Below are 270449 nucleotides of genomic sequence, written 5' to 3'. Positions count from 1 at the left end.
CCAGCCCTGAGCGCCTTGAAAGTGTCGTGGATTTTGCATCTGGGACTGACCGGATGACAAGGATGATAGCAGTGGTTGTAAATACATATTTTTCCTCTGGCTCAGCACAGAGTGGATCACTGCTGTGGACCAAGTGTCAGGTCAGCATGGTTGCTGCTTGTCTGTCTCTTTTCTTTGTGGTGTGTGTTGTGGTTGTTTATCATCGTGACTGGAAACTGTTAGTGCAAAGAAGTGATTGTATTGGCAGTTGCTGCTCTGATTATTGTGCATTGTTTGGTCAGATGTCTATGCCTGAAAACTCCAAAGGGCTAAAGTCAGTATGCCACATGCATGACCGTGTGAAAATACAGATATTAGTTTTATTTGAGTGCAGGAGAAGTTGATTTCCACTGTAAAACAACCACTGTTTACAGCCTAATCCTCCTATGTACAGTTACAAAAGAACCTGTACATAGGAGTGTATGACCCAGTTTGGTATCAAAACACTGAGCTCTGTTTTTACCACATAAAATACTTTGTTTGTATGAACTTGAGTTTACTGCTGCAGCTGTGAGGATGCTATTTCTACATGCAACTTTCAGAGGCTGATCAGTAAGCGGCACAAGATCTAGTATAATCTATAAATGTTATATGAACTAAGTAAATTTAACAATGCTGCAATAAATCTTATACTGTTGGAAAGCCTGTTTATTTCCCCTTGAATGGTGCCACATTTTTAAGGAAAATGTATTTGTTGTTTGACCAGCAGAGTTGAGTATGTGGGTCTTGTTGGTCATCAGCTTGGTCTCACACTCCTGTGGGATGGCATCCCTTTCTTCAACCAGCGTTTGTCGCAAGTCAGTTGTGTTGGTCACTCTGGCACAAACAACACACACAAGCTGATCCCACAGGTGTTCAGTGGGGTTGAAGTCAGGACGGCAGGTCGGCCACTTCATCCCGTCCACTCCCAGATTCTGGGGGTAGTCTCTGATAAAACCCCGCTCTTTGGTGGCAAGCGTCGTCATCATAGCTCGGTCCCAGACTGTGGAGATATGGGATTGCCATTGGTTGCAGAAGTTCACCTCGATATCTCTCTGCATTGAGATTGCCTCTAATGATGACAATCCTGCTTATCAGCACCTGGGGTACTAGAAGCTCAAAACAAGAATCAATAGCAGAATAAGCTGTTCGGCATTGGCAGAGAAGATTTGGCAAGTTTTGCATAGGTGCGACCCACATACTGAACAAATGTGGCACCATTTAAAGGGAAATAAACAGGCTTTCCAACGGTTTAAGATTCATTGCCAAGAAGCATTGTTACAACAAACACCAATTTCCTTACTTTTGCTCTAAGTTTTATATAGTGTCTTTCTTTTTGCTCCCTTTCCTCAGATTTATTTAGATGAAGGTCTGAGGAGTGAAGCACGGTCTTTTCCTTTTTCTTCCTAGGTGTGAGTTTTTTATTCAATGCACATTCAGTCTCAAGATCTTTTTTTTCATTGCAAGAAGTTGGTAGTAATTGTCAAACTGATGAATAAGAGACATGAATAAGTCATTTTTTTATGTGTCTGTTTTTTCTGCCCTGTCAAATTTCCCATGTGGCACAGCAGTGACTGAAGTGAACAGTTCTAATATTCTTTTATTGTTACCATTTATCTCCCTAACTGAACCGTTATTAGACTTACAGAATGCCATTTTGCCAGAGAGTAATCATTTATAGAGTGAAATATAAAAGTGTGAAAAAATAATGCAAGTAATACAGCTTAGGGTTCCACCCCCCCCCCCCCCCCCCCCCAGTTTTCATGTTTACATTTCACAGAATGATTCTGAAAGGTACAAATATTGCCAGTGTTGGCTCAGTGTTTTAATCCTTTATGCTGTTATTGCTCTGACATAATCTCTGACACAAGTATCTTCTTGGGGGCAGATGATGATGGTTGAAGAGAGAGAAAATCTCCCTACTTTGCTCCACACGGCCTCACATGGCACTGCTGCAGCCCGAAATCCAAGCAGATCAGCAGTGGCCATCGATCTGTTTGTGTTCCTTTGGTTAACTTTTGTGAGGAATGAATAGCATCTACATGCACAGCTATCATTGCAGAGAGACTGTGGGTTTTTTCATTAGGTGCTTGTTAAACTGTGCATGCCTGAAGTGCCTGCGGTCATAACTTTTACAAGCCAGCTGATGGCCTGTAAGTTACTGCTCCTGCTACAGTTATATTTCAGAGCAGCTGTGGAAGATTGCTTTTCCATTCTCATCTTTCTGCAATTCAAATCGCCCCTGGAAGCGTAACTGGTGGAAGTTTCACATAAACTTCTCTGGCTCCAGGGAAGGGTAAGTTGTGCTGTTTTGTTTTATTCAGCTTTTGCATAGTGTTGAGGGTGTAACTTAAAATAATTTGCCTAAATAAATGCATATTTTTTTATATTGATTGTATGTTGTTGATATGGAATAAGGAAGTAGATTATGCTTTGATTTCTTTTGCTGAATTTGCATTTAGAGTTTCTTATTTGTGACTGTCAGGATGCTTGTGGCTGTTAGCTGCAGCTGTTTTCAGACTCTGCTGCTGCCTGTTGTCTGTCTGCTCACACCTGGATTCTTGTTTGTTCCATTGCAGAGCAGCGCTGCCTCGGACAAATACAAAGAAGAACATTTTATCTCCTTTGTATACTTAGTATTTATTATATGACCTACAGCTTGATATTGATGGGCTCTGCTGGTCACCTTCACCCCATTTTCCAAGTCAGCAGTTCTGTACCCTCAGCTTTTACCTTGTACTGCATGTAAAGCTATTTTAATTCTGTTTGCAGCTCCTGGTGCACTCCCTTGTCCCCTTTCTGGTTCATTTAAGTAGTTCCTCAGGTAAGGTATCAGGTATCAAGATCAGTACTGACTACTCTGTGAGGCTGAAGGTAGTCTCCCACTCTTTTCTTTTTCACCCAGTTAAATCAGTTACATAATCAGATGTTTATCGTTTCCTCTAAATTCAGCCCACTACCAGGAGAATGGCGTTATCAATAAATTTAAAGGTTTAATTCTTTATTTCCATAAACAGTAGGCTACTCTTTGTTGTAATCATTTTCTGTGAACAGCTCTTCTCTTCCTTGTTCATCAGCAGTACCCTTAAAAATCTGCTGTACTGAGTTAGTTCAGGCAAGCCAGAAAGTCAAGCTAATCCACAATCTTGGCAGGTCAGCTGATAACAGCTGATCTCTGTGGCAACTCATTTCCCCTGGTGGCTCTGTTGATGCCCTTCTACACATTTAACACTCTGTTCTCACTTAGGGTATTCAAGCTGCTTCAGCGTGCCTATAGTTGCTGCATATCTGCAAGCTGCTTTGCAACCTGCCTCTATCCCAGTTCCTTTTCATGCTGTTGCCTGTGTTGGAAAAGAGCCAGCGTGAATAAAGTTACATCAGGCATGTGGGAGCCAGTTGTTGATCCATAAAGATAATGTCACGATCCACAGATAAGATGAGGAATCAAGAGGTCGGAGTAAGGCTGCAGTTCCAGGGGACAGCAGTGATATTGAAAATTAAGATGCTTTTGGGAAGGTCACATCATTCATCCTACTTCAACAAAGGAAGTATTTGACATTTTTAAGGTCCCTCATGAGCTGACCTGTTAAACTGGATGTAAGATGATGGATCAGTTTCTCAGTGAGTGTGCTCAGCTTTTAATATATTATAGTGAATTCATATCCTGGAGGCTCATGTGATTGCCTCATTTGTTAAAAAAAAAAATTACTAACGAACCTTTAATGGTCGGGATCATTTTTCACTTTGTTTGAGTTATGAGATTTTATGAATGAAGCTGAGTCTGCTCATTTAGAAAACATGTTTTGCACCTGTCTAATACAAGCCGCTCTGGGAATTGTAATAAAAAATTCCTTACAGATCAGTTTACAAATTTGTATGCAGCACTACTTACATCTAGATGAAATGTTGCAGCAGCTGAGAGTTCAATCGTAAATCCATCAATTTTCTTTTAAGTTTCAACTTGTTTTGAGGAGTAAAACTAACAGCATTAAAATTTAAGGCCACTTTGTATCCCAGTAATTATGCAGCCTGCATGCAGCTCTCTGCAGGGGTTCAGATGCGACTTTGAAGGCCTAAAAAAAGCTCAGCTCATGAGAAGAGTTATGTGATTTGTCCCCAATACAGGAAATCTGGTTTCGAGTTGATCCATTTCACTACAGAATGGCTTTTTCCTGAATGAAACAAGACGAATTGTCAGAAAGCTGTGGGGATTTGATGGTTTCTGAGATTACTCGGATATCCAGCAAGCAGTTCTGGTGAAGCACCAATACAGTCCGAACCACCGATGAATTGATCCTTTAAACAAATAAAGCCTGATATCTTATTCCACTGTTCCTGGGAGCCCAAAAACACATCAGCGAGGCTCGCCTTTAAACTGGTGACGTAACTGTGGGCAGTGAAGCTTGTATTTGTCACATTCTGCTCCTCCAGGTAGAGCAGATAATGTGTATTAATCCAAAGCTGAATGTAGCCCCCAATAAAAGCACAAAATGCTCAAGATTTTTCCATACAATACTATGACAAATTGTTATACGCATATTAGTCTTCTTCTTCTTTCAGCTTCTACTTTTGGCCACAGCAGACCACCTGCTTCCATCTCACCCTTTCCCCAGCATCCTTCTCTGTCACACCAACCCTCTGCATGTCCTCCTTCACAACGTCCTCTTTTCCTCCTGCCTGGCAGCTCCAGCTTCAACATCCTTTGTCTGATATATCCACCATGTCCAAACCATCTCAGTCTTGCCTCTCTAGCGTTGTCTCCAAACTGCTTGACCTGAGCTGATGAACTCATTTCTAATCCTGGCCATTCTTGTCACTGCCAATGAAAATCTTAACTTCTTCATCTCTGCCACCTCCAGTCTTTTTTGTCAGTGCCACCATCTCCCACACAAGATCTCACTGCCATCTTGTAAACCTTCCCTTTCACTCTCGCTGCTATCCTTCTGTCACACATCACACTCATCTCCACCCGCTCCACCCTGCTTGCACGCTCTTCTATACCTCTCCTGTGTTGCTTTGGATAGTTGACCCCAGGTATTTAAACTCAAATACAAATATCTTGTATATTCATGTCCTGTTTTAAAAACCTCACTTGGTACAAATGGTCTTGATATTGTGACAGAGACAGGAAGTTATGCCACATGGATGAATTGATGGGTGTTATATGAAAGGAAAATTATGAACCCTTAAATCCTGCAGTTATTACCTTCATCCTCTTCTGTAAGCATTTCCATCATCAGGGCAATGGTCTTTTTCAGGATGATAATCTAACAAAAATAAGGAATTTTCCAACTTTCCAGCAAGGTGTCCTCAATAAGTATGAAAATTATGATTTTACATTTACATGTACATTATGGAATTTCAATTCAATTGCAGCAAAATTGTCTTGTTTTTCTTTTTAAGAGCTAAAACTTAAAATTTATGAGGACATTTCACAACCTGTGCAGTGTGAGCAATAAGCAGAGATGAGATGTATTCTGTTCTCATCTCTTTATGTATTCCATACCTCTAGCTGAGGTGTCCTTGAAGGGGAATTGAACCTCTAATCAGTGGAGTGCTCTCACCAGCAGTGGAGAAAAAGATTTTTTTCCTGTGAGACATTAAAGAGGCATGACAGTTTAAACATGAAATGTCCAATGTGTCATTATTCATGATGAAAGGATGAAGGACAGTTGGACTTGTGTGGTAACTGTGAATTTTCTCCAAGTCTTATCAGCCTCATTTTCAGCTGTTGTAGGCAGCTGTTCAGGACGATAAGCTCTGATAAAGCCACAGTATCCCACCACATCCAGCAGTGGCTGATGTGCACTAATTTGCACTAGAATGGATATGTGAAAATGTGTGACAACTTCCAGCTCGTGATGACTTTCTGTTACCAAGTGGCCAAAGAAATGATGCTTCTAATTTCTTATGCACTTAAAGAGCGCACACTTAACTTCATGCATCTGCATATGGAAAATGGATTGGTTCTTATATAGCGCCTTTCTAATTTGAGCATTCGAAGTGCTTTATGCAACACATCTTCATTCACTCATACAAGCATTTTTTCCCTATACTTCTACATATAAGTGCCTTCTATCTTACATTCATGCACACAATCAGACTCCAATGAACACATCAGGAGCATCTTGGGGTTCATTATGTTGCCCAAGGATACTTTTGCATGCATTATAGTGGATTGCCGGGGATTGAACCACCAACCTTTCAATTAGTAGATGACCGGCTCTACCTCCTGAGCCACAGCCGCCCCTCACCATGCTAACCATGTCAAGGTCCAGATATGAAACTTCTCAGTATTTCTGAGTAGTTTTATGAATTAGTGCCTGTCACTGTAACTATCAGAGCTCACAATAACAAGGGATCCTGAGCAGAGACTTGAAAGCAGCAGGGCATATAAATCAGTTTCATCAAGCAGACATAAAAGGTTGTAATCAAAAGTTATTGGCACAACAGAGAAAATCAAGATTTAATTTGTTACACTCCAGTTCAGCTTTGCAATTTTGCGAGCAATCGATGATTAAATGCACTGAATCAGGCATATTTGGGTTTATGACTCAATTTTCTTTTCAATGCATGAAAAGCACTTCCTCCTTGGTGTTCAAATTTAGATGGTTGTTATTCCTTCCCATAAGACATGTTTATGGTGCAGGATAAATTGCTCATCCTCCTGTGGATACATGTCTGTGATCAGGGACAACAAACAAAGGATTTCCCAGTGGAGCGCTGATCCGGCTGTAAAGAAGAAGAAGGAACAGGAAGACTCTGAGCCAGCGAGTAAAATAAGACCTCAGCGTTGACACTTTAGAAACAATATGTTGTTTGCATGCTTTATAGTAGAAGTGGCTGTATATTTCTATCTTGGTGAAATACTGTGTTGGTGCTCAACTTGTGTGAGCGGAGCCTGGAGATCTGACCTGATTTTACAGTTATAAGAGCTTCAAAGGGAAGCATAAGCCCAAATAGTAAACAGGTTTAATGCTGCATCACCATTTAGTTAAAACCAGTGTAAACAGTGCAAAGCCTCCACATCAACAGCGCTAAACTGTGTGTGGGATTTTTCTGATCATTTTTAGGTAGTATGCACTATTGGGGTTGTATTCCTCACCACATTCCTTTATTGTTTATAAAGTATCCTGTTTTTAGAAGTCAGTGGGCTTTATGAGAATTCTTTGTGAGAACTAGAATAGAAAGTTTACAGCCTGCTACACTGATGCCTTTACTATTAGTATGAAGCTGCACTGAAAGGTAGAGATGAATGCAGCTACTGTGACATCACCAGTTGGTTTGGGAAGCACCATTTTGAAGCCTTAGGAAAAATTAAACCAGTGCAGGGGTCCCTTAAACCTGCATTTTATCTGCAGGCCGCCAGCTGGCGAAAGCTGCGGTTGCAAAAACGGACTTCCAGTCCTTCCAGGTTTCTGATTCGACCTCTGAATAAAAAAATAAAAATACTAAGTCTGTTTTGTAAATATTGGGGAAACTATGTTTCAAGCTAGAGGACTGTCCATAGTAGGCAACTTGTTTCTCAGTCAGACCTGTCCCCCCTCCTCACGTTTTTTGCTGGTGGAAACGCTCATCCTGAGGCTTCAAACAGGACTTCAGAAACCAATGGATGATGTCACAGAGGCGACACCCATCTTTTGTACTGTTTATGCGAGAAACCAAGAACATGCACACTCATATGATAGCGTATGCTTTAGGCTTGCCATAAATCAGAGGAGGGCAATTAATTTCCCAAGGGGGCCCCAAGAGAAACTGGGACTGTTGTGGAGGGCAGAATAAATAATTGTACATGAAATCATAAGCAAGGTCAAAGTTCATTCTTCTTGCTGATGCTTCATGTCTTACTGTGGTTATCTACATTGTGGGTGCTGGTGAAAGGAGTCAAAAGTAGATAACAGCTAAAGGCCCTCTTTTCAGTTCAACAACTTGTAAACCTTTTCTTCTGAACTGTTTACACTGTTGGTAGTAAATCTCACCAAACAGCAGCTTTTAGGAAACGTTTGCCGGCAGTCTGAAGTGACACCCCTCTGCTGCAGATGGGGCTTCTTTTCTTAACCTTTATTTCACCCTGAAGTGAAACTCTTGAGATAAACAGCAGTCCTGGTCTTGTCACCTTTAGATAGAAAGACAACAACCACAGACTCAACATCACATCCATGATAACGGGAGAATCAAACACAAAAGCAGTTTTTCCTCAGTATGACTTTAATTTAGAGGTCATGGTTTTGTTACCTTTGGGCTGGAATATACTAACATATAGGCTAAAGAAGCTAAATAAAAGCTGGTAACTACAGACAGGAGAGTACTGTTAATTTTTCTACTCTTGGTTTACCATTTCCCAAAAATGATGAAACATATTTTAAAATTTTATTGCAAGGTTGAGATCATCCTCAGAAATGTGACTGAGGTTGTCATACAGCCATGTTACTTTCCTTTCAATGGAAATATAAGAACTCACTTTTCCTTCAGTGGCTGCTTTTTTTTTTTTTTTTTTTTTTTAATATAATTCTTCTTGGCTTAACACAAACCACTGTTTGGGATTTAGGGTGGCAATACATGGATTATAGAACATACAGACAGTGAGAGAGAGGCCTCATATCCAGCGTGCCTTTGAGGTGCCTTTTCACATAATTAATCTGCCTAGCTTCACTAGACTCGTGCCATATTTCACAATGACACTAATAATGCCTAATTATATGATGCTGTAAAATCTTAGCTGATGTTTAAACATGTAATTTAGGTAGAGTAATGGTGCATATAATGTTTCTTACTTTTAATCACTGCGAGTTTTTCGTGAGGAACTGAAGGAGCGAGGCTTTGCATTTCAATAAAGCCACTTGATTAGGGAGTATTCTTGTTGCTGTTGTTGTTTTTCTGCAGATACTGTTTACTCTGAGCTCTGCCTCCCAAAATTCCTCCCTCCGCCCCTTTCCTGGAGACAACTCAAAGACCCCCTGCTGGCAGCTCAGCGGAGCAGCTTTATCTGGGTTCTTCGCTCTCCCGTCTTTCCACAAGCTTCGTCTCATTGTGTCACCCCAATGTGTCAGCCACAAGCTGCAAGTCACATTCACAAACTGCATCTCAGGGATGAGAGAGCCATTCATTAGAGCATCAAAACCAGCTCCCACAACAAAGGTTCACTGTTTCGTTTCCCATCACTCCATATGCATGTAAATTATTACAAATAAAGAGACAGTAAAAGCGGGTGCTCTGCTGACAGCGGTTAGAGGGATTTGTGTGCAGAGATAATTTTGAAAGTTCGCTCTTTAAAGGGTTACTTTGAGGGATAAAAACGCTGTGTACTTGCTCTGTAACACATTTCCTGTAGTTGTGTAAAATGTTCAAGATAGTGCGTGAAGCTCAAGTCAGTGAATCAGACTGTTTTAGTGTCACCCTATTATATTCTTAAACCAATATAACACAGTATCAGTGTCATTTGCTGTGTCTGTGTTGCTCTCTCCCACTCTCTGCTTGGGTGCGGCTCTCTATTGCGCTCCTGCTTAAATGTACACCTGTTACCCGCTGTCCTTTTGCATATCATGTAACTGTAATATAACCAAATCTAATCTCCATTCCCTTCCAGATCATTCAGTCTGCCGACCTGTTCACAGCACTCTGGCCAGCTTCAGTTTTGCAGCATGTTTGGAGCTCTGTTTGACTTCCTGTGCCTCAGGCCCGCTGCCTTCTCGTGCTCACTGCTCTGTTCATTCTGCTACCGCCTGTCAGCCTTCCACTTGCCAACTCAATAGCTCATCAGCTCCACTGAGAAATCCTGGCATGTCTCTGCACTATTAAAATCTATTAAAATGCCAGAAATGGGGAAAGACCCAACAGGCGTGAATGACAACAAATGTGATATGAAGTCTGAAGCAGCATGAAAGAAGGAGCTGTGGTTTAAGTGGGTTGCAAAGTGGTTTGCAGAATGTGCAGCTTAACTAGCATGTCCTTTATCAGATTTTCCCTTTGGATGTGTAGAAGGGTATCAGCAGAGCCGTCAGCTGGTGTGAGCTGTCACTTAGATCAAACAATCAGCCGGACACGTTGTGGCCTGCCTGAAATCCAAATATCACAAGAATATCTTTTTCATCAGCTTTAGCACTAATGCATGTGCTCTATAATTCCTATTTTATTTTACATTTGGTACAAAAACAAAATCAAAGTGATAGACCCTTCTCTGACTGGCCGGCTGAAGCTATTAGTTAAAACTTATCTTGTTGTGTATCTCCAGATCTCTGTAAAAACATACTGTCAGCATGCTGACTCAATGTGGCATTTAGAAGTAATCCTGAACTTGGCAAAGCAGAGTTTTGCTTCAGCAGATGATTTCCATTTCCCAGGAATGCTGAGCCAAGACAGGCCAAATATGACTACTCAAAGTAAATTTTTTTTTTCCCCCACTGGGATCATATTGGAATCCTATCTCTGTTATTTATTTACCTTGCTGCCAGTTTTTCTGATGTGTGCTTTAATAAATACTTGAAATCTGAGTAAAGCCTGTTTTTCCGCATCAAAAAGAGGCTCTAACCTTTTATGACTTGCTGAACCAGACTCCAACTGCAAAGGCAGACATTTAAGAGCAGTTTTAAATGATGACTGCATTGGGGGAAGTCGACAATCTGAATTATATTTACTGTCAAAAAAAGAAACATCTTCCTCTCACCAGCTGGTGACAGAATAAAATAATGTCCCTGCACCGAATGAAGCTGCTTTGCTGAGTCATATAAAAGGAACTGAACATATATCACCAGTTGGTCCATCCCTCTCTCAGACTCCATCCCGTATCTGTCCGTGAATTTCCCCAGATTTTTATGAGATGTGATATCACCCTACAGGAGCCCACTCACGCTCTTCCACTTTATTGTTTTCACATTCCTCTCCCCAGAAGCCCGGGAAAATGAATTGTACTCGTGTAAGCAAAATACTGTCACTGCAGTAATCTGGTAGGAAAAAACTATTCCATTCCCCTCTGGCAGCTTGGATATGTGGAGCTAAGGCCTGCGGTGAGATTACATTCCACGCAGAGTCCACACAGGCAGGTAGATGGGACTACTGCAGCATGAACCAGCATGTCAGCCATCCTGCCAACCACTGAGCCCCCTTCTCCGTGAGCACACTTGAAATAATTTGAAATGCAATACTTTGTGGCTATTTTAATAGTGCATTTGGAGACTAAGTTAAAGCTTCTTTTAAAAACGCTTGTTTTCTTTCCATGACAGATTACTGGAAACTGCACTACTGCATTCCTGGCTCCTTCGCTGTATGGTTAAAAGATCACAGAAGGTTTCTATTTGTACTAAAAGAACAGCGACTGTTACCTCATAGCAACACACATCTATAGCCTCCTCCCAAGTAACCTCTGAAATAAGCACTGGGCTTAAAGTGGTAAAGACTGCGACTTTGTCTCAAACACCTGAATGAGACAAACAATCTTGAGAAAGTTGAATCCGAGCGTTACGTTTGCCTGAGGTGGGAATCAGGCTCTTGAAACTTAAAATGGAGCCCTCCGTGGCAGATGTGCTTTCCACTAAGCTATCAGCAAAGACCGCACCGACTCAGACACTCCTGCAGTCTCAGTGGAGGCTCACACAAAGATACTTTTGCCTCTTGAATAAAGCTTTTTAGCTATGATTTCAGCATTTTTGCTGCTGGGCATTACAATATATAGCATACTTATACACATTTAACATAAAGAATATTGTTGCTTTAAGGATTTGGGAGCTTAGAAAATAAACATCCTACAGTTTCAACTGGAATGAGAGTTTGAGGTTGGGTTACTTATGAACTGAGTTATATACACCGCCCAGCCAAAGAAAAAAAAGGCACAAACTCTAATATTTAGAGTTGCATTTATTTATTTCGGCCAAGATCTTGTACTGATGATGAGAGAGTCTTCCCAAAGGTTCTCAATGTGTTTATAGTCTGGACTCTGTGGTGGGCAGTCCATGTGTGAAAATGATGTGTCATGCTTTCTGAACCACTCGTTCACAATTTGAGCTTGATGAATTCTGGCATTGTCATCCTGGAATGTGTCTGTGCCATCGGCACCCACTGATGGACAAAACCTGGTTCTTCATTATGTTCAGGTGGTCAACTGACCTCATTTTTGAGCACACAGTGTTGCTGAAACTAGATTTAACCGATGGAAGCAACCCCAGATCATAACACTGCCTTCATTCCACCGAACATTTAGATGATCTGCTGTCACAAAATGGCATCTTTTCCAGGCCTTCAAACAGTTTTTTTTTTTTAAAGAAATCAAAAAGCTACTCATTGCATCAGTGAGGGCTAAATAATCTGTTACCAACCAAAACACATTAACCACTGCAGTAATTATCCAGGTAAGGCTCTTACTTGTTTGCTTAGTTAAATCCAGACAGTGTTTGCTGGCATTATAAAAAGGAATACTTTGTGGCAAAAAATGTAATCTGCATATTGAGCTTATTTTGTAGCAGTCAGCGCTCCGCATTTTTGAAAAAGCTGAACACTTAAATTTGAAGGTGAAAATCTCCTAAAATAAACATTTCCGCAAGCAGAGTAATAAACTGAATGATCAAAGTATTGTGAGTGGAGTCTGTGGCTAACCTTCATACTGACAGCACAGGCCTGAATGTGCTATTAAAATTCTTATGTAAGCTCATAAGAAGAAATCAGACTGAAATATTTTCCTGAACACTGATCTGATGCAAATACAGTAATAGCCAGTGTGAAGTTACTTTTATAAAGTTAGTTTGGCTTAACTGGTACTGGAGGAATGGATCAAAGTACCAACTGTTCAAAAGCAAACCACTGATCACCTTAGAAAAGTCAGAAATGTGAATCTGTGATCAGAGACAGCATGTCCTTGACAGCAAGAGCTGTGAGATGTGAGCTTAGAGTGAAAATGAAATCAAAGACCGATGCTGTGACTTGAGATTCCCAGTTTAAACATTGATATTCAAAAACGTTGGAGTTATGTGAATGTTATAATGGCTCGTTCGAGCAGCTTTTTTTTCCCAACAGGAGGAGATAAAATCTCAAAGAGCAAAACCAGCATTTGGTTTGGAGAAAAGCATCAAAGCGGGCTTCTGTTACTTCTCGATGACAGATAATTTTAAACCTGAACATGTCACAGTTTGTTAAATGGACAGCAGCAGAGCAACATTTAAAATGTTTTTGAACACATCACCAAGGCCGGCCTCCTACATGGCCACCAGTCTTGGCTGAGCTGATAACTAGAGCTTGTGATCAGGAGGCTCAGTTGGATGTGTTCATCACTGCACATCTTTATGTGATGACTTTTTAAGCACATTCACAAAATAATAATGAAGTATGAACAACATCTAACCAGTACATTCAGTAGTCTGCAGCAGGGACATGATTTAAACACGTATGTGATCTGGGTAGAAATATCTCACATGTATGATGCCAAAGGTACATTACGTCACCAAATGTATGTAAATGGACTAGTTTTTAAATAGCACTTTTCTACTCTAATTGAGGACTCAAAGTGCATATACAGCACATTTTACATCCACCTCCATATGAAACTAAGTGCTTTTACTGCCTAACATTCACACTCCAATGCTTGCGCCGGAGAGCAACTTGGGGTTCAGTATCTTGCCCAAGGATACTTTGGCATGCAGCCCAGAGCAGCCAAGAATCGAACCGCCAACCTTCCAATTGGTAGGTGACCTGCTCTACCTCCTGAACCACAGCCACCCACATATGTGGGAACTCGAACATCTCCTTTCAAAACCAGCTGAAGTATCAACGTTTCCTCAAGATTTAGCACCTGGTTGTAGGGATTTGTTCCCATTCTGCTACAAGAGCATTATTGAGGTCATGCAGTGATGTTGAGTGATAATGTCCAACTCGCTGTCAGCAGGCCAGTTCATCCCAAAGGCTCTGAATGTGGCTGAGGCCTTTGCAGGCCACTCAGTTTCTTCTACAGGAGTCTGCATTAATAAACTTTGTGGACCTTCCTTTTGTTTAAAGCACACTGCCGCATTAAAAGAGAACTGGAGGCGCACCATGATATGCTGCAATATTGCGATTTCCACTAACTGGAACAGCCTCAGGGGTAAAACAGACAAAAGTTTTTGTGGTGCTATGAAAAAAATCTTTTAAAATTGGGAAAGTAACCTCTTCACTGAAACACTGTTCAGCCAGTACTTTTGTCTGATTTCTGGCAACTGCTACTTTAGTTGATTGACCGCAAACAGCGACGGCTTCTTGTTATCAAGAGGCGATCATCACAAACGATTCAAACCATTTCACAGCCATATTGTGGGAGGTCTGCATGATTGAATTCACCCAACAAGTCCTCAAAAATAACAAGAATATCTGTTAGTGCTCTTTGGTAAAATTAATACTAATAACTGCTGGAAAAGTTTCACCTTTAAATGCCCCCCCCCCCCCCCCCCCCCCTTTTTTTTTAGGATGCTTATTACCAACGTAAACTTCACTCTGAATGTTCAATTGTGGCCATTGTTAAATACTCAGAATGCTCATGGCCATGCTTTGATATTATTACGTTATTATTAAAAGACTGGTAGATTGATTTCATTTATATAGAGCTTTTCTAGTCCTTACAGCTACTCAAGGGCAATTTTAGAGGTTCAGTGTTTTGTACAAGGATGCTTCAATATACAGGCTGGAGGCGATTGAACCACCAACCTTCTGCTCAACCTCCTGCCCCCTCCCAGTAAGTATTACTGTGATACATCTGTTACTAATCGCTCCCTTCCTTTTCATGCCAGAGGCTTTCCAAGTATTTTTATGTTAATATTGCATCTCTCAAAATATTATGCAGCTTTTGTAAAAGAATAAGACAATAAAGGTGAAAACTGGTTCAGTCTCTGAGTGCTGTTCTCTTTGCTCCTTCACATCCTCTCTGCCAGCATTGCTTCCCCTTTCACCATGTCAGGATCCATTGAAGGAGCTTACAGTTCCTTGCAATCTCAGGGATGAGGAGCAAGGAGAAAGGAGGCCTGTGAAGGAATTAACAGCTAGGAGACACACGTGGATCCTTTGTGGAAATGTTGCAACTTCACATGTGTCAGTTTATGCTTAAGAATCAAGCGATGGTTTGATAGAAAGTCGCATGCTAAGATGTAATTTGGCAGCTTTGGCTGCCACAGTTTCATCTTTCATGTCATGTCTTCTCCATCAAATTCTCTCTGGGAGGAGCTGAGACCGGAGGAAGAGAAGCAAGTGACAGAAGCAAGGAGACATGATGGCAAAATGAAAATCGCCCAGTGTGCTTCCAGCCCCAAAAGCCTGCGCAAGAGTGAGTTTTATGATATTACCACCAGGTGGTGCTAAACCAAACAAACCACACACAGACCAGGGGTGGGCAATCCCAGGCCTCGAGGGCCGGTGTCCTGCAGGTTTTAGATGTGTTCCTGAGCCAACACACCTGAATCACATATAGAAGTCATTAGCAGGACTCTGGAGAACTTGAATGCATACTGAGGAGGTAATTCAGCCATTTGATTCAGGTGTGTTGGATCAGGGACACATCTAAAACCTGCAGGACAGGGGCTCTCGAGGCCTGGGATTGCCCACCCCTGACACAGACTCACTCTTACCTTCTTTCCACCCATGCAGTGCAGGTGCCAGCTTCAGACATTACCCCCAAACATTTTCCACAAATAGAAGCAACAAAAACACGTTGTGAATTCTTTTTATTGTAAAATGACTGCGATTCTCCAAAAGAAGCAGCGCATAACCTGAACTCCTGTACATCGGACAGAAATAAGAGTGATTGCCCCCCGACGACTGCTGCTTGTGCCTCTTTCCTGTGGTTCATGTGGAGAATTTCTCCTCTCCATGTTTTTCTTTTCTTTTTTTTTGATTCATGAACACAGTGAGTGCTAAGGTATGGAGAGAGCAGCAGAAAACAAGAGTTGGACAGCCTCGGGCCAAGGGCGCGATCCAGTGAATAATTGAAAATGTCCTGGCAGACATGAGTCAGACTGTTTTCTCAGCTGGCATCAAACGCTGCTTGATGGTATGTTCAGGTGATGTGACACAGGAGGTCCATTTGGGAGGGTGATTTCCTCAGGTGTGTTAACAGCCCGTGGATATTAAAACAGGCTAAAAGATTCAGGTTCATATTTTTTCAAGTATAATCAGGGCTTGCTTGCAGTAATAACTACATTTTATCACACTGGTTATAAAAAAAATATGTTCTTAATACGCGTCTCCTGGGAGTGACGGGAGGCAAAACGGACTGTCCGCATTCGGTCTGAGAGTCTGTGCTGAAGTTAATATGGTGGGTAGATAGAGGTGGTTAAAAAAATGTTGTGTCCCAGCTCCTGTTGGAGTTAGGTTCATATCAGGCCTACACTGATGTCCTCCTGCTGCTGACAATCAAATGGAAGCTTTACAGCCGTAAACTATATTAAAAACTCCCTCATCTATTTGTGTGCCAAAGTGCAGCTTGCTTTTAGAAGCCTGCTTGGTGACTGACTGACATGTTTTCTACCACAGCATATACCAGACCTGACTTGGTTGCTGCTGATACAAGCTCTTGTACACACGTGTTGCTCCAGAGACTTCTCATACACGGTGCCTGGACTTTACATTGAAGAATACCAGAGAGATTGCTCAGGGGCTTTTGGGCTTATCAGATACATTCATGCCAGCAGTGCTTGTTAGCCTGCTGTGAATTCTGTCCCTGGATGACTGCGGTTTTGTCCAGTTGAAGCCAAGTTGGTATAATTTGGTGTGTTGTTTGCTCTGAAAAAACACACACACATATAATGCACCTGCTCACGCTAAAATGGCTGTGAGAAGGGATCACCTGATTGCTTGGATGAACAAGAGAAACAATGACAGCAACAAAAAAACACTTTCACTCTTCATAAAGGTGTGGCTGAGTGAAGAAGAGGTGTATTTTTCCTTCCCAGTATGAACGAATGCCTCCAGCAACAGTCAGTGTTTACATCGAGCTCCCCTATAGAAAAAATGACCTTGGTGAACATAACATGAGCGTGAAAACGTCAATAAGAATCTCGCTGTACTTTATGTGCATGTGCATGCAAACATACACATGTAGCCGTCATGCCATTCAAATGGGTTATAAATCAGCCCTGACCCGGGTTTAATTGCCCCCTCAGCAGCCATTTCATTGTTTTAAATGCCTCTCCACTATGGCATGGCAGCACAATAACTTTTTGCAGTGAGGTTTTTAAGACAACCCAGTAACAAATGCTGCTGGATGTGCTGGAATTGCTTTCTTGAGACAGGCTGAACAACCAAGCATAGCATTATGCTTCTTCACGGAATCGATCCCCAGGAAAGGATGTTACTTGAATTAGGCCTCTTGCTCAAAGAGTGTTTCTAAGCACTAAAACAGTCCAATGTTTATTCATCGGCCTTAGCTGTTTGTCTGGGGGATAGGAATCAATGGATGAAAGAGAATGGGTCCATTTGAAAGAATACTCTTAATTTTCTTAATTTGCTTATCTAGTCAGGAGAAAATCAAAGGAATCAAAAGATCCTTTAAACTATTATTTCATCCCCACACCTCATTTACTCCTTATTAGACCTCAGTAAATATGGGCCCACGCTCCCCCCAGCTGTCCCTCTATGCGTACGATATCAAAATTAAACTGGACTGCAATAATTATCTTTTTAAATTATGATTTACTTTTTAAATCACAGAATCTGTGCAGTATCATTATACATTTTATATGTCGATTTTTTTTCCCATTTTTAGTACCTTCATTGAGATTAGATTTTAAATTCCATTACTCTTTGTTTTACAAACAAAATGAAACTATAAAATTCTTTTTAACATTCACAAAGACAAAAAGCAATAAAAGTTTTAGAACAGGCTTTTAAAGGGCATCTAAGGTCTGATTTTACATGACTAATAAAATAAGGAAAGCAGAAGAGAATTATGTCAGTTTGGAACAATAGGTTTCCTCAGAAATTAGTAATTCCTGCATCATTGGTTCCTTCTTTCTCTCTTAGTAATTCAGGTTTAAATTGCCACCTTTCTTCAAAGCATTACACACTGACAGCCTTATAAATCTTTGGTATTGTCACTGTCTAATGATTAATATAAGAGTCGCATGCTTTCTTTACTGGTGTTCCAGAAGACAACAAGCAAGTTTGGGCAGCAGAAAATGAACTCAGTCCTGGGGTCAGATATTTCAGTGGAAGAGCTGCTGCAGCTTTCTGAAGCCAGACCCCCCGGTGCGTATTTTCTCTCTGCCAGCCTCCAGCAGCTTGCAGAGATGAGCTGTCTGGGAAGAGAGGCCAGTGCACTGCTTCTCGTCTCATCTCCTTCTAATCCGCCAGCCTCACACCCCCTACCCTTCACCATCCCCGCTACCACCTCCCCACCCCGCTCAGTGGCACTGGACAGTCCTTCCGATGGATTCCACATCCTATCTCACCTCCCACTAATTGGAAACCTGGAGTCTCTCTGTGGTCCTTTCTATCTTGATTTCTTCTTTTTTTTTTTTTCTTTTACATTTCCTTTGTACCTCTTCTCAGCGTCTACTGTCTTTTTCATCTCAATATAAACTGTAAACCCTCCTCTCGATTGTCTGTGTTGTAGAGAAATGAGAGCGTAACCTGTGAAACCAGGCAGACCTTTTATATTGGTTCATCTGCATGCAAGAGGGGCTGAGAGACTGGAAGCTTTATTGGAACAGATGACCTCGGGTTTAAGTTTCATACATCATTATCACAGAGGCAGCCTTATGCTGGCTTTTAAAATGCACAGGCCTGCAAACACACACACACACACATGCACACACACACACACACACACACACACACACACACACACACACACACACACACACACACACACACACACACACACATACACACACACACTTTATCTTCATCTTCATTCCTCCTTTTCTGCTGGACCTTTATCACACAGACACAGAGTGGAGAAAGGACACTGTCCATGAGGGTTTTAGTCTGGGGACTTGTGGGAGTGCACTTAGACTAACAGCAATTACCTGATGTGCATAGAGACCATGCAGAGCGTCCCGGGGAAATCCATCAACATGCAGCACACCCGGTGGGCCTGAAATGAACTGACGCTATCCCAGCTTCTGTATTGCATATCACACCAGTGTCTGAAACACTATTAGTCATGGCCAATGAAGTCCTAATCCAGGAGAGTATATTTAGGAAGTGGTTTTGCAAAATGTCCAATCAGATCTGGTAAGGTTTTTTTTTTTTTGTCGCAGTGGTTAGTTTAGTCTTGGTCCGTTGCTTCCTTGAATTTACACAAAAGGTCTGCCTATGGTTTAATTTAAAGACCCCTTTGTCTCGTTCTATAGAGCCTTTTCCTCTCATAGTTAATAGTTGGGTGTCTTCATGTTTTGTGTGAACAAGCTGTAGTTAATATTGAAATAATAAACTCATATTTTCTTAAGAGTGTGGTTACCTATTAATAACCTTGAAATGAAGTGTCATGTGTCTCACATTATTAAAGAAAGTTTGATTTATCACTGCTGTTATTAAATTTTGCATTATTGTAAGTTTGTATTACATTATTTATAGTCTTTCATAGCTATGACCATTTTAATTGTATTTAGCTGTCCAGCTCTTTGGAACTGTTGCAGCAGAACTTGTTATTGTAGGGTTTTTACCCTACAATATAAAGTGCCTTAAGGAGACTGTTTGTTGTGATTTGGTGCATTATAAATAAAATTGAATTGAACTGAACTGGATTATTACAATAAACCCAACAATTTCTTTTCATATCTTCATTAGAAAAACACTTAATTGCCCCCCCCCCCCAAAACAAAACAAAACAAAACAAAAAAAAAAACATGCATATGTGATCGACAATATAAGACATTTATAGGTCATCCCAGCTGTCAGTGTCTTACAAAAATGAATCATAATCTCCACTTGATCAGTTAGTATCACCAGTATTGCTGCACTGGTCTGAGGTACACAGACATAAGCTGAGTTTTAAAGTTAAATGTAAAAAAAAGAAACTATAGTAAAAGGTTCATCCATCCATCCATCCATCCATCCATCCATCCATTTTATTATCTGATTCAGGGTCATGGGGGGCTGGAGCCATAGTGTCTATTATTATTATTATTATTTATTTATTTTCAGATAAGACAAATAAAACTGATGGTAAAAATCCTCAGTGATACTTGATTTTATTTTTTGTGGTTGTATAATGGACGGCTCATTCTTAAATGAGGCAAGACTGGTATGTAGAGCTGATAACAGTGATAACATGATTAGTGGAAATAACAGAATCATTGGGATCTCTGGTGGACATTATGGGATAGATTATGGGATGGATTACAGACTGTAATGCAGGACAGTGTCAGACAGGAAACACTGGTGATAAATTTCAGGGTCTGTTTCAGTAGAACGATTTTGTGTTCCTGAGTGTGGGAGATTTCAGCCAGATTGAGCACTTTGTGTAACATTACAGAATCATTTTTTTTTTTACATGTTAAACATTTGTATCAATGAAATTCTCACATATTAAATGTGTCCCATCATGTTTGGTGCAAAGCTTTTCTCTTTTGGCTCTTGTAAGGGATCAAAGAAAGAAAGCGACAGAAAGAAATTTTTCTTTTCAAATGATATACTTTTTTTTTGTTTGTTTGTTTACAGAAATGGATCTGTATAATAGATGACATATATTATGGAAACTTTATTTTATACTGTATGTCTTATGCTGAAATCTCAACCAAGCATGGCTTCCTGGAGTCAATCCTGTAAATTGTGGCATGATTGCCACAGTTTTTGTTGTGTAACAGAGCTTCAGTGAACACATCAGGACTTAAACAGATGTGGGCAGAGGAGATGAAAGGAAAATTAAAGGATGAAGTTAGGGACAAATTCTATTCGAACAGCGGAAAGATTTTTTTTTTCCTTACACCTATTTAAAACTGTTTGTAATAGATTAATCTGATCTTTTTTTAAATTAGCAACTTAACAGATTTTTTTTTTCCCCATGCAGTAACTTTACACACTGGAGCCTCTTTCATTTTTTTCCTCTAAGTTTTTTGGGAAGTGTTGTGTACTTGATCCGCTCATATGTATTCTTGGAGAAACAAGCTTCTTATCTTTTGCAAATAAGTATGAAAAATGGTTGTATTGTTTGGAATGCTAAAAAAGAGCTTTGACAGGCAATTTTTAAAAAATACGCCACACACACACACACACACACACACACACACACACACACACACACACACACACACACACACACACACACACACACACACACACACACGGGTCTTGTTGCACAGCGAGATTAAAATTAAAAATGGCAACTTAATGTAGGGTCACATGACAGAGGCTGCCCAGATCCAGGTATTGGGTAACCTCATCCACTGTTCTCTGTCCTTTTAGCAGTTTTAATTCAGTCTCTTTTATGGTCATATTTGAAATGCATAAAGGGTTTGAACATTTTGCTGCTTATTATTTTTGTGACAAGCGCAGCAGGAAAGAGGCAGTGCAGCAAGGCTGCAGCTTTTTCACAGCCGACGTGTGCTGGGATTGTACATTATGTTGCAGGTCACCTCTAAATCACAGTCACCTTTTTGGTACTCAGTAGAGGTTCAGCAGGAAGTTCTGCTGATTTATTTTCTTTTCATGACATTCCATTTTAGGATTACCTGCGGGAGTATTGTATTGCCATGAATGAGTAACCTCCTTTACTAATCTGTCAGTGGGTTTCTATTTGGGATATAATTATCTGACTAAGCTGTCAGTCAAAAGCTTGTCAGACATCAGGTTGCCCTTAAGGTAAGAAAAAAAAAAAAAAAAAAAACATTCTCCTGGTAAGTCACAGATGAAATTAGGCCTGGAGGAAGCTCATTGATGTGACACTTTAGATGAGGCTTTAAGAAAAACTAAAATGAGGGAAAACCGGCTCGTAGCTCAAACCTTTGCATGCATTTTCATGTAATTGGAGCCAGATGTTGAAAACACTGAACAGACATCCATTCTGTGTTTTAAATGCAGAAAATGTAATATTGAGAAGAAAAAATAAGCCTGTCACAAGATGCTCACTTTCAAACTGAATCATAATGCGGGAAATATAATAGAATCAAATTATAATAATGTCAGAGTAAAGAGGATTATGTGTAAACACAGAGAGAGAAATAAAACCATTAAACATCACTAATCCTCTAACTTCACACTGTCCCTCATGCGTTTGTTGGTCTTGTTTGCACATTCAGTATTTTTCTCTCATTTTGTTTGCACTGGACTTATTCTACATTTAAAATGGCTGAAAATGGGCTCATGTTTTTGAAAAGATGAAGCCAGTGATTTCTCTAACACAGGTGGTTCCCCGTCTGATGAAACTGGGCGTGCTGAGACGACCTGTTGAAGTTCATCAGAAGGGTGAAGAAAGGTGGTTTAAGTGACTTTGAGTGTGGCATGGTTGTTGATGACAGACGGGCTGGTCTGAGTATTTCAGAAGCTGCTGATCTCCTGGGATCTTCCCTCACAGCCACCTCCAGAGGTTACAGAGAATGGACTGAAAAAGAGAAAATATCCAATGAACAGCAGTAAAAGATCACACCAGGTGCCACATCTATGAGCTAAAAACAGGAAAGTGAGACAACAGTTTGCATGAACTCACTAGAATTGGACCATGGAAGACTGGAAAAGTTTTGTCTGGTCTGATGAGTTCTGTTGTCATTCAGATGGTAGGGTCAGAATTTGGAGTGACCACCATGAAAGCATGGATCCATCCTACCTTGTGTCAGTGTTTCAGGGTGGTGGTGGTGGTGCAATGGTGCAGTGGTGTGGGGGACATTTTCTTGGCACATTTTGGACCCCTTAGTACCACCTGAGCATCATTTAAACACCAGAGGCTGTCTGAGTATTGCTCCAGACCAATGTCCATCCCTTCATGATCACAGTGTATTAATCTTCTGATGGCTGCTTCCAGCAGGACAATGCACCATGTCACAAAGCTCAAATCATCTCAAACTGGTTTCTTGAACATGAATATGAGTTTTCTGTACTGAAATGGCCTCCAGAGTCACCAGATCTCAGTCAAATAGAGCACCTTTGGGATGTGGTGGAACAGGAGATTCACATCATGGACGTAGGCAGCAACTGTGTGATGCTATCATATCAATATGGACCAAAATCTCTGAGGAATGCTTCCAGCACCTTGTTGAATCTGTGCCATGAAGAATTAAGGAAGTTTTGAAGGCAAAAGGGGGACCGACCAGGTAGCAGCAATGTATAACTAACAAGTGGCCTTGAGTGTATACGCGCCCTGCAAACGGTAATTCAAAACAAACAAAAAATAATATCTATTTACTATGAAAACATTTTCATGATTAATAGTAGCAAGTATTTGTTCAGAGATGTAAATAAAGGACAAAAGAACATTTTTGATAAGGCTTGATGTAATGTTATCACTGTGGGTGTCTGTACCAAATACTCACGGTGCTGGTTCCACAAGAGGAAACATCAAGGGGTCACCATGATTAGAAGTATTCATCTTCTGTGGAGCATCTGCAAAAGCCTGAATAAAAAACAAACAGACCCAGTCGTGCTTCATGTAATTGCTTGTGGATGGCGAATGCCTATTGCTGTTTGAATGTTATTCCACGATGAGCCATCGTGGAAGAAAGTGCATCAGAGGAGTAACTGTGTTCCTTTAATTTCAGAGCTTCTCCTTTGGCTTTTGTGCTTTTAATTCCCACTCTGGAACTGGAGTTTACTTTCAGAAATATTGCCTAAATTTCCCCCAGACGTAATAATCAGTGTGAAGGTTGGCCTGCTGCTGACCATAGTAGGAGTATGCTGCGTGCCAATTTATTGTTAAATGGACACATGGCCAAATCCACGTGTGTCCAAAATCTTCGGGTACCTGCAGAGTATTAGTGAAGAGCAGTGGGAGGAGCTGTGGGAAGCTGGGCAGAGAGGTGACGACACTTGGCTGGACTCAGCGGCTGCTGCGCACACATACACATAAATATACACGCGCCCTAAGGGGAGGTTTTAAGGGGCTTTCAGGGACATAGGGGGCAGATGGGGGAGGACAGGACTGGTGTCTACAGGGACAGCTGGGGACGTTTCCCCTCCTCACGGCTTCACACCTGTTATACATCATGTCCGCTAGAGCAAACACAGTGACTCGGGTGAACCCCAGCATGCTGCCACCCACCCTGAGACTTAAAAAGCACGACCTGCAACACATTTGCACCATAATAAAAAAAAAAAAAAGAGGTGACACCCAGTGATTCCTCTTTATTACACATTTTTCTCATCTTAAGGCTAAAATGCAGTTGTTGTGGCTTTAAATACATTTCTTCCATGCCATTCGCCTGGCACTGAGTATGAATAATGATTACTGGAACATTATCAGTGCATTAAGTAAAAGCACAGAATGATTATAAATCCTGATCCTGAATTGAGAAATTCATTTCATTGGCTAAATTATTCATCCAGAGAGCCCTTATCTCTGTGTGAATTCACTGCTACATTACATTTTCTATCTTCTCTATTTTAGTAGTTTTAAAAAAAAACATATTTCCAATATTTCATACCTCAGAGTGCTTTAAAGTTAATTATGAAAGAGAAGTGGAAATGACATTCATGTTTGGTCTTGGTATACAATGGATGCCCCACTATTTGATTAGTACTTTGTTAAACCAGCATGTCTCAGTAGATAATTTACAAAGACAAATATCACTCGTATTGTTGGCTTTCTAGGGAAAATTCAACATTATGGCAAATACACTTTTTCTTACAGAAAATTGATACCGCTGTTGTGTTTGTCTTATAAATGTGAGCTGCCAGCTGCCAGTTAACTTGGCTTAGTGGGAAACAGTGGTTCCCACCAACAGCACCCCTAAAGCTCAGGAACTGAAATATCATGTGTTGTGTTTACAGTAAAAAAATACCCAGCAACAAACAAACTACTGATAACTGATGAACCATGAATTTCCTAAATAACATGAAATCAAAGACTTTGCAGAAGATTGATGAGGTATCAGAGAACAAACCTGTAAATACAGTTGTAATTAGGTAATTATTAGTTCTGGGGGTAAATTTACATTTCTATCATAAATTACCCCAATTAACTCAGACTTGGCCTCTGAGTGACAGAAGATTATTTAATACTCACTAATTATCAATTGCACAAAGATGATTAACCAAAGACAGAGATTTTCAAAAAGCAGAGAGACTTCTGCATTTCTGTTTCCCATTTGCTTTTATTTTAATACAAGATTTTTCATTACAAACAGTGATATCAGCTCAACTATTCCTGAAGCTAAAATCTGAATGTCAGAATATCTAATTATTGGCTCTGCTCCCCTTGAGTGAGAGCAGCACTCAAGTTGCATGGACTCTACAAGCTTGTTCCAACCCAATAACCCAGGTTTTTTTTCAGCATGATGTCCTAAACATGTCAGGTATGTTTGACTTTCTCATTCTTCACATGCTCCTGTGAATGTTCAGTGTGGTTGAGGCCAGGTAACTGTGAAGGAAAGTCTGTGAAAAACAGATATCTGTGGTCCTCTTTGGGTCTCAAGTAGTTAGCTTCAGGTGTGTTTGCAGTCATTACCCTGCTACAGCATCAATCCTTCTCATAAAAGGTGCCACCCAGAGGGTGGAGCGTGTCTCTTCTCCTTGGTCAGAATTGATTTGATGCAGGATCATCCACTATGAAATTAGTGGATGGAAAGCACTTGGTCCTTTCCCCCCTCCTGATAAGTGGCTTAGTAATTCAACCTTCTGTTGACAGGACTTTTGTAAATGATTTAGTAATTGATGTTCTTTGTAGAGGATGTTTTATCTTATTGAACAAAGCTTGATGTCTTCATCTTCTGATGGCGCTACTATTGATACTAAGGAGCGAGCGGTTGTGCCATTCAGTGTCCCCTCAAAAACCTTCAGTCTAGCCACAATCTGCCGCTCAGAAAGCCTCTCTTCGCTTACAATGATTTGACCTGGGAGGCTTTCACTTACTGTATTTCTGATGCCAGGTTTACCACTTTTGCAGCGCTTCCTTTCCACTGGAAACTTGAGTCACATATTTAAAATAGATATGAAAGCTGCTTTAATGCAAGAATACAGCTTAAGAAAACCTGACTTTTATATGAAGGTGTTAACATCATCAATGTCAGAAATTTGCTCCAGTTTGAGTGCAGCATCAGAACTGTTTCTTCTTCATTTATGGCATAACTTTTTGTGCTTTTACATATTTCTTAATCTGCGAAGCTTTAAATTATTCACAGGGTTTACATGAAAAATAATGACATGATTTTTGACATATTGATTGACAGAATATTAATCTGTAGATTAATATTGAAATTAACATGTCACAAGCTGCACCATTAGAATAAAAAGCACCACACCGATGCAATGAGTGAAGATTTTTCTAATGTATATGTTGACCCTGGCTAACTGTTTCAAGCCTTTTTGCTAACACAAGAGTAGCTTCACTCTGTTCATTTCATTTTCATAAAATACATTTTTGTTATGAACATTTTCACCTGTTGAACTCTGAAACAGATTTCTGATTTATTTCAACCCCTTTTTTTGTTGTGTTATACAAATACAATCCTGCTATGACTCCAGTAGTGGTAAAGTGATATTTGAATGTAACATTTAACACAAAACCTTGACACAAAATCGAGTGGAATTTCTCAAAAAGACAAATTGTCAGGGGGTTCGTGGTGTTTAAAGCTCTTGAACAGCCTCAGGTCGGTTTTGCTTGTACTGACAGAAGAAAAGCGGTGTGGACCTGAAGCCTGCCTCTCATTAGAGTCCGGGAGACTGGTGTAAACATTAGTCAGGAAGCTAAACTAAAAGGCAGAGGTCAATGATAGTTCAGGTCACAGACAAAAGAGAGGTCAAGTGAGAGAAAGAGTCATGGCTTCTTTCAAAGTCTTTTTGTTCCATCTCAATCATGCCGTGCACAATTAGTGCATTTCCTGAGGCAGAAAGATTAAAGCTCAAAGGACCATCAAACACAACAAAAAAACTGCTATAAAAATGATGCAAAGACCAAAATCAATAAACTGCCTGATTTTGTAAAACTCACGCCTCTTTGCTTCTGTCTTCTCTTAAACAGATGTAGATGCTAACAGCATTTCTCTTCCACAGCCCATGAGTTGGAGCTTCGGGCCCAGGAAGATGACCGTTCGGGCTTGTTTGCTGTAATGATGTCAGCAGTTATCGCCATGTTTCCATTACCTTACGTAGTGCAGCAGAAGAAGTCAACACTGTTTTATAAGTGTACGTATTTTTATCATGATGTTGAAATAGTCCAGCGTGTGCCCCACCTCTTGGCTGACAGGGAAAGGATCGAGTGATGCTGAGATGGATGGATGGATGGATGGATGGATGGATGATCTTTTTTTGGTCATCTCAAATCAGAAGGTTCATGGATCTTATTAATGATGCTGTCTGAGATCAGTGGGCCGCTGCTGTAGGAATTTTATACATATTTCCTGCAGTTATTAACCCAGAAAAGAACAGGAATGAAAATCATATAAAATCCATTCTCTGTGACTTAAGTGAAGTCAGATGTCAAATTTTCAATTTGATATTTCACATGTGTTGACCTTCACTGTGTGTGATAAAAAATAAACCTATGTTTGGTCTGTTTACATAATCTAATGCTTGATCTAATTTCATATATTAATTGTCAGTTTCCACAGAATTAGAAGAGTGTGAACTGATCATGCGCTTCACTTTTATAGTGCATTATCATAAATAACTCCGATTACACCTTTCCTTTGCTACATTGTCATATTGACACCCCAGCAGACTCAAGCCATCTGAAATGCTTCCAGTTAAAGTTGCCAGCTGCCATGAGGCGAGTTTAACCTAAGAGGAGCGATGCACCTGTACAACATTAAGCTGGGATTGTGGTGCCGAAGCTCACTAAATCTCTGCCCACTCAACAGGTATTAAACCTCAAGCAGTGAAGCGCCACACGGGGGGCTGCACAGATCTCCTCCTCCCTGCTGATGAGCCTGTGCTTCCCCCGTTTTGCCTGGCCGTATCATCTGGAGTCATGCAAAGAAAACTGGTGGTGCAGTTAGTCAGTCTGTAAATTGTTGCCAGGGCAGCGAGAATCAGTGTTAAAAGGGTTGCTCGTCTTTGGGCTTCTCATTTTCTTCATAATCCATCAGCTGAGCATGTTTTTAAATATCCTTCTTCCTCACTCATAAACATTATTTGTTAGTGTGAACTGAGCAACGTAATAAAGTGACCCAGGCACGGCACGATTATGAATTACCAGGCTAAATTTATTCACGAGAGAATAACATGTATCCTGTGCCCTGAATGGTTTTGATCATGAAACCATCTGTTTGCAGGGTTTTGCATGGTTCATGGCGAAAACCCTTCAAACATCCTGTTGTACATCAAACAACCTTCAGGATGTGCTTGGCCAGTCACACATCACCAAATCGTTCTCTCATCTTGTTTATCTGGGAGTGTATCGCTGATTTACTCTGGTGGCTAAATTACAGGCACATATGTTTATTTTTAAGTCCACAAACTGTGATTGATTATTTTGTTAAGCTCTTTATCCTGGAGGCAGTTTTATTAATATGGCGCTGTTGTGCTCCTGGACACTGAAATATTTTTACCTTGACTTTGTTCCAAAGCTGTATCTCAGCATAATCTTATTCCTGAGGAAAACTATTTCAAATGACAGAAAACATCCCAGTGCACACAGTAACAACATATATTTCCTTTCTATAGTCAAAGACTGCTGTTCTCCCTCTTCTCTTTCTGCTGTGCACCTTTCATCAGATGAGAAACACTGTTTAGCTATCAGGATGCTGGTTAGCAGATAGTGATTGATGGTGTGTGGCGGACATGATGAAAGGAGGTCAAAGCCACAAGGGTTACATACCTCTCCTCCCTCTGTGGCTCTTTATCTCTAATCACCTTTCTTCCCATGTACACACACGCACGCACACACACACACACCTATATGTAACTCTTTAGATGCCATTCTCATAGCAAGAAATGGTTGTAACAGCGCTGACAAAGTCATCTGTTGACAGTAAATACTGTTGGTCGACTGTGCAGCAGCACCCACAATTATTTGTCAGTGATATGGAAACATTTTCTAGATTAGAAAGGAGAGGCCACGACTTGTTAGATGAGGACTTAAAAGATAAAAGATGAAAAACAAAGAAACAGAACTTGAAGACAGAAAACAGCGATTCATTTATATAATAGCATGTTCAGAGGAAGGTTTGCAAGCTACAAACCAGAGTCCAGAAATGTGTATAAACATGTCAGTTCCCACGTGTTTCAGGACACCAATGTGAAATGGGAACAGAGCAAAATGCTCGTTCCCATGTGCTTCACATTTTTTATTAACTGTCACTGCCCTCACTGCAGCTCATTATAACCCATATAGTGGAGTGAAAGGGTTTGGAAAGACAGCAAGCAACACTACCTCCCATATAGCTTTCCTGACGGGCATTTCCCCTTTACCATGGCGAACTTTGTAATCTGAGCCCAGCAGGTATGTTGATGGAGCTGAGTGTGTGCGTGCGTGTGTGCGTGCGTGCGTGCACTCCATAGCAATGCTGGGAAAAGGAATAAGAGGTCAAAACAAAGACAGGGAGAACAAAGCTGGAAGTATGTATATATTTTATGTTGAATAATTCCCACTGTGTTAAAGTGGTTATTTTATACTAATCTGCTGACAATCTGCCCGTATGCATTTCGAAATATAGAAACTTTAAAAAAAGATAAGAAGATCTAGGCAGTATAAAATCTCATTACAATGTAGTTGTCAGCAGGTATGATAACTTTTACAGGTTCAAGAGTACATGCTTTTTTTTTAAAGATGTGTCTGTGACTGCTGTGTAACAGATGATGCATGACGCCTAATGTGATAGCTAATTTATATTTACTGATATATGATTGCTGTTTAGAGGTTTCCCAGGAGAAAGGAGATTCATTTTTCAGTTTGAAAAGTAGTCCAGTTTTTAATTTCAAACTGGACCTGTTATGCTATTTCTATTATTTCATTTCCAGCTCCATATTTCTATGACTGCACTCTACTTAAGTACACTTGTATAAGTCACAATTCAATATATCCTGATTTATCTAATGCTAGGCCTTAGTGCAGCTCCAAGCTGCTTTAGATCCTCTTCCTTTAAGCCAGGTTTCTTCTGATTGGCTGCCCCTCATAAGTTTTCTACCAGACTAAACTGAAGATGTCCACAATCACAGACAATATACAGAGCCGAAAGTAGAGTTGGCACCCTGTACAGGTCGCCAGCCTGTTGCAGGGCCAACACAGAGAGACAGACAACCATTCACACTCACATTCACACCTATGGGCAATTTAGAATCACCAATTAACCTAACCACAGTAACTGCATGTCTTTGGACTGCGGGAAGAAACCGGTGTACCCAGAGAAAACCCACGCAAACATGGGGAGAACATGCAAACTTCACACAGAAAGTCCCCAGCCAAGGTAGAATAAAATAAAATAAACTTGAATTGTCCAGTTGTGACATAATTTCATTTCAATCAATTTATTGTCATCACATGTCAGACATGCAACAAAAAGGAGTTCCAGAACGCCCATCCAAAAAGACAAACAAAACAAAACGGACAGGGGAGATAAGTGTCTGCGGCCTTGCAGCCATCAAAGGTGCTGCCGTTTATTTATTTATTGACACAGACGTAAAAACAAGCACTGTGACATCAGCAGCAGTTTATCTTCGACAAAATGAATACCAGAAGCAGCAGCATAAATAGAAACTGTGAAGATCTAGTCTATAGCTAAAGTAACTGGCTGATGAGTGATGATAGAGCTAATAGAGTCACAGAGGGGTGCTGACACAGCTTAGTGCTCAGTGCTGCCTGGTATCTTACACTAGTCTTTAGCAGTGTAGAAAGCCATCCATCTATTAGAAATAGCCACCTGGTTACTGTCAAGCTCAAAGCGAGTGACAGCACTGTTATGGACAGCAGTGGGGAGTCCCCCAAGGCTCTGTTCTTGGACCTCTGCCTTTTTGTCAGTTTCTTATTTTCTGTTGCAAGCGGGAAAAGTGGACATTTTTGGATGTCTTCCTGTGTTCCAGTTAGACTGCTCATTAATCATTTTCTTCTAATCACACAGAGGGCTCTGAGAGTGCCAGCAAGCATGGCTCCACAGTTTGCTGTTGTTATGGCACCAGGAAGGCTAAAGGCAGGAAAAGCAGAGAAGATATTAATCTGTTAACATAAATGATAGCTAGAGTTGCAATGGATCCCAAAGAGCCAGTTGAACCGTCTCCATTCTCAAAATAACGAAGCACTGCTCGCAATATTGCCTCAAAGGTCCCTCTGTGCTCTGGTTTCCTCCCACAGTCCAACGCCATGCATGTAATGCATGTTGGTGAATCTAAACTGGGCATGAGTGTTGGTGTGAGGGGGTTGTCTGTCTCTCTGTGTTAGCCCTGTGATGGACTGATGACCTGTCCAGGATGTACCCCGACTCTCACCTAATGCCATTTGGGATGTGATCCAGTGCCCAGAACCCTATTTGGATTAACAGATGAATGGATGAAAAAAAGAAAAGAACATTTCTATATACAGTGAAGCAAGCTGTCATTTTATCCTTGAGTCACATGAGAAAGAAAGACATATGCATAAATGTGCCTGTGAAACCCTTTTATCAGTTTAAAGCACACATCTGTGACTGCTTATTGAAACTGTATTTCTGATCTGGATGTGTCAATCGTATCATTAAGAGGCAGGTAATCCATCTGACGTGGAGATTATTGGATCAGTGCAGCACCTGCTCCAGGCTGATTCCTGTGAATAAAATGGCTGTGTTAATCTGTATAGGAAGAGGCAGTCCTTCAGACTGAAGCAAGGACAGGAAGCTCCTCAGCCAGGAGAATAGCTGCCTGGCACTGTATGAAAGCCTGAGGTATTGTATGGCTGTCTGAGCTGGTGCTGGTGCTGCCTCCTTTTCCATCATACTGGGGCTTTTTTTGTTTGTTTGTTTTTTTGAAGGAATTGAGATTTGGTAGTGAAGAAAGATGAGATGAAAATTGTTGCTTGCAGTAAGTCATACAGGGTAATTTAAGCCAGATTTAGGTGAGCTGTCTTCAAGGTCATGGTGAATAGAGGTGCCAGGAGACGCACAGGTCAGCAGTATAGCCCGAGAAAAGCAAGTACTCATGAGAAATTCACCATAGATACAGCGGTGACTAAAAGCTTTCCCAGCCCCGAGTGTATTGCTTTTCCTATTTTGGGCAGCATAATGAAGACTGCACACCGCTATGACTGGTTGTTTAAGATATAAAATAACCATGTGGGATGGCGGTTAAGTGTTTGTTTTACCACTTTAAACAGCTAAAATAAACACCAGCATTCATTAGACCACAGCCACTACTTCCATCTGTGTCACTCATGAGATTTGCAGCCAAATTTCTCAGGTTACTCTGATACTGTCAAATGTCATGTTTTACAACCACCGGATTTCATTACGGACCCTGTGGCTTCCATTCAGTGGGCCTCACTGTGGAATGCACTGTAAGGCCTTGCCTGCTACATGTATGTGTGCATTCGCATACAGCTGTAGTGACACGTTGTGTAATGGAGACAGTTACATCAGGGGCAATGCTCTTTGGCAGCATGAACACGCAACTGTGAGAGCATGTTGTTACTGGAAAAAGCAGAGAGCTGTGCGAGGTCAGGGCTGCTGCGTAGCACCTCATCAGTCAGCGCAACAGCCCAGAGGAGGGATTGTTTAAATCTGGCTCCGTGCCTCGTCTTGAGTTACATCCAGATGGCTGATGAGACGCTGAGAGACGGGTTCTTGCTTGGTTGAGCTTTAGGCCAGTTGCAGCTTCAATTTTTAAAACGGCCAAACTCATTTCACGTGACATCCTATAAGTTTCCCCTTAAGAACAAGAAAAAAAACCCTCTGCTGCCGATACTCATAAATTCACCGTATTGTTTGAGTTCACTGCAGAAGGTCAGGGAAATGTGTTCTGGTTTATTTCATCAAAACTGTGCTGTATCATGCTCCAGATGGCCTTCTGGACCACATGAGAAGTGGTTTCATCTGCAGCGTAATCAGGACCATACATACCTAGTCATTAAAAGCACACTGACATGTCGCTGGTCATGTGTTATATCACTAAACATCCAGCAAATGTTTCCATATGCTTTTTTTTTTTTTTTTTTGAAGTTCCAGTGGTTTTTCTGTTTGCTGCTCACAAATGGCGTGCTCATCTATCTAGTTTAACAGAGCATGCTGTTTTCATTCAGCACACCTATGCAACTGCTTTATGTTTTGCTTGCCCTGGAACTGCAACAGGAAGTCCTACAATTTTGCTTACTTTTCTCTGCTGCCACATAGCATATCCAGTAACACTAAATGATTGTTTTGGGTTTGTCTTTTTTGGCAGAGTAGCTAAGAGGGCAACCACTGAATGTGAGACATTCACTATTAATTCGTGAGCAATTAGTGAGACTATACACAGCATCTCACTCCGATTTTTAACATAACTCATTTTAAACTAAATGTATTTCATAAACAGTGTTGGACACATTTATTAAATACCACACATTACTTGTTTTTTTTGTAAGTAATCATTACATTCATTAATTACCCCCTGGAGAAAGTAATTTCTTTCCAGTACTTATCAAAATACTTTTGCACAACTCTGTAACATGGCCTTTGTCACATAATTACCAGTTAAGAATATGAACCTGAGGTTACAGTCCCACACACTAGCACAGTGATCATCACAGCAACCTTACTGTAGGAGCAGGTAAGTGTAGAAATTAAGCTTAAAATGCTGCAAGCCTGACTATTAATCACTGTTTTTGTCATATGGTGAAGATCAGGTTCTGGCTGCTTGGCTGGGATTGGTATACACTCACTCTGAACTGTTCGCCACTAGCTTCGTGTTAGGATGCCGAATTCCTATTTTTTTGCCAAGCTAACTGAACCTTGTGTCATATTAATATCATAATAAAATAATGTTAATACAAGTGAAGATTCATTTAAATTCTAATGAATTTACTAAGCTTGAACATCTGTTATGCAGAACGCGGGCAGAGAAAAACAAAGGGAATTAAAAACAAAAACTAGCTCTAATTCCTGTTGCCTTCATAGAAGCTGGGTGACTTTGCTTCCATATCTAAATAGAAATGAGTATAGTCAGGGTTTAAAGTGGGATTCAGCAAGTGGAGCAACTCTAAGACTGATTTTAGCCTTGCAGTGTGACTAAAATAATTACTTAGAAATAAGTCACAATAATTTCTGTTGTGAGCTCCAGTAGATTTTGTGTAGAGGCTGTGATCAGCTGACTTATGCTGCTGCTCTTTGTGGATTTACACAACTGAGTTCAGCAAGACATAAGCAGATGTTACACAAGCTATCGTGGCTGCTTTCACACAAAGACAGTAAAAAGGTGGAATTCAGTGAGTGAATCTAATCAGCATCATCACTTTAAATTTAAACTGATGTCTGCTGCCCTTGATGTAACCTAGCACTGACCATGAACACAACAGCTGCTCCACACCAGTCCAACACTGTAAACTAACCAGTTTAGCCTGCACCAAACTGCACTAAACTGCCGAGTGTGTTCATAAAAAAGTTAGCATAGTTCAGTTTGTTTTGCAGGAGTTTCACAATATTAAAAAAAATACATTGTGCAACACATGCGGTATAGATCCAATATCAGTTCAAAAAACTCAAAAATGAATGAAGACATTACATGCAAGCTTGAAATTTCCAGTCTATCAAATGTCACCGAGCAGTCCTTCCCTTTAAAAATAATCTCTCCTCTTCCTCTCCTGTCCTCTTTCTGCCATCTTTCTCCATCTTTGAGTGAAGATATCACATAATTTTCTCTCACTGGGAAATACAGCAGCTGTACCTTTAGCTAGCAGACACACTGTGTGACAAACTGCACAGGAACAGTTTGTGTTTGCTGATATCTGTTGAGCTGTTAGAAATGTTGCATTTGAAATTACCAGCCTCATAAAAAAAAAAAAAAAAAAAAAAACCCTTCCTCCCTTTATGGTTGCTCCCCTCCTGTAGCGCTAGCACTTATTACAGCTTATGGACATCTGCATCTTCTGGATCATTCTGGCCCCTGAGTACAGACTAAATGATGCATAAATTGTTTTGGGGTTTTTTTGCCTATTTATGTCTTTATGTGCACCGGTGATGGCTGCAGCCATAGGGCTTACTTTTCTGTTATTGTCCCCTCCATTCAAGCCAGTTTGATGTTTGCAGTAACTTGACAGAACAACTCATCTCTTAAACCTAAAGTAACGAGCCTGTTAAAATGTAGGAAGTAAAAGTAAAAATGCTACTTAAGTACAGTAACAAAATATTTGCATTTTACTACATCCCACCTCTGGTCCTCTCAGATGTTTGCAAAGAGTAAAGGTCCTAGTAATTGTTTCTGTCTGCCTGAAGTTTTCACTTTATCTTCATGTTCTTCTCCTTTTGTCGAATAATTATAAAAATAATCTTCATATTTCCCCTCCTCACAAGTTGAAAACCACTCTACCATTTTCCTCCTGCACACAAACTGAAATTGTCTGATTGTAGTGCAAGAGCACCGAAAACAGTCATGTTTGATATTTTTCTCACCCAGCCATCATGCAGATAGCTGAAGAACTTTTGCATGAAATTAACAACATGTAACTGTAATGTCATTATCTAAATTTAGTATAGTTAGCGATTACAGCAATGTGTTACACCCAGCGCTGCTCATAAGTCACACCTGGGTTAAATTTGTTATATGAGGATCCATTTAATTAACAGTGCTGCAAATAACTGTGTGTAATGTGAAATCGGTTGTTCATAGAGTAACTAAAGAGTGTAATCAGACATCATCTTTTACCCTGCTATTTATAACTACCTATAACATGCTGGTGAATAAAGACAAATGTTTAACTGGATTTGGATTTTTCTATAAGTTTCTGATGGAGACTCGGTCAAGAACAATTTGGAATTAAGTGTTTTCTTGCATGTTTGCCAAATACTTTCTAATGTATTTTTATTAGCCAGAGCAGATGTGAGCTGCATCAGAGTTTGCCAGATTCCAAACAGGGGCACTGTGGTTCATAATCACAGCGAATGAGGGCCCACCTGTTATAATAAGATAATAAGAAAAATTTGGGTGTTTTTCAGAATATATTTTCCTGTGGTGTTAGAGAAATTAATAACTGATAAAATAAAATCCCAAGTGTGTAACTTCTACTGCTGTCTGTGCTGCTTTTAGTGTGATTTATTAGGACAATTACTTGGATGACTTTGCAGTGTTCGGATAATGTAGGAAATTAAAACTTCACTCATGTATTTGTAGTTTGTTCTTTTTATAATTTTTGGTGTTTCAGTCTCTTGTTTTTCCTTTCAGGCATTTCAAACATTATGTGAGTGTTTTATTTGTATTTTTTCATTGTTTTATGTTGAGGAAGACAAAGGAGAGGTGATCCGCAACTTACTAATTAGCATGATTGGTCAGTGCTCAGTTCTTTAACTCCAAAGGAGGTTAAAGTAACACTAACTGGGTGCAGCAGGTGGGAAGTGAGTCTTGGGAACCAGATGATAATGAAGGAGTGATGATGTTGACAATGCTGATAAAAATGTAGCAAAAATGAGAGGAAGGACTGAGACCTAAAAGAGTAGATAGGAGAGTCTTGTGCAAAGAGACAGAGGAAGGGACAGAAATCAAAGAAATTTCTGACTTAAAGTAGAATCGCAGTAGACCTCTGAGGCAAGATTTAGAAAGGAAAACCTTATGAGAGTAGTAGCCTGGAGACAAGAGAAAACAAGATAAAAGTGGAAGAAACACGGGACCAGAAAGAGGAGCGTGATGGACCTCTGGGCAACTTCATTCAGAACTGCTACAACACAACATAATAACCCTGTTTGTTTCATGTGGGACTAGCTGTAATTATAAGTGCACATATTACTCTTGTCAACATCCAGGTTGATGGTGACTAGAAAACTACAGGATTTTTCTTAAAGCTTTGATATGGTGCTGCAAATATAATACAGTGATGCATGAAAGATCAAGTAAATATTATAATGGTTTACCTGTAGTAGCACACTGGAGATGTGTCCTTGCACTTTGATTAACTCTAGGCTATGGTAATGACAATTAGCATTACAGTGCTGCATAATGTATGTAGTATGACACCGCCACACAGCACGCCAATGTCTGAACATGATGTGACTGTGAGCAGCTGTAATAATAAAAGGAATAAAAAGACAGAGGTTAAAACGTTATTTTTAAGAGCATATAACTTAAAACATCCACATATTTTTAACAGGTGAAACCAAGAGCAAGGCTGATAAGACATCATTTTATAACACCATATCATTCAAGCCCCAGCCCATAATCATTAACTCATCTACTGTCTACCATCATATGAAAATAGCACATCACGGCCGGATAAGCCCAGTGTACACCCTCCATACAGTGACAAGATATTTAACTGGTCCCACAGAGTCTCATTCATCATCATGGGATGTCTTTAGTGGAGAGGAACACATTTCCCCTTCCACTTCTGTCTGTAAGATGAACGGCTCCACTGGCTCTCTCACTCATTTTATCTCTCTCTCTCTGCTCTCAGCATCTCCGTGCTGTTGGAAGACACCGGCGATGCCTCTCCAGCTTCAAACCGCTGCGTTTGAGCTTGAAGCGCATGTATTGCTGCAGCGGGATTAATGCTGGTGTCCAGTACATTGTTCATACATAGATTAAAGCGGTATCACAGCGCTTCTATTTTTATACGTAACCCTTTTGATCCACTATAGTGCACAGTCGTCTTTGAAATATGTGGATGTAATGCATGTCAGCTTCCTTCCACCCATATCATCATCACACTACACATTTCATGCTAATGAGGGAAGCATACAAACTTTCAAAGACTTTAAAATAAATATATATATATAGAGAGAGAGAGCGGGAGAGAGAGAGAGAGAGAGAGAGCAAAAGCTTTTGCAGTAAAGCATATTATTTGATTCTCCACAAATTAAGATGGTCACAGTGGAAGAGCAGAGTTTGCTGTAAGAAAAGCAAATACAACCAGTGCTGTCTCATTTGGTAGATATCTGTTGGCTTCCAGGTTTGTAGCTGATTCACAATGATGTTCAAGGTTAAACTGCCTCGAATGTGCAAACATTTCTAGCATTTTAAATTTTTTACAGTACACTCACACCGCGAGCCATCTCCTTCCCAAATTTATCCCGCACGGCGACAACGACCTTAAACATACAGCAGAGTCATTAAGAACTATCTTCAGAACATGATTAATGAGCCCTCCCACAGATGGTATGGCCCACACGGAGCCTTGATCTCAACATAAATGAGTCAGTCTGGAATTACATGAAGCGACAAACCAACAACTGTGTGCAAGTGAAGGAGAACTGGTGTTATTTTAAAGCCGAGGGGTGCTCACACCAAATGTTGATTCAGGGTTTCCTTTTTCTGTTCACTGCGCTTTGGGGAGTTCGTCGTTGAGTGCATTTCATGCATACATTGAAACATTTTCTAACATTATTCACAAGCAGATTGCAGATGGAAGCAGAGTGTATCATCTGTTAATAACAACATCAGAGTGAGAGTTTAGATGAGTTTTCTTTTTAAAATCCTTTTATTTTTTTTAATTCCTTGATTCACTCTAAAACACTTTGCAGCTTTCATAGTTTCTGAAGTGCCGAGTAAAGTAATCATGCTTTCCAAAACGTATCATATGAGCATAATAGTCTAAATAACCAATACTGCCATCGATGCAAAGATCAATATCAATAGGGGGCATTATACTGCTATCCTGCACCAGTACCTTTAATTGGCATAAGATGTGCATCAGTGGAGATGATTCCATCTAGAATAAACCGATTTGCAGTCATACTTAAAAAAATGATTGAGGTCGACACAGGCGACAGATTTGTGATCACTAAATGGCTCAGGCGCCTGATTGATGGGTGCTGAGATGTCAGAACAGCGGCCATGATTCTGCACTTAATTCTTTTCTGGTCATGACCTTTCTTTTTCCTCTCAATACTCATAATAAATCATCTTCCTGAGGCACGCTGATGAGTGCTGAGTCTACAGTAATGATGGCTGATTGATGAACGGCAGTCACAGCAGAATGCTTGTCTGTGCTGTTTCATAGTTTTAGCTGAAAAGTGCTTCATGAGGCTACATCTTCAAGCTGACCGGAGGGGGAAAAAATATTTTAGAGTTCTACACAATGATATTCTGCGCTATATTTCCCTTTGTTTGTGTGTATTTGTCTGTAGTATAATGAGCATTTTCACACGACGCTTTGTTCCAGCCGTCGCTGCTGGTTTGGGTGTGTTTTCATTGCCTGTGCATCTGTTGTGTGATTGTGTCTTTAAAAATTGTGTCCTGTAATAGGGCAGACACACACCGCTGCCTCCCCTCCCATCCCACCTGGCATAGCTGTCAGAGGTATGGCTCTGTGCCTTGGCATGCAACACACCAGCTCCCTGGCACATCCTCTGGTTGTGGGACTGAGGGAAGGGACTGTGCCAACTGGGGCTCCTCCGCTCATTGTGGTTGTCCATTCTTTGAATCTTAGGATGCCTGCTGGACAGTTTTCCCACCTGTTCAATGGGAGCCTGAAGTGCACCTCCAAGGGCCTCCATATGTCACCCAGATTTGCTCCATTCATTCTCCATGCTGTGACAGGTAAGTCTTTATTCATAGTACAATTGTGGCATCAAGGAAACCACACGAGTATAATCAGGCATTAAAGTGCAATTTGGTAGGTGGGGGGACGCTAAGATTGTATTCAGCGGTGGAGCGTGGGAGAAAGAATTACTTACACATAAGTCACAACATAACTTGTTTTGTGAGCGCCAGATTTTTCTGTGTGTACAGACTGTGATCAGCTGGTCCGTGCTGCTGCTCTGATATTCACTGCTTTTTGTCGATGAAAATCATCACCTTAAATATAGCAATTGATAATATATAATAATGTCTGCTACCCTTGACGTAACCTCACACTGACCATGAACAGTCTGTTCTGCAGCAGTCCAACTTAAACGTATCAAATTTCACATGCTGAGCGGTGCCTACATAATCTCTCCTCTCCTCTCCTCTCCTCTCCTCTCCTCTCCTCTCCTTTTTCCATCTTACTGCATCTCTGACAGTGTTGCATACTAACCCTTTAACACCAAGTGTATCCTATTTGATACTTGAGTTGAGACGTCTACATCATCAGTTTAATTTTTTCCCCCTCACAAAAATCTAAATAAATTGCGCAACACATTTTTAAGCAATAAATTGCAAGAAAACAAACAAACAATTTGCTAGATGTAGCAAATATGATACAAATGTGCAAATGAATATTTAATTTTTCTTTTTTATTCATAAGAAGGTTCAATAAACACTCCATTTTCAAAAAAAAAAAATTGAAATTTCTGGCAGTTATTTGATGGTTCAGACTTTACAGGGTGAACTTTTTTTTTTTCTCTCCCTGGGAAACACTTACCGCAACTATTTGTGTTACTTTAGCTCACAGGTTTTGACACATTTTGTGACAAACGGCGCAGAAACAGTTTTGTGTGTTTGGTGATATTTTGAGCTGCTTGAAAAGATGCATTTGAAATGAGCTGCACCTTAAAAGAAACATTACTGCCTTTGTGCTCGCTCCTCTTCTGTGGTGCTGGCTAGACGGTGAAGTACTGCAACCAACTTTATTTAGGCCTACATCTGCACCATGAATGCATTGCAGGGATGAGAAGAGCAAGTATCTCCATGCCAGGCTGCAGCACACAAAAATGATCTCATTCAGTAGTAACATGCATTAACCTGCCTATCAGATTTAATTACTGAGGGTACCAGAATACAGTTCTGACCCACTTTAACTCCTGGGTACGATGACATTTTTTACCCCAATTAACTTTTTTTTTCATGATTTTTTAAACATGTATGGAATAACAGTAACATATCATGCCGACATTCAAATGTGCCAAATCAGTTTATTAATAAGCACTTTAAAAACAATGGGCATTCACAAAAGTGCTGTGCAGCACAAATCAAAAATATATCAAAACTCAATCTGGCTTTTAAGTGGACGTTAAGAAATCAATCTCAGTCTCCTTGACATCAGGACCTTGGGATTTTTTTGATGTCCTGATGTGACGAGGCAGGCTGCTCCACAATTTAGGAGCAGCCACTGCAAACGCCCAATCTCTTCCATGCTTTAATCTGGACCGCGGGACAGTCGGGAGCATCTGCTCTGCAGATCCCGGTGATTGTGCAGGAATGTGCGGGGTCAAAAGTTCAGAGGTAACCTTTGCAATCTGTTACAACTCAAAAATATAAACCAGGTTATGATGAATCTTTTTTCACATTTGTGAAATAGTTTAACACCCTTACTGCTGGTATGCAGTAGAGTGCATTACAGCAGGTCAAATATGTTATTTATGTAGCTGTATATGCATATAGCGATGTCCTGTTTACACAAAAAAACCAGCATAATTAAATCAAAATAAAAGGCTATGATATCAAACCTTTAAATCCTGATGTTTGTTTAAATTTAGTAGAGATATAATTATTTCACTTGTGGTTTGCTTGCATGGCCCCGATTTTCCAATTTCTTTTGAAATATTGAATATTTTGCGGTTTTTAAGCAGATCACCAGGAATGTTGGCACAGATTATTCTCCTCTTTCTGTTTGCTTTCTCATGAAAGAGCATGCTGCCAAAAGACGACCGCCAAACGTCTTTTATAGCTCACCAGTGCTCTTAATTGGTATCACACGGACGACGACTCACCTTTGTTAGTGTTTGCAACTGTGATTAAGTCACATCAGAAGTCTTTTTTTTTCACAAAGAGCACCACAGAAAACATACAGGACCCCTTTTACACCCAGAATTGATGGGATTTGTATCAGGATGTCTATCTGGATGAGGAAAAATGCTTTTTCAACCAAACTGCAAATGCACATGTTAGAACACATTGTTCTCATTGACTTTTCTCCAGGCAAACTCAACACAGGCCAACTTGCACAATACTAAAAACCCAGCCTGGCTCACCTAATGGAATAACGCCATAACTCAGATTAGCAATTACACCTGAGCGTTCCCCACTGTAAGATGTCAAAATGTCTGCTTTGAAAAAGATCCACGTCCATAACATCCAGACTTGGCAGCCAGGTGTAAAGGAAGCCTGTTGTTTGCTGTGGCTGTATTTGAAAATTAAAAACAAAAAACAACAAAAAAAAATGAAAATAAAATGAAAAAATAAACTTCAAAACGTTTCTTTCTACTATCTCAAGCTTCTTGCTTGAGTTAGTAGGAAGGATTCCTCAAAAGCTTCTTCTTAGCTTTTGGGGAATCCCATTTCACAAATGACTCATTTATTTATAATTTGTTTTAAAGTAACAGCACAGCCTTCGGTCTTTACCATGAAAAGGTGACTGTAAAAATTGACTCTTGTCCAAAGCCTGGCCTACCTTGAACTCAGACTCCTGTTTAACTAGTTTGCACACTGGGATTTGACCACCTGGCAGAGTTAAGGTAAAAAATTTTATTTTCAAATAATCCAGATATAGATTACTTATATAGGCTCCAAGAAATGCACAGTTTTTCATCTCTTGTGTACTTTAGGACTTTACTGAATTATGCACATATTTGTTTTGTGAAATTACAGTGATTGAAACATCATTGGTGTTTCTCACCACAGAGTGATTTTCAAAGAACACGTCTATTCCCTCTGCATTACAAATGCAGTCATGCAGCCAGTTTGGATGATTTTGAAACTTATATGAAAAAAAAAAGCTCTGTAATAAGCAAAAACTATGCCGTCTGTTACCTCTGCCCATCCACATTTTAATGATACTGCACGTCAGTGATTGTCAGTTCTTCGCACCACTGATAGATTCAAAACTGTCACACATTTTGGAACAGAAGTCCACGACATTTTAAAGGATCACAGTGGCATGTTGAAATATTCTCTTTGTGCTGCGCAGTGATGTCTGAACTGAACAAGGAGTTTCTCTCTCTTGGCAACTTATGTTTATGATTCTCAACGAGAGTCACTTCAATAATTAAACATTTCCAGAGTATGAATTAACAAAACTAATCTTAAAAATACATATGGTCTTGATAACAGCTCTGCTGCAGCTTGCGCAGTGAATTTTGAAGTCATAAGAAGGATCTTTTGTTTTGATTGCACTAATGCGGAACAGAAGGAATATCAATGTTCCTAAAAGACCTCAATATGTCAGAGAAATGCATTTTCCAGCGAGTGACTACAGCATCCGAGCTTTGATAAGCCGAGTTCACTGTCTTGGGGTTATGAATGACTTAATTGGCAGAGACGCCGCAAGTGTCAAATGAAATGTCAGCAGTGAAAGAGAGGCTACTGAACAAACTCCCCAGTGTGGTGACGATGTCAAGAGAGGGTTTCTGTAAGGCGCTCAGAGTGCAGAGAACAGTCTGGGTTTATTTCCTGTCATCATAGGCACATAATTACTTTTGGAAGAAGAACAAGGAGCAGCTCACTGGTCTGATAATATTCTGCTTTTGTTCTTATTTGAGTAAACGCAGCAATAACTTGAGGAAATATAATCTAGTCTACATATGCTGGTAAAAATGAATTATTATATGCTATTTAGTGCTAGGAAAAAAGTAGACATTTGAGCATCTTCACTTCTGTGAAGATATCATGTGTAACATGACCGAAACCCTGAGAATTGCTACTAAATGCACTTTCTACTCACATTATTTTGCAAACTCATCCCTATTATCACATTATCCCAGGTTTGGAGGGAAAGGGCCGGCATTCTGGGTGAAGAAGAGGATACAACAGGGAGGGCACATTTAACCAACAACCATTCACACCACCATCTACACCAAGCAATTTAAGAGTCTGCAGTCAGCCTGTTGATGGACTTGTTGGACCTTCTTGGCTGCATGTGTTGAACGCACATGAAACACCGGGAGGAAACTCATTCAGACCGCAAACTGGATCAGAGTTTATGTAGGGTTTTAATGTCTCATATTCCTCCTCTGTGTTTGCATTTTACTGCCACACCCTCTGTTTTGGGAGCTTATTGTTATTGAGTGACTTTATCTTGGCCATGGATTATAAAATCACAGCACCAAACAAGAGAAAAGACAGCCAACTGTCTTATGCCTCATTTAATCTTCATTTCCCATTTAAAGTCCAACCTTACTTTCTTATCCAATCAGGCACTCCTCGCTAGATCCTACCCCCCGCAGTTATTTAGTCCATATTATCCATCTGCATTTAGGAGACTGAAGTTACTTCATGTAGTATTCCTGTGACATCCAAACATGCTAGTGGCTTAATATTCTCTTAACACAGCTTCAAGTGCGAATATATTCCTGCCATACTTCACCTTCAAAGCCAGCAACCGCTCCATCCCCTGGGAGCGTTTGTCACACCACGCCGCACAAGCTCCTCGATTTATGCAGCAGCTGGTGCAGTAAATGTGCTGTAATTGCACAGTCACACATGGATTGGGGTGCGTTCATAGTATCACACCAGATCTATTCATCTGCAGCCCATGTGATAATGATGCTTGCCTGCGCACCACACCACCAACTCCCTCTCAGCCCTTCTGGGTGTTATTTAAGGCTATTGTTTTTATGCCCGTTCACTGCCTGCGCATAAGTATGCATCCCGCTGTTCATCACCGGTTGATTGGAGGAAACGCTTTTGTGTTATGATCTGATTGGACATCAGCAGTGATCCCTGTTGTACTGACCCGTGCTGGGAGGTGTTACGGGAGCAGATTTGGAGGCGCTATCCTGTTAACAAGGAGCCTGCTGAGACAAGCTGCGAGTAACACTGCTCGGAGATGTGTGATTTTAAGCAAGGCCTGTCTATGCTAGACAGTTGGTGATCTGCCTACCACTTTCTTCTTTATTGTTGCTGAAGATAACACAGGAGGAAAATAGACTGTTTTAGCTGAGAAAAATGAAAAGGGGATGTTCTTTTTTTAAAAACATTTTTAGTCACTGGATTGACAAATCCTTTGATTAAATTTGAAATTTTTTGTCTTGATGTTATTCTGTAGTCTTGGTGTGAAAGTGGGAGATTAAGACGAGCTTTGAAAACAACAGATTTTCATCTTCATCTATCTTAATTTTGACATTGCAGGATAAAGTAATTTTTTTTTTTATTGATTATCTTCTACATGATTTGAACCTTTTATCTTCATCATCCTCAGCCTCTATGTAACCAGACATAAGGCTATATAAAATAAGACATGGCGCAGGGATGTGCTCGTCCCGCCCCTGCCCTCAGACAGCCAATAAAAAGCAAAACATTAAACATATGTACCAATTATGTTGTTGCACTCATGCATGCACACAGTAGCGGTTTCATTTGCTGGTAGCAGGCATAGCCACTTGTTATCATAGGAAAGCTGTATTAAAGATTTAGTGAAGTCATAATGTGACTTAGCGTAGCATTTATTCAGAGTTGTTGTGGGATGAACCACAGACACTGATTATGTTGGATCTTGATTTTGCAAGTAAAACTTGCAGGAGGAAAAAGCTTTTTAAACCTTATTTTGGGGCGAAGTTGACAAAACATTTTAGGCATTTCTTAAAAATTAGATTTGACTGAGAGGATTCTCTATATTCTGGGGCCTCTGGCAAAAATTCACAAGGGGCCCCTCCAAATTATGCTAGCAAGTCTGACTCCCAGCCATGTACACATGACTCTGCTGCTACACGGACATTACTGGATGAGCCTGTCCTCCTTTAAAAAATAACCTCATAGGTCATTTGTGAAAGGTCGTTATATGACCAATACCTATGCTTTAAAATGAAGTGACCTCAAGCGGTCGTACACAATGGTGTGTGAATAATGTCTTCAATTTTTTTCAATTCAGAAGAAATACATAAATATGGATTTTCTCAGATTTCTGAAAAGTCTGTGGGGACTAGTTCACATGTAGCACTTTTCTACTCAAGCACTTTAGTGTCTTGCCCAAGGACACTTCGGCACACAGAACAGAACAGCCAGGGATTGAACCACCAACCTTCCGATTAGTCAGTGACCTGCTCTACCGCCTGAGTTAGAGCAACATTACATGACACGTGAAGCCACCTGTAGGGGCTCAATATTATGCTCGTGGCAGTTACATCATTCAGGAAAGTCTCCCACACAGTTAAGGCTAGATTAGCAACATTAAGTAATTTAGCATTATATTTAATCATTATTTGCTCCATTCACCACAGTCTTGATTTTTTTTCCTCCTCTTCCCCTTTTTTCTTCTTTCTTTTTTCACTCCTAGAATTAAAAACTCCTCATTTTTGCTGACTGGCTTTGATTGTGTCATTGGGTTTGTTTACACAGAATCAAGCACACCACTTTCAACGGCTAGTCAGCTAGACCGCCTTTGGGAGGTCAGATCTTCCCTATTGTCATTGCAAACTTTGCACATTGCAACTGCTGTAGTTTAAAGTTAGTCAGCACTCTGGGACCCTGCTGGGCCCCCCACTGGCCCGGGACCCCCAAGCAGTTAACTGCCTAGCCTGGTGGCAAGCAGCATCTTTGATTCTATACAATATTTATGTCCCTGTGATCACAGATACAGCATTAAGGTTGTCTCTCCCTGTTCAAAAGGGTTTCAAAAATATACATAGTATTACCATAATGTCTGTCAAGTGTCAAAACCTCCTTCTAGAAGGATCTTTCACCCTTTTAAAACACCCTAATTCTCTTTTTGCTTACAGGTGTGGTCCCTGGATAAAATTATGGCGTGTAGAGAACAGGTCATGGTACTACTGTAATATTGTGACAAAATTAGATTATAAAAAGTCCAAAAGTAATTTACATCCATTATGTAAATTGAACTTTTGTCTACTGCCCAGGTATGGGTAAAGCAACTAGAGTACATGCAAATAACCAGGCCTTAGTTGCATGACTGATACCCGCATGCAAAAAAGAACATTATTTGCTTAAGAGAACAAAGGAAGAACAATCCATCAGTGCTGAAAACAACCCTGGCTAACCCTGTGCTCTGTGGGCTACATACAGAGTAATTCTCTGGGGGATGTATTTCAGACATAATGAGAAAGAAACATCGGGGTAAACAAATCGACTGTTTTTTTGCAGGCAGGTCTAATTACAGGGCAGGAATAAATAACCATTGGAGAGGAGACAGGCACGCTAGTGTAATGCATTGTAATGGGCCACGGGGAATTAATGCGTCATTTTTCTGCCTGACATGTTGCTGTGGCATGCTCGGTTCACATTGAGGTGCTGTGATCATACAGATGTTTAGCTGCAGTGGCATGCTTCTGTGAGATAGGCAGACGGTTTTGCAGACACTTCTGCCATAATTTAATTTTTACATTTTTGGCAGAAGACTCCGTATATCCTAAATGTGCCATGAATACACCGCCAGAGTCATGAAATTAGATACATATTTCTGGCTTTCTCTACAGGGATACAAAACAGAGAACTTCTTAGCTTCTAAATTTAACATTACTCTTAAATAATACACGACTGAATGACAGGATCATCGTAACTTTAAGAAAAATATGCCCTTGAACACCCTTAGGTGGGGATCACACAGAGATTCCTCACAACAGATGTATCTGCTTCAAAAATACCATAGTAGAATTAAATGGCTGGGTGCGCCTGGGGCTGTCTGGTCCAAGTGTCACATTGATAAGCTCTGGAACCACTGAAAATGTTGTCACTTTTATGCATTTCTGGGGGAGGTGGAAAAGCCAGGGAAGCATGTCCTAAGAGATGGGTGCATCCCAGACACATCACATGATCATTGGGTTTTCCTGTCCACTGTATTTAAGGAGTTTCTTTTCTCAGTGTAACCACCAAACCTCACACAGCCTCCTCAACTTCTGTTTTTAGTGATGTTTTAAATCTTCCAGAGTGCCTTTTACCATCTAGTTAAGGGTTAGCACTTGTTGCTTACTCTCAATGACCAAACTCTGTACCAATATAATTGCAGCCACACTTAAAATATAGTATGCCATCTGATCATTTTGGAACTTTCTGTGATTATCGCAGAAGAACAGATATAATAGAAACAAAGAAGAGACATACTCCCTTTACAACAATTTATGACTAGACTTTCTTACTGGTTTATTAGTTTAGTTTATTAGTTTATTATAACAATCTGTGTGGCAAGAGCATAATCAGTACAAAAGACGGATTTAGCTATCGTGACAGCAACGATTGGTTTTTGAGCTCCTGTTATGATAAAGCCTCGATATGAGCATTTTTGCCATGGCCATCTCGGTGTTTTGTGATGAGAAAGGGGCGGGTCTAAGTGTAAAACCGCAGCATCATTGTCATTCACAAGTCATTAGCCAGTGAGCATACATGGATAATCCTCCACAGTGTGACCAGCATTTACAAAATGGACCAAATTTTTATTCCGTATGACCTGAAAAGAGTAACTGAGCCAGAAAGCTGTCTTCCAGTAATATAGCAATGGACGCTGCAACTATCGCACCATAGTGGCCATTAGAAGTAATTTTCAGTTTCAGACACTTGCGCATTGGCTTCAGCTCCATCTTTAATATTGTCCATGGGCTAAGGCCAGTTTCAGGGGGGCTTCCAGTGTAGCCAGTCCACCTGGATAGTGAATAATGGATTTAGACTTACAGTTCTGTGCACTGATCATTGTTTACAAATGCAGGTACATTTTAACAAGCTAATAAAAAGACACTAAATTGTTGACAGACAAAATCTGAGATTCTTTTGCTCTCTAATTGGACCTTTTTTTTTTTTTACCAGAAAGCAACCAAAACCTGCTCAAACGTAATTGGTCAATAAAACTATAGTAATCAGGAAGCTTCCAGTACAGAACACATTGTACCTTGCTTGCAGACTTTGCATTACTTATATGCAGATATATGTTAAGAATTTTGAGTCAGGATTATAAGTAATGAATAAACAAAGGGTAGGTCCAACATAAAACATGCTCTCAGTAAAAAATAAATAAATACTGACATGACAAAATCTAGTTGTCAGAGATGTGAAACACCAAAGAGCATCTGATAAGCCAAATTCATCAACAGGTGATTACTCTCATTAAACAGAACACATCTCATGTCCTTCCTTGGTGTAAAAAGTTGCTCAAATTGCAGGGCAACGGCCCACATGTCACATGACCAGAACTCCATTCTTAGTTCACAGAGTGTCATTGGAAAAAGTCAATACCAAGAAACAATTTCAGTTTCCACCTTTGCCTCCCTCACAGATGTAATTTATAAAACCAAAAATGATTCAAGATGCTACAAACTTCAAGGCGTGTTTTGGCAGTGACTGTTGCATCCCATCCCTTCCTCACTCTGGTCAGCGCATTCATGCTCTTCATGACAGATGAGGTGGAAAAAAAAAAATCTCCAAACTGAATATTCCCCTCGCTGTAATCGTTTCAGTCTGTTGTGCCAGAACAGATTGCAGTGTTTTGCTTCCCTGTTGGAGGGCTGTGTATTTCTCCTCCCTCCCTCTTTTATTTTATGTCTCCCTCTCCCCTTTTTTTCCCCCATTATTGGAATATTGCAATATGGCACTCTCCATTTCATTGTCAGTCTGTGCCATGTTGCATTAGCATAGACTTGTTGCATGGGTGCCGGCTCTCTGGTTTCCTCTCTGGTGAAGGTATATGATCATGCATCATGGATAAAACATTACATTGCACCCATTTGACCACACGTTCTTGCTTAGCCTGGAAACTGGGGGATAAACACAGAAAATATGCTACTAAAATTGGCCGCCTACTATCAAAATGAAACACTTAAGGAAATCTTTGCCGTATTTGTCAGCCTAAAACGAATGCATTTTTCCAAACTGCGAGAGCGCGGCGCTGGCAAGATTAGATGTTGCTTCTTGTTTTTTGATTCTGCAGTGAGTCCTGCTTTAGGACTCGTGGGCCCTGTTGATTGAGAGAGCACCTTTAAATGGCCGTGGCGATTCCAACAACAACAGTCGACCTCCTCTGGCAGGAGGGAAAAAAAAAAGCCCTTAACCACAAGAGCTAGGGCTGGAGGGGGGGTGGGGGGTGAGTGTGTGGGTAGGAAGGCAGCTTGCGGTCATACATCTTGGGAAGGCTGCATGTGTTGCCCAGACAGCCCCTTAAGTGACTTCACCTCATCTCAGTGGTGCTCATTACTAGCAACAGAGAACCATCTATTCAAGAAAACAGTATAAAACAAACCAACCCCCATCTGGAGAGAGGACAAGATGGTGTCAACATGGGCTAGCAGAATTGATTGGGTCCCAGACAATACTGTTAATTTTTGAGGGTTGTGAATCTTATTTGTTGGTGCATACTTTGAAATTTAAAGTATCAACTGGTTTCTTACCAGATCCCTAAATATTTACTCGTGAAACACACACACGCACACACAAAAACATTCAAGAGCCTCCACAGTTGGCCCTTTTAAAGCATATTTCAATGGCTATAACTCAAAGCAGGGCACCGCGGCAAAGTCCTCACAGCATCGAGTATTCGTTTTGAAGTGTGTTTACTCGACTCAGTTTGTTAGCCTGCCGTCTCCAGGCAGGAGGCTCATGGTGGGATGTTAAGGAAGTATCTGCCTTCACAAGATGGAGTCTAACAGAGAAGAAGGGAAGATGGGCAGCTGACTCTCAGGACTGCATTATCTTCCACTGTCGAATTCATTTGAAATGCCACTTTTGACAAATTACACCTTCCTCGCGACTAATATCCCCCTGTAAATGTCTTTCCACTTTCAAGTATTGTGCTCAAATGTACATGCATGGCTTTTGAGTGCAGTCCATATTTGTCAAATGGCCCAGGGATAGAATCACTCACGCCTGCCTGTGAAATAGGCACGAGCACAGAATTGTGTCTGTGAACTGTAGCGGGGCGAGCAGATTTAGGCATCAAAGAACTGTTGAGCTTAATGGCTTTGATTTGAATTTCTATTTCTTTCATTAGAAACCATTGACATTTAAAGCACACCTATAAGCTATTGTCACTGAGTAACCTTTAAAAAGAAGAGTTATGAGACGTTCCCGAAGAGACAAAGGCTCAGAAAAAAAAAATCACAAAGGACAAAAAAAACAACTAATGAATGAAAAACTTAAAATAAAAAAAAAAAAGAATGAAGAAAAAGATGCTTTTTAAACCATCCCCTTCATATTCTGCAGAAAAACACAATGATTCTGTCTGCACAATTGGACATGAAAAGTTTATTCTGGGCATTTGATACGCATGTAGAAAAGCACGTTTTCAGGTGTGCTGGATGCTTCAAAGCCTCATCAAGATTCTATCACTTATACCTATGCAGTATGACAGCTTTATCCTTTTTATGAACAATCCTGCAACTCTTATGGTCCCAGAAGAAAGATGGGTGGTAGTAGTACTTCCAGCTCGTCGTGATTTGGCTCCTCTCCTCTTTGTCTCTGTTCAGCATATGTTGACAGGATTTCTTTCCCTTGAAAATAAATCAAAGCCTTTACAAACCCATCTCCGTCATAAGCACACACCTAGAACTTATGTTCTAAGTTTGTGCTGCTTGTCTAGGTTGACTTTTTTTTTTCATGAGTGTGCCTGGAGCCTGGCCACAGAATCTCTCTGGTCTCAATACACCGCAGTGATAATCACCAGACCTTTCTTAGGATTAACCCACCTTAGTGTCTTTGATACTGAATTACTTCAGTGTTTACATACTTTTCACTATTTATCTCTCATATAGCGAGAACATGTCAAAAACTGCATATTTTAACTATGCACTCTTGGCATTTGAATAAAAAAAAGCGAGGCCCCCTATTCAGATGATTAATTACAAACATGTCGGGATGGTCAATCTGAATACTGAGTTTATGGGATGCTGTGGCTACGGGTGCACCTGTAAATATCTCACTAGGAAAACATCAATCACAGCACACACACAGATACAAGCCCAAGCTGTTCTCACGCTTGCAAAGCAGTCAATAACTTTCCTAGACACTATGTCTGATGCACTACAAACATTAAATAAGTTTGAACCTGCCAGCTCCCCTACAAAGTTCACATGATGTCTGATTGAGCTGATGTAAAAATCGCGCAGGTAACGGTCCAGTGAATTTACAGAGAGGGAGAGGTCTTCCTGTTTCCTCCTTTTTTCCTGCTCTATCACCTGCTGTGTGCTATATGTGAGGAAGGGCAAGTTCAGACAATAGAGCCTGGTTTTACTGGCATTTTCTGCAGTTTGTGTATTAAATCAGCTTTAAACACACAAAACAATTAGCCTAGGATTTTTTGAAAAGACAGTAAAATACAAAGTTTGTTCAAAAGCTGACTTATCTCCATATTCAGCAGTGACTAAAACTGACCATAAGTTACAACAATGAGTAGACCAACTGTGCATGTATGTGTGCGTGCGTGCTAGTGTTTTTGACTGACACGGTCCCTGACTGGTGCTTATTTTTGTAGCACATGTTGGGTCTTTCCTTTTTATTTTTCATCCCTCTGTCCTTTACTTTTCCTTTTCCTCCCACCATCCATTCTGCTGGGCGACTTGTCTAACCGTTATCTGTAGAGAAGCAGGTTGTTGCCTGTGGTGCAGAGAGGCTCGCAAAGGGCCAAGCAAGCACCCTCACACACCTACACTGGTGCTTGAAAATTTGTGTACTCTTTAGAATGTTATATTTTTATGTGAATATGGCCTAAAGTTCTAAAAACAGATAAGACACCCATATTATAATGGTGATTTATTTTTTGAGGAAAATTATTCAATATTTCATTTGTGGATAGCAAATGTATATTGTGTTGGTGCCTTTGTGCAGCATGACTGCAACTAAACACTGGTGGCAACTGTTCATCAGGCAGGCCTGACTCTTACCAACAACCACGGGATATTGGTGCAAGTCCTCAAATGAACAGCTCACTCCAGATCCTCCCACAAGATATCTATTGGATTAAGGTCAGCTCTTGGATTTGGCAATTCCAAAACACTGACATTGTTCTTCTTTAGCCAATCTTTGGTAGAACAACTTGCGTGTGTTCCATTTGAAGTCAGAATTTCCAAGTTCCCAGTCAGAATTTTCAACTGGAACATCCCCTCAAGTTGGACTTCCAATTCGCAAAGTCGGAGCAACCTCACCAGTGCCAGTTTAACAATCCAAGACTGTGGTAGTGCATGCAAACATTAGTAAAACTGTCAAACCTGTGATCTGTACTGCCACTTGCTAAATCAGTCATACACAGAGCACCGATCAGGCTCTATCCATGAACGATCTGCAGCGATGTTTTTAAGTACAAAAAAACAAGTATTGCACTGTGTTGCTAGTCATCCATGAATGGCTCTACCTCGCTAAGGAGCAAAATAAATCCTGTTTTTCATTTTCTGACTTTACTACTGGAACTTGCTCAACTCAAGAGTGATGCATCTCCCAGCTCCGACACCCGAGGCCTGCTGTCTTACTGCATGACTCGTTTCCTCTGCGGATTCAGTTCTTAGGCATTTGTCCTCACATCTTATTTCACCAAAGATGATAAGCCATCCCATCCCAGGCCCAAATCATGACACTACCACCACCATGTTTGAAGGAACTGATGTTTTTCTTTCTTGGACTATGACTCTTCTCATTTAAAACCGATCCAAAGACATCGTTCAAACAACCTTATGGCTTTTCTACATGATCTTTAGCAAACTGTGTAGCAGTTTAGCGGTAGTGTTCTTTGTGGAGAGCAGTGCATTCTTCTTGAAGCAGTGCCATGCACACCATCATTGTTCAAAACTCCCCTGATGGTGGCTACATGAACATTAATATTACCCAATGTACATTTAGTTGTTTAGACACTACCCAGGGTTTCTCTGTGGTCTCCATTTGTACACAGTCTGCCTGTCAGTGGATTGATAGGCCCCACTCTCTTTTTTTAATCTTTTAAGAGATTGTTTTTATTCAATTTTAATTCTTTCCAGTCTGATGAGCATCAACAACTTCCAATCACACCTGACTGTCATCCTACTGATTAAAAACATCTGACTGTAAATTAATTTGGGATCAGTTTTTCTCTCATTCCTGGTTGCCATATTATCACTGGTTAAGGTTCAAGAAAATGTCCCAGTGCTCACCCTCTGATGGATTACACACAATTAGGGTACGCATTATTTTCAGATTTTAAACAGTGGTCACCCCTGTGATTTCTATTTTGTTATTATTACCTGAAGTAGCTGAACTAATAGGATCTCAGACTGGCATAGATCCCAGATTATCTGGTCACTGTGAGCGCAGTCCTGATTGCCTGTCTGCTCTATACTCGTCCTCTTTATGACTGCTGACGTCAATCAAGCTACCGCTTTCAGCGATATTTCAGCTGCACGCTGAGAGGTAATTAGAACAATGATTACAAGCGTCCAGGAAAAGAGTGAAAACGGGGAAAGAAAGTGCTGACATGTGTGAGGTGAGCTGTGCCAGGCTCTGAAAATGTGCCCAGGCAAGCACATGTATGATGGGCTGTCTGAGTGCACACCGCTTGCTTCCTGCTCTAGTTGCGTGCCGTGCAGTAGCAGGTGGGTTTAGTCTATATGAGGCCTTCTGCCATCTGTAGCTCAGGGTTCGGGCCAGGTACGCAGCAGATATTTGCATTTGTGGGGCAAATAGCCTGCACACATATACACAAACACAGCCCTGTGCATGGAAATCAAATGTGTAACATTGGGCGAAATATCACTCTGGGTTCAGGAATGAAATGTCATCTTTTTTCTTGGGGCCAATAAATTTTAATTTTACACACTCAGCTGCACTTACACAGCAGTGCTCAGGCACACATTAAGCAACCACAGCTACAAACTCTATGTTGACAGCAACTGTCCTATTTAATTAATGGTCAGCTGAACTTGCAGCTAACGTTGCAACTGCTCTTTTGCGTTTAGTAGTCAGTGGATGAAGTGATATGTCATTAAGAGTGTAAATAATGCCCCAGATGCCATGCTAAAGTCTTTTGGATCTGGATCAGGTTGAAGACATCTGGCTCTCCGATGAGATGGGCCCTGTGCCCCTTAATCTGCTTCTAAATAAGATCAGGATCATGCTGGGATCAAATGCTGGCATTGATAATCCACACAAATCATTTGAACAGATAGCTGATTAAGGTATTATTTTAGGAGCTGTAATTTAATGAGTACAATTTTTTAAGCTCAGATAAGATGGCATAAAAAAAGTCAATAAATCTAGAAAAAAAATATAGTCTTGATTCAGTGTGTGTATTGATTTACCCCCTAATCTGCATCAGCTTTCATACTTTCAGCATGCTAAAGGCACAAGCTCCATGCATCACTTCTACAATTAATGATGCCTAAATATGTGTCACTGTACATATGGCTGCTACTTTAACAGACTTCCAAATATATAGAACGGTTTAAAATATGACACTTAACAGCTGCTTCAAGTGCCAGTTAATCCACCATCCCGTCCGTGCAGTAATCTAATGGCCATTTCCCCGAATGCAATGGTTGCCATTATTTGATTCATGAAGTGAATATCCCTTGAATGTTGGAGATATGAGATGTGGTGTGACCTTGTCCTTAAATCAGGAAGAATTATGTTCCCAGAATAAGGAGCAACAAGCTGTGGGAAGGAAAACATGGTTAGATATTAGGAGTGTGTTTGAGCCCAGCTGTGTGCCTGTACATTATATAATTGGCCTGTGGATGTGAACTGAATTTAACAGCTATGTCTGCTGTTGAAAATATAGCTTCATTATAAAGAGCACAGCATACTGTAAAAAAGCTCTGGTGGGGTTTCTCACTGTGCAAATAAATTTTTTGGTTTCCTAGGATTCCTGCAGAAGAAAAACATGTAAGATTGAGCATGTACTTGTAAGATTTGCGGAGCGGTTGCTGGTCATAGAGAGAGGCAGGCAGATGAAACCACCACAGGACTATAAAACCCTGGGGCTACACATGCAAGGCCACCAGACGCTGAGGATTTGTTAATTATTTACTTTTTGGTCAGACAAAAATCAACAGTTTGATTTAATTTCATCAACATTTGTTTGATTAACATTTGTTAAGTCTTGTTCTAATTTCTTTAGCTGAATCTAGAAAAAAAAACGCCAAACATAACACAGTTTGACGGGCATGAAATAGCATTTTTGGACCAACAATGAGCTATTAGCTGAAAACATGGCAGTGTGTCCTTGAAAAAAAACTGAGGAAACCGGACAAGAGGAGGACAAAAGAAGAAGTTTCAGGCCTAAAAAGCCTATCTACAGCAGATGATCAGTATGTGAAAGTCATGTCCTTAAAGAAATAGGGGAACAGAATCCAGCATAGACCTGACACAGGATCTGAGAGATGCATCTGGACCTTCAGTTGATCCAGCTACTGTTCACTGAAGCCTCATCAGAAATGGTCTCAGTGGAAGGTTGGCTGTTAAGAAGCCATTCTTAAGGAAGGAAAACAGGGGGGGAAAAAGGCTGAGGTATACCACACTGAATTAGAATTGGACTGAAAAGCAGTGGCAACTGATTTTTAGGAAATTTAGGAATTTTGGTTCAAACTGTTGTCACTAAGTACGGAGGAGATCAGGACAGAGGTGCAACATGGTTGTCATATTGTACCTCTGTCATCGTTTGGGGTTGCATTTCAGCCAGTGGGATGGGCGAGCTTGTCAAAATCGATGAAATTATGAACACAGAAAAGCACCATCAGACGATGCAATACCATCTGGTAAGCATCTGATTGGCAATATTTTCAACATGACAATGATCACAAACACACTGCCAGTGCAGTAAAAGCATATGCGGATAGGAAAACACACAGCGAAACACTGTCAGTCTCCCCAGAGCCCGGACCCCAACATTATTGAAGCAGTGCGGGATCATCCTGACAGAAAACTGAACAAAAGGCAGCCAGAGAAGAGCTTTGAATGTCCTTCAAGAAGCCTGGAGGACTATTCCTGAAGACTGCTTAAAGAAATTACAAGAAAGCTGCCTCAGAGAGTTCAGGCTGTGCTGAAGAATAAAGGTGGTCATACTAAATATTGATTTTTAGGCTCTTTAGAACTGTACAAACAAACAAATGCTGTATTTCCATGTATGTTTGCATGTTTCAAATTTTTTGCACCAATTTTCCTAGCAAAATATAAATGGCCCAAGAATTTTGCACAATACTGTATATTATATTAGTGGATTAGCATTATTGACCCATTAATGTGCATTTTACTTGACTTTATTTACTTGATATATTAAAGGATAGTGTAACTAATACAGCATAATATATTAGTGGATTTTTATTTTAAAAATCTGCTAAATCATTTGTAAATAGATGTACGGAGTATAAAGTACAATATGTACAATATTTGCATTCAAAACACAGTACCACCTTGTGCCATCGTCTGGACCCACCCTTGCCCAGACAGCGTGGAAGTATTGACATTCATGCATGTTCCTCATTTCTTGACATGCGTTCAGATTTGATGTGGATGAAAGGAATTTCACCAGATGTGTTGTCCTCGAAGGCAGCTAAATAGATATAATACCCCCAGTTCAGCGGGATATTTGGTTTACATACGTGCAGTGATTCATTTTATTTGTAATAGAATGAAAAGGGATGAAAAACAATATGACAGCAGTATAAAGAAAATGCCATTAGCCCAAAAGGTGAGCCCTGGGGCACGCCACACAACAGAAAGAAAGTGTCATTAATTGAAAGTGAAAATGTTCTATATGACAGCTAAAATGAGAACAGGTCCAGAGCAGCCGCAGCAATACCAAACAAAGAGTCTCTCTCTCTCTCTCTCTCTCTCTCTCTCTCTGATGCCCAAGGGGAGAAATGTTCATGATTTATATGTCATGGATTACTCAAACCAGTGGGGGGAGCTGTTCCATGTGTCTGAGTGAAAGACTGTTTTCTGGATGGTTTATCGCTGGGTTCCAAAGAGGACACCCTTCCCTTTTTGTTTCTCCCTAAAGCCTAGTCACAAGCTGAAGGAGAATACAGCACTCGTTGTTTTGAGTTCATAATTCTGCTCCATTTACTGCAAACAAGCAGTCACCTTTTATGCTGAGCAGAGCCTTCCTCCAAAAGGGAAGGGGTGCAAATGTCAGACTTTTCACCTTGATACTCTTAATTCCCTGTCTTAAAAAAAAAAAAAAAAAAAAGCAAGGATGTGTACTTTACCTCCTTATTCTCTCCCATCACAATGCAGTCACTGAGTTTATTTTAAGCTACTTGATTTAGTTTAAGGGCCTTAATCCTATCTTCTGATTTCCAGCCACAAAGTGACATCATCTGTCCATATCAGGTTACAGATGTTGGTTTCTGAGAGTGTTTGGATTTCAGCAGACATTATTCCAAACAGGAATTTTTTTTTTTATTAAACTTATTTTAGCCATGTACAGTAGAAATATGCACATGAATTACGACAGCTTGAGCAGGTGTGGTTGCATTAATGCTGCTTGTTCTCTACAACCTGAAATCACAGGATTAGGAAAAAGGTAAAAATATCAACCGTGGTTCACTAAATGTATGGATCTTAAATTCACAGAGGCAAGTCTTGTCACATGAATTATGATCATGTTTTCCTGCTTGTCAGATGAATATACATCTATGCCCCCCCTGAGGACCATGAAAACTCTGGTGTATATGAAGGGCTGACCCACCTCAATTGAATTTATATAGATTTTTATTTGCTAAGCATGGTCTTACATGTTCTTTTATTGCCCACATTTACAGCTTACATTATATGGTACTAAAATTTTTTTTTTTTTAAGAAGAAGCAATAAGTCATTGATATCAAAACAGTGTAGGCTTGCCCCTTTGTACTTGATAATGTAAAAGCTGCATCCAGCTTTGATATTTATAGAATATTATGTTGTGATGATATTGTAGCCTACTTTAGATGTAAGAGATATCAGAGGAAGGTGAGTGTGAGTAAGTTGAAAAACCAAAGTCGTGCTGTTTGCTGGGCAGCACGACCTTGCTATAGCAGGGAGGCCGAACTCACTTTATACTGGGCCTCATACATCTTGGTCTTCATCTTAAGTAGTTGGGACCACTGACACTGCCCTTTTTGTCAGTGATAATAAGTTTAACAACACATTTAATCTCTGAGATATTTTAAAAGTGTAATTTAGAAGTGTAATTTCAACAGTACGCATGATAAAGAAATGCTGATGTAGCAATTGAAAGAAATGTGTCAGTGAGACTCTTTGGGCTTAAATTGTAATACTTGTGTAAAATTACAGAAAAACTTCTGGTGCTCGTTGCCCAGACTCAGTGGCGGTCCTAGCCTGTTTGGCGCCCTGGGCGAGCATCCCTGCCGGCGCCCTCCCACCCCCACCCCAACCCCCCATAGCAATCGCGCAGCAGCGCCTACCGCACTACTCCACTTGGGGGTTAATGAGCACCTGCTGTGTGGTGCATGTAGCTTTCTGCCATGGTCTGACAGACAGGTTTTAACAGAAGGTCTCCCCACCATCACAGGCACACTCAGAATTTATTTTAAATTTTATTTGAAAAAACATGGAAGAAACTGAAATATTACACAGCTTCTGCTTACCTTCATCTTTGCTTATTTCTCCTGTTGTTCTTTTCTCTTTTTCCTAAACTGCACACCTGATGGCTTTGACCTTTTCCTTTCCATCTGCCGTAATTTGCACTGAAGCTGAATAGGTTATAACCACCGCCCATCCACAGGGTTGTCAGATCTGACTGACAGTTGCCAGCCCAACACAACAAAACCTCCATTGAAACTCATGTTAATAGCACCAGGTGTGATATATATTTAACTAGAAGCACTCAGAGAGCGCAAACCTCCGCTAAGGCCATAGGGTCACTGACGCTGTAATACGTGTATCTAAATACTTTGAAATAATCTTTCATCTTTCCCAGACAACAATAACCCCCTATCCCGCAATAGTGTGTTACCTCGACCAGATCGCGGCTCCTAACCGTAGTAGGGAGACCTCTGGTCTCTACTTCGCTTGGCTCGTGGCTGGTAACTAACTTGCTCATCCATGTGGGTCACCTTTAGCAAGGCGGAGAAATGCAGCAAGTCGAAGGATTTTAGCAACAGAACTTTTATTCCTTTTTCCACCGCCACCGAACACACTTTTTCCCTCGCGCTCGTCTCCCACGCTAGCCCGCATACACACACACGGGGCAGAGAAAAGTGGGTGGTGTCTCTTAAAGGGGAAGGCTCTGCCTGTATCCCGCAATACTGAAGAATCCTTAAAAAAATTCCTGGATCCAGATCGTGATTTGGATCGCCACCAAAATTTAATCACTGCTTCCTCTTGTCATTTCCAACCGCTCCACAAAATTTCAGTGACATCCGTTCATAACTTTTGGAGTAATTCTGCTGACAAACAGACAGACAAACAAACAACGCGACCGAAAACATAACCTCCTTGGCGGAGGTAAATATACAGAGCTTTGGGTGAGTTGCCTTTATTTATAATTCAGCAGTTACTGTTGGCTGTAACCAGGCCAAAACTGTACAGGCATGAATGAATGAACCCGGCTGACTGTCTCACTCTCACGCCATCACTGCTTCACTTGACTCGCAGGAGAAGGGGGCGGGGCAGCGCTGTGTGTGTGTGACGGTCTAGTGAAGCAGTGACAGCGAGACAGAGAATCCCCCGCCTGCCCCTTTCCTTCTGTTACAACCTGTCTGACCATTGCAGAAAGCTACATGCAATACACAGCAGGCAGAGGGCGCCCATTACCCCACAAGTGGAGTAGTGCGGTAGGCGCTGCTGCGGCGATCGCAATGCATTGGGGGAAGGGGGGCGTCATGCCGCCCTAGATGAAATGCCGCCCTGGGCGGCTGCCCATGTCGCCCATATCAGAAACCGCCACTGCCCAGACTGTCCTGTAATTTTACAGGACAGTCTGGTCATTCACAGGTCATTCACAGAAAATGTCCCTTTCTTTTCTCTGGTTACTAAAAAACAAATTTCTATAGCCCGTAGTGAACAAAACAGAAACTTTTCTGTCATTTAATTCTTTATCTATTACTTTTTTACTTTGGTGTAGTATCACTGGCCATGGGGAAGGTCTTTATTGGCAGGAAAAACTGTAAAATTTATTAGAATACATTTAAAGGTCCAAAGTTTTCACATGTTGCCTCAGACCTTATGTTTGACAGCCCTGGTGTAAAGTAAGGATTTTACTAACCTGTAATGTTTTCAAAGTTTGGTGAGTTTAAGACTGTTTAATCAGTCAAAAATACATATGTTACCATGTTAATTAACTTACTTTGTGCATATATCTGCAACTTCCAGCAGTTATTTGAAGGAAGATTAGCTTAGCCACCTCTATTAAAAAATGTTATTTAGAAAGTTTTCAGTGTCTGTCCTTTCAGTTGTGTTGAAGTCTTTTGAGAATCTGAAAATGAGGGGTAAGTATGGTCAAACTACTTTAAGTGTTTTTCAGTTTGGCTTTTATTTATATTTCATGAATTTATTTGGCTTTTCACGTATGTCAAGATGGCGCCCCTCTAATGGGAGTCTGTTGCTAATTAGTCATCAGCAGACTTCACAGATTCACGAGCTGCAAGTCTCGTGTATTATATCTTTATGTAGTAGTGGGTTGTGATATTTAACAGCTCGAGTGCGGACAGAGTGAGGGATTGGTGCTAATTAGCTTAACTGAATCTTGATATGAGATACGTCCTCGAGTGCGCCTTTGAACGCACTAAAATCTGATGGAGGTGGAGGATATATTCGTCACTGGTGTGCAAGGTGTTGAAAACTCGTTATTTCGGGGCACAGGTCTACCTGAGGTGTGGATATGAAGTGCCGTCGCTGGTTTGCACTCCCACGCCGTATTTTAGTTTTTGCCTGAGCGCACAGGCAGCCCAGGATCCAAACTTCCATCAGACTCCACACCCTGTTTTCCGGGGAGCCGGTGGAGATCCAGCCCTTCAGCACGCTGCTCTCTTACGTCCCGTCCGCGATCAGTGAACTGGCCGCGGCAGAGATTTCTCCTTCGGCTCGGATCTTATCTTTTCTCCAACTGAGCTCTTTCTAGTCTTTTGCGCGCTTGGCAGTTATCGGAGTAGTACAGCGGACGCGTCTGTGCGTAGTCGTGCGCAAATCTTTCCGAGGCTGCGCCTCCGTGGCAATGGATTGATTTCAGTGTTTTTTTTTTTTCTCCTCCAACCTCTGCCTCGACCAAGTTGAGAAAACAGTCTGTAACCTGCGGCTCTCTCCTTCCAGCTACATGTTTCATCCGGCCAGTTTTAAAAGTAGCCTACCTGGCTCCGGATGTTCCTGCACATTTTAGGACTTTGAACTTTTTTTTTTTTCTCTTTGTGCATTCACAGGAGGTGGCCGGGGATTTTAAGGATTTATTTATTTTTTCCAAACCGCTTCTCCGGGGTTCTTAAAGCCTGCAAAAATTAATTTGTGAAAAGTGATGGCCGAGCGGGGAGCTCTGTCGCTCCTCTCTCTCCTCTGTCTCACCTTTCTCTACACGGAGACCACCGCGGCAAAGCATGTCGACAAAGGTAAAAGCCCGCAAAACCCGCCGCTAATAGTTGTGCTGTGTGCCTGCTTCTTCGTGCCTCCATTGAAGAAACTTGCCTGCGTTGTATCAGGAGTTGGGGTGGAAAAACGCACGGAATGTCTCGGGGAAAATCAGACACTGGGTTAGGTGGCTGATTCTGCCGCGTTCAGAACAGACACGCTTTCACCGTTTAGATAACTTTAAAAGTAGGCTACTTTTTGATAACAGGCACACTATTTAATCCGAGACCAGCCCCTCTTGCAAGCAGCAAAGCAACACGCTTTCACACTCCGTCCTTTTGTCTGCACGGAGGCTGTTGAGGCAGAACTGCTGATAGGTTTCTCCGGTTGTCTTTCAAACGATTCCCAGACATGCGATGTAGTTGTTTCATGAACATGTCTCTGAATTATGTGCAATAAAACTACAAATGCCAAACAGCATTTTTCATTTTTTTTTTTTTTTTTTTTGGTCTAGTGATTGGAGTCTATCCATCAGTCTGTGTGTGGTCGTGGAAATGCAAAGGATGGCAAAATTTGGGGAAATAAAAACACACACACTGTAAAAGGTCATTAGTGTTCACTGGCATCATCAGTCCAGCAGACATCTCATTACTTGGGCGTCAATACATGTATTGCTGATGGATAAACAGCCCCAATTCATTTGCTTGTGTTAATTGTTTTGAAGTGAGGGCACAGCACTGCAGTGTGCAATTCAGTCATATATGCTCTTCCAGCTGGTTGTATTTCCACACAAAATTTCACTGATACTGGGCGTGATTTCTTGTTCTTAGAGGGAATGATGAGCGTGTATGGTTCAGAATAACCCACCACAGCCTGTTATTGGCACTTGAAGCCAGCGGTGGCTGAGATAAATTGGAGAGTCATGAGGAAAAATGTTTTTCCAGCAGTCATTGGAGTGCACAGCTCCAGCCCTTATCGCATACCCCATCGTGACAAAGTCATATCTTTATCATTTAAGCTGGCAGACCTTATCAAACGCAGCAGCATGTGGTCTGGGAAAAAAAAATTGTGGCAGTAACTGATTCTTGTGCAACATGGCCCAGTTTTTTCCCCGTTATTCTCAGGATATGCAAAACACTTTGTGTGTCAAAATAGACAGTCCGTGCGCCTTTGAAAGCACGTTGTGTAGTTTGTCACTTAAAAAGAATGAATGTGCAGAAAAAAAGAGACGGGGCCTCTGCCTAGCTGTTGGGCTCTCTTGCGTGTGGAGCCTGATGAAAGACCCTTTCCTGCATGAAAAGCGCTCTGCAGTAGTGGAAGGGGAGATGGTGAGGGAGAGAGAGAGGAAAAAAAAAACCCCTCCTTGGCTTTGCTGGAGATCAGTACAAAAGAGAAATGGGGGTAGGGTGAAACAGGCTGACTGTCTGGAAAGTAATAAAACCAGGAGATTAAGGGGTCCAGGGAGTTCCTTTGGGAGCTTTGATTGATTCCAGAGAATTGGACTGGGACACACACACAGGGAGAGTTTCAAATTACTAATTGTGGGGTCCCCTTCTCTGAAAATATCTGTTTATCCAGAACACATTTATTTGAGGTCCTGACTATGGCCGCGACTTCTTATCTTTATCAAGGATGGCGGAGCTGTGGCCCTAATTGAAAAAGTTTCAGCCTGTCTCGTTGGGTTTTGGAGTGCACAGTCCGACTTTGGAAGAACCTGTAAAAGTTTTGCCAAACTGAGGCTGTTGTTAGTCCTTCCTCCGCTGAAGCTCTGACATTGTTGGAACTTTAAAAATGCTTTAAGAAGTTTGTAGGGGGGGAGTGGGGCGGTGTAAACAAGTCCCAGTTAGAGGGGCCTAAGATCCATTTAGGCTCTTTCTTATCTCAGTGTTATCTCTGTAATCCTGCTGGGAGGGAGCTGTGTGCTGATTGTCTCCCAGAGGACAATGCAAATAACTTGCCGAAATGTGTAAACATTTGGCAACCCTCTGCTCTCACATTGCTCTCTCCAGGGTTTTATCCTCACAGACCACCTCACATGCAACGCCGCTCAGACTTTCTAAACAAACTTTCTTTTCTTTGGCGCATTTGAGTTCTTCTCTGTAGACGCTGCTCTTAAGAACATAATTTCCCACCTTTTGTCTCGTTGTTTGGGAAAGCCCTGGTGGTCCTAAATCCCATTTTTGGAGGAGGAAACAAAGAAAGGTGGATCTTATTCATCCATGAATTTCAAGAATAATTCAAGCATGACCCTCCCTCTGTGCTGCAAGCTGTACACAACATGTAAAATGTTTTCCATTTACACAAACTTCATCTCAAAGTGGGGCAAGTCTTTTCCACATGTCCACATCCTATTGTGGTGATCTGAGAGGGGCCATGATGCAGAGTCATCTGCTGTCTCTGCTGCATAGAGTGTGCTGTTTACTGATCATTTATTTATGGGCTCCAATAGCTCGTACTAAGTCCTAATGACCTCCATCCACTGAGATACGGATAATTGCACATTTGGCCAAGTATTTGATTCATCTGCTTCACTAATGAAACCACCCCATTAGGATATGCTACTGATCTGCAATTGCAACTGATGTGAAGGCTCAGTTTGTTGCTGCTCTTGTGGCACGGTTGAAAATAACAGCTAGGTTGTGCCTTGTTCCTTTATTGCTATTGTCCAAGGTTTGTGGAGACAAAAAAGAAAGCTCTTAATCAAATAATTTTCACCAACGGTGACAGCAGTTTATCACATGTAATTGGCAGCATGAATGGGGGGGGATCAATATTCTCTGAATACATGGCTTGACAGCTGCTGTTGCTTCTTTTAGGTGGTTGGGGTAAATGTAATCACCCCCTTTCAGCTGCCTCGAGGCCAATTTATGATCCCATGTTGGTATTTGTTTGCATTTCTCTCCGCCTATGCAGAGGGAAGCATGCAGCCCCCTAACAAGCTAACAGTGCTCCGCCCCTGAGCGATGGCTGTGCATAAGTCAAATGCTGATTGGTTGGATGGGTTGAAGGTGCAGTGGGGAATTTTCATTTTTAACACCTGGGTTTGCTCCACTACAAAAAAAATAGCCTATGTTTCTAGCGAACAGTGTGAAAGATGGGCGTTGCTGGCGTAATGTCACCACCTGGCTAGTGAAATGCCATTCTGACACCTCAAGCATTTTCACCGCCAACTTAGTGTTTTGAAGCCAGACGCGAGGGGTGAAACCAAACATGCAGCACCCTCACTCGCTAACAATTCGTAAATCACAAATATTAGTTAGTAATAGACCAGATGAACTTCTCAGCACGACCTGAAACTGTTAACTGAGCCCATGAAGTTATTGTGAAAGTGCGTACTGAGGACACAAAGCAAAGGACCCCAGGGCTGTTTTCCTATAGGTTTCTATGCAAACAGAAGGCGTCGCCCCCTACTGGCCATTAAAAAGAATACAGGTTAAGCATACTTCCACATTGGCTTCACTTTTCACTTTTCAGACCTGGAAACTACGTCCATCTTCTATACTGTCTGTGATCTGTAGTTGTTCCACATAATTTTGACATACAGCTACAGCACATGCAAAGCATCATGCTGAAGCTTTCTGTGGCTAACCAATAGTTATTGTCTTTTATGTCATCAAATAAGACTCCCCAGTTTGTTAATTAGCTCATATGTTGCTGTTATTACATCAGTGCCTGCGGCATCAACTGAACTGCAGGATTGAGAGTAGGAAGAATGTAGAATAACTGGAGTTATAACTGCATATTTATCACATATGAGCCAATTTCTCATCATATAAAACTTATGTGTCGGCTGCTAGTTTGGAAGGTTGATCAGTTGGGCTGAAGCTACACTAATTCTCTGTCCACACTAAATTTTAATCTGGTTTTTTCCTCCGTTAATTGCTATTCACACCTGTTACTCTGACATTGTTGGTCTCCATTCGGGGGAAAGACTGGACTGGCTTGCTGGTTGCTGTGTTGGTGAAGCAGGGCTACTTTGAGTGGAGAGAATCCAAACTTTCATCATAGTCTAAAACCCAGAGCGGATCACGGTCGAGATCATGGTTGTAGCTGCTCCCCTGCTAAGATGAAATGCTGCTTGAAGCGATGTGGTGCAGAGAAACACGGGCTTTCATAATCATCAGCCATGCTATTTGAATGTTAAAGAGATCCAGGTTCATAGAAGCTGTGCTAGGTTTAACAATGCCCTCGATGTTGTCATAGTACTATACGGACGTTTCATATATACAAGGCTAAAATGAAGATTATCCATTTCCTGATGAAATCTTTGGTCTCTGGATGCAGGAAAACCCTTTCATCATCTTTCTCCGTCCTTTGAAAGCCGTCTGTTGTGCGTTATGACCGGTCAGTTCACAGAAAGCTGCTCACATCAAGCGAGCCCTTCTTAAAACTGAACTTCTCAGCTTCGGAGGTGCTCCTGCTGTGCCGAGAAAGATGTCAGATGGCGCACCTTTCCAGTTCGACTGCTGTCTGCCATCTTTGTGTCTGCTCACCCTTTCATGTCAAAACAAAGAAAACTGAAGAGGGGAAAAAAAAAAAAAGATTTGCTGGGACTTTGAAGAGGCTGAGTGTCTAGAGACCATAAAGCTGTCCGTACTGGCCTGTGTGAAGACTCTTGTGAGACTTGGTAACCTGAGGGAAATTACATCAACAGCATTTATATCTTTTACTGGAGACTTCCTGGAAAAAAATGTTTGCCTCACTCATTTCCACAATTCCTTTTACTTCTCTTTTAAAAATAGAACAAAATGCAAAATTTCTGCTTCGCTGTGGTGCAGCCATGCTCTCCAGGCTTCCCTGTTCTGCTGTGATTGAGTGATGCTCAGGCTTAATGACCTCTGGGAGACTGGAGGTTTTTTTTCATTTTCCTCAGGCTGCCTCAAATAGCAGCAGTGTGAGCAACACATACGAAGAAGAGCCTGAAATTATGGCTACATGTCAATAAGAGCCTAGTTTCCCATCTTGGTCAGTGTGCTCCAGTGCACTTAAGGCAACTCTGTGTACAGTAAGGTTTGTGCGAGTGTGTAACACTAGAACCAGAGGTCAACAGGGCTGTGTGTTGCGATGGGCCACAATCTTTAAGTTGTTTTTAACGTATTTTGTGGAAATATTTCTGTGAGGGCAGTTGCAGGTTGTGCTAAGCATGTCTTGGAAATCTCTAAGCAGTAATTACTGCTACAGAAATTAACCTTCTGATCTAACCTTATCTTGTAATCATTTATTTTTCTTGTTTGACAGCAGACATTTAGAATATTACAGGAAGCTGTTTAGTGTGTGTGGAAAGGGTTTATATTCAGCCAAAATAAATTATATGTAAATAAGAATCATTCTGACCCCTTTTATTCATTGAAGTGTTGATGAGAGCAGCACTTCAGGTTGTAAATGAAGGTTGTGCGAATAGCAGTGTTGCACTCTTGCGTCGGGACGTTTTGTGATATTTATGTTCTGCTAGGCTGCAGTTCCAGTTGGTTTCTTTCTTCAGCACAGAGTGGCATTGTCCAGTTGTTCCCTGCATGCAGTAAAATTACAGGAGCCAAGCTCTTGTGATGCAGTGCACGTCTTTTATAACTGCAGCATGACAGCAGCAAATGGCAGTACATGTGTATTGATACTAGATTTAAGTAGCGAAAAGCAAGGTATTGGTCTTCAGGCAAAACCTTGAAGGAAGGCGTGAAGGCTTTGTGGCCTTTCCAGAGGAATCTTCACACAAGCACAGCAGGACAGTGAGAGGTTTTCTTCTTTTTTTTTTTTTTTTTTTTTTTTTTTTTTGGTACCTAAAAAAATTTTCCTCCCAACTTTTGCTATTTTGGTTCCCCCTGAGCTCCTGTCGCGGTGTCTCCTGTTGGTAGTGGCAGCTGCATAGGATTATGACACATGCAAGCTGTGCTTGTCAGATGAGCCTCAGCTAATGAGTGCAAGGCTCTCTTATACACAAAACAGTCTTTATAGCCCCGGGGGGCATATTACAGGCATTTCCTATTAAAATAAGATCTCTTCAGCCTTTTTATAATGCTTGAATTTCCCTTTTCTTAAAACTTCTGAATTCTTTCATGCTGACTATTACTGCAAAATGTAATAGAGCTGAAAGAACTGGACTAGCTGTTGTGGTTTAAATCTTTGAAAGCAGACCTGAGTGTTCCTGTCTAGGATTTTCTATTCACTCTCAGAGGTTTTGAGAACTCTGGTGAGATGTCTCGATATCGGCAGAGATTTTCTCTTGAACCAGAGCCTCACAATTGCGTCTCTTAAGAGCTACACAAATGTGAAGGACATTACAAAAAGCAATCTTTTCAGAAGGAAGCAGGATAGCAGACATCTTAAGTATAATAACTGGAACACAAAACAAGCAGTTTAGAGTGGATGTCGCAAACTTCTTATATAGCGTTTTTCTGGTATATCTGAGCACTCAAAGCATTTTATAAAGCATGTCACATTCACACACACACACACACACACAGGGTTCAGTATCTTGCCCAAGGATACTTTAGGATGCAGACTGGGGCAGCCAGGGATCAAACCGCCAACCTTCCAATTAGTAGATGACCTGCTCTACCTCCCATCCAGATAGCTTATGCTTATTACTATGTAATGTTAGTCAGAAATGTTAGCTAACATAATTTTCTTGCAGGGTCTTTGTTTTGCAACTCTTTTACCATCAGCTGTTATTCCTCAGGAATCTTGAATTCAATTATGTGTAATTTCTATTTTTAATGTAATTGTGTGGTGTCACGTTTCATTCCCGGCAGCAATCCTGGCTGTAAATTAAGAGAGACTAATACTTTTCTTGAAAGATGGATTAATAACCTTCATGTGGGTGCACTGTACCTGCTGGAGTTCCAGCATCCTGCAGCTCTCAGGCATGAATTTATTCTCTGCTGTCTTTTTGGAGGACGTCCAGGGTGTGATGAATTAACCTGAAAGTCTTCTCAGTGGTGTAGTTCATGGTGTAGTGCAGTTGTTAAGTAGCTCTTGCTTCAGAGAGAGTACTGGCAAACAAGAATCAATGCAGCTCCTCCAATATAATGATTTTTGTTCATCATAAATGTGCAGTATGGCTAATGCAGTTTGACTCATTAATCCCAACATAAGAGTGTTGTTATGGATTGTGTCTGATTGCGGCTGACCTGCAGTATTGTATTTAACATAATCAGTGTTCCTGCGCTCATAGCGCTGGGGCCTGGCTTAGCAGTGCTTGTATGTAGGACAGATGTTACATATACCCTCATAAGGTATCAGTCACCCATGTACACACAGAGGCTCTCGGACTTCATTCAGTCAAAGGAACTTTGACTGAATGAAGGCATTTGTTGGAAGGGTGTGGGGGCAGTCAGTCACAGAGAGAGGATTGTGAGCTCTGCTCAGTGGAGCTTTCTGCCATCGTCTTGTGCCCGGCCGTGGTTCTTGGCAGCTTTAGAATTGGTGGTGTGTGTGTGTGTGTGTGTGTGTGTTGGTGGGTATTTGTATAGGCATATGCCACCCATCTGGGGTTGAACAGCTGTTTTATCAACAAGCTTCAGAGAGTTTCCTGGCTTGGAAAAAAACTAATAAAAAATTTGTATCTACTTTAACTGAGAATGAATCAGACTGCTTTCACGTTGAGTTTGTGCTGACAGGTTGCCACTGTGGTGGCACTGATTTATAACCTCAATACCTAATTTGAGAAACAAAGTCAGGAGATGCATGCATTGATTGCTGTGCGTATTTTTGTTTTGTTTTTTTTTATTGTGAAAGAACAGTTCTGTTTGAAATCACTGCAGATATTGTTGTTGTAAGCTAGGAACTGGTTTGTCTTGTTTGTGTTGGAGAAATCCATTGAAACCACTTGACTTCGGGTTTGTGTGTTAGTGTGTCACTGCGTCTGCAAGAATAGAAGACGGTGTCATTTTTCTTTTCTTTTCTTTTTTTGTCCTGCACTGTACTTTTCCATGGCACTGTCTCAGCATGTAGAGCACATCAACTTCCTGGATTGTTGAGTCTCAGTCACTATGTTTAAACAGTTTAGGGGAAAGATCAGCAGAGAGTTTTGTGTTAGCCATGTATATATCAGCCAGTGTCCCTGTTCTTCTTGAAATCCCTCCAGTCAACCTCCCTGCTTTTATTTTGATTTTTACCTGCTGCTATGGTGACCCCTGAAAAAATTCTCCTGGTATTAACCAATGTTTCTGCTGCCAAAGTGAGCTGAAACGATTCTTTGAAAAGTTCAGCATTAGATAGAGCCTCCTTTGTGCCGCTGGGAGCTCCCCTTTGGCATCGGGCTCTACCGACTGCAGTGACTTCTCACCATGTTATTGGAGCCAGTTCCTTCTCGACTGAGCTCATCTAAAGCTAACAGAGGTCAAGAGTGATGGCTGGAATGGTGAAATTGCTGCTTTAAGCCTTTTTAATACACTGCCATGATGTAATGGAATTGCCTGTCTCTTTTGATTCTGCTTTTTTAGGCCTTTCACAGTTGAATAAATGTCTCTCTCTGCAGCACTTATTTGAAACATGACGGCTTTTCTGCTTGTTTGTTAATCTTATGCAGCTCTAACTAACACAAAGCTTGAGCCTTCTAGTCCGAATGATAATTGCACCTGGAATTTGATTTCCAGTTCAACTGAGGTGAATACATTTAACTGTTGATCAAAATGTCAGCCCTAAAGTGAGACGTCCCCCTTGTTTCTTTAAAAAAAAAAAAGAGAGAGAGAGAGAACAGGAGCTCCTAAATTGCTCTTCATTAGTTGAGATTTTTGTAGCAAGACAAGTTTGAGTTATTTTGAGGTGATTTTTCTTTCTCTTTTATAGTAAATGACAGTTTGTGATGCAAAACTCGAGCTTGAGAGAAGCAAGTTATATTAGCGAGAGGAGCTTAAGTAACTGCATGTTTCTACTCCAGCACTTTTTTCCACTGCAGGACTTGTGGTGGTGTCTCATCGCTATAGCAACCCCGTCTGTTTACCTTCCCGAGTGCGAGTAACAAGGAGACAAGCCCGAGCATGTCTGAGAGGAAGAGATCCGTGTCAGCCTTCAATGGCGATTTTTTAAAAAGGGAGCTACTTCAGCAGCCTCCAAACAAAGTATGACACAACTGTTACAGCCAAAGGTGGAAACAACAAATGTGTTTCTCCACTTGAGGCAAAAACACACCTTTCAGTACAAACAGGCTTGTGAAGAGGGTCAGGGTTAGGCGCTGGCAGCTGATGATGTTCGGGACTTTAAGCAGCTGGTTTAAAAAGCTCAACCCAAAATGAGACATCCCAGGAAGAAAATAAGTGTTAAGCTGTTATTTTTACTTCAAATATCCAGGGAAAACACTACTGGCTACTTTTGTGCTTACTGTGCTGTGTCACTGGATACAGTGCTGTGTCACTGATATTGCAGTGCAAGGCTGCTGCTGGCACCTTGTTTCAGCACATTCACACTTCAAATTAGGCATCAACGACAGTAGCCCGGTGGAAAATGGCCTTCGTTTGCTCACACTTATAAAAGCTTCAAGCTACAAGTATCAATAAAATGTCCAGTATTTTTTTTTTCTGTGCCGTTATTGCAAATAATGAAATATCATATAATTTTGAGGCTGTTTTGCCCACCCCCAGTTCCTATGGTCGGAGCTTGCATCCTTTCTTTGACCTGATGCCAAAATGACTCCACTCATCCCCACATACAGGCTTCATTCACTGCTGGATTAAGCCATGTAGAACCTGAGAGCAGCATCTGGGACGATACAGTCTCCTGAGCTGTGTCTAAATACAGACATGACCTTCCTCTGTCGAATATGAGGGAGAAGGAGGAGGATGAGCTTTGGCAGGACGAGCAGGCAGGTGAGGATTTTTGTCCAGCTTTAAGCGTACGCAATGAGCAGCGATGGAAAGCAGCTGCATCAGTTTTTCCTCATTCCTTAACCATTGTCCCTTGAACTTTGACTCTGCTGCCCCCCCCCATTTTTCAGGCTGTGGCAGGTCACAGCACACAGCACCAGCATGGCTGCAAAGTGGATAGCAGCCAGCGGGGAGCACCTGCGGAGGAATAGCAGGCGAGCAGCATTCCATCACAGGACCCTGAGACGCAGATGTCATATGAGGCACGAGGGAGGTGATTGGAGTGGGGGTGTGAGTGGAAGGGCCGATGGCAGAGGTTTTGGCATAGTGGGGCAGTAATGGGGTGGGATAGCGAGCCAGATGCTACCAGCAGATTCTTAATGAGGTTTCCCATCATGAACACAGGGAGATGAACATTAATGACTACAGTTAAACTTGTCTGTTCATTTACTCCCCCCTTTTCAATCATGCTAGGATGAGGTGCCCGACATGTGTGGGCACATGGTAATTGTTTTTTTGTTTTGTTTTTTTCCTCTTCCGAGCCAGATTTCATTGTTATAGGGCTGCAAAGAGTACAGCAGTTAATTTCATTATTGGATAAGTAAAAAAAATAAAAAAAATATCCAGAAGCCAGGCAAATGGGCTTATTTTATATGACTGATAGTATTACAATATAAAACTGAGAAAAGCAGAAAAATTCTTCCATTTCACAAGCTGTAACGAGCAAATTGTTTTTGGCTTGATAGTCGGATATCAAATTTATTGGCTTTTTCTTTTAGGGCAATAATTTGACTTGTCAGTTTGGTGTAGAGTGGATGCATAAGGATGCAGTTTTAATGATCAGCTTGTGTAGATGTACAGAATTATCTTCATCAGTATAGGTACTGGATTGATGAGTGAAGCCACAACCAATAAACCAGTTAATTTCATGAAGCTCCCTTTATCAGTCTTTACATTTAAACTTTGTAACAAGCTTAATGTAGGGTCTAAATGTTTCCTTTTGTCTTGTGAAGGGCAGTGTGTTCTTGTCTAACCTTTCTCCAGCTACCAACAATCCAAATGCTTGGATTGATCATTAGTCGCTCAGGAGAAAAGCAAAAATGCTTTTTCTGCTTGCATACTTCATTTACCTGGAGTGGGCTAAATTAGTCCTGAGTGCATAAGCATGTCGCTCAAGCTTTCTGGACACCTGCTGAACAAATTTGCTCAAAGAGCACGCATACACACAAACACACTCAGAACAAGATCCTAAAATATGTCCTGCAGTCTGTTTCTGCCATATGGCTTATAATATTGTTGTGAAGTGTAGCAAGTCTAAATGAAAATTCACCCAAGATTATCTAATTAAGCAGGTGTGAAAGGAGCTTAATTCAAGACGGCTTTGGCATCTCTCACCAGTCTATGTTCAGTGCTACGAAGCAACAGTTCATTCAGCCGGAAGATGTGAATAATGTTTTTTTTTTTTAAGCTGGGGACCAAGTCGCACGTTTTCATTTCTCTTCAAAAGAAAATGTCAGAAGTGGTCTTGAGTTATAAAAGGTAGTGGTTTTATTAGCCGCTGCTAGCCTGTGGGGAGCTTTTTGTTGCAGAGTGACAGGGGACTTAATAATGAAGCTCTCTAACCCAATCAACCCTGAATCAATGGAGCCCCTCTTTCCCTTCTTTGTCCCTCTCCTGTTCCCCCTGCAGTGCCACTGCATTCCCAGCCTGGCGGGGCAGTGTCTCCGGGCCAGGGCCATGTCACGCACCCCTTCTGGCCCCAAACAACCATGGTGGGGGGGTCAGGGGTTCAAGTGCTCCCCATGGGGCAGTGCATTGGATGCCTAGTGACGCCAGGGCTCGGCCCCAGCACTGTCAACACCGGCAATTAATTTCTAATAAGAATGAAAATAGCTCACCTCATATTTAGTCTTTTGGCTCACTATTACTGCCCTGTTCCCATTCTCCCTTTCTTCCACACAGACTTCAAAGCAGGGGCGAGGATAGTCTCTCTCGGCTCAATGCTGATAGCGAAGCGCTCAGAGAACATTCCTTGCGTGCCGCGCAGAGGTTGAGTGGAGATTTTATGGGCTGTGTTTCTGCTAGTTCCACAAATACCTGCGGTTCATGTGCATGCTGTGGAAGCTTAACCCCTTCTCATGTGTGACATCTGAAATACAGCTGCTGGTTATGTGATTGTATGAAGGCTTCTCGGCTACTGCGCGTCCCTACAGTCGGGAAATCTTGTACAAATCTGCAGTTGGGGCTCGTTCCGTTTTTCATTCTGTGCTCGCGTCTCATCAAGTTAACCTGGTATTTCGAATGCCTTTAAAAGCACACGCTGACATTTTGCAAAATTAATTTATTTGTTCTACCAAGAGTTCAAGTTAGCAGATCAATGAAAATTTCATTTGTATGCACCTAATATGGAAACAAGACAAGACTTTGATGCATTCTCCATAGGTTATCACAGAGGTTAGAAATGGAGGGAACAGCCAAAAGTCAGAATTTATCACTAATTTATCTTACCAAGCAGATTTTTCTTTTTAAAACTGTGATTTACTTCATGCATACTTATAACTTTGGTATGTAACAGCTTTGGAGTCACCAAACATGTTCAAAACTCTCTTCGCAGAGCTCCTTCCTTTAAAGTTAAATTAATGATACATTCTTTAACATGTTGGAGTTAAAGGAACTAAACAGTCGTCCTTTCCATTCAAAGATACTTAATTAAAGCACAGGATCCGCGTGTTGTGGGTTTTCTGGTCAGTGCGTCTGCGATCTGTATTGATAAGATTTCCTGAGGGGAAACAATTGTGTGAAATGGAGGAAGCCATTAGGAAGCCAGGGACTCATGTCTCTCCCTGCTGAGTAAATAGTGTCTGGGCCTCCCCGATTTCATCCACTTTTGAATGAGCCCAGCACTTGTAACAATAAAGGCAGGAAATGAACTGTACTCACACAGAAGCGTGCAGGATGCTCATTGTGTTCCTAATTGACCGAACTAGGTTGGGCGATGAAAGCAGACTTTTCCCTTGGTTAGACAAAATAACTCAAAGGTAGCATACAGTAGGTGTGGTCGAACAAGCAGCTAATGAGGCGGTAATTCATTTCAGCAATTTTTTTAGATCTTTTTGGGCGCTTGTGGTCATGTCCTAACTGACCCAGTTTGTGTGAAATGGGAGCTCACAGCTTGGACCCGTGACTGGTATTGCTTACATGTGCACATACGCAAGCGCTGAAAAAAGTAGTGCATCGGAGACGGCAAACGTCAGCACTTGGTACCTTATGCGCTATGTGAAGGCTGTCATTACTCAGTTTCACCTTATTTATGATTTGCTAAGCTCATCTGGCTGCAGGATCCTCGTTTTTCTCTGTGGGAGACATTCATGACTCACACCCAGACAGTGTTACTTAAGTCGTCACCTGAGAAGCCCTCCTGGGGGAACTTGTTTTGTCCTTGAGTGCAGACCATAAGCGTATTTAGGCTGATCTGTATTCAGAGGAGATTGGTAATGTAGTAGGGATTGAGGTTATGTCTCCTACCGGTCCTGCCGCCCATAAGACAAAATTCAGTGTGTGTGCGTGCATGTGTGTGTGTGTGTGTGTCCACGCGTGCTGCACACTTTTAGCCATTAGCTTTTTTGTTCCGTGAACAGTGTAATTGTAAACCGAGAATCAAAGAAACCACTTTCTAAATGGCCTTTTTGGTTTCATTGTTGGGTAAAGAATGTGTGGCTATCTGGCCCACTTTTGGCGCTTAGCATAATTAATATTTGCTTTACCCCTAGATTAAGTGACAGCTAAGCAGGTTAGCATTGAGGATTTTCTCAGATTAACTCCAAGAGTCCAATCTGAGTGGGCTGGCCACGTTCCCTGTATCATCCCGAACGTCTGCCTTACCTGGGATTTACTAGCATATGAAAGGGAAATGAGATCAGAGGTGATAAATCCTGCAGCAAAGCCTCCCTCAGAGAAAATGAGATGCCCACATGGTATTGTCTGTCAGCAGGTGCCCCTGCCCTCATTTCTGATAAATTGATTTTGAATGTTCAGGTGATGGGAAGCGGCGTAGTCCTACTGAGTGGAGGGTTTTTTGTTTTTTTGTATTGTACCTCATAAAGCTACATGCTCCAGTCTGGCTGTCTTCCTTTTGTTGCAGTAGAGCCCCATTGTAGTAGTTACTCATTCACACCATGTCCACACAATGTTAGGTTCCCCATATCCCAGCAGATTTGCAAGCAAGTAATTTAGGGGTTGTTAAGTGATTTAGCATCTGTCTTTGATAGGACCCTAGTGAGCCACAACTGCCATCCCCCCGTCTGCCCGTCGCTGTCTATGCCTGTGGCGTCAAGGCCTGCGTTTGAATTTCAATCAGCCCTGGATACATTGTTGTGTTTATTTGAGGGGGATGGGTTGGATGGGGTGTTAGTAGTAGTAACTGGTTGTGTGGGTGTGTGTCAATCAAATATTCAGTGTGACCGGTGGGCAGCTCAGTGGAGGGTAGTTGGTGTGTTCTCTGGGGGCACCAGTCTTTAACTGATGCCCGTAGGGCGAACTCTGTCCCTCAGTTCTTCAATTGAGCGGCGCCGCCCTCCCTTCCTCGTCATCCTCCTCCACAGCGCGAACGCAGGCGGTACAATCAATAACAGCCTCACCCTCCTCCTCCTTCCACCCTACCCCCAGCTCCGGCTCCTCTTCTGGTCAGCCGCTCCCTGCTTTCTATTTATCAGCACAGTGTTTGATGTTGCTTCATCATTCTCTGTCAACCCCCCCAACACCTTGATGTGTGTAATTGTGTTAGATTTGTCATGGTGGCATAGTTATTTGGCCTGCCTCAGCTGGTATTGAGCCAAAGGGTGTTATTCCATGTACCCGCAACCCAAGCATTAGTTTTAAGTGTCCATATGGCATTTCACAGTTGTGGTTCACTAGGTTCTCCCAGTACCCCAAGGTACATTACGTCCTTTATTAAAGACCATTTTGCATTGTCTGATTTCCATTGTTCCCAACTCACTCTGCTTCTTTCCTCTTACTAGCCAGTGAGGCATAAGTGGTCTCGCATTAAAAATCAAACCCCACAGCAGATTTGTTGTAGGAAATGAGAGGAAGTGATGGGGGGGGGGGGATCTCACACATAAATACGTTCTTAAACAGATGCCAGCGTCATAGTAAGGCTGTGAAAAATTGCTTGGAAAATGTATCATTGGACATTTCTGGCACTGATTTTTCATTAGCACCTTATTTCTTAAAGACTGCGCTCAGTGTGAAAACACTACCCCCCCCCCTCCCAAAAAAAAAAAAAATCCCAGAGGAACACTGGCATTGCTTCCCAAATATCTGTTTTTAGGTGATTTTGTGTGTTCGGCACTCTGATTGTATTGAATGTAAAGATCAGCCTGTTAAACGTGGAGACTGTGTGAGTATTCGCACGCTGTTTATTGGAAACATCGCCAGTGAACCTCCCAACTCTACTTCATTATCTTCATCTTTGTTTCATCTAATCGCTTCATCAAATAATCTTCATCTCCTAATGTGACATCAGCTAATTTCCTTTTGTGAGGCTTTTCTGTGCAACCTGTTGTGCGAGGAAAATCTAATCAATACATTTGTTTCTTGAGAAACACTGAAAGGGTGTGTGTGTGTGTGTGGGGGGGGGGGTGTAGTGTGAGAGAAGAAAAAGATGGTGTGTGCCGGAGAATACGCAATGAGAAAGACTTAGACGGCACACTGAGAGAATCCGTCCTTGTCGATTATACACGCACTACAACCTTGACGGCCACATTAGATCTCTTTCTCCATACACCAAACTACCATTAATAATAGATACATCTTTCTAGTTCTTTTGCTTTCCTCTTTCCCCGCCCCCCCCAGCTTTGGCCCTTAAGGCGTCTACCCCTCTTTCCCCTACATCCATCCTGTCCTACTCTTCCCGTTTTCCCCCTTCCCCCCACTCTTTCAGCTGTGAGACTGCTACCCAGGAGCCATGGCAGGTGTGCATACATCATCACGTTGCTGGCCACACAGCCTGCAGCACCCAAACAGTCATAATCAGACAGGCACACCCACCTGCTTGAGAAAGAACACTGTTGAATAGTCGTATGAATAGTATGTTTGCTTTCCTCTTTTTGCAGCAGTTTACGTTATCAGGGTTTAGATGAGCGCATTAGCTGGTTTTGTTTCTCTTTGACAGAAACCCTCAGACAGTGATGAATGAGTGATGCATAAATTCTGTAGAGACGCTGAGGGGAAAACAGTGCACGCAAGGTATTGTTAACACTCGTCTGCATGCACAGTGGGAAAAGGTGTTTTTTTTTTCCATTAATATTATTTCTTCTTTGAGTGTCACTTTCAGCATTGCTCTTATCATCCTATCCAAGATAATGGTCCTCTAAACACAAGCCTGCTATTTATCATCAGTTTCATCCGAATCTAGAATTGTAGGACTCAAACAAAAGAAAATAAGCTGCACACAATATCACAAACCATAACGCACAATCAGCAGGTAAACAGCAGTCAGCAGCTTGGAGTGTTCAGGTACGTCTTAATAGTGTGAGGGTGTGTCACTCAGCTGATGTATTTGTCTTCTTCATTGTTCAACTTTGATTGAGATTGAGATGATTAAGATTTAGAGGTTAATAAATAAATGATCAGTTATGCAAATATTTCTGATCTTAGAATACATATTGTTGTTTTAACCGCTGCCTGGCAGTATGAAACGCGCTGCTACGGGAATACACCTTACTGTTTTTCAACCACCAAAACAACGCAAATGCAACATGCAAAGACAAATACTACTGCATCTTTAACTTTCTGTGACACTCCCTTCAAGAAAGGGTAAAGCATATACCAGCTTTACTGTATATGTGCAGTCACTGGAGTCCGGTTAGGGTGCGTATTACTTTTGCTGGATGTGCCCCTCGTTACAAACCAGAGCTTTGAGCAAACTATTGAGTCTGAGTCTTTGTTTTTAGCGTGAGATGATGGAACATGTGAACTCCGTGTGAAGACTTGTCAATGCATTTAACTCAGTATGCACTATGCATGCCTGCCACATTACACAGTTTTCTCATGCGTGCATGTAATTGCCTTCGTGGAATGATAGGGGATAATATAAACATATATTCAGTACATTTTGGCATTTAAAAGGCACTAATGCCATACTAATCCCCCCAGCATGAAAAAAATTGTGACCTGTGTGTTTAGTGTATTAGTTTTTTGCCATTATGTTAACTCCTGTGGAGTTCTGGCTTCCAAAAAACCTCTTCTCTGGAGGTTAGCTCAGTTTATTGGAGACATCAAGGAGTATAAACCTGTCCATACTTAAACGAATAAAGCTGTGAGGAGACATGTCTGTTATGCAAGGAGCATAATCCTCCTTTTAACTTAAAATGTTATTGTCACGGCCCAACAGTAAACAGGTGTGAACAGTGTTTTCCTGGTTTACGCATGCTCCGACGGTGAATGGGCTGCTATTTAGTACACTGTGACATCCGCATCCTCACATTTAGTGGCTGCATTTATGGCTTTCTGAAAATGTCACTCAGACATGATGTGTATTGAGTGCCTCTGTGCCAGGTACTATATTTCCTTTCAAAGATGTAACCAAACGCATCAGGTTCGTAACACCATAAACTGGGCCTGTTTGGATCCTCTTGTCATGGACTGTCACGGGCAAACCACAGTACAATAAAAAAAAAAAAATCAATGAAAAAGTCGAGTGGAGGGTGGTATTACTCCCACTTGACAGATTAAGGGCAGGTTTACAATACTCACATGGGAGGAATCATGTTTCCTTCCCACTTCTTTGGGATTATTTTCATCTTCCTTAACTCTGTATGTCCTCTACTGTATTTGTGAAGTCATTTGTGTGGTTTAAACACTATAGGCTGTATTGTTGCCGAGTGGTACAGCAGAGTGTCCACTGAAGTGATGACTTATGGCCTTATTGGTTTAGGTTTACTCAGAGGTCTCTGCTCTGCTAACCATATGATCAAACCTCACTGTGTCTGTAAGAAACGCTGTTAGTCGAGCATTCTATGAAGAAACAGCTTCTCAATAGCCGCTGAATAATTGGTGACCTTTTCTTTACTGAAGTTCACAGCAGTGCAGGAGACCAACCCTCTGTGTGTCTGTCAGATTAACACAGTTGTGTATGTGCCTGTGAAGACTGCTGAAGTGAGTTAACACCACACAGAGGATGCTGTAAAGATGGTTGTTGAGGATTTCAGGCTAGAAGCTGGGAGCGCTGTCCGTTGGAATTTGCTTTCCTTTTCCTCACGGGAGCGTCCTCCACTACCCACCCGAGACCCTCTGTCTTCCTGTCATCCTATTGATCCCCTCCAGTGCTCATTAATATGGGGAAAAGGCCACCGAGCCTGAGATGTGGGGCTAGTAGTTTCTGTTTGACATTGAGAAGGTGCGTGAGTGAAATAGGAGAAATGGCTCATCTAGTGCAGAATTATATTCTTTGAGCCAGAATACCTTCCATCTCCACTTGGAAAATGTCTGCCTTCCAGGGAAGGCGTTTATGAAAGGCCTACGCTTAAGCAGGGTGTAAATAAAACTGCAGTATCAAGTCTGCACAGCCAGCCATGAAGGTGTGCTGGAGATCTTTGACCTTGTGCACATGGATAACAAAACCCTTTGAAGCAAAGGGTTCATAGAAACAAGGGATTTTAATCTTTTAGCATCAAGTGGCCTTGCTGAGCTGAAGTCAGGTCAGAATCACTCTAGTGAATGTCAGTTCGGTATCTGGCTGCAGACGCTCTCCCTCTGCAATTTGCTTAGAAAACAGGATCGGGAAGCAGTTTCAGGTGCGTTTTGATTTGTTAAGCCGGCTGAAAATTGAACATATTTCAAATCCACTCAAGATGCTGCATGTTGTTTTTCTTTCCTCCTTCTTTTTTCCCCCGTCCATCGTTTTATTTTAATTTGCACTTCATTTACATTCATATTGAATTTGTTGTGTGCCATATGCTCCCTGACGTTGTCATGGGATACAAGCCAGACTGATCATTTCCTTTTTGGAGGCAGCTGAACACATTCATTTGTATTTGTTTAAAGTGATGAGATAAGGGGAGGAAAAGTCTCCCCTCAAGCAGTGGGTAAATGTTGGCTAGAATTAAAATGTTAACATTGTGCACTGTTACATTTCTGCTTGACATATGCAGACTGCCAACAGGTACTCCTTCAATATAATATTGTGCCAACATGTAAAAGATTGTACTCTGTGAAAAGGAACGGACAACTTGCCTAGATCCCGTGTCAGCTGAGCAGCTGGAGCCATTGCGGTGTTCTTTTGGCTCGATCCAGTCTTGTTTGAAAATCTCTGCATGTGTTCGCTGTAAACGAGAAGTGAAAATGACTGTTTTTGATACACAATGAAATGCCCTTGGAGGCCATGTGCAACACACTTGCCAGGCAGCACTGGCTCAATCAAGAGACTTCTGTTCAGTAATTTACAGCAAAGCTTTTCTTCAACCTGAGATGGCCTGGCAAACATCTCTTTATTCATCCCCTCCTGAACTTGTTAGTAAATCACGGCCATTGTGAGATGCCAGAGAAATTGTCCATTAATAAGCACTATGCCTAGTCAAGTGGCACAAGGGTCAGGCCCGCCATCCAATCATTATACCTCATCCACTTCCTAGTAAAAGGCCCCTAGCTGCTCAGCTACAGGTCGCCATGGAGACCCAGGACAGGGAGTGGAGTGTGGGGTGGAGGTTGGTTGGTTGGGTGGGGGGTAGAGAGCACTGCAGACGACCATTAGCAGCCCATTCCATGGTAATTAATGATCATCCCACTGGCTCCAAATCAGGGCCTGCAGAAAAACAGACACATCTTGCTCCCTCAGAGCAAATGTCACTGTGGAAAGAACTGCTTCTGTGGACCGGAGAGGGGTGGCCGATGGTGTGTTGCTCTTATTTTTTCTTTTTAAATAAATTGATAGAAAATGGTCACATGATGATGGCTGCACAAATGGAAACGTAATGGATATGTAAGCGACTTACATGCAAGATGAGTGTGTGTGTGTGTGGGGGGGGGGGGCTCTGCAGAAAGAAATAATGGTTATGCATTTTACATAAACATCCCTCATCACACATGTCTGTCTCCAGTTTCACAAAGACAATAATTGACAAGAAGAATGTGCAAAGCTTGCTGTTTCCACCCTTTGATTTATTTGATACATTTGACTGGTGTCTATCCGCTTCTGCTAAAATAATCACTTGTCTAATCAAATTATGAGCACTGTTAACATTGCAAATACGAAGCTCACGTTATTGGGTTTGTAATCAAATCTGAGGTCTGCTTGCCCTTAGGGGATTTTCAGTCAGCAGACAAGCAAGGCAGCCAATCAACCAGGCGCAGCGGCTTTGAAGTGCCGGCGGACCAAAACTGCCCACACCCCCCCTTTTCCTCAAGCAAATAGCTCCTCTCTACATATACTCAGACACAAAGGCAATTTTGTGGGCGCATCGAAATGCAAAACAAATGCCACACAGATGCCCATGTTTGACGATGCTGATGGAAATGGACAAGAACATGGGGGGGCACGCTTACCACACAGCGCACACAACGGAACAATTGGTGGCACGCAAGCAAACACTGGTGCCACATTCATGGGCCAATGCTGCTCTCCCTGACAAGCATGATGTGTATGCTCACAAAGTCTGGGCACATAACCCACACTGACACTACACCTTTATCACACAGACACACTGGACAGATTAAGAGACATTGTGCCAGTTTCGTGTGCAGGTGATTGCATCAGTGCATAATTGCCAGGTGTTTCTGAAGTACACTGATTCTTACAAAATGAGCACTCAGCATCTGAAGGCAACAAATTTATCCTTCTCTTACAAATTGTAAGGACAGAAAAAAAAAAAGCTCTGGAAGCTCCGTGGTGCATTTAGTGAGGGGCTTGTAGCCCAGCCTCTCACATGCCAGCTCTGTTCTCACACATGCATGCTGTTTGCAGACAAGTTGGTGACTTCCGTGCAAACTACAGGTGACCAAAGCAATCACAAGGCTGCAGACTCATCTTTAGGCCTTTGTCACTGAGGCCTAACTTTTCTCTCCTTCACCAAGTGGAACTGCATGTGAGAGTGTAAACATCTCACTCAGTCAGATCATGCATTAAATAGTCTTTACCCTGCCAGTTCCCTAGTACAGAGTTCATGCAATGTTCAATTATGCCCATATGAAAGTAGTGCTGGTGACTGGTGAGCAAGTGTGTGTCATGTTATGCTATCCAGGCAGAACCCTCCCCTAAATTAAAAAGAGTATTTTTAGCTGTGAGCGTGAAGCAGAGGCAGACTACCTCCTGTTGTGTGTTTGGGTGTGGACTGCATGTGAGGAAGGGCAACCGTGGACAATGTCCTGGTATGATTCATTGTGGAATGGAAAAAAAGAAAAAAAAATATATATATAATATAAAGTTAATTATGACCACTGACTGGTGAAGTGGATAACACTGATTATCTCTTCATTATGGTACCTGTTAGTGGGTGGGATATATCAGGGAGCAAGTGAACATTTTGTGCTCAAAGTTGATGTGTTAGAAGCAGGAAAAATGGGCAAGCATAAGGATTTGAGCGAGTTTGACAAGGTCCAAATTGTTATGGCTAGACGACTCAATCAGAGCATCTCCAAAACTGCATCTCTTGTGGGGTGTTCCTGCTCTGCAGTGGTCAGAAGTGGTCCAACAGTGGTGAACCAGCGACAAGGTCCATGGCTCATTGATGCACGCGAGGAGTGAAGGCTGGCCCGTGTGGTCCAATTCCAAAGATGAGCTCCTGTAGCTCAAATTTCCAAACAAGTGAACGCTGCTTCTGATAGAAAGGTGTCAGAATATGCAGTGGATTGCAGGTTGTTGTGTATGGGGCTTTATAGCCGCAAAGCAGTCAGGGTGCCCATGTTGAGGTGTTGATTTGGCCTCCAAATTCCCCAAATCTCAATCCAATTGAGCATCTGTGGGATGTGCTGGACAAACAAATCCAATCCATGGAGGCCCCACCTCATAACTTACAGGACTTAAAGAATCTGTTGCTGACATCTTGGTGCAGATACTACAGATACTACAGCACACCTTCAGGGGTCTAGTGGAGTCTATGTCTAGACTGTTTTGGCAGCAAAAGGAGAACCAACACAGTATTAGGCAGGTGGTCATAATGTTATGCTTGATCATTTTGTGTGTGTTTTTATTATATATATATATATATATATATATATATATATATTATATATATATATATATATATATATATATATATATATATATATATATATATATATATATATATATATATATATATATATATATAGTGAGATAGATGGATATCTTGCAGTTTATTGTGGCTTCATATAGGAAGTCCAGTTAGTGACACAAGCATTGGTTGTTATTATTCTAGACATTCCTTCTAAGGGATGCATCCTCCTCTGTGCCATGGCAGCGAATTCTAGCATGTCTGTCACCCACCGACTCATCTCAGGGGTGCTATCAGTGCTCAGCCTCTCACAGGCATGCATGTACACACTGTGTCCCACTCTCCTAATCTTTCTCTCTCTCGCTCTCTCTCCTTTCCTGCCTACAATTCCTATTTATCTCACTTGCTCTGCCTTTGCTTTTCTTCCTCACTCCTCTCTTCTCTGCCTTCTTAGCTATCAAAGGCAGTGGAGAGTATTATCACCTCGAACCATCCTCTCTGTGGCTAGGCTAATGCAGTCCAACCACACACATGCAAACGCAGAGAAATGAAAATAAAGTATATACAGAGGAAAAAGAGGAGCCTTATCAGCACCCGCTGGCTTCAGACCCTCAATTAATTTTGTCATTAACTGAATCCCATTACTCCCACTGCCATTGCACAGCCATGACGTCTCACCCTCACTGGTGGAAGACACTGCCAACACACATGTATTATGCTCTCTGTTACATACTGATGCCAGTTCTGTCCTTTCCAACTGACATCCATTTACATCCTAATGATGGAAGCAAATCCCAGAGTGGTCATGTGACCTGTCCCCCTTCCTTGTGAGTCACTGATCAGCCCTATCTGCAACCAGATATGAGAGGAGAGGTATGATGGTTAGGGATACAGACAGGAAAGGTGGTCAAGTACAGGTGAGGAATAAGAAATGGGGAGCAACAGGGTTATTAAGACATAAGAGAGTACATGCTGCAGAGATGAGGTGAAAGAAATTGAAAATTGGGACCCTCCCCACATCTCCTTTTCTTTTGACCAGCTCACAATCTGATGTGTTACTGTGGCCCCTGGGCTACACAGGGACCAGTGGTGAAGCTGTTTACTAGACTCAACGGCTCATTTCCTTTTGAGGGAATTGCTTGTAGCCCGGCCCCTCACATGCCTGATGCCGATTTCCCTCCTGCCGCTCACCCTCGCCTGTGACTGTAGCTCTCTCCCCATCTCACCACAATGATCTCTGCCACAGCAGGCTGTGGTGGAGAGTAACTCGACTCCATTTTGAAACCCAAGTGCGCTTGTTTTGACTTTCTGACTCGTGGAGAAAGTGATCTTGGCTGCAGGGCAGAAAGGGACAGACTCGCTTTCCGAGGGAATTCAAACTTCCTGGGGTTGAATTCCAAATACTGCTGATTTTGTTATTGTTGTGCAGTTACTAATTTATGTTCCACTGCCCCCCCCCCCACCCCCCACCCCCAAGACCTAGGGATTCATTTCTCCCCATCTTGTATAAAATCTCTATTTTCTTTCATTTTCTGTCCTTGGAAAAAAAAAACTGCTTGCAAATCACTCTGTGGTTTTGAGTGAGCTACGTGTGTTGGGTACTGCGTACTCACAGCTTATAGGTTCGAGTCTGGTTCAAAGTTTGCAGTGCGGTGTAGATTATCCTCCCGCATCACACTGAAAATAGTACTAAACCAGGGTGTCCTGATGGTGCATTTGGCTCAGCCTTGTACATATTTCCTGAGACCCCTGGTGATTTTATCCAACCCAGGATATTGGCTGCATGTCTTCTTGTTTTGTGTACTACATTTTTTGAAATGTATAATTATATTGGAATTTGTGTTTTGATGTTTTATAACAACAAGAATATAGAATTTAAAATGCACATAAACAATTGAAAAATGCTTTTAAAGAAACATTTCAGACAAAAGCTGCCTTCAGACCTTCAGACCAGTTTTGGGGATCTTGATTTTCTACGTTATGTTCTACGTTCTTGGCCGATTACAGTTTCTCCATCGCTTAAAGTTTATTTTAGGCTTGGACAGTAATTGCTCTAAGATTCAAGTTCAAAGAAGTATCCTCAGACGCTGCAGAAACAAAAGAGGAACCACCTCAACAGTTCCTCTAAGGATGAAAAAAATCATAACATCCCCATTGCCTGTGTTCTCGTCAATCAGTCACCTCCTATGTACTACATGCTGTATATATACATGTGTGTGTTTTAGTACCTTCACCCCTCCTTTCCCTGCCCCGACCCCTAATTCTGTGTGTCTCTGTCCTCCCCACCCTTGCCCAGGGGGCTCCATAAATATCATTTCATCCTGTGGAGCCGCTGACACGCTGCAAAGGGCCTGCGATAAATAATTCACCCCCTCGGTGCAGCGCAGGCAGACTTCCCTGCTTAGGAATTCAGAATGAGTGTGTGTACATTAGGGTGGAAGAGCTTGTGTTGGTGGTGATAGTACACACTGCCATACTGAGCAAGGTATACTACATACTAACACACAGTTCAATACATAAAGAATTCAAATGATTTAGTATTGGGTGCAGACTCCATTAGTCCTTAACATTGATCTTGTCTCACTGGCTGTTGGTCAAGCACACCAAAATGTCTTGCCTCATTCAAATGCCAATGGAGTTTCCTACACATGTGGTACTTTTTCTGACCGGCATTAGCCCGGGACCCCAATTTTTTTTCTGCATCGTTCACAGCATGCTGAATTAGGTTGATCTAGAGGATTGTGCACGGACCATCACCTGCCCTCTTTTAGTACTAGCTCCCTGATTTATTGATGATGCCTGGGATTATTAATGCCAGTAGCCTGCTCTTTCCTTACTGAGCTGGCGTGAGAGTCAAGGCTCCCAGTATCTAAGGACCTAGTGATGGAGGGAGGCAGACAACGGGGGAGAAACGGAAGTCAGCGGGTTTGTGTGTATGCTTTGACTCAAGAGTGGGAAATCTGCACCAGTCAGCATCACATATTTGTAGTGTAAGTCGAGAATCGGCGACAGACACTCTTCATTTTGGTCGCTTGATCTTCCCTCTTTCTTTCTTTTTTTTTTCCTTTACTCAACTAGATATGAGATGGTGTAAGGGTGTGTGAGTGACAGATTGAGACACTGAAAGTCTGTCTTCTGTCAGGGTGTGTGATTAATGTGTGTGTGCATCCTTATATTTGTATCTGGTCTACTGGGAGTTTTTCTGTGTATGTATACTACTATTTGTTCTTGGCACCACTGTAATTTCGTAGCCACATGCTTGCTTACCTGGCCCGATGAGTGTATTCTTGGGAACCGTCCGTTTTAGTTAAATTTTCACAGGTCTTTACAAATATTTCCGACACCTGTTTGTCTTGAGAGCTGCACATCTTTATCGACTGAACTGCAGAAAAGCTTGGTCCCTAGTATTCCCGCTTAGATATAATTTGTTGTGATTACTGTACACAGTCTCAGTCTTTTGGTGTGTTGCAGCAGCCCTTGTTTGCTCAAGATCCTCACCACTCTCTGGCCTTGCTCTTTGTGCTAACATTAGTGTTTTGTTGTTTGTCTGGAGCTTGAATGAGTGCTACTCCAATAACACATAAACACACACTTTACTGGCCCACTCAAGCTGCTAATAAGTGTGGCAACAGGAAGACGTGACGAGCACGGTGGCTGGAAGAGGGCAGAGGCCACTATTGTTTGTCTCATCTTCACCCTCCAACCTCCACCCGTTCTAATGGATGCCAAGGAAGGAGGGAGAGAGAGAGAGAGAGGCTGGGATTTGATTAGCTTCAAGCTGCAGCATCTAATTGCCCCTTCCACCAAAGCCCCTCCATATTGAAATGATTTATTCATCATCAAACTCCAAACAGTCCCTTGAAATAGGCTGCCAGAAAACAGGATGCTCGATCCTTGCTCCCCTGCCTTACACTATTGTCTCTGTCATTGGAAAGCATAATGGGTGGGATGTTTCCATTGCTAGGAGCATGGAGGTTGATGTTTACGGCTATTATAATGGCAGGCAATGCTACTGTTAAACATTCATTATGTGAAGACGATCTTGGCAAAGTGGAGAAATAATGCCTCATGTGCTACTGCTGTGCCTGCTCTGTGCCACTGTAACATCTGTAGTAGTTGTGGAAGGCCTCAAACCATAATAGAACAACTGTATAAAACACAAATGTGTTTTCTCTATATTTAATATACATGGTAAATGTGCTTTTTGTCAACCCCAAGGGCTTATTTAAAGAAACCATATATCTTCAGCTTTAATAGACTACTGGCGCTGATCCCCTTTCATCCTTAAGCTAAGCAAGTTTGTCAAAGACTTGTATCTAAAAATGTTCTGGGAAACTTTTAATCTTAGTTCTTTGCATCTACAAATCAGCCTGCTCTTATTTCTTATCCAAGAACACATTTCAGCACCACTGGGGCCAAAATCACTGTCAATCCCAAGCAGAAGAGCCTCTTACATAGTTAAATATGCTCTTTAAGGAAGCCTTTCAGCTTAGCTTTTGATATTTAAGCATGAGCAGGCAATTGCATCGATTCTGAGTTCAGAGTGGTGGACTGTAGGTCGTTTTACTGGCCTACCTGTGACTAATGTGCCAAGTTTCTTACAGAGCAGTTCCTGTAATAACAATTTTTACTTAGCCTAGCCCTTTTCTAATCACCCTGGATGTCACCTTGATGTCACTCTGAGTGAGCGGCCCCTCAGAGGATGAGTTTAACACCTAAGCAAATTGGCTTTCAACAGAGTTATATTAATATGTTATTGGCCACTGGGTAGCAGTAGTTTAAATATAGGATGCTGGTGGTGTGGGGCTGTCGTGGTGACCCTGTTACTATTCAAAGGGAAACAAGAACCCAGGTACTTTGGCACAGTAGACTTGCTTTGGGACTGGCTTGCATGTAGGCCAGTTGTGCTACCTGTTGTGCACAAAGACTGACCGACCATGTGTAGAGTCAAAGGGCTGGCTAGCTGTGCAGCTTTTCTCACCGCAAGAAAAGCATAACCTAAAGTCTGCCTCAGCCCCACAGGGCAAGTGTGGAATGAAGTTCAGACAAATAGCATGTGTTTGTCCCACGTACTTTCACCAGGTGTCTTTTCCCCTCTGACCCACTCAGTCCTTTGGCTATGTGGAGCTCAGCTCCCGTTGACCAGATTAATGCTATTCCGCAGGCCTCGACTTAATCTCCAAACAGGATTGTTCTAAGCCTTGACAAGGTAATATGGGCTAAACAGATTGCACTGGTGCACAATCAGAGTTACTGTAATGTGACGCTACAAATCTGGGTGCTATTGCATTAGCACATTATCCCGTAACCTTCGCAGGTTTACGGATTGTGCTCTCCTGTTCAGGTGGATTTACTTGTTTATTTATAATTCTTAGGGAATTGTTATTTGCTTTTCTGTTTTAATCACGCTACGTGTCCTGTGCCATTCAGCGAATCTGGTGAATGTGACGAGAAGGAGCTGAGAGTATCAGGGAGATGATAAATGCTCATCAAATTGGAATTGTCTGCCTCACATTACTGCCTGGAGAGGCTCCATCATCACAGCCTTAGCTGCCAAATGCTCACAGAGGATGGAGTGGAGGCTGGAGGGTGATATTAGGAGGTAGACTGTCCTTTACCTTGAAGTAATGAATTGTGTTGTGATTTGTGTGAGTTTCTCAGTAAACCCTGTGTGTAATTTAAGTGGAATAACATGTGGTTAAAACTGGATATAACCCTGTATCCAGAGATGATCTGTGACAGCAGTAATATTGTCATAAACACTATGGAAAATTCTCTGAAATCATCACCTTCATTATATGTAGAACTTTTGTTTCACCTCTATGCCTTTTCTGAAAGAGGTAATTACCCTCACCTGCCAAAGACAACTATAGCTTCTTCCCTAAAGTTGGCCGGGAGACTTGGGACCAAAAAGGCAGCCTGGAAAATGAGGAGCTGAATGGCTGTGCATGCAATTTATTTATGTGTGATTAGTGTCAGCTTTTTTTTTTTTTTTTTAATGTGCTGGTTTTATTTGGCTTGAAACTCGCACAGAGAGATGAGGTCTAAATTGATTCTGAACGAGACGTAGTGGCTGGGCTAATGAATCTGGTTAATTGACTGTGTAAGGGGCTGCCTTAACAGAAAGACAGTTAAGAGCAGCAGCAGCAGCCAGCAGAATCCAGCCAGCCCATCTGTGGTTACGTCACTCTGCCCTTATTGATTTTGGTCCTGAAGTCATGACACCTTTGAAATTATTGTAAGCGGAAAAGTGTTATGACTGGGATCATGGCAATCATTGCTTCTCCATCAGGGGCATTTTGGATGTCCTGACACTCTTGTAAAGTGATTAGCCTCTTCCCTGAGAATGTAGAAGGGTCCCACTGGGGATTGCAGCCCCCCCTTCTCCCTCTGGGATTTGAACTGACAGCCGTGTGTGACTGGTGGAGACAAAGAAACTTTACCCAGCAGGCTCCTGCGTTTTGTAGCTACGTACTTGTTCCCCTACTTTCAGGTGAGAGTGGAAGAGTATTTGAAGATTGCGGCTTTCATTTCACAGGAAATGAAACGTAGAGCTTCCGACCGTGCAGTGACAAAGAAATCCATGGTCCCTGTTCTTAAGCACATGTACGCCCACTCATGCACAGACAGCTTGTACAAACAGTGTCTGAGGCATCTCCCTTGGTATTGGCAGGGCTCTCCAGGAGCTGCCGCCTCCTCGCAGCTCCTCTTTAGATCATCAACACCTCACAGTGGAGATTTTATTACCCTCTCGATTGTCTGAAATCTCAGGGTAGCCTCTGAGTTGCAGAGCACCCCTCCCTCTACTCTCCCAAATCCTCTTTGTTCTTTGTTTGTCAGTTACTACATTTATTCAGTTTGGATGCATTACTCCTAGTTACTACCCGGCTCTTTTTCTCCCGTGCTTCCCCAACAGCTCCTCTTCTCGTTCCCGATCGCACATTCCCTCCCACCTTGCTTGCTCAAGTTCAATAAGCAAACAAACCCACTTCCTCTCGACACTCAGCTTCGTCGCGGTGATTTGCTGTGCTTGTCAGGTCGAATATTGAGCGACACTATGGCCCCTGTCAACAAAAGGAAGGCCCCGGAAGCCAGAGGGCCGGTGTTATTTGTGTGTAGGGCGGATTATCTCCCCCACACGCCATTCTGCCTTTTCTCATTGTCTGGCGTGTAACCGGCATGCAACATGCCGATGCCAGGATGGCTCCCATGTGGCATTCACAAGGCTCAGTGTCTGCCATGCTTTGGTAAAACTCACTTTGGTAAAACAGAATAATTCACATGGTGTTCTTATACAGACAGCTGAGTCCTACACAGATTCACTGGTATCCCCGTCCGTTGCCCCGCTGGACAGTGTCCAGGATCATTTTGTTGATTAAACTCTGGGCCAGGAGGGAGAATAGCAAGCAGTGTGTCTCCATGAGTGTTTCATAAGATGACCTTGATGGGAGTGCTGTCAATGCTGTTAAACCATTGAACATATGTTCTGAGTTTTTGAGCCCCCGTCATATCTAGTTCTCATTATTGGATGATGTGTCTGCCCGCGTTTTCAATTCAGCACACGTCGTTTATTATGTCTGATTGTCTGCATGTCTGCGTTTGTATGCATAGTGCTCGCTCTCAATTGGACAAACAGTTTTCAAAAAGAGCATTCCAGCTGCGCAAAGACAAAGAACACCCAGATAAAAGATAGATTTGAAAATGAAGAAGGGCTTTTGGCTAAAGCAGAGAGCGACCACCGGCATACCCATCCTCCAACATCCTGATTACACCCTGCTGAGCTGCAGTTGGCCATTGTAATCAATGGCGCAGCAGGTGTCTCAGCCCTCACTGACACAGGTAGTGATGCCTGTACACACATTGCTATATGCAATTTGTCTCAGACGTAACACTTTTGGACACAGAAATTAGGCTTGCGCACCATACACACTGTTTGTTTTGCCCTTGGTAATGAGATGCAAATAATCATGCATGGGGAATTGGGGGCCTCAGGAGAGGGCAGAGAGGGAGGGGCTGTGACACATGTGTTTGCATGGTAGGGTATTCTTAGCCGGTAAGCCCAGCAGACAAACGGATTTCACGGCAGGGAGTAACATGGGGTGTCAAAGGTGTCATGCTAAAATGGGATATCACACCGGTCTACTGCTGGAAAAATGGGGAGGCATGGCAGCACTGGGTACTTCCCACACCTTGCAGAATTGAACTGGGGTAGCTGTGCGCCTGCTTCCTTTCGTGGTAGTGCACTGGCCTTGTCAGCTTCTTTGCTTGTAACGCAGTAACTGAAAACCAACAGGCTGATTCAGATAGGATGATGAGTTGTTTTTGTGCTGGTTTCCCCATATAAAGAAGGGAGTGATGGATGAGAGAGGGAAATGGGCTGAAAGTCAGGGAAAACCACAGAATATCAAAATGCCAGATGTGACTGTAGAGTGTTGTTTGAGCACTGATTCTCACAAATGCAGTCTGAGTGTTTGCGCCGTGCATTTGCATGTGTAGCATATTCATGCAAACTCAGATAACAGCTTAGCCCAGGACGGATTTTCCATAAAGGAGTGAAACCCAGTATCGCTTCATCACAATGAATAGGTTTCAACCCAGTGCAGGATCACAGTTCAACACTTGGGTATTCTATTCTTTTGAATTTGATAACGTTTTTCACTTGATTTTTCATAGTGATAGATGGAAAAAAATAACCATGCAGACATTTCAGCAGTCATCCTGATAAAGGCCTCTGCACTGACATATAGAAAGCCCTCTTTGTTTTGTTTTTTTTTTCTAGCTTATACACCCTGACAGTGTCAGTTGTGTGGATTCAAAAGTTAACTAATCTCCCAGACAATGGCTGTAAATGGTGTGACAGGGCCTTCCTGCTTTCAGTGTCGCCCATCATCCTGCATTCGTAGAAACTGGCATCTCTGTGCCTTGGGACCAACTGCAGTGGCAGACGGTGCATTCAAGGGATGGACTGTAGCATGCTGTTTCTACCATAATCTTGTAAAGGACTCCAAAATACCCCCTACCAGCTTAGCAGATATGCGCCATAATTTTGCATCCAAAGCAGTGAACAGCTTGTCTGATAGCTTGACTACAGTATCAGAGGATCTGATTAAAAGTTTATAATTGCACCCTCTGAAGAAACACTTGATAATGTGAGAACGGTCACGTATTTCCTTTGCCGTTCTGATCGTGGTTTTTGTGCGCGTTATTTTCTTAATATTGCACACCAAATTAGAAATTTAGCAGACACACTTCAAATACTTTAAAGAATTCTTTTGTGGTTACAAAGGAATTTTTCAAAGCTGGGTTAGTCTATCATTTTCTACTCAGTCCAAGTCTCACAAGTGCCTCAAGAAATTCATGTTCTCCTTTCCTATTAAGGCTGCCTTTCCATATTGACCTTAATATCATTCAGATTTATTCACAGAAGATGTCACGGGATACATGTAATAGAGGAAATTGTTGAAACCACACTGGAGTGTCCAAGGAAATTGAAAATCTTCAGTGTCAGTTCATTGTGCAACCGTAAATTGTCGAAACATAAACCTGCACCATATAGCTATTTGTTATTCATTTGATGAAGGGCAGTGCACAGGGACCCAGGGGGGAAATGTTACATACAGGTCTGGACATTTGTCTTGATATGAGCCAGAGTGAATGTCAAGATGTTTTTTGGTTCCACAGAGCTAATCTAAATGAGATCTTCAGTATATTTCTGTTTATTGCTGCTCATTTACAGTCATGACTGTTTTTTTTTTCTTTTTTCTTTCAGTATACTTGGACGTGTGCATGCACAGACTCTCAGTTGGTCATTGTGTTTTTGCTGCTGAAAGATTTTGTGTTTTAATTAATGAAGACGATTAAAATCTAGTTGCGTGGGCGAAGGCATGAAATGAGCAGTGGACGATCCATACCAGCTGAACCCACAATAACCTTTTGAGAGTGTAGCGGTGGCTCCCGTGTTTATATTCTGCCTTATCCTGTTACGTTTACATGTGCTTTTTGCATTTAAAGTCATCGCGCATGTCTACATGCTTTGGCTTGTTGCATGTTTGTGAAGTGAAAAGTGAAAGAGACTCGAAGACTGGGAAAGAGTTGCTCAGTCTCTATTCCAACCACCTCCCTCCAATTTATAGCTCTTGGAGGGAGATCTGTCTGACAAGAGGCTTGTAATTAAAGTTGAGGGGGAAAAAAAAGCCATGTCCAAATGCTCGACAGAGTTTTTTTTTTCCCCTTTCTGCCCTTTTTTTTTTTTTTTTTTTTTGAAGACTTGAGGGAAGAAAAAGCTTTTCCATCTTCTTATTGAATTCCTTCTACCCCCATTGAACGTCACTCCTACAACCTGAAACTTTACCTCCAGGGACCATTGTCAGTGTATAATATATCACAGTGAACTAAAAGTTATTACTTTCTGGCAACACTTTGTTTACCCAAAGAAAAATACAGTTTTACTGCATTACCAACTGCAACCTTAAACATCACGCGCTGTTACGTTGGCAATTTTACGACTTACTGTTTTGGCCACATGCCATTACACATTATAGACCGGCATTGACCCTGTTGATTGATCTGAAAATATAGTCAGACTGCCTTTTATGTTGAAATTTGACAGCTAATCAATACAATTCTGTATTAAAAACCCCGCGGCTCCTGAGCTACAGCTTTCAGGTCTTTGGGTTCAAGAATAAATCAATGATAAATTCCTTAGACACCCATTTATGTTTATCTGAATTTTTTTTGAGTTTGTTTATTTGCCCTGATTTACACATGTAAGCATTTTTGTACACTTTAAAACGCCGTATTTGCACTTCGAAATATTATATTGTGCTTAAAGTATAAATGCAAAATGCATGTTGTAAAATTTTATCCAGAATTTTTGTGGGGGTATTTGCAGATTTGGTCATCATCTAACTCAGTCATCAGCTAAATTTTATTAGCTTAACAAAATCTTAAAAAGCACCTGTAGTGCCAATATCCAGCTGTTAGAGTAGCTTTGCATGATGCCCAGTTCAAAATAATCCTTATGTTTCTTATTGCTGTGGAAACCAAAGTAGCCGTGCCCTCAGTGAACCTACACGATCACATGAAGGTCTGCATCATTTACTGTGCCTCTGCTATGCTAATTTTATTAATCCTCGTTACTGTCTTGCACCACAAATTTTTAGCAAAAATGCAGAAAAGTGTTGCATTATTTATCTAAATAATTCAATCATATTCAGTCATAATTGATGTTTTCTACTAAATAGTAGAATAGCTGGAATATGTTAATGGGTTAATTAGTGACCTTTTCCTATTACCATCCCTTCATCCCCCGTGGCTTTTTTTTTTTACTGACTGACATTGTCACAAAGGAACAAAGAGTATTGAATATACTTTTCACAGAGTTCTTTCTACAGTGTGATGAATCAAAGGATGCGGTAGGACGCCTTTGGGAGCGTAAAGGGCTGCCCAGGAAACCGTTAGCAGCGCAATTTTGGGCGCGGGTGGGGGGGCGACAAAGAAAACCAGTTGCAGAAATTTCAGTGTGGCACTATTGTTAAAACTCAGGGATTTAGATTTGTGATTACTTAAAGAAATTAAAAGCTTGTGTTTAGTCCTTTTATATTTCAAAGATATTGTTTTCACTGTGGACTTGTTTTTTTTCTAATTCTGACCTGAGTGCAGGTATTCAAGTTGAGACTGAAGGTCTTTGCTGTGCAGCACTGATGGATATGAAATGGTTAAAAGCTGCTTATGGAGTGAGTATTTAGTTTGCCATGGTGGACCTGCACAGCCAGTCGACTGAAACAGGACTAGCCCAGCGCCTGAGCTGATCTGGCCGGCTGCCAGGAGCGCCCCATGCTGCAGACAATACCCACCTGTGTTAGGAGAGGGAGGGGGTTGGAGGGAGAGTGTGTTGGTGTGGGAGTGAAATTGCACACACACACACACACACACACACACACACACACACACACACACACACGAGTTTTTTGCTTTCAAACAGACAGAGTATCCCCTCCCCTTCCTGTTCTCTAGCTCTCCAAATGTCTATCAACAGGCTCCAGCTCTGGTTTTGGCTCACTGTGTTGGATGCTGACGTTTGAAAGCAAACTCGGAGATGAAAATCAAAAACCGGGTTTTGAAATGACGAGAACATACAAATGGGCAGAGGGGTCTATTGGTTGCTTGTGGTTGTGTGTTCAAAGGACACCCCCTTCACCAGTGCCAGACACCCCCAGTTGGATCCCGGCAACCCCTCCACAAACGTGCCCGAGGCTAGAAGGTTGAGGGGAAGGAGGGGAGGGAGGTGAGGGGTTCCCTAGGGGTCTTTACTCTCTGGTTACTGCAAAGAGGCTGCCACTGCCAGAGGGTTGCCATGGCAATGCTATTTGATTCCTACAACAATGCCAGAGCACCACTTCTCCCCCATCCTCCCCCTGCTTCTCATCTGAGCACACACACACACACACACACACACGGGCGGCCTGTGTGATTGGGCGATTACGTTGGGGATCATGACACAGTCGCCACTTTGGAGACTGACAATGCCCACGCGGATTAAAAGTTGATTCTTTTGACAATAAATTGCTGCCTGCAAATTAATTTAAATCTCATAATTAGCATTGTTACAAATCTGGATTATCATATTGGAAACGATCTGATAACATTATCAACAAAAAAAAAAAAAAAAATGCAGGCAGATCTCAGCCTGGCTAAATACTGGCTGTTCCAGAAAGAAGTTTGTTGATCAGAAGTGCACCAACCAATTTTTTTTCCATCACTGAATGAAATTTAATGAGCCAGAGAAAACTGAGACCGTGCACAGATTCTCAAGTCTGATTACAGACAAAAAAGGGGGGGGTGACTGTGATTGGTGAACAAGCATCTTTTTTACAGTGTTTAATGCATGTAAATGTGACATCTGACTGGAGCTGACCGCAGCTAATGCACTCCAAAATCTTGTACTTGTCACATTTATCGCATAGCAATGGGACAGTTCCCCAGGCACTTTTTTAGCTAAATTAGAGCCATAAAATAAACATTACAATGTGTTTATGGGCATCTGGCTAAATAATAATATCATAAATAATTAAATCTGCTGTAAAATTGTTTCAGATAAATACTCCTGTCTCCTAGTATTATTAAATGTTGGTTGTTTCAGGTAAAACAGAAGGGATAGTTTTAGCAACTGTATTGTGACGCTGTTGTGTAAAGCCAGTCGCCTGTTTCTACACCAACCCCTCAAACGGTAATAACACATAGTAACATATTAGCTTACATGAGATCAGCAAGAGAGAGAGAGAGAGAGAGGGAGCTTCCTTCTGTGTCTGTTATGCCAGACTCTGACAGTCATTCAGCTACAATATAAATCTTTATTGGTGTATGGTGCAGCTTGGAGAAAGATGCCAGGGCAAGAAGTCTATATTTTCAGGAAGGCTGTAATGTGTCTCACAGTAAAGAACATTGAGGAAAAACAGAGTCTGTTGCTTGATGGTCTTAGACAGCATATTTATGTGGTTTAGAGCAATAATTCTTTACCATAAGTGTGCATTTTCTGGTAGTTTATGCCGGTGTGTAGCTGTACTTTACATGCTTTGCTGTTGGGGGTGGGCATGCTAGGGCTACTATGGGATTAACAGTGCTGGACCCGAGCCCTCTGTAATAGTGTTCCTCGCAGACAAGCACACAACAGTCGACTCATCCTATTTTTTCAGCATTTTGTAGTTTCACAGGTATATTCTGTTTCTAAATGGCTGATAAAGCATTGTTTTCCATGTCTAAATCCCTACCAGGTGTCCAAATTGATTTACGTGACATGTCTACTAACTACTTGAATCAAGTCTTTTAGATGCTCGTCCCTCTTGTGAGCTGATGAAACATAATTGCAAGTGGTAATTTGGTCTTGGAAAATGGGATGAACCACTAATTTGAAAAAAATAAAAAAAATAATGCCGCTGTAAAAATCAATAGGAAAACCCTTAGCATGCGAAACAGAAAGCACTGCTGCCATATGCCAATAACACATCCTACGGTGTGCCCAGTGCCCAGCACCAGGGTGCAGGCAGGAAATGCCATATTGGCCTCCCAGTACAGTGAGATCATTGGCTGAGCCCCCAGGGTGTGGACACATGGTCCCAGACTGTCTCATTCTCTTGTCTCTGTCCTTTGTCCCCCTGCTGACATGACAAGCTGTATGCTTCTAAGAGCTCGTTTAAGCCTTTTCATCAAGGCTTTCACCTTTTGACGGGCTTTTCTTGTCCGAGTACAAAGATAAATGCTGGAAGGGTAAGGGTGAGATGATGTCAGACATGAATATAGGGACACCTGTGGGCAATTTGGACATTAAAAATAACCAAAGGCTAGAAAAGAGGGTGATTTTCTTAATCGCCGCCAACTGAAAGGACAGCGTGTCGCTTCTTAGTGTATGTTCAAATTGAAGGCAAACAGCATTACCTATATCTTGTCTATAGCTAGATGGCCCTCAGCGGCCAAGCAGGGTCCCGCTAATATGATTAAGACGGATTATGGCGTTGTCTGCACATCAAAAGAGCCAAGACCAATTATCACCCCTGCCTTTCAGCATGACAGCCGCTGCTGCTCCCTTCCCGCAAATGTAGAAAGGAGAAAACAGAACCCGGGCTCTTGTAACACTCCAGAAGCCTCACGCTAATGGATGGATTCATCATTCATTCAGGCCTTTCATGTACAGTATTAGGCAGTGATGGTGCACAGTTGCCAGTGCTTTGGCTAGACCTTAAAATAGATTGAGCGTCAGAGCCTATTATCCCAGTCCCAGAGGCATGTACAAACAGGTTCATATGACAGAAAATGTGTTCGAAGGGAGTCAAAGAGTGGGAAACTGAAAACAAGCTTTTCATGCCTTCAGGTGTTTGTGAATGTTTGTGTTTTTATTTTAGCAGGTTTTTAATTATTTGTGCATGTTTTTGTAACAGGTTTTGCGTGCAGCGGAACAGAGACGACAGCTTTGCTTCGTTTTGCTTAGGTGCCCATTACCATAATCCCCCATCAGGACGGGTCTTCCATTACCCCTTTGTGCTGTCTGTGGTCATGACAGGAAATCAAATGGATGTGGATAAAAGTAGTCCCCGTGCCTCCACCCTCCACAGCTTTACAACACTTGCACACAACACACACGCTGCTCTGCTAAATTACTCTCATAGTTTCACTTTTCTCTAACGTGCCAGAGCCTAAGTGCTTGAACAAAGGTGCCCCCTGGATCCCCACCACCCATCAAAAGCGGCGCTGGAGTCGACCCAGAGTCGTGTCAGGAGTCAAATGAAGTCATTAAAATCCCCTTTTTTCCAGTGGCCCTTCTTTATGAACGTTTTTGGCTTCGCGGAGAAGGTGACACATTGCTATTGTTGCAGTTTCATGACATGCTTCTAAATAGCAGTATACTCCGTTTCCCTTTGTAAAAATTGTGTGCCTCACTGAAATGCAGATATTTATACGCTATTCATATAAGATATTCATTTCTCCACAGTAATTGTGTCAAGAAAAGCTTGCGGTACTTTTGAAAGTCAATCACTCTTTTAACTTTTTTTGTGTAGCACCTTTTATGGGAAAAGAACAACACTAAGGTTCCTCGGTAAAGGTTTTTCCCAGTGTAACCACTGGAACCTAGATGTTAACAAAGCTGTACTGGGATTCATCACGTGACAGCTTATTCTTTTCCTTGAGCTTGATTTATTTATTTATTTTTTAATTAATTTTTTTTTTTTTTGTCTGAGTAACCAGCAGCACAAAGTGGAGCTGTTACCTGTGTGTGAAGATAATTACGCTCTGTGTTGCGAGCTAATTCCAACGGGCAGACCACTCCTCATATCGCATCACCACAGCCGCTCTCAGCACGTGCACTTCCAGCTTTCCTGCAGTGCTTGTTTTAATCACGGAACCTTTGCGAGCCACATCCTTAAATTTCCAATCCTCTCAGTTGCCCCTCCGCGTGTGGATTTACGCTTTTATTGTGTTCATATTACAGGACACCCATGTATATTAAATGTCTTGGGTGCACAAGTAAATCCACAGTCACCGTGTCAGCGCAGCTGCCATCACTGTGGGCGATTAGCAGGTGAACACTCAATCACAATCCCCACAAGCATGTAAACAAGGTCTGAAGTGGCCTCTACGCACTACATACTACCACCCTGCCTTTTTTTTTTTTTTTGCTAACCTGCAGCCTGTAAGGCCAGCATTAATAATTTAAGCAAACACAGGCATGATAGAGCAGACAGGGGAACGTGTCGGGAAGCTCTCTGGTTGAAGGAGGCTATTAAATATGAAAACTATTTGTGGTGGCTAATATTTTCTCAGAGCTTAGAGTCCTGCATATTGCCTCAGCTGACGATCACGGTAAATTGTTTGATGAGCAACGATTACGTTGGATGTAACTGCATTCGGCGTGTTTGTTACTAATGACTAATCTGCATGACTGAAATAAGTCTTTTCCCAGCAGATGTGTTGTCCTAACCTCTGTCAGCCTTCCATATACTCAGACACACTTACACAGAGCTCATCGGCTGCAGCAGCTACTTGTATATTTATAAATTCATGGGGTTGTGCTGTTTTCTTCATGAAAACACACACACACACACACACACACACACACTTACAGGGCCCCTCGTCTTGTGTTGAGGATTAGATAGGTTCAGGGCCAGAGACTGCCCCTCTGGTTGCAGCTCAGTGTGGTGTTTGGGTGGGTTTGCTGGGGGTGGTGTGCATGAAGCCCTCAGGGGGAAAGACTGCACTGCACACAAATCATTACTGCTCATCAGTTACTGCCACTCAGCCACTTATTTACTCAGCAGCTTTGCTTAACCGAGGCATAGATATGCAGACAGACCCACACTCGCAGAAACGTATCTCGTTATACACCAGGACTGTAAGGGTAAAATCATTGAGAAATGCTGTTGTTTGGAAAGCAATGCAGCAACGTGGTTTGTGAGAGCTGAGTGGGTCAATACCTTTAGCTCAATACACTCAATTCATCATAACTTCAAAGTCTGTTCTCAATTTGAATTTCATAATTGACATTGTGCGCAGTTTGCATTTGACAGAAGACCGTCAAGTGAGCCTCAACATGAGGAAAGTGTTGTTTCAGCGATATACAGGACACTATCCAACATCTAGACTTTGAATTATTTATGACTGCAATACCACGTAAGGTATATGTAGCATATTAAATACATAATCCTCTCATCTTTTATTGATGGTCCTTTGATACCAGCCTCCCTTATAAGCTTGATAAGAGAGCTTAATATGTAGGCCAGTGGGCAGATTTGACTGCCACATTTGAGTCAATAGTGATGAAACTTCACCCAAGCCTAATTGGGAATGCCTTTTTGCTTCCGGACATGAGGACTGGTGGAGCGTAACTCAAACTAGAATGCTCAGGGAGAGATTAAGTCTGCTTACGATGTACTGTAAACACTTGCGCACAAGCTGGTTATGCTCAGTGGTTGACTGTTTACACACACCTTTGCTGACAGATAAGAGGGAATTTCAGCTGCGTTCTGATCAAATCTGCCACGGGACAAGTCTGTGTCAAGTGCTCACGGTCTCCACTTCCTGTGTTTTATTGTGAGAGGTACAGATAGATGCAGGAAGAAAGGCGGGAGGGTGAAGGGGGAGTCTCCCTTTTTTTGATGGGTTAAATCTGTTGCTTTATAGGCAACACAAACACGCATGCATGTTATCATGTCGCACAATGGAGCCGAGAAGCGGTCCGTCGGTGCGCAGGAAATGGGATTCATTTATCTAACCTGATGACGGAGACGCGCCAGCCACTCCACAGATAGGACTCTTTTATGGCTTAAGCAGTGCCAAATTGATTTGGAATTAGATGGTGTAATTGCTGCAGACAAACGAGCCGCCCTTATGGAAACAAGTTCCATCTTTCTGCTGTTTTCAATCAGAAGTATTCAAACGGGCACTAGCATCTGTTACATCTAGTTCAGTGAAGCTCGTTCCTTTGACTTATCTGTGGCAAACCTAATATGTGCATCATCCACATGGATATTTACACTAAAAACCACTCGTAAATGTGCTTGACCTTCAGAACTTCCCTACGACACAGAGTCAGCTTTTTTTTTGGCTCAAGCAACAAAGTAACTGGTTTTTATCTTTTCATGTCGTGTTAACACAAACATTTTTGTCTGCAAATAGAGATTTCACAGGCTCAGGAATAAACGTGCACTGTATAGTGTGTACTGTGACATTGTTGTGGAAGCGACTGGATACTAAGAAATGATAGCCATTGAGATCGAATCACTGTCCTTTTGTGGCTGCTGGTACACAAGGCCTTTTTTCATTCAGCTCTTATCTAAGCCAGACTGATTGAGGCCACGTAACCATAATTCTTTTTGTAAACAAATGAGTGGTTTCCCTCCAGCCCCCCCCACCCCCCGTTTCTGTCTGAGATGTTCACACGAATGCGCTGTGAGTGACATTCACCTTGCTGTGTCCTGCTGACCCCCCCACCCCCCCAAAGTCTTGACTTCCCAACAAAAAAAACCCATTACTCTGTCCTGTTGTCACGTCAGTTTGCTTCTTCCTCACCTGCAATATGATCCACATTAGCATCCGCATCAGCCTGGGAAGCTCCCGCTGTCTGAGCCGACAGGACTGAGAGCAGAGATAAGCTCGCTCTGTAATGAGCGATCAGCCTCTGTTGGGCAGGAAAAAGAAAGAAAGGCCCTTCAGAGCTGCAGTATGGGATAGGTAGCAATGCAGGTCACATGCGTGTATTACTGAGAAACTCGGTCTCCGTGACCAGGAATGCAGTTTTTGTGAGTGTGTGTGGTGATGCGATGCCTTGTTTATGATATTCATGCTATACTTCACCTCCCATTCATGCCACCGGTGCCACATCCTCCAACCTCTTTTGTTGTACTTACACCCTTAGAGACTGGCACGAGCTTCACACTCGGTGGTGCCGCATAAAGGAGAGGAAAGCTGGTTACAGTGGAACAATGGCGCAAACAATAAAGTGTAATGGTTGAACAGAAGCGGGCAAGTGGTATGGAAATGAATGCATGAACAGCTAGTCCCGCTGAATGAAAGAAACAGCAGGTGGTCCCAAAGGAACGAGAGGATCAACAGATAGCTTCATTCTGCCGCCTGACTTTTATACACTCGCCGAGCACCAGTCACTTCCAGATTGCCTGTCTGCTAAAAGGCGTGGAAGAAAGCTATTCGCTTTCAAAAAGTTTGTTTTGGAACACACGACAATTATTGCTCTTGATGCGGTGATTAGAAAATAGAGTCTCCCTTCTCATGCAAATTGAATTCTAGTATACTTCTATTATGTTGTGGGCAATGATGAGAATCATGAGAAGAAAACCCATCTTGTGAGGATTAGACCTCCGAAGTGAAGGGCTTTAAGTGTCTGGGGGTCTTGTTCATGAGTGAGGGGAAGAGTGGAGCGGGAGACTGACAGATGGTTTGGAGCAGCTACTCCTCCACATCTGACCAGGATGCCTCCTGAGTACCTCCTAGGGGAGGTTTTTTGGGCATGTCCTACCAGGAGGAGGCCCCGGGGCAGACCAAGGACATGCTGGAGAGATTATATTCCTCAGCTGGCTTGGGAGCACCTTGATGTCCCCCTGGATGAGCCGGAGGAGAAGTGGCTGGGAAGAGGGAGGTCTAGGGGTCTCGGCTTAAACTGCTGCCCCCATGACCCAGACCCAGATAAGTGTCAGAAAATGAATGGATGGATAAACCTTTGAAAAAGATGACCAGGTAGTTAAGTAGTAAGTATCTGTGCACAGGACTAGCATTACTTGGGGACATCTTGTAATTTGTAATATTTCTAGTTATCTTTGTTCTCAGTCCTTGGCCCATCAGCAATATGTGGCTCAGCAGTTAATTTTTGGAAGGTCATGGTTCAATCCCCAGTACTTTGGGCAAAATACTGAGCCCCAATCCTATGGATTGTGAGTCCATGTGTGATAGAAAGTGCTTATAAAGGCATAGAATAAAGTGAATGTGTAATCTAAAGCACTGTGTAGGTCCCAGTCCATTTACTGTTAATTTATAAAGTAGAAATTCCACTGCAAAATACCTACCATAGTTTGTAAACAGAGAGGGCCTTGAACAGTATTAGTCCCATCTCTCTGAAGTTCTTTGTGTTCTTGGCATCTTTTTTCTGGCTTTTTTGTGTGTGTGTGTGTGTTTGTTTTTTTGGCGGAAGCCTCACAGAGGCTGCATTGGCAGCTATAAATAAAAGTTTGGAAAGCATGTGGGTTGTGAAAAAGATTCCTAGCTGCTGATGACAGATGTCAGTAAATTTGAGGAAAACACAGACTTTGTTTATCCCATGCAAATGTGTCGCCTGAAACTGAGCTTTTTTGGGGGGTGGGGGGGTCAGATTTTCTCTGCATGATGATCCCAGTGTATAGGGCAATAATGTGTGTGCAGTGGTTGAGCTTGGCTGTAGAATGATATCAGCGCTGTCCTAAGTATAGCTGTATTGGCACATGAACTTTTCTACACGTAACTGTACGTGACACTCTCACGTACAGTTACGTACAGAGTTGTGTGAATCGGTCCGACAGGATGTTAGATCGGGTTGTGTAATGTCCCGCACATCTGACAGAATCTCCTGATACCTGCTCGACGTCTTGAAGGGCAACTTTGGACAGTGTTTGGACTTGATTCTCAGGCTGTTGTCTGGAGTGTGAAAATGGTTTCTGATTGCAGGCCAGAAGTGTAAGGTGAAAAAAAAATTGCTACTCTACAAGAGAAAAAAGGTGCTTTCATCATTTAAAAGGGAGCTTTGCTATCTTGTACGCGACAGTAATAATATCTAGGAGACCTTTACGCCTCACACAGCATCTTCATTTTGTAATCTAACTATGCCCCTGGTGCAAACACTTAACCCCTGTAACCGCACTTAACTCCAACGTTATTACAGTACTGTCTTCAGATAGCTTTCCCTCCTGAGTCCCCACTTCTCCAAGCTGCCGTGGATATTTTTTTCCAGAGTTATTTTAAGGGTCTCTTCTAGAGGGGTAGCATCCGGTTTCAAGTAAAATAGTAATTGAGTCTCCCTCCCAGTGTTGGCTTGAAGGCTTTGATCTTTCCCGTACTCCAGTGTTAAATGGATTCCTCCAAATCGCTGTGAACACGCAGCAACTGGCTTCTCTTTTATCAACAGCCCACTAACTGCACCTCTCTGTCAAGCACTTTGAAGCCGGTCTGAAAAGAACAAAAAAGAGGAAAGGATGAGTAGTCCCGCGTATATGTACACTTCTCATATATGTGTGTTCTAAATCGTAAGGATCTTGTTCTACGTTAAAGGCAGAGCGGTGGGATTATTGCACACAAAGAAACTTTGTTTTTGAGTTCTTTTGTCAGGAGAAACTAATGACCATGTCAACCCTAGGATTTATTTTTTCTTGAAGAAAATAATTCTTATCTTTTATCTATATGTGACAATTGGCTAATGTAACAGCCTCAAAGGGAGCTTTGAAAGTGGGGGGACTATGACTCAGCTCTGTTGTAATTAGTAGAATTTGCATGCTGATGCTTATCTCAACAAGAGGAGAAACTGGGCTAGTTTGAAATGTTTTTGTGTCTGGGGCTGGTAATTGGCATCTGACTTATCAGAGGGAAGATTGGCCACACTTGACCACTCAAAGGAGCCACAACCAAACACTGTGATCAAGTGGATTGCTGGATGTGACCTCTGGCAGAGTTGTTCAGTCTGCACTTTCATCTCGGGCTCCTCATACCAACTGCTCTACTTAACTCTTACACGTCAATGTGGGGAAATTGTACTGTAAGCACCCCCTGCCCCCTCTCCTCCTTTTTTTTTTTATTCCTTCCTTTCTGTTGTGATCAAGAAAAAAAAAAGAGCAAATAAATGACACGAGTCAAGGACAAAACAGGCAAAGACTCAGACTTTGAAATCCAATGCTGATAAATTGCCGGGTGTTTGACTGTGCAAGGCATATGGGATTATATTGATTTTCTTCTGTGTGTTTGTGTGAGTGAGTGTGATAGGAAAAAAAAAAAAAAAAAAAAAACAAAAAAAAAAAACCCGGGGGCAAGAAAAGGCAATATTGTGTTTCATTAAAAAAAAAAATCTTTAGGATATCTCATTACAGCCACATGATTTTCTTTAGTATCGGGGTTAGTGGGGACAGGGTGGAGCTAGTGGGTGGCAAGATGAATGTGCTTCCCTGTCTCAGATGACTATCTCATGTTTTGTTGTTCATGGGGAAAGGAGGAACTTGGCCCAATCTGCCCAGTATGTTGACTACTTCCTGGCTACGTTTGCCCACTGCTCGCTGGTTTTACAGCCTCATCAGATAACTTATTGCCGCAAGGCAGAGCAGACTAAAACCTACCAAGATCTGGAAGATATTTCCTCACTTCTTTCTATGTATTATTGTCACTCCAGCTTTATTACTGTACAATGATATCTCACACGAGCTCTTTACACAAATCTTTCTTTGTCGAGCACACAGCAGCGCTCTGTGGTGTTGTCAGATTTTTAAATTACTCAGCTCAACACTTCTGGCTTATTTGAGTGACACTGTGATGGTTTTGCGGGTCTAAAGATGATATGGATTTCTTCTTGTCTTCGACTTTTCAGACTACAATCCAAAGGTTCATACTGAGTGGTGCTATGTGCTGATTCCTGGCAGTGTTTTAAGTGCGCAGTTTGTCTCTGCACCTGTTAGTTTGTTTGAGAGTGCAATTTAAAGGGCATTTTACTTAAAAACAGCAGATAATGGCATCTGCTGCCATGGTGGGATTTTTAGCGGACTTTCTTGAGCAGCCAGAAAAGGTTAGTCCAATTCTCAAATGCAGGCATTAAGTGATGGTTTTAACCTTTAGTCCGGCTGCTCTGTGGGTGTCCATCTAGCCCGAGAAACATGCTCTTTCTTGCCATTTTGCTTTCCAATTACTTCATGCAAGGCTGTGTTTTTTGACGTTCTCTCACGCTGAACACTCGCGCTATCTCAAAACCAGCTCTCAAAGAATGCCCGCCTGAGCTGCTCTCGTCTCAGTGGGCCCATCCTTCATTGTGAGCCCACGGGGAGCTGATAAGAGAGGGAATCAGTACTGGTTAATTATCACTACCAGATGAGGTGAGAGGGTTCCCCATCCCACCGGCCCCTCCTGGGTCTGTCTCCCTCATCACACTCAGCTGTTGAAAGCCCCCCCCCCCCAAGTATTTGTATCTGGTTTTACTGAATGAAATGTACATATCATTTGATAAATAGGTGTCATTTGAACTAAGTTAAATGATGTAGCTGATTGCACAGCCAAGAAAACATTTTGTTTACACGCCAGAGGGATATAAATCTGCACATTTCAGGAACACAGGTTCCAAATGTAATTGTTGCAAAGATCTATGAAAAATTGATGTTACACTAATGACTGCAAAGCTCGAATTAGTCTACATTTAAGGAGTTTTCCCCTACAGACCATTTTTCCTCATCACCACTTGGCAGTCTCATTGAACTGCATGCAGTGGCATATTCACAGGTGATGAAGATTTATAGGACTGATGGATATTTAGTAAAAAAAACAAAAAAAAGTACAGTGTGTGCACCAAAAGCAAAATACTCCCTCAAAACTAAATTCCCAGTAATGGTTTTTGATTTTTTTGGTAAATACACAAACATACATTTTTATAGGCCACAGATGGATATTAAGAGGTTTAGGATTCAGATGTTGGAGCTTACATTAAATCAAATGCTTCTGCAAACAGTTGCCCTTAAAATGCTTCAAGTTTAAATTTTTAAAATTCATCACACCATCAAATAATGAATTAAGTTTCAGACAGTCTAATTCCTTAGAATCATTTAGTCCATATTATCTGCGAAACAACAGGTAACTTTTATCATTAACTTTCAGAATGTAATACTTTTAGCATTACTCAATATAACTTTTTTTTTTTTTTTTTTTTTTTTAGCTTGTACAGTGTCCACTTTCTTCCCGTGGTGCAGAGGCTGGTTTGGGGACTCTGATTAGGGGCTGCATTGGACACGAGCTTGAGCTCCTTGCTACTACACAGGAAGTAGGGCTCAATGTGTGTGTGTTGGGATTAGGAAGTCATTAATGGCTCGTATACTATAGCCTGACACCATTACATTCAATACAGTAAAGAGTGGAAAGACGCATCATGTAGCCTGAATAAAAATCCCTCACTCAGGATCTGCACATTGGCCACGGCTGTTCACATTTGATGTTTTGCACTCAGAGCGTTTGCTAATCCTATTAACCAGTGAATCATTTCACTATGTTCTGTTTTTTCATCTGATTAAAAAGAGACTGACATTTGTTTTAGAATAACATTTTTTTTTTTTGGCAGTTTCCAGTGCAACCAGAGCTGATGTCGTTGCAGTGACCCCGCTTCACTGGTGACCCTGTCATGTTGTCTCTGGGCCTCCAGAGCTTTTAACCATGGCAGCAAGTATACAGAATGACGGAGAACTGTGCGCTGAAGAAATTGGATCCTTTCCTCTTTTAATCTGCCAGTTGAGTTAGAGCCAGCACAGGACAGCCAGTGTGTGCTAGGCGCCCCAGTCATTTTGTCCATCCCTGTATGGCTTGGCCTTAACTCCTCATTTCATCAAGTGCTGTGGGGAATGCTTTGAATACCAGAATCAGTGGGTTGTGGTATCCCTGATCATAGCTACCTCCCTCAGGCTTGTCAGGCATTGAGTACTTGAGTTGTAACACTAACGCTCCTTTACTGTAGTTTGTCATTGTAGCTTTGTCCTCCTGCAGCCAAACTGAACTAGTGTAAATGTGCACACATTAAAAAAAAAAGGTAATACTCTCTGATTATTTTTGTTCAGCTCTAGAAAGCACTAATCTATCTTAATGAACCTCATCCTTCTGTTACTTTTTTACATAAGAGGGTAAGAATCTCCACAAATCCTAATTTCTTTGATTTCATTCAAGTACGTAAAGGAGCTGCTTAAAGTTGCAGTCATGTTCTAATACAATCTACAAGGGGACTTCTGTACCTTTGATTAGAAAAGGACACCTTTTTTTCCTAAATAGATACATACCTCAAATATAGCTTCTTCTCCTGTTACATTACAGACACCTAGACCCGTCACGCTCGGTCTTAGGTTCATGGTTATTTCCCTGAGGTGTTCCTCGGTGACAGATGGGCTTTAGAGCGAAGTTTTGGGAGATGGCTGGATGAAAGACTTTGCACAGAAAGAGACACTGAGTCGAGGTACAAAGACGAAGGAAAAGCGGGGGAGAGTGTGGGAGGGAAGCAGAGACAACCATTTCCATTAGTGTCATTAAAGCAGCCCTGACACTCAGGCTGGAAGAACAAACTGTGGAGATATGGAAATAGCAGAGAGGCAGGAACATGGTGAAGTGCTCAGGTAAATTACAAAAAAGTGCCTTCATCCTGCATCCATCTTTACCTGCACTGAAGGCCTCCATTCACCCTTAATGTGCTACTAATGATTTTCTAGGCTTGCTTTCTTATAAAGGCCTCGCAGCCCAGAGATCCAGCGACTTATTATAAAATGACGTGAAAGCAGTATAATGATAACAAGGAGAATCTATATCGCTGTTTGCCCTTTACAGATGTAATTTCCCAGTGGTTGCAAATCTCTGTGAAGTGTGTTTACTTTTTGATGATGTCCAGGATTTCCTTGTCCCCAAGTCCAGGCCACAGAAGGGCCTCTGTTGTTGAAAATGTGACTGGCTTCACGAGTGGCCTGTTCTGTCTCAAGAGTGGCTCAATAAGGAGAGCAGTCAATATGACTGCTGTCAGAAGGCGGGTCAATGAGGGAGGAGGCTTCCTGCTGAGCCAAGGGTAGAATAGGAGAGAACAGGGGGTCTTTGTGTGGCGAGCAGACCCCGTCCCCGTGCTACTCTTTACTGCCTTCAGTTGGATTTTACGCCTAACATTACGAGGCTGACTTTGTAATCTGCTGCAGAAATTGTAAACCGTATCCGGGTTGGAGCGGAAACAAAAAGCGACCTTTGTCAAAGAATACAAAAGTGAGTTTAATAGATTTTTCTGGACCTTGCAGAGTTGACACAACCTCCTTTTCCCAGTTTTCCAAACTCTGAAGGAAGGCGAGCTCGAAATTGTGGCTTACAGTGTGAGCACATTACCCAAGTTTACACATAGCTCTCACCTTGATGGTAAGCTCCGTAATGCCTGAAAACGTGCTTTTAACACTGGCTGAAGATGGGGGGGGAATCCATCACTGGCTCCACATCTCCATTCTGTCTCTCTCATATCCGAGTGAGGGAGAGAGCAATGCAGCATATCGGGGCACCACCTTAAGCTGGGCTCCCAAACCTTTTATGACTGCGGAGAAAAGTGGATTTGGGACAGAGGTAACAGCCCATGCTTATCAAGCAGACAGCCCCATTTTCTAGGCCCTCGCTCTCCGCTCCCTCATTCTCGCTGGCTGCCCAGTGTGGAGGTTTCTATTTATCAAACACAAACGGGGGTCTCCCACACTGGTGGGCCTGACTAGATTAGACCCCTCACACTGTAATGTGGTTTCTGACCCATCTTCCAGTCTTAAACTCCACAGCTCTGTTGTTAAAAGCCCGCTGTGTTTCAGCGCTATTAAATTCTTGTCTTACAATGCGCGTGCGGCTCCGTTGTTGTTGTAAGAAACATTTAAGGGTGTACTTTGTGTTTCTAAGGAAAATACATAGCTCTCATCTTGCTGTATGAGTGTTATTGATGAATAGACTACAAGACAAAAGAAAACATATACAGGGGAGAGAGAAATCCCTGTCATTGTGGATTCAACTGATCTCCCTTCTTCTCATTATGTTCTGCTTCAGCAAAGTTTGGTTTTTTTTCCTGCACTTTGATGTATGAGAACATGAGTTCTGTTGAGTTTTCTGTCAGTGAACACTTCACAGTGCATCAATACGCCGCAGTTTGTTCTGTATGTGTTCATTAGGACTTTTTTTTTTCCCAGGCTTATAATTCTGAACCTCGTTAGCTGCCAAAAGTAAACTTTTCCATAGCTCCGACATAAAGGTTGAAGCTCGTCTTTGCTGTGCGGTAGTGATGTTTGTGCGTTTTGTCTCCATCACTTGTTGCTGATGGAGATCCTCGCTTCCTGCTGAGATGCTGGCCTTATCCAGCCCTGCTCCGCATTGTCTTCCTCTCTCTTTCACGGGAAAGACGATTCAGGCGAGTTAATCTTTAAATATCAGTGACGGACATGGTTTTCCAGCTTCTCCTTACCTTCCTGGAATTGCTTCAGGTGAACGTTCAGAAGCCTGTATCAATATGAGGACTTTGTTGTCATTCCTAAGGGACCCATTAAATTGGTGAAATATAGATTTTGTTCCCTGTGCTTTCATACATTTTGCCTCATTTTCTATAAATAATCTGAGGGGGTTTGAAAGAAGTTTGAAAGAGATAAATTTGCTTTGAGTGGGTTATTTTTAGTTGTTTTGTAGAGGAGAGGCGCTTATACGCTGGCTACACTTTGCAGCCAGCATTATGTGAAACTTCTTTTATGATTCTTTTTTCTTTTTTTTGAAAGTGATTTAAAATGAAATTTAATGGTGAAAATCCAGGTCTTGGGAAATGACAGGATGAATGTTAAAACAAAGAAGACAAGCAAAAAATAAACTTCATATATGGCAGTTGTTTTTTTTTTAGACCTTAATAATTACAATACAGAGCTGCAGCACAGCCATGTAGGTTTTCATTAACATTAGATAATTAGATATAACTTCTCTTTCTTAGTATTGCAGCGAGGAAAATTTTGCGTAAAAAAATTGATTCATGGGCACCGTTAGCTCAGTGGGTGAGCAGGCCATAGGCCACCTAGCCAGAGTGCAGCGGCCTGGGTTCAAGTCCAAACCGTGACCCTTTGCTGTGTCTTCCCCTTCTCTCTATCTTCACTGACTGGTGTCTCTTCAGTGATGACCACTTTGCTTTCTGGAATGTTTTCATAAATGGCTGCGTCGATCCTCTCTAAAGTTGCAGCAGCGTCTGAGCTTCGGGAAGTCTTTGAAAAGCGTGATGACATGGAGCGAGTGGATGCAAATGACAAATGGTCCTCTGCCAGGGCGCTCTCTAGCACAAAACATATGGACTGGCGAAGCTTCTTCTGGAATTCTTCACACATGAAAACGTAGAGGATGGGGTTCAGACAGCTGTTCAGAAAAGCCAGACTCACAATCAGGGAACCAATAGTTCGAACAATGTCCTTGAGGTCTGGGTTATTAGCCTTTAATTCTATAAAATTGAAAACATGAAAGGGCAACCAGCAGATGAAGAACGCAAAAATGATGGCGGAAATGATTCGGCGAGATCTTCGTTTCCTTGTTCTTGGCGCGCTCATTGCACGGATACCTATGGCCACATAAGACACCACTATTACCAGGAATGGGATCACAAAGCCCATAACAAAGCGGAAAATGTGGAGGCTCAGTTTTTGCTCATGTGGCATAGAATAACCACAGTGTCTTTCCCCATTGCTCTCTGAAACTGTGCGAAAAGTGGCATAAGGAGTGCTGCAGACCCCAGCGATCACCCAGATACCAGCTGATATGAGCTGGGCTTTGCAGATTGTGCGTTTGTTGTGTGCCCACACCACCATCCAGATGGACAAACAGCGATCCAGACTCATGGCTGTCAAAGTGAAGATACTGGCAAACATGTTGACTACGCTCACAAAGTTGTTGAGCTTGCACATGAATGCTCCAAAAGGCCACTGGAGACTCTGAGAGAGAGAAATGATATAGAAAATCAGGAAGGTTGTGAAGAGGAAGTCAGCTACGGCCAGGTTGAGAAACCAAACTGAGTTGACCGTCTTCTTCATTTTGAAACCCGTCACATAGATGACCACGCCATTGCCCAGAGTTCCAACTATAAATATCACACAGTAGATGACAATGGAGGCTTTCTGGAGATGTGTGGAAGCTGCTTCCAGTCCAGAAGATTGATTGGCAGTGAAACTGCTGTTATCTAAAAACAAAAAGGGAAATGTTATGAGACACATTTTATACACATCTTATAGCATAAAACAATATTTCATTACTCGAGTTGCTAACTTACACAAACTGTATTTTTAATTAATAACACATGACCATGTACTTTTATAGTATAGTGTGTTAAAGTGCTTGGCCCCGGCTCATCTTCTGTCATACCAGACGTTGTGAAGTATTTCCAGAATTGTGAAAGCTGACGTTTCCCTTTATCCAACTCCATTTCTGCTGTGATCAGAACTGATAACGGGCACGCGTGCTAATTCTAAACAGTTTCGCAAGAAATCAAATTCCCTTTCATTTTATGCAGTTTAAAAGAATTGATGATGTATGTTTAGAGGATCTTACCCATCCCCATGTTCCTTTTAGCTGAGAGAATCTGTCTTTATTCTGAGTTGATCTCTATCGGTTGCTGCTTCTACTTGCTCTCTGGCTTTGATTGCTCCTCCCTCTCAGCCTGTGCAGCTGCAGATGAGGCAGTATGCACATGCAGACCTGAGTAGACACTCTGCAACTCTCTGACTTATCAGATGGACACGAAAGACAAACGTGCTGGATGTTTAAGAGTTTATTGTTTTTTTGTTTTTTTTTCACAAATTCACCAAACAACAGTACAGCGGCTGTTCAGCAGAGGCTGCTGTTGGATGCAAGCACAAGTGGAAAAATCTAGTAAAATATTGATGCTGGATGGAAGTGCACATTGTTCTTTTATGATTCTTGTGTTTTTCTACAAAGACGGAAATATGAAATGCGGTCAGCAGTTTGGAATACCGCTGTCCCTTTTTATCAAAATATTTGTTCAGTGGGTTCAGCATTGATTACTCCGTCCCACCTTTCCATGAAATTCAGAGTTTGAACTTTGGCCGCTAATGTCTTTGTTTTGGAATCTCGTGCTGGTTTGTGTGTTTGTCTGCAGTTTGATTTGTGGTAGAAACAGAGTTTTTGTGAATAAAGATTCTGGTGGAATATTATTTGGACGTCGCCAAAGAACCGATTGCCTGCCACGAACTTCCTTACACTCCTGGTTTATCCCGATCTCCAATCCGGTGTTATTCCCCTGCCCTGCTCTGCTGACACTGGATGTTGTGTCTGCAGCTGAAAGAAGCAGATGGTTCGCCATTTTCTCGACAGTGAAGCCGAAGCTAAGCCCTCCCCTACTGTTTCTACGATTGGGATGAAAAGCTGCTGAAGGCGGCTGCTTTGACTCTGATAGGATGCTGTCAGACCTTCAAGCCCATTCAGTTTTTCCTTCTGATAGAGAGCAGCTGAAGATGCTCTTTTGACTGGAAGGAATCCAAGCCTGGGCTCAGAAGCTCTGCCCAAACCCACACACCCACTGTTCCAGCAGTGTAATGCAGAGATGATTAAGCATGCCATGGTGCTTTTGGTCTGCTGGAGTGACGAATTCCCCCCACTGCTACCCCACTCTAGTCTCTCTCCATCTGTCCTATGAGTAAAACACATTTGCTAGTGTTGTCAGATTCTGCCCAATATGTAAGCAGGCTCGCTGTGAATTTATTGATTTTCCTGAAATTAGCTACTTGCTTCAGTCTAATTAGAAGCCACTCACTTGCTCCTAAGAGTTACAGTTAAAATGTTTCGGGCTGCTTAGAACATTTTATATTTTATTCATTACTGCTGTTTATTCTCTTGAATTTCACTTCCACTTCTGCCTGGGGGGGATTTTCAAAATGTTTTGAGCCCTTGCGCTCTCTGTGCATTACTAGGACTAATACAGTTTTCTTTACTTGCATTCACTCTGTAACTGCAGTGAAATGGCACCATAACACTCATATGGGAATATGTATAAAGTAGCAGCTATCAGAGATGTTTCTAAAGGGACTGTGCTCATCTATCAAGCCTAATTCACATTGTCCAAAGTCCTTGCTGTACACTGAGACAGACTTACTTCCTTTTCAGTATTCTAGTCTCCTCATCAGTGAATTAGTGTGTGTGTGGGGGGTCTGATTGCTTAGTTTAGTGGGAAAATGTTGCCTTCCATTTATTTACATCTATTTCTCTTTAGTTCAGTCACTTTCCACGGCATTCTGCTGTAATTGTTTGTGCTTTCACGAGTACTAAGTGCACAGAGGACAAGCATTCATATTGCCACCATAATGGACCGTGCATTATATTACTTCTCCCTAGATCTCACACTAGGGACTTGGAGCCACAAGGTAGAGAAATTACCTTCTAGTAGTTAAATAGCTGAACTATTGACACAGGATCCCACTTTTGCTCTCACACTACTCTCTCATTTTCTGCCTTCATCTTTTTTCTACCTCATTCTTGCGCTCCCTCTCCCCTGGAGACATGCCATTTCCTTGGAAGAGAGCAGGCATATTTTAAACTGCATTTAACACTCAGCCACTTATTTCACTCCATTCGTTGAATTATTAAAATACCTTCATACCTCTTTAATTATTTTTCAAGCTCTGCCCCATCCCTGCAGAACTGATAATTGGTGTTATTTATCTAAACAATACCACTGTGTGACTCTTACAGTGGGAGTGCTTGAATAATGGATGAGGTGAATGCAAAGCAATTTTACTTACTCTCACTTTGGCACTGTTCACGTCAATGTGATGTTACTATTTCTGCTAGAGGAAAGGAAATGGCAACCATGTTCCAAAGTGTTTACTCCTCCACTGTGCACTGTACTTATGATAAAGCAAGACGTGATATTAACTTGCCAGCGACGCTAGACTGGGTTAAATTTGTCAGTTCCTCTTGCCCAATTCCAGTGAGGCTTGTGGTTTCATAATAAAAAGCCTCTCCGAGGCTCCGGAATGGGCCGAGGTACACAGGCTGAAAAGATAGAATGAACAAAAAGCTGTTTTGGTTCGGGAACACTTTATTCAGTGTTTCGGGCACTTGGAGTCCTGCAGTGTTCTTTCATTTTTAGAGCGAGCATTGAAATATGCCATTGCTGTCAGTGATGTCTTAGAACATAGTGTGGCTGAACTGAAAAGGCAGCTGGTACTCAGTACTTTGAAGTGATTGCAAGCATTTTACACCTTTTATCAATCCTCTCCCATCCTAAATCCATTTTCCACCCGATCTTTGATAGTAGTTACACTTGGCTTGAAGTTTAGTGATAGAATAATTCATGTTGAATCATTTCAAATATCAGAATTTGAATCATGCTTTAAGTTTGTATGACCTTATGGAAATAAGACCCATGCTGGCATCATATCAGAATTACTGCATTGGTATCAGCTGCAGTAATGTTACATTTGAGCGAAAGTCTGACTAGTTGTGACATAGTTTGATGGATGAAGAATGGAGGCGAGCGACCTCAACCAGCCTCCTGAAAAAAAGCATCAAACTGATGGATGTGAATCACCACTTCCTGTAGGAACTTTCAGAATAAAATTAGAGTTAAAACAAGATATAGAGATTTATGAGCACTGACTCAAATTGCCAGACTTTGTAACCAGGCAATCACATCTGTGAGTCCAGAATTGGATACTGGATCACGATTCTGCTCAAAAATTGTGGTGTCGTCTTTTAGGCAGATTGCCCACCGAGCAGTTGCCATGAAACAAATCAGTTTCTGGAGATTGGCAGGAATTTCAGTTATTGTTCATTACTGCTCTGGGCAAATAGGGCCTGATCTAAGACATTACAAATGTGTGTCTGTGGATCAACTAGCTACGATCTTTGTTGACCTCTTTGTTCTTCCCTCTGTTGCTCTTCAGGTTCAGGAGCGCAGCCCTTCAGCCCCTTCTGGTTCACAGTGGAGCCCCAGGACACACTGGCCATACGGGGGAACTCCGCTTTCCTCAACTGCTCTGCACACAGCGATGCAGCCACGCCGGCACGCATCGAGTGGAAGAAAGACGGCACCTTCATGAGCCTGGTTTCAGACGAGAGGAGAAAAATACTGCCCGATGGCACGCTGTTCTTCTCCCATGTTGTCCACTCGAAACATAATAAGCCAGACGAGGGAACCTACCAGTGTGTTGCCACCATCGAGAACCTGGGATCCATATCCAGCCGCACAGCACGCCTTGCTGTAGCAGGTAACGGCTGCCGGATTTATCAGCCTGGTTAACTGATAATGTTTTACCGTATCATACAATCCAATTCAACTTAATTTTATGATTTATAACCGATTAGAGTTATCGAGCTGCCGACCATTCAAAAGTCACTGTGAGATTATGGGAAGAGCTGTTTACCAGCAAATGCTTTACAGACCCACTGAACTCCAACGCATGCTCATCAGCCACTTGTGCTGGCTGATGAGACTGAGTGAAAGTGTACAGTCAAAAGCTGATTGACAAACGAGGCGATGGGGTTTAGATAATCCGGGCTTTACCTTTTTGTCAGGGCTAATGAGACACCACGAGAAACAAAAGCTGTTTGTGAAATGACTTTTAAAGAAAAACCTTCAGCCTGTCAGTCTTTTCCCCCACATGCTGCACGTGCACAGATGCAGCGTCTGTATCCGCAAAGGGGTTTTGTGGTTGCTTTTTCTTATTCTGTTTTCTGTCCTTCAGTTGCTCAGTCATTTGTGCTTTCTTTTCTTTAAATTCCTTCACCTCGCCGGAGCCTGAATGTATTTCCCTACTGGATAAATGCTTGTAAAAGGGTCTTTTTTTCATTACCTGCTCTACAGTGTGACCTTGTTCAGCTCGGGAACAGCAAGTGACGTGGGATTATTAGGTGTTTTGAGTCAAGTCATGCCCCAAAATTCAATTTGCAGCTGCAGGAGCCACAGAATGCATTTACTGTGTGCTTTCTGCTCAGCCGTGCTCTGCCAGATTTTTAAAGACACTCGACAGAGACCTCTTGCTGACAATGGTATAGTAAGCCTCTCAGATATCGAGCGCCTGTGTAAAGTTACTGTCCGCCTGCGATTCTGTTTCTTTCCATGCCTTTTTGAATTACAGAGTAATGAGGCAGTGTGGAGAGAGTGAAAAGATCTTTCCTTTCTCACACAAAAAGCTTAGCGGTCTATGCTACTATAAGTAAAACTCCACATAGTAGCTTTAACTATGAGATCTTTGGTGTTAGTGGCACAGATTTGATCAAACTTGCAAATATGTCATCTTAATGACATAACATAGACAGTGGAATCATTTCTACAGCTGCCATTTATTGGTAATCCAGCAGCTGCAGGAGTGGGAGATAGGTGCTTCTGGAGTACAAATAAAATCTCCCCTCTGCGTTCACATATAATGCAAAGGGGACTTGCTCAGTTCTTGTTCCAAGATATGTTTCCGCTTTGAGACAGCATCACAGCCAGTGGGATCTGCCTGGGTCAAACATGATGGGATGTTAGATTCAATCAATTTCTATTTGAAGAGAGTAGCAGGTGAAATCTGTCAGCTTTTATAGGCGCACATGCGTGCTCGGGGACTCGCTGTTCACATGGAAATTTATGGAGTTAAAAGCTTCGGCCGCTGTGCATGTGCGTATAAACACACATACATTTATGGTTGTACTTACATAAGCACGTACGCACACGCACTGCTGTATCTCCAGCTGTCTGGCAGGTGGCCAATAAAAAGGTTAATTGCAGTGTAGAGAGAGCAGGCCATTAGGCCGCCATCAGACCCTGGAACGACGGCGCGGGCAGGGGTGGAGTGGGCGTGACCTCTCCGATGTAATGACGGAATGAGTCACGGATGGCTGGCGTGGCGGGGAGCATATCTGACAAATACCAGGGTAATATCTGGGATTGATTGCTAGGAGACATGCTGCTCATTCTTCCCGAGGAAAGAATGAGCAGCACACTTTCCACACAGCGGCGACAGCGCTACGCTCGCCAGCTTTACCTCGTTGCTCCTATTGACCCTGTGCCCGGCATTTTAAACATTTATTTATACGCACAAAGTGAAACGGTATTAGGATTCGGTGAAGGGCAAGACACAGTAAGATATGAAGAACACATATTTAATCAAGCTGAAGGAAATCACTATAGAATCCAATAAAAGCCTTACACTATTTCATACCACTCAGCTGAGCAGAGAATCATTTTACAAATGACTGTATGTGGAGAAATAAAATAAATAAATAAAAATCCCCTTTCTATGCACACTGTTGAATTGAATGTCTTTATACTGTGTAGTCTTGTATATATATTAAGCACTGTAAGCCATTATTAAAATATAATATATAATACATTTATTATTTTTCATATCGCCCAGCTCTGAGCTCTCATTCATGTACACACGGTAACATCCTTCTGCCTTGTGTTCCCTCTTTGCTCTTGCTTTGTCATCCAGCCTGTCTGTGTGTTTTAGCCTGTGTGTGCACAGTCAGATACTGTGGAAACACAAGCAAGGCTCAGATGAAAGAGACTGGGAATGTGGCCTAGTGGGGCGCAATCTTATGTATTCAGTTTGAGTCTGTGCAAGAGAAAAGGAGGGGGGGGGGATTATAGGGCAGAGAAGGAGCGAGCGGTATACAGCGGTGATAGCCAGGACACAGAGCGAGACGCGAGTAATGAGAAATCCCATCTTAACTGTCTGCTGTTCTCCCACGCAGCCATCTCTCCTCCCACCGGCACGCTTTGAACTCGGCCCTCTTTAAGAATCGCTTGAGGTGAGCCCCACCTCGCTGCCGCCTAACAGGGAAACCCCCAAATGAGAAAATGGAGAATTCACTTTGGCCTCTCACTGTCTCGGAGCCTCTTTGTTTGTTTTTCCCTTTCTGACCTCCGTGTATGCACATGAGGCAAGATGCATCAGTATTTCACCTCTGTTCCTCTCTCTCGGTCTCACCTGTAGGTGACTGTGGCACATAAAGATGACAGAAGCCACTTACTGCTTTGCTGTGATATCACGCTTCACTGAAATCTCATTCCCCCTCCTCACAGTAGCAGAAATTATAAACTGAACACCAACACTCTTCACGTGTCATATGTGTCGCCTCATATTTAATAGTACTCATCCTTTGATAGAGTCGGACGCCCTTTGAAGGATTTAGGGGTGTTGGCAGATTCTTTAATCCCTTTTTTTTTAAAAAAAAATTTTAATCTGTTTTTTGATAGGGGGGGTGCATCACACCCCCGGAGACATGATGGCTTTAAAAGGATGATTGCATCATCATTGCACGGATAGCTCTTTGTGGCGTTGTCGGAGACACTTTGTTGTACTTGCAGTTAAGTTGACGTCTTTACATATTGTGAATAATCACAAGTCAGCTATGTTTTCATAACGTGAAATGGATGTCAGCCAAACACGGATAAAGACACTCAGTTGGGATGAAGCATAATAGGGCACTGAGGTTGCCATGGTTAGCGAGATTTACTTTGAATGACTCTTTTATGTGTAGTACATCAGTGACTTAGGTAAATAAAATGAAAAACTTCAAAGGAATGCATATATATATATATATATATATATATATATATATATATATATATATATATATATATATATATATATATATATATATATATATATATATAGTAGCTTTATAATGAAAAGGATATTATCTGATTTGAGCAATTTTAAAAACTGCATATCATATCTTTTTCCTTAAAGATAAGCAGGCATTCTTTAGTCCTTTAAGGCAAGATTGCATCATGTTTTGACAAAGTCTCACATTGACTGTGTGGCTCGAGTAACGCTTTGGCAGTTTAATCTCTGTTAAATACTTTTTACCATCACAGACCTCAGTACATTCAGCTTTTGTTCAGACCACTGACAAGGAGTCCTGTAGTTAAGGTGCTGTTGAAATATTAAACGTAATATGATAGGTATTCATAAAGTGTTTCTAAGAGACGTAGCTGTTTTGAGGTTAATCTTTGCTTTGTGAGGCCCAGTGCCGCAGCCTCAGCTTTTGGTTTATGAATGTTGACCATATTTGGACAAGACGGTGGAGTTATCAGTTATTGTGGCTCCATGGTGTAGTGGTTAGTACATATGCCTTACATGCAAAAGAGCCCCAGTTTGAGACCAGAAAGAGACACAAAGCTGCCAGAAGTGCCTTTATATCTAGTGGGGTCATCAGTTTCTAGCTAATACTAGCAAGCTTGGCTCTTTGTTTGCAAGATGCATCCATAGTTTTCTGCTCATGACCTTTCCTTTCTAGGTTTCTTACTTCCTAACCACATTTATATGTAATGCTTGGTACTTGCACACTTGATCTCCTGGTGTCTCTGATTAGCAAGAGTACTCAAATGAATGCATGAGGATTGTTTCAGTAGCCACCTGAAGTTTACATTTCACAATTTGTTTGCATGCATTTACACAGCCTGCACACTGATTTCTGACACATAAATGATTTCTACCGTACTTTTGCTATAAAAGTTACTTTCCGCCGCTCCTTTATTTACAAGGGGTCACCACTGCGGGAAGCACCGCATGTTTGATTTTATTAAAGTTCCAGAGTCCTTCCTAACACAACCACAAAGGGATTTGTGTCTCCTCCTGGGATCAAACTGGTGCTTTTTGCTTGGAAGGGGAATGTGCAAACTACTACAATGTAATTGTGTTTATTCTATGTAATATTAATGAGCCTTAAATGTGAGAAAAAATAAAAGGGAGTATATATATATATATATATATATATATATATATATATATATATATATATATATATATAATTTTTTTAACTTTTGCTAAGAGTAATTAGGTCACAAGAGAGCATGTAAGTCCTTCTCAGATGCTTTGAACTTCTTCCTTTTCTCTTTTTAAATATATATTAACCTCACCCTGATTAAAATAAACACACAAAGCAAATAAAATCGAGGAGAAACAAATAGCGGTCTGCTTCCTACTATGTGCATAGATATGGCCCAATCAGCTCAGGTCTAACCACTAACACCCACAAGCTTCCCAGCTGTTCACTCAGGGTTATGTGTTCATTTTATTCATTCAATATATCTACCTGATGAACTCTACTGCTTCCCTTTCTTTCCCTCACCTCTTTCACCTTTGTCTTGCTTTCTTTGTCAGCTCTCTGAGTCACTGAATCACCCTCCTGTCCTTTCTTTTTACTGCCTTTACTACCACTCACAGTCCTCCATTTTCTCTTTATTATCCTTTCAGTCCTCCACCTCTCAACTGCTTCTACACACCCACTGGTATTCACACACTAGCACTCACCCATTTTGCAGCTCCACAGTGGCTGCACCAGTTTTAAAGCTCCATATAAAATGTACACTGATAAATCTCAGAAACAAAATAAGACAAACAAACAAACAAACAAACAAACAAAAAATCTCAGACGAACTCCAAAAAAGAAACATGTCACTGTTTTTCCTCTTAAATTTTTTAGTGTTTATTTGAGAGTGCGTACATACGCGTCTTGAGTATGTTCACACCAAGTGGCTGAATCTGAATTTTTAAAAAATATATGAGAAAAAAAAAACGTAGCAATTAAACGTTTCCATGCATCTGCTTGGGCAACAACTGTAACACAGTAAAGAGTTTGTTTATTAGGTCAAACTTTTGTGCAGTTTTTTTTTTTGTATGATTTTTTAAAAAATTCAGTGGCATAACTCAAAGAACCGTATTTTGTATTTGGTCAGATACTGACTTGGTACCCAGAGACAGAGAGGTGACAAAGGAATTGTTTTTCCCGCCAGCTGAATTCCTTCAGCCTCTACTTATTGCATATATTAAAAGATTCTCGACTGATATGGATCTAAACTGCAATTTGACTGGTTGACAGAGACATGTAACCACAGGGTGGTAATTTTACTGCTGTCCTGTTTTCACCTGACATCCACTACACCTGTAGGTGCAGCCTTGCTTTAATCTGCAAACTGCATTCATCTGTTGTGGTTTGGATTGAGTGACTGTTTTAAAAATTCATGTCTCTTCAAACAGAGCTAGATGCTGTGTAGGAATAGTATTAAGTCAAGTATCCAGTGCTGTATTTTACATTTCTGTATAGCCTGTCATGCATTACAGTTATCTTTGAACCGCACGTTGACAGACATCTTCCCGAGGATGAGGATGCTCGCTGCAAGAATTATAATGTGGATAACAAGTCCCAGTTTCCAGCCGCGAATGAGTCATTACCCCGCGCTTTTTCAGATGTATGACAAGAGAAACAACTGTGAACACAAAAGTGTGTGATAATAATCCACTTTATGAGTGACTGCGGAAAGCAGGATAACACAGACTTAGCTTCCCTTTATAGTTTTGGCGTTCCGGTGTAGGCTGATTGGATGGAGAGAAGAACCTAAAAAATGCCAGCATAGATTCTGGTTTTTACAGTCGCACTATTGGTGCAGGCCCATATCAGCGTGCACGCGTCCAGGTGCACGCACTTTTCCCACTCACGACCAATTACGAGCTGCACTGCGGCTGAGTTTAGGGTTGTTGCGACGATGAATCGTTCTGTCCAGCGTCAGGATCACAGTGGCTTCCATTACCATGATTTTCATCTCTCTCTGGCACATGTCAGGAAGGACTGAAGTGAGCTGGAGATAAAGCAGGAAGAGGATACACTTAGGTAGTTTTATCAGTTTTTGAGATGAAATTGAAATGGAAAACACAAAAAACAGAAATACGCATATGAGCTGTTAGATCCACCTATGAAGATGAGACCTAACAAGACTCAGAAACACAGCAGCTGAGAAAATATGATGTAGCATATCTTAGTTGAGGATGGAGGTTTAGGGAAAGATCAATCTTTTTTTGCTCTCTGGGGGCTGGCAGTGGGAGAAAAGTGTCAGCAGGGAGTCTGTTGGACTGGAGGTAGATGACAGCCTCCATTTTACGTGTATTCACTGACTGATTAGGTCCTCTGGGTAGGTGGAGAGGCTGATGGAGACAGCCCTATCTCTACTCTCCAGACGCCACAGTGTCTGCTGTGCGGTTTTTGTGTGTGTGCATAGAAATTTACACCCACGCAATTAATTGTCTTGATACGTTTTCAGAATTTTTCTAGTTGAGCACCAATGCAAGTTGCCAGCGTCAACGCAGGCTCATTTCAAGTTTTTTTTCCTTTTTTTTTTTTTTCTTGTGCAACAACCTAATCTCCCTCCTGTAATTTTGCTCGTGAAAAAGCCATTATTTCTAAAAAGTCCTCATCACATAGGTTCCTGTTAAATCAAGCTTTTTGTGTGATTGTTTCTTTAAAGGGTTCCGTTATGCTTTGCTGTCATATGTGCTGCTAAAAAACAAACATGGCCAAAGTTTGATGTTGTACAGGTAATCACTGGAAGTCAAAAGCTTGAGTGTGGATATTTTTAAATATGACCATCTTAAGCACACAGCTCTGTCTGTGAGCCCCACCCACCCACAGCTCAAACCTCCTCTTAGCGAGGGGCAGCCAATCAGGGTAGCCTTAAAGGTTGAAAACCTGAAACTGATTGCTTCAGACAGAGGATGGACTGAGGAGTTATGCAGAGCTCCAATCTAAGAATCCTATAAACTGTAAAATTATTATTGGACTTTTGATTTTTGATTGACTTTTGATTTTATAATCTTACTTAACCACGTGAACTGCTCAGACATTATAATCATGTGCCATTATCTTTACTGGTCGTACTAGAGTGTTGAATTTATGATCCTGAAGGGCAGAAATGCTCAGTGTTTACTGGATGTGCTACCCTCACTAGTCTAGTAAGTTAATTATTCATATTTTATTAATGTAAAATGTAACTGAGTTCTAAGATGTTATGCAGATAGCAGCACCGATCTCTCTCTGAGGGGAAGGTGTAAGAAAGCACGGTGGAAAAACGGATGACGGCGCGCACGGTTCTGCAGCATTTTGATGTAGAAAATGAACAGCTGTATGTGGGCTGTGTTAGAGTAAAGAGCACAAGCATGAAAGACAGCAAGGAAAGAAGGCTGCTTCTGCTAACACTGCTAAACATGGCCACATGTGGGAAACTAATCTGGTGTGTGTATATATATATATATATATATATATTTTTTTTTTATGTGAAATGTAGCGCAGAATGTGAAGTGCTACATATTTAAGCAGGATTTAAAATACAATATGATTATTGGCACTTTTGTTTGCTCTCTTATTTCCTTTGGGGTCATTTCAGCGGATGGATTGGCATGTTTGTTTTGGCACCGTGTTGATGCCGGATTCCCTTCCTCATGTAACATCACACACACACACACACACACACACACACACACACACACACACACACACCAAATTTATTTGGGCTTGGAACCAGTACTGGGAGTAGACTAGCTTGTGACCACCTGAGGCTGGGTCTGTGTCTCCTCCTGGTCTCCAGCCCGGGAGCTTTCCTGTATACAGTGACTATAAGGCAACTGCTACACCATAATGAAATGTTTAACTTTGAGTTGAGGTCAAATAGGACTGTTTATACCAGTTACCTGTTGACCTTTTTTCCTTTTCCCTAATAAGACCTGTGTTAAACCCATCATGTATGGAGCCTCACTCTCACTTGCGGGTACATGGATTCATACGGAAAATACACCAGCTCCCCTGAGAAATAAATTCAGTAACACTGCTAAAAGTAGTACAAACAAATCCTCAGAGATAATTTCAGTGTCTGCGCCAGATTATATCCAACTACACGGAGAGTGTTTGAAAAAACAAAATACCTGGGGACATTTTCTTCGCTACAGTGAAGTCGCAGTTAGAATTTCAAATTAAAGTGAAGTGTCCAATTGAGCTGAGAACATTTCCAGCCTGTTTCTACACTGCGCTGGTACAATTACTATGTTCTAATGACAGTGATAATTGACTGTTTCTGTCAGCAGGCGAAGATAAACTCGTAATGACTTCCCAAACCCACTCTTCTGTGTTTCTCCTCTGTGTTTTCGAGCCCACTGCTCCTCATCGTGCACCTCGACTCCCCTGCCAGCCGAACTTCAATTCGCAACTGCACATAGTGCTTCTCCCAGTACGTAGGAGGCATCTGCACATCAGTGAAGATTCTCCACTGCTCAAGGCTTTCCACACAACCTTAGAGATTTCCCTTAAATGTTCTCATTTTGTCTTTGGACCTGAAGGATAAAATCACGGCATCGGTTAGAATTTGGCTGCTAGCACATCATGTTAATCAGCTTGAGTGTTTTTTGTCTGTTATAGATGTGTTGCTACCATCTGCTCTAAAATATCTACTTGCGTGCGTGAACAGCATAAATTTGGGATCTCATGCAATTTTGAATTGCCCCTCAACAGCTACAGCTCTATGTGGATTTCCTTGAAATGTGTCAGCGGCCTCTTAGGCTGAATTTGACACATTTCCCAGGCTTATGTAAAGTGATACACTAAATAAACAGATTATCCAAAATTTGAATTTGTCATATTAAAAGGAACATCACAAGATGTGCTTTACGCCAGTAAAGTCAAATACACATCCAGAAATTAACATTAATGCTTCAAGATGTTGGGGAGATAAATGAATCTAAAAATCAAAACTGAGCTCTCTCAAGCTTGCAACCAGGCTTCACCGGCAACTTGGGATACTTTAAAATTAATCTGTTACACAGGAACGCTCTGTGGGCAGCTGCCAATTTTTGGGGCTTCCCGTGTAGACAAATTATCCAGATATTGTGTATCTGTGTCAAAGCTTCCTGTTGTGTCATTCTTTGTTTACAATTTTAAATACGTAGGGGAAAAAAGATGAGTTAAAAAGCTAAATTAGTGTGAAAGCTGATGGTTTTGAGATTGCATATTCTGCGTATCATGTAACACAAATTTATCATTAAACAGTAATTTATAGTGAATTCTTCACTTCCTTCCTGCATCATAGGAAACCCCCAGCAGCCTAGGCCTATTGCAGCATAACTAAGGGATGGTTCAGGGTCACCTGATCCAGCCCTAACTATAAGCTTTATCATAAAGGAAAGTTTTAAGCCTAATCTTAAAAATAGAGAGGGTGTCTGTCTCCTGAATCCAGACTGGGAGCTGGTTCCACAGAAGAGGGGCCTGAAAGCTGAAGGCTCTGCCTCCCGTTCTACTTTTAAGTATCCGAGGAACCACAAGTAAGCCAGCAGTCTGAGAGCGAAGCGCTCTATTGGGGTGATATGGTGCTATGAGGTCTTTGAGATAAGATGGGGCCCGATTATTCAAGACCTTGTATGTGAGGAGAAGGATTTTAAATTCATTTCTGGAATCAATGAAGAAAAGCCAGTATGGGAGAAATATGCTCTCTCTTTCTGCTCCCCGTCAGTACTCTGCAGCGTATTGGATCAGCTGAAGGATCAGCAATCACAGCTTCATTGTTTGTTTTCAAATCCATTGTGGCAGTGTATATAAGCAAAATTACAAAAATTGTGTCATTGTCCAAATTGATGATTGATAAATGAGTAGTTGTGCTTTTTTTTTTTGTTTTTAAATGGATGAATTAAGGGAGAGCAGCTTCTGTGGTGGCAGGCACATATTACCAACCAAATTACTTAATTTTGGGTTGACAGGATGGTGGGGTTGTGCTGGCAGGTTCTGCAGTATGAAGGGACATGTAGAAAAGAAAAAACAAAAAAAGGGTTACCTGGGCAGAACCATATTCAAAGATGTAAAAAGTTTTTGCAGCGAGCAGTCTATCACTCTAGCAGCTTCTTTGAATCTGCATTAAAAAAAGAGGCCTGGCTACACTTGAGAGCATTTTGTTTATCCTTCAGTCCCTCATTGACATTCACTGGTCATGTCTCCTTCCTTGTGGTTCTTCAGATAGAGACACGTACGCTGTTAGGGACCAGTGTGCTCATCCACATTGCCCTTTCATCTCCCAATGCCCGTCCAAGTGAGCATACATGAGGCAGTTTTGGGTTTTCATACTAAAGCGTCCCCATGTTTCAAAGCTAAATTGGTCTTCATAGGGCTTTTGAACCCTGAAAGAGATTTCACTCTCACAGGTTTTTTTTTTTAGATGGCTCCCCGTGCCTCTAGGAAGTCTTTTGAAATACACCTCGGCATTCATCAGGCAGTCGGGGTGGACAGAAAAAGTGAGACCGAGGATGGGGAGAAAGTTTTTATTCCATATTGATAGGGTCCAGCCAGCCTGGAGTTTTCATATTCAAGGTCACTTGTCTTGACAGCTGTTCATTTAGAAGAGTTTATAGAAAGTAGTTCCAGTAAAAACCATCCCAATATCAATGCTTTTATGAGCCCCTTGAATCGGTCCCTCCTGTCTCAGCAGAAATCTGAAACATTGCGACTTAATAATGACAACCATATTACATCTTTTATAGGACATCATATGTAAGATGGTCTATTGTGAGTAAAATGTGTGATTTCAGGGTGACAGAGAAGGGATTTGATTTTGTTGCTCTAGATGTAAATAAAATATGTTTGAAATGCATATTTTAACTCTCCTTGGCTTGTGCTGAGGAAGCAAAAAATAAAAAAATAAAAAATCTGTTTCATTGCATATTCTACACTGAAAATCTCCTCGCCTTGGGCACAGACGGAATATAGTGAAGGAACTAAAGTGTGAAGTGCTCGGAGCATCTTAGCTTCCTCTGTTTCAGAGATCAACATTATTTATGGGCTGACTTTTTTTTTTTCTTTTTTCACCATCTGAGCGGGTTTCCATAAGCACTGATGGATATTATGATGGTACTGGAGAGGTGGGGCTTGCACTGGAAGAGTTGCGACACCTTGAAAAGTATTTCCCTGTGCTTCCACTCAGTTCATATCCCATGTTTTCTCTTCCAGCTGTTCGGATTTGACCTTTTTCCAAAAAAAAAGGTCAAATCCGAACAGTGACAAAGAGGCTTTATCTCAGAATTAGCCACATTCAGCTTGACAATCCTTAATGGAAACTTCATTTGCATTTATTTTGTTGCTTTTAGCCAAATGCACACATTCCTCACTTGGTGTCACTCAGAGATGACACAAGGGATGGGAGAGGAAAGGACTTTTGAGGGAGCAGGGTAGACGGGTGGTGCTTGTCACGTATTCTTATGCGTTCTACAGAGCGACAGTGACAAACATAAAAGCTGAATGACAATCTGTACGTGCTCTTCATCTCGAATAAGGACTGTTTGGGGAGCCTTTGGAGCCTGTTCAGACCTGCGTGAACACAGACTCTGTCTTAATGCGCGGGGGCACGGCATGTGGGATGCAGGCAGGAGTTGTGTGAGCGAGAGCGACGTGTGAAAAAAGAGAGCGTGATAAACAAGGGAGATGGAAAGCAAGGGAGTGATGGGTTGTTTCATTGAGCATTTCAGCTACGTGATGAAAAGTGTTGGCGAGTGCATGCGTGTAGATCCTCCTTTTACCGAGCTGCCCTGAACTCTGCGTGTGAGGGCCCAGGGGAGGGTGTTCAGGCTTTCCCCATGTCTCCACACCATGCTGTCACTTCATGACTTTTTGATTAGTGGATGGTGAACTGTGGAGGTGTCAAATTAAGGGTTGAGGGAGTGTGTGTGTGTGCGCGTCTGCACTCATGCATGATTTCAGGGCAGCGTGGAGGCGTTTGACTCAGTGAGTTGAGTCTGATGAGGCTTGATTGATGATTTAAAAAAAAAAACCTTGTGGTGTTCAAGTAGAGGCTCCCTGCTGTTAGTGTTGATGTGTGTTATTATGGGATTGTCTATCGTACAACTGACTACATCCTGGGATGCTGTTTATGTGCATTCAAATTGTAGAATAACTTGTCCCCCAAGGTCAGTGATCTCCTCCCTGTTTGCTCACATTCACAAATGCACGTGCGCATACGCACGCACGCACGCACGCACGCATGCATGCATGCACGCACGCACGCACGCACACACGCACACACACACACAGGTCCAGATGAGGCAAAACAGCCTTCTATTCCACACACGGGCTCACACTTTTGCTCTTATCATCCCTCCATCTCACCTTTCAGATATCCTGCACATCAGTGCTGCATTTTAACGCTCACCCATCAATTCGGTTTACATTTAGAGTCAGGGCAACATAAAACTAGCCTGCATATACAGTAGCAGTTGCATCCGTGCACCTGGCTTTCATGCTGTGGATGCATGTATTAAAATATTGTCTGTGGCCAGGGGGGATTGCAGTTAAATGACAAATACTTTCAATTTGCATCACTAAAATATGACATTTAGTTTGTTGGACAACACAATGTGCAGGCAAACAAATTGTCAAATATATACTGTTAACGCTGATCTGCACAACATCTGCTGCGTTTGAAGGCAATGCACTGCAGATGGACTGATGTAATTGCTATTAATGCCGAACTGTCAGGCCGACCAGGTGTTCCAGAGATCTGTTACATCCTTTTCTGTTAGGCTTGAGTGACTGATTAGGCTGCCTTTATGTTACTTTGCATTATTCCTGATATGATTATTTCAATAACCCTGCTTTGTTTTCTTCTTTGTAGAAAAAGCGCAGCTGCAGCATTTGCCCTCAGTAAATAATATATCCATTTCATATTTCCACATTTAATTAACAACAATAAAGCTGGTGGGTGAAGAGAGGTACTCTGGGGCTGTGGATGCTTCACACTCTGTGATCCGCATTCAAATACTAATCTTGTCCTCCTGCAGCCTTTTCGATATGTGCATTATGCTTTTGCAATGCTTGATGTCTGTGTTTGCTTTAGTTTGTTTAGTCTGCATTACGCTCGACATCTGCATCTTACCAGACGTGGCTAATGAACTTTGAAAGTGCGTTGTGTTGTACGCATGTCTACACGGAGAGATTGGTCTTCTCCGTGTGTCAGATTCCTTGTTGAAATATGAGCGGCTGTGCTCGGTCTGTTATTGACACTCACTGGAGCATCTCGGAAAGATGTTTACATGAATGTGGAAACGGGAGAAAAACAATCATAACTGTTTTCTGATCTCTGAGCTCTTGACAGGCACAAGCAGGCGCCTCTTCTCGCTAATAATGAATTCATGCCTGTAAACGTGGATTTAAAAATCCCCAACTAATCAGCTATGGCTGAATAATGAATATCTTAATCCTTTTTTCCTAACATCTTCTCTTAAATTTTAGCTTCAGACTTGATCAAACTCTAACAGTCTGTCACTTAGCTGTCAACGTCTCGCATTTCCAGTTTCCACTTTGTCTCATTTCAGTTAAAACCCTCTCTATCTGAACACAAATTAAGCTCAGTGCTCTGATCTGAAATTCAAAGTGAATGCTGGAGTTGTTTATAGTACAGATTCAATATTTGGATCGGATATCAGTCCAAATATGGCTCAGAAAGTGTGATCAGGTATAGGTGACAGCGGTCTGATATACGAGTCCTGTCTATTCTGCACAGTTTTGTATTGTTTCATGTTTACAACACCACAATTTTGTATGTTTGGAAGTTTAGTTTTAGTGTGAATTGCCCCAGCAATCTTTTCAATGTGCAGCCATATATTAAAGCACTGATTAAAGACATATTGGACAACAACAGTACAGAAAAGAGTGCAATAATATGTGGTAGTAGTGCAACAATATTGTGTTGATGCCTCTATAGTGTTACTTACATTACATTAGCTTAAGCTTTTATGTAACATTAGCTATTTTAGCCTATGGGAAAGAGGCAGGGCCAGCTGTCTCAAACAAAAATGATGATGTGTATTTCAGGATGAATAAATAAAGCTTATTTGGTTACATTGGTATCAGTATGAGCAGATACCTGAAGCCAACATATCTGGATCACATTGGAACTGGAAAACGTTGGACTGGTGCATTCCTAATTTCTAGGGTGTTTAAGAGCGACAAATGACAATAATTTGTGACACCATCACACCTCCCGACCAGGTAAACGATGATGAATGCTCCTAGCCCTGTGGAGTGACATCATCACCCTGCATCCCTGTAACCCTGCATCTGTGTCTTTGCGAGCATCTGCTGCTTAAACGCTGCCAGCCCCATACTGACAGACATACAGTCACACAAAAATACATGCATAGCCACTACTGGGTCTTCTGATGATTAAAAAGTAAGCAAGTAGCATTTCGAGGATTGTCAGCAGCCACTCTGCCTGTTTGTGCACCCTACATTTTGAAACACAATGCCCTTTATGTCAAGGAGTGAAGCCGACGCTTTGCATAGAATGGTTGACTGACTGCCTGAGCTGCCTCACCGTCTGCGGCATATTTCACACTGAAATAGCAACTCACTCCTAATCCTAGTTATGCAGGAAACATTTTTTTTTTCCTACCTTAGCTTCGTTGGGGTATAATTTGAAGCAGACACCCACACACAGATTTTTAAACGAGTACTAAATCGTGCTGAAGAGTAAGTTTGCTCTGTGCTTGTCTTTGTGTGTGTTTAGCACATTTATATTTACTTCCCTTGGATCAATAGAAGAGATGAGAGCTTTGCAGAAAACGATACACTTCTTTATCATTCTGTGAATATGAACTAAAAAAAAGGATATATTAGTAATTGTGGTGTTGCTGGGTTGCACACACACACACACACACACAAAGACTGCTACACTGCTAAGGTCCTAGTTTTTCTTTTGTCTTGGCAAAGTCTTGGCTATTCTTGTGTACAATGGCCCTCCTTCCCCCCACCCCCACCCTCCACTCCATCATTTCTGGTGTGGAAGACACTCCATTTTCGACTGGCCCCATCCTCCATCCATCTCATTTCCCTGCTAGCTGCACTTGCAGAGCTGGAGTATAAACAGAGCAACAGGGCTGCTGATAGCATCTGCAGATGTGCCGGCAACATCCCCAGATAAGAACCAGCAGCAGCATGCCCCTCTCTAGCAAACAATAGAGCTCCTACTGAAATGTGTGGTAGGAAGATGGAGAGGAAAAGAGGAGGGGTGATAGGAGTGGGTGGAGGTGAATCTGAGTGTAATGGAGGGAGTGAGAAAGAGACAGCACAGTGGCAGAGAAGAGTCTGAAGGAGAGAGGTGAATGTGGAGAGGTTGTCCGCGTGCCCATCAACAGCAGGACAAGGGTGTGTTTAGTTCGTTTATCTGGATGGCCTGTCGAGCTACAGGAGGGTGGAGGGGGCCCTTCATTCCAGTGGAGGGGGTGGGTGTTGCTCACGGCCTTAAGGAAATAAGCACTTGAAGAAAGATGTGAGGGCAGGCCAGCAGCAGCTGCTCTTTGTTCCTCATGTGTTGGGCTTGATTGACAACTCTTTATAATCCCACAGGTGACTCCTCTGACATTGGAGGCCGCTCGGTGGAGCTTCTCTCTGCAGCCTGTCTTACCTGCCCCCCCCCCCCCCCCCCCCCCTTCTCTGATAAGGAAGCGAGGGAAAGCAGGGAGGTTAGACGGAAACGCAAAGGGATTTATGGTTGTAGTGCCAACACATTTATCTGTGCTTGGATAATGGGAGCGTCCGCTGCTATGGTCTCCTATGGCAACGACCTCTGCAGAAGGTCAGGTCCAAAATGGGCTGAGAATGAGCTAAACTCCCAGTGAAAAAACAAGACACCTTAACATGATTAAAGGCCCTAATGCAATCACTATTGTTCCAGCTACAACTCAATTATCTGTAATGAAAAAGAGCCTTTCCACTTGATACTGTGGAACATAGAGAAGGCTTTATACTCCTTCCACACCGTTTAAGAAACCCCCTCCCCCACACCTTTCTGTTGCTGGATGAGGGGAGTTTGTGCCCCACCAGACAGCAGATAGTGGCACCCCCCCCGAGTGCCCTGATTTGTTCATTGTCCCCAGAGGGTAAGTCACCAGACAAGCCAGATTTGAGAGACCATACCTGAACATGAGTAAAATGCACATGGGAGGCAGAAAAGTGACATCATATTCCTAGAATTGTGCCACACATATGTTCAACTCACCCAAAAGCACAAAACGTTCTATTAAAACAGGTTTTCTAAAAAAATATAATCAGCAGGAATTTGCATGAATCATTCTCAACCAAAAAACACAAATTTTAACCTGGTCCCATCGTCTTACTTGTGGTAATTAGCTGCTTTTCATTGCCTGTGACATAGACAACATAATATAACAGGTTTTATTATTGTTGGTCAGGCACAATAAGCAATTTAACAGCATTGTCCTGAACAAAGGAACGTTGTCTGTAAGTATTCTGCAGATTAATCAGTAATGAAAATAATCATTAGTTGCAGCACTGGATTACGGTTATTCATTAACTTTGAAAAAATAATCCCACCTTTTCATAGTTGAGTCGGTGTTTTGCAGAAACAAAACAAAAACTGATAAATGGCCCCCGCTGGGTGGGTGCACTTGATGGCTGAATGGCTCCTAACAGTAGTTTTGATCTGCGAAGAGTGGAGCGGTTCACACTAGGGGGGTGTCACGACACCGGCCAGGTTAGCATTTTTAAAAACTGTTTAATACTTCGGTGTTTTTGGATCAGGAGCTTTACTGACCCCGTGAAATTCCTCCTAAAGTGTTGTTTGCTGTTGTGAACACCGACTACATCAGCTGCTAGTGAGGAGAAAGGCTGTGAGCCTACCTGTCTGCAGGTGCTGTGTGAAGCGATGTGTCAACTAACCACTACACAGGATTTGACATACATGCATAGAATTTTTTATTTTTTTTCCCATTTTTAAAGCAAAGTTCCCATCATTTTTTTAAAGGACATCTCAGTCTTTTAACTAATGTATTGTTCCTATGGCAACTGACCTAGCCCTGTCATATATTCGTCTCCATCCGTCACCATCAGAGAGTCTCCTTGTAGCCCTGCTGTCTCTTTCCACATCAGGCAATCAGAGGCTGTCAGAGTGCCAACTGTACCAGCAGCCTCATCCTGATGTGTCATTATTCATCTAGACACAATTGAGTGTGTGTATTTTCATTGTAGGCTGATCCTTCTCTCTCTCTCTCTCTCCCTCTCTCGCTGTCTCTCTGTCAACCATATGCAAGTAGGAATGAAAGACAGCAATCACACAGGCGGCTTGTCACAGTGGTAACGTCCTGATTGAGACGGAGAGGCGGGTTACTGACATTTGTTTCGAACAGGCCTTTTGCAGTGATTGTCCTCTAAAGTGCATGCTGTATTGTGTGTCGCCGAGAGCGTAGTAGTAAAAACGAAAGAAATTGTTTCTGTAAAGAATGAGAAATGTAACGAGGCGGAGGTGCCTCCTCAACACCTTATTGTACTCGAAACTGCAGCTGCGCCTCGGGGCCAATCTGCTGCTCGTCACAAATGTTTAGAAGGCTGTTCTTTACTCAACATCTGGTCTTCATCCAGAGTGGTGTAGCACTTTCAAATGTCCCTCCCCTGCCTAAGAGCTGTTTAGCCTCGCTGAGTTAGCTCAACATACATAAAGAAGTCAGGAGGATCGGTGCCTCGAATACGCCGCTGCTCCTCACGCTGGCGTCTATTTTCATTCCTGTTTGCAACAATGAAGTGATGCATTTATTTCGTGACTGCCGTCTGCCATCCCCGTCTTGTCATATTTCAAATGCAACAACAGGCTGATGTGTCTTTCCTGGATACCAGCTGCCTAATGTTTTCACTGTACTACTCTATTCAAGCGCTGGCTGGATACAGGGTCAGGACATGCCTTTTCTGTCATCTCCTGCCATTTATACAGCTCAATAGATAAAATAAGAAGCTCCGTCTGAGGCCGACTTTTGTGGAACACCACCCACACATCCATCTTCCGTCTGCTCTTCTGATGTGTGTACACAACACAGGCTTTTCACTGTGTGTGTATTGGCGGTTACCATTGTACAGCACACGTTTTGTAGTTTTTCCCACTGATTAGCTCATTGCTCGTTACATGTTTCCAACTCTCCCGTCGGAGTAAGCAGTTTGATTTTAGCTCAGTTTTAAACCCGGTGCCATTGTTATGCATTTATTCTAACTGAAAGCTGTTTGGGTGAAAATTGAACGTAGATTTTTTGTAAAATCACATCGTCACCCCACCCTGTTGATGAAAAAGACGAACATGTTGCGATGACACAGCCAGGCGCGCGCGTTTCATCATTTCCTCAGCATGTCATGCGCTCGTCAGGCTTCATACATGATGGATAATCTCGCTGACTTCCGATACACGGCCATTAATTAATTTTTGTTTTCTTTCTTGTCAATCTTGGGAGGCCTCCCACCTGTCACCCCCTGATGGGATGAAAGTCGTTGCATACCTTTTGCTGTGGAGCAGGTAGAGAGCAAAGATGAACAAACATCTCCAAGAATTCCCAAACTACAAGTTTATATGCATTTTAAGAAGGATGACCGCAATAGTTATGTGCCTATAATATCTTCCCCTGTGTGGGCCATGCAAACTTTGTAATTAAACGTTGAGGTTTTCTTTGAAAAATGCTAAAAGCAGCTTGATTCTTGACCACTTCTGATATTCATATTAAACCTAAAAATGGCCAAACTAACTCCCTCTTGGCACAGCATATAAAGAATTCATGCTGTGCTTTTCATACATGCACAGCCACTTAAGGACACAGCCGGAGCGCCACCCCTCAACGCTTAATTTCATCACGATCCAGGCTGCATTAGTGCGAGAAAGAAATATTTTTCTTGTACAATAAATGCTGAAGTGCTGTTATGAAGAGTGATGGTGGGTGGGCGGGGGGGGCAGCATTGTGGTTTTATTGTTTGGAGGGGAATGTCTTTGAGTGTTTGAGTGGGTTCTGCAATACAATCCAATTAAAGTTTGATAACAGATAGAGCAAAGGAGAAATATAAACGCCGCTCTCTAAGAGTAGTCATCATTATTATTGTTTTATTACGGGCTTCCACGCTGTCGTCTGAGCTCATGCACGTGCAAGGTGCATTAATGTATTAATGTACTATTATTAGCGGGTGGGAGGGTTTCATGTGCTAAGTCCTGTGAAGAATTTTGGGGAACTGTGCTCAGAAGGAGCTGGTCTACTGACAAGTTAAATATAAACCCTGAAATTGGATGCATGGCACTTTGATTGGATGCAAAATCTTATAACTGGATTCATGACTGCTAAAAATGTCTAGTTTTTAGGACTTTTTTTTTTGGCATAAGACAAGCTTTTGCATAAATTATTGCTGAAATCCTGATTATCTACATGCAGGAGGTCAAACATAAGAAAAGGTGTGGTATTTTTCTGTTGGCATTCAGGAAAAATAACCCTCACGGCTTTGTTCAGCCTCTAATGTTCCACTTTTGTTGATGCCCTCAGACGTGTTTGCTGAACTCGGGGTGTTTATTTCACTTATGTGTGTAGTATTACATTATGCTGAATGGTTTATCCATTTTTATTTGCCTAAACTACATTTTGAGTTTCTCTTACACTTAAGCTGTTGGGTGTTTTTCCAATTACTACAGCACTGTCCGAATTTCTTTCTTTATATTTTGCTTTTCGTGAGCCACACTTTTCATATTGTTTTTTGGGGGCTTTTTAAAATGGCCTTGAGCTATAGTTCTCCAGGCTTTTTGAAGATCTCTCAAAGTTTTTCTTTGGACATTGGCTGCCTTTTCACTCATTCTCAAGTCCAGTCATTATTTGACCATATTTAGAGGAATTTTTTGTTGTTGTTGTTTTTTTTAAGCCACTTAACATGGACCCATGAATCATTCAAGCATTAAAAAAGATGCCTTACCCAAGGCTTGAATCACTTTTGTCTACACATAACAGACATCTTAGCAACAAACCAATTTGAAATTGTATCTTTAGGCACTTTGTTACTAGCAGCCATTTCTTTAGCTGAGTCTATGACAAATGCCAAAGATAACACAGTTTGACAGGCATAAAATAGTATTTTTGCACCAACAAGATGATTCCCAAAGAGCTGTTAGCTCAAAACTTCGTATATGTCAGCATGGTAGGCAATGTGTCCTTAAAAGAATTTGAGGAAACCGGATAAGTGGAGGATAAAAGAAGTGGCAGGCCTAAAAAAAAAAAAAAAAAAAAAACTATCTACAGCAGATGAATGTCCCTTTGAGGAACCTGGAGAAGTATTCCTGAAGACTACTTAAGGAAATAATAAGATTGATTCCCTAAGAAAGTTCAGGCTGTCTTCAAGAATAAAGGTGTTCATACCAAATATTGACTTCTAAGCTTGTTAGACTTGTACAAACTCTGTTTTTGCCTTATATGCTGTATTTCCATGTGTCTGTAGACAATAACTTGCTGCACCTGTTTCCCCCAGCTTAGAAAAATATAAGGATATGAGAGGCAGCTCGAGACCCTTGCACAGTACTGTACTTGGAATTGCACTAGATACCTCAGCTCTGCCTAATAAACTGGTGATTCACAATGTATCCAAATGTATTTTAAGTTTCCCTTTGTGTTTGACATACATAAAGTGCACAATATGAATCAATTCTTTACTGTTCATAAGACTGTATGTAGGCTAAACAGCTTGATTTGATGTAATGAAGGAAGCCCTTAGTAAAATATTCTCCCCTGAAGCTTGGAAACCTTTAATTAGGAAAAATTAATTACTACTTACGCTGCAGCTTTAAAGGGAGTGTGAACAGAAAGAGACACTGAACTGAACAAAGCAAAGCAGATACTGTTCAGGGGGATTTAATAGCAAGGAAATACATTCAGACCTTCTTCTCAAAGTCACTACATCTTGCAGAAATCACTGTTTTTTGGACTACTTGATTACCCTGCCACTCCCTCATTCACCTGACATCTTAGATTTTCATTTCCATTAACTGGATGTCTTCACATTCTGTCTAATTTACTCTTCAGCTGGCGTCAGATCTGTCACTTCACTGACTGAAAGTGGTGGGGTTTTTTTGTTGTTGTTTTTTTTTGGGGGGGGGCTCAGCAAGCTTGATTTGGCTCTGTCTGGTCTTTTGAAATTCATAAAAACACCAAGAATAGAAATTGTGGTTGTTTGTGTTTGTGTGCTTGGGTTGCAAAACTGAAAGAGACATGTTGATAATGGAGGACAAAAAGGGTGTTATTATTGCGCCCTTTGCATGGTCAAACACACATTTGTAACAGTCGGTGCATTCTAGGAATTATTCTGACACAACGGGTTTTAATTTACGTCTTTAGTGTGCCCACTTTTCTTCAGCCTGACTTGCGGGCTTCAATTTCACATATTGATTTCCCACATTTCCCAGAATGACTTTCAGCAGTCTCCTGCAGCACACTTGTTGAATTCAGAAAGGGAGAAAGAAGGATAAGTAGCGGTAATAATAGAATGGAAAGAATGACATTGTAGTCGAGTCTGTGCTGTAGAAGTGGGGAGAAAGGAAGTTATGTCTCTTTTGTTTATATGTTGCTTTTATCTGATTGTTCATGGTTGCAAATTATGCTGCACCTGGCAGGAACATTTTCTCTTTGACTTAAGTTTTAGTTTTAAAGTTTTAGCTCATGCTATCTGAAACAATAAACAACAGTGTAGTATTTAAATTAGGCTGTATCTCAAATAAAGCATGTTCCTGACTGGTGAGCTTGGTCCAGTGTAGGGTTGCCAAAATATTGATACTTAAAAATGAAAAATTACTAATGGATTAGCTATTCATTTGTTACGGTGTTGATACCAACAGTGCCACTTTCGCACGCTCCACCCCACACGACTTCATCCAGCACCCAGACACGCTGGCACACAGCCTCTCCCATCACTAACAGCTAAACACACGAACGGGACTTGACGTTAATACTACTGAACAACTCTTTCTGAGTAATTTCGAGAGGTCAGCATTTCAACAACATTGAAGTTTTTAAACAGTTATCATAAATGGTAACCTGGCTGGTTAACGTAAACTCAGCAGGAAAGTGTTCACAGAGGTCAAGTCAGAAAGCTGTTTGCCCAAAGACTTTTATAGGACTGGAAATCTTTTAACAACCACAGCTATCACCATCTGGTGGCTTTCAGATAGAATTCAGGTTTAACGCATTTCTGCACTGGCTTCATATTTCAGCATTATATCAGCATCAAGCTTGAGATTCTAGTATTATGACAACCTCAGGCTGATGTCGCAGAGTTGCGCTGACTGCAACATGAGGCCAGTTAAGCCTGCAGGCCTGACTTGTCAAGCGTAGGTTTCGTATGTTGCCATGTTTGTGTCTTGAGTCTAATTGGAACATTATACATAAAGTTTTTTTTTTTTCTGTTTGTGTAAATTCTGACTGCCAAATTGACTTCAATCAAATCAAATCAGTCAAACAAGTCTGCTAATGTGCAACACTTTTAAGGATTTATTAAGTTTAGCATTAGCAAGTGGAGAAATTGTTGTCAAACACATCAATAAATTAAATTATGTTAGAAAAAAATTCTTGTTTTATTGCCCTCCAATTAGTCTAATGGCATCTCTGTTATGCTAATAAAACTGAGGAATTAAAGGTTGCATTGTGAAAAAGCCGTCTCCTAATTACTCATTCAGACGATGTAATTACACTAGATCTCGTCTTTTCGGAGTCCTTTGGTTTCGGTGGCTTCGAAAATATGAGCTCACCCCAAAGTATACACTGTATGACATTAATTTTTCACATTCCATGTTTTCTCCATGGAAAATTAGTTATTTCATGTTAGCAGTCCAAGCTCAGCATCTGGCTAAAGACCCATAGACACCCCCCCCCCCCCCCTAATGGGCCCTGGCACAAAATGTAAGCCAGTTTCAGTTTTCCCTAATTACTGTAACTGACACTGCTTGAAAATATGCGACATCAAACACAGTTGTGTTTTTGATCCAAGGTGAAAGACAAACCATTCTGCAGTCAGTCACTAATTCAGTTGCATCTCAGGGGAGATCCTTAAAGCCTCCTGCGTATTCCATCAGGCTGCTCATTATTATTCTATAGCTTATTTTAATTAAGAATAGTAGGAACCCGGCTGTGTGATTTAAGGGTATGCCTGTGTATGTGATTGCACTTGGTTTTTCTGTGAGGCAGGGCCGATGGCCGTTTTGCCCATTCGTTGCGGCACGCTTTTTTTTCGGCTAATCCATCCAGTGAGGGATGCATTCATTCATTAGCATTCATATGATTATAAGCTCTGCTGCTAGAGCCGAGCAGATGATGTAGGGTTTGGTGAATCTAGCTAACCACCCTCCACAAAGGAGGCATTTGGTGCCACCACTGGATGTATGAAATTTTTTTTTTTTTTTGGGTGTGGGGGCAATGAGATTGGAGATTTTTTTTTTGCTCTGTTTAAAATGAAGAATGAAACTGATTTCGATTGGAATAAACCCTCTCAGTCTTTGAATTTTTGGACACTGAGACATCATTGCACTCCTGGACTCATTTGGCCTCATCACACTCTGATAATAAGAGTGCAGATTGGCAGCTCAGCACTTCTGTTCAATAGATGGTGCTGAGCAAGGGTCCCGAAAATGAAGCGTCCGCCAAGTCGATTTAAATGGAGAATTGTGATTAATTAGAATCGATAGCGTTAGCATCGACACTCATCTCTTCCCATCTGCACTGCCCCCTGCCTTGACCCGCACTTAATGTGCTTATGTACACTTTAACACCTAACATGCAAGCACAAGCACGCACATACATATTCATGTCATTATAACCAGTCCACTTCATTAGAACTGGCTGTTACACAATGGCTGTCATGCTCTTGTGAGTTAGGCTCCCCACACTCACACACACACACACACACACACACACACACACGGGCGCGCGCGCACACACACACACACACACACACACACACACACACACACACACACACACACACACGGGCGCGTGCGCACACACACACAGACGCGCTCCCTAATGACACAGCAAACTGATGAACTCAGCCTGCAGAGATGTGATGAGGCAAGAGGAACAAAGGATTAGTCGATTTAGAGCTGGAGACTAACTGCACACCAAGTCAGAAAGTGCTCACAGCAGTCTGAACTGAAGTTGAAAGGGGACAGTGTTCACTCTTTGCTGTGCATGTCTGCAGATGACTTGTGGAGCCCTCTCTGCTGTCCTCCTTGGGCCAGAGTGTAAAAAGTCTTAAGCCTTTATACAAAGTCTCCAGCCACTGCATTAGACCTCGGATGCATTAAATCAGGGTCATTCTCTTCAACCTCATCTTTAGAAATGTCATTGCTCCATGGGCTAAAGGATTTACCTACTGTCTGGAGAGCACTTCATAAAGTTGAACCCTTCAGTTAGAGCCTGGCTGCTATTCTTTTTCTAGCCTTTATCAGATTAGCACTTTGAGACTACATCACACTGTTTGGCCTAATATAATTTTTGCACATGTCCACGTGCATAAAGTAGGATTAGAGAAGACCTTTGAGAATTATATGAAGTTTATAAATGTGTCATATATAATAAAATATTAATAAACATTTTTACTTTTAATCTGTTAGTGGAATGCTCATTCAAAGAGTGTAAGCCATGTTTTTGTAGCTACAATTTACAGATACCCTCTAAATGCATCGTAGGCAGGCAGCGATTAATGCACCGAAGAGCTGTGAGCATCGGCACAACATGAGTGAGTGATTGAAGTCGTCACAGGAAACCAAATAAATAATAAATAAATAACAAATATCTGGGTTAGCTTGGCACTTTTTATGATGGTGTTACTTTGTGGGGGAGAGGCATGGGAAAGCATTAATGTCCATGAATATCCTCATAAAGATAGCCTAACAAACATGCGTGTGTGTATATGTATATATCTGGGCTCCATCCCTAAGACTGCCTGATTATGGCAAAAAATAATCCTGATTCTTTTGTTCAGTATATTTCAGTATATCTTTCCTGTTAACCACATATATGGATCTTGATTATCAGTCATCATGAAGTTATTGAACTTAAAAATGTGTTTTGTTTTGGGTTTTTTTTAAGTTTTTTTTTTTTACTTTGAGCTTTCAGGGGGAGGGCAAAAGCATCTCCGATTTAATAATCGAGCTCGTTATTTTTTCCCCTACCCTGGCATGATTATGCATTAGCTGACTGGCAACTCAGTTACAAAAGTATCAATATTGGCATCAGCTAAGCCCATATTAGTTGAGCTGTGCTGAGATATACTCAGAGAAGCTGTGCACGTCAGCCCGGGCCAGGAGGGGAGTCTGTCACTGTTGGGGCCTTATCTTAAAGTGTGATTTACCCTGGAGCCACTCCTGGCAGGGGATTTGAAGAGATGTCTGTCGGTGAGGACAGGACAGACATCAAGCCATCGCTCAGCAAGTCTTCAGCAGAGTTATAACAGCTAAACTTACACTCATGAACAGATAAACAGCCAGTGAAGCAAGTCTGTTCGTTCCACCCGTGCAAATTTCAGAGGAGACAATCACAGTCAGCCCAAAACCTCGAGAGGCCCTCCACGATAATAACACAGCGCAACGCGCTTTTCATTGGAGATGGAGTGGCCTTCTTACTTTTAAAAACAACTCTTCCCTCTGCCTCACTAATAAACCCAAGAATAACATTTGTAGTTTACACATTGTAAGTTCTTTTTAATTGAAGTCATTGTTTCGGAAGCGGCCTGGGAGTGTTGGTTTCAGATCAATGACTTCAAACCCAGGAAATAATTATTTTGCATCGAGATGAAAGTCGGGGTACAGCAGCACAAACAGCCTGTGGATCCAGCCTTTTTTTTAATTAGTGCTGTGTGTCTCCTGCTCTGCGTGGCAAATCAACATCCACCATCGAGGATAAGTGATTGTGCATAAGAGGGTGGTTGTGTGTGTGTGTGTGTGTGTGCGTATGCAAGGTGTGCTAGAGGTTGGCTCAGGTGGGCGCTGAATGTTTTGGCCTCTTCCACTCAACAACCTGAATTTGGATGTGCAAGTCCCCGCTTCCAATATTTTTCCAGTTGTAAAGATTAGACCAAATATGCATCTTCAAAGTCAAAGTTTAACTGATATTCCAAGTTCTTTTTATAACTTCATTAGCTACTGTGTAAATCAATTTGTTTTTTCCCGTCTGCCTCAGTAAAAGTAAGATTTACTTCCAAGTGTTTTGAAGATAAATATAGCTGAAAGTTAAATTAAGTGAACCGAAAACAGTCAAATTTGTCAAGATGCCTTCGCTGCAGTCTGATTTTTAGTTTACAAAAACCTAAAACCCCGCTAATTTCACGCTTTCATTAAAGCCCTTGATGACTTCTTACTTGTTTGCGAATTTTTTTTTCATCCACCTCTGAAAGATTAATATAATATTTAAATGAGCGCTTCACATCTGTCTTATCACTGTCTTTCAGGGATGCCCAGGTTCGCCAGCCAGCCGTTGCCAGCCGCTGTGTATCTCGGGGACAGTCAGGTGATGGCATGTGAGGTCAACTCGGATCTGGTGGCCTTCACCCGGTGGGAGAAAGACCGTCAGCCCCTGCAGCTGAGTTCCAAGTTGATCCAGCTTCCCAGTGGAGCCCTTGTCATCAGCAATGCCTCGGAGGCTGATGCCGGCCTCTATCGCTGCCTGGTGGAAAATGTTGGCTCTTCCAAGTCGAGCGATGAGGCCCAGCTCCAAACACTGCCAGGTGATTTTACGTGGACCGTAGATGAACTGTTGTCCATTAAGAATATAGATAAGCTACTTTTTATAGCTAGATAAAGGGACTTCTGTAAACTCAGTTATGTAACATAATTCATACATAGTATTGTTGTCTAATATTAAAATCATTTTCCCTGCTTGTCCTCAGTTGTCACCCACATTACCACATCTTTGATTAGAGCTTGTAGACTCTTGTAGATCCTCTTGTGAAGTAAATTGAAATTCATCTATAGTCCAGTGCATCATTTAATTACAGTGGTACATTGAGTTCTCTCTGGGCTGCTCATTACCTTTAGCGGGAAGAGGCCCGACTACCTGTGGTGGGAGATGGTTGAATGCTAACAGGCGTGGTAAAATTCCCACTGGGGTTATCAGTGACGCAACAGTAACTCAGCTGTAGCTCACGAGGAGCCTGAATTCCATTGTGGCAGGGTCCTGTCTCTCCCCTCTGGAAGTTTTATTTACTGAGTTGTTAAGCACCAGGCTCCTGCCAGCACAGAGAAGATATTAGAGGCTGTAAATCAGACTTCAACAAGGGCCCAGTGGGGGTCTTCATCTCTGTATGCCTCCTCTAAAGATGTGTGGTGGAGTGGCAAGAAGTTCGGAGGCATACAAAAGGGAAAGTCTTAAAGCTGTGTGATGAAATTGAAATAAATTTTGCTTGGATGCCATCAGGTGTTGAAGGTACATAAATAAATGCGTAATGTGTAGTTATTATCATGTTTAGTTGTTTTTTTTTTTGGAAGCCACAACGAATGCAGCTCAGGTATTTGCACCACAAAACACTGAGTGGGAGTTTCACACATTCCTGTGAACTCTCAGCGGTTTGTTATACAAAATAATAAAAAGTCTTGTGCATGTGCTGGCTGACAGTGACCTCGCGGTTATTGCAGGATGCTACTCAGGCATTAAGTTGCAGCTGGAATCATGTGAAGCACTTTGAACTCCTACACAGCTTCAGCTGTGCTCGATATCGTTATGGACATTATTCAGTCGGGCCGTTTGTAGTTTGAGTGTCAGGAATGGCTGTCAGTCAGACGTGACTACTTTTGAAGTTTAAGATGGATGGACACTGGAGGTTAGCTTACTCAACCCAGCCTTAACCTCAGCCTTAACCCTGACCCTTCTCTCTCCCCCTCCCCTCCCACCTAAGAAACTGGAGAAGAGAGGAAGATGGAATTCCTGGTGCAGCCTGTATCTGTGACCAAGGTGACAGATGGCAGCGTTCTGCTGCCCTGTGTGGCCACGGGTTACCCTACACCACGCATCAGTTGGATGTTTGGAGACAAGCTGCTGGAAGAAAGGTATGTGAAGGATCTGTGATTTATTGTTTGATGCATTTCTTTAAAAAAAAAGTGGAAAAGCCACAGGTTTGGGGCACACAAACCCACCTCTAAATATCACCTAAAAGTTGCCAGTAATTGCCAATAGTTACTCTAAAGCCACAAACTGTTGTGTTCGGCTTCCCCTGGCTCTCACACATTCCTAGGTTTAGAAAAGCAGCAGAGGCTGTAATGTAGCGCTCCTTTGTACCCTGTGCCTCTGGCCTCCAGAAGCTAAACTGTTAGTCCTGGCGCCTGCTCCCCAAGGTGTTAATGCTGTTCTGCCACTGCTACCCAGAGAGCCCCGGGGGGAGACCTGGACGTGCCAACGGAGCCACTTCATCTGGGAGAGAAGGCTGCAGGGTTGCCAGCTGAGGGGAAGTTCACAAATTAAGAGCCAAGACAGAGTGTCACAGAGCCTGTGCTCTCACTTCTCTGGCTCTCATTAGCTCAGGCAGTGCAGCTCAAATCCCTCAGAGAGAATTGCATTGGACATGTGAAGTTTGGTTCTCACCAATTAAGAAAGCACTTTGTTTACCTAACCCCTGTGTGCCGCTCCTGTAGAATAATAACTTTGCAACTTGCAGGGTCAACACAACATTGCTAAAATAGGGCTCATTCATCTAAATCTAGCTCGGAGTGGGATTTGTGCGTTCAGTGAAATTAAATGTAAGGTCGTCACATTGGTAATCACGAGGCCCCAGCGTGATGTGAACGAGAATATCATTAGACCTTCCAAACCTGTGGTTCCAAGCGTTGCTCCACACCTCAAGTCTTTAATGCCTGTGGAATTGTCTGAGTGTTCTGACCTCCAAAGGGAGCTGGCTAAAAAGGTACTTATTAATCTACCTTCTATTAAATACAAAACAATATCCAGCTCGCATACCCACCCCCCTAGGGTGCCTCCGTTGGTAATTAGCAAGCATAGCGAATAACCAGGGACGTCTGGGCGATATAGAAGAGGACCCCAATGCTCCTGCCTTCAGCACGGAAAAGGATTGTGCAGCGAATACATTTTCAATACCGTTCCTTTGATTTTCACCACGACATTGACAATTAAAAAGAATAGCAGTGGAATTTTCCCTTTTTTCTGCTTGAGAGTCTCCTGTTCCTTCCAGGCATTACATGAAAGATAGAAGAGCTGCTGTCAATTAAAAATTGGTGTGGCGCGCAGTGTAAGGGAGAGCGTAAGGGGAATCTGCAAAGAGTCTCTAATTGGTCTTTGGTGCACAACACAAACAGGGCCTTGAAAGTAGCGATGCTGAAGCTTTAGACATGAGATGAGGGTTGATGAAGACAAGTCAAAGCTACCAGCTGAAAGCGTGGTGACTCACTGAGGGTGGGAAGTATCACATCGAGCTTCTGCCCCCGATGCTTCAGCTTGGTCACATCTCTTCATTTCTTTCTCTCCGAGTCTGAATTCACAAAAGCTCATAACCACTATCATCCTGAGCAACAAATAATACAGGTAACTTGATAAGAGTGCGAGATGAAAGAGGCTTTGGACAATACAGACTCTTGAATTTCTAATTCTTCCCAGTAATTCTTTGCTAGTCCTTCCACTTGCTGCCTGACTTTACTGAAGTTCTTTAAGATACTTTTGAAGATTTCCTCTGTGTCTTTCAAAGTCTTTTCACAATGTGCTGTATAAAGGATTTCTGCCATAAGTGGGATTTCTGTCTTAGGTCTTTGAAGAGTCTCATTATTATGTTATTCATAACCTGTCAGAAGACAGACATCTCTTTTCAACCATGCCATGTATCACTTGTCCGTATTGGCATGTAGAACTTACTGGCTGTTAAAAAACGTCTCTGTTGACAGATACGGACAGAGCAGAGGCCTGAAACTAACCGGTGCTTGTCACATTCTTGGTTGTTAAGCAGCTGATTTCTCTTTGTTGTGTTCAGCTCTCGTGGCCATTGTGTCAGATTTGGCAATAATGTTCAGATTCTTCCTGCGACCAAGAAGTAGCATGTTAAATGTCACTCAGTCATAGTCAGCCGTCTTTTACCATTGTAAGACATGGGGAATCCGGCTGTATCATCAGTTTCCTGTTTTTAGCTGATATGAGTTGCACCTGGTGTGGTCTTCTGCTGCTACAGCATATCTGCTTCAAGTTTCAATATGCTGTGTGTTCAGAGATGCTCTTCTGCATACTTTGGTTGTAATGAGGGATTATTTGAGTTACTGTTGCCTTCCTATCAAATCTAAGCAGTCTGGCCATTCTAGTCTGACCTCTGACATCAACAAGGCACTTTCACCACTTATAACTGCCACTCAGTCGATATTTTTCTTTCTCAGACCATTTGTTGTAAACCTTAGACATGGCTGTGCAGTTTCTGAAATACCAACAACCATGCTGCGCTCAAAGACACTTAAATCACCTTTCTTCCCCATTTTCATGCTCAGTTTGAACTTCAGGGTGTCTTCACTGTGTCTACACACCTACATGCTTTGAGATGCTGATTAGCTGATTAGAAATTTGCACCAACAAGCAGCTGAACCGGTGTACCTAACAAAGTGGCAGCGAGTGCAGTTGTGTGTAGAAAAGCAGGTCCTGCTACACAGACTATCGATTAGGCGATGGATTATTCTACTGTAACGCGCTGTTTGTGTATTCACCAGGGTCCTGAATGTTGCCTCAATTCAATTTAGGCTCTGAGCAAGTCTATTGCCAAAGACACTGGGCTCAACATTTATTTTGATTAATCTCGGCAACACTGTGACAGCGTAACACTTTAAGCTGTTTATTCAACACATTGAAAATGCAACGTCTTAGTAAATATCCCGCGTGTCATCTGTTACACAGAGACACAGGCCTTTGGATTTCTCAGACATACTGGTCCTCATGACACTCATGAAAAGGACAGTCATCTTTTGTTCTCTGGAGTATCTCTCAGTCACCTAACAGAATTCCTCAGCAGTCAATAAAATGGATGAATTATGCATGTCGGCCAGCAACAGGGAATTGACAGAATATGTAAATCAACCCTCCTCCAAAGCCTCAAAGTCATCTGTCTCCTCTCCTCCTTGTGCTCCTGTGTTTGTTTAAATATTATTGTGTATATTGCATTTAGTTGTGCATGAAGAGGGGAATTTAGCCTGGCATATATGTTTGCAATTGGACTGCAGAGCACATATCTCTAGCATACAAACACACATCTTTCCTTATTAATATAGCTGGATCTGGATGAGAGCAGAAAAATCCATATGCACACATACCCCCAGATAAATGTAGACACACGCTTCTGTAAATGTAGAAGTGTATTTATTTAAATGATTACAGTAACTTTGGCATTTGTTTCAGCATATCACCTTTTATTGATTGGCACCTTTTTTTTAAAAAAAAAAGAAAAAAAAAAAGAGGATCAAATGTTTGCTTCCTCAGATATGTCGAAATAGTCACTTCCTTGTCAATTTATTCTTTCCACGGCTGTTATGTTATTATCTTGTGTATTTATGGCTGTAGTGTCAGAAACTGTATCACTGTTGTACCAACGTTTCAGGAGAATGACTTGTAGTTATGTGGAATTCAAACCACAAGAACTTTAATAAGAATTTCAAGATTCACACCCAAGAACTGATTCCGCTGCTGTCGAAAAGACAGCATGACTGAGCAAATGCCACCGCCATTTAAATCCCCAGTCCTTCAGATGCAATCATAGATAATTGCCTTTTTTTTTTTTTTTTTTTTTAAGTGAAGTCATAGTGACACTCAAAATTTGAACCTTCTTTGTTCGCCACATCTTTTTGAGTGTAGTTGCAGCTTTAACACCCACACCATCAACCATTGTCACTGATTTTTTTCTTTTAATTCCCACACCAATTTTCCATATGCCATTCTGATCAGCGTATGCTTTCAAACAGTAAAGCAAAAGGCCATTAAAATGAAAACATGGGCGGCGCAGCTGACCCGAAAGAGGCCCGGCTTATTAATGTTAACCAGCCTAGGCTGATTTTCACTTGTTCCTTTCATCACACCAGCAATTAGCGTGTTGTCCACCTTGTATTAAAGTCTTACTCATACTCTTCCTGCAAATGATGGAGGTCTTAGTGGTGTCACTGGAAAGTCCACATTCAGCTGACAAATATGATTACACAGACACAGACCACAGAGTTCCTGCTGCCTGAGGAGGAAAATGGAGAAACCTCTCTTGTCATCTGCGTGTCACAATGTGAGTAATCTAATCTTACGCAACTCTGTGCAGCACCTCCACCACTAAACCTTCTTCATGAAAGTGTGTGTGTTTATTATTGAGGTCACAGGTAAATGTTTGTTGTTTTTACCCCCTTAAGTAAATGTAGTGGCAAAACATTAGGAGCACCTTAACATATCGCAGCACAACATCACTGTTCGCTGCAGTACAGTGTAGTAAATATGGCTGAGCTGGATTGCATCAGATTTTCCAGGTGTACCTAATAAAGTGCATACATGAAAGCAGTGTTCAGGATTCTTCAGGTTTTCTATCAGTCTGAAAACAAAGCAAATTAAAGATGGAGTTAAGGTCAGTGTGAATATGAATGGAAAGTGTTCTGCGCCACATGTTTTCCTCACTGGGAGAGGTTGGCATGCAGAGTAGCTATCCAGTACACCACGTACTCCCGGATACACAGGAGGCCCATACGCTTAGAATTCTGCACAGGAACTCGGATTTCTTCAGGACTGCTAAAATGATAGATGGCAGCAGCAGAGTGGGGTTAAGGTAATGGAGGGATTTTGCTGGCATGTGCGGCTGAGAATAGGGTTTAATCCCGGGATCCGGGATTCCCGGGAAATGCGATCAGAACCATTTCCCGTTTCCCGGGAAACGTTAGACGGGAAACCGGGAAAAAAGTCGCGCGCGTCGATTTGACTTTCAGAAAGAAAAGAAAGCTTCAGAAAGTTAAATTTAAGGAAATATTGAGAGAAGGGTTCGTTTAAAAGCATTACTCTTCATTTCAGGCACGTTCAGCCTCCGTTTAAGGCTTCAGCCTTCATCTCAAGCGTTTTAATAGAGGTATTACACAGTTGTACTTTTTTCCTCTTTAATTTGTTGAAATCGTAGGCAATGTGTTTACCCTAAGGTATTTTGTATTATATAATTTTATATTATTATATATTGTTATATTGCATTATATAGCCTATAAAATATGCCTGCCCTGAACAATAAAGAAATATCTGTTTAACTTCGAGTGTTTCTTTTCCTCGTTTGCAGCCGCTTACTAACAATCATGAATTAGGATACGGGCCTAATGTGTGAAGAAATTATCATGAAATAGATTGCTTTAACATATTTCGCTTTTAAAATGGAGTTGAGTAAAATGTATATTTTTTAGGCTATAAGGATTGGCCAGTTTTTCAATAGACGATTCACAGCGAACCTACTTTAACCCTCAGACACGGTGTTATAAATTTGCTGTTGCCAGAATGGCAATGACCAAGTCGTGGTGCATTACTCAAGGCCCTGTGTTATGTCATATTATAGTGTAGTACGGTAGTTAACTTTTCAATGACTGTTAAACAGCGTTCCACTGGTGGAGATATAGTGCAACAGATGTCGCCACGACAGCGTGGCTGAGCCTTTATCAATGCTGTGGAGATGAACCGTATTGTTTTGCACCAGCAGTTGTAAAATATCTTGGTATAATTCCATGTACAATGGAGGAATATTCGAATTATATTTGTTAAGGGAGTGTTGAGGAACGATACAACACCGCATAGCTCGAGCACTCGAATGTCCAGATGTAGGTTTTATTGCGTTAATCAAGCCGACGTTGCCCCCTACTGGGCATAACAGGACATAGCTGGAAAGCTACCTCTACAATATCAGAATAGGTTAAGGCCGACACAGGCTAAAGAAGGCCTAATTAAAATAAATAAATAAATAAACTTTTTCCCGGGATTCCCGGGAAATGGCTCGTCATTTCCCGGGATTTGATTCATGTCATTTTCGGGAAAAATATTAAACCCTAGCTGAGAAACAAGACAAACAACACAGGCTTTCACAGAGTGGAGCAAAGGAAAGTCTCTCTTTAGGCTGTGTCTCTCTGTCTCCAGCACATCACAATGTCTCTAGCTCTCCAAAAAAATAAATAAATAAAAAAAAAAAGGCATGTTTCCTGTCAAAGCATCCATTTTTCTTTGCATTCTGGTCATGATGTTGTTTTTGTTTCCAAGTAGAGATAAGAGGAACACGTCAGTTATTGGCTAGTGGCAGAATCCGCGATCAGCTGCGTTTTTAGTCTGCTTTTGCACACACTGCGGTTTACCTCTGAAACATTAGTGAAGACACAGAACTGAGAATATGGGCCTTTATTCAGTGACAGCTCGCCTCCCACCTTTTCCCTTGCCTATTCACCAGGCATCATGTGGGTATACGTCCCTATGGCTTTGTAAACGTGACACAGCGAGGACCACACAGAGTTCACATGGCCTTAAGGCCACAGCTTTCTAAAAGTACATTATCCGAGGCTCCAATCAGTTTATTCTTAGGGACCCTCGTATGGGGAAAAGCAAATAAGGTGAGGAATGCAGGAGGGTTTTTCTTCCTTGAGGGTCCTGCAGTTTTCCATTATGAACCAGAGGAAAACACAAATGTTTTCATGGCTGAGTCACTTGAGAAGCTCGAGCCTGTGCTGTTGGCACCAGGTTGTTTCTCTTAATCTTACACATTAATTTCTATTTATTTCTTCCTTAGTTTATTTCTTAAGCTGGTCGGGTTTCTTTCCCGTCTTCTTTGTCTCTCACAGTAGTTTCTTCAGCATTATATCTCATATCAGAGCAGGTATGAATTCAAAAGGGGGAAGGAAGCATTTTGGAATTGGGACAGATCATTCCAACCCGCTGTCTGCCTCCCTTTTCTCCTAAGGTGAAATCTCAGTGCTTTTGGCACACCTAGAACATGATTAAAATTCATGGAAGTGTTATGATTTTTTTGTTCTGGTCAAAAGGGGGAAGTTCAATCTGCGTTCACTTTGAACCACGACGTCTAGAAGAGCGCAGTGTTTATCATTCATAGTGCACCGCAGTGCAGAGACCCAGAGAGTGGAAAGAACATGAGAAAAACGTAGAGTTTCCACTCTATCCATTAATAATGCATCTCCCCTTTTTTGCTGTCACACTTGTGATTCCACCTGTTTTCTCCTCATGCTGCAGATAGCATGACCCGTGCCAAACTACTGTCACAACACCACTGATTGCTCTGTGACAGCATGGCATTCTGCCTCCACCTGCACAGTTCTCCAGTGATGTGCGGCTTCCCCTCACCCAGGCGTACCGACCTTGCCGCCGGACTGTGTTACGGAAGGCTGAGTCACACATACCAAATGTGTCCACGTCCTTCTCTGAAGCCTCTGTGGCTGTCGCTGCCGTCAAAGCTGAATAGCAGATCAGGGGACAAGTTTATGTTAGAGGACTATGCACATTGACTTTTCTGGAGCGGGGACCCGTCAGAAAGGAGCAGAGGGAGGAGAGAGTGGTTGTTCTTTCCAGGAGGTTGAAACTGAAAAATGGTTTTAGGGGTTACAGTAAGGGAAATCAAACTACATTTCACATGTGTGTGTTTCACAAATTTTAGCCACATATAATGTCTTTACATGGCATTGTTCATCCCAACAGAAACAACGTGGAAAATTGTAGTTGCCGGAAGGGGAACGACTGAAGTATAAACATTGGCACAAAATCTGAGAGGGCTAATTAGCATCACTGCTTCATAACACCACCCTGTAGTCTTCGCTTTGCTTGGATTGTATGCATGCATGCATCTGCTGTTTTGTAACAAGAAGAAGAGTGACGGCGGGAAAACAGCAAGCCAATTTAACAACTCTTTGTAGGTATATGCAGTTTTAATTAGATCCTCACTTACCACTGAGGACCTTCAGCTAGCACACAAGACATCCTTCATACTCTTCCAGCAGGCACCTTGTCTTACTTTAAATGACCGCAAGTGGAGAGAGCTACCTCACAACAGTTTGAGGTGTCTCCAACTCATTCAGCTCAAGCCAATTTACTTTGTCTTCCTCCCTCATGGTCTCGGTAATGCATTCCTTGTTCAGCAGAGCACTTTACCCACTGCAGTTAGAGCCGAGATTGACTTGCTCTAAACAGAATGAGAAATTGCCTAGCGGTTTGACATGTTCTGTATGTTCCTCTTTCAACTACAAGAGGAAGCTTTCAATGCCTTTTATGGAGCATGCGGCACTAAAGGCCAAGAGTCTGAAAAGCTGTCCCGGTGAGACTAACTGCAGGAATGCTTGGCACTACATATGTCTTTCAGAGAAATTTTTCATTCAGCGGCAGTTTGACATGCAGAGCCTCGCAGCACAATCAGCCGTACTCTCTAATGCGCGCAGAGAAGTAATGAATGTACAGCAAGACATTTGGCATTTTCTGTTTTTCTTTCTGCAGTCTCAGGACTAAAAGAGAAGGCAGCTGCCTTCTTTATGTTTCTCCCACTTTCCCACCTTGAAGACTGAGGGCATTCTCTGTCAGACTTTCTGCTGAGTGTACTATTTTTGCACATGCTTTTTTTTTTTTTTTGTTATACAATCTGGCCCAGTGTGCTGTTTGTTCTTCTCAAATTGTAGTGCTCTGGGACTAACTTGTCTCAGTGTGGCTCTTTTGACCCGACTCCATATAGTACATGCTCCCGGCCTGGATTAAACAGCAACCCTCACACTGCTCACAGTTAATGTGATAGTTTTAGTTTAGTTAGTTTAGGAAACTAGCCAACTCAACATCAACTCCATTAAAAGGTAATAAATCTGCATTTCTCATTCTTTACTTTCTGTCGTTTTTCACCTTTTATTGTGCGTGTTAACTGCTGCTGTTCGTTTATTTTCTTTATTAATGTGGCTGTGGTGGCAGGGTGTGGTTCGGGGCACGCTGCAGGGGAGAGGTGGGGTAGTGGGTTCTGAGAGGGGCATCAGGGGGGACGGGCAGTGCGCAGCTGCCCGGCGTGGGATTGATTGTGTGTGTGTTTTTGTCTTTTTGCGCAGTAGCTGGCAGGAGGAGAGAGGATTTGAGCTGAGCTGAGGTGGACGCCTGCCACGCATGTCAAAGTTACAAAACAAGAACAATATATTGAGTATTGTGACATACAACCCAGTGCTGCTGTTGTGTGTGTGATTGTCGACAGGCACAATATTGTATCCCGCTAAATGCAAATGAGTGCATCTGTTATTGCATTTAATTAATTAATTTTTTATGCTTTTTAAAATAATATGTCTGCTAGTGAAGTCCAAATCTGCGACAGGATAGCAGGTTTAGGAAACTACACCTGATGAAACTGGTGAAAGGTAAAGCTAGTAATCTAAAGGCATGTAAATGTAGAATGAGACTAGAGGCAATTTGGCAGATTCAGAGATTTGTAGCAGCAAGAAGCCAAGTTGGCAGGTACAAGATAAACTTGCTGAAATGTTTAGGGTGGGCAAGCAGTTGAGTGATTCCAGTGGAAGTAAAAGATGCCACTGATTGACATGTGAGCTTCCATTTTCCCGACCAACTGTCAGCTACAAAGTGATGGGATCAAACCATTTTTTTTCTATGGATGAGGCGTGATGAAGTAGAAGTGAAACAGTAACGTTTTTGTGGTGGCAGCAGGTTGAGTGCCACTTTCTCCACAGCACAGGCAGACAGGCAGATGGTCTCAAAGGCCAGCGCTGCCAAACCCAGGTGTAGTCGAGAAGGGAGACGCCGGAGCTCATGTGGAGCATCTTTGCTAGTCAGCAGTTTGTTTAAAACAAAATCAGACTTCAGCATAGAGTTGTTTTCCTCAGTACACTCCTCAGTTCTGCTTGTATCTTCAGTCCACTGTGCTCAAACCATTATGCACTGATCTAGTGTTCCTCGGCTGCATCTCGCTTGCTGTGGCTGTCTTTGGATTTTTATCTTCTTCAGCCGACCCGCTGATCCCACTTTTCTCCTCGCCTCCTTTTCTCTCTCTCGCTCTCTCTGAATGCAGAGTTCTCTCTACAAGCTATTGATTACCGTTTTTCTTTCCTCTCAGCATCCTCCTCCCCTCATGCTCCAGTGCTTGCTGGATCAAGCCGGTGCTTGGCCACAGCCTGCATCCCCCTGGGCTTATTGGGGAAATCAAAGTTGGGACTGTTTAAAACAGAGAGGGGTCACTGTTTCAAAAATGGGTTATACAAATACTTGTGTGTTTGTATTTTTGGAGTAGGCATAGATACTTTATGATAACAAATGCACACTTGTTTCTCAGGCTTTCAGCCTGCTACTCCTGCCTGCTGCATGTCACTCCAGATAATTAGCAGCTAATGAAAGGAGTGCAGCAGTGTCGCTGCACAAACTATAAATCCTAGCTGCTCCAGTAAGTTGCACTGATATGTTCAATCTTAAGTTATTGCTAGAAGCTAGGGGTGTCTGGATATACCACTATTGATGATCACCATGATAATAAAATGGAAAATTTTTATATACGTATATTATAGGATAATAACATATGATAATAATCACAAACACTTTAGAATTATTACAGTCATGGTTTGGCTCACTTCATGGTGGCTCTCTTCCTTTTCAGTAGCTACTCAGCTTATCTACGCACTTTATGCCATTTGCTTTAGTGTTGCTGCAGCAACTTCTCACTGCCAGAGAGGCTCACTTCCCACAACAAGCCCGCTAAGTTAGACTGACTCAGTCACACAGGTGCAATCAGGCTGTTGTGTTTCTGGCCAATTATTGAGAATTTAACCCCTAGTTTAATTACCGATTTGTTGTCCACTCATGCTACAGCTCCTCTGCTTTCCTCTCAGGGTTCCCACTAGCCTCTGAAATCCAACTTTCTTCAATTAATTTTAATTTCTTTTTTCTTTAATTTTTTCCTACTTGTTAAAGTCAGTTTAAGTGGCCGCACTTGAGAAATAACTTCAAGAAAAGTTAAAAGTTTTAATATTAAAGCCAGCTGCTCGTTTCGTGGTGGGGTGTAATCCAGCCTGCAGCTCACTAGGTTTAGATGGTGTAGACTTCATAGCACCTGCATGCTGTACACCTCCCTCCACCGGTTTTGGTCTGCACCCTCTTACCTACTATCAAACCAGAGAGACTTGCTATCCTCTTGCTTTTGGTGCCAGTGGTCCTCGTGTAGTTTTAATTTACTATTCATGTACTACTAGCTAACACACCCACCCGACAGTAAATCATTCACTGGAGGAGGGGAGAGCAGCAGATGTGTGCAGACTGTGAGAGACAGACTTCGGGAGTGGCCGAGAGTCCCATGCTTGTAAAAATAGTGATGGCAGCCCTCCGTCCTTTGCTTTATTTCAGGCTGACCACAGTAAGGCTCGGTGCAAAGGTGAAAATCAAACAATTCTGATTGAAAGCACTTACACAGTGTCGGATGTGGTTCACTGATTGATCGTTTCATTAGTGAACCACACTCATATGGCATGTAGGGTCAAGGTCAAGCCAATACTGGTTCTGTCATTCCAAAATTTCCAGCTGGTTTGTGAGTATGTACTGAACAGCTCTGTAGATCTACCTGTAGAATGAAGGAAGTGTACATGCCCGCCAATCACTAAAGACACACCTGGGAGCCGCATAGAAAAATGCAACTCGTCGGACATCTAACCCAGTCATCAAACTTTGACAAATATGACAAAACAAAGTACAAGTTAATGAACAGTCACTGCGATCTTAAACAGGCCATTTAACTTCTCCACACTTCTTCTTACCATTTCCCTGCATTCCAAGGAATTTGTTGAGGTTAGTTGCCCTGACCGGCCTCTCTCTCACACGAGCAGCCACGTTTACCACGTTCCAACGGCTACCTCGATCCTAGTGGCAACGGGCTCAGTGCATCTTGCACTATGTTTGTGCACGCCAGCATTGGTGACCGTTGGGGAGAGGTTACTGAAACTTGGTGAGAATGGGGTTGACTTCACATTTTGCAGATCATGCAGGCGCTGTGACAGTGCATCCCCTTGTCCCAGCTTAATGCTCTCATAGCAAAAAATGTATTTTTAATGTCAAAATAAGAATTCTAGATGACTTTTTATCATCGAAAAACATGAGCACAACAAATTTTGGGGGGAATTTAATCATTCTTATGTCTATACATTAGGGTTTTTATGTTAATGGGAACCCTGTTCCTCTGCTTCCTGATCAGTTGTGCTACAACTTTTGCCCTGTGTCTAAATTTGTAGCGCTTAGTCTCATTTTAGCAGGACATATACTGTGTATATCAATGACATTTCTTCAGGCTTTGTTTATCAGAGTGTTTTTTGTCCAGAAACTATGGTGAATCTATTCCAGTGTAGTATTTTTGGAGGTATTAATGTTGTTCATATATTTTGATGGTGCTTTTACATTCTGGTAATACATTTTACTCATTTGATATGTATTTCTAATCACCTGTTTCACATTTCCCTGCAGCAAATGTCTTGACCCACAAAACGTTTCAATAAATGCATTTTGACTAATTACACCTTTTTCATTTTCTATTTTTTAAAAAAAATAAATCTCATGGTATTATTGCTACTATTAATTCTTTAGCCCACAGTAATCATGTAGTGAAAATCTCCACTAGAAGCACTGGATTACACTACATCAAGAATCCTGTTCCTCCAACACTAGTTATGTTACTGGGTTTTCAAATCTAGGCTGTTATAAACTGTTGAGAAGAATTGCAAATTGCTTTTCTTTCTCAAGGCAGTTGACTCTGCTTTTAGCATCTTTTATTTATTCAGAGAGTTGGTACGAGGTGACAGAGCAAAAGAAACGAGGATGAGATGCAGAGTCAAACCCAGGTCAGCAGAGGAGCGCGGGGCTCCGGAGAATGCATCCATTACCGTTCAACGATTTGAGCGAGAGGAGAATGTATTTCATGTAAATGGGCTGTCGTGACTTTTTACATATTTTAAAAGCCTGCTGTTTATAGGGTCAGCAGCCTGAGAGCTCCTGAGTTGTGATGCTGACTGTGTTTCATGTAGCAGTGGCCCAAATAAAGGTTGTTAATGTTGGCTAATGAAAGAAAGTCAGAGACTACTAGCTAATTTTCTTTCTAATTTTTCTTTCCCACAACATTGTTACTGTCTCTCTTCAGTGATGGTCGTGTGGAGGTGCTGGGAGGTGGCAGTCTCCAAATTTCCAACCTCACGGAGGAGGATGCCGGCATCTACACCTGCATTGCGGACAATTCCAACACCACCATCGAAGCCCAGGCCCAACTCACAGTACAAGGTACCTTTATCAACCTGTATTGTCTACTTTCTATTTTAAAACCAGAGGCCCACACTGGGGTATGCATTGGAAAGAATCTACAGGGTCACAAAACACTAACAGTCCCAGCATCAACCTATTGTGGTTACCAGTCAGCCAGTTTGTGAATATATTAGCAGCTTTAGTTTTTGAAGTGACAACACTGGCTAAATGAGTTCACAGATTAGAAATTAGTGTGAAGCAGCAGCAGCAGCACGTGAGGGCTACATTAGTTACTAAGGAGAGTGCAGCGGCGAGAAGCTGAGCCTCTCCAGGTCTGACTGAACTCTCAGACCATCCTTCATCACCGAAAACAGCCTCATCTCATCTGATTATGTTTGGGAATGAGCTTATTAAAAGCCCTCCGGACTCCTATCCCAGAAGTGAAACAAAGCCACTGACAGCTTAGTCTGAAATGAAATGAAACAAAGTGGATTTCTTGCATGCAAGCTATGCAGGGGTAGCAGTTCCCCATGCACGTAGCTCAGTCCTGTTGAGACGTGCAACACAGTATGAAAAAAGGATATGCTCTTGTAGACATAGAGGCAGCGTTGGCAGAGAAGGGATTGTATCTGTCGAGATCTGCCCCCCCCCACACACACACACAATTCAACTCTTCAGAGGAATAACAGAAGTATCTGAGTTGCGTACCAGCTGCAGAACGAAGAAAAGCTAAAAGACACACACGCAGCATGCAGTACAATTTATCTTTATCTAGATATTTATATTATTTTCCAGAATCATTGCATCTGTTCTTGAAACTACCCGAAACCTGCTCTGTAATCAGAGTTTATTTTAGTGAGGAAAATGCACGTGATCCCACACGTCTCGTGTGTATTTGTATGCTTTTCCCAGATGAAGCAAGTCAACAGGATTTGGTGTGAAATAACTTTAAAATGGGGAGATACCCCGAGGCTCATTCTGAAGGTTCATTGCATTTCACACACAGCCCCATCGCACTGCGACTCCCAACCCTTTCTTCCCCAAATCCCTTCATCTATCCATCACCCCTCCACCACTCTTTCATCACTTCCCGTCGCTTACTGTGATTAAAGGAGGCAGTAATGGAAAATCGGATCAGGTCACAGGAGGACATCTGACTTCACTCATTTTCTGTCCTCAAGTCTGTCCAACGAATTCCCTCTGAAATCCTTCATGTTTTCAGCTCGACCCCTGCTGGCCTCCACTTCCACTATGACAGGACTGGACAAGATTGATCAGTCAGCTTGAAATATTGTTGAAAAACATGCGTCATTGTAATACAATAAAGCAGCTGGATGAGTTCCAGTGCTGTTGACTCACGGGGCTAATTGCGTTTGGTTCGTCCAGATTCATAAAGAAACCACATTGCGGCATTGATTTGCTTCCTTGACAACAGAAGTGACCCTGGAAAGGTCAATTGTTTCCCTCAATAAGTAGTTGCACGTGTAAAAGACACTCAGATCAATGTGCTATGAATCTATACTAACAACAAAACACTTTTTCCTATGACTGAGTCCTTCTAAATTACCTTAGGGCTGCTTCTGCTGCAGTAGCAAGAGGAAATTGTGTGTTTATGCGCCCAGTGGCTTTTCATAAACACTGGACAGTTTGTGCTGGAGAAGAGATGCAGAGAGCCAGATGGGGATTCGATATAGTAAAGGACCGTTGGGTTTTGCCTGGAGAATGCTTCAGGGTTTGCAGTGCAGCTGGCACTCATCTGTGAAAGGCGAGATGCATACGAATACATGCATGGACACACAAAAAAAGTTTTACATAATGATGCAGGAAAAAAGATCAGGTATGCACTTACTCTACACACCTGTGTGCATTCTCTAGCAAATTTACTCAGGTTCAGAAATTATTCAACAGTCAGTGGCTCTTAAGTTAATTTAACTCTCCTTGAGTATGATTGCAGATCCAGTATTTTTTAGTCATTAGACATTTATTTTCTCTTGATTTGGTGAAGTATGATTATGACACTAATTCACTGATGCGCATGAATATGCATACATGTAAGACTCTCCTACAGACAGTGGAGCAAGCTTATTGTCGTTGTTCAAGGGCAGCGGACACCATATAATTCAAATTCACCTTTCTATGACAGTTAAAAAAGGGCTTGGAGAAAAGTAAGCAAAACTGCAAAACTGGTAACTTCTGAAAATATTCTGCATGGCCAAAAGACAAGTTGCAATGTTGATTTAACTAAGCAAATAGATAAGAGCCTTCCATTGAGTAATTACTGCAGTGATTAATATGTTTTGCCTGGTAACAGGTTATTTAACTGATGCAACGAGTAGCTTTTCATTTCATAAACAACCATATCTTGTGGTCGTGGAAAAGATGTGACTGCAGTTAGTCAGGTTTAGGTTCTGCAACAGTAATGCATCATTTCCACTAGTACCTACTCAGCTCGACTTGACTCGGTTTCAGTCGTTTTCCATTACAATTGAGTACCACCTCAATGTAGGTGGGGTCATTATAGCAAGATGGCCCAAAAGTCCCTTGTCATCATTTGTATGTCACACAAACATAAACGGTCCCTCACTCTGTCTCCCTCTGGATTCTGTCGTCAGCCACTGAGCACAAAAACGTCTGTGTTGGTTAGTGTGTAGCCATTTCCCTCGTTGCTGGGTTTCAAAAACAGCGGGTTTGATTCTTGTGATGGAGTTGCTCTCGTGACTCATCTAGTGACATCACTCCCTGGCCAATAAGTGGCATGCTGTCTGTTGACATCACATTTTTGGCTCGACTCAGCTCACTTGGAACCCCAGCTGAGGAGGTGCTAAATACGTACCTGATACCAGGTACTACCACCTAATGGAAACCCCTAAAAACCAAGTAGAGTCTAGTCAAGTCAAGCTGAGTAGGTGCTAGTGGAAAAGAGGCACGAGTGCCCAAAAAAATGAGGTCAGCTGACTACCTGAATATACTGAATGACCAGGTTTTTCCATTCATGTTTTTTTTTTTTTTTTTATTCCCTGATGGCACGGCCACATTCCAAGGTGATGATGACAGGATTCATTGGGCTCAAACTGAGAAAGAGTGGTTCAGGGAGCATGAGACATGATTAGCCACTACAGTGTCCAAACCTTAACCCCACTGGGAATATTTGGGTTCTGGAAAAGGCTTTATGTTGTTACTGTTAATTGATTTTTAGCTTTTGATTGTACTTTGGAGCGATGTAGTTCTCCCATTGGTTGTTAGGGGAGAATATATGGGTTGCAAAATGGCCCATAAACACTTACTTGGTTTGAGCACACCATTACACAGAAATGATATTGTATTTGCATGCTGCCTATTCTGGCCTCATTCTGTTTCTAGTTAATCCAACTACTGTCTGTGTAGCCAAAGCCTGTAACAGCTTATACCTCTGTGCCATGAAGGTTCAATATCCAAACACTGTTAACACCACGCAACTAAGAAACACTGGTGGCCGGATGACATCTGCGTTTCATTGTATTTTATTTTTTTTAATCAACCATCCTGCTGCTGTTAAAGCTCATTAATGTACCAAATGAGTTTGTGAAATGTAGCATAGTGAGGCATAGCATCTTAATATCAGTGTTTTCATGTAATGTTTGGTTTCTAGTACATGTATCAGTAAAAACTAACATGTGATTACAGGGAGAAATGGTTGCCTCACCTGCAGTGCTATTGCAACAGAGGTCCAAGAAAAACATTAATGGGGGAAGAAAAAATGACACTGTGCATCGTTTGCTTCTTGAGGCATGATTTCGCCAGCTTGTAGCAAAGCAGTAGTGAATTTATGATTCAACTGACTGTACTCCATACTAAGAAAACTGCAAATCTTATAGCTGTGGACAAAACAAATGAATGACCAAAGATTCTTCTTTTTCAGTTTGTCACCACATACAAAAAATGCTTCATAAGCGATACTGTCTCAGCTGTCAAAAATAAGCAATGGCTGTCCGAGAGCAGTGTGTTCCCTATCTATGTTTTTATGAAATATAATCAAAGTGTCAGTGAGTTAAAGAGGATTAGAGTTGGAGAACCTCTGCTGTAGTACAACTCCAACAAGACAGGACGTTCTGAAGAATGTGAGCCTCTAAACAGTGTTTACAGTAACGTTTAGCTCACCCTTCCACTCAAACCACATCTTTGGACCCTTCACAGAAATACGCTCGGGTGTCAGCACACTTGTATGTGTTTGTGTGTTAACTGCGAGTTTATTTGTGTGCGCTCTGCTCAGTATGACTTTGTTTGACGTCTCGCCCTCTGTTAGAGATGGCAAGAGGAAAAAATGTGGCCAGTGGAGGCAGCAGCTTTTGATTATGGTCTTGCGTGACTGGGGCACCACCCAGACCTGGACTCTCTATATGTGTGTGTTTGTGTGTGCAGGACAAAAATAGTTTCCCCACAAACCTGAATGTTATCAGTTTTATGAGGCTCCATGTCAGTGGCTTTCATCTATCATATTATCAACTTAATTGTTCTTTCCATGTGCTGCACTCACGTGCAGGAAATGCTACCCCACTGTAAAAGACTTGTGTCTTTCCTAAGGGATGAGCACTCTGGATTTATAACCAAACACACAGCAGGAATGTTTTTGTCTTTATAGAAGTGGGTAAAAATAGCAACAAGTATTACAACCTTGCTCAGCTTACTCCTTTGTGGTAAAAAGGAATAGTTTAAAAAAAAAAAAAAAGGAAGTCACTGAATGTATAGTCATGTGAAAAAGAAAGTTTCACAGGACTCTGTGCAATCCTGTGCAAAACTAAGTAAAGCCTTACTGATTCCACAGGAATTAAAAGGGTTAGTAAGGTGCTAATCAAATTAATTGATCATCAGCAAATGTGAGCACCTCTGTAAAAGCAGAAGTTTGAGCATTTTGCATTCAGGTGTGTAACAATGCCACAATCTTCACAGGACTGGCAGTGCCAGCAAATTCATCCCAAGGTCAAACCATCCAATGTCCAGAGAAACTAAAAAAAAAAAAAGAAAACAAGAGCTCCATCTCAGTCTGTGCAGTCTCAGAATAATAAATGTTAAAGTTCCTGACAGTACTGTTAGGACTTCCAGTAGAAGTCCCTCTGAAAAGAATATAGTTAGAATAGAATAGAACTTTATTGTCATTATACATACAACTAAATTAATCATCATACAACAAATTATATAACATCATTCTGTCATAATATAACGAAATTTTGTTCAGAACAACCATCCAGAGGAGAACAAACAAGACTAACATAGGGAGATGGGTGTCTGCAGCCACTGTCAAACTGGCGCTGCCAATCCCAGGAAAGGGAAAACAGAAACAATGGGAGAGTTAGGGTCAAAAAAATTAATCTTGTACTGTGCTCATAATGAGCACCTTACAAGGTTACAAAAAAAAACACCTCAGCAAAAGCATATCGCACTTTCAAAGCCTGGGACAGCAACATGATGGGGTGGGAGGGGTAGGGATGGGGATGCCGACAGAAGACGAGAAGGTCATGGCATTGTGGAGCCAGGACCTAGCTCCCGCCTAAACAGTTTGCTGATAGTGATGGACCTGTGTCAGCGGTCGTGGTAGTCAAGATCCCAGCTCACACAAATCACAGAAGGAAGGTAGGGGTGGGGACGTGCATCTGCTGTCACGTCGACAGCTTTTCTTGGCAGCTTTCAGTTTCTCTGGGACACTCTCAGTATATCCAATGGTCCAAACTGCTCGGTGCCCAACCTCGCTGTACAGAACCGTACCCTTATCTCCAGCTCTAATCCTTTCCACCTGCAAGCACGTTTGCAGCTGGACTGCGAGCATCCAGCCTGCGGCTCAGGTCCATCAGGTATTGAGTCTGAGTCTGTGCGGCTCTGCATAACCCATCTGTCTGGTTGTGCAGTCTCCCCAAATGCCGAACTGCTGCCCAGATTCTCTTAAATTCCTGTTAAAGCAGATATCTTCCAAGCCCAGACAGGAGAGATCCCGCCACCAAAAGGCTGAATATGTATACGTCTTCCACATCCTCAGCCGACAGAGCTGAAAGACACACAGGTCTCCACACACTCCACGAGTTGACTACGTATCCAATGGGGTCTGTTCCACTAGGACATGCGGGGTCCCCTTTCCCCGATCTCATAGTGGAGAAAATACAATCAATGGTGTTGAGGCTCCAGTTCGCCAGATCCATATCGATTCAGTCGATGTGAAAGTGAAGCACTCACAGCAAGCAACAGAGCGGGCAGGAGAGAGAGAGAAAGATGCGACCGTCTCCGTCGAGAGCAGGAGGGAAAAAAAAAGTTGCATCTGAATAAACCATAAGGCCTCTTTAACAGTGTCCTTTGAACAGACAAGACCAAAGTGGAGATGTTTGGACATAATGCAGTGCTATGTTCATATCAGCACAAACACCTCATACTAACTGTCAAGCACGGTGGTGGAAGGTGATGATTTGGGCTTGTTTTGCAGCCACAGGACCTGGGCACCTTGCAGTTATTGAGTCAATCATGAATTCCTCTGTATACCAAAATATTCTATAGTTGAATGTGAGGCATTCTGTCTGACTGAGCTAAAACTTGGCCTAAATTTGGTCATGCAACAGGACATTGATCCCAAGCACAGCAGCAAATCTACAACAGAACAGCTGAAAAATAAAAGTGTGAAGGTGTTGCGACGGCCCAGTCAAAGTCCAGACCTGAATCTAATTAAAATGCTCTGGTGGGACCTTAAGAGAGCTCACGAAGTTCAAGGAACTAAAGCAACTTTGTAAAGAAGCGTGGACCAAAATTGTTCCACAGTGATGGGAGCGACTGATGGAGGAGTACATGCAGAAAATTCAAATTATTGCTGTTACTAATGGTTCTGCAACCTATTGAATCCTGTTGTGTACTTAGTTGTGAACAATGCGGTTTTCGTCCTGGTCGTGGAACGCTGAACTATATGTCACATCTGCAATTGCTGGGCAGTTCACATTGCTCCATTAAACCCTCCACTCCCCACCACCAAAGTCAGCATATGCTATTTAAAGAGGTCTAATCTAATAGAGGGAAACACCCCTAAGGTAAACAAATTTTCCTTTTTTCATGGTGGGTGTTATCTTATCCCTTTGTCTGACTCCAATGTACGCCTTCCAGTCTAACCATTGTGTTATGTTCTCCCCTGTGGATGCGTGTGCTCAGCCCACATTTTCTGGTGTGTGAGTGGGCACCAGCACCCTATGCTGCTATAAAACAGAAATTCCCACTTCTCTGATCCTTGGAGTGAGGGCATGTGGAGGTGAATAGCAATCTGTTGCCAACTTGCTAGTTTAGTGTCACTTGAACATTTTAGCAGCAGGTGTTGGGACTTTTCGTGGTTTAAAATACTGACTTTTTGCAGGGCTTGTTGACCATGTTTTTGGAAATGTTAAAAACATATATGGCTCTTAAAGTAGAAATGTAGCTTTTTAAAATAGCTTTAAAAAAAAATCGATGTATTTAAATGCCACATTCTGACTTTATCAGGAATCAAATGCACCTGCATCTGCTCAAGTCATCCCAGCTAAATATCCCACCTAAAATGTAGTACATACAGACCTGTCTTCATTATGGAACGAGCTTGGCGAAAATATTTTCTGTAAAAAAAGTGCTTTTTTTTGTACTCTTAAACTGAGATCATTGCCATGACAGTAATTTAGTTTACATAAAGCATGCTATGCAGAGGTTGATGCACCCAATTGCCAGAGATTCTCCAGTAATAGCTGACAACAACAGTCCAATTTAAAGCAAAGCATACATATGCACTGCAAGCAAATGATCAAATTAGTTCTGTATTTTGTTTCCCATGCGCTTGGAGCACTTCCAGTTGAAGGTTGAGTAGCAACAGCAATCTGTTTGAGCTCTTCTGAGAATTGCATTTCATTGACACACTTGTGCCTCTGCTTTCACTCAGTTCTTGTTATATTAGAACTATTGGGAAAAAAATTCACAGATTGAAGCCCCTCTCTGTGACTCTTCCTCTAACAAGACATTATTATCTGCTCACTGACTTGGAATGCAAGCACCAAGCATCTCTCTTTCAGCCTTACTGCTGAAGCTGTTTGTTTTGGCCAGGATTAAGAGTAAAGCTGTTATCTTTGGAAGAGCAGGAGGGGTAATTAGTGCAGTCCAAGCTTGACATGCCCTCAGAGTAAACCCAAACTGCCCAAGACTTATTTTTCACTTCGTGAAGCTAACTGGAGTCTGGCCAAGGGAGCAAAGCGGTAACATGTCTTGCATTTTTTGGATCCTTCGGCTTTAAGCCTTAATAAATATACTGCTGTGGCTTAAATTTTAAGAGATACATGTCCAAAAGTGATCTATTTCACCTTTTGACTCATCTCAGGAAGCAGCTGCTTTCTTCAGTTCTTTGTGTTTGATATATATATCAGTACAAACAGGGTTTTCTCCCTCAGTATGACTCAGTTTACTGAAGCTTTAAGTAAAGCTATCTCCCCAGAATCCCTTCAGGAATCCTGTGGGGTTTTGTTTTAACAAGCTCACAGCAAGACACGCACATGACCTTTTTGTGGCCCTCTTTTAGTAGTTCACTGGAGTCGGTGCAAGTCTGCATTAAAGCTTCTTTTACTAAGCTACCAGCTAGAGAGATAATACCAGCCCTGAAGAACTCGTATCACACTTCCTTTGGCTGTCTTCCCTCCTTTACATTTGTCCCGCTGCTTCTTTCTCCCTTTTTTTCTATATCTCCATTTCCTTTTGTTGTTTTTCTGTCTCTGTTGGATTTCTCTTTCGTTAGAGAGTGGTATTTATGTTCCAAAACAAAGCAGCCTGTTTAGAGATATTCCAGCTGGTGGAATTTAGCATCTGTGTGTCTGTGAACCAAAGACTGCAGGAAAACACAAACTTAGCGACTGCGACATCCTCTTGTGCGTTTATGAATCACTCTGTATTTGGACTGATCACCTGGATCACCGTGTCTTTGTCAGCATCTGTAACCAGAAAATCCTACTTTGGGTAAAGGCTGTAGACAGAGTAGAGTTTCTGAGAAATGGGCAAAAATGTTACAGAGACACTTGTTAAACAAAGAAAACACACCCAAAACATACCCTCTTTACTCCATACAGGCACCACGTGGAATTTTCCATATAGACATGTACAACTGTAAAAACAGGCTGCCAAGCTGCCAATTAAGGGTCATCACACACACACACACACACACACACACACACACACACACACACACACACACACACACACTTCCCTCACCCGCCCTCAAGCTATATTGGTATATTTAGGCATTTATAGTCATTGCTCAGTCCAAAAGGTTCCAAATGTCTGAACTCCATTTAGAGAAAATGGTGCATGTCTGCTCAAATGGAGAGAGGGACAAGGAGGGGGGGGGCTAAAGATGGAGAGATAGACGGGGAGTTATAGGAAGATTAAGAATCAGGAAAAAATTGGAGACAAAGTGGTGTAACAGAGCGAGAGAGAGAGATAAAGAGAGCTGCAGGGTACCAGTCACCATCAAAACCTGTCACCAGCAAATCTCTCTGCGAGGCTCTGCATGCACACAAACGCGCACGCACACACACGATGCAAACTCTGACACAGACATTCCAATATGAACCAAAAACCCATATGACTGTGGTGAATGTACACAGATTGAGACAGCATGGATGTATTGAAACATGCATAAGCAGGCACTTAAACACACATACTTGTATTATGCAAAAAAGAAACCAAGATCGACCCGTTCGCATATCGCCAGCAGGGGAGGAAGCAAACCCAATTATGTACAGCAGATAGCACAAGTAATAAGGAAACAAAACAAGCATCCTGACATGTTTAAAAATTCCTATTCTAACATTATTCAGCCTTCCACGCAAACACAGACTCACACTGACTCAGTGGTGTCTCAGCCTCGTGTCCCTGACACACCAAAGCAAACCAAGGATTCCACCTGCCTGTGCTGCACACATACTAGAGGCAAATATCCAGGGGACACCACACTGTGAAACACATTATTCACAGCTCACACGCCTCCCTGCAGGGAACACCACTACACACACATACACACGGATACACACTCAAACGAACACAGACGCACACAGAGACCAGGATGATGTGGCTGTCTTGCCAGTCAAAAACAGATCCAGTCTAGAAGCATCACCGTCCTCATTTCTGTTCTTGTGCCAATCGCCAATAATATCCTCAGAGGGCCACAGAAAATGCAGACACTCATTAAGCACGCAGGAGGAAGGTTTCAGTTATCTGCGGCACTGTGCACTTGTTTTGTGTTTGACCGGAGCTGATGCTGCACCATACTATACAGAGTACTTTTTGTGTGTGTGTGTTTATTTTGCTGCATCAACCCTGCAGAGAAACTCCACACTATGTTTAATTTGTGAACTTCAGAAAATTGTATTTCCTGCTGCACATCTTAAGCTGGAGGATTTATTGCCCAAAATTCCATTTGACAATCTCAAGTGTCATGCATGAATTTGCCGCAGTCGGTTAAAAGTTTGAGGCCATGAGCATATGTGAACACTGAACTTTTGAGGAATGCGCTTAATATTTTCACAAAAAAAAAACAAGCAGCATGCAGTGTTCATTTGGTTTAGTTTGTTTCCAAAGTAGCATCTTGTTAGATTTTTGTCTTGAACTTAAAGAATTCCAGTCGGTTTGGGGGAGTGGGTAGGGTAGCAAAAGCAGACACATCTTTTTGCCCCGTGAGTTTTTAGGTAACACTAAAGAGAAAGCATTTTGTAAATGTAGCGCTGTGCTGCTTCTTTGTGTGCAGCTTCTTTTGGGTCGCTTTTGCTTCGTATGCTGTGTGTACAGGATGAAAATAGCAAACAGATGGGCAAAGTGCATTTCAAGGTCAGGGAAATACAACGTAGTCACTGAGCCCAATGTGTCCTGTAGCTCCTCTGCTGCAATAAGGCTGTTATTGTTAAAGAAATGTGTGGTTCCTTTTTTTTTTTTTTTGGTTTTAATTACAAAGAGCCTTGAAAGTCTTTCTGGTGCTAACAGCATTTCCCAACAGTATGAAGGCTAATCTGTTAACTTGTGTGTTACAGTAAATTAGCCTGTGTTACATCAAGCAGATGAAGATTTGACCTCACAGCCTGCTGCTGAATAAAGCCAAAAAATGGACCTTACCCACCCACTGCTGCTAATATCCAATCAGTTCCTGTGAATAGACACAAAGTAGATGCTAATAACTAGCCATCACTGTGCCCAGGAGGCTGATGGCAAATCTTGACACGCAGCGACACGGTAACAATACAGTCATTCAAATTGTGGTCAGCGAGGTCGATGCTTATCAGAGGATGCACGGGAGCGGCAAAAGCGCACACACCCACACACACACACACACACACACGCACAGTCTGTCTTGCTCTTCTCTCTTCTCACAACACGTACCGTCCAATTATAGAGTGGGGACGAGGCCCGGGCCCTGCGCTCCCGGTGACCTTGTTGCAGGACAGATTGATGAGGCACTGTATCGCCCCAGCAGATCAAATAACTCCTTTCTGGCCCTCATTAGCAGGACTAGGTGAGATCTGCAAGTACTCGGCTTAGCTAGTGTAGCGTGCCGACACACTGTACTAGTACCAGAGCAGCTGCTTTTTTTTTTTTTTTTGCATTCCTGAATAAATTAGATCAGAGGTAATTTAACCTTTTTAGGAAAAAAAAACTCTTTAAGTGTTGCCATCTGCTAAGAAAATAAAAATTGCAGTTGTGTGAACAGTGTAGAAACTAATTAGTTTGTTTCTGATGTTTCTACTCTCCCTTAGCTGAGAGTTTAAGTGGAGGCGTGGAATAATTTGATCTCGTTCATTTCCTGGCAAAGACCATTAGCAGGGAAGTTTAATAGGCCTTGTTAGTTTTGACAGATTTCACAAAGAAAAGATGGCTTGTAGTTTTTTCAGTCTCTTCTTCATTGCTTTAACAGTTTTTTTTTTTGTCTGTCTTTAAATGTAAGTTTATTTTTGAAATATCTGATTCACGATTATCGTCTGGACTCCTCAGTTCCTCCCCAGTTTGTGAAGCGACCAGCCAACATTTACGCCCACGAGTCCATGGACATCATCTTTGAGTGTGACGTGTCAGGGTCACCAGCTCCCACTGTCAAATGGGTCAAGAATGGAGACGCTGTCATCCCCAGTGATTACTTCAAAATAATTGTAAGCTCATTCAGCACTGAAGTGCTCCCCTTTTTACCTTTCTTTCACCAGAGACATTGCATGAGTTTGCATCATCAGAGTGTCATAAGAACAAGCTTGATTAGAAGTGCTGCTTGTATTAATACCTGTTTATATTTGGTTCCCCATTCTCTCTCCTTTTCCCTCTGTTTCTGTAGAAGGAGCACAACCTGCAGGTTTTGGGTCTGGTCAAGTCAGATGAGGGTTTCTACCAGTGCCTGGCGGAAAATGATGCGGGCAACATCCAATCCAGCGCCCAGCTCATCATCCTGGATCACGGTACGCCAGACCTACTGCTAGTGTGCAAATTAGATGTTTTCCTCAAGCAGATAAAATCAATTTGTACTTGGGGAAAAAAACACAAAAGCTGTGAATCGATGAGATTTTTTTTTAATAATGAAACAATCAAAGTCAGCAATGACTCCGAAATTCACCGTGTCTGATCGGTTTTGCTCCGGCAGACTAGATTTGGAAACACAATTTGGGCATCAGCGGCATCCAAACACAATGATTCTTGTGTATATTTCTTAGCCTGTAACAGCTGCACCTCTTAAGAATCACAGCCGCTGGAGATGGACTTGTTTTATGCTGACAGAACAATCCTTGTTTTGTTTTTATTAAACTGCTTTAATGTCCCAAATGAAGTACAGCAGTAGGTGCCCGTAGTTTAAGTCCCAGCCTCATATTTGGACTTTTTTTTTTTTTAAAGCAACAATAAAAGAAAATAATTTCTTCAAAAACACTCTTTCAACAAAGGCTTGAAAAACAAGAGCTGCGAGGGTATGTCTTCAGTTGTGTATACAGTTTGCCTTGTTTGTGAACATCTGAATTCTCAAGGCTGTGCACATCTGTGAAAAGTGTGAAGAGTAAAGTTAACAGAGAAATAATACCACGGGGATCTTGTTAAACCAGAGGTGACTCAAAGGGAACAGCAGTATATCTGGGACAAATGATGGTTGCTTTGCAGTCCATTCCGCATCTAGCGTTATAGAAATACTCTGCTGCATGACCCAAGGCCTTTACAAATCTAAGGATGTTGTGTCCTTGGATGTGTAAGGTTGTCTTCTACCAAGGAGCTTTAGGTAAACATAAACTCATACACTATTAAAGTGAGAAGCTGCAACATAGTCTTTCTCTTTAAAGCCAAAGAAAAGCTTCAAACATGAATTCCCAGGAGTGCAGGGTAGCAAGTAAAGCAGACACTTAAGGACAGTGGCTACAAGTGCTGAAAAGTGCCCCCCCCCCCCCCGCAAAAAAAAAAAGAAGCTAATGCAGGAAAAACATGTTAACGTCTCAGCTCTTGTGGTAGTTTTGTTTCATTACCTCTGATCTTCAGAGAAAATGTAATACCGCTGAAATTTGAGATCATTTGCGCAGTCATGATAATCATAGTCTGACCCGCGGGGGTGGTAAAAGCCTCACCGCAGTCCTAGAAAACAACAACGAATTCAAGACCATAAACGAGACACATTTCCTCTGAACGGCATAATCTAAATAAAACGAGGTGGAAAATGAGGAACAATAAAGCGGCGGGGACAGTGAATTCAAAACAAACCTAAGACAGCAGAAATCAGAAGGTTTCTGTGTGTACCCTTTCCATTGTAATCGCTAGTTTACTGCTGACTCGTAGAGGAAGATGGCGCAATTTAATCAGGCGTGAACTCCCCCTTACTCCAAGCAGGTGGCTAATGAATTAGCATAGCAGCGTCCAACCGGTGGCACCTCCAGCTGTGTCATCCCCACTGATTGGAGGGGCATTAAGTCAGAAATAATGATGACCTGCAGCTCATTGTGTATTTGTGTTTGACACCATTGATAAGGGTTTGGCTACTTTACATAGCCTCAAGTCTTTTTTTTTCTGAGTTGAAGATAAATGGGATGAATTACTGAGGCAGCTGGCCTTGTACACAAGGTCTGCCCTAAGCAAGGCTTTGAAGAAATTAATCTCTGTTTAATCCATAAATATCACAGAGAGTCTTTTCCTTTTGTTACGTTTCTGATTGCGTACATCTGTCTTGGTCACAGCAAATGCTAATCCAGGCACACTCACCCCGTCAAAGCTTTCCAGCTTCCTGATTATCCATCAGTTTATTATCCCGGTCATCTTCGGAGCCTCAGCTGATGTATGTAGGGAATAACCGAGTCTCTGCGGTACTGTTAATGTTTTCTGTAAATGGTCGACACGTTGTGCGTGAATAGACACTTCCACTGCAGCGCTATCCTCAAACACTGCATCAAAGTAATTTCCTCTCTCGAAGCTGCAATTCATGCCTCCAAATGGTTAATCAATGGGAACGCGTTTAAAATCATCTCATTTTCTTCACCTATTTGTGTTTTGCGGTGACGGCTCTGATAAATGAATCTCTGGAGACTCTAGTAAAGTCGTATCTTTCTCCTTAGTATCTCCTCTCTTCCCTCTTGAGCTGCAGTGTATGCACACGTACAGTTCCACATCCATCTGTCACCTTTCTCGAGGCTTCCTCTCACTGTCTTTCGCAGCCACCTGCTCTCTGTGATAATCCAACACACTGGGCTTTGTGTTAATTGTGCCTTACTCAATATATTCCCCTTATATGGCTCCCCCCTCACAGCTGGACATCTTTTGTCCACTTCACAAACACTCTGCATGCTCTGCGCTGCCCCTTTGTGTTTACCGCAGTCAGGTATCCCACTCACACCTGCCAGGCTTGAATCATCCTGAAACGCGGCCAGGAAAACAGGGACAAGAGATAAGCCAGGGACTTGCCACAGGGATAAAGTTGTCTTCACCCAACAGGGAAATCAATGGGGTGAACTGCATCTAAATACCCAGCGGCTGCAAGTTGGCTAATATTCATTAGTGGCCATAATCTTTGCGTCTTGACACTGCCAGCTGCGGTTAAATGTAGCTCCACTGATGGTTGCCACTTGTGGGTGTTCGGAATGGAAAAATGTCAGCTGTTAGCGTATGTATAGCATTTTGGCAGTTATTTATAGTGCTCTGTCCTCTACATCAACACAACTGGCTCTCTTAGTTTACAGTGAGCGGGTTTGTATGCATGCTGCATATACAAACACAAGCCTTTCATCATATTTCGCTTGCGGTGTAAAATTTTTGAAAGAGTTTTGGTGGAGTGGGGGTCAAAAATAGGACCTCAGACTGCAGTCTTACACACATTATCTGGACATTCCACAGTCATGTGCAATATAGGTCAACTAGTTGCAAACAGATGTGGTTATATTGGAGCTCAAATGCCCAAAATGGAACTCAAGGGGACCTAATTGCACGGTGTAATGCAGTCTGAGTAAGTGCCTCTTAATGTCCCTTGTAAAGCTGCCACATTCAGACTTGCTGTTTTCTGGAGGTGCTGGAAGCTTTACTAGCTGTGCTAGTTAGAGTTTCTGTTGTAAGTCATTACGCGCTGTCAGCGAAAATAAAAGCGACAACTAAATTTAGTGCGCCTCCTGACAAATAATTAACAAGTCTGCATATGTGTAGCAGTGGGTTTTTTTTTTCCCCCTAATTGTAAGTTTCCTGAGGTTTATTGCATTAAATCCAATCACATGGACAGTAACTATATAAGAAGTGACTGGGCTAATCACAAAATGTTCTCACTATGTGAGTCAACATGTGCTGAGGGTTTTATCAAATTCCCGGCTGACTGGCCCATCCTTTCCTCACTTAACTGTAAAAATACAACCACTAATGGCTGGCGCGATGACTCCCTGCCGGCAGTTTTAATATTTGCTGTCCACATGTACACCTCACTGTCACAATGGGAGAGATTGGTCAGCTTCAAAGGATGTGCTATTTAAGGAATTATCATCTCATGTCATCTACAGACAATTTGCAGCCCTCTCCAAGCACGTGATTATGTGAGTGTTTATGTGTGCTAACTGGAGTAGGTGGCAGTTAGAGGTGGGAGGGGAAATGGTTTGTGCTTTTTTAACTTTGAAGTGGGATTCCTAGACAAAGGGGTTGTTTATAATGATTGCCATCTTTGCATATGCCATACAAAAGACTGTGTTTGAGGTCTAAATTCATTTTGCAGTGGGGCTGCTTCAGATGCAGGGAGGACCAGATATTTAAATTTTTAGATTTGGATTAGATTTGGGGTAAAGCAGACATTAAATATTTTAGTTTTTTGTGGGGTCCAAATAGCAGCTTGGAAGCTCTAACTTCTCTAACTACATCCCCACTTGTCCAAAATTGCAGCTTAATATGTAAAATGCAGACAGAGCTACACTTAACACGGGCAAACAAGAGAAGTAGATGCTCTCTACTGCTGTTTGCCCTTCAGTGGGTATTTTTTGCTTGTTTTCAAGTTTGCATAAATTCAAGATGCACTTCCATTTGCATGTGAATACTTACGTTTGATTCTTCCATATGCCATGCTGGCTTCAATCTGGAAATACTCCTGTGTGACTTTCTCTGCCCCTCTGTTCTGCTCTCCATCCCTGCGCCTTACATGAATAATATTTTGACATTTTGCCTCCTAGTGCCCAAATCAAGTACTTCAAGTACTAGAGAGCCTGAAAGCTTGTTTGGATGTACAAGCTCTGAGCTCTCATCTTGTTTTATCCGTGACTGTTGCAAGTGAATTTCATAGAGATGAATGAAAAAAAATTTTGGGGGGTGGGTGGGGGGTGGGATTATACTAAATACTTCACCACTTCAGGTTACACAATTTAAAAACATCAGTCGCTGCTTGGTGCTGTGAAACACGGCTCCATGAATTTTACATTCTATCTCCTGTAGGCTAGTACTCCTAGCCGTGTTTCAGGTCGTTTTATGATGAAAGGAAGATGACACTCTATTTCCTGATGCAAATGTGTTTATTCAAGCTTTTGTTAAATTCAGAGCTTAAAAAGGCAGGCAGTCCTGCAAGATACTTTTCTGTCTTTCTCCCTCAGTTCCTCCTCCGTATCCTTCATCTCGTCCTTTATCTGACTCTGCTGCCATTAGTCTCCCCTCCCCCCCCGGCTATACCTGTGGCAGTGAACAGAAGAGGCCTGTCCTCCCCTCTGATCAGAGGTAGCAGACCCCCATTGAGAGATGAAGATGCCTCATCAATGCCTGAGTGCTCACTGTGTCCCCTGAGCTCCCTCTCCCTCCATCACACAGTATTTATGAGCGGAGGCATCAGGATCGCCGTCATGATACACTGAAATGTGGGTGTCCCCAAAGCTGTAGTTGTGATGGCTACAAAGAGACGGGCACAAAGAGATACCTGCTGCAGCGTCTTTAGTAAATATCAGCTAATTACAGCAAATTAGAGCAGGAGATTTCTCTGTAAAGAAACCAAGAGGCTGCTGTATTTGTAGATCGTCTAGAACTGCTCTTAAAAAATGTTCTATAACCAGTGAGTCACATTCTTTCTGATTGAGGCAAGTATAGCTAACACCTAAAAAAAAAAAAAGATTCTGCCAAACAAAAGAACCAGAAGTGAAGAAAGCTTACAAAAGTTTTATTTAGATGTTGTCAGATGAAAGGACATGAAAGGAAGTGGAAGTTTAACCTTGCTTTTAACCAAACCTGCAGGCTAGTTCAGGCAGGAAACTCGAGCTGCACTGCTGCATCATAGAGACGCGTGCCATGCCTCGCTCTCCTCATATCAAACGCCAAACGCACGATCTGAATTTAAGGTGCAGAATTTCCCATCTCTCCCTCTGATGTGTCAGTGCTGCCACTGCAGATGTGCACAGCTTCCTGCTGTTTCAGCCCCCCCCCCCAGGATAAACCTGTAGACTCCACGGGGCATATTTACTCATCACTCCCCAATTTTATAGAACACGTTTGCAGGGAGTGATGAACTGAAGAGCCTAGAATTGAATTTGAGTGGTTTCCAACAATGGAAAAAAATGCCTCTAACACCTTCCCCTTTTGAAAAAAAAACCAAATAAAAAAAACCAAATAAAATATAATTTTTTAAAGTATCATTAAGAAAACTGTTGACATTAAACAACCACAACACAAAAACTATCCATATACCAAAGCTGTTACTCTGTTACACTCTGCTGACTATATACTGAGCGCAGAATAGCCAAATAAAGCTGTTTAGGACTGACCTAGTAGCCAGAAGCAATTCTGTTTACAGTATGAACAACATGAAGAAGCGAATGCCCCAAATTCTTCCACCTTTTAAAGAGCTCTAAGAGAAGCTGGTTTGCGCAGCAGTTTGCAACACAAGCAGGCTCTCGAATATTGAAGCCGTATAATTTCAACATAAGCAGTAATTGTTTCCTGACAGCGTACGGATACACACGAGAGAGAGGAACACAGCAGCCGAGATCTGCTGTTGTACAGATATGCACGCAGGAAGGGTTTTATGTACAAATCTCTTGATGCTGGAGCTGCATTGTTGTCTGATTCAAATTGAGAGGTACTTGAATTTATTTTGAATTGAAAGCAGAGAGAAAGATGACAAGCAATACATAAAAAATAAGGTGGTCCCTTATGGACCAGTACCGCTGGCAGTGTAGTACTGTAGTAATGGCTCATGCTAATGGTAAAGGAAGAAATTCATTCCATGTTATATAAAATGTAAACATATCATGATTAAACAGCAAAACGTCAGGTTTGAGGAGGCAAAGCAAGAAAAAAAACTCCCCTTAAACACATTTGTAACACCCGAAGCCACAGGCGGGCGATTCTTCTACTACATCGGCACCGGAGCACCACCCTTATTCCCTGTTCAAATCAAGAAGTGAGAATAGGCTGCTAAAAGACCCTTCCCTCCAGCCAGACTCTAGCAGCACTGAATAAAAGCTCGGGCCTACTTCAGGGAATACGGTGTGCTCCATCATCTGCTAGCAGGGTCACGGCCAGGCCAGCGGGAGCGAACGTGCAACGCTGTGAGCATGTGAATGTGTCAGCTCCGCGCAGGCCGATGCACTGCGTTTTCAGTTGGCACGGTCTGCATCATAAGTGCACCCTCAACAGCAGGCACCGGTGTGAAAATGTGACTGTTAAACATGTCATGTACTGCTGGGCTGTACATGTATGTACACAAATGGTCACTTCTGTTTTACCGTATGGCCACACGCGCAAACTAAATATGTTCACTCGCTGAGCCAAATAGATGGTTTTATAGCTGTTTATTCATCCTGGCCTTCAGTCTCCACTCCAGGGACAAGCTTGCTTGCTTTCCTTGACTTTCTTTTGTTTCTGCTTCGTCTCTGCCGTATACAGAGGTGCACAAGCAACTTGTTACAGCTTTGTGAAATTTGTACTGTTACTTGTTGAGTCAACGCTGTGGTAATTTTTGAGGCTGTTGTTTGGGAACAAACTTGGACAGATTTGCGCAAAGTAAACATCATATTACGATGAAGATCCTGTGTGGTGAAATGGAAATAAGAAGCCTAAATAGGAGACTGTTGTTGCCACTAAGTATAAGCTAATAAAGTGTATCTGGAGGAAGAAATTGCCTGGGGGGAAAAAGTAGTTCATTTCCCATGAGAAAACATCAGTAAACACAACATTTACCTGTTCTCCAACAGCGAAATTTTTACATGCAGCACGTGCAGCTGCTGGTTAGACACTGTGGGCGCTTTAGAAGTACCTTATCGTTACACACAGTATTATTGGTGGGGTTATGGTCGATTAAGCAAATATGATAATGTTGTTTTATTAAGGATATTGTAGTTGTATTTATGAATTCTTGTGATTATGGAAAGGCAATCTCAAAACAAATTAAGGGACAGAGAATATTAATATTATGTAAATTTCTAAATTCTGCCTCATAGCGAAGTGTATTGAAATTCAAATTTGGGGATAAAGTCTTTAAATGTGAACACAGTGTCCTAAAGTGAAAGACACACACACGCGCTCGTGCGCGCACACATGCACAAAATCTGTTTTGGCATACGCAGACATACACCATGTTAGTGATAGTGATTAGTGAATGTGTTTCCCCACTGGAGGCTGTAGGAAGCTGATCAGAGGGATTGTTACCTAAATTGATTGTGAAGAGCTGAAATCAGCCTCCACCAAATTGCTGTTTGTGCGGGTGCTGATGGCAAAGTAAGTGTTTGTGTTGTGGTTCTGTCTCTCAGGGATGGTGCTCAGTGTGTGTGTGTGAGTGTGTGTGTGTGTGTGTGTGTGTGTGTGTGTGTGTGTGTGTGTGTGTGTGTGTGTGTGTGTGTGTGTGTGTGTGTATATTTACAAGCAGAGGCTCTCTCAGCTCTGGCTGAACTTTCTATGGGTTGTATTTACTCAACCGTGGTGAAAGCTTTGCCTCATTTATAAATGCTCTGACGCCTCAGTGCTAACTGCAGAATGTTATGGGTGCCTATTTTCCTCTTGTTTTGCACAGGAAAGTAAAAAAAAAAAAAAAGAAGATTAAAATAGCCTTCAGTACATGCGTCAGCTCAGGTTTTTTTGAAGGTCAGTCTTGTTATCGAGACCAGCTTTAGGCTTGACTGCACTTCAGAGGGCTGGTTTTCACTAACACCTGCCCTTATCTATGCTATAACGCCATCCACCTCCAGCACACACTCATCCAGGATGCCGATCTGATGTTTTTGGATGTGGACAGTCCTGTGGGTGCAGTAATTGAAAGTACTAAATGGCATGAAAACATCACTTTCCCTTCACACCCTTCCTTTAGCTGCAGGCAGCTGACCTCTGCGAGCAGCGCCACCAAAGCTGGAGCTTTTATTTTTCCTGTTAGCACCCATAGAGCCCCCTCCTACTCAGCTGGGCCTCCCAGTTTCCATAGGCTAAAAGTAGAATACTGAGTAACATCACAGTGGGTTGTGGACACCCCACTGCCTGCTAGCGTACTGCATAGCTGCTTCTCGCTGGGTCTGTCCGAGGGAGGCGTCTTTATTGGTGGGAGTCTGATTAGCGGGTCTGTTTGTTAGCGAATCTCCAAAGGGGGATGCAGCTGCTCTCGCTTCTGCCAACATCCCATCTGACCTTTTCAGGCCTTTCTTGGTTGTTCAGCTCCACTCGCTTTATACATGAAGCGCTGCTGCCGCATATGCACAAACGCAGTGTAACACCGAGATTTCTTAGAAATCAGTTACTTCATTCCAGGGCTTGCTCTGCTGCCTCAGAGAGGTTGAATTGTGTTTGTGTACCTCAGAGGTAATAAGAAACAAAGGCACGCAGTTCAGAAGGAAAGCTTGTTTCCTGTCCTGGGCATTGGTAGTGAAATGCTCTGGAGATGTGCGGCATCACTGGCTGTTTTGATCTGCTTGAAAAGCAAGCCCAGGAGGCATCGCTCCCCTCTCTCATCCAGCGTGTGGCACACATGATGCAGATTTGCAATGTGTGTGTGTGTGTGTGTGGGGGGGGGGGGGGGGGGGGGGGGGGGGGGGTTACATTGTATACCACAGTTGCACATCTTCATTTGCATACAGAGTCTAGGCAAGCAGATGTTAGCCTCATGTCCCTGCATGTTTCTCTGAGTGTGTGTGTTGAAGCAAGGCATTCAGGGGAACAAAGCAATCACACCCAGACTAACTCACCAGTGGCTCAAGGATCGGGGAGGGTGGGGTACATGTGTTCGAGGGTGAATGGGTGTGTTATGATTAATTATTGATATACCTGACCCCATTCACTTACAGTCATCATTCCCAAATAGGGGTGTTGGCTTTCTTTTACATGGTGGGTCCCTCTGGGTGTGTCTGTCTCTGTAGGATGTATTTAGCTTGCAACACTCTCCCACACATTAACCTTCCCTGCTTAGTGTGTTCGTTTTGTGAACCCCGAGCAGGGATTGTCAGTTTTCTTCTGGTGTGCTAAATTATTAGTACACCAGAAGGCCAAGAGGAGATGCAAACACAGGCATCCAAAGCATACCCTATAGGATATCTCCTACATGTTTGTGAAAGCCTGCAGAGAATTTGAGAATGTTGATTCTGGATGAGAAAAGCGAGATAAATGCAAAATTGAACAAACTGTGCCATTTAAGAGGGAATCGCTGCAGGGTTTCAAAGGCACAGATTTTCTAGTTGATAAGCAGAAACACACACGGAGGCCTTTGGAGGTTTTGGTCGCCTGATAAAGAGACCAAATGTCTCCCTCCTATTAAAGCATTTAGTACATCACCACATGGCATCCAGGTGTCCCACGGATCTATCAGATGGGTCCTGTCGCATCCCACGTTTTCTCCTACACCGCAGGAGCGTTTGGGGAGAGCAGAGATGTAAATGCATCTGCGACCCACTGCAAATGCTTTAAAACAGCGTTCATGTTCTGTGCTTATTGAGACTGTGTCATGCTGACTGTTGTCTTGGGGGGCGTTTTTTTTTTTTTTTTTTTTTTTTTTTGGTCCTAACTTTGAACTTTGAACTTCAAACTTCTCACGTTGTTCAGGTGTACATTGCTGCGGTAAGAGCTGGAAGAAAGACCAAAAGTTTGAAAGTCACATTTTTCAGTATTCTTCACACATTCGCGACAGTACTGACCTCTTCAAGTTATTCCTTTTAATTTGCCCGACTTTGATGTGTCTCCTCTAAAGATCATAAATAAATAAAATACTTCAGCCGCTCAAGATATAGCGAGTAGAAAATGTATTTCTTTTAATTGATGAAAGGTACTTATTTCCTGGGAAAAGTGCCAGATGGTAGTGAACGTGCCCTAGAAAGTGATTGGTGGGGTTGATTTGATATTTTTTAGCAGAATAAGTTTGACACAAAGACTTTTTAAAATTTTTTTCCTTTTTGAATTATGCCAGTGAGTCAGAACACCCTGTCAGTTCAGTCTTTTGTGAGAGTCGAGCTTTACTTTAATCTCGACTGTTTCTGATTAGAGGGGAACGCGTGCAGTTACTGATACGCTCCACCCTTCAGCAATCTGATAGTGAATCTCTGTCAGTTTCCTCTTGGTTAGTGATAAGGTGTCGGGATACAATACGGAGTGCAAGAAAGGTTCCAAGACAAAGATTATATTCCTAACTAGGGGCGTCCCTGTGGCAGGGCTGTGATTATTTTCTCTTCGGCACAAAGCAGTTTTTACCCTTCACTGATGAAAGTCTCATATCTTTATTGTTTGTCATTGGTTTTCATTTTACTGCTGTATTGCTTGTAAAGCAAGAAAACAGTTTTTAAAGATGGAGTTTGTTATTGCTGTCGACAGGGTAATTGAAAGGAACTGAGGAGACCCAAAAAAAAAAAAAAAACCTGCTTGGTCAGACTTTTTCTTGCTCTCTGATTTCTCTCCTCCCCTCTCACTTCTCTTGAAACATTTGTCTTCTCCTTCTGACTCGGTTTCCTTTGTCGGTGCATTAAGGAGCTGCTCAAATGTCATGAGCTGTCATGCTTGCTCATCTTTCCTGTCTTATCTTTAAAGAGAGTGAGGGGAAAAAAAAAAAAGCCCAACAGCCGTAGTTGTCACCAGGAAAAAAAAACCCCAAAAACAATTGTTTGATTTTTTTTTTTTTTTTTGGGACTAGAGAACCAGTAAGAGTGATTCAGTTTGCAGTTGTTCTGTTCTTACTTACAGTTCCTTTTACATTTCAGGGAATTAATGTCTCAGTGGATTGTTTTTGTCTCTGTTCAGCAGAAATTTCTTTTATTTCTTTGTAATAACCTTCAGGCCTACAGATAGGCTGTTCAGTTTTATCATTATGCGACTACTTCATGTTTGCATAAAACATGACAAAGGCTGTCATTTTTATTTACTCTGGCTTTTATTCTTTTATTGAAAGTGGCAGTGTAGTGTAGATAAAGACGGGACATAAAGGGGGGAGGGGGGTGCGCGACTGCTGACTGGCAGTTTTAATTGACTCTCTTCTTTGTGATGGTTTTCTGAAGGCTCTCGACTGTGCTTTTTGAGTACGTTGTTCTTCTTCTTTTCCACGGCGGATGAAAGTAGTGACTCAGTAATGGACCATTAGCATTGTGCTACATCAGTCTCTTAGGCCGTCATCATTACCAAACCGCATTAGACATGGAAGCCAGGCCTGAGAAAATCCATTTTGCAAGAGCTTGGCGTGGCTCGCTGAATTCCCTCTGAAAAGGCTATCTGTAGTTACACTACTGTGGGTGCTTCTGGCAGACATCTGCATTCATTAGAGTCCCGCTCTCTCGGTAGAGGTGTGTAGCCTGAGCCGGCGAGTTAGTCTCTCTTATCGGTGAACTCAGACCAGTTGATGAAAACACCGCTTGGCCTAACTTCACAGCTATGCTCACAGGGATTATGACGTTGGCAGCACAAGATAAAAGTTATGAGCCTTTAGTCAGAACTTTCACGCTGCTCCAATTATTTTTAGTTCCAAAATGGATTTTACTTCCACTGAACATTAAGATGAATGCACTGTTATGCATGCCTTTGTCCCAACTGTTTTTGTTTTTTTTTTCCTCTGGGTTACCCAGATTATTATGCAGATCTAGAGTAACCTTCCTTGTTAAGCCTTAATGCCAGTAATTCATTACCTCTGGCACAGAGACTAATGACACTATTAATCAGCTATGAATAGAGCTCAGCAATAGCAGTGGGAGGCTGACACCATCTTACTGTAACAATCCCAGGCATGCATGTACAAGACAGATTGTCAGAAAGACACTGAAAACTGCCCAGCATGTCAATTACCCACAGCTGACACGGCGTACAAAGATGGAAGTCACTTGTAATGATTTTATTTCCTCTCCTTTTTCTGACCTGTGTGGTAGGTAGGTAGATAGATACTTTATTTACCAGCAAGGGGAAATTCAAATATCCAGAAGCTCCATTTAAAAAGCTCCTGCGGGGGGGTGGGTGCTGATGGACAAATTCTCTAAAAGAATTTGGCAGTGAGCGGCGTGCAGAGGCAGCGTGACCTGTTTCCAGTTCCATTTTAGGAATCGCTGACCTCTTAGAAGCACACATCTTTCTCTGCAGACTGTCTGCAACAACAACGAGACAACAAGAAGGTTGGTTAAAAAAATAAATCAATAAATAATAGCTCTGGATATGCATTTCTTAAAGCTCGACTCATCTTCCACTGTGACTTGTTCTTCTGTGTTAATCAAGAGGCCTTAGCTCAGCTGGGTCCAATGCAAGATCGACTAATACGAAACAAATGTTGCCGTCCGACTTTGAAGTTCTTTCAAACTGTTATAGTTTAAGGGAAGGGAATGGGCCTTTAAATGCACATTTCATTTCTATAAAACCATATGTGTGTTGGAATAATAGTAATATTTCCTATTTAATATGTGAGCTGGAGCACAGCTTGAGGTTATCGAGCAGAGCCCTTCTGGTTGCTGAGAAAGGGTGGCATATCTTTTGCCTTCCAAGCTTTCTCTGGCTTTTAAAACCTTCTGACTGAAGATATGGCACAATTAGTATGCACACTAAATCTCTGAATTGTTAATTTCATTGTATTCATCTCAATAAATTAATTTTTACAGACTCACATGATTCATAGAATCTTTGCCTGCAGGACTTTTATACAGCCTGAATCTGAAAGTGGCATTAACTAATTTCCTGTGGATGTTGTCTTTATCTTATCTTCCAGCTGAATTGTAAGTTTGTTAAATGAATATATTGAAGTTAAAATTTCATAAAAAAGTGTTGGCAGTGAGACGTTGCAGTCACCGTGTCAGAGCAGCTGTTGCAGTTTAAAACAAGCAGGAGTCACGTTTCAACTTGAAGTCCGCCCCAGCGTTTGAATCTTTCCAGCTGTGTGACCACGTGTGACAGCATTTGCTGTGAATTCCTACCACACCGTGTTTCTGGATCGCTGAGATTTTCGTAATAATAGGGAAGTGCTTCCCTATTAGGACGCAGACTTCGAGCCTTTGTTGATTCTGTGACTCTGGTTCTGGTTAGGCGGTAGCATTTCTGATGTGTGTGTGTGTGTGTGTAACGCTTTATAAATGGGGATAATTATTCAGCATCTGGTAATTTATACTGCAGTCAGAGAGTATTAGGATGATAATGTGTTTTTCATTGTTGTTGGCGCTATTCCAGCAAACTGGATTTGAAATGAAACAGCGGCTGTGAGGGTAAAGTGCTGACTTCCAGCTTTCAGCGTGTTGGAGGCTGTCATTATCTTTACTTGGTGAAGAGTGAGAGGCTGACTTTTTTTTTAAATTTTAGGACAAATAGTGTAAAATAGTTTGGCTGGCCACTAAAACTCAAACGATACTGTATTTTTTGGCGGGGAGGCGACGCAGGCTTCATCACTCAGTTGACCTAAATCCATTTTTCCAGATGAGAATGAACGCAATAAAAAGTCCCTGAAATGTGAAAGAAGTGTAACGCCCTGCAGTTGTCTGTGATTTAAGGTTTTAGAGAGAGATTAGGTTTTTCAGACAGAGATCCAAATTTGGGGAACGTTGCCATTCTTGCATTCAGCGTGGATGCAAACAACCTGAAATTGAGCCTGACAATCTGCAGCTTCACTACACAGTCGGTGTTTATTTCACATCCAAAGTACCGGTGCGCACAACAAATACAGCAACAATTCTTCAGAGCATTACTCCGTGAGTGTTTATGTACAGAAAGTGTGTACAGACAATGTCATCTTTTTTTTTTGTGGGGTGGGGCAAAAAAATCTTTTATATCAGATGTCGGCTTTTATATAATCACAGAAGTCGGTGAACTCTTTGATATGTAAACAAATCCTGAAAGCCAAATTAGCGGTTAGTCCACATGTTATGACAGATAAATATGCCAGCAGCCGCTTTCCATTCCATCACAATTTCTCTGGTAATAACACACAATTTGAGCGCCGCACTTGCCGTGCTCCTTTTCTATATTCCAGCCTTGCCCTGCAGTCAATTTCCCTGACCTGCAAACAAATGGAAATGTCACACAGACTAGCATTCTTTCCATATGGTTTTGTTTGGCCCACTTGCCAAGCAAATGGAAAGCACATCTCACGAGGTTGACCGCAGGTTGTTCCTCCAAAAAAGGAGGAGGAAAAAATACAAACACCAAAATGAAATCACAAACATTTCTGCGGCCGGGCTGTGGAATGTGACGACAAAAGGGTTTCAGCAACATCATCTGCTGCGTTAGCTGTGAGAATCTAAACTTTAGAGGCAACAGTGTGAGAGAGATCGGGTTGGTCCGGAGCTGTTTCACTGTGCGAAATAAAATTTGATGGTTTTCCTGCGTGAGTGGCTGTGAGCTGACTTTGTCTCTGTCACAACAAAGTCTCTCTTTAGTTAATAAAATGCAGTCCAATCATTTATTTTTAATGCAAATGATTGGCAGGAAAGCCGCTGATGGTGAAAGTTAAATGTTTGACACATATGTTCTGCTCTCACTACCCTACAGCTGTGTGTAGATCTGCATGTGTAGTCCCCCTTGTATTGTGCTTTTATTTGTCAGCTTTGTGAGTGTACTAGAAGTGTTGTATTGTGGTTCCTTGTCACACCGAGAGTCTTTTTTGTTACGTTGTTGTTATTTGTTTTTTCTTTTTTTGTTTCCTCCCTTTCTTTCGTTTCACTGTCATTTCCATTTCAACTCCTCTCCTCAACCTGTTCCTTTTGGGCACATCTGCACAATACTTCTCTCACCTCCCCCCACCCACCCCCCACCCCCGACATGCTGCGGCTGTCTCCCTCCTGGTCTCCCTATTCTCATCCCGCCATCCCTCCCCTCCCTACCTCTTCCCAACCCAAAGACGTAACCCTGCCCTCTTTCCCTCCCCCCTCACTGACTCCTAACACTACTGACCATGTAACACCAGGCTCCAGAGGTGTAGGCAGTCCAGCAGGGCCTACCCCCTCGGCCCCCGAGACGTCGTGGCTTCACTGGTGTCCACTCGCTTCATCAAGCTGACCTGGCGTCCGCCAGCTGAACCGCACGGAGACGAGTTGACCTACTCCGTTTTCTACAGCCAGGAGGGCACAAGCAGGTAAAACGCATGCTTTTCTGTGGTACTACCAGGAGGGTACTAATACACACATTATTGCTGGCATCAGCAGAGTACTAATGTACATATATTTCCATGCAGGCGTCTCAAACCACTCTGAAAATATCTAATTAAAGAAGTTAAGTCACTTATCATCGCAGTAATTATTATTAATTAAAAACAAAAGCTCCTTTCTCCAAGTGTAAACAAAAAATACGATCAAACACAATTCTTGCATTTTTTTTTTTTGTCTCCAAGTAGTTCTGTGATAAATTGCTCGCAGCTTTATGGGAATGAGGATTTACTGTGTTTGACTGAGAAGGAAGTTTAAGAAGCTGAGAGGATTTTTCCACAAGTCTTCCTTTTTATGTTTTCCCTGTAACGTGGCTGTAAGCAGTTTTCCGAAGTGACCTGACACCGTGGTGTTTTATACTTTGCTCGAACCAGGGATGCAAATGCAAACTTTAAAATATAGGATCTGCAAAGGCCTGGAGTGTACAGATAAATCAGTGGGGTTGTACTCTCCGTACATTGTCAAAAACTAACTCTCCTGGTCCCACCGTTAACAGGTGAGCCTTTAGCTGTTAGTTTATAGACCAGTGCCAACATTCATTCAGCAACATATTATTAGCTGTTTGGCAGCGTAATCAAGTCGAGCGCTCGTGCTGTCTGAGATTCTGCTGCTGTTTTCCTGTCATATACAGTCATGCTGGTTTCTCTCCTCTCAACATGTGACCAAGTGGGACTTGCAGATGCAGAGGGAGAGCAGACGTAGACACACACATACTGAGTTACATCTCTGCCATCGTGAAGCACAAAGGGATTACTTTAATGGAAATCTGAAATGTATTTTTTTTTTTCTAAATGGAGGTTTGGCTTTTGGAAGATAACGAATGCCAACTAATGGATTAAAAAATAATCAGAAGGCTTAATATAACGAAACAAATTTATAATAATAAATTTTATTTATTCAAGTGCAGCATCAACATAATAAGTTAAAATGTGATTCCATTGTAAAGAATAACTTTAAATTATCATGAAAATCTAAAAGAAGACACTGATGAAGCGCTCGATCGCATCTCATCTTTATGTGTCTGTTCTAGTATCAGTGCACGCTCGTGTCTTTTACCGGGATATTAAAAGTGGTGTGTGAGGTACTCTGAATGTTGTTTTACTTAGTTTCTTACAAGAAAACATTCAACAAAACCTTCTGGTCAATTTGAGGTCATTAAAATGAATAACTGTTCTGTTACCTGTCTGCGTGTGACCTCATCAGGGAACGAGTAGTGAATACCAGCCGTCCAGGGGAGATGCAGGTCACCATCCAGAACCTCATGCCAGACACCAAATATCGCTTCAGGGTTGTGGCCCACAATAGTAACGGCCAGGGCGAGAGCTCTGCAGCGCTCAAAGTGGCCACCCAAGCTGAAGGTAACTGTGTCTCTGTCTCTCACGCACACGCACGGACACACACACATGCACGTTTATATGTGCTCAGTAAACAGGACACATAAACATGAAGGTATTCTCTAGCCAATTTGTCTGAAACGCGCTCACACTGGCACACTGATGCAAACAGGATGCACTCAAAGGAAGCACACAAGTGTGCAAATAAACATTCACACAAACAAATATTCACTCATATGCAGCATACTCTCGCTTCAAACAGAGACATCCCATATTCCCTCCACACATGAGCGTACACAGAAAAGGCTGTTTAGTGCTGTTCGTTAAGGCGGACCACCCAAGAGCAGACCAGAGAAATGCAGCGTTTTCTTCTTATAAGCCACTTCTTGTTTACTCCCCATCATTTACTTTAAATCCTCTGTGTACTTTGCTTTAAACCGTGCCTACCTGAGTGAGGAATGTCGGAAATTAGTATTCCAGATTCCAGCACCTTCCTCTTCCAGTCTGCACAGAGCGCTACTGAGAAACTCATTAGGATGTTTTGAATAGAGGACACATAACTGTAGGAAAGAGGAACAAAGTGGTTCCCTTCTTCTCCTCTCTTTGTCTTTGTGTTTGAGTGTGTAAACCTCTCTGTGGTTGCTGCTCCAAATCACTTTAAAGTGCTGTGAAGGGGATTTCCCAGCACACTGTCAGACTGTGGACAACCCTCTCCTCTAGACTAAGCTACAGCTCAGTCACTGTCACTTTGTAGGTCAGCTGCTTTTTCTCTACTTTTGTCCTTGGTTGGAGGGCGGACGAATCAACACCTCACACACACACACACACACACACTCACTACATCTTAATGCATGGCAGCAGGAGTCTAGCCACCCACGGGGATAGCAGCGTGGGCGGGCTGTACCTGTGCCGTATGTCTCTGTCGCGTGTGTGCACCTTTAGTGTAAGAACATGCTATGAATTGGAGCTTAAACTGTTGACCTGCATCTGAGTGCCAAGCATGCACACACACAACACTCCCTCTGTATGAGTTCTCCTCAGAGATGGGCTTTATACACCTGTACAGACACACACACACACACAGACAGACACACACCCTCCTAACATCTGTGTTCTGTGCACACTGACAAATGGGAGCTGCTTTTTTCTGTCAGGAACACCTGCAGCTAAAGTCTACAAGATATATAGAGAACAGACATATATCTCCTGTCTGACAGCAGACACTTTAACCTCAGACTCACTGTTTGATTTTGATTCCAACGTGCTGCATTACAGACACAAGTAATGTCCATGTACATATATTTAGACACGGTGTATATAGTGCAGTCACACATTATTAGGATAGTGATGCATACATTGTTAAGATAGCTGTGTCTTTTAGCTCACTGCGTCTTAGGTGAAATATTTAGTTTGAGGTTCCTGTCAGCTTTGATTTAAAGGTCTTTACGTTTGCACCAGATAAGCAGCGTAGGTCTGCCTCCCACCCACTGAATTATGTACGGTTTACATGAACTTAAATGTTTACAGATGTTTATGATCTCCACCTGACCTGTCAGATAAGCTCTTACTGCAAAATGAGCACAGTCCCCATTGTAAAGGTGGAGCTACTTCACATCTTCATGTAGTTATAAATATTTTCTACCTCACTGCTCATATAACATCATATTATAAAGCCAGTATGCAGACACATTTTTAATATACATTCTGTCTCTGCTGTCTATCTTAACCAACCGGATGCAGTACAATAAAATGCAATACAGTTGTCATGGGAATAACAAGAAAATCGGCATGGCTGGCAGCCCGGTCCGAAGGGGACAGTTTAGCCTCGGCACTAGCACGGGGTAATGTGCCTTTGAGGTAGCCAAGAATACGTCTTAGGTGGTCACGACGGGGAATTGCTAAATTAGTTTCTTTCTCCCAGATGAGGGGAAAAAAAAAAAAAAAGGATAAAAATGGAAAAGGTTCAAGATAAGAGAAAAAAATGGTCATGCTTGTTGCTTTTCTAATTTCTGCCCACCTGTTATATTTCATTGCCAGTCCAAGTGCCCGGCCCGGCTCCTAACCTGCAGGCGGTGTCCAACACGCCAACCTCTGTTGCTCTCAGCTGGGACAAACCCCTCACCGGCAATGGAGAGATCCTCACTTACAAGCTGTACTACACAGACAAGAGCGTCGGCAAAGAGGAGGTAGGATGTTGACCTCACTCCCCACTGTTAAAGAGCTTATCAAAGACTTTGATTTAGTTTTGAATTCAAAGGTTTTCAAGTAACAAAGACGTAAATGCGTCAATAAAAGCAAAAGTTTCTGTGATCAAGCCCAAACATCTCATTTTTATCTGTAATTGGAGCTCACATTTGGTGCTTCACAACAGATTTTAAAACCAAAGTAATAAAAAGATTGAAGTAAAAAAAACAAAAAAACACTGTGCATGGTTAAAAACACATTAATCAGAGAAATAAGCAGAAAACTCAAGCAGAATTTCAGATTAACATATTTTTTTAACAAGATTATACTGTGATGCTTACTCGGCCTTAAACATGTCATACTGCTTGCTTTGCAATATTGTCTCGTGTGTTTTGCATTTCTTTTATTGATGAGAAATGGTTTAAATCCCTTGAAACAAGTGCAAACTTTAAACAGATGCAGCATGTGCTCACTACTCACAGTTTACCCAGTAAGTGAGGTACTGCATGTAGCTGATGCTTGATTTTGCAGGGTTCATTAAATAAAATGAATATGACCGATTAGTTCCTCATACAAATTGTGATGAGGTAAGGAATTCCTAATCATTTGCCAAGAGTCTTTTTGCTGATTTTTGGCTGCATTCTTAATGATTCATCTCATAAAAACAGCCGGCATTGTGCTAAAAGAAAGCAGATATGATTCATTCTGTGCTTCTCTGCAGGACTAACTCTGTCACAAGAGTGGAATCGAGCTGCTTAGATATTGAGTCAACCCCAGCAGTAGCAGTGTGCAAGCCAGTGAGGCATTAAAAAGCCTTTAATATGATAATGGATGAAACGTCAGCCAGTGCACTGAGTAATGATGCCTCAGCTCCCTGGAGAAGAGAGCCAGAGATGAGGTGAAAAAGGAAAGAGATGAAGAAGGAGGAAAGAAGAGGTGAAGGAAGCAGACTGAACAGAGATGAAGTTGGAGAGACACTGTGCTGAAAGGACATTAAATATTAAAGGGCAGAGGGAAGTCAGGGACAACATATGACGCGTCTTCAAGGGTGACGCGGTCAGAGGTAATTATCTGACCCGAGTTCAGAGGTCGGGAACGGGCTGCTCTGGAAGCAAGATTAGAGTTCCTCCAAGTCCCTGCTTTCTGCTCAAAATGTCACAAGCAAGGAGCTGAATGCAAATAGGTTTGAAGTAATTGGGCACGTGTCAGCGTGCCCAATTTGTAAAGCAAAGCAAGTCAAAATCACAGAAGGCATAAATTGTGTCTCTGTGGAAGACGACATTTTCACACCGAATTACAAACAGAAATGTTAGCGTGATGAGACGATGAACGCTGGCGTCACATTGTGAAGCAATTGGAACGATCCTATTAACAGCATGTTTGCGCCTAAATGTCTGCATTCATCAAAGGGCTGTCAGTTGTGAAATACTATAAAAATGCTATACCAGAATACAACAAATGTTTGTCTTTTTCTGCAAATAATCCATAAAACATTTCCTTTTCATTCAGGCTTCATGTATTCTGTTTTATTTTCCCGTTCCTACATATTGAACCGTCAGTGAGCCCAGCGACTTATTTTCCAATTCAGATTACCGTGAAAGAAGAAGGGCTTCTGTTTCTCAGCAAATTCTTAAATGTATGAGGCGAATATTTTAATCAGTGTAATCACACAGTTCTCCTCTGGCTGACATGTTACGTTTCCCTCCTTCCCTCCCGTTCTCTTTCAGGATGTTGACATAGACGGTCAGTCGTACACCATGACCGGGCTGAAGAAGAACACGGAATACAGTTTCCGTGTGGTGGCCAACAACAAACACGGTCCAGGCGTCTCCACTGAGGACGTCACTGTTCGCACCCTGTCTGACGGTCAGTGGACTGATGAAGTATAAATCTAACCAAGCTTGCTTTGACTTCTTATTCCTTTTAACACCATTTGTTTTAAAAAGTTGATGATGTAGTATTTAAGGCTAAGGTATCTAGTGAGGTAAGGTAACAGTGTGTCATCAGACGTGCTACTTTACTGTGGATTAAAGCAGCTAATGTGGACTTAGTGAAGGAGGACATGCAGAGGGTTGGTGTGACAGAGGAGGATGCTAGGAATAGGGGAAGATGGAGGGAGATCATCTGCTGTGGTGACCCCTAAAAGGAGAAGCTGAAAGAAGACTTCTGCAGCGTGTGTGTGTGTGTGTGTGTGTGTGTGTGTGTGTGTGTGTGTGTGTGTGTGTGGAGAGAGAGAGTCTATAAAATATCTCAGATGTATTTTCTAAAGCCCTGTCCAACCAACAGTGCAAAATTTGAAGTTCTCAGTTTATTAGGTTATTTCTTCCAGGCTTTTTCTGTCCAGTTAATTAATAAGCTAATTGTTTGAGCTGTACTGAAACTGGACTAATATATTGTCTTTTTCTTTTCTTTTCTTTTCTTTCCTTGTCACCCCCCTTCCCCCCCACAGTACCAAGCGCCCCACCTCAAAACCTCACTCTCGAGGTCCAGAACTCAAAGGTGAGATTTAGTCGTCTTGACTGAAAGGGGAGTCGAAAAACTTGTTTAGGTTTGTCTGTTGCCTTATTGAGGACTTTAAGCTACAGATGCACCTGAACTGCCTGCACGCCCAGCACAGACTCTTTGTTGCGCAGCATATGTGTTTGCTTGAGCAAATCTGCGCTCACTCACTTGCACACACAAACGGTGGAGCAGATACATAGCCCGCAGGCCAGTGCAGCATTGTTGCTGTGTTATTAGCTGCGTCAGGGCCCCGTAGCCCCAGCTGGTTAAGAGGGTGTGTGAACCCTCATCGATCTTCTCATTGGCAGGAGACTCGCCTGTCAGAAAGTTTTATCCTCAGTATCACTCCATCTGCACAGAAACTGGCACAGGAGTCTCAAATCTGAATGGATACAGGAAAATGCAGGCTCACTAAAACTGAGACTCAGGTAGGAATTACAGGTCGAATGAAGTTTAGACATCTAGCTGAAACCCAACATTGTGTTAGCTCAGCTGTTCTGAAGAAAAGGTTGAGCTGTTGTCGTATCCTTGGCGTCTGTTCTGCAAAACTTAAAGTTGGCCATAACTCAACGTGCACGACGTGACCTAGGATGTCCAAATTCACACCATAGATGTGTACTGTCCACGCTAGACCCATCAAACTTCACACACTTGTTCACTGACTTTACTATAACAGCACTTTAACACCCCTCCACACACCCCCACCCCCCACGGGGGAGGGGGGGGGGGGGGGGGGGGGGCTCTTGTTTAATGGGTAAATTGATTTGCTTCATAATGAATTTTAAATGGAAAGTTAACTTTTCAACCAGTATTGGTTCATTTAGTGCAGATAGTTAGAAGTCTGTTGGCTTATCAGTTGCCAGTCTACCCCGGTAACAGAGTTCACTTGATTTTTTTTTTTTTTTGGTTAGTGTGTTTATAAACAACATGATAAAAAGATTTACTTGCTGAAAAGTGAGACCTCTTTTATCTAGATTAAATTTATCTCTGGAGCAGAGATAACTGGATCAAATATTTCCCAGCCCAGCCAACAAGTCTTGGCATCTCTCACTCTTTTTTTTTTTTTTTTTTTTTAAGTTTTCATTGTTAAATCCTGTTTATTTCAGTTGGACATACTGCAGTTCTTGCGTGACACTCTTTATTAGATAAGGCTGCTGAGGTGGCTGCTGGCTGCACAACACGCCCCTGATTAAAACAGGCCTCGGCTGCCCGTCATCTCAGCCATTTGATCATCAAACAGAGAGCTGTAGGCCTATTTATTGTACTTTCTCACCCGAGCGAGGGATTAATTTTTACAAAAGATGTTTCTAACTCATGACATGTGAGACTGCAAGTGCTCAAAAAAAAAAAATAAAAAAAAAAAGGAGATAGGGAAAACCTCAGCAGCCAGCACTTTTGGCCCTTTGCTGGTCGATGCTTAGCTCAAGTGAGAGAAAACACTGACAGACAATCCTATCGCACACTCCCAGCCTGAATTAGAGCTAGCCACCCATGCTGAGGGATCCTCGGCTGAGATTTGTGGAGAGGAAACACTCTCGTGCTAATTTTAAGAGTAAAATGAAGTGGGCTCAATCTGCGGAAAGGACGTGAATTGTTTTCTGAGTGGATAGTGTGTGTCCAGCTGTCCCTCCTCACTTTGACCCAGACAAAGCAATCTAAAGCTGCGAAACAAATTTCTTTTTATTTTTAAACACCATTCAATAATTCATCTCCATTCTTCCTTTTTTGTTGTCATTATCTTTCACATTGAGTGTAAACAGTTATTAAAAGAATAATTACAGTGCAAGTATTTAGATACAAACCATTTATGCAATTAGCTCAGTACACCCAACCAAATGGAACTGGAAAAGAGATAATTAATATTCATTTCATATGCAGTCTGCTCTTTGGGTCCTGTCAAGCAGAACTGCGCATCTTTCACCTGCAAGGCAACCTGATAATCGTGTTTTTGTGATCTTACTCTTTTTTTTGGGGTTTTTTTCCTTTTGGCATCTGCCTTCTCACCCCTTCCCCTGTGAGTTTACAAAAGTCAATTAAACAGGTTTTTCATGATTAGGGCGAAGAATGTAGAAACGCAACAGACATAGCAAGTCGGGGCCGATAGTGTAATAAGAAAAATGGAAATAATTGAACACACTTCACACAAATTTAATTTGTGCAATTCCCTCGACTCGGCTGGGGAGGAGCACACGTGTGCCCTGTGCGTGTATTCAGGCTTTTGTGCATCAGCGTGACAGTCGGGAAGCGTTAATTAACTCTTCTCCCACGCTGAGCCACCCCCCCCCCCCCCCCCCCCCCCCAACCTATCCCTTTAAACACACACAGGCACACAAAGACGCATACATCCCGCAAGAGTGCAGCGTGGGCCCGCCAGCAGAATGTCTTGCATTCATCTCTCTGCCTCAGTGTCTCTGCAGGCTTAACCTGACCCCACACCTCGCTTATCAGGCCCAACTTTTATTATTCATGTTTATCTCTTCCTCGCGCATCTGTTTGCACTGCATCACACGTGCGGTTTGTTTTTGTGTGGCCCTCCTATCCCTCCCATTTGCACCGCGGTGAACCTCCAGAACTATGTTAACACAAAGGCCTGCGCCAAGGTGTGTGGGAAGGTGTGATGCTACCTGCTAAACCGTGAGGTCACCTTTACAGCTACAGGCCTCAAAAGCATGTGCTAAACGTGACATTTTCTTTCATTTACACGTTTCCCTCTCAGAGCATCGTGCTTCGGTGGCAGCCTCCACCCCTGAGTGGCCAGAACGGGAAAATCACCGGCTACAAGATACGATATCGGAAAGGATCCCGCAGGAGTGAATCTGAAACCACTGAAGGCACCCAGCTTTACAAGCTCATGGATGGTAATGACTTTTGGAGTTAGCTCAACTATTATAGCCAATCTCAGTATAAAGCTCTGCCCATATCATCAGACTTAGATGTTCACAATACTCCACATTCTGACAAAGAGGGAAATGAATCCTCTTCCTTTGGGCCCGCTTTGTGTTCAGATTTTACTACAAGTGCTTATGAATGTGTTCCATTTATTACTGTGTATATAGGCAGAATTTAGCTATAGACCTGACCTGTAGTTACATTCAGTGAGCGTTCAGGTGTGGAAAAGAGGTACCGTAGTTCACAACTGCTAGTGAAATCTGTCTTGTGTGTACTCTGCCTCTCGATGTGGCAGGAAAACAAGCCTCCAACCACCCTGGATAAGCAGGTTCAGATGCGGGTTTGAAAGATGAACCATTTAAACCATAAACATCCTAGAGCTGCGAAAAGTAATTCTTTCAGCAGATGGATAAATGCAGAAAGAGTTAGAGAGGAGACATAAAGAGAGTTTAAATTCTTGTCCAATTATGCAAACATACTGAAGTGCTAAACAGGCAGTAGTGTTGGGCGCAAAAGACTCAACAGTACAATGATGGACCAATGCATCCCTGTGCGTGTCACACTTGTGTTTAGAGCTGCATCACTGTGATGGGTTTGTGCCCTTGCCTAAAAACACAGTTTCACTTCTCTGGTGTTATGCAGAAGTGCACAGAAACATGCATTTATTTATCAAATCTATAAAACGATGGATTCAGAAAGGACTCCCGTTTGATGCTTTCACTGAGTCCTAAGTTTAAACTTTTATGCTACCAGACTCCGTTTTATCATTTTTTCTCTATATTTCAGTATCTTTATCTGATGCGTCTTGCATGCTGCATCTGATGCGCTGCAGTATTTAAAATCTCTTTCTTGAGCGTATAAGATTGAGATGATTTGCGGGATTAGTCTGACTAGCTGTAGGTCTGTTTATTTACTCAACATCTGCATATCAGTTTCTAAACACTTTTGCAATTGAGTTACATGTCCTACTGTACCCTAGCATTACCCACTGCTATCACCAAAAAATATGCACAATATCACCAGAGAGGCACAGCAGTGGTGATTAATATTAGATGTTGTCTCAGCAACTTTCAAGTGGCCCGGCTTCATGCTGTGTGCTGCATCAAAGAGAATATACACTTAAAAGTTGATTTTTTTGGGGGGGAGAACATTCTGGGGGGTGAAACACAGGGGTGTTTGTTGGTTCAGAAGCGTTTAGAAGGAGATGTTGTAGCCTCGGAGGCACGGATGGTTAGGCAGTCTTCAGAAGCTACCCCCAAGGGCGGCCCAGAATAGTGGGTACAGAGCAAAGAGAGTACAGGATTAGCATGTAGCGTGCAAATGGGACAATATGACGACGATGAAAAATTTTGCAGCAAATTAATACAGCAACACATCATTTGTCAGCAGGCGTTCCCCTCTTCTCTGAATACTAAAGCCGGCACCCAGTGGTGTTACAGCTCACTCTTAGGGAGATATAGCTTTAAATATGAATTAATCCGGACTCCCAATTTTTTTTTCTTCTGCTCTTTTTAACTCCTTAGTGTTTCTCATTTTGTGCAGCTTTTATCACACACTTTCTTTCTAATTTCTTTTAAAGGCAAATTTTATTTATTTTTTTTAATCCATCAAAATGTATTTGCCAAATGTGAAAATAAAACGTGATCACTTAATGTGGAATTGGGTAAAAAAAAAAAAAAGATTTTTTTGCACCCCAGCGATATTCAGTTGAGGCTTATGGATTTTCTCCTTAAGCTGTGTAGAGAGGGTGTCTGTTTTAAAATATTTGTTCTTTCAAAAATACTGAAAGCCTCACTGACCGGCCAATTAGAGCGCACCAGTAAATTGCCAAGTAAAATCAAGCCTGACACAGTGAGAGAGGTTTTAAATGAAGGAGCTGCTTTGAGGTCAGTTCGGCCACAGCTCTATTTAAATACCCCAGCTCTGAATCTGATGCCGATGTGTCACCTGTCCAGGTCTAGAGCACGGAACAGAGTACTCGTTCCGGGTGTCGGCTATGACAGTAAATGGAACGGGACCGGCCACTGAGTGGATGACAGCAGAGACGTTTGAGAGCGACTTGGATGGTAACGTCAGCTGCTTTACTCAGACCATACGACCTAAATGTGAAGCTTTCACTTGAGCAATTAGTTTTCTTTTTAGCAATTATTTTTACGCCCCAGCTAAATTTTTTCCTGCTTCATCAGAATCACGTGTACCGGACCAGCCTAGCTCGCTGCACGTCCGGCCGCTGGTCAACAGCATCGTGGTGAGCTGGACGCCGCCGGAGAACCAGGACATCGTGGTACGCGGTTACACCATTGGCTACGGCATCGGCAGTCCCCACGCGCAGACCATCAAAGTGGACTACAAGCAGCGCTACTACACTATCGAGAACCTCGGTAGGAACGGTCCCTTCCTTTTTGTTCTCCACAGGCACATGTTCATCAGTGTGTTCTTTTCAGCTCTTTGTATAGATCTGTTTCTACTGACAGATTTTATATCATCGAATACTTATATATGAGGATCAAATATTAATAATCAACATGTCAAATGATTATCTGACAAGAAAGCGTTAATGTCATATATTTGACGTGATACTTTATACGCTAAGTTTAATTAGTGTTTTGTGTATTATGAGCAAACACACAGGCAGACACACAAACACTGAATTAATTCATCTGTACCCCACAGTGAGTGTTTAGAGAATTAATAAGATCCTCTCCACCACACGCCTGAGCTGCTAATTACACAGATTGGCCTAATGGGCACACAATAATTAAAGGTCATGATATTTGAATAAAATATTTGGTGATTTTTTTTTTTTTTTTTTTTTTTAGCACTCGCTGTCATTAAACCAGTTTTGCCTCATTAAAATGTCCCGCTTGCTCCTACTTTTCCATGAGGACCGTTTCTCTGCATGTGATCAATGCAGCCTCTGAGAAACTCACACAAATTGTATTTAACGCTGATTTCATCGTATAGGTTTTAAACTTAATTCCTTCTAAAACTCAATAACAAGATATTTTCACAGTCTATCAATAGTTTTAATAATGCCATAACTGATCACTGGCTGCTTTTTCACTCGTTTCCAGTCTGGTTGTTGTACCTGACCATTTTCAGAGGTCATTTTTGTTATTTGTCAAGCCACTTAACGCTGACCTACGCATAAAAAAGACACCTTTGTACCAGCAGTGTACCAGCAGTGTGATATGCCAAGCTAATAGCTCAACATAGTGTGCAGTGTGCTTTAAAAACATTTTGAGGAAACTGGACAAGTGGAGGACAAAAGAAGTGGCGGGCCTACAAAACTACATCAGATGAACAGTATCTGAAAGTCGTGTCCTTAAGAAATAGGAAACACCTGACACAGGACCTGAGAGATGCATGTCGACCTTCAGTTGATCCATTTGCTGATCACTGAAGCCTAATCAGAAATGGTCTCAGTGGAAGGGTGGCTGTGAAGAAGCCATTCCATTTTTATCTTATTTACTGTATTTCCATGTGTTTGCACATTTCAATAAATCGTTGCACCTATTTCCCATTTTCCTCACAAAATACAAAGAAATTAAGGGTGAGTCAGTAGTGCATACATGCGTAATTTAGGCCTTTATTACAATAACTGTGATAGGACTGATTGTATTGAAATATTCACTCTGATAATGTTGTAATTACAAGTTGAGAGTCTCAAGAGTTTTGGCTTGATGAGGTAGCTGCATCAGTTTATCCTGTCTTCCTCTTTCTCTCACAGACCCCAGCTCCCACTACGTGATCACACTAAAAGCTTTCAATAACGTGGGTGAAGGTATTCCTGTGTACGAGAGCGCCGTCACCAGACCACAGTCAGGTAGGAACCCGACACATCTACATGTATCACAGCTCTCTTCTTAGCTGAAACAATAGCGGGTTTCTTACATTTTGAAGCACTGAAAAGTAACATTTGAAATAGTCACATTTAATCTGTTCATCTTGTTCTTCTTCAGATCACATGTAATATGAGGGGTGCTCCTTGCACTGTGTGGCTGTAGCCACTCATCCAAAAAAAAAAAAGAAAAAGACTTGAACTTCTTTGCTCTCTCTAATCCAGCGTCATTATCAGACAAAATGTGTCTCGACTTCAAATTACCAAGCAGATAATGGGTCATCAGGGAGTCTCACTGCTCTAATGAACTCTCTTCATCATGGCCCCCAGAATACTTGAGTCTCTTTTTAATCAAATGATCAAACCCTTAAATTTTTTACCCCAGACTACCAGTCATGATGTTAGAATAATGTTGGAGCGGATTAATTTTAACTAGGATGAATGGGCGGAAACATTACTTGAGTATTTTTTGTAAAGAAGCGAAAAACCTTCATCAGGCAAAAGAAGAATATTTTATGCAGCGACGAGTCTGGATGAAGTTTTTCATCTTCATCACAAATGTTCATTATGAAATGTTAGTGTAATGGGATTTGGGCAGACATCAGCATTGACCTGAAATATCTGGCGTCGAACTCAGAGATGCAGTTTTTTTTTTTCTTCTAGTGCTGTTGAGTAAAACAGCCAAAGAATATGGACAATCCTGTTAGGCTACCAGCTAAACAATTAAAAGTAGGACTTAAGTCCCAATCCAGCGTGCTTGACAAATGATCTTAAAGTGTGAGGCACTGCCAGTTAGACTGCATGTTAGTGGAGTTCACACAGTTTATGTGACACTGTCAGAAGACAGCCAGCCCATGCACCCTGGGGTGTCCCAGAATGTGGGCTGCACCCGCCTCCTTTCCCATCCAGCCTCCCACCTCCCCGCTCAGCCTTGATCACTCCAGTTTGTCTCTGCTGCAGCACTATTGCACCACCAATTGAGAGGGGTGGGATGCTGGATGACATGAATCACGTCAACATGCATCGAGGGGGGGTGGCAGCCCGAGTGTGCGCACACACTCGCACACTGTCATACTGTACCCTTCTCTCTATGAAGCTCTCACTTTCTCACATCCTCTCACATACACGCACACACAGAGCTGCGCGCACGCAGACCCCCTGTGGTGGCTTTGGCAACCCTTCGTCAGATCCAAACGTTTCCTCTCAAAGCAGAACCAAAGCCCACCACCATCGTCTGCTGCTGAATCCTCGGGGGCGCGTTCCCTTCCTGCCAGTTTGTTCAAGTCGGGATTAAAAAGACAAGCTGACCTACATAGTACTTTTTTTAAAAAAAAACTGCAGAAAACTTGGTGAACTTTGGTTGAGAAAGTGCTAGGCTGAATTCTTTATATGACGCTTAACTGAAAAGCAGGAAATGAAATATTTCACCTATTTCAAAAAGAGTTTTTTTTTTTTATATATATAAGTCAGCCTCTTTCCTGCACCCTTTTCTCCCTCACAATATTGAACTGTAGTCTTCCAGGCGGGGTAAAGAAATGCAGCTAGCATGCCACTCCAAAACCTCAATCCCTCTCCACAACCACACGAATGCTCGGATCTTCATCATGCACACACAAACTCTGTGACTCAGTCTTGGGTGTATAATGAGAATAGCTGTGTTACAGAGGTGTCAAATGGAAAGAGGCAGAGAGTGGAGGGGTCAGCAAGTAGACTGAGGAGGAGTGTCATCATGGGTCACGGACCAGAGCTTTTTCTCCAGTCACAACAGAAAGAGAAGCAGTGAAATTACTGGCCAGGAGGTTGTCTTGAAGTGTTTATCATTCAGTATGTTGGCCAGCAGCTGCCTGTTGCAGCCCCCAGAACCACAGCATATCATACTTTAAAAAGATGCTAATCATACAGTGAGTCGTTACACTTGAGTTAGCCTCAGTTTAATGTTCTTTGTGGTCTTCTGCTGCTGTAGCCCGTCCGCCTCGAGGTTTGATGTGTTGCGCATTCAGAGATGCTCTTCTGAATACTTTGGTTGTAATGAGCGTTATTAGTGTTACTCTCGTTTTACGATCAGCTGAGGGAAATCTGGCCATTCTCTTCTGATCTCTTGCATTAACGAGCTATTTTCACCCATATAGTCTCTCTTTTTTTTCGGACCATTCTCTGTGAACTCTAGAGATGGTTGTGTGGGAAAAATCCCCGTAGATCAGCAGTTTCTGAAATACTCTGACACGCCCGTCTGGCGCCAACAACAATGCCACGTTCAAAGTTATTTAAATTTTTTTTTCTTCCACATTCTGATGCTCAGTTTGAACTTCAGCACGTCATCTTGACCATTTCTAGTCGCTGCCACATGATTGGCTGATTTGTGTTAACGAGCAGTTGAACAGGTGTACCTAATAAAGTGGCTGGTGAGTGTATATGCTAGTATAAAATGACCCGTACTAAGAAAGACGGTGTTACATGCAGGCTCAATGTCCTAATGTTAAACTTTTAAAAGAGCCCCTTTAATGTTTAACAAGTATATTTTACACTGCAGAGCAGTGATGAAAAGAATATTAATATTGCTGAAGATGTCACATTGTTAGGTACTAATGAAACAATGCAACCCAAAAGCACATAATACTGGACTGGGAGAACAATAGGCAGTAAAATTGGAGTTTGAAGGGGAACCATACTGGATTTTTGGCTTCTGTATCTCTATGAGAGGATTATTATGATCATACAGTCACGACAGGAGTGATGTATGTAAGTCATTATCTAGTATTGATTCAAAGAGCGACTGCAACTTAAAGTGGGGAGAGACCAACCTCTTCCTCTCACAACAAGCTTTCCAGCGAACGCCTTTGAGCTGCAGAACAAAAGCAGCACATGACACAAATTCTCAACCACAGCCACCACTTGTTTGTGACTCTCCTCTCTTCTGTGCCTTCAGGCTTCGTGCTTAAAGCCTCAGTTTTCCTCCTCCAGTTTTCAAGAACATAATGTGCCTTGTTAACATTACTCTGCAAAGATATTCCAGGGCACTCAGTGCCCCTCTCTTCATCCACTTTGCTTTAAAATGATGTTAAAGCTCCATGATGCAAACATCTGCAAATGCGTTTCAGCTGTCTTTGAAAAAAACTGGAATGACGTCAATATGTAACTTTTGGCTGTGGGATTATGGGTATCTTCTTTCACTCCAGTTTTCCATTTACTGTAATCTTTTCTTAATGAATAGAGTATCTCTTCCTCTCTTTCCGTAGTGCTACAGTTGATAGAGCAGCACATGCTGTACTGTAGCCTCTGTAGATTGGTCTTATTGTAGAGGTCAGTGTCTATTTTTCTAATAGAATCTTCTCTCTCTTTCTTTTCACCCTTCCCAATCCCATCCCTGTTGCACCTACCATCCTCCTCCTCCTCCCTCGCCATCGTCCTGCATTTTTAACGCATTAACCTTATTTCTACCTCTGCGTCCCTCCCTGCGTCCTGTTCTGGCTCCACTGTCTGATCCACCACGCTTCTCGTTATGTTTTAATTTTGGTCATTTTAATTTTTGTGTGCACGCATGCCGGGTTTTACTGCCTAATGTGCAGACCCCATAGACCCCGATGTTGACCTGTACGAACTCTTCCATGCTCCATACACCCCAGTACCAGACCCTCTCCCCATGATGCCGCCCGTGGGTGTTCAGGCCTCCGTGCTGAGCCACGACACCATCAAGGTGACCTGGGCCGACAACTCGCTGCCCAAGAGCCAAAAGATTACAGATAACCGCTACTATACAGTGCGATGGAAAACCAACATCCCTGCCAACACTAAAGTGAAGGTAAGAGATTCCTCATCATTGTATTCAGTTTGCTGGATTTACAATTCAACATCAGTTGATTCTTTTCTTTATTTTTTTCCTCATTCAGGTTTTTCAGGTTTAGTTCAATGCTTTTTAAGTTCCAGTAACATGTTTACCACAGCTTAATTTGATATAGTACGATTTCTGTTTATTTCTGTGCATCCCTTCAGGCCTACCTTGCCAGAGAGATGTATCGATGTGCTGGAAATAAAAAGTAATGTCATATGAATGTGTGTGTGTGTGTGTGTGTGTGTGTGTGTGTGTGTGTGTGTGTGTGTGTGTGTATATATAAAATGTTATAATTAAGTATTCCTACAGCAGCTCCCAAGCTCAGGGGCAGCATGATGCTGGTGTTTGTACCAGCATGATAATCTATTTTCATTCAACCTTCAAAGGGTTATAAAGAGAAATTGATGCTCTGCACATTTATGACATTTTTTCCCCCCTCAGACCTCACATGTGATTGGACTGCCTCTCATCTTTTTTTTTTTTTTTTTTTTTTTTTTTTTTTTTTTTTACATGAAGTTAGTTTTCTTTTAACAGCTGGACACTGACTAGAAGACTTTGCGTTAACAATGGTTGCAGTAAAAAGTCCTCGAGCGGCTACTTTGTCATGCAGAAGAGCAGCTGGTGTGTCTGCTTACAGTACAGCCTCGCACGCTCACGTTCTTTTAATGAAAAAAGTCTGTCAATAATTGGCTTTTTCCCATCTTTCCACGAGCAACTACAATCTGATTTCTTTCTGTGCTGGATGAAAATACAAAAATATGAGTTGGTCTGTTGCCTCGCTATAAAGTTGGATATGTGCAGGCCTATCACTCCTTCCAGTTTTAAAAAAACTGATTCATTCTCAGAAAGCTGTTGCATTTGTGGATGTACTTTTGATCAACAAGCAAAAAGTGCTTATTGCGGTTACAAAGCCGCTGTGTTCCTCTGCTAGTCTTCAAATGGCAAAACACGCAGCATGTGCAGGAAATATTGGTTTGAATTAGCAGTAGCTTAACTTATAAGAGCGAAGAGTAACTAACAAAGAATGGGGCTAAATTGGATTAATCAATTAATGTTCATTCGTACAACACCTTTTGTTTGAGTTGGTGCAGTTCAAGGACTGACGGGATGATAATACAAAACTGCAAAAGTAAAAGGATCAAACGAGTAGCCATGCGCATTAGAAATGAAAATGGGGGACTAACAATGTAGAGAGATGCACACAAAGATAGTTACTGAATGTACGAGAGCAACTAAACTACGCTTGAGGAATTTAAACAAGCAGATTTTCCAGTGTTAACAAAAATAATTTGTTTTGATTAGTCGCTGAAGTCCTAACAATAGTTCTTCAAACTAGAATCTTGCATTTATGTACTGGGATTAGTGTCCTGCAGATGCAAATCAAGAGCCACTCTCTGTGAACAGTTAAAATATTTGTAGTGACTGTGAGCCGAGCCTTGAACAGGCTGTTTGAGATTCAGATTCAGATTCCTGAGCTGCAGCTCAATTATGATGATTACTTATCTCCAAATAATAGAGTGCTGTGTGTGTGTGTGTGTGTGTGTGTGTGTGTGTGTGTGTGTGTGTGTGTGTGTGTGTGTGTGTGTGTCTCTTTTTCCATGCATGTGTGCAAACCTGTGACCGCGTAGAGCTCAGATAAAGGCCTGCGTTTACTGATAAATTATTCAACAAGGACAAGATGAACTGAGAACCAGAAAAAGAGGGCGTAGATCTGACGGTGCATTCTGCATACAGCCAACTTGAATGATGTATATGCACAAACGTACACAGACTCTGCATTCAGGCCTTGTGGAGGATGCTGCCACCCAGCTTTTTGTTTGAACCTTCCATTGAACTGAAACGGTTTATTGTTATTCAAAGTAAAATGAAAGGAGAAGGTGAGAGAGATGTAATGTTATGCAGCAGATTCATTGATGTAATTTGAGTCCACAAGAACACAACTCTATGGTGTACAGCTCAGCCTGCTGCCATGAGTGGATGCTTAAATTGGTTTGATTCTGTGACTGACATTACCAAAATCCAATATATTATGATGTCTAATAGACTTTATAACGTACATAGTGAATTATATATGTAAACATAATTCTATAACTATAACTTAAGAGGTATAGTCAACAGTAAAGCCTTCACCTTAACGTCTCCCTTAGTGAGAGTCCAAACAGACAAGCTTGTACATTATTGAAGGGATGACTGCTCTCTAACAGGCTGCATGTTTCTAAAGAACAGGCTGTTTTCTTTTCCTATCCTACTGCCCTCTGTATGACAGCCCCCAACGGAGAGCTGCGCTTTTGTCATAGCACGCAACATTATAGACAAGACACTGGAGAACCTGACTCATGCCAATGCATCCCAGTGGAGACCAAGATAAATGTTGCATAACTTCAGATTTTAAATTTGGTCACTGGTAGCTATTAATGTATCTAGATTATTTGTAAATGTGTAAACTTCCTGTGTGGCACAGCTGTCAGTTTGTTTGCTAATATTACTTCAGTCCATTGCAGCAGTCTTGCAGTAAACCTCTGCTTCATGAAGGTTTTAATGTTCAGTGTTTTAGTTTAGCTAAAGTTTGTGGTCACGTTCAAATGCATTTCATTGGTGTACCATTTATGATCCCACTGCGTGCCCCCCCCCAATTTAAAATTTTTTTTAAAAAAGGGTCCTTTTTACTTCTGTTGTTTACCCACCTAACCTGCCCTCACTGCCCAACTGTACAGCTGAATTAACACCTTTCTAGAACAGGTGCAACAAAAACATTATGAACGTGGGAATTATTGCAGGACTGTTTCATCAGACTTTATTCAGTTTTAGCTGCTCGAACCTAATGAAGTGAAAACTGAGTCTGTTTCGTGCAAACACGATTGAGAACATCAAAGATGTAAAAGGATCTGCTTCCAAACACTGGTCAGTGCATGTAATGCCTCAAACATGCCTAAAACAAGTCTCCATGGAGCTAGTTCTGTAACTGAAAAAGCATTTAAATAACTCTCAAACACTGCCTTGCTCCAGCTTCTGAGCTGTGAGTGTTTTTTTGTTACTTCTAAGAGTTAAATTTCATGCTTCGACTTTGGACTGTTAGTCAGAAAACATAAGATAGCCGCAGGTGTCACCTGCATGTTATTCAGTTAGTAATAACCACACAACTCTGTTCTCATGGCTGCTAGAAAACGGTTTCCAAGGTTATTCAGTGACTCTGCCATCTTACAAACTGATTTCTTTTTTTTCTGTGTTTGCTCGTCTTTCCCCAGATGGCCAACACCACCAGTCTGAGCCACATGGTGACGGGTCTGAAACCCAACACGCTGTACGAGTTCTCCGTCATGGTGACCAAAGGCCGCCGCGCCAGCACATGGAGCATGACAGCCCAGGGCACCACCTTTGAGACCAGTAGGGGCACTGCAGACATGCAGACACAAATAATTGTGCATAAAGACACAAAATATACATGATTACAAAGACATAAACACAATACCTACAGTGTAGCGAGTCCCTGGTTGGCTGGGGAGTCACACCCCAGACCAAATGGAAGGAGGGGAATATTATCAAGCTGTGACTCCACAGTATAGTCCAGTATAAACCAAATACAAAGACAGGTATTTACCAAAATACTGCACATTAACTAAAAGAGAAATTGAGGAAAACTGCAGCAAATTTGGGGATTAATTGCAGATGGTAATTTCCTCTGGAGTAAGTTGGAGTAACCATGCTTCCATGAAGACAAAATATAATAAGAAGAACAGAGGTTGTATCAAAATAAACTATTTGTTTGCATGTTTTTCTTAGCTTACAGACTTAGGGCCAGTAAAGCTACAAACCAAGACTGGCTCTTTTATAGGTTCAAGCTATAAAATGTATTTCCCTTTTATTAAATCGTCCCTTTCCCGACTCATTATGTTAAGTTTGTATGGAGCCAATTTTTTGTTACCTTTTTCTTGGCTCAATATCTGTGACAATAAAAATGATCAATCTGGATCAAAACGAACAGTTTGACTCTGCCCGTGTTAAGATCAGTCTCTGTGCCACCACCCTAACATTCATTTTAAATCAGTCTCCCATAAGCTACTTTTGGCTGCTTCCTTATTCACAAGGGATGCCAGTTTGAAAATCCACAGTCTGCATACCTAACAGATAATCTAATGTGCAAACTGTCAGTACCCACACTTCATCGTGAAGCATAGTTCCTGACTTAGAATACACTTTAAGATTATTAAAAGCAAAACCTAATGGTTTTTAATTTCTCCCATAAAAATTTTTTGGTTTGTTAAAGGAAGGTGAATAGCATTTTTTTTTCAGCCTAGCTGGGGGTTTGCCTTACAATAGAAGAAGTGGATGGTATTTGCTCAGTCATAAAAACACACACAAGTAAAATACACTGCTCAAAAAACTTAAAGGAACACTTTTTAATCAGAGTACAGCATCAAATAAGTTAAACGTCTGGGATATTAATCTGGTCATTTAAAAAGCAGAGGGGGTTGTTAATCAGTTTTAATGAAATTAACAACAGGTGCACTAGAGGGGCAACAATGAGACAACCCCCAAAACAGGAATGGTTTTACAGGTGGACACTACTGACATTTTTTCCCTCCTCTTCTTTTCTGACTTTTTTTTTTGCTAGTTTTGCATTTGTCTAGAGTCACAGTCACTACTGGTAGCATGAGGCAATACCTGGACCCCTACAGAGGTTCCAGAAGATGGTCAGTCACTCTAGGAGAGCTGGACAGGGTTGTAGAAGGTCCTTAACCCATCAGCAGGGCTGATATCTGCTCCTTTGTGCAAGGAGGAACAGGATGAGCACTGCCAGAGCCCTACAAAATGACCACCAGCAGGCCACTGGTGTGGATGTCTCTAAACAATCAGAAACAGACTTCATGAGGGTGGCCTGAGGACCTGACATCATCTAGTAGGCTCTGTGCTCACTGCCCGGCACTGTGGCGCCTGACTGGCATTTGCCATGGAATACCAGAATTGGCAGGTCCAACACTGGTGCCCTGTGCTTTTCACAGATAAGAGCAGGTTTACTCTGAGCACAACTAACAGACGTGAAAGGGTCTGGAGAAGCCATAGAGAATGTTATGTTGCCTGTAACATTTTTCAGCAGTGATGATGGTCTGGGGATGCACAGACCTCTACAGGTTAGGCAACGGCACCCTGACTGCCGTTAGGTATTGGGATAAAATCCTCGGACCAATTGCCAGACCCTACGCTGGTGTAGTGGGTTCTCGGTTCCTCCTGGTCTATGACAGTGCCTGTCCTCATGTGGCGAGAGTATGCAGGCAGTTCCTGGAGAATGAAGAAATTTATACCATTGACTGGCCTCTACACTCACCTGACCTAAATCCAATAGAACACCTCTTGTTTCAGTTCATCCAACACCTCCAGGTTGCACCTCACACTGTCCATGAGCTCAGTGATGCCCTGGTCCAGACCTGGGAGGAGATCCCCCAGGACACCATGCCGACTTTGTCCAGGCATGCATACAAGCACGTGGTTCTACTGAGTGTCATTTTGAGTTGCTGCAATGAAATTTCAGCAAAATGGACAAGCCTGCTGCATCATGTTTTCACTTTGATTTTCGGGGTATCTTTAAATTCAGCCCTCTGTAGGTTGATTTTTCATTTCCTTCAAGCAATGTGGCATCCTTTCCTTCCTAACACATTACCCAGTCCATATCAGTAAGATATCCAGCATGATTTTCTTTCCCATTGAGATCTGGTGTTTTCAAAGTGTTCCTTTAATTTTTTTGAGCTATATAAAATACTCCTACATACACATATAGCGCTGAAAATTCTTGCTTTTTAGTACACAGGAACATATAAGCATAGGAACTTGACATATTTTACCCATATCTTGTAGTGAAGTTTAGTAGTTAAAACACGTGCCAACTTTAACCTTGATTCAACCTTCTCATCAATGTCTTGTCTCCATCTCTGTCACAGCTCCCAGCTCCGCCCCGAAGGATGTGACTGTGGTGAGCAAAGAGAACAAACCCCGCACCATAATTGTCAACTGGCAGCCTCCCTCTGAGGCCAATGGAAAAATCACTGGTGAGTCCCAAAGCCTCGGTTTTCTTTCTCACAGATTTCTCACGACTTATTATTTTGACCATTTCAACCTGTTTGTAGAATCTCTGTACTAATGGAGTCCCATTTAAGTGAAGAATTGATCTACAGAGAGTGAAATATGTGTGTGAAATGTCTAATCACTGCACTGAAGACTGAAATGTTTGTGTTAATGCCCTTTGTCCCGTTAGGCTCTGAAGCATAAAACCAATATCACTGATCTTACTTTGCACAGAATAAAACTACATTTTAAACAGTTGCTCACTGTTTTTGCTGTCTCCCTTTGTAGGATACATCATCTACTACAGCACAGATGTAAACGCTGAGGTCCACGACTGGGTTATTGAACCAGTGGTGGGTAATCGTCTGACTCACCAGATCCAGGAGCTAACGCTGGACACCACCTACTACTTCAAGATTCAGGCCCGAAACTCAAAGGGCATGGGCCCCATGTCTGAGGCTGTGCAGTTCCGCACTCCAAAAAGTATGTTTATATGATAAATATTGTTCATATAACATAATTTACAGACTAATTGTTCAAGAAAGTCAAAAATCCGGCAACTAAAGCCACCTTTTTTTGTATATGGGAGTTTTAGCTCTAACAAAAAGATGATGACTGTGAGATGTTTATTCATCAGGTAGCTTTATATATGCATAAGCTGGATGGTGTGAATAGGCAGCTCTTGCTTAACACATTATACACAATAAAACAGCTTCCATAGCTGCTGATACAGTGGGGGATATCAATTATTTGATCTGCTGAATCTGTAAGTTTGCTCACTTGCAAAGAAATGAACAGTCTGTAATTTTTATGGTAGTTTCATTTTAATGGAGAGAGACAGAATATCAACCAAAATAAGTATTTGATGAATAGATGACTTGTAGTTGGTCACCAGGTTTGTGCACTTCAAGAGGGATTTTGGTCCACTTCTCTCTACATAAACTCTCTGAATCCTTTGGGTTTCTTGGCTGCTGCTTGGTAACTGGAAGCTTCAGCTCCCTTCATGGATTTTCTATAGGATTGTGGTCTGGAGACTGGCTAGGTCACTCCATGACCTTAATGTGCTTCTTCATTAGCCACTCCTTTGTTGCCTTGGTGGTATGTTTTGGGTCATTGTGATGCTCGAAGATCCATCCATGAGCCATCTTAGATAGATAGATTGATAGATTGATACTTTATTGATCCCACAATGGGGAAATTACAGTTAACAGAACATCCATCCAAGAAGACAAACAAACAAACATGAGGAGATAGGTGAACTGTGGCCATGCTGCCCCCTTCTGGAGGCGCTGCCATCAAAAAGACGGAAACATATAAGGATGAGTGAGGAAAAAAAAACATCTTCGGTGTTCTGGCTGAGGGATTTTATGGTACATGGCCCCGTCCATTGGCCCCTCAATGCTGGTGAAGTTGTGTATCCTTAGCAGAAAAACAGCCCCGAAGCATAATGTTTCCACCTCCGTGCTTGACTGTGGGGATGGAGTTCTTTGGGAAATGCTCAGCATTTTCTGATCCACCATCTTTCTCATGATCATCCTCATGAGGAGTGGGCCTTGGGTGTGCAAACCTGGTGACCAACTAGAGACTAGTTCATTTCTTTGGAAGTGAGCAAACTTAGAAATTCAGCAAGGAATCAGATCATTATTTCCCCTGACTGTATGTCAGGGCTTTGGGTTAGTCGTAGAGTTATCCTGCCCTCGGGTGTCCAGAAATCAACCACTGATTTCACTGACACGGTGACTTTCCTCAAATTGCACCAGCTGATTTATGTGATGTGATAATACATCACAGGTGTATTTTTCCTGAAACATTGATGTTCCAGACCTGGCTTAAACACTTCCAAACACTTTTGAACAGTTCTGCTGATGTGCCAAACTGGAGAGCTAAGACAGGAATGCCTTTCAAGCCTTTTTGATTTGTTTGGGATGACCCATGTATGAGTCCAAATGTAAAAGGATATTTTAGGTTCCTTTTGGTGCTGCTTCTTACAACTGATTTGAGTTTTAGCTGAATATATTTAATAAGCCTCCATTCTTTTTAAGGACTGTTTAGTTATTGAATAATATTTTAGGACATAAAAGCCAGGTGTGTCGACTGTAGGAAGGTATTAGTGTTTGTTTTAATATCAGTATATGTTGTTTTTCTTTGTTTTTTTTTTTTATTTAGATGTTTTTTTTTTTTTTTAATTTAGATGCTTTGCTCTACATATCAGCCTGGTTGTATCTTTTGCATGCTCTGTTTGGCTGCTGTTTAGTTTTCTCACTACTTTTCATTCTTTTAGTTCTGCCCCTCTCCTCCTCCTCCTCCTCCTCCTCCTCCTCCTCCTCCTCCTCCTCCTCCTCCTCACAATCCCCATCTCTCACTTTAGTTCTGTCTCCCTTGCTGCTGTTTCCAGCTAACCAGTTTTTTGCTTTTTATTGTCTCTCCCACTCTGCTCTCCTTTGGCCTGTTAAGCTGAGTCCTCTGACAAAATGGCTAATGACCAAGGTAAACTCGCTCTCCACACTTTATCACTGCTGGACTGCACCCCCTAATGTGTCTCTTTTTCCAAGGATTTCCATCTTCTGGGCTGGTTTAAAAAAAAAAAATTAAGCTGCATGACTGGCAAAATCTTCTTGTGCTTGTAAAGGTTTTTAGGTAACAGTGTATCTCATGAAGATCTGATAGTGTTAAAAAGTGTTAAAATCACTTTTTTTTCCCCCCTATTTTGAATCAGCCTCAAATCTTCCACCAAAGCCGGGACTTTCAGGAAGCCAACCTCCACGGGACCCCGTTCCACCTAGTAAGATTATAATTCCTCCTGCCTTATTTAATGGTCCTGTTCAGTTGTCATGCTGTCAGTCAGACACTACAGTCAACCTGGGCACTGTTTCCCAAAAGTGTTGTAAGGCTAATAGGATCATAAAATCCATCTTGCATACATAAAGTGTGAATGCGTTAACACTCGAAGGTGGCTAAGTACATCTCAGGATGATGTATAAGTAACTATAGGTTTTACTCATATTTGTCCATTATAAATTAAATGCATCTATTTTGACCTTGTATTTGATGTTTAAATTGGAAAGCAAAGAACTTTGGCACAAATGAACTGAACAGCTGATTTATTTACTTGGCCCATATTATAGTCACATTATTTTGTTGCACTTAGACTTGTATTCTAACCCTGTTTTTCCTCTTGCCGAGGAATTAAAGATGGGGAAAATCACATCCTGGTCATTGTCATAATCATCTCAGTGGGAGCCTTCACCATCATAGTGGTGGTAGTGGGGGCCTTCCTGTGCACACGGCGCACCACGTCCCACCAAAAAAAGTAAGACTCACTGTCACACTTTTACATTCGGTGTCCTCTTTTTTTTTTTTTTCTCAGTGCTCCTTTCTGATACAGATCTTCTCCCTCCAGTGTCTCTTCTTCTTTGTAGTTTGGCTGTTTTGCCACTGTTGCTAATAGTTTTGTTCTCTCCTGCAGAAAGCGGGCTGCCTCAAAGTCCTCTAACGGCTCCCACAAATACAAGGGAAACTCCAAAGACCTGAAGCCACCTGATCTTTGGATTCACCACGAGAGGCTGGAGCTTAAACCCATGGACAAGTCGCCAGAGCCCAACCCAGTCATGACTGAAACCCCCATCCCGCGCACCTCACAGGACATCACCCCCGCTGACAGCGGATTGGAAAGCAACCCCCACCTGCAGCAGAGGCGCAACTCCTACCGTGGTCAGTCTCGCCCAAGGGGAGAGAACTTAAAATATGATGTTTTGGGGAAAAAGATCAAAGTCAAATGCCACCCTTGCTGCCTGAGCTTACATGCATAATAACACTGAGTAATCGTCTTGAGATTGGCTGCACACAGGGAACTACATTTTAGGAGTGTGACTAAGAAAACCAGTGATTTTTCAGGCAAGGATGAGCTAATAAACTCAGGTTTGCTTTCAGGAGCATGCTGGAGAAGTCCTGGAGAGTTTCAGATGCTAGTTTTGTTTCATGAGTCAACACCTGTCTTATTGTTGTTTTCCTGTGATTATCATGCAAAACATTTCATGCTTTTCATACATGGTACATGACGCCCATTACTCAACATGATGCAGCTTTCTGCAGGTAGGGTAAAGCTACTCTGTGTAACTGTGACATTTAAAGATACAATCAAAACCCAATTAGAGCATTGATTAAGGATCCTGAGATCTACAGACGGATCGTTAACAAAAGGGAAAAAAAAGCAATCGATAGAGTAGCAGCTCTTTCTGATTGGCTGGTGTCCACCGTACCTTTTAGGCCACGAATCAGAGGACAGCATGTCTACACTAGCAGGCCGACGAGGGATGCGGCCTAAAATGATGATGCCTTTTGATGCGCAGCCGCCTCAGCGTAAGTGTGTGTATGTGTGTGTGTGTGTGTGTTTGTGCACAAGTCTGTATGTTATAAATGCGCTTATAGTAATCCGTACAAAGCAAGCAGTCGATTTGGAAACTCTTCACTGAAAAATATTAACCTGGAGCACACAGGCTCTTCAACAATTTGACAAATGTTCCTCGTGGTTGTCTAATTAGGAAAACAACTCCATTTCATGCTTCTCATGACATGTTAATGAATTTTTTTATGGTTACTGAGCTGACAGAGAATATTGAAGTGTGTTTGTTACAGAGAACTGCATGTGTGTATCTCATCATCATCATCTTCATCAGTTGGTTAAACATCTTGTTGTGTTTGTGTGTTCGTGTATACATGTCCATTTCCATTCACAGCCGTGATTAGCGCTCACCCCATCCATTCCCTCGATAACCATCACCACTATTATCACTTGGGCAGCCTGTCGTCGCCGACACGCAGCTACCTCTACCACCAGGGCAGCGGGCACCCACGCCCGCACACCTGCACCACCCCCATCTCTCATCTAGACAGGGTGGACTCTACAGGTGAGACGCTGCCCCCTGCTGGATAGCAGGAGTAAGAAGGAGGACAGACGCAGTCTTACCTGGGCCCATATTCACTCTCAGATTTGTCATTCATATGCCGCTGCCATCTTATTTGAGTTCTCCATAGTGATACTAACCACTCTCCCTGCTTTCTGAATATGTTGGCTGTGCTCTTTACCATAATGAACCTTTTCCTATGGAATGCAGTCAGATATGTCAACGAATTACAGGGCAACAAAAGTTGAGGGCTGAACTGCTGATTATTCAACTGACCTAAAGTCACTTATAAAGTTGCAGGTTCGGGAATGTCAAGATGTGTTTGACTTTTATGCCATTTTAACACTCGAGCTTTTGAGCAGTTTGTGCACTTTTAAATAGTCTTAAGTTTTTAAAAGAAAAAATGGACTTTTCAAAATGAAGCTATACTGAACTACTTTTTGAAAAAAAAAAAAAAGAGTTTTACTTATTTATGGAATATGGAATATTTATGGTAAACCTGAAATCAGTGTTGGTGTTTACATGCTCTTATTCTAGTTTTGAGGAACCTGGATATGTTATTGCAATAGAAATTGGGATACTGTGAGATGTAAACACCATATTCTGGTTTCCGTCTCTTGCTAGAGGGGCTGAGATAAGCTATACCCAGAATTGTACTGATGTTTATATATTTATAGGGTGACAAATAGCCAGGTTTCTCATGTACACACTCACAAACAGATATATGAATGACAAATGTTCACATTTGACAGACTGAAATCAATAACTAAAGGCTCAACTTCCAGCTTTAATTATTAATTATGGCATTTTATTGACAACTTTCTCCTGACCAGTTGAATCAATTATGGTTTAAACTTGAGTTTTTAAAAAAAGGCCATTCTATATCACAAGTTTTAAAGATCAGAAATATTAAATATTCACTTGCATTACAGTCCGTGAAGACTATACGAAGCTGGTTGGCAGTCACTGGCATGCCAGTACAAGTTTTAATCCTGTAAACCCTCCACCTCATTGTCCCCATCCGCTGCCTCCTCTCCAGAGTCGGTGAGGAACACCCCCAGCTCTGAGCCCGCCCCTCCCGCCACCGCCTCCTCCCAAGCCTCCTGCCCCTCAGAGATCCTGGCTGACCCTGAGGGCAGCTACCACGGCTCCACCACCACAGAGGAGGAGCCTAGCTACTCCAGCAACCTGCCCCCGCTCCGCTCAGCTCACCCACATGCCCACGCCCACCCACTCAAGAGCTTCGCCGTTCCTGCTATCCCAGCCTCCAGCCATCCATCATACGAGTCGCCTGCCCTGCCCAGCACTCCCCTTCTCGCTCAGACTGGTGAGCCCTCAAATCAAACACCCACCAAGTTAAACTGGAGTCGGGTCAGAATACCCTTTATTCTCGACTCCTCCTGAGGGCTGAAAAATGCTTTTAACACTAGACCAGTTCAATAACCAGTTAAAGAAGACCTTTGTCCATTTCAAAATGCAGGTGTGTGCTGCGTTCGCTGAATGTAGTATTTTTGTGTGACCTTTCCTCATGCAGGGCCTCCCACTCACCCGCACGTTGTGAAAACAGCCTCCATTGGAACACTAGGAAGGACGCGAACACCGATGGCGGTCACCGTGCCCAACATCTCTGATGTGCCAGAGACCAGCAAGATGCTCGAAGATGTAGACAGCGTGAGTACAGCGCCCCACACTGGCTGCTTGTAGTAATGCAGTCTGACTGCCTTAATATTAATCCAGTGGGGTTTTTTTTGTTTTTGTTTTTTTTAATGATACCAGTCCCACATTCCTTCCAAATCCATGTCAGGCTTTCTTTGGGCACTGGATGATACAGTTACTTTCAGCAGGACATTGGTTTTAACCACATTTTCTGTTTGTTCTTTCTCTCTTTTTTTTTTTTTATTCTTTCCAACTTCAATCTCACCATTTTTTCGTGGCGTTGTCGGCTGCCCTTTGGTCATTTCATTTAACTTTTAACTACCGATCTTAACAAAAACCCCATAACTGGAATGATTTTTATTTTTGCCATTGAATCTGTTCTCTTGGTCGATTGGCTGTTGACCGTGTGTTGGTGTCGGCTTCTCTTTATTTGTTTTTTTCTCGATGTTTTGCTTTCGTCTGCTGCCTTTTTGTCCTTTTATGACCCTTCAGTTCCATTGATCCATCCCCTCCCAAGCTCGCCTCACTGCACCCATACGACCCCTCTGCCAACCCCCCCCCCCCCCCCCCCTCCCGTCCTCTGTGAAAGATCCCTGACTGACCCTTTCCTCCTCTCCTTTCCTCTGCTCTCTTCCTTCCCTCCTTCCAGGTGCTTGCCTCCCTCCCCCCCTGCCCCTCTCCCGCCCCTCGCAGTAACCCTGTTCCTCTCCCTCAGAGCTACGAGCCCGACGAGCTGACCGAGGAGATGGCCCATCTCGAGGGCCTGATGAAGGACCTGAACGCCATCACCACGGCGCCATGAGCATGCACTCGCACCAAAACACACACACATTTTCCCTGTCCACCACACACACGTATACACACATACACACATACAGAAAAGACACACATTCTGAAGTCAAATAAACATAACCAAACAAAAAAATAAAAACAAAAAAAAAAATCCCTTTTGGAGCCAGAGGCTGCTGGACACAAAATGGCTTCTTGTGCCCACGAAAACTCTCACGTCTCCCCTCCAGAGAAAAACAAACTTCCAGACTGAAATGTAGGAACTTTTTTCGGCTTACCTTGCTCAGTCTCAGGAAGGAGATCGCCATGATAGGGAAGAAAAAGTGAGACACTTCATCTTTATATGAAGAACCATTCTCAGAGACTATGAACTTTAAAAGGAAAAAAAACAAGAAAAACATTGGTCGCTTTCAACCGGAAGATTGTGAATTTTTTTTTTTTCCTCAGCAAAAATGGTAGGTTCTTTTTTTGTTTGTTTTGGGGGTTTTTTTGGTGCCGAACACTCACTTTTGAGACGGTCGATTCAGTGTCAAGTCCAAAAATATGCTGGTTTTGATGTTGGTGCTCATGCGGCACAGTCTACACACAGTGTTTGTTTGATTAGTGTTTTCTTTGTGCATTTTGTATATCTATTGGACCGTTTCAGTGAAGTGAACATGGGATTTCAGCCCCCCCCCCTTTACAACCTTACATTATTCATAAATTTTTTTTTTACCCACTTTTACCCACACGTGTCATATGTTGTGCCATGACTTTTTATTGTTTTTTATGTTATTGTATTATTTTTTACATAAATATCCTTATAAACATGTACATATGGTTTTTGTTTGTTTGTTTTTTTTTTTAAACTGCCTCATTTTTTTTTTATGTTTCCCGTCACTTCATTATTATTATTTGGGATGAAAGTGGAAGAACAAAATTAGTCCTGAAGCTCAGTTTTCATATCAGCAGGGGAGAGAGACCTGGTGCGTTTCTACAGTACATTCTTCTCTGGCATTGCGTTGCCCCCTTTGTACATTAAAATGTTTTCCCATCTTTGGTTTGTTGTGGGAGCTCCGTTTTAAAAGCCTTACCAACGTGTTTGTATGTCGGAGACGACTCGGCTCCGCATGGATGTAACTCAGCTGTCATCGTCGGCAGCTTCATCGTTCAGTGGGACTTGACAGTATCTCCTCGCGGGTCAGGGGTACCAAGGACTCGGGGCGCTGATCCCCACCCCTCCTAAATAAAGATAAATCAATAAACATCAATCAAGTACAATAGAGTTGCGTTTTATACGAGAAGTTAAGGTGAATGGGTGTGTCATTCTCTGAAAACCAATATTTGGTTTCAGGCATCTGTACTGCTGAACCACACATGTGCGTGTGTGTGTGTGTGTGTGTGTGCGCGCGCCCCCCTCCTCCCACGCTTGCCCTCGGCGGAGTGTGTTTGCTGTTTTCCAGCACCGTGGTTCTTTTACAAAAGTTACCAGATGCAAAGATGTTGGCCTTTTGAAGGGGACTCCCAGATTTTTTTTTTTTTTTTTTACTTTTTACATGACAAGTTTTGTATGAAGAAAAAAGAAGCAGCTTGTTCTCGACACAAATCCAGTTTAAAAAAGGAAAAAAAAAGAAGGAAAAAAAGAAACTAGTTTTTCATTACCCTCTTACCCAAAGAAACTTGTCATTTTGCGATCATAGTAATTTGCTCTACTTTTGTGAATACCATGTTTCTCATAAATGTACATCGTCATGAATGTCAGTATAACTGTAAGAGATTTTTACTATGGATACAAACAAGAAACAAGTTTTTGTGAGGGGGGGGAGGAGGAGGGAGGTAACAAAAAGGGGGGTGGGGGGGAGAAAAAGGAACGGACTCCATTTGGGAAATAATCTATTGAGTTGTAAACAGTTGAACCTGTATTGCACTTTTTCACAATTTTTGGAAAGTACATTTCTTACATATCTTGTGTTTTAAATATCGAAAGCTGTTTGTGTAACGTAGTGTCCTAGGTAAGCAGCAGGCAGCTGGTCTTGTTTTTCATGTTTATTATTATTATTATTATTATTATTATTATTATTAATTTTTGTTTTGTTTTGTTTTTGCTTCAGAGATGATATGAATTGAGCAGCCAGGTGTTTTACTCCGCAGCTCGCCATGAGGAATTCTGTCGTTGCTTGTTCATGTACAGAGCTTTCTTTGCTTTCTGTAGAAACAACAAAAAAAAAAAATCTGTGGCTTTTTAAAAAATGTTGGAAAAATGTTTGGGAAAAAAAAAAAAAGATGTTTTTTTTATTGGTGCTCCTATACATTGTGTATACAAACAATTATGAATACTAACAAAGTAAATGTGTCTGCTCGTCTTCTTTTTGCCAAACATGACGCCCAACAGGTAACGTGGCATTCATTCATCTCTGGTGTGTACATAAACACGTGAGAGTCTCTAACCTTGGGCTATATTTTATTATTTTATTCAAACAAAATGGGGGGAGTCAAGGATTGCTGTTTCAGTTTGATTTAAAGCACTCAGATTCCTTTTAAAGCACTCAAGGGCTTCACGCAGTCGGTGAATTAAAGCCTCTTGAACTCACTCAAATGCTGCATTTTGGATAAATTATTGAAATTAAATTATCATCAGAACACTTAAAGGGGAACTGTTAGGCTTTTCATAATTTTCTGGATGCTCATGTTGAACTCAGCCGATGTTTCAGATGTCAGCACTTTGTGGTAATTCCTATGAGCCAGAAATTGAGGATTCACGCAGCTCTGATCTGGTTTCAGTTTTTTTTTTCCTACTCTTGGTTATGTTTGATGTTAAAGAAAGCTAATACTTTAAAATATGGCCATTTGGAGCACACAGCTCTGGCAGTGAGCACTGAAGCCCCACTGAACTATTCAAATCTGTAGGAGGAAACCCACAAAAACATGCAAACTACACACAAAGGCCCCGGCTGAGGTGGGTTTGAACCCACACCTTCTTACTGGGAGGCAACAGTGTAAACCACCACACCTCTGATTAAATAATGATGTCAAAATATGGTATGGTGTGGTCTTTATTAAATGAAGAATATCTGGGGAGAAATCGGCTTGTGTCGGTTTGTACTCTGCTATCATGTGGTTATTATGAGAGGGGTTCACCTCGCAACATGATGGGACAAAAAAAGGGAAATATCTGTTTTTTTATTCACAGTTAATATCTGATGAGGCGTGACACACCTGCACATGAAATGTAACCCTGAATCTATGTATGCGTGACAAAAATACTTATGTCTGTGGACGTCATGTTATTCTGGATGTAGGGTCAGCTGATTTCTATCGAAGCAGTCACATGGCCATTTCATGACTGCGCCATTTCTCACTTTTAAAGCTGTGGACTTTACTTATAAAACCAGTCTAATCTTATTCGTGGTTCTGTGTTTAAACGTTGCTGTCTTTACGGCAGCAGTCACAGCCAAAAAGTGAATCAAAACTAACTTCTCCCTCAGATTTACTGCCTTTAAAAAAGATTTCAACAAAATAGTTCTGACAGCTGAGAGAACAGATCAGTCCAAGCTTGCAAATCCAGTATTAAAAATATTCATAACAGTGTACATAAACTATGTATTCTGGGATATTAAGATCTAGCAAAGACAAATATGGAAAAATAATACGCAAAAAAGAAAATATATATAGGCTAAAAATAAATAGTAAATCATGATATCTTAACTTTTTGTGCATTTAACCAAGAAGTCTGATCATCTCGTACCACATAACTTAGTATTATATATTCATATTATACAGTATAGGCCTATTAGAAACACTGAATTGCAATACATCACCATTTGCCTGACAGTATCCTGCTGCTACTTTACTACTACCAAAGCAGTCTAATGCAACAGTTCTGCATTAACACCCAACCTTCATGTTATTTGAATTAAGTCACATAAAACTGACATTTTATCATCAGTAGATCTGTCCCACGGTAAGTACACTCCTACTAACACCTTTAAATGGGTACAGTCAGAATTAAAGGTTCCAGATTAGGTAACAATGATTTGTTTATAGAGTGACAAGTAGGACTTTTTTGTTTTTAAGTTAAACCTCTGACATCACATCAGTCCATCCATCCATTCACTTCCGCTTATTCTGTTCAGGGTCGCGGGGAGGGGGGGGCTGGAGCCTATCCCAGCTGACATAGGTCTAGAGGCAGGGTACACCCTGTACAGGTCACCAGCCTGTTGCAGGGCTAACACACAGAGACAGACAACCATCCACACTCACATTCATACCTATGGGCAATTTAGAGTAGCCAATTAACCTAACCCCAGTAAGTGCATGCCTTTGGACTGTGGAAGGAAACCGGAGTAGTGGGGAGAATATGCAAACTCCACACACACACACACACACACACACACAGAGAGACCCAGGTCAAGGTGGAACTCAGGCCTTCCAAATGGTATTGTAACTGTGAGGCAGCAGTGCTAACCACCGCACCACTGTGCTGCCCACATCACAAGATTTGTCAAGATTTAAAAAATATCTAAGGACTTAGGCATACATAACCGTGTTTTATTTTTATCAATATTTTTGGAGGCTGTAATGCGGGGAAGTGACCGGCAGGTGTCGCTGCAGCCGTTAACACCCCTCTCTCCCCCGTCTTCCCTCACACCCCTCCACTTCCGGGACGCCAGTCGTTCTAACAACAGGGAATATGGCGGCCAGCTCGGATCGGAACCCACCTCCTTTCCCCGCAGCAGAGGAGCCAGAGCCGGGACTGTCTGACATGGCAGACGCGGACAGCGACGAGGGCGAGGACATCTTTGTTAGTAACGTACGTTCCCGCTTCGCTGACACTGGTAACAAACTGACGTGTGTTTTTGGGTTTGCATTAAAGTCAGAGGCAGGAAGTCAGCTTCTTTATCTGAGCTGAGCTGCACTCACGAAATCCTGAAAAACCGAACCTCGGGCAGACAGGCGAGAAATGGGGCAGGTTTTCTTTGGAAGCAGCGAAAGTGATCTGCAAAGGTATCTGGTAATTGGCTGAGAATTGGAACTGGGCCTCGTTTATTACTAAGTAGTAGGTTTTTAGCTTTGTTTTTGTATTGTTCGGTCTGTATCTGTTGCTTAACTGTTAATTTAAACGATGTTTTGGTAAACGGCCGAGCCCCTCTTTACTTTTTATTTATTCCCTCTCTAAAAATGATAAATTGGTGGGCTTTGCTGGTGACACGGATCCACCCTGCTTATCTGCTTCTGTTCTAACGGTCAGCAGGCTGTAACGTCTCTGTGGTGTTTGTCTGCAGAGTAACCCTGTTTCTGTGAGCCGAGGAGTTTCTCAGCCCGACCGCGTCAGCGAGGAGCCTCCAGATCTATTCAGTGAGGAGGAGGAGGAGGAGGCCGGCAGCACAACGGCCAAGGCCAACGGAGTTCACTCCGACGATGACAACGACCTGTTTGCTGGTGAGGACACACTTTCCTGCTAACAGCCTCTGCTGGTTTGATCACCCTCGTCACTCGTGACTCTGCAGCATTCACGGCTGCTTGATCTTATCAGATGGTTTATTTTTTAGATTAGGTCCTGCTACATCATTTTATGGAGCTCTTACACATCATGTTCAATTTATCTGTTTCAGATGGCATTAATATAATAAAGTGTGTTTTTAAAAAGCATATCACAGCATGGTCAAGATGACCTGTTGAAGTTCAAGCTGAACATCAGAATGGGAAAGAAAGCTGATTTAAGGGACTATGAACACTTTATGGGTGTGTGTGAGTATTTCAGAAACAGCTGATCTACTGGGATTTTCCCCACACAACCATCTCTGGGGTTTATAGAGAATGGTCCAAAAAAAAAAATAGAAAATATCCAGTGAGCAGCAGTTTTCTGGGAGAAAATGCCTTGTTAATGCCAGAGGTCAGAGGAGAGTGACCAGAGCTGATAGGAAGGCAACAGTAGCTCAAATAACTATTCTGTACAACAAAGTTATGCGGAAGAGCGTCTCTGAATGGACAACATGTCAAACCTTGAAGCAGATGAGCTACAGTAGCAGAAGACCACACCGGGTGCCGCTCCTGTCAGCTAAGAACAGGAGGCTAAAATTTTCACGGGTTCACCAAAATTCGACAATAGCAGATTTGAAAAACATCAATTTCTGCCACAACATTCAGGTGTTAGTGTCAGAATTTGGTGTAAACAACACAAATGCATCCATCCTGCCTTGTATGTGCCTGGTAGCGGTGGTGCAAAATTTTCTTGCCACAATTTGGGATCCTTGATACCAACTGAGCACTGTTTAAACACCACAGCCTACCAGAGTATTGTTGCTGACCATGTCCATCCCTTTATGACCACAGTGTACTCATCTTCTGATGGCTGCTTCCAGCAGGATAACACACCATGTCACGAAAGTTCAGATCACCTCAAACCGGTTTCTTGAACATGATAATGAGTTCACTGTACTCAAATCACATCCACAGTCACCACATCTCAATCCAGTAGAGCACCAATGGGATGTGGTGGAACAGGAGATTCACATCAGACAAATCTGCAGCAACCACAATCAGTGGACCAGATGGACCAAAATCTCTGTTAGGTACACCTTGCTAGTACTGGGTTGGATTAATTCTTTGTGGCTTAGATTCAACAAGCTGTAGGAAACATACCTCAAAGTGGCCAGTAAGTGTATAATTAGCCTCTGCTTAGAACAATAATTTTGGTCTGGTATGATTTTTTCCTTAACTCAAGAACACTGTTACAAAACTCACGTCAGTGTGCAAGGGTTTAAAGGTGACATACCTGGTACAGAGTTCTTAAAGTGACACCTAATGGATCCTCCCTTACTAATAAGTCCACATCAATTGCTTGTAATATAAAAAGTTAAGCTGCTGGTCATAAAATATCTCATAAATCAGGTGCTAGAGACCCTAACGCAGATTTGATTATTTTAGAATAGAACAGAACTTTATTGTCATTATACATTCAACGAAATTAATCATTATACAACAAATTATATAACGACAATCTGTCATAATATAACGAAATTGTGTTCGGAACAACCATCCAGAGAAAAAAAACAGACAAGACTAACATAGGGGAGATGGGTGTCCGCACCCGCTGCTGTTTTTCACTGGCACCACCGCTACAATCAGTCCCCGGAAAAGGAAAACAAACACACATCATGGGGTAGTTAGGTTAAAAAAAAGTCATCTGGTGCGGTGCTCAAAATGAGCACCATACCAGGGTCCAAAAAAATCACCTTAGCAAAGCATATTTGCACATTTAAAGCCAGGATAGCAATATGGTGGGTAAGGGAGGGGCAGGAGGGGGATGCAGACGGAGACGAGAGGGTGGGGGCATTGTGGAGCCAGATGCCAGCTCCTAGCCAAAACAGTTCGCTGATAGTGATGGAAGTTCATCAGCAGCTGTGGTACATCAGATCCAGCTCACACAAATCACAGAGAGGGCTGAGGGGAAGAGCGACCATCACACATTGTCCCGGAGAGATATGATTACCAGCCCAAGGCCGGCTAGGGAGCCGAATTCCTGATAAAGCAGATGTTGTTTTGGAACAGGTTGCTTGTTTTTTTCCAACAGCCTTCAGTTTCACTGGGGAACCCATTCAGTAAATCCAATATTCCAAATTCATTAGTTACTGTCCTCGCCGTGCAGAACCGAACCTTATCTCCAGATCTAACCCCTCTCGCCTGCGAGCACGTTCTCAGCTGGACTACCCGTCCGCTTACGGCTCAGGTCCACCAGGCTGTGAGTCTGAGTCTGTACGGCTCTGCATAGCCCATCCACCTGGATCTGCAGCCCCAGCAAATGTTGAACTGCTGCCCAGATTTTCTTAATTTCCCGGTAAATCAGGTATCCTCCGAGCCCAAACAGAAGAGATACTGCTACCAAATAGCCGAATATGTAGACGTCTTCCACGTCCTCAGCCTCCAGCGCTGAGAGGCACACAGGTCTCCATGAGCCCCAAGAATCGATGGTGTGTCCAACAGGGTCTGTTCCACTCGGACACGCAGGCTCCCCTTTCCCCGATTTCATAGTGAAGAAAATTCATTCACTGGTGTTCAGGGCCCAGTTTGCCAGATCCATGTTGCTTCTTAATCTTATTCTTATTCGGACAGTGTGTAAGAGATGCTCTTACAGCAAGCAGCAAGCAGGAGTGATAGGGGAGGGCAGGGAGAGAGATAGAATGCAACCGTCCCCGTCAGAGAGCAGGAGGCTTGACATTGTTGGTGATGGGCTTGGCAACAAGTCGAGCTGTACAGCAGCAGGATCGGTTATTTTCTAACTGGCAGAGCTGTTATCGTGTCGGAGTTTCTGTGGTCACAATATGTTTATTATGTCTCGTGTAAATGGACATCATCGGAATGTGTGCATTATGTAATGATACAGCACAATACTGTGATTTATAACAAATTATTTTGTGGACTCTGCTTATGGGTCCTGGAGTCCACTCAGTTTTATTTCACAGTTTAAACTCAGATTTTTAGAGTTCAGAGAAACGGTGTCAAACGCGGTGTTGCAGGTTGTAAGTATTCAGTGCTTTTGTTTCTCATATATGATAGAAAGCTGAACTACTCCCTGGTTCGGACAGTTGGTTGCATAAAGCACAGTTTTATTTTTTTATCATTTTAGACCCCCTGAAGCGATTAATTGAAAAATATATTTGCAGATAATCAAGCCCTTAGAAACCTTCTTAAACGTGCTTGTTTTGTCAAGAGTGAGCATCCAGTTTATAATGATATAAACAGCAAACCTTAACAGAAGCTGGAACCAGAGCATGTTTTACATCTTTATATTAAAGTGGATATTTACAGGGCAGAGGAAGCATAATAAAGCATATGATTAACTTACAGAGCTTTTGGAGCTTGACTCCAGTTGCCCCATACTTAAATCTGGATATCTTTGCTTCTGCTGCATTAATGTGCATTAATATTTTAAAATGTCTGTCTATGGCTCCGACCAAAGCACTCGCTACTTCTTTAGAGCTAAATGATGCAGTGATACTCTCAGAGGTTTGATTTATCTTGTTAGATGAAGGTAAGGAATCCAGACGTATCACACTGAGCTGCTCTCCTTATAATCTGCTGGATTTCCATCACTGCTACACTTGTATACCAAATCCAGATGATGAGCCAGCTGGAATCAGTACAAGCAGCTGTGCATACAATTTGCCAAAGCAAACTACAGTGTTTCAGGTTATGAGTTACATTAAGATTGAAATTTTGAAGTTTTGGAGATGTTTGCCTGTTCTTCAATATAATGAAACTAGTAATGTCTTTTTCCAGAAATCACGATTCTCTCTCAAAATTCATGAAGCTTGTTGTGAGCAGTTTGATGTATTATCAATTATCTTTCTTTCCACCAAGTTACACTGAACATGCATGCAGCTAATTAATGTTACAGTTTGGCTGCAACAGGCGTGAAAATCCAGTCATGAGTAGATACATGCTTTCCCACCTTGGTTTAATCGTCAGTCACCGTCAGAGGTTTGACTGTTGTAGAAGCTGCAGGTGACCAAGAGGGCCCACGATAATTTAAATGTGAAACTATCATAGAGCTCATGAACCTTTTTGTAGCATGAAATGGCAGCCAGTCTATAATAAATCTGGAACATGAATGAAAAGGCTTTCTTTCTCCAGAGGCACGCTTGGAGCTGGGCACAGAAAAGTCCGGCAGCTCTGCTCGGAAGGAGCTCTCTGGTCCTCGGCATGCCTCCTCATTCACTCCGAGCCCCGCAGCCTTGCAGCCCACCTCCTTGGAGCAGGTACGTGCTAAACTTTCTAAGAACTTGTAAGAAGCTCAGTAGCATGAATGCTTTTGGATTGCCTGCACTGTAAACACCAAGTTATGTGTCTGCTGCAGCCAAATGTTTGAACTGTTTGTGTTCACAGTATAAATTTTGTTGCTGTCTTCTTATTGCTTACAGCTGGAGGAGGAAGAGGCCAAGGACAGTTTTGATGTGGATGTTGCAGTCACAAATCCAGAGAAAGTCGGTCAGTCTCTTTTTATTATTGCGCCATATAATTATCATACAATCGTCAGCATTTTGGAGATTTTATTTAATTCATTCTTTTCTTGAATGTATATTTGATGTTTTTTGTCCTCTTTAGGAGATGGCATGAATGCATATGTGGCCTATAAAGTATCCACCAGGGTATGTAGTCAAGCTTGTGTTAATTCATGGCTATTTAGTAGCTCTTGCTCTTGTGCCTTTGTCATGTTCTGTCCCTGTATCTTCCACCAGACTTCCCTGCCCATGTTCAGGAGTAAGGTCTTCTCTGTGAGGAGGCGCTTCAGTGACTTCCTGGGCCTTTATGAAAAGCTTTCAGTCAAGCAGTCGCTTCATGGATGCATCATTCCACCACCACCAGAGAAAAGTGTCGTAGGTGTGTGCCAGGCCTTTTCTTTTAGCCTGGGATTTTGCACTTTTGTGAATCCTTTTGTGTGACACGTTATTTGGTCCAACAGGAATGACCAAAGTGAAGGTGGGGATGGACGACCCATCATCAGTAGAGTTTGTGGAGAGGAGAAGAGCAGCTCTGGAGAGGTGTGGATCCATACATGTTTTACGCAGTGACATTATTAACTTGATATCTGTTTTTTTTTTTCTGCTTCACACACTTCATCCAAGCACCACTCTGCCTTTTATAGATATCTTCAAAGAGTAGTGTGTCACCCATCTTTACTACAGGATCCTGATGTGCGTGAATTCTTGGAGAAAGAAGATGTGAGTAGATGTGAGATATAAAAAAATAGGAATAAAACCAATGTGTTGTGGACAAACAGTTAATTAGTTGTTGCTGAGTTTTAAATGTAGAATTCTTAAGGATGATATTTTGCCAAAGTAACTTGAACTCTTACTTTTTGACCATGTGTGTTTGTGTGCAGCTACCCAGAGCCGTGAACACTCAGGCGCTGAGTGGAGCTGGGTTCCTCAAAATGATCAATAAGGCATCAGACGCTGTCAACAAGATGACCATCAAGATGAATGAGTCTGACACTGTAAGGGCACTTGGAGTGAAGTGTTTAGTTTTCAGATACTATTACACATCTGACCTCCAAATGTAAACTTGGCAAAGAATTGATAGGAACAGACCCTGATAGATCAGTGGGGCCAACAGAAGATGTGGAAATGTCTGAATTATGGCAAGACAAACAGATTTACCATTCTATACTCGATGATGAGGTTGTTGTTGATGTGATTTATTCTGGGTCTCAGTGGTTTGAGGACAAGTTACAGGAGGTGGAGAATGAGGAGCAACAGCTCAGGAAGCTTCACATCGTGGTGGACTCCCTCGTCAATCACAGGAAGGGTGAGCTCCACCTGCTTTTATTCACTTGTGCTTATCTTTGCACAGTTTATCAAATTAAATTGTTGCATCTGAGGAAGGAAAACGGTTCAGTCCAGCTGTCTAGTCTTTTATGTGACGTAAGTAGTCTGAATGTATTTTCTGTTTCCTCCTTCAACACCAGAGCTATGCGGGAACACGGCAGTGTTTGCCAAAAGTTTGGCCATGCTCGGGAATTCTGAGGACAATACAGCTCTGTCACGGGCCCTCTCTCAGCTGGCAGAGGTGGAGGACAAGATGGAGCAGCTGCATCAAGAGCAGGCAGCCAGTGACTTCTTCATCTTTGCAGAGCTGCTTAGTGACTACATCCGCTTGCTGGGTGCTGTGCGGGTAAGCTCGCTACTTACACTACCGGAATGGTAGATATGATAAGACTGACAGGAAGAAGTACATTTCTTGAGGGAAATGAGGGGGAAAAGGGCAGAGAAAGTAAGGTTTGAGTATTTCATCTTTTGAATGTAATCTTTTGAATATTTGTCATTCGTTTTTAATGTAAATAACTTAAAACTGTAGTAAAAGAGAGACAGAATCACTTGTGCAGAAAAATTTATATATGTACAATCCAGTGTGTCAATTGAGCCATTTAATGTTCTGCAAGTGAGTGGTGCAATATGTATGGCTTTCACTTTGAATTGTACCATTTGAGCAAACTAAAGACAGCAATTAGGGCTCACCTTAAATCTTTAACCAACTTTAAACATGGTGCAAGGTCACAGTTTTACTGCAGACAAACTTTCTGTTCTTTGTTTTGTGGAAAAATCAGGTGTTGCTACTACTGCTCTCTAATCTAAACATGGATGTCCACAGGGCTGTTTTGATCAGCGCATGCGGGCGTGGCAGCGATGGCAGGAGGCTCAGAGTACTCTCCAAAAGAAGAGGGAGGCCGAGGCCAAGCTCCTGTGGGCCAACAAACCCGACAAACTGCAGCAGGCCAAAGAAGAGATCACTGAGGTAACAGTGGCAGTGACCACACAGTTAATGCAGCACTAAACACACAGAAACTAGCTTTAAATGTTTTTCATTTTGTTTTAAAATTTCAAATGCAACAGATCATTGATCAGGTCTAGTTTGACAGTAAACCAAACAAAAAGACCTTTGTTTAAAATGGTTTGTCATGTGGTTCTGATTTTAGAGCTACCTTCTCCAAATGTTCTATAAGTTTATGCTAAGGACTAAATGATCAGCTTCTTGTGAGTAGAGGTGATATCAGAGTATTTTTTATTTATTTTTTTTTTTTGCTTTAGTTTTTTTACCAGTAAATTTGCAAAAAGCCACAAACCAAAATCCATGTAGCTTAACTGAGAGTTGGAACCGGGACAAAATAAACATAAATTATTTTATGGATCTGCATTACACATTTTAGAATTGTATAATGGCACCGTGGAGGTGGTTTTTCACTATTTTCTGACACTGATTAATATGCATCTACCGTAGTCCAATCATGAATCAAAAAGTAATCTTAACTTAGCACAAAAAGTAAGGAAATTTGTGTTTGGTGGATTATTTCTTTGTTGTAGTAATGCTTCTTGGTAATAAATCTTATACCGTTGGAAAGCTTGTTTATTTCCCCTTTAGTGGAGCCACATTTGTGGGTTGAGCAGCAAAGTTGAGTATGTGGGTTGCACCCATGAAACCTTGCCAAATCTTCTCTACCAATGCCAAACAGCTTATTCTGCCATTGACTCTTGTTTGGTGTTTCTTGGATTGGATGAAGAAACAAGACATTGGCAATTTACCAATTGTATTCATCTAACAAACAGGGGCCTCAGTAGCATGTGGAAGAACCACACCACATCCACAACAGCCTGGCTCCTCCTCCTCATGCTGCTCACCAGCTTGGTCACACACGGCTGTGGGATGGCATCTCACTCTTCAGCCAGCGGCGATTAAGTTCACTTTGTGTGTTGTATTCTTTTGGTGGTGGGAGCTCGCCAGTTTATTCCTTCTTCTGTGGAAAGTTCTGGTTGTTTTTCCACTCCTAAAGCTGTTATTGTTTTTTCAGCCCAATGATGGCCTCCTTCACTTGCATCATCACCATGGATATCAAATTCCTGACCTTTCCTCAATTTTTCATGAATTTCATGAAACTGGTGTGCTTGTCAATTAAACTGATTATTAGGCAACTGCTTTTGAGCCTGTACAAATTCTTAAAGCTCAACGCCTTGAATTAATATTGAAACTCTGGGCTTCAGTCACCTCTTGATTGCTTCATTTGAATTTCACTGTGATGAGTGTAAATGCATTTCATTGTTTTTAGTCGACATCTGACAGGCATTTGGTAATTCTTTATAAATAGAGTTGACAAATATAATCTTTTGTAACGTTGATATTGTTGGGATTGCAACATGTGACGGTAATTGCTTTGTTTTTCTTCTCTTGTCTGTGGTCAGTGGGAGGCGAGGGTTACTCAATACGAGAGAGATTTTGACAGAATTGGCATGACTGTACGCAAGGAGGTTCTCAGATTTGAGGTAAGCTGGGAAATGTTTCTTTTAATGTCTTACCACAAGTTCTCTTTTTGTCACTGTTTGAATATAAAGAGTGCCACTGTACATATTTGACCTGGTGGACATGCATGACTTTTCCAATACCACAAACAACTTTATTGTGACATCAGCATAACCAATTCAAACATGCACTATAGCCTTGAGTGTTTCTAGACATTTCTCTGCAGAGGTGCATGGGAGAATCCAAATAGTCCAATAGAGTCAGATCAGACATTGAACAGTCTTTACCCTGTCGGCTCCATAGAACAAAGTCACATAATGTCAGATTGCACTAATTCACACCAATGTGAGAACAGAGCAGGTAACAGTCCCCTACACTAATGTTAGGCCACTGTTCCTCCTGATAAAAGCTGAAAGCTACAGTGATTTGGTCTTCACAATAAAGTTGCGGGTTTTCAGCTCTTCTGACCTTGGAAGGAGGGGAAGTTCTGCCAGAAATTCCTACAGCTAGCTTTAGCTTGAGATGTGACTTGTCTTTTCAGAAAGAGAAAGCCAAGGACTTCAAGAGCCAGATAATGAAATACCTGGACACAATGCTGCAGTCTCAACAACGGGTAATTATTTAACTGTGTCACATATTTTCTATTTATGAGGATAACAAACATGGCTATTAAACAACTACCTTCTTGCTGTGATAAAATGTTTAATGGTCTTTTTTTCTTTTTCCTCATGCTGACTGTATTCCAGCTCATAAAGTTTTGGGAGGCATTCCTACCTGAGGCAAAAGCAATAGCTTGATGAAGAGGGAGACTTTTTAAAGACCCCAACTGCCTTTTTGAACACTTTACCTCTTTAGCAGGAACTGAGAGGACAGTTTTGGAACACACAAAAAACTTCCATCCATTTTTTTGCTTTCTTTTGTCTTTTTAATTATAGTGTATTCTCTTATCTTGTACAGTTCTTTGATATGATAAGCTGCCACATTTACACAGCACTTCTCTGGCATAATGCCTTGATTATGTTCCTGATTTAAAGATGGTATAAAGGACAAATCCAGCAGAAACCTGGCCATTAGTATTTGTGAAACTCACTGTCTTATCAGTGGGATATATATATATATATATATATATATATATATATATATATATATATATATATATATATATATATATTTATGTTTGTTTATATTAACATGGAGGTACTGTCCCAAGGTAGCATTGTCTACAGTTTACATTAGAAGGCGTATGTGAGTCATCACACACTAACAGATGGATGCATGTCAGATAACATTTTGATGCACTAAAATACATTGTACTGTTTGAAGAGCCGTCATTATTATTATTTTCAAAACACCACTATTGATGACTAAGGTCATGTACCAGGAGTATTAGCATATTGTTACAGTGTATCATACAATACATATTAGATCATTGGAATCGTATTAAAAAGCAGATTTGACAAGGTTATCAAGCTTGTCAGAGTTGTTACAGTGAGTTGTAACACTAAGTTTGGTGGCATTTTCTACAATGATGCATTTGATAGTTGTGTTTATTATAAGGATCTATTTCTTCAACAGCATATATTTAGTCTTATTGTGTTAGACATTAAGGCCTAAAGGGAGTCATTGGGAACTGCTGCAGAAGGTGTCCAGAACCCATGTAAATGGCTGACATGTACGAGTGTGCACATATAGAGCATTGAACACAACTCATACAGTCATATGGCTGCAGTCAGATTACTAACCATAGGTGTGTTTTTTTGTTTTGTTTTGTTTTTTGATAAATTGGTCTAACAATGGCAGAAAGGCACAGACATTCAAGTAAGGCAGTCCCTTATTTTCTTATTCTGCATTTGTAAGTGTAGTTTTTTCTGTCATGTCATTTCTGTAAGAATGTGCTTTATTTTTGTAATCACTTTGCATTAGTACACATTTTCCTGGAAATGCTGTGCAGGTAGATGTACAAAATAAATGATGATTAGTTAAGCTTTTGGGGCACTTTTGTTTTTATGTGAGTTTCTGTCATGTGTTTGGTGGGATTTCCTGTTTCAGTTTGTAGAACTCATTTTCTAGCTCAAGCTGTCTACACTTACACTTACAATAACTCCCTTTATGCATACACAATTATATAGAGTTTGTGATACATTCTGCATTTTTCTTAAAGCATGGTTTTTTCAAATTTATTAAATAAAATCCAGAATCACTGCCTCTGTGGCTGGCCAAACAAGAGCAAAAGAGACAAACAGGCAAACAAAGGGTTTGCAGTATTATTTTTTTTTTTAAATCAGTTCTAGGTCAGCTTAAAATTACTTCATATTTATCTAGAAATCTAATTTTCAACCCAGTGTGGACTAAAGTCCTTAAATGCTCAGAATAAAACTAATGACATGAATATGTAAAGTGCACAATGACTATTAAGTGGATTTTGAAGTTAGATTATTGTTTCTGGCTTCAAAGTAACCTTTTCAGACTTGATATTTAAACATAGTATTGTTTATTGTGATGTATGGTTGGGTCATTTGTTGGTAGAATATTAAAGAGCTGCTGGGATTAGGAGCAAAAAGAAATGCAATCACAATTCTGGTTGTTCGAATAGTGACTGTTGATTATGCAACAGAGATTGTGGCCGTGTTAATCAAATTGATAAAGGGACTAATAACTTCTATTAGGCCATGCAGTAATCATTAATGGTCTGTGCTGTCAATGTAAGGTGGCATGGTGCTATTTAAATGGCATTTGCAATCAAGCCTTTAAGTTTAACTATAATGCCAATGCTCATTCTTTTTAATTCATTGGGCTGTCTGTAATTTAGGTAAACCATCTCTCCTCATTAAGACCCAAATGTGGAAAGGATTTGAAGTGGTAGCCTTTTGCTTTTCTTCAGACTGGGATGGTGTGTGACTGAGACAAAAATAAAGTTTGTTACATGGGTTATACATGACCAGATATACCTCGCACCCCTCATACAGCTGATGTAAAACTAATAAGAATCCAAATGCCAATCGTTAATGTAGAATGTGAAAATTCACAAGTATTGCTTCTTTCTGTGTAAATGATTTTTTTTAAGGTGCCATCCCATCAAAGCCATTTTTATAAGCGATTTTTATAAAATTGTGTGAAAGCCATATCAAAATCAGTGTTATCTGTCAGCTGGATTGCAAACAGAACATTGGCATTAAAGGGCTGAGGTTGGGGTTATTAAAGTTTTGTAATTTTCACTTGTTCCTGTTTGTTACTTTTTACTTGTTTTCAATTTAGCTTCAGGTAAGGGTGGATTTGATGGATTTTGTTTTGAGGTTTTATTAGTTTCATTGCTAGTCCCCCTCCCTAATTATAATACAGGTTTGTATATTTGTAATTGAATAATATGTAGGGTATTTGCCAAGGACACAATTTAATAAGTTCAGAGCCAGTATTACAGTAGTAGACTGTCCGGTCTCAGTATGAACCAAAACTTCTGCATTGAAATTTGTGGCCAAAATGAAGGAAAAAAACAAAACACTAACATATTGTATATTTTTATTTTAGTTACTTTTGCAAGTATGTGATATATTTCAGTTTTCTTTTTTCAGGAGTCTACTTTTTATTTTAATTTCAGTTAAACTATTTTACACGTATAATTTTATTGATTTTAGTTTAGTTTGTAATTAACTTTAATAACCTTGGCTGAAACACAATAGGTCAGGATTCTGGGATGCAATCTGATATATAGGTGTGGCTTCAGACTGTGTGGACTGTTATTAGTAACATCAATCAGACGGATGGCAGTGTCTTAGTAAGGTGCTGAGCTACTACATGCCAACAGAGCAATGTTAATGTTTCTCGGATTATTTAAATCTTTATGAGCGATGAACACCAGTCTTCCAAAGGGTATTCCCCCCAGTTGGTGCTTTGATGATGATGATTGTGGTGATGGTGGAGAATATTCTATAACCTGTGTGGTTAACACAAACTTTGCCTCAGGTGTTTGATTACTATAAAGGCCACAGTATATGATTCAGATAATTTCAGTACTCTCAAACCATTGTTCCTCTTGACTAATGTCTGTGGTTCCTGCCATCTGTACCCCAGAAATAAGCCCTCTATCAAAGTCTTTTCCTCTGGGACGGTTAACCAGTTGTATCATTTTTACGCACACAGAAATCATGGGTTGCGCTATCATACTTGGAAACATTTGTATTTGTTCGGACGCCACTCATTTACTTCCGTTACTCCTTCGCTTCTGTACTTTTAATGGGCTCACCGCTAATTAGCCAGTCTCAGCGTGACCTGGAAGTACGCGTGGAGAAGCGGGCGGTGCCGTCTTTCTACATCCGGTATGTTCGACCCTCTCACGAGCAGCGAAGGCAGACGAAGAATGGATAGAGCCGCTAACGGCGCTCTGCTGGCTCTTCAAGCTTGAGACAACAGCAGCAACGAGCAGCGCGGAAAACCTCCCGTCACACTCGGGGTTTTCGTCTCTTTTTTTTTCTTTAGAGTTGCGAAAACAACAAGCTGCATCCCGGCCGTCTTAGATCTCCCCACAGCGAAGGTGAGCAGGAACTGTTTGCTGGCGACCAGCTAGCGAAGCAGCAGCATTTGGTTGGAGGCTTTTGGTTCTTGGCTAATATTTTCGCTGCTAACGGAGCTAATTTCCTTGTTGCACTCGGTCCAGCTGTCACCTAGCCATCAGTAGGTGTTAGCTAAGGCGTTGACACCAGGCGAAGAGAGGGAGGCTGCTGTGTTTGCTGCCCTTTAAACAACTCGGTTTTTATGATTAACATGCAAATGTCTATCTCGCGATTTTTCTCACAGTATATTTAGCCAGCCCAACCATCATCGTGGCTAAGTAATGTTTTGCTAACGCTAGCTTTATGGCTGATTAGTCTGTTTTAACGTTGGTAAGATGGTGCTTTTACTGAGCTGATGGTTAGTTTGCTTATCGCTCGATATGACCAGCACGAATGTTAGGACTGGGTTTGAAACGCTGGCATGCAGCGGCCACCTCGCTTCCTTGTTTTGATTCAACCTTAGGCCTGTTTGTAAAAGATCGATCAGCCTCAGCTGCCTCTGCCCAGCACTTCCTCACATAGAAAACCCACTGTCTTGACTGCTTGCTCCAAGGTGAGGGATGCTCCCAATAGAAAAGGTTGAACCCAGACCTCCCTCTCAGCCTGCTCGCCGTCGGGACAGTTGTACGTCTTGGAATTGAGCTTGTCTAGTTCTGCCTGATGCGCACGGTTGGGGTTAATATCAGTTTAATTATTTTTTTTTTTTTTTTTTACCTCTATGTGTAGCTGCAGTGTATATTTCTTTTTTGCCACCAGTCAAACTTTAATAGACATGGTCCGTCGTAAAGTGTATTTCCTTTCTCATTAGTATGAAACGAGTTATGATCAGTATTTTGCAATAAAATAACTGCGTGGCTGTGCTTTAAGAGAGCAGCGTAAACCAGTTCTGAAGGTCACATATTGAGACATTAGTAGCTGAACAATTGTCTAGTCTGGGGCCATGTGAGCACATGATCAATTATATAAAATAGTTTGTGTAGAGCTCAAACTTACTGTTTACACAACTTAAGACTGCCCACGTCTATGCAAAGTGTAAATATTTTTTAAACTTCCTCCTTGTATATTTAGAAACATGTAACATCAGTTCATATTGTGCAAATGATTATCCGAAAAAGACAGTAGCTGAATTTAAAAAATGATATACTGGTGCTGATCATGCAGGAATTTGGGTGATCATTCAGTCAAACATGAGGAAAAAATAGCCTGTTCTCATACATTTATTTATTTTTTAATGTGAATTTTCAGAGGAGGAAGAGTATAGATTATCAAAATTCCCTTCAGGCAGCAGCCTTTAGCTGGCACGGTCACAGTAGGAGTCTGCACTGTTGGCAGGCCCCCCTCTCAAGCTGATCTTTCCACTGAAGGTTAATTACTGCACTCAGAGCCTTTATGCTTCTGTAAAAATAGGAGAAAAAAAAGATGTCAACAGATTAGTCATTTTTAATAGATGCTAATCAGCTCAAAGCATCTTTCAGTTTTTCGTGGTATTTTGACAGGCACATTTACGCGCTGTAATCAAGGTCTTTTAAATAGATTTTCAATGCCTCCTTACTGTGGTACTGAAGGAAAAGTACTGGTGAATAGTGCGGGATGTAAAAACTGCCTATTAACCAATTACATGAACTTTTCTAAACTCTTGAAATATTTAGGTTTTGATTGCCAGCGATTGATAATCCAATGAACTCTCGTGCTTGCAGACAGATTTGTTTCTGAGTCTCTTCACATTTCAGCATTGCAGCAGCTTTGTGAAAACATGCCGTCATAATGCATTACTTGCATATTTCTACAAATGCTGCTTTCCTCCTTCATCACTTCTGCAGTGGAACTAGAAAATAAAATGGCCTATTGCACATTTTCAGCTCAGAGATTATGAGTGATGTGACAGATCCGTGACATCAGCAACAACAACTCAACTGTGCTGTGAGAGCATCTCCAGTAATATGACACATTTCCTGTTCACGCACAGTGAGCAGCATTCAGAATCATAAAGCTTTGGGATATCCTTGATATCCTCGTTGTGGGGAACGGCTTACTTGAACACAATAACTTTAATTATTCAAAATATGCAGTGGTTCAAGTGCATTAAATGGGTCATTTGTGTGGCTTGCATACAAACAACCCATTTCTGTTAGTGGATATATAGTGGCTGCATTTTTTTTTTTTTTTTTTACTTTTAAGTAAAAACAGAAGTGGCAGTTTTATCTGTACATTGGTGTATAAGAATCCAAAATATTTATGAGGGTTTATTTTTATTGAGTCTATTAATGTCATTGTTCAAATGAGCACATCATAAAACATCAGGCCATGTCATCACAAAGTCAATACCCTCATTAAAAGGGAAGCTACATTTACCACTAATCTGTTCCAGTTCAGGACAAACTAATTGTAGTATCTACTGGAACTGGGCCCATGGTCAAAAGATCATATTGCGATCATCAATCAGAGTCATAATTCTCGCCACATATTGAACTCACATGATCACACGATTAGCATCCAGTGTTCGCGCAGATGTTTATTCTGAAGGTTAAGATTGCAAGGTGCGCTTCGTATTGTCATTACTTTGACGCTTCTTTTGACGTTGTAGCTCTACTCATTGCGATCTTAAAGATTTAGGAAAGCCTACTGTTTTTCCTTTTTCTTGGCAGTCTCTGTAATGTGAATTAGTTTGGCATTTGCCCACTACCCCGCATGATGTACAGAAACACTAAGTGTCGTTAATGAATCCGTATTGTTGCGTAACTGCACAACGTCGAAGTGAAGTAACTGTGAAGTCGAAGGATAACTTGTTTGGGAAAATATATCTTTAAACATTATTTTGGTGACCAAAGTTTTGAATTTTTTTTTTTTTAATTGGATTTTAATGGCAACTATAACAAAACTTCTGAGAAAAATGATTTCTTGTTTTGCATTCATTTATACTAAGGAGTTTCCCCCACCCTTGTGCTTCAAATCAAGCACCCCCTTTCTTTTACAGCGGCCTGCTTTTGCCCCTAGCTGAAAGCTCACTCATTTAACTCCAGCTAAAATTACTAAAAGGGAGCTTTCTGTCATCTGGATCTAGCTATAGGAAGAAAAACCTCACAAGATTTCTAAAGGGGAACCTGTGTGTTGAAGTGTGCCTGTTCCCTTCGTCTCAGGATCAGTCAGGACCTTTACTATGAAGCAAGATTAGTGGCTTAGTGAAATAACTTTTTGGGTTCACCCTGAGTTTTCACGGTTTCCAAGGCAGTTCACTTCCTAACCTGCTCCTGTATTTGAGATAAGAGGTCAGCAGCTAAGAAGTCACCAGCTACTGTCCAGACAGTTCTCTGGAAAATGGTGTCACCATAAATGGAAGATACCTCAGACCTCCGTGTGCAGATAGTAAAGTTTTTAGTAAGCGTCTAAAGTCTTTGTTTTCAGTAGAGCTTCAGTAAGAACCTGCTTTTTACCTCTAGGCTGAAAGCAGTTTAAAAAAAGTTCTATATTCCCTTAATGTATGACCCTAAAGCAGGGCACTTATCTATACTTTTTATGCTTATATTAAATTAAGCTTACATTTGAATTATCTTTATTTTTGACTTGCTCTCAGACTGTTAAACAGCACCAATGCTGCAGCTGAAAGAATGAGGCTGAAATTGGCTTATGCACATCTAAACATTAATTTAATGAATAAGAGTTTGTCCTAGTCATTTTCTGACAAAAAATTTTTTTCTTTTTTATGATTTTGGGTTTTTTTTGGCCTAAATCATCAATCATCTTTTCAGTATTTGGTTCTTTTTTTGTGTGTTTTCTGAAAAACCTGAATATGTATTAAATAAATAGGGCTCCTGGGTGGCTTAGTGGTGAAGCCGGCCCCAACATACACATGTCGTGTTGTGGTGCGGGTTTGCATCCCGGCCAATTTGCCCACGTGTCTTCCTCTGTATCCTCCCCCCATTTCCTGTCTCTTTCCACTGTGGATAAAAGCCGCTGTGGCCAAAAATGCAAAAAAAAACACACACAAAAAAAATGAAAATTATTGTAAGAGGGTCTCGAATTGTAATCTGTCAGATTCTTCTGTCTTAGTGAAAGTGCTATAATACTGATAAGTGTGTTTACTTACACAGTCGGCATTTTTTACCAGTTTTCCTTTCTGTTTTTAAATTGGCTGAACTTAATTAATATAGTAGGCCTTTTCAGTCATTACTCAGCAAAATGCTGAATGCTCACATACGTTGATCTCCTATCGTGCAATCACACCACTGCTTTGGCTACATAGCTGTGTTGCTTTCAGCCGCACCACATGGCCAAATATTCCAATACAACAACCAACAATCTATAGATCTATGTTTGCGTGCTTATTCAGCATGATCAGCTGATTGCTGGTGGGGATTACCCGTTCAAAAAGGTTGCTGCAAGATGCACTGTACACAGTGATGTGCGAGCACAATTTTTCACTCTTGTCAAAATCCAGGACAGTTGAGGGGGTACGGCTACCTGGCTCAAATTAGCGTAGCTAATGTAAACCCTGGTCCATGCTGGATTAGCATGGCTTACAAAAGTAGATTGATAAGCATAAAATTATTATTTATCTGTGTTTCTGATTGGTCATATGCTGCAGACACCAGCACTCTCGCATGTATATGCTTGTATTTATATTGAGCACTTCTGGGTTTACTTATCTAGTTAACCACATTTGTGTGACCACTTAGCCTGATTGCTTATCTTGAGGTAAATTGGGATTTGTGGTACAAATATTTACACAAACTGACACAACCGTGAGTTTGTGTAGATATTTGGCTATGCAGAATGAATGATTTTGGTTATCCAACCTACTCGGGAGTGCTTGCAACTAGTCCTCCAAAAAAAAACAACAGCACATAGGCTCACGGTAATGATACTAAGTGTAGGTTGAATGCTGACTGTAAAGTGAGCTTGAATAGGGAAGGAGTCATAGCGGAGTTCACCATGAAGAGGGAGAAGCACAAAAATAATCATCAGACATCAAAGAAGCAGCATGAAAAACACAGACAGTGGCCACAATGGACAGTTTTCGTTGTTTTTAACACTTGGTTTCGCTCCCTTATGAAGAAGGTTTTTGTCTATTATGACTTTGGCCCTCTCTGTAGCAGGAGCTGAACTCAAGGACCAACAGCAGCGTGAACAAGTCCTCTGGTGACAGTAAATGTTACAGCATGTAGACAATACTCTTCAAAGTTGTGTGGATACCAACACGTAACCACACTGCACCATTAAGTGAAGCGAGATAAGGTAAATATAACCTAGTTATGTTGAACTTGCTTCTTAGTAGAGGGGCCCCTGTGTCCCTCACCGTACTCAGGTTTTATTTATTTATTTACCTTTGAACGAAGTCTTACATTCAAGGAAATGCAGTGCAACAAAACACGTTGCTAAATAGAGATAAAAAGAGCAGTCCACAAAAATGCTGATGTGAAAGTCATGGCAGTAAAACTTCTACACCTGAGTCACGTGCAGTTTTTTTTTCTTCTCCCTCCACTCTCTTTAACTTAAGAGATTTAAAAAAAAAAAAAAGTCACTGAAAACTTCTGTAGACCTACTTTTTCCTCCACAAAGAGAAGTGATCAGGAATCAACAAGGATATTGATAAAGAACCTAACCGAATTGACTACAGCGCTGCTGCCATTAAAATCTTATCAATATCTGTAATACACACCAGCATCGGCCGGCCAAGCAGCCGAGTACTCATTGTTGACAATAGGAGATCTTCACGTAGCCCACTCCTTCCGTCCACTATGAAACTCTTGTATGACATTGAAAATACATCCATAATATTACATGTGAGCTGTTGCTCAGCATGCCTCTCAACTTGCCAAATTAGGCCAAATGTTGCATTTGGGAATCAAGAATCAGTTCTCATTAAGACTGTTTCAGATTTGTCTGGTTTCTGTTAGTCACGCAGGTCTGAAAATATCTGTTCCTTTTATTAATCTCTGCCAAGAACCAGAATCTTCACATGAGAGATGAGACCTTAACTATTGCAGACAGGAGACTTTATTGGAGAACAAATTTGAAAAAGCACCACTAGCCTGTAGTATTTATTTTATTTATTTTAATTTGCAGTAATGACATCTTTGACTGCCGTCAAAAGTTCGTTCAGTACTCTGTAATGGGATTTGATTTTATAAAATCCTCTCCTGTCATCTATTTCTGAGAGTCACATTTACTTTTATAGGATGCCAGAAGGTGTGTTTCCTCAAACATAGCTTCATTTATCTGTAGACACGGTGCCTCCAGCGGGATAAAGGCTGGGGATTCCCATCCTTACATCATGACTAAAGAAGCCATTTATTCAGACCGCAGGTCTCCGCAGTAATTTATTCTCCACAGTTTCCCACAATCCAGTGGATTGTTTGACTTTGTTCTCCTCTTTATTGATTATGGGGTCCACTGAAATTCATGTACACAGACTGCATGTGCCCAGTAAAATACTAATTTTATGCAATTGCTTAAATATTTATTTTCCCTTATAAACACAGAGTAAAGAAAAGGATACCTCTGAAATGATGCAACCTACGTCTCTGCAGCTGTTTTTCTCCACTTAATGATAACACATCAATAAACAGTACAGTAAATAAACCAAACTACAGGCAGATTAGTACAGCATTTAGTGCTGTCCATCTTTGCTGTTAAAGGTTGAAGGTCTTTTTGTACTCTCGATGTAGTTTTGATGCCTTTTATATAGTATGAATTAGGTTTGTGCCCCCTTTGATGTTTCTCCATGGCAGTCGTCAGGTTAGGCATGTCAGGGCATGTTCACAAAAGAGGAGCTGTGGTGCAGTGCAGCTGGCCAAAATAAATTATACATTTATAAAACAGACTAGATTTTAGTTTTATCTCCAAAAATATAAAACTTGTTACGCTTATTCACTTTACACTGTGCACAAAGTGGGTCAGCACTTTGGATCAAATTCTATCCAAGTTTTGCACAATCGTGCTGCACGTTGGATTATCATCCGTATGTTCATCCATGTTTTAAAAAATAGAATTAAAAAAGTTCTTATTGGTAAATTTACGTAGATGTTGCATTTTCTGGAAATTAAGTTTTGAAAGCCGTCACTGGGCTGAGAATTTTACCGTTTGCTATCACAACCATTCGCTATCACCACAGTTAGGAAGCAGGCGCAGCTATTAGCACTAGCGGTCATCCAATAGCCGATAGCCAGCCCCCACCCCCACTCAGGTTGTCCGATCCTCCAATAGTGGCAGGCTGTGAATTTTTTCTGGGCAGAATCCTGCAGAAATTGAAAGGCCAAAGCTCTGTTCAGCCTAGGTTGGATATAAATCTGTAATATCTGTGATTTCTAGAAAATACATTTGTATTTGAAATGGATGGGCTTTTTGTACAATTAACAACAAAGCAAGCTGTATTATTTGTTAGTTAATTTCATGATAAATGCCCTAAAGGGGACAAACACAACCAATGCGGTTGAGAGGTACAGCTAAGTGGCTCAAATTAGCTTAGCTAGTGTAAACCCTGGTGCATGCTGGATTAGCGTGGCCTACAAATGATTATTTGCACAGTGGAAACTGCTCACCGTTGGTCCTTGCTGCAAACCTGTTTTTATAGCCACGTTGTGCTGTTCCTGGTTTTATGTAATAGCAACAGTGCACTGTTGCCCTTGAGAGCAAACTAGCTGTCTTTGATGCTGAGATCTGTGCAGGCAATACTGGGCATGAGTCATCCAGAAGCCCACACACAAATACTTTGAGCAGCAGTCTTTCCGTGCTCAGGAATTACAGCATTGTCATGAAAACAGTAGTAGATGTTGTTTTTCCTGAAAACATGAAAAGGTGTTTTCAGTGTTGACGAGAGATTTTGAGTAAATAATTAGCAAGATAGTCAGTCAGCCTAATTTACCGGCGACTTTTCGTCTTGCTTCAGCAGTACTCTAATTTGTTGAAGATGATTAACAGAATGGGATTTCCCCAAGAGTCCCGTAGCTGATAAAATCATACGCCAAAGTGATTGTGCAGTTACACACTAATCGCCTTTTTGTTCTGAATTCACATAATTTAATAAGGGAAGACGTTAAACCAAAATGGGATCAGTGTCCATCAAACTGAGCTTCGGTGTCCTTGCGAGCCGCTGTGGCTTTATATAATTGTTTACATAATATTCTCCTCTGACATTGTCTGGCAGGGTTTAGCTGTGGGTGGTGAGATGCCTTCAGGAACACAAACTATGACTTAAGATTTTTGTGTTGATGTTCAAACTAACTGTTGTGTTTTCTGTGACCACTGTGACTTGATTACTATCTCTTTACCCAGCAGCTCTGTTGGAGTGAGCCACTTGTCCTCGTTTGGCACTGTCTACTTGTAAACACGATTTTTTTTTTTGTAAGCCTGTAAATGACCTTTAAAGATGAGTTAAACCTGCTCCCGCATGACAGAGTTAGATATAGGAAATATGGTGGTGGCGTTGTTAAAATTTCATTAATAGTGTTGCCTTGTGGCCTGACGTGGTCTGGATTTTTCATTTTGACATTAAAAACTTTTTGAAAAACAAGCACATGGAGTAAAGTGTGATTTTGCTCAGTTTTTTTTTTTTTTCTCCCACCTAACAGCAGTTGAGAAAACAGAAAAATTGAATATCCATCCTATTTTAACCTTTGTCCCTTAAACAAAATGCCTAAACATTTTAGTTTAATTTTAATCTGTGATCATCTATTTACTTCTTGGGGCAGTGAGGTTTTTAAAACGGGATAAAATGCTCTCTATTGAAGGGTAATGTCTTATCTCTTGCCATATGTTTGTTACAGGTCTTCCACCTTCTCCTTCCCGTAACAAATGTTGAGGCCTAACATCTCTTAGAGGTGAGGGTGAGGACGGGTCAGAGTGTCGGTCAGCTGCGCCAGGTTTTGTCCCATGAGAGTGACTGTACCATCCAGGCACCACCAGTGACCAGGGCTGTGGCTGTGGTGGGCCCGGCCCAAGAGGCCTTTTTGTACATCACTCCAGGCTCCCACTGACCTGTGCTGCTCTCACCATGGATCAGCAGAGAGACAAGTATGGTGACCGACCGCAAAGGAGCACGAAAGTGTCCCAGGGAGGCCGGAGCGGACATTCGTCCCGGCCATCTGGCTCTTCCAGCTCCTCCGGGGTTCTCATGGTGGGGCCAAATTTTCGCGTAGGCAAGAAGATTGGCTGTGGAAACTTTGGTGAATTGAAGCTTGGTAAGTTGAATCTCAGTCAAGGTTCGTGTTTTGCTAGTAGACATGGATCCTGCAAAGTTTGCTGGAAATATGTCTTCTCATCTATTATGGAATTATTTGTTCTCTGAAGTAGTGTGATTTATGTTTAAAACCCATCTCATGCATTCTTCTACTCTCCTGTCTTATTTCAGGCAAAAATCTCTACACAAATGAGTATGTAGCTATTAAACTGGTAAGTGCACTCTTTCTTTTACTGCTTGACTTCTCACATCTGCAAATGATTTTAGAATCAAATTTAATGTTAAACTCATTACTTTTAAAGGACTTCGTAATGTAGAAATGGTCCAGTGGTGAAATTGGCAGTAGTCAGTTTAACTCATGATCCTTAATATTGGTACAGAAAACTTTGAAAGGGTGGTTTGCTTTATTGTAATTGTTTTAATATAATAGACTGATAATGGGAAACTGAAATAGTTCATTAGTGCATAGAAAACAGGATGAGACAGATGCTTAATGTTAGTCTCTCCTCTGTGTTCAATATTAGGTGTTGATTTTAAATGGGTGAATTCAGGATGAGCCATTTTGACTAATTTGCAGTCAGTTTCCAGAAATATTGGTGTTGCATGTAACTGTTGTGTTCTTGAAGAGAAATGTGAGTGAGGTGTAGATGCTCAGCTAGGCGTGTCTCCTCAGCGGCTGCTGGACTGGAAATCGTGGCTCCTGACTCATGCCCTTATTATTGCTCACCAGAGAGTTGTAATTTGCTGCAGAATCAAAGTATTAAGCTCACCAACGAAATGGCTTTCAGCTACTCGTTCTGCTGTATGGTGTGCTGACACTTGAGCTGAAAAAATGTTTAAATTTAAAGTGTGTTTGAGTTTCAAGACTCCCAACAGTGAACTGGAAATGTATATTTTAATGTTTATTTTAAGGATATTATCTTCAAACTGTTTTTTTAAGCTCTATTATGATGTTTTGGTAAAGTGTTAACTTTGGGCATTGAGCGATACAGAAACATTTTAATGGTTGCAGTGTGAAAGTATAGAAAATATTCTATTCGTTATCTTTATTCATTCATTTAGACATTGCATTAAAATTCCATTTATTCCGATGTGTATGGCTGATTAACTAAATATTGGTCTGGATGTCTTCACTATTTAGGAACCAGTGAAGTCGAGGGCACCACAGCTGCATTTAGAGTACCGGTTCTACAAAACACTGGGAACCGCAGGTAAGGTCATAGATTTGTTTGCTACTCCATCTGGTGTTTTTATGTGACTGCATGTGATTTGACTGTTTGGGAAGATCAGCCCAAAGATTGCGTCGTTTCCACAGCAAGTGATTACTCATCTCAGGTTACATATTGATATTAAGCTGATTCAATCGCTGGGAGTTTGTGTACATGACTGGATGAATGCCTGCATGCATAGACAACATGTTGAGCAGTGACCTTGGGTCTTGCCAGAGGTGCAGGAGTTGTCTTAAAGTGTGCAGGCAGCTTCATTTTCACTTTCATTTTGGTCTGCCTTGCTTGTTTTTTGGAAGTAAGCGTCATAGTCTGAACTGTGCTTTGGACCCTCAATGCTTCATCAGCTGGCAAGAACTTAAGTTTACTAAACCTGGGATCCAAAGCAGCAGTGCAGCAGGACCGGAGATTCAGGTTGAAACTTCCCATTTTGCTGTGATCTGTTGAGCCACATGAGCCTGGAAGGATCTTGCTTATGAAGTCTCGAAAGCTGAATTCTGTATGGACGACTTAAAGCTTTGGGTAAGCCTTGGAATAACAGTGAGTGTAACATATTGTTACTCACTCAGGAATACTATAGCCCCTTCAACTGGCTCAAGGATTTGGTGTAGTTCCTCAGTCAGGTTCCACTGATCAGACTTGAGATTGAGATCGCAGTGTCTTCCTCTTGGAGCCACTGCTGGGTTCAGACAGTGCAGCAGTCACAGGCCATCTTTGTTCCAGAAGCCTGGATAATGTGGTAAATGCTATTCCAGGACGTATTTGCATCTTGAAGCATGTGCTGCGGTGTGCCCATTTGGAGCTGCGTATCCTTTAGCTTAGTGCATACCAGCTTGCTCTTTTTAAAATGCTCAACGAGGCATCTTGAGACTGCCCGCTTGGTGGTTTTTCAGAGCATTCTGCACAACTTCAGTTTGTGACTTGCACATCGCCCTGATGTCCATCAATTTTTTCTGGCAAAATGCGATTATGACAATTATGATATTGTCACGGACAGCAGCTTTTACTTTCTGTGTGTAAGCTGTCGGTCTCCTTCCAGTGCAGTTTATGGTCTCGCAAACGTGTCCCTCTGTGTACGAGTTTCTGTTCGCACAGCGTTTAGAGAGGGGTTTTCCACCCACCGCAAACGTGGTCCCATTTAGTTCTCCAAATCACAACTGTATGTCGCTGGATGCGGATGACCTCTCGCCAGTCAATTGCTGATTGGCTGACAAGTGGGCCGGAATAGGGAAGGAAGGAACAGCGGAGTTTACTGGGAATGGGAGAAGCATGAAACAAATCAAAGATCAAAAATACAACATGAAAGATACAGATAGTACCTGCCATGGACGCTACTCTTTGTATGTTACAACTTCTGGCTGATGAACCAACAGCAGCACAAACAAGAGTTGTATCACACGTTTTTGACACTGCCCCATCTGACAACAAGCGCACTCTGCAGGTAGACAGGCAGTCCTAGACTGCCCACAAACTGCCTTTGCTACCTGCGTTCTAGCATAAAACAACCATAAGAGTGGTCTTCTGCTTGTCTTTGATATCTTCATACTTTCTCACCATCATTTTCATGAAGTAAGTTCTTGAAGGAAACGTCTACCTGGGATTGAAAGCTTTTGTCCTCCACCATTAACAGTGAGCCCATGTCTGTGATAATCATGTTCAAAATGCTGTCAACTCAGCGGCCAGCTCAGCTGAACATGGTACAGGGATTTACTCAAAGTGAGAATAATAAGGAATTCATTGTCTAACCTAAACTTCACTGGGTATGATATATTTTTCCTGGCATGTGAAAAATAAAGCTGTTAATATATTTTAATATAATCATTTTATGTAATATAAAAATATTTCATATTGTATCATTTCATATATCTGAATCTGCAAAATAATTTCACTAAAGCTTTGAAATAAATCTATTTGACTACACGCCATGCTCTCCTGCGTGTATCACTGTGACAGATAGTGGGACGGCTGCTAAATTTTAAATACCTTGTCAGACCAATTTAACAGTTTATCTGCGTATATTCAGCTTTTATTTTAATTTCTACAGCTTTACTGCAGCTTTGTTGCCATGCAAAACAAGCGGCAGTCAATGGGAGGAGCTGAAAAGACAGTTTTCTTCACATTTAAGCTTGATGAACAGGTGGTTTGCTTAAGGATTCTGGCTAGCTTTTTACCAGTGAAGATTTTAATGGATTAAACTCACAAGTACTGATGTTGTGGATGCCAGAAAAAGATTCCACCTTGCTCTTCATTATGTGTATATAAAGACTTCAGCTCCACATTAAGCTACAGTGTCATCTTTACTGCTGTTATCAGTCTTTTTGTTGAGGAAAATTAGGAGCTTGTTTGGCACAATCCTGTATACGTGTTTCTTTTTTTCCCGCATGCATCAATACATTTCTACTGGAGGTTTAGTTTTAGTTTCTGGTTCTGCTCTCTGGACTTGATGCCTAGATTGGGTACTTTCTGTTGAGATGTTGAATCACTGATGTCATGCTATGGTGTCAAACTAATTAAGTTTTACAATGGACACACTGGACAGTTTTTTTTTTTTTTTTTTTTGTTTGTTTGAAATGGTCCCAAACTTTGGATGATTGTCTTTTTCTCTGGCTTTGCCCCTCGCTGTTTTCTCCACCACAGCAATAAATCAAGCCTGCTACATGTAATGAAGTGTAAGCACATTGTGCTTCAGTACTAAGCCTCGGTGTGAAATACGGTAACTTCTGAGCATTACATAGTCACGTGAATTAAACGAAGCATTGACGCAAAGAATTTGTGTCCATGATCTTTTTTCAAGTTACTCCATGAATCATTGAAGCTCTCCTGAAAGTAGGGGAGGGCTGTGCCATAGCATGATAATAGCTGTGTACATTTTTACATAATAAAGGAAAAAAAAATCACATTGCAGTTCCTATAGCAGTGCCATGTGTTTACGTTCCCTAGTGTGCACAACATTGAGACCAAACCAGGCATGTCTGAGCCATGAGCCATGTGATGATTTAGTACCTAAAATCTGAGCTACTTCAGCAACCTCAAGTAAAGTACAGTACTTTAGCAGTAACAGTTTTATTGCCTATTTTTTAAACACCATTTGATGCAAAAATACACTGTGCAGTACAACCAAGATACGAATGAGGAAATGGTAGCAGACAGTGACGTGCAACCCAAATGTAAACGAGTGACTGGAACATTAGTTGCACTCCATATGACAGAAATGGTTGATGGAAATTACTGATGTGGTTACACGGTGGAAAAGCAGGGCTTTAAGCAGCTGGCTAAAAATGCTCAAAAGATAAAACATCCCAGAGAGAAAATATTTAGTTTTATTTTAGTTTTATTATGACAGTGTTGTGCAGCTCCTGATGAGTTACAAGGTTAAGTTGCTTTAGTTACTGTTAAACTGAAGTGTTAAGCAGTTATTTTATACTTAAAATTTCCAGAAAAAAATACAGAGGCTGCTTTTGCGCTTGCATTTTACTAATGCTCTGTCACCTACTAATGCAGTATAATGCTGCTGCTGGCATCTTGTTTCAGTAGGTTGATTATTCGTTCATATTAGGAAGTGTCACGGGTAGCAGTAGCTCATTGGACAAGGATAGAAAAGCCCCTCATTTACTTACTTAAATGCTGCTGCCTGTAAACTGCAAGCAGCAATAAAACATTGTTCAATTTTTTTTCTATATTGGCAGGAATATTATCAGAAATGTATAAATATAAATATTGAAATATTGTGATAATTATCTATCACCCACTCCTACTGTGCAGGATGGTTTAATTTAAACTTCTTTTTTTTTTCTTTAAATCACTTGTGGAGTGGAAAGCTGTGAAAACAGTTGCATTGCCTTATTAAACTGATGGGGATTTTTGAAGTTGGCTATTTGCATATTCAGCAGATACTAAGCATCATAATGATTCAATCAGACCTGTGGTTTCAAAAATCTGGCCAGTCTAAGTCTAATTTTTGCTTTTGTTTTTTGCCTTGTTATTTCTCAGCCACAGGGGAAAATATGACTCTTAAGGGTGTAAATGTTCCACCATTATAACCAGTTAGACCAGTTAGTCATGGACTTTAACCTCTTTTTAAATAAAAAAAATCAAGAAACTTAAAAACAGCTATTTACCTGATATGACGATAACACAGCTTATGGCTTCAGTTTCTTTCGTACATCATTTGATTCATAATGTTGAACAGTGATTTTAGCTTTAATGAATTAGTGCAATAACTGACAACTTCTCAGTTTGCTAGAAAAGATTAGTCAGGGTTTCTGACGCATCGCTGTTACGGCATCTACCAGCACGAATGTTATCAGGATCAAATGAGCACTACAGAGAATGAAATTAAGGCAACTTTTTTTTTCTTTTTTTTTTAGTGTTGGTGCTAGAGGAAATGGGTGGGAAGGCTAGAAACAATGAAATAATAGAAAAGTCTTTTTTTAACAGTATCCATGGTTCTCCTGGTCAGATGAGTAAAATAATAATGGATACATATGAAATGTATTGACCCAAACAAGAGCTATTCATGAGATTTAACTTATTACCTAATGTGGTCATTACAACACAGTGATGTTACAGTTTGTCATAGAAAATTAAAGGCTTGGGGGGGTTTTTTTGCTAGTAGATGATCTTTGATGTGCTTTTTTTTTTTTTTTTTTTTTTTTGAAGCTCTACATGCATATGTGATAACCCGACAGGAAGTATAATGGCTATTGTTTTGCAAAGGCAAGGGCTGGAAAAGGCCAACTGTGCGGAAACTCATTAAATATTTAGAGAGTGGGTCTGCCTCTCTTAGTACTAACCTGCCTCTGTCCTCTCCTCCAGATGGGATAACGTGACCTCATTTCTTCTTGGCTGTGTGCTGTGCCACATTCCTCTCAGCCAATGTGGTTATCACAATGTCTGTGTGATGGGGTCTTTATGAATTAATGTGGTTTGACTCAGCTGCTCTGTCAGGTGTTGTTATCTGATGCATAACCAACTGTCGCTGGATATTAATGAGGATGATTCAATTAAAAATCGAGCATCATCTTCCAGTTAATATTTGAGTGTATTTGTCATTACAATAGGAGGTGCATCACTGCTTTGGTTTTACAAGACAGTAAGATTATGATTCATTGTGAGAGACAAAAAAGGTTTTTAAGAGTGTGAGGCTTTATTCAGGGGTGGGTGGACATTGTTGAGCTGTTAAAGGTATTGGCAGGCAGACGTGGTCATGAAACACTACACCATCTCTGTAAGCACTGCAGGCCCAAAGAGTAAACATTTCCAATAGTGACACAGTTTAATAGATTTTACAGACATGTAAAGGAAAGGCCAGAGGCCTTATCCTGCATGTCTGTTCCTACTCACGTGAAATCATGGATCTTTGTTGAAGAAAAATGAGCTTCTCTTATTACAGTGTTTGATTTGAGTGAAAATAATTAGAGAAAATGAGGGATTGGAGAACCTCTAGAGCAGTGTTTCTGTATGCTTTTAGAAATTAAAGAGCTCTGCGTTCTTGAGAGTGGCTTTAAAGGGAGACTGAGATCTAAAAGAACCACAGGATTTCCCTGCAGCTTTCTTTTTGCATAGAATGATAGAGTATAATGCTTGTTTTTTAACACCATCGTTGCTATATAATTACAAATGTTGATTTCTTGTCACTTCAAAGAAGAACGACCTTTTAAAGGGGATTCATTATGCTCATTTCAGCCCCTGGAGTAGCTTTGCATAATTCTTAGTTCAACGTAACCCTTGTTTATCTTATACCGTGTATGTCTAAAACAAACAGTTTAGCTCCTCCCTCTTTAAGATCATCTTCCCTTTATGCTGTCTTATGATTGGCTCCCCCTCGCAAACAGCAGGTGGGTGGGGCTTCTGTGGTTACCGTCAGACCTGTGTGCCTGAGAGATCAGTGTTAATTAGATCTACTCTTTAGGACATCAGACAGTGCTCAGAGCAGAAAAAAAAGGCTTTTAGAGACTGAATTGAGCTCAAGGATTACTCACATATATGTTCACCACAGTATTTGAAATTCTGTCCATGAGCATCCATTGTAACAGTATGTAGAGCGAAAATATGGAAAAGCATGTTTGTGGTTTTTAAGTGGCGTTTCAGTTCATTAACTTGGTGAAAGAATTCACATTTTATTTCAAATAAATTAAACAGCAGAAACTAAATGCTGGCTCTACAGCTCTGATAAAATGTAAATGAGTGTAACAAAATGGCACAGTAGTCAGATAATTGGTCCAACAAATGAGCAGATTGACAGTCGTCATCACAGAGAAAGCAGCCACCGAACAACAGAGGCAAGCCAGCAACTATGTCTGTCAGAAACTGAAAGGAGCCAGCTTCACTTTGATTTGAGGGGTAGAGCTGAGCAACCAATCACAGGCTGTAATAGTTGTGCAGGCAGCCAATCAAAGGTGGGTCTGCACAATGTGCAAAATCTTGGCTCATGCAGGAGCTGGCTGCATTCCCATATTTTATTTTATATTTTTTTTGTAGAGCCGCTGCAGACGCAGTGTGAGTAGCCTGTTTAGCGTTTTCAGTAAAACCCACAGGTTAGAAATGTACAGTGGAGAAATCTGTCGACCAATCTCTGATTTGCTTTTCCCGCTGTGGCGGGCTGGAGTCTGTCCCAGCTTACAGCGGGTGATGAGTAGCGTGCTACACTCCGGACAGATAACCAGTCTATCACAGCACTGACACACACATACACACACATATATACTATAGTGAGGAAAAATACAGGCGCTTACACCTACAGTCAATTTAGAGTCACGAATTCACCGAACCTGCATTTCATTAGACTGTGGGAGGAAACCCACGCAGGCACGAGGACAACATGCGAACTTCACGCAGAAAGGCATCACACACTAATCTGAAAATTAATTTCTGTGAAATTCATTTCTAATATTTTTGTTGTGTAACCTGGGCTACAGCATGATGGGCACTTGGGACTGGACTCATTACATCGTGTTTCAGTCCAGTGAAAGATGTGATCTTTGACTTCAGGTTGCAAAATTGCACATACAGATGTAGGTGTAGCTGGGTAAGCGTATCTTAGTTGGGATGAGTCGTATTCAGTCATCATGCGTTCATCTTGCAATCCTTATGTTATAAAGAGACTGCATTTACAGTTTGATTAATTACAGTAATGCGCAACAGAATGCGTTCAGCGGGTGAAAGAAGTGGTGCATTTGTGAACTGTATTTACGCTGGAGTGGAGCAGCATGAAGGAGGTTCGCGCAGGTTTTAGGTGCACGTTTTATTTAAAATATTGCTCTAGCAAAGGCAGATCCCTCAGTGCTCTCCTGCTTATTCGGTCACTATTGCACGTCATCCGTTTTGTTAAAAATGCAGACTTTGTATTAAAGAATATCTCACAAACCAGGTGAGCACACAGACTCTCCTTATGTTTACAAAAATTGAAAGAGAAGTTAAAAGTGGTACCTACAAAATTGGTAGCTTCCAACAAAGTTTGAGTCTTCCTGTAGAATTATAGTGTACAGTTGAGGACAAAAAGCCTCAGTCTTTCATGTTTGTTGACTTTTGTGCTTTAGACAACGGTGGTTCGACCATCCCTGGAGTTCCTCTGCTAGTTAAAAGCTTGATACACATTGTTCTCAACTGTTTATCAACTTATTTACAGCACATCTCCAATCTGACACATTTTTAGGCCTCCCACAGGCACCCAGGGTTTCAAGGCACTCATTCCTATGGTACAATTAACAACCCACAGAACTACATAATGGTGTCCAGAAGCACAGGATGGAGCACAGCATGACTCCTACATGCCCATATGCTTGCTGACAGCATTTATGCCACCTTTCATACTGCAGTGCATTTCCCATTACCCAGCTGGCAAGCCAAATGTCTCCAGCAACATGCTTAGTATAAATATATCAGTGCACTAAATTGGGAGTATTATTTGTATTTGTTAGCAGTTTCTATTACTGACTACTTAAGCAGAATAATAGTTTTATAATGGCAATGTTGTCACTTAACTTATTGTACCGACTCCTCCTTCATAGCACATAAAACACAAACGACCGAACCAGTATAATGGGGCTGTCAGCCTGTCCATCATTTTCTGTACGCATAGTGAATTTTTTTTTTCTATTCAAGGTTGTACATTGAAACAGATACACTATTTATATGTCAATGTTATGTTGTTTAAAATGATTATTACAGCTTTAAATTTTAGGTTTCACTTATAAAAAAAAAAAAAAAAAAAGTGCACAGCTTTAATGATACATTTAAAATCTACATATGTGCACTTTCTTCAAGTGTGCATAGATGTAGTATACACAAGACAAAAGATTACTTTTAAAGTCAGAAGCACAAGATGTTTGATAGTAAAGGACTGACTGCATTTTTTTTTTTTTTTTTTTACTTTGCAATTATACTGCATGTCTGAGGACTGAGCATAGCTTTATTATTCTGTTAAAAGCAAGGTCCTTATGATTGGAGCTTTCTTTGAAGTTTCTCGAGAGGACCATTTTAATAGGACTCTGACTAGAAGTAAGCAGGGCCAAACTTTGAGTCATACTTCCCTGAAGGCAGTTAACAGTTTGACCTGATTTCCTGTTCTTTGAAACCAAAGTTCAGGCAGTGGTCAGGATAACAACAAAGAATACAAATGTACCACCAATTACGATTAAAAATAACTACGAATCGAATGCACATGCGACTTTAAATCCTGCTCTGTGCGTGCGTGTGTGTTTGTGTGTGTATAGATGTATATCTGTGTGTATACACATACACATTATTTTTGTATATAATTTTTATTATATATTTTTTAAAAATCTGTGATTTGTAGCCTTTTTTTGCTTTTAACTTCATTTAAAAATGCAGGAGGAAATAAAAAGTAAAGAAAAACATTTCCATTAAGTTTAACTGTTAGAAGGAACTTTAACTCCCAGATTCCCCATACAGAGAAGTAAGAGGGCACCAGCCTTTATGCGAGTCCCAGTGGCATCAGACTGATCACCCAAGACTAAATTGTACTGTGGCAAGAGGGAAAGTAAGAGCCAGGGTGACAGATGGACAGGATTTTGGAGCAGTGAGAGAGAGTAGAGCAGATAGAATATCTGTTGGGAGGTTGTGATATGAGGCAGAGAAAAGATTAGTTTTCAGCTTGCAGCAGCAAAGTGGCACAGTATTTCACCTCAGGGTTAATGTTTACCTAGCAGCTTTCTCTGCTCTGCCCTCAATGACCTTGTGGTGCTGCTCCTCCTATCTGTCTATTTGGAGGCCTCTTGTGGTTCACCTTGGACCCAAGTTAGAAATATCATTAGTCAAATGAGACGGTAAAAATAAACACTGAAACCATATTGTTTATTGTCTTGCTTACTACCTAAGCTTTTAAGAGTTGTCTTGGATTTCTTTCAGGTGCTTGCAAATATATGCAGCAGATAAATCTAAAGACAGCTACTGGGTTTTTGTCTCTGGTAAGCTTTGTTTCTTTCCTCCCTGTGTCTAAGCAGAAGGTGTGCCTCAGGTGTTTTACTTTGGGCCCTGTGGGAAGTACAATGCCATGGTCCTGGAGCTGCTCGGCCCAAGTCTAGAAGACCTCTTTGACCTTTGCGACCGGACCTTTTCACTGAAGACCGTCTTAATGATAGCAATTCAGCTGGTGGGTTTAGAGCACTCTGCGCCACATTACACAAAACGTCTTCTCCTCACTTACTACGAGTGATGACATCAAGTACATTTAACATAAAAACTAGCTCTATGAAATAGTTCAAAAACACCATCTAACCACGTACAGGAGCAGCCCAAAAGAGGGCAGATTACTGAAAATTAGTATGTATTTGCTACTTCATATTTAATTTACATTTTCAAAACAGTCCATCGTCATGCTGTATCAGAATGTTAACAGAAACAGTGATGTGAAATCAGAAAGTTTCACCTGTTTCAAACAGTATCCTGGTTCTGTATTATTTCAGTGAATTAATCCATTTAAGTTTTACACTAGTTTTACATATGTCCCAGAAAGCATAATACAAAACTGCTGCTATTGATATAACTGATTTTAGAACAGAAAATGTCTAAAAATATTATAAATTTGTAGAGCTTCATTTGTCTAAAGTTTTGCCTGCAAAGCTGAAGTTCTTAGAGCTTGTGGGGAGTGAGTGTACTGTTACCTAGTATGCAAATTAGTATTCTGCTAGTATATGCATACTTTTGGGCAGATTCAGGTAGACTGGAAGCTGTCAAAAAAGAGCAAAGCCACCACTGACTCGCTTCAAGTCTGAGCAGCTCAGAGGGTGTGATGGCCCAGTCTTTTAGGCGCCTTACACATCTCAGAATTTCTAACGTTTCATTTTGTCAGCACAAAATCTGCAGTGCTCTTGTAATATTGATATCCTCTGAAAAAATGTAAAGAAACCTACACAGAAGCTCAGCACATGCCTCTTACAGAACAGAGGTTTGCTAAACGCTGCGTCTTCGCCATCCTCACGTTCTTTATTTATTAAGTAGCTCGTCCTCTTTATTTTTGACCAAATTTAGTGACGCTACTGTAAACGCAGCAAGCTAAATTAAACTTGTGTAAAACAGGCGGGGCGCCTCTTTGATGTGCCATAATGCTGAAATTTGTTATGGCTAAGAAAATGTTACAGAGTCAACTAATGCAGCAGAAATACCCATTTTCAATAACTGTGACTCTGATTTCAGTGGTCAGGTGGAGGAATTTTGTTTGTTTATGGTGACTGTTGTGTTCTTGTGTCACCAGATTTCTCGAATGGAGTATGTGCACTCTAAAAATCTTATCTATAGAGATGTAAAACCTGAAAACTTTCTCATTGGACGGCAAGGAAATAAAAAGGAACACATCATCCACATCATTGACTTTGGCCTGGCCAAAGAGTACATCGACCCCGAGACCAAAAAACACATTCCGTACCGAGAGCATAAGAGCTTGACTGGTACTGCCCGATATATGTCCATCAATACACACTTAGGCAAAGGTAAGAATGATTTTATAGCTTTTTTTTATTTATTTGCTCTGGAACATCTCTGTGTAAAACAGCTGCTTTTGCACGTAGTTCTTGAAGTGTGTCAGTGACATGCTATCAAATCTGTTGTTATAGAGCAAAGTCGGCGAGATGACCTGGAGGCCCTGGGCCACATGTTTATGTATTTCCTTCGTGGGAGTCTACCTTGGCAAGGGCTAAAGGTATGTCAAATATATGGACAGTTTCCAAAATGGATTCTGTTCAGTATAGAAATGTATGTCTGATCTTCAGCTCTCATGTCAATTCAGTCAATTCTGAATTAAAGGTCAAAATGTACATTTTTTGGGGGGGTTTTTTTGGGCCTATCTCTCCATTGGTACACTTCATGTAAGCCTTAACTGAATACTACAAAAATAAGGCTTCAGATTAATACAAAGTAGCAACAAATATGTGAGTTTAAAATAAACCAGCTGTCATTTTTTTTGCTCATAGTTCAAAATTCATGATCTGTAGAAGCTTTCCTTCAGGGTAATACAGCCAGAGCGGCACAATTTGTGGTTAATTGAAGCGGCGCACTTCCCGCGCCTTTTTGCTTACTACTCTGATTCCTGTCGGCTTAACCATCTGAAAGGCTCTTGATGGTGATAAAGTGATCAGTAGTATTTTGTTGTGGCCGTGTCTTTGTGAAACACACAGTACCACATTCATGTTCTTCAGGAGGGCGTTTGGCTCAGACATCTTAAAGAAAAAAGAGCGCGTGAAAAAACACAGGTTTCAAGCAGCATTTCAGATGAGGCAGAGCTCACAAAATCACCAGGAGTGAGACCAAAAAAAAGTGAGATCAACTGATTTGGAAAGAAAAAATAGAAAATAAATGAGCAGCTGTAACAGACACACATGCACATACACAAAACTTTAGTAACTTAGTAATAATAATTGTGATTATACTAAAACAAATGCTCATTAGTGAGTTTTGGTTCATGGGTCTTTGTGTTTTGGATCTTTTATTCAGGCTGACACACTGAAAGAACGATACCAGAAGATTGGAGACACAAAGCGAAACACTCCCATCGAGGTCCTCTGTGAGAACTTTCCAGGTATATAGTTGATGACTGTAATCTCACTTATAGATCATCCTATGAGGCTTGATAATGTGGATACTGGCTGTGATATAACCTGAATTTTCAAATAAAATGATCTGAAAGTCACCCCACTACACCTGTTCTTTCTGTAATACAGAGGAGATGGCCACCTACTTGCGATATGTGAGGCGGTTGGACTTCTTTGAAAAGCCAGACTATGAATATTTGAGGACTCTGTTCACGGAACTGTTTGAGAGAAAAGGATACACCTTTGACTACACTTACGACTGGGTTGGCAGGCAGATTGTAAGTAACCCCGATCACATTTTACAGGTCAGTAAATTCGTCCAGCTGTTTGTCTGAATTCATTGTTATTCCCCTCAGCCCACACCGGTGGGATCTGTCCATATAGACTCAGGAGCATCTGCAGTCACGAGAGAGAGCCATCCTCACAGAGACCGACCCTCGCAGCACCCACCAATTAGAAACCAGGTACGCCCGGTCATGATTGAGCAGTGGGGACCGGGCTGCTTTGTGCCATTCTGTGGTCCAGTGAATAAAAGAGAAATGGTGCATTACAGCCTGAAACTTTATTCAGGCTGTAATGCACTCAGTTATTATGATCGCAACATAATTGCCAAACAAAGCTTAAGTGCATGCAGTGATGGTTCTGTTATGATTATTATTTCTAATAGGAGGTGTTGTGCAAGTATTTTTTTATGTATAAATGCTGGAAAATTAGTTTTAAAGCATCAGGGCAAGTTCATCCCAATTATGTTTGCATTGTTTTTGGATTTACTCAGTGTGCTTTAGATGGATGGACTTTTGACAAGTGTTTAAGATCACAAATTAAATGAAGCTAAATTCTGCTAGTTAACAGCAGCCCACAAAGTTGAGGGTGACTGAAAAAATGCTTTATAATCCTTTGCATACTCTACAGTGTAGAAAAGAATCACGGATGGGGAAATTATTTGGATCTATGGATTCTGTTCACAGGTTGTCAGTCTGCTATTTGGTTGCTCTAAATGCAAGTTTCAGAGCCACGTTGAAAATTCAGAGTTTCTGAAAAATTAAGGATTTAAATAACTGTTTTTAGTGAGTCCACAGTTTGCTTGTGTTAACACATTTGCTTTGATTGCTGTTTATTTCATTTCTGGTGTGATGTTAAGCCTAAGAATAAATTTCTGGTTTGATAAAGGTCTGAGCATTTAAAAAGGTTACTTGTCAGCAGTTTATGTTTAATTTTTGTTATTTAAATGTAATGAGATTGAGGCCAAAGTTTGAGATCTAAGAGCTTGCCTTCATTTGGCTTCAGGCTCATTAGTTTCTGATTCAGTTTTATGGCTGAAGCCTTGCTATGATTTTGATTCACTTTTTTTTTTTATTTTGTTATATATTTTTTTCTTCTCCATTTCTCATGCTGCTTTGCATGGTTACCTTGCCTCGCACACCCAAATATCCATCTTTCCTTCACCCCCCCTCCCTCTCCCATTGCACCTTCAAAACCCACTTCCCCTCACATCACCGACGCCACCCCCGATTCCTGAGCAGACAGCAGTCTCAGATCGACGAGGAGCATGGGAGGTGCAGCCTGCACGCCAAGCAAACTCCTCCTATCTGACCTCCCACCTGACAGCGGACAGGCACGGGGGCTCAGTACAGGTATACACCCCTCACCTGATCAACCGGCAGCCCCTACCCAGTCTCCATGGAGTCAGATCTGTCTCAAATAATCCAAACAAAGATAAATGCACTTTTAGATATGGTTTGTAAATGAAAGGACAGGACACAATGGCTTCGTGTGTGTGACTGAAATTAAATTATTTCACTTTAGGAAGCTATACATTTTGTGGTGATTACTCTGGCTTTATGGATATTTGAGACAAATATTTTTGTTTTAAAGGCTACTAATATTCAAGTACCTCATGTTCAGTAAAGTACTCAAGTATTTACTTAATAATATTTTTCCCAAAAAATTCTGCTGCTCACCTGACATTTTTATTAATCTTCATTAGATAAAAGCTCATAATTAATCAGAAAACAGTGACACAGCAACTAATGCTTGATGCCAGACGCTGAATTTCATTTGTTTAGTAATTTAGCCTTGTGTGTGAGACAGATCTACAACCATATACCTCCTCCCCTCTGATCCCTTTACCCCTGGCTGGGAAATGTTAATTTTCTGCTCCACCATATGCATGTCATCTGGTGCCACCCACCCCAGATGGTCAAAGTATGATTTAGCTTTATAAACAGCAGCCCTTCTTGTGGCATTTTGATCTCCAGTCCTACAACTCTTCATGATGCTTGGACATTCTTTGCAAGATCAAGAAGCCTTTTGCATGGCAGGACGACCTGACATAGCCAGCCTTATTGCATGCTTCTAAATCATAAAGGGCCTTTATGCTCAAAGGAACATATTGGTGTCATTTTGACTTAGCCCACACCAAAGATCGCCTCTGTCTTCAGCAGGTATTGTTTGTATGAATACTGATTTTACTAAATGGCATTCACCTTAAAATAGTTTGGAAATGTGAACATTTTTATCCATATACTTGGAAAAATTATTGATGTAGATTGTTTCCTGGATTTTCATTTGCATACCAAGATGGCAGGGTGAATTGTGGAGAAAATGCCCCTGTGAGCATCATCGTGTGATTTGGTTGATTCCTTTAGTTTATTAGCTTATTAGTCACAATCAGTCAGAGCTTTAACTCATTAAAGTGTAGATGACCAAATAGTGAGAATACCACAACTATCGGCCCTTCATGAAAGTACAACTGATATGTCTGTCAGAGTAACTGTGCTGCACAGTTATAGACTGCTGTTTTTAAATGTGAAGAAAAAATCATTCTGTTCCCATCACTTTGTCCTTCATTATGGATACAAATTTAAAAAAAAAAAAACACTTTACAAAATTGAAAATTGAAGTGGCGTTTGTTGGCTTTTTTCTATTTTCCTTTTTTTTTGGGGGGATATATTTGGATAAGTAAACCCTTTAATTCTCTTGTAATCAGTGCTTACAAATCAGGTAAATTTTTACAAATCTTTAACGCAGCCCCCTGGAGGGAGGACTGGGGTATTATTTTTGGTATGTTTTTTGTTATATTACAGCAAAACTACCAGTCAGATTCATACCAAATTTGCACAAAAGATGGCCACTAACACCTAGATCACCTGATCAAATTTTTTCCATTATTGGGTCACAGTCGAGGTTTTTTTTTTAAAAAAAAAAAAAAAAAAAAAAAAAGAGAGAGAGAAAAAAAAAATCCAGAAAAATTGAAAAAACATTCCTGTCATTGTCAAAATAAAAAAAAAATAAAAAAATCATATGTCCCTCAAAACAATCAGATTCATCTGATATTCAGTACATATTTGTGGAGGGCCAAACTAACAAGCACCATCTGGATCCAATCCAGATTCTGGATCTGCGGGCTACTTGAATTCAACACAGGAAACTTCTTTTAACACACATTTCTAGCCATATCTCAGCTGAAAAAAGACACATCGTCCTCATTTGTTGCACTAAGAAACATATCACTATGGTCCATGGACATGTAGCATTTGATCGGGGTATGATCTGGATATACAAATATCACAACTTTTGACTCATCGCCCACCCGTCAAATCACATATTTTCTCATAAGAGATAAAGTTTTCACAAAAAATTTAAATTTTATGCTCACTGTTGTGACCATAAAATGAAAATTATTTTAGTTCAACTTTTTAAACCTTGGAAAGTTATAGGCATGGACAATAGGACCTGTCATCTCTGTGATTCAATGTTTGAGAGGGACACCGCCCCCTCCTAAACAAGAATGAAATGAGACACTCCTTTAGTCATTAGGCTCTGCTGTTCTCGTTGCTCTTGAAGTGTGTTCTGGGAAACGGTGAAATACTGAGTGGAATTTCAGTTGAAATTTGATTTTACTCATCTCTGTGGTTGCGTGGCTTACTGGTGCGAGTAACGCTGCTGATGTGATTGCAGATGGTAAAGTGGATCCACAAGTAGTACGTGATGTGAAATTAAATGTGAGGCGAGGTATCGTCACATTTAATTTTCAGTCTGATTTCCCTTTACTACCTCACTCTTTCTCTTACCCTAAAAATGTTCTTCAAATCAGTATGAACCTGAATTTCCATGCAGGCGTGCACATTCTCCCACCAAGGTTCCACCAAGGAAATGGCATACGCCTCATTCAGGTGATTTTTGTTTTTTGTTCCTATATCATTACATAAATGCGACCCCAGGCCTCTCAGGCACAGTGTGCTCTGGCAAGACAAATCAAAGGCAGTTGAGTTGAGAGTAGATGTGTTTGGCGCAGTCCTAGCCAAGTGTGCACTTCTTCTAGAGAGGAATATTGAATCTATTGATATTTTTGGTTGAATAAATGATTGAAAAGCTCGTTTTCATTGTGGCGTCTCAAAGAGGATATGTTGTTTACCTTTCTAAATATGTCCCCAAAAAAGCCATCAAATCCACTTGAATTTTTTTACAAACTATATGTACCCATGAATAGATCGGAGCACTTAAAAACCTATTTTTATGACAATTAAAAACACTTTCTTTTACAGGTTCATGGTTCAAGAATTAAATGGCTGTTAATTGGATATATATTTTATATTTGTCGTTCAACTGAACATGTTTTACAGAAGACAATTAGGGCCACGAGGGGCGTGACTTTTTTTTTTTTTCCCCACAGAACTATTAAAAAGAATTCTCAGAATTGTGAAAGGAAAAAAAAAGTCATGACCCAGAAATATTTGTTTGTGGCCCTTATCCTCTTATGCAAGTTTTAGAAAGTGTTACTAAAATGTAAGCATTTATTTTTTTTAAATAATAGGTATATAGGCTGCTAAAGCAACAGAATGATATTGGTGAATTAATTTTCCCAAGGGGCCATGTGAAAAACTGGAAGTGTTGAAGGCCACACTAACAGGCTGAACTCAGTTCTGCTCAATATTAACTTTAGCTCTTTGTAAGCTTACTGGTGCAGACCTCCTCAACAGTCCCAGTTTCTCACATGGCCCCTTGGGAAAATTAAATGTCCACTTCTGCTCTTTGCAAATCCATTAAAATGAATTTCTACACACACACTTGGCATTTGCCAGGCTCACCAAGTTTGTTCAAGTCATTACTTCAGTTTCAGGTGTGGGCACTGGTGAGGACTGGCCTCTGTATAGCGGAGGGACAGAATGTGGTTGTTGATGAAAAACTAAACTGGACTACAGCCCTGTATTTAACTGATATTACAGTTACTGCAATCTGAAATTTCCCTGCCTCCCACCCAGCTCGTGCTGCTGTTTGGGATTTTGACTCCTGAGCGTCTCTAGTTTTTCCTTTGTGGAGCATTTCTAACTTTGGTGACTTCCAGCTGTTTTGGGGCAGACATTGATGCACACTGATAACAAACATGACTATGCTTGTATGACACTTACTACAAAATGGCAAAAAAAAAAAGTGTCAGAATAATTTACAAAGTGCAGGCCAGTTTTGTCTTTATAGTGTGGTGTTCTTTGCTGCTGATCTGAGACCAGTTTATCCCCAAACAAGCAAAAGTAAAGTGATCTGGTGAAGCTGCATTAACTTGTTCTTTGTTATCCAGGAAAACTGTCACAGCAGTGCTTTTGTCCCCCCCCCCCCCCAACACTGATCCTGACTAACACTTAAGTGTTGTGTGGACTGAGACAAACATAAGTGGTTTAACTGAACTAACAGCAGTCTGTGTCACAGGTGGTCAGTTCAACCAACGGGGAGCTGAATGCAGACGATCCGCTGGCAGTTCATTCCAACGCTCCGATTACAGCTCAGACAGAGGAGCATCCGCCCGACGAGGCCAAGTATGTGCCATGTACCCACCACGCCTCTCTTCCATGTCCATCTGTCGCTTCCTCTCTTTCCCTCTTTACCTCCCTCTGTCTCACCACCTTTTTGCTATAGTGTGGAATTGTGACAGCCCAGCCACCAGCTGTCATCCTCCACCTGCCCCTCTTATCTGTCTGGCTGTGTGGGTTTACGATGGTGACTGCAAGCTGTCTCTATACAATTTTCTCTGTTAATTTTCTCTCTCTCTCTCTCTCTCTCTCTCTCTCTCTCCCCCTTGTTTATCCTTAAAGAGAGCCATTGTACAGTACTATGCAAAAGTTTTGAGCCAGTCTTTATTTCTTTATATTTCGTTGGGAAATGGGTGTAGCAGTTATTGAAACAAGTGTGAACATACATGGAAATATAGTATATAAGGCAAAAACAGAGTTTGTACAGTTTTTAATAAGCTTGAAAATCAATATTTGGTATGATCCCCTTTATTCTTCAGCACAGCCTGAGCTCTGTGAGGCAGCTTTCTTGAAATTTCTTTAAGTAGTCTTCAGGAATCGTTCTCCAGACTTTCTCCTCCACCGTGTTTTACAGATGGCTAGATGCTCACTGTTGTGACCTCTCTCCTGACCTCTTCCGTAGATATTGATGACAGTTTGAACCAAAAAATTCAAATTCCGATTCATCACTCCGTAAGACCTGTTACCACTGATTTTCAGTCCAGTTTTTGTGTTCGCATACCTCAGGATTTTCTTCCCAATAAAAATTTCTTAAGGACATGACTTTTAGGTACTGTTCATCAGCTGGAGATGATGTTTGTTTGTTTGTTTTTTGTTGTTTTTTTTTTTTTAGGCCTGACACTTCTTTTGTCTTCCACTTGTGCAGTTTTAACAACACTGCACACCATGCTGACAGATGCTCATAGCTCTTTGGGAATCACACAGTCACACAGTGTTTTTTTTCTCAGAAAGTAGTGAGGACGAATTCTGTTTTTACATCAGGATGCCAGTAACAAAGTGCCTGAAGATACAGTTTAAAACTGGTTTTTTGCTAAGTTGTTTTATCTGTAGACACAACACTGGTTCATCCTTTGAGTTTAGGTGCCATTTTTATCCTTGAATTATTCGTAGGTCAGTGTTATCCTCCTGAGACCCTGCATCCACATATGGGGACATTACATTTTGGCTTTGCTGCACCTTATACTTTATTCTGCTCAATAGTGTTTTACACTTTAAGTCATGTTGTTTTTGTTGTTGTTATGCTATTAAATTATCCCAGTGTCCACATATGAGGACATTTTTTTTTTCATAAAAGTATGTAACAACCATATAACAAAATACAACTTCCTGCTCAAAGAGGAAGTTTAATTTATATACATATCAGGTCCATCTAATCACAAATATCAAGGAGAAATTAAAAATGCATCACAAACAGGAGCTCAGGTCTCAGGAGGCTAAGTGGCTTAATAAACAAAAAAAACATTCCTCTGAAAATGGTCAGGTACAAGGACTGGACAGAAAATGAGTGAAAAAGCAGTCAATGTCCAAAGAAAACCTTTGAAAGACCTTCAGGAAACGTGAAGAACTATTGCTCAAAACCACTTCAGAAAAAATTGCAAGAAAGTCTGGCTCCTTGGAGGCAAAATACAAATGAGGGGCAGTTCAAGACTTTTGCACATTACTGTAGTTTAACTAATACAGCTTCTTATGCCCGTGCCCAACCACTCAACCATTGGCCACAATCTCCCCAACACACAGAAGTAGTGTAAAAATCATGGAAATGAGTGTTAGATCTGGTTTGAGCTGGTAGCAGTAGCTAACCAGTTAATGTTGCTAGTTTTAAGCAGCAGTAGCTGGAATAGTGCGACGCTGCACGGCTGTCCAGTCACTGCAAAATCTGCTGTGCAAGCTGGACCTCACATGGTTCAAGCGGCTGAGAAGAACTGAGGGCAGCTCTTATGATTCACACAGCTGTGAGACAACAATATAGAATGAAGGAGATGCATAATTTGAAATGGAAGTAAAAACAGAAATGTGGGAGTAAACTTTAAACACATTTTCTATATCCACCAGTGCAGCAATAACTATGCTAGAAGCCACTCAGCTTTAATTGAGGGAGGCAATCATTCTAATTTGACTCTAGTATCGCACCAACGGTCTGGTTTCAGGTCAGCAGTGGAAAGATTTAGGATGCTGGGCCCGCTTCATGTGGTTTTATCCCCAAGTGCTTTTTATTTAAATAACAAAATCAAGATATCAAGCAAGCTCAAATAAGACTAATAAAAACAGAGCAAATGAAAAAATGAAATATAATATGGATAAAGAAATAAATGGCTCAGTTGCCACAAGGAATGAGACTGTTTTCAGCTTTAAGACTAGCTTGTGACTCGTGTCTCATTTAATAAAAATAAAAGAAGCAGCTATCATTCTTTTTTTTTTTTTCTTCTTCTTTTTTAGATTCTACTTTAATTTTAGATAAGAATAAACAAAATCGTCTCTGAAACAATTATAGCAGTGGATCGGTTCTTCAGTTTTTAGTTTCCTCTATTTTATGTGTTTTATTTATTTACGTTCAATTAAAAGCTTTCCAAAAAAATCACATTAATTCTTTTGTAATTAACAATAACAATTAGCAATATGTATAAGTAAATAGAAAGTGCTTTATAGAGCAACTTGCTATGTTGCTGGTTGTATGGCTAGACTTTTTAAAAGCAGTTAATATGCACATCATCACTCGAGTAAGTCGTCTTACTGCATCAAAATGACAGAGAGCTCGTTGCACACTGTGGAAAACCACAGAAGAAATTCCCCATTGCACGGTGCATTTTGATATGCCCTGTATATATTGATATAAATGACCTGTGAATGTGTTTAAAACTGCTTCGGTTGAGCTCTCTGGGAAATTTTAATACTTCATATTTGAAGGGATTATCCGTGACCCGTCTTTCACAGCAGAATTCATCATAGCAAACAAAGTGTTTTCCTTCTGCACGTCTCCTCCTGACTCTCCCAGCGGCGTGTTCTTTTCAGTCTCTGCCCAGACGGCCGGCCTTTCCTGCTGTTGTCTCTTTTTTACACGTTTTGTTTGATATGATGATCGGTGTGTTTCCTGCCCATCTCTTTGATATCTCAGCAGATAAGATTTTTGATTTGAATATGAAAAATATGTTGTAATAATATCACATTTTTATTCACGTTCATGTACTGAATCTAAAAGTGATAAATAGCTGGATGTCTGTGCAGGACCAGTTTAAAATGTTAACCCTCAGTCACACAGGCCTAGAGACTGGTTGGCCTGAATAGCAGCATATTGCTTTTTTTTTGTGTGTGTGTTTAATGAATATTTTCACATATTTAGGAAATGTAGCAAATCAATATTTCTATGAACGTTTAAAGTTAGGCTACTTAATTGTTTCACTAAACAAGGCTAATTATACTACATAACTTCAGTCCTTGCCGTTGTAGTCACCCTGATGAAAATGCACGTTTTTGATGCGAAAAGAAGGAAATATCATCCCTGCAATAAACAAACATTGCAAAAGAGCCTTCTTTCGAACGGTAATGCAGAGTTGCTCTTTATTTCATAAACTTAAAAAAAAAAAATGAAATTTTAATCAGTAGCATCACGTGTCCCCTTTCACCCACAACTTCAGTAATACCTTAGGCCTGAATTGACTTGTGTCAAATGTTTAACATGTAAAAGGAAATATTCAGACTAAAACAATATTAAAAAAAAAAAAAAAGCCACACATATCCTAGTGTTCAGTAGGACATATAGCAGATATAGGAATAGATTGAGCTTGCACACCAAACAGCTCCTGTATTGGGATTTTTTTTTTTCCTGCTCTAACATTTTTGACACGTGCTCAAAACGTGGTGCCGTAACATCCCCGTTCCCGGGAATTCTGGGAGATGTAATAACCTGCAGGGATGTTCTGTAACCTCTGTAATCTTTTCTCCCTTAACCTCTCTTAAATTTCTGTCTCCGTGTCCACCTGTGTCCTGTTGGTGCGTGGGTGTGCATGTTCGTGTGGCATGTTCCTGGCCCCATCATCTCGGTCTCGCTGTATTAATCTATCTTTCTTTTTCTCTTTACACTCTTTCCTCCCTCTCTCTCCTTCTGTAGCTGCGTGAAAATGCTCAACCTGTGGTGAGTCCCTCTCTGCTCGTCCACATCAGACTCATGGGACAGGGAGTGGACCAGCCTAGGCTGGGCCCAGTGGAGTTATTTACACAATGTAACCAGACTCTCACTGGTGCATAGTATGTAGTGCCATATACGCCCACAAACACTGTCAGCTGTATTTACTGCCAAGTTTCTGCCCTTTTTCTGCATTTAGTAAACCTTACTGCCTGACCAACATTAATTTGTAACATCAGGCCAGAAAGAATAAACTTGAAGGTCTTTGAGAAAAGTTCATTAAATCGTCTTTGTTTTTTGTTTTTTTTTTAATTATGGCTCCTTTATGACTAAACATTTGACTTCAGATGAACCCTTTTTGCATGGTACACCTCTATTTGTTAGCTATCAAATTAATATAAGGGTACCCAGTCACTGTCCTATGTCTTAATCTGCTTTTTTTTTTCTCGTCTTCGTATGTTCTTATTAACTGTTCAGGCTCACCGTGTCCTGTGCTTTTTGTGTTCACTGCTCCAGCCATTTATTTTATTTGTTTTTTTGCATAGGAGAAGTTATTGGCTTCAGAGTATCTGCCATTTGTCTGTTAAAATGGTGGGAGGTGAATACGCAAACACTTGGTGGATGGCAGCGCATCCATTTACGTCCATGCTAATGTGTTAACGAGTTCTTACTGTTCTGATTTTTTTTTAAAAACAAAACAAAAACAAACCAATTTAGAAGACTCAGATGAAGCTCTCGTGATATTTAACACACTAATTTAAGCAGCGTGCTTGTTTGTTTTTTCTCGTGCTTCATCCGAGGCCTCTCTCATCTACACGCTGATTAAACATCTGCGTCTTTCTGCAGGTGTTGCTGTTTCTTCAAGCGGAAACGGAAGAAGAACACGCCACGGCACAAATGATCACGGCAGCACCAGCCCGAAACGTTCCAACTGTCCGGCTCAGTCGATTTGTGACTTCAGAAGGTCCCAGATAAAGGTCCCATTCAGAATAAATGAGGGAGTCATCTGAAAGATTTTGATTGTTCTTCGTTTGGACGAGTATAAAACGATTTGCCGAGATGTACAAGATGCTTGTGTCTTTTGTTGGGAGTTCTTTTAATTTTTTTTTTTTTTTTTTTTTTTAAATCTTTCACCCCCCCCCCACCCGCTCTGCCAAGGTGTGCCAGGATGTGTTGCAGGTCGCAGGTCAGTCAGCCAAATGGAAAAACCTTTTTGATGGAATTTTGCAGGGGGTAATCTTTTTTTCTTCCTCCCCATCATCAGTATTTATTTATTTTTTGCTTCCATTCCTCTCCTGTGGCATTTGCAAAAGAAGAGGTGGATCCTTTTGTGGAATCTTGGTTCAATATGATTTCTGCTTGACTCACAAACTCATTCCTTCATTTCCCCTCTGATCAGCTAAATGCAGCCTGCCCTCAGTTTGCTAACTCATTTTGACACAAAGCCCTTGTGGTCATTCCTGATGTAGAAACTGAATGTAAGACGAGAAGAACCAAGGGTGTAACTGCCTATAGCCACATACAGGCACAAAGAGCATCAGTCTGCCATTTGGCCCCTGCACTTTTTTCCGCTCCAAAGAGGTCAACCCTGGCACTGGGACCCCGGGCCTGAGAGATCAGAAAACGGAGACTCCTCCTGCACTGTGTTCTCTGAGGATGATTTCTGCTCATGCTGCTTGGTTAGAGCACTCCCCTTAACCTCGCTGCTGTCAAAATACACTACAGTCTCTTTCGACTCTCCTGCAATTTTTGCTCCTACCCTTTGCTGAGCAGCAACCTGACACTTGTAGATACGGGGTGGGGTGGGGGGGGGTAAAACAATGCTATTTATGCTATTTATCTCTTGGTTGCCACCAGTTTTCCTACTAATTCTAAAACATACACACTGAATGTATGGACAGAAAAGTAAATGACTTTGGAGCATTTATATAATCTGTCATGTGCACGGGAAGGAAATTGCAGCTGGGGAGTCAAGACCAATGCTTAAAAAAAAAAGAAAAGAAAAGAAAAAGGTGACCAAAACTAGGTGGGGTGGTGATTTGGGAGAGTCTTAAATGTTCTTGATCTTGGACTCTGTACCAGTAGACATTGGGGGATGCTTTGGAATAACATGAGAAAGTGGTGTGACGTGCTTCGGAGAATCACAGCCTCTAAAACGCTTCTGTCCGATGCCTTAACCCCCGACCAACCTACCCACCGACCACGATCGCATCACCAGTTGGATGACACGTTGGCGGCATGGCTAATGTGAGATTTCAGTGTCTTTTTTTTTTTTTTTTTTAACCCCCACCATTGGGTAACCTGTGTAATAAAGCCCAAAGTTGCAGACTGTTCCCAGCTAGTACCAGAGCAGTTAATGACTTCCCTTGTTAACACACTGAAGATGTATTCCCAAGAAAGCAATGCCAAATGGAAGCTTTGGTATAATGGTGTTAAAGATGTTCCCAACCCCGTGTGCTGCAAAAGTGGTGTGTGATGTTTGGACAACTGCTTGAACACACACACATACACACCCTCCTCATCAGTGCAGAGAAGAGGAAGAACCTAACGAGGGCAGAGAAGCGAACGTGTCCGTACCATTCTCATCTTTATTTAGTGTCATGGAGGACTGCCTTGAAACAAAATCCTTAATATGTCACCTTGCCTATCCTCCTAACAGAGTGAATTACCATACGTGTTTTTTTAATTTTTTTTTATTTTACATCTAATGCTAATGTGAATTTGTTGAATGCAATTTCTTTTCCCCCCATTCCAAATAGCCATGGTTTTATGGGGAAAGAGAGGGTAAACAAACAAACAAACAACAACAAAAAGCTTGAGACCATGACTGCACTACATTTGTTGACCC

At 41.6% G+C, this 270449-nt stretch overlaps 4 protein-coding genes across 7 annotated transcripts; 3 read left to right on the top strand and 1 right to left on the bottom strand.

Annotated features, from left to right (window-relative positions):
• Positions 1-61815: 61815 nt before the first annotated feature.
• Positions 61816-219237, top strand: neo1a (neogenin 1a). The gene is given in 30 exon segments (XM_030724466.1): positions 61816-62418; positions 117032-117355; positions 144168-144443; positions 145611-145761; positions 158820-158956; positions 170906-171060; positions 171237-171357; positions 186687-186725; positions 186728-186854; positions 188128-188282; positions 190296-190444; positions 192170-192308; positions 192892-192941; positions 195661-195802; positions 197789-197899; positions 198020-198214; positions 199564-199659; positions 203241-203473; positions 206749-206887; positions 209437-209544; positions 209849-210043; positions 212015-212047; positions 212277-212342; positions 212744-212870; positions 213027-213271; positions 213827-213919; positions 214297-214467; positions 215504-215791; positions 215999-216135; positions 216836-219237. Coding segments are annotated over 30 exon segments (4380 nt in total). The 5' UTR covers positions 61816-62327; the 3' UTR covers positions 216923-219237.
• LOC115776712 (C3a anaphylatoxin chemotactic receptor-like) lies at positions 112091-118913 on the bottom strand. Of its 2 annotated transcripts, none has more exons than XM_030724477.1 (2): positions 113679-113793; positions 112091-113310 (listed from the first exon to the last, which is right to left on the bottom strand). In XM_030724477.1, the coding sequence occupies exons 1-2, from the start codon at positions 113686-113688 to the stop codon at positions 112190-112192; spliced, it is 1131 nt and encodes a 376-aa protein (XP_030580337.1). In that variant the 5' UTR covers positions 113689-113793; the 3' UTR covers positions 112091-112189. The 2 variants fall into 2 exon arrangements, 1 of the variants encoding a protein (XP_030580337.1); XR_004019497.1 differs by lacking the exon at positions 113679-113793 and adding an exon at positions 118785-118913 and having other exon boundaries at positions 113256-113310.
• A 2279-nt stretch (positions 219238-221516) lies between the features above and the next one.
• On the top strand, positions 221517-231787 carry LOC115778196 (sorting nexin-1). The gene is made up of 15 exons (XM_030726253.1): positions 221517-221698; positions 222171-222327; positions 226522-226646; positions 226809-226875; positions 226993-227036; positions 227127-227268; positions 227351-227429; positions 227534-227609; positions 227771-227884; positions 228102-228195; positions 228356-228561; positions 229039-229182; positions 230622-230702; positions 231221-231292; positions 231426-231787. The coding sequence occupies exons 1-15, from the start codon at positions 221579-221581 to the stop codon at positions 231474-231476; spliced, it is 1572 nt and encodes a 523-aa protein (XP_030582113.1). The 5' UTR covers positions 221517-221578; the 3' UTR covers positions 231477-231787.
• Positions 231788-234893: 3106 nt separating this feature from the next.
• Positions 234894-268704, top strand: csnk1g1 (casein kinase 1, gamma 1). Of its 3 annotated transcripts, XM_030718599.1 has the most exons (14): positions 234894-235207; positions 243989-244402; positions 244573-244613; positions 245543-245612; positions 255092-255240; positions 256342-256576; positions 256700-256785; positions 257577-257661; positions 257804-257952; positions 258031-258138; positions 259198-259308; positions 263381-263487; positions 267587-267610; positions 268448-268704. In XM_030718599.1, exons 2-14 carry the CDS (start codon positions 244216-244218, stop codon positions 268500-268502), a joined length of 1407 nt encoding a protein of 468 aa, XP_030574459.1. In that variant the 5' UTR covers positions 234894-235207; positions 243989-244215; the 3' UTR covers positions 268503-268704. The 3 variants fall into 3 exon arrangements, with proteins under 3 accessions (XP_030574459.1, XP_030574468.1, XP_030574477.1); XM_030718608.1 differs by lacking the exon at positions 267587-267610 and having other exon boundaries at positions 234897-235207; positions 268448-268703; XM_030718617.1 differs by lacking the exons at positions 259198-259308; positions 267587-267610 and having other exon boundaries at positions 234901-235207; positions 268448-268702.
• The last annotated feature ends 1745 nt before the right edge of the window (positions 268705-270449 follow it).

The sequence above is a fragment of the Archocentrus centrarchus genome, chromosome 3 (assembly GCF_007364275.1).
Source record: "Archocentrus centrarchus isolate MPI-CPG fArcCen1 chromosome 3, fArcCen1, whole genome shotgun sequence".
In the NCBI taxonomy this organism is placed as follows: Eukaryota; Metazoa; Chordata; class Actinopteri; order Cichliformes; family Cichlidae; genus Archocentrus; species Archocentrus centrarchus.
This window is presented reverse-complemented; position numbering and strand designations above follow the sequence as displayed.

Coding starts and splice junctions, on each gene's coding strand:
- LOC115778196 (XM_030726253.1), top strand. CDS start 221,579: ATGGCGGCCAGCTCGGATCGGAACCCACCTCCTTTCCCCGCAGCAGAG. Junction 226,647..226,808: donor AGCCCACCTCCTTGGAGCAG/GTACGTGCTAAA, acceptor TATTGCTTACAG/CTGGAGGAGGAAGAGGCCAA. Junction 231,293..231,425: donor TGCTGCAGTCTCAACAACGG/GTAATTATTTAA, acceptor ACTGTATTCCAG/CTCATAAAGTTTTGGGAGGC.
- csnk1g1 (XM_030718599.1), top strand. CDS start 244,216: ATGGATCAGCAGAGAGACAAGTATGGTGACCGACCGCAAAGGAGCACG. Junction 244,403..244,572: donor CTTTGGTGAATTGAAGCTTG/GTAAGTTGAATC, acceptor GTCTTATTTCAG/GCAAAAATCTCTACACAAAT. Junction 267,611..268,447: donor GTGAAAATGCTCAACCTGTG/GTGAGTCCCTCT, acceptor GTCTTTCTGCAG/GTGTTGCTGTTTCTTCAAGC.